Raw genomic sequence first — 288,358 nt, 5'->3', positions numbered from 1 at the left:
TAAATAATTATTTCCACGAGAGATTTTTATGTAAAAATGTTTATGATTTAATGGTTAACGTTAAAATTAGACGCAAATTAAATTTACAAATTATATTTGCACTTTCTTGACATCGTCAACATTTTTAATATCCTTTATAGCACATTTTTACTGTAACTTGAGACTGTTTCACGATGCTCGACGAATAATTTTTATAATGTGGTATATGTGTTTTATGCTATCGTTCCGAGAAGTGCAAGTCGTTTTTAGAGAAGTATAAGAAATGTCTTCCTTGTTGTACATACTGTGGATACAAAAGGGTTTAGTACATTGTAATTATTATATCGCAGAGAATAAGAAATCTATAATGGTAGAAACATACATTGCTTGAGTTTGCTATAATTGAAAGAAGTGTAATGTCATCGAAATTTTTATAACATAATCCAAAAATCTATAAAATTATTTTTAAAAATGCATGACCGTATAAATTCATTTTTACGCACTATATCTACTATTTACAAATATACTTACTTTTTACCTAAATTGTTACGTTTTGATACCATTTCTTGAATAAAGTCTCTTTTCGAATACATACGAAAATCGCTTTGTTGCGGGTGTGAACTAATTCTGCGTTCATTGTATGTGCGATTTTTTCGCCCTCTACCGTTGAAGAGGTAAAAAAAAAGACATAAGTATCAGTATGTCCTTGTTTCTTAAATCAGCCTACTACATTCTGTGACATGTTAACGTATTATATAGGATGTTCCATTTATGACGACCATCCGAATAATTTCCATTGCTATTGAAAACAAGAAAAAATGATTAACCCATTAAAGACCAATGTTGCGTTACAATGAAACAAAATTTTTTTATTTACCTGAATATATAATAAACAAAGCCCGGGAAGTTTTTTTACCGTATCTTTGCTTTCTTTAAAAGAAATTAGTTACCTTAAGTGAAAATTAGTTATACCTAAATGTTAAATACCTTCCTTTCCGGCCGCTGAAGGGGAAAGGGGTCTAATTAACATTCCATTTGCAATTTTTTCAGTCAGTTTACATTATTCAATTCCACTTTTTAACATTGTGGTTATGAAATGAAATTCCAGGGAGTTTCGTAATAATTTTTTTCGTCACTATTTCCTTGTCCACTTATGTAATTTTGCGAAGAATAAAAGATATTTTGTGTAAAAACCGTATTATTTCACTACTTCGTTCTTAATAGGTTAAGAGAAGTTTATACGGTTTGAGGATACGCATCACGTGATGATGAACAAAGTCCCCCAAGGTCATCTTGAAGGTCGATCCAAGGTCATCGAAATTTTTTTTCGCTTATTGACATCTATTTCCTATAGTTTGTCAATCTATGGAAAAATTCGACTCAGATCGAGTGCCCATAATTGTTTGTCAATAAAGTAGCTTCTGTCGGTTCAGTTCGTTAGTAAATTTTCTGCACGTCCGCCTCGAATGACAAGAGTACGAGGTCCTTCTTAAACAGAACGCCATTAGCATGTACGGTTGGCCATCGGAATCGTGCAAACATCACTACCTCTAGTTACAATGCAAGTATAAGTGGTGGTGGGTGGAGGGTGTGCCAAGGAACAATACATCCGCGCCACAACTATTAACGCCGCACTCTTAACCGTGAAAGGTGGAAAAGTACGGTCGTTTCTCCGCACCGACAGGCTCCAAGTAATTGCACCACCGGAAGCGACCTCGGCCACGTCGCGAACGGACGTACCATTTCACGCGGTGAAATTAAAGGTCGAGTAGAGGCTGGGGAAAAGCTATGCAAAGTTTATGGTGTCTGTAACGACCCCGAAGTCCGGGGGCTTATACACCTCCGTTTCATGGCGCTACGTTTTCGGAAAGTTAGAGTTTCGTTAAGGGCTCTTTCGTTGGAACCCTCGAGTTATTGATACGCAGTTTATTTCTGTCGTTCAATGTAGTTCGTACGACGAATTTATTGAATTTAACTTTACTATGGAATTAAAGGACGGAGTGCCCTTTTTACTATTTGACCTAGCGGCGACTATTTTAACCCTAGAACGACAATGTGGGGCGGCCAACGACACCATCAAATTCAGAAAGTGCATTGAACGAAGACCCTTTTACCATAGAGTTCAAAATAACTTCCATATTTTGATTACTTTTTTTTTAATGAAAAGAACATGCTGTAGTTATTGTTTCTAAAAATTTGTAGCGAAGAATAGAGAGATAATTTTTCAAAAATGTTCAATAGTATTTAAAATATTTACATTTTATTTTGGGTTGCCCCAACTGTAGTGTCAGATTTGCTCGAAAATTGCAACAGTGTCGTTTTAGAGCTGAGCTTCTTACATTCGACGATTAATAGGTAGTTTTCAATTGTAAATGTACATACACAGTTTGATCAAAGGATTCTCGAATCAAAGGTTGTTAGACACTGTGTGGCAGAACTATAAAACCACCCTAAAATTTTCAATCCTTATACATATGTTGTACTTAAAATAAAAACGAACCAGTTTTTTTCTAGGGAATATAATATATCCTTTTCTGGAGACACATTATTTCTCAAAATAATATTAGACATGGAATACTTGATTTGTTTTTATGTTAACCACCCATACGTAAGAATTAAAAATTTTAGGATGGTTTTATAGTTACGCCCCGCAGTGTATACAGGGTGGGGCAATAACTATATCCACATAATTAAGTCTTATATAATAATTAAGATATCGCAAGAGGGGCTAGACCATGTCACTTTCGAATATTGGTAAAAACGATTTTAAAAATGTATAAGGGTAGAAGATTACATTGAAGGTGATCTTATGGAATTATTGTTCAGATTAACAATAAATGATTTATATATAAATTCGCCGAAATTTGTTACCAAATGTTGTAATTTTTTCGGGGTCTTATATCTTGAAACTCAATTGAACGCCAGTTTATCGAGGTAGCTGCGTGACAATTGGTGTGAATATTGGAAGGTGCAACCGTAGGTAAATCGTGAACACTGAGATATCGCTTCTAAAGGAGAGTAATTTACTGGTCGAGTTTATTTCCGTAATAAGAGTCAAGGGGATTCTGTTCAACTGTGGCTAGGCTTCTTAAGGGATTCTTATTGCTGTTTACAACGGGTCGTCGCGTCGTCGTCTCTTTGCTAAAAGTGGTTCGTTGTACGCCCTCTCTTTATCCTTGTACTTTGTTCGATTATACTGATCGAATAGTAGGATTGCAAATAAATTTGTATTCCTTCAGAAGAACAGTAAGAATTATACGATCAATATTTAATGACCAATGTGGATTTCATTGTTTTATACATAGAATAACTGCTTTAGTGTCTACGTATTTTAATCAAAGACAGTTAAGGTAATTAATAATCTCTTAATCTATTCATAGATTTTTCAAAGCCAGCAATACAGTGACATGAATTTCATAATGTAACATAATACCTCTTCAAATTTAACTTGTTTTCCAATAAACTTTTCATCGCGTGTGGCCATGTTAGTGCCATCAGAGATGAATGAAACTAATCCAGTGTGATTTATCTTGCAATAAACAGGCTTACGATGTAATTTATTTTAACACAAAGAGTATGTTATAATAAAACATATAGACAAATACTCGGTTAACTAGTCTTCGCCAGTTAACAGGTTAGAAAACAATTAGTGAACTATATTTTGATTACTTAAAATTTGATTGATTTCAGGGAGTAACATTCTAAAGTTATAATAGCGAAATAAATAGAGAAATATAATTTATGGCGAAATTTTTGAAAGGAGGAAAACAGTAGATGAAATGAAATTTAGTTCATTTCAGAAGTCCTTTTCTGAAAATTTTATGTTAGAATATTGTATTGTCAAATCAAATAATGTACATTTTTATTAAACAGTCGTCAGTCTTTCCTTACGTTGTTGTTTTGACGTTAAGTGAAGTCGTTTCACTCGTCATTGTTCACAAATTGGTGATTCATTAAAATGCAGTTGCTACACAAGACCTGTATTTATGAATCAGCAGTGTTCAAAGGGACATAAAAGTCTGTGCTGACTCGACATGATGAAAATAGTATCCGTGAAATTTGCATTTGTCCGGGTGCTCACCTGTTACGCATACAATCGTCGTTATGCGCGCATGTTGCGTTTGCGAACGTGATGTGTTTGTGGGATTGTTTGGGTGCTCGTTACGCAAGGCTAATTGCGCATAGTGAAGGCTCTTACTGCCAGTTAATCACTGTAATTAGTGCAAATTTTATAAAAGACATTCTATTGGTGTGACCAACTTCCAGTATCGACAATCTCTTAAAACGAGTATCTTCGAGAATTAATGTTTAAATGATAACGATCGAACTGTGCAAAATATAATTGTACAAAATTTTACGTTCAATGTACAATTATATTTGTAAAGTATAGTGAAACTGCTTAAAAATGTACGAGTAAAGAATTAATATTTGTATACAAATTACATAAGTATTATTAGCTACATTTTATCTTATGTTTTGAAATTGAAGGCGAAAAGATAGTGAATAATAAAAATAATAGTGAATGATTAAAAAAAAGGTTAGAACAGTAATAATGTAGGAAACATAAATTTTACTGGCAACTGTTTATTTTTAATGAATTTGTTCATTATTAATTAATGAAATATATGCATTACTTTAGAAAGTTCAAGCTTCTCCTTGAGTTTATTTTGTGTGAAAAAAATTTGTGTGAATCATAATAACATTTATATGTAGTTACAAAAATTTAATGTTGGATGAATTTTCTTTATATATTCTTGTTTTTATTGTCACTTTGGTTTTCTTGTATTTCTTGCAGCTACCACATGATATTCTCATAATGAAAGTGTATCACTGTTGCATTGTCATCATTTCTTTCTGATAGAAGTGCGTTCGTGTCAACTATATGACGAAATGTTTTACTCTTCCAAAAAACTCTGGAAAGAAAGTCCAAATATCGCATTAAACGATAAAATATTTGACGTACAATCTACTTCATATTTCACAACCTACTTTTCTTTCAACTTGACACGTACAATTAAAAGAGAATTTTTGTTTCAGGTAACTTACCAGGAACCACGTTTTGGCTATGTCTTTCTGAATTCTAAGGGCTACTTATGTGAGTTATCTCAGAATATTTCACTGATTATTTTTACTTGTCTTCATATTTTTAATTGTAGAAAACTATTACGGATTACTAAGTTCATTGTATGTGTTACTAAATATTTTCTAACGTTAAGGTCAGAAAAGATTATAAACAAGAATGAGTACCTTATTCTATACTCATGTAAGGTTTTTTCATTTATTTATGCAAATTTAGAAAAATTTTATACGTACAGCTAATAATAATTTGAAATTGTGGATACATGGAATATTAGTGTGGGAACGAAAATAATAAACAAAACCGTATGTTAAAGTCAGTAACTCTTAATGTTGTTCTTAGAAAGTACATTTTGGTTCTACAGAAATAGAAATTTATGTGAACGTACGCAGTTTAGTTATTATTCCGACTGTATATAATATAATTTCTGAGTAATTAAAATTGAATAAAGCCATTTTTAAGGGAATAGAGGAAATTGTAAGTTAACTTTCCTGTGAATATTTAATTAGAATTTTAAATATTTTCATAGAAGAGAGCATTCTTTAATACATATGTATAGAAACATGATATACACGCTAAATTTGGCAATCAAAAGGAATAGATTAAAATTTGAATTGCAGTATACCGCTTCGATTTCAAAAACAGCAATAAGAATTTTAATTTACAGAGTCGATCACGATTAATAATAAACGTCTGTCATCAAAAATAAAATAATTTCATATATTTCTTGTCCTTTAAATTTCAGTTGGGTGGACAAAAATTGTTAAAAGTCTCATCTTCCGTGCTTATGAACGAGGAACTTGGTAATGGATATTTTCAAAGACCAGGTCATATTAGAAAGAATGCAACATTTATTTTTTTTTTCTTATTCTACCTTACATAAAACTACATAACTTAATCTATCTAAAATCAACATAAAGATCCATTAATTGAACGCAATAATCGATGAATTCCTTGTTTCGTGGTCCATAGTTATCAACGTTACATATTCCACGATAAAGTGTCGTCAGATACAATAGGCAGATCAACATTTCAAATTGATAGGATGGACAAATACGCCGTGAGCGTTATCTAACCCGTTCAATTAACCTTAATTCGGATTTATAGAAAACTGTACACTTGATTATGCGCAGCGATGGTCAAAGTTAACATGGACTTCGAGTTAGGTGGCACTCGAAGGTGAATGCTGCTCTGGGATGATCCTAGACTGGATGGATCGTTGCAAGCCACCGCGTAGCTACCTGGATTGTTTCTTGCGCTCACGTAGTGGATAACACCTGCGAAAGAACACTCGTATAATCACTTCTGTTTACGGGAAGATTGTCGTCCCATAAATCACAAGAAGCATCGTCTTTCGGTAGTTTATATGTTTCTTATAAAAACGATCGATCGTGCGTAGTAACCGGTTGAACTGGACTGAATAGAAGACGATAGACTGAATCGTAAAAATACTTCTTATGTAGGGGAAAGGTGTCTAAAACGATCCTTCGGGGTAAAATGATTCCTGGCTGCCCTGTGGTTATTAGCGGTGCTATATCATAATGTCCTTCTGCAATAGTTCTTCTCGCACGTCACTAGTCGTTGCTCGAAGTGCCATGTGAATATCAGTGCTCTGTGTGTTGTCCACAAGAAAAGATTAAAATTATAATAAGATAAGGTCTTCTTCAATGTTGTGTAATTTTTGTCATAAACGATTTAATGTGACAGTTGCTTCTTGCGCGGATTTAACCACAATTCAATAATAAGTTAATTAATGTTTCGTTACCGCATGTCATAAGTTGATGTTATAATCAACCACTGAATGTGAGTTGGGAGTTTGGATCAGTAGGATAAAATGATCCCATGAATCATTTCACCCATATGTTATATTAGTGTTTTTTATTTTAGTTACAATACCCCGTCAGTATGAAAGGAAAACAACGCGTCGAAGCTGTTTTTGCTATTATGTTCGAATGCTTTTCAAATCCTTTTCGAATTATTTCCAATGCTTTTTAATGTTCGTCGTATTCACTATCTGTAGGTATAAAATGATCCCCGGGGATCATTTTATACATATACATTAGAAAATCATTCTTAAGTACGTCTTCAAAGAAATGTAAATAAAAAATATAATTGATCACGTAGCTAAATTTTATTTAAGTCAATGGTAAGATAGATAGACTAACCTACAAAAACTACTTTACTTTCATTTAAAGAATGAGCATTTGTATTTTTTATATAAATTACGCCTTAAAGGGATCGTTTGAGACACCTTTTCCCTACTCGTATCCCGAACTGTATCACGAATGAATTATAAGTCTCTAGATATTCATTACGAAGATTATAAGTCTCTAGATATTCATTAAAAAGATCCTTCTTTACATCTTTTTTTGGCAGAGTTACTGACTCAGAAACGTTTTGAAATACATAGGCCATCAGGAAGTTTTTCACCACTCTGGAAGTTTAGAATAGGTCACTCGATATGAGAAACTTGTTAGTACTACGCGTTTTTCTCTATGTGCTCGTTTATATTTTGATGATATCAAAATATCATTTAACGAAGCCGTGAGATTGTAAATTACATCCTTCTGAAGAAGATATTTGCCATTAATTTGTCGTCTGTACTTTATGAAGTTTAGTAGATCGGTAACAGTTTTGCTTGTGACTATCGATGACACTGATCGTGAAAAATTGTGCATGGGGTATTAAAGTTTATAATGGAATGAAAAAGTTTACCATTAGTGATAGACAGGTTCAATGAAGTGGTTTGAACTGTGTTCGTGGGATTGTCGAATTCCACCACTCGCCGGAAAACTATTTCGTCAGCATAACGTTGGCCGACGAATAAGTCCCCAATAAATCCGGATGCACGCTCGTCACCCCCACCAAGCTGTCGTAAACATGATACAGTAAACATTTAAAAACTTACATGTTAAAGTAGAACGATCCGTTTCACGTGAAAATAAATGAATATTTTTCCGGCTTCGATACAGAATTGTTTACGGAGCTTTACGTGGTTCATCGAACAACAAAACAGTTTCATCGAAGCTCGATATTGTTCATTTCAGTTTTTATTTCAATTTTTTTTAATATAGAATACTCTGTATTCATTTGATGCATATGAAATGTCGTTTCAGTCTTTGAAATAATGAAGCATATTTATATTTAAATTGTCGTATCGACAACATTTTTATTAATTTATTGGACATCGAATGTATTGAGAATGAAAAACTTTTCAAATATTTTTATCAATTCTTTTACGTGGGAAAAACGATTTTTTTGATAACTCTAATGTATATTTTAAAAAATAGGCATATGTCAAGAAAATTTAATAAAGCATTTCATTGTCATTTTGTTGTAAAAATTCTACATTATCCAGAAGAAAATCAGTAGTCATTAATTTTTTTTCAGATTCATCGTACAATGATCAAATTTATTCACTGCGTGATATACATATGTTTCTTTTTAATATCATGCAGAATTTATGTGCAGGGGTCATTGAAAATCGTGGTACAATGGCGAATGACACAATCGTAAATTGAAAATGGGGAACGAAATTCTTGTACAGGATATATCATTTTTAGAAAATGCGTTTTTACAAGTTCCTAGATTTCGTATGTTTTCTATATTAGCCCTTGTAATGAATTTGATCATCATTTATTGTTTAAACTTGTGTTAATGTTTAGAAAAATCTGTAATGCAGCTAGATTTATGTGATGCAAACTATTAGTTATAAGATGCTGAGCTTGACAGGAAAATATAAAAATATATGGCATTTATTGCTTAGTTGAATTACTAAAACGAAAAAGAAAAATCGTTGACAGTCCGTGATAAAATATTCTCTAAACAATTTGTAATTTGTACATTTTAATTTAAAAGAAATTTTAATGAAATACATAGATGTTAGACAACATAGTTGTACCTTTCACGAAGCTACCAACAAGTAGAATCAGTAAGTGCTGGTCAGTCGCACAAACAAAATCGTAATGTCTTAACAATTCATTTAATAATTAATTTCCTTCCATTTTCCTAAATAATTCCGCAATTCCTGTAAATCAAATACAGTTCAAAAAACTTACTTATTTTCTGTAATATAATAAGTTCAATTAATTCTAGACAATTTTATTTCTCTCCTGTAAAGTTCCGTCAAATGTAGTTACGAGTTTTACTTATTAAGATCACGATATGAGAAACCTTCATTTCCACTATTCGTCTCAATTTTTTACGAAGAATCGCGCCCTCGCGGTTGTACCACCATTTCCGATGCAATGCGTGTAAATGTTGTTTAAATCCAGCGATAACATTATAATTCATTTGTTTCCATGAGTGACCGATCGTATCACTGAAGAATGTTGTAATCGCTCACCAGTTTCGTTTTGAGTACCATATGACTCTCGTTGAATTCCAAGCGAACGCTCTTGTACTTGGAAATGTCGACGGCAGAGGCGGCCTGAAGCACTGCCAGGGCCACGAAGAAAGCAAAGATCGAACGAGACATTTTGTGCGGTTTGACTGCGACTGTGGCTTTGACTGTGGCCACTAAGAAGGTGCACGTCTCTTTTATAGAGCTGGCCGAAACTCCGTCAAGGTGAACGTGACTTATCTGTACTGTTCTTTTGTGATTTCTCCATTGGCTCCTATCATGCTCTTCCTCACAGAATACAAATAAGGGAAATGCTGCCGGGTACAATGGCACGTATGATATTCCCATCATGGCGAAATCGACCCTGGCCGATGAATTCTTTTCTTTTTTTTTGTTCACTTTATTGTTGGACCCACACGCAATACCCAGAAATGATTTAATTGACGTGTTACCCGTATGTTTAGATTTTGATATTACTCGTATGAGATGAGAAATACAAAGTGATACACACATGCACTACGGAGCGTAACTTTACTACCACTACAGTTTTCAAGTTCTGGTGTTTTAAGGGGTCGTCTGTGGTTTGAAATTTTGTTTAAATTCAGAGTCAAATTGATTTTCAGGAGGCGGACAATGGCAGCAGAATGTGTACTCTATGGACCTGGAAGAGACGACTCTAATAAGATTTGTTCTACGTGTAAATTGAATTTTGAATTTTTAAACGCGCTTTTTTTAAAACGACATTCTCATAGTCGATGACCACGATTAATCAAAAACCAGTGAACGAATCCGATCAAAATTGGTAGGGTTTATTTTAGTTATAAAAATGTTGTCTTCGATCGAAGGATTTGATTTTGCAATGCTCAGATTTTCTTTTATGGTCGAAAGAAAAGCGCTTTTTTAACATGAAAATCGGTCACTTAATTGTCAACATCTTAAATTTGGCCCCAAATGATTTTTTTTTAACATACTTCCATTAAAAATTAGATAAAGTAATATTTTAACTAAATTTTCCTGAAATTTTAAACGTGCCTTTATTAAATAGAAAAATTATTGTGAAAATAAATGTATAACAGTTTTTTCTGAGAAATTTCAAAAAAACTTGCTTTTTGTCATTACAACCACAAACGACCCCTTAAATAATGTCTTCTAAGTTTGAATAATTTTACGTGAAAGACACGCGATAAGACATTATATTTCATGACAAAAGTGCGGATGTAACATTTACTTAAAACTAGATCTAAAACTATTATTTATTATTATATATAGTATTTGTTAATATATAAAAGTGAAGAAAGGCGTACTTTTTTTACTCTTGAAGCAGACATCAATGCTGTCAGTGACACTCTTCATGGGTAGTGACTTCACAATCGTGCGGTACATGCACTGTACAGAGTATGGGGGTGAGGACGGCTATGGAAATGGACCGCAAGTGTACCTAGATAGGCAAAGGGTTCGCGCATCTACTGGACCCATTAATCGAAGCGTCGAATCTTCGTCGTTTATGAAATGCCAGTCGCTATTAAGTCGAAGTTCAATAAAGTATTACTAGACTGTGGATCTTTATAGAAATATCTATATTTTAGAATTTACTTACAGAAGCTACAAACAAACAAAAATTTGTTTACTGTATTAAAGGTTCTATTAGATCGCAAATAAAAGAAAAACCTTACTAAATTTAATTGTGGTATAATGCAATGACCGAAGTTGTAGCTTCGATTTCAGAACAAGAATACCTTCAATCTCGATTGGAAATGAACGTCTGTGATCCAAAATAAAATAATTTCATATGTTTCTTGTCCTGAAAAATTCTAGTTGTGTCGTGAAAAATATTAAGTGCCTTGTCTTCCGTAGTTCTGAACGAAGATTTTGATAAAGGATATTTAAAAAACTGGGTCTTATCAAGAAATATGCAACATTTATTCTCTTTAAATCTCTAATTATGTACATGTATATTCATTAATGAAGTGCAATACTCGATCAATTTTTTGGTTCGTCGTTATTGAGCCGGGAATTATCAACGTTACCACATTCCACGATAAAGTGTCTTCAGATATGTACATCAAGTAGATCCATAATTTTAAGTAGTCACGGTAGACGGACGCATTGTGCTCGTTACATAAACCGTTTGATTAAACTTAATTCCACTTTATGTCAGACCGTAGAGTTAACAGTGCGTGATAGTGGTCACAATTATTATATTTGTCGAATTTGGTAGCACTCGTATGGAAATGACGTTCTGAGTTGTTCCCAAGTTGTGTGGATCATAGCATATCACTGCATAGCTTCCCGGAATGTTTATTACGCTCACGTAGTCGAACACGTCTGCGAAAGAACAGTCGTATAAACACCTCTGTTTACGGAAAAATCGCCGTCCCATAAATCACAATAAGCGACGTCTTTCGACAGTTTATACGTTTCTTATAAAAAGATCGATCATGCCCCGTGAACATTTGAAATAGGCTGAATAAAAGACTAAATCGTAAAAACACTCCATATGTACTCGTATTCGAAACTGTCTTAGGAAAAAATTATAAGTATTATGATATTCATTTAAATAGATCCTTCTTTACATATTCTATACACAGATCATCAAAACTTTTTTGCACCACTCTGGAAGTTTAGAATAAGTCACTCGATTTTCTTCAAGTGCTGTTTGCCTGATGAGATATAATACAATACATATTTTTCTATGTGTACGTTAGTAATTTTATGTTCTCAAAGTATCAGTTAAAGAAGCCAAGAGACTGTAAATTAATTTTTTTTTTTATAAAAAACTTTTACCATTAATTTATCGTTTGTTATTTATGAAGTTTAGTAGGTCGGTAATCGATTTGTTTGTGAAGAGTTATGAAAAGAAAATTCGAATAAGGAAGTTTACCATTATTCTCGGACAGGTTGTAATTCATGCTTTCAACTGTGTCCCAGGGATTGCCCACATGGAGTTCGAGAATGCTAGTAAGTTCGCAGTGTTCAGAACGTTTGCCGACAGTGATGTCTCCAATAAATCCGGGGTAGATCCCTTCAACAACACCAAGCTATCGTAAAACATGATACAGTAAATATGTAAAATTTGTTCGGCTCCGATACGAAATTATTTACAAAGCATATGTGGTTAATGGGATAATAATAAAATTTAATTGGTTCAAGGTAAAATATCTTCATCGAAGCAGTAAAGTGTTCACATCATTTTAAAATATGACTTAGTTTTACATTTGAAAACACAACTTAGTTTTACATTCCACTAATAAAGATACAAAAACATTCACAGTCTAATAACACTGTTCAAAAAGTTTTAACTTTTTTTCGATCTCATAAGCTTCAGTATGCGTTTCTGATAGATTTTTATGGGCCAAATACGAATCTGCGATCTGTTTTCTTCCCAGCACGTAGTTTTTGAACACAGAAATTTTCAAACGAAAATTGCAAGTTCTCAAATTCGGATGTGTGTTGTGCTTTTACAGTAACAGTTATTTAGTTGATTTTGACACCGGAAGAAAAACGGTTTGCAGATTCGTATTTAGTTCATAAAAGATCTATCAGAAACGCCTATTAACGGTTATGAGATAGAGAAAAGTTAACTTTGTTAAACAGTGTAACTTCAACCGTTCACAGCAAGCAGTAACAGAATTGCTGGTCATATGCACTAACGAAATCGCATTATCCCTTAATTGTTCAAACAGTAATTAATTTCACTTATCTTTTAAACCAAAAAACATATGAGATAACTTCACTTCTACTTTTTGCCTAATTTTATTACGAAGAATTACGTTCTTACGGTCGTACTACCATTTCCGATACGGTCCGTGTAGATATTGCTTCTATTCTAGGATAATGTTATTCCATATGTGAACCAGTTTATTAATTCCCACGAGTGACCGATGGTATCATTGGAAAATGTTGTGATCGTTCACTAAGTTTATTTTACATAAGTACCTTTTGCGTTCCATTGGATACAAATTGGACGATCTTGTGCTTGAGAATGTCGATGGCAGAAACGGCCTGAAGCAGTGCCAGTGCGACGAAGAGAGAAAAAATCAATCGAAACATTGTGTGCGGTTTAATTAGGACTTTAGCTTTGACTGTGACCACCTAGAAGGTGCACGTCTCTTTTATAGAGCTGGCAGAAAGTCCGTTAAGGTGAACGTGGCTTATCTGTAATGTTCTTTGGTAATTTGTCGATTGGCTCCTATCATATTATTCTACCCACAATACGAATAAGGGAGATGCTTCTTGACACACACAGGCATGTATGATATTCATTTTACTGTTAAATCGACCATGACCGATGATTTCTCTTTTTTACACCTTATCGCACATGCGAATGCGTTGCATCGCTTGGGTGAAAGTGTATCGGTTATAGATTACGTTCAATTTTCATTCATGAACAAGGAATGCGGTGGAAATAACCGAACAGTTCAATCGACCAGTATCATAATGTTTGTTCCGTCGTAGACCTGAAACGACGGCTTTAGAATCTGACATTACCGTTATCTTTTATTATTTTATTTCCTTCGTTCAAGCAATGTCAATTTCGTTAACACAAAGAGAGTAATAGACAAAAGGAGCGAACATTTGGTCTGCAGTCCGCCATATGCGCTCGGTAACCTGGGACCCATCCGCGCCGGGCCTTACCGGGGCGCGCTGACTCGCAGACAATACGGCTATGAACCGTACCGTTGAGAGACTCGAAGCTTCGTCGCGGTCAACTCGCATCGTGACCACGTGCGCGATATTTTACCGACGTCCGCTTCACCCTGAAGGAGAGGTTTTCCACCTCCACGTCACGTGGAAAAACCGAGAAATTTGCATTCCCCTTCAGGGCATAACCAATAAGGAAGCGAGGTTTGGTAACGCCTTCAGCGAATTTGGAGGAAGCGACGAGACACGAAAATCAGACTCAAACCAGAACTCACCCGGTGAACATTACACAGACACGCACACAAACACACAACTTGTAAATACAGTCATTACGAAACAATCTAAGTGTGCTTTATTTTCGGTTTCGAAATTCTAAAGATCGTGTAACGGTTCGGCAATTAAGTGCGAACATTGCACGACCTAACAATGTTGATACGGTTTTAGATATAAAAAAAGTTTCAGTGTCAAATGAAATGGTTTTTGACGTTCCACTTTTCAATGTTACAATAATTAATATACAACTGCATGTGGATTTTAAACGAATCGCCCTATTTCTTAAAGCATTAATCGATGCAGTTTTGACTTCGTCACTAGAAAATGTTAGAGAACTTTCACAAGAAATTATTAATTCCTGAAGTTTCTCATAATCTATTTATGAACTGATAACAATTTCTGATACCAGCCAATTTAAGATACCTTGTCATTAGTTTAGTTCAATCAAGCGATAAAAAATCATATTGGCATTCAACTGGCATTTTATCATTATCAATTCAATAATCGAAGTGAAACATATTATCTATTAATAACAATAATTTTATTCTTTAATAACAATGTATTACACGTCCACCAATTTCAATGCACCATTAAGCACCTCCCAGCAAACTATAGCCATAGGGCAGCCAGGAATCATTTTATCCCGAGGGATCATTTTAGACACCTTTCCCCTACTATTGCCCAGTTTTCGGTTCTTCCTGGTCCATTTAAACTTGTACGTATTTGGTAGTGAAGTGATTATTTCAGGCTTCAACACTTAGTTAGGCCGTGAGTAAATGATCCCCGCATCAATTAATAGATATTGAGCTTTGGGACATCAGCTTACTCAGTTGTTTTAACCGACTCTCGAAAGCACCGATTATTGTGGTGACTAATCCGTGAGTCGTAACTAAGGATGGGACAATTATTCAACATGGTTATTATCAAATATTCGGTGTATCTTCGGTACCCTCTGTATACTGGATGCACCGTGAGTATAGAAACTTCGCTAGCACATTCTGGAGATTGTCAAGTGAGGTTAAGAATGAGTCAATCCAGCTTCCTTATCGAGACATAGACTGCAATAGTGATACATATAGTTATCTACATTTAGTTATCGCGTCAGGAAGTTATATTTCCGTGTGCAGTGACATGAGTTGTTCAGCTTCACGACACAGCTTTGTAATATACGCGGTAATAGTAGTATACTCCTCTAATGTTTTATGGTGTACAGCATTGAGTACTGTTCGGTAAAATGCCTGCATCTTATTCTCCCGAGGAACGCGCGGATATGGTGTCTGTGTACAATTTTTGCAATGGGAATAAACATGCTGCCAGAAGAGAATACCAGAAGCGGTATCCAAATCGGAGGACTGCTGCTTGCACAACATTTGCGAATATTTGCGAAAATCGGCCTGGTTCCTGTCCTCAATCACAAAGAACACCAATGGGTCGACAGTCAAGCGTACGTAGGCGTTCATTGGAAACCTCTGTTCGTTCCACGCAAGTATGGAGAATTCTACATTCCGATGGCCTTTATCCATACCACCTGCAAAAAGTCAAACATTTTTCGCCCGACGATTACGCGCCTCGTGTTAAATATTGCAAGTGGCTCCTGAAACATTTGTATATTCTTCCATACATTTTATTCACGGACGAAGCAACATTCACTCGCGATGGTATAAGTAACACGAGAAATTCCTACACCTGGGCAGATACAAATTCACGAGTCGTAAACGTGCTTAATCCGCAACAGAGTTTTTCTGTGACTGTGTGGTGTGGATTGTTGGGCACTCGTCTGATTGGACCTTATGTTCTTAAGGGTAATCGCACAAGCGTATTTTACAGTGACTTTCTGCAAGATTACATGCACTTGTGTTTTGAGAATGAGCTGCCAGAAACGCGAAACCGCATATGGATACAACACGACGCAGCACCATCATGTACTAGCGCAGACGCGATAGCATGGCTAAATGAGAATTGTCCTGATCGATGGATAGGAAAAGGTGGACCTGTGGAATGGCCCCCTAGGTCACCTGACCTATCCCCTCTAGACTTTTTTCTATGGGGTTGCATGAAATCGAGGGTGTATTTGAATGGGAAGCCTGCCACACTCCAGCAGTTAGTAATGAACATTAATGAAGCTGCTGTTAGTATTAGGAATGATCTTGCCGATATCGAGTGGACGCGGACAATGGAGACACGTTTACGCGCTTGTGTACAGGCAAGAGGTCGTCATTTTGAACAATACATATGAATGTCAGTGCGATACGTCAGTGTCAATCGCGATTTCAGTGTAATATAAATAAAACTAATTATGTAAATGTTAAACAGATTGAATACGTTTGATTATCTTATAACTTATATGAATAAACCTTCCATATCTTGTAAAGGTAGACGAATCGACCCATTGTGTATATACAGGTATAACATTTCTTTACTGGTAGATTCCGATGTTTAGTATTTTAAAAATAATAATTTTATTCTACTAAACTTTTGTACACGAAATTTTACAAGTTTTAAAGAAAACTTAGAGTATAGTTTCTATGTAGAACTGTTACGTTGTAGCAATATCTCCTATATGTCTAACTTAGGCTCTTAGACAAGAGTGTGTGCACATTCTTAGCGCATCCTTAAGTAATAGTCGGAGAACTGATTTAAGAGGTAGTGGGGATGAGAAAAGTTCCAATTGGAATTCTTGAACATTACTAAGGGTTGATGAGTAAGAGGTTCAAGCGTATGACTCGGGGTCGATGAGTAACAGATTGAAGGGCGTATGCGATGCGTAAGTATGTACGGAAGATAGAAAGAAACTTTAATGCTACTTATCTTAACTAAACGATAAGTATAAAAATATTTGCCAGCTTAGAGCGATATCCAACATTACTTGTAATAACATTTTGAAGACGCTGGTGAAGTTTGTCGGTTTACACGCAGATCACCCTGTATATGATGTAAAAGAGGACTGATTTCCTCTAAAATCAGATTTTTTTAAAAGAACAAGACACAGGAAATTTTTGGAAAATGTGTCTTATTTTGTTTTAAATGCGTACGTACCTTCTGTGGCGATACAATGATTCGTACGATTGACTAATGCATCAAATGACTTTTCTGTGTCCTTTTGTGGAATTGCCCCCCCCCCCCCAGATATATGTATGTGTGAACGGTTTTGACCGCGCGGTGAGAGGGGACAGGGCGCCAGTGACAAGCGACGAGCGACGAGCGTGGTGTGCGTGCGAGCGTAAGTGGCTAGGGAGTTGCCGAAAGTCTGTCGAAGGGCAAGCGTCCGCCGTGCTTACATTTGATACCTTTTTTTTAGTTATACTTATATATTAAATCAATTATAATTTACGAATTTCTTTATTCTCACCCTTGATTCCATCCTACATGTATTTACGCGGACGACCAGAACTTTGTGGACCCGATAAAATAAATTGATTCATTACTTTTGGTTTATTATTTTTACATTTTTCTAATTTAAATTTATATTTTTCATTCAAGGTCGTTTCCAGGTCCGCTGTCGTAGGTCGTTCAACTTGTCTTGATGTCGACTACAAGGTAGCATTATAAAAATCCAGACGTTAATGTGCAAAAAACTGACGATGATCTTAAAGTAAAACTCGAAATGACCTTAAGGGAATTTTTTTCATCATCGCCAGATGCACGTCTAGGAACTATGTATACAGTATACATGCTCCTATTAGCCACTGCTCTCTTACTGTCAATATCGTCGGAAATTATTTAGATGTTCAACTTGAGTTAGGCACCCTGTATGTGTCTCAATGAACCACCAATATAGTCTATATAGCACGAGGCAGTTTTATCCTTTATGTCGCGACTCAGGTGTTATCAATCAACTTTCTTCCCGGTTCGACCTGCTAAGCCGCCTACTGTATGGAAGACTTAACCTATATCCGCGAACCCTTTTTCCGGTAGCCACTTCGTTTCACGAAGAACTTCTTGATAATGGGATTACCGCACCCTGTCGAGAGTAAGCATTCAAACTTCGTAACGTCTTCTGCTAATTCGATCGTTCATGCCCTTGTGTTTATCCGAGTACAATACCCCGAGGAAAATCTATTCGAGATTTCTTGCAGTTAATTGACATTCCTTTTTTTTCAAAGTTGATTCACATATCGGACTTTATGATAATTCTGACAGGATGATGGATCTTTTACACGTCAACCGTTTTCGCCACAAATAGTTACTATTTTATTCAAATAATGCATACCATAAATTAATAGCTTGTTTGTTAACATGCCATGGATTGTTGCACTTGCCACGTTATTTTGTTTATTTATACATTTTATTGTGGAGAAAAGATATCCTGCAATAAATCATAATATGAAAGGATAAACTTATTACCCATTTTTAGTGTTTAACATAGTTTTCGTTTCCTTGTTTTCAGTCGAATTTTATTAATATTTTATAAACTATAGAAGTACATACAAGTATTACAAACTACAGACTAGTAGTAATAATGGTAGGAAAAATGTTTATTAACATAAATCTGCATATAGCGTACAGATGAACGTGCATGTAGTATAATATTAATAACAATAATGCAATTTAGAAAACAATCCTAAATATCTGTGAAATAATTGCTTTGAAGTCTAACATTTATGAAATCTGAAAAATTTCCTCAAGAAACTCATTAATCCGTGATTGCAGTCAATTACTTGCTGATATTTCTGACGTGTCATGCATATTCTTTCATTAACTGGCGTATTTTTATCAACGGTGTCGGAGAATAACCGGCATTTTTAAAAACTTCACATTGTTTTGAGGAATCGTTCTTTGGTGTCGAGGCAAAAAACAATCGGCTCAATATTCTCACTGGTTTGCTGCGTCTGTTAGATATTGCATTTAGTGACTATTCTTGGACAACGAAAAATTCAATCAATTTCGAGTACACCCAGCTATTTGTTTCGTCAGTTTTAAAATGAAACTTTCAATGAAATCGTATTTTTATACTTTAAGCTCGATTCAAAGGCAGTGGCGTTCGATAATTACGGATTTCTTTCATAGGTATCAGTTCACCAACATAATTAACATTTCCATCTATATTTAATCAAACATAAAATATGTAGAAAATCGTGATTCATTAATTTAGTCTTGAAGGTTACAGTCGTACCTTTGTAACCAGCAAAACATTTTATTTATCTTACAAATTAACTTTCTTTCAGACTTCATTAAACGATTCTTTTAACAATTCATTTGTCCCCTATTGAAATTAATGATAATTCTTTTTAACACATTTTGCCTTTTTGTATGAGATCCTTGTGTCACGAAATTGTTATTTAAAATTCGTTTGATTCGGTTATTCAGAAATTTGCTAACTAAAGCCACAAAGTTAGCCGGTGACAAATTATTCTCATCTTGCACAGACGACCACGCGATTTCTATTTCTAGCGTTTCTTCGAATTTGCATTTTTCACGGTTTCCGTCACTACGGGAGGTTGAATCGTTCCCTTCTTCGAAACTAAATTATTACGGTCTTCGTCTCGTTCCTGGCCCTGAACAGTTTCTTTTTTTTTTCATTAAATGTAAGATACCTATATGACACGACTGATATGTGTTCATTAACGTTCTCTGTATGGTTGTAGAAAATTAGTGAATTAAAATCTCTTTACTTACGTATATTTAACTTTAATATTTAGTTTTTGTATTAAAATATTAATTGTACAAGTTAAAACAAAAACTTTGATCATTCTGTGTACAGAAACAAAATGAAAACGTAATTGGAAAATGCAATTAGAACATGCCTAGTCTGTATGCAACTAGTCGAAATGTCTGTTTGGTATTTACTATTTATCCCAGTAATAAACATTAACAGCAAGACAGAAATTGAAAATTACGAAATCCAACTTTTTTGATATTTGAACACGGATTGTGACACGGATTGTGACTTGTGCAAGGGAAGTTGTTGGCGTGTTACGTTACTCGCTTGACTGGTTCGAAGGGTGAACCGCCCAGTAATAGAGATGCAGCAGAAACATTTACATAGAGGCCTTTCTGAGCATTTATCGAGAATTTACTATCATAGTGATTTATCCATGCGGTAGAAGTAACTCTTGAATTAATGGACACCGACCCGTTGATTTTACTCGGAGTATATTACCAATACAAATTCTTCCCAAATCCCCCTCTATGTACACGCAGATTACACGATTCTATGCGCTTAATGATAATAACGCGAAAGGAGCTTCCGTGGACTTCTCTCTTCTGCAATTAACCCGGATTTAATGAGGAAGGAAAGTCCATTTGCGATGAATTTCACGGATGACGTCCAAACGAAGCTAAAACAGAAAAAAATATATCGATTCCATGGGCCGCGGAAAGAAAGCTAATTACTCGAATTAGTAAGTTAGAGGGGATCAACAATCCGTCTGGCGCTTTTTTTTCTTTTACTAATTACGTTGCTGACCCAGTCACAGCAACTTCCTGCATACTTAAACGAATGTTCATTTGAAGAAACGCTCTGTCCCAGTGAAACTTTGTTGCTAATCACGTTGACCATCCAAGTGTTACTCTTTTAACCGAACAATCATTTTCATTTTTAAATGTTTGATAGCAAATATTTTCTTACCGTTTTGTAAAAAATTTTCAGTGTAATTCTTCGCGTGAATATACATATGTTGTGTACATAAAGCGATATAAGATATAACTTCGTTGAGAAAAGTGAAATATCAAAGTTGGAGGAAATTTAGTGGAAACGCTTAACCCATTAACCCCTAACTTTTTCCATGAAGCGCTGTATACTTCATTGCAACACCTTCAACAAGAATGCCTCAGAAAAATAAAGTGTAAGTTTCCCTTAAGTAAGTTTGAAGTTCTTTTCACAATAGAATGATGTGATGTTTCGTAATGCCTTTACATATCTAAGTTTGTGTAATTTTACCCGTTTAAAATATCTTTTTCTGTTGATGGTATTATGTATATGTATACAAAAATGTCATAGATGTATAAGATGAATTTTTATTTCTTTGTAAATTTATAATGCTAGTTAAATGATCTTTTTTTACTTGAAAGTGTTAAAGAGAAAACAGTTGAACCATTTACAGGATTCTTTCTATTAATGGAAAAATTATTGTGAAGTATATAATATGAGTTTTCAATTTCTTTTCGTTACGCCTTTGATAATTCAGTAACTCTCATCATTGTATTACGCATAAATCCATTAATCCATATTTCGTGAAAAAGTAATTCTTATTTCACAATGCATTAAAGAGTTAGGCTACCTTCAGATGTTCTATAGTACCCCAATTTGGGGAATTTATTTCTAAGTGACAGAAGCACTTGTCTTGGTCAAAATTTTTAAATAAAGACGTGTATAAATATGTACAATTTTTTTCAATTTTTGTCAGATGTAGTATTTTTTCGATATTTCAATTTTTATCTAACTCTCGTGTAAACAATGGTCCCTTTTCTTGCAAAAAAATGAACTTTTCGCTTTAAAGTGTCACAAGTTTGTTATTTTTGCATTAAATAAAATGAAACTGCTCGTACATGTCTCTGTCTAAAATGAAACATTTTGATCGGAAAAAGTGTTTTCGTCACTCAGAAATGAATTTCCAAAAATGCACTGCTTTTTAAACACATTATGGTGGTCTAACCCCTTAATTAACCCCAATAAAAAGAAAGTTAACAACATACGAACTATATTATAAAAAATATTGGGTTGACCAGAAGAGTAGTTCGTGTAGTTTTTGGCAATAGTTGTTTTCAGACGCTCTGAAACGTAACTAACTTTAGTTCAAGTTTTGAAAGCATATGATTAATTGACAGCTAACACGTACATTTTTGCCAGAAGGTTTGAAGATTAGGGTTCTTCTATAATTTTGGCATAATTTTAAAGGATGAGCATCCAAAAATGATCATTTTCGGTATCTTTTGCTGTTCTAGTTTAAGTCAGTAAGAAACGCGTTACAAACCTGTGAAAAATTATGTAAGGTATACGGATAGAATGCCATCGAAGTTTGGAAATATCAGAATTTGGAAAATTTCGTTCTGACGATTTTTCACTCCAAGATCCATCACACTCTGGTTGGCCACACGAGATTAAGTTGGCCACAGCAGTGTTCTTCGTTACAACGTGGGAAGTCACACAAATTCTCCAAATATTAAAATCAAACATAGAAAACCGTTTGCATCAATTTGCCTATGTTAGCCGCCTTAAAAACTGCACGAACTTTTTTTGCTAACCCAGTACACTGCATGGCATAACTATAAAACCACCCTAAAATTTTCAATCCTTTTATATTGTTGTTAAAATAAAAATGAACCACCTTTTTTCTAGGGAATGAAATCATTCCTTTTCTAGAGAAACATCACATCTCAACACGACATCGGACATGGCGTACATGGTTTGTTTTTATGTTAAACACCAATACATGAGAATTGAAAATTTTAAAGTGATTTTAGTTATGCCACGCAGAGTATATGTGTATTGTACGACCTTCTAATTAAAGGGACATTACATATAAATCATTTATTATTAATCTTAACAATAATTCTGTACGAACACCATGAAGTTAATCTCATTCTGCCCTTGCGCACCTCTAAAATCTTGTTTTCCTGCTTTCGAGAAGCAGCTATTATCTCATCTTACGATTTCTCAATTATTACCTCTTACGTAGCCAACTGTCGTCCTTTTAACATCCGTTTAAGGCTAGTACAATTATCTAATGAAAATTTCTTCAAATTAATCATAACTGGGGTCTATGGTTACAATGTCTAGATGAAGCAGTAATCGAACCAGTAGGTGATGATTGGTCCGATAAAAGCACGCATGTCACTCAAATGTAAAATCGACTGGCTCGATTGCTGCTTCATCTTCAGATCGTAACCATAGTGTCCAGTTAGGATTAATTTTACGAAATTCGTTGCCTTAAACAGGTGCTGAAAGAACGACGTTACGTCACGTCAAACATAATTATTAAGAAATTTCAAGAGGGGCTAGATCATGCCACTTTCGAATACTGGTAAAAACGATTTAAAAAGTGTATAAGGGTAGAAGGAGATTACATTGAAAGTGATCCTATGGAATTATTGTTCAGATTAACAATAAATGATTTATATATAAATTCCCCGAAATTTGTTATCAGATGTAATTTTTTCGGGATCTTATATCTCGAAACTCAATTAGCCTGTTTATCGAGGTAGTTGCGTGACAATTGGTATGAATATTGGAAGGTGCAACCGTAGGTAAACCAAGAATCTTCTTAGTTCCCCCTAAACAGGTGCTAAAACAACCTACCTGCTAAGGAAGGGTGATTTTATAGTTATGCCACGCAGTGGTTTATTATTCATAAGATTTCCTTTTTCGAACAAACATGTCTTCCGTACTGACTTGCATCGAGGATTCTGCAATAACTCTTCTATCGTGGCGATAACTCGTGGAATCCCGATCGATCGATCCCACGTGACTGGATCATCAGCACGCGCTCGGCGAGAACGCGCGGGGGCGGTTAAGGAGTTGCAAAATGCTAAGGGACGATCACTAATGGGCGGGGGCGCAACAGTTCCGTGGGTAGATGCGCGTTTGATGGCGGGAGTGGGAGTGGTAGAGGTGGGGACCGAAAGAGGGATGAGAGAGGAGCACACGTAGAAGGGGGTTAAATCCCGGTGCCCGTTTACGTGCCTCAGTATTCATCTAGTATTCACGCGGTGAGCAACCCTGCCCGCGAAATCTGGCTGGCCGGAGGCTCCGTCTCGTGGATCGGCGTGTTGTATCGGTTGATTTGTGATCACGAATCTCATTCGTGGACGAGCATAACGCAGTTTCAGTGGGATTCATTGTGAAAATATTGAAAATCGAAGATATCATTTCGAAGTAACCGCTGACCTTGTTGGTAACAATTATTAACCCCCAGACGGGTTTTGATGGTAACGCAAACGGCGGAGCGTGGGTTCTATTGGATCCTTATGCATTATTTCTTCCACATATAATGTGAAACGAGTTCTTTTATGCATTGGTTGCCGTTTTATTCGAATTAATGTTAGGTGTATCAATAAGTAATCCATTATGGTTACAGTGAGAACGTAGGACAATTTAAATTCTTGACGATTTTTGGTTTAGTCAAAATGACGTAGGATGCTGTAGGCGAATGGCAAGTATTGGCAAGGTAGCCTAAATGTTTCAGTTCTTTCCGAGGAGACGTAGAATTTTATAAAAAATAATGGATCACTTATTGGTACACTTCTTATAATTGATTATTATTTGGTTATCAGAAGCTGCTGAGTTGAAAGAAGTTTATGAAAGTTCGGGTTAAAATATCGACACAGTCATTGCCGTCCGAGGATTGATGTAATTGAAATTGTTGTGGAAACCGTAGACAGGCACATGAAATTGAAATTTCGTGGTTGTTTCGACACGCTACGCCCGCGTATCTGTCGGAGGACAGATACGCGGGCGTTTGTGGTGCACATTTGAACGTAGCAATCGAGCAGTTTTTCTATTAGAATATGCGGACATTATCCTCTGTCATAATTCGAAACATGAAATTTACTTTAGGTGACTCATTCTGCAGTTTTCATTATACGTAAAAAGCGTTTTAATAGGTTTCTGTGTACGTCAGAATTGCACGTGTTTTCGAAATATCATACAGTATCCTTGAGGAGAATAGATGGTCCGACAATAAAGTTTTCGGACCACAGCAATAAAACTACACAGATATCATCGGTAACAAACGATTATATTTCGTCTTTTAAAGTAGCCCATAATGACATCAATACAGTTGATACATGTGTGATAGAATTAGTCAAAACTTTCTTTAAAGATCGTAGTTGGAATGTTATTCAGAGCACTATTTAGTCACATTTTTCTGATTGTCCTCGGCGCCTTGAAAATATGTTTTTCAGCTTTTTATGATGGTTCGCAACTTTGGGAACAGTATGAAATGCAAAGGTCCAAATTCAGCAAATTAGGTGAGTGGCCAATTTCTGCAACCCTTGTCTTGGTTGCAAAAGGTGTCAATGATATTTACAAGAATGTGAGGAGTGCTCTGAACAATATTCGAATTACGGACGTTATAAGAAAGTTTTAAGGCTTTGTATTACAGACGTGTCGGGGAGGGAGGGAGGTGGTATTTCGAAAGATAAAATATAATAGTTTCTTGCATGAGGTTTTTATGTTTTTTTTATTGTTGAATTCTAGGTACTTTATTGTTGGATCATGTATACTGTTAAATTTGGTAAAATGTATTGGTTGAAACACAGAATTGTGCTTCCAAAACAAAAATCTAAATAATGAATCAGAATTGCTGGCGGAAGAAAAAACAATCATGCATTTAATAGCGCAATAACGGGTGGGACATACCTTGTACACCCTGGACACCCCGACAATTCCACGCTTTGGAACTTGTTAAAATGGAATATTATTTTTTATACGGAACTTGGAAAATATTTTTTTAAATTAGTCAAATATATATGCAGTTGACTGCATGTTAAAGAAATGAATTCCTCAAGAGGTCACAGTTATGCTTTCTTCTGTTTGTCGCGTAGCAGCGCAGGTTATGTAATACCAATGTCAGATTACTAATCCGAGATTAGGTATTAAGTCACTTTTGAGATATAGTAAATGCCTGAATTATTTTCATACAAGGAGACAACGTAGGAATTATTCTTTTCAAAAATACAGTTGCCCGTAGAAAATATTGGTTCTTTTATTTTGAAACATACAATTTTTACTTTTCCATTCATATGACGAATTTACAAACATTCTGCATTTTTTGACGATGTTAAGTATACTTCAATGACAGTCCCAAAAAAATGTATTGGATTTGTGGAATGAAAGAAATGAGTTTGAGTTCCATATCGTAATGCTTTTGAATGTGTAACTTTCAAACTGAATTAGTTGTAAAGTAATTTTATTAAGTGCCTGTTCGATTGTAGCGCCTGATAAACGTTTTTCACGTTATTTCTTTTACATGTTACTAAATCTGTAACTACTGTAAAAAAGCTATTCTTATATAATAATTCGAAATGTGGGCATGTTTCCTGAACTCTTTCTTTCTTGCTTTTAGAAGCAACTGTGTTCCTTTTATTATTTCTAACAGTTGGCTTTTTTGTAACACATTTCTGCTATTATGGTGACTTTAAATTGAATTTAGTTGTATTTGACCATATAGAAAATTTAATCCATATCGGGCACCACGGCGAAAAGATTGATCACCTCAGATTAGAATCAGTGAAATGCTGAGCCACGACACGCCAGAACATCTTAATTTATCTTATGAACTAACATACGTTTAACCAATGATTATTATCGCCCTTTTTCTTGCATCTCTGTTACATTTTCTTCAAATTCTGAAGTAGAATCATCATTTGCTTTTGAAGAAATTATAAGATATATTTTTCAAACTCAATTATAAATGTAACATTTGAAAGGTATAAAATGCAAAGGTATGTATAAAATAAAAAATATCCTAGTACTTAAAAAGTTACATTATATTGGGTATCACATATACATTATGGCCAGATTCACACAATCGGTCAAAGGCACGGTCAGATCACGATCAATCTGAATTTAACCTATATTTCTCTCATTGACAAATTATATAGACCGCTGTCGGATTTGATGTGATCTGACCGTACCGTGACCGCTAGTGTCAATCTGGCTTAAAATTCTTTGGCTCGACTACGAAAACTGAGAAACTTTACATGTAACCATATTTTTTTTTACTCATCAAGGATAAAAGCACTTTAAAATATGAAGAACACACACTTTTGATTCCTCTAAAATCTTTTTGTATTACTAGAAAAGGGTTAACAGACACAACGAAAGTTGGATTAATATCATAGAAAATCCTATTAATGTTCAGCCGTAAAACAGAAATCCAAATGAACTGCTAATACGAAAGAAACTAACAAAGCGTTAATACGAATAGAGACCGTTAATACAACAGAATTTAAATGAACTGTATTTCACAAGATCATCTGTATTTATAGTTCTTTTCCTTGTATGGGCAACCATATTCACAGTTATTGAGCAATCGGAATACCCATATTTTGCCAGATTAGGTAAACATAGATAAGTTTTCTTTCATACTTTTCCGAAACTCTTAGTTTTCCTTTCCTATAATATACCAAGTGCTGTTTTAAATAAGAACATGAAAAAATTGTGAAAGGAACTTTAGAAATGGATACCTGGGTATCTGGGTACCCAGTTGCCTACACAAGGGTTAATACTTTATAGAAGGCTGAACACTAGTTGTCTGTCGACTATAATTGACTAGTATATACATTACATCCATATATTATAAAATATGAAACATTTAATTATTCGAACGTTGTGTCGCCTGACCATTCCAAATAACACTGGTCAACAAAATGTAACTTTTTGTTGATCTTCGAACATCTAGTTACTGATTCTTATAGATTCTTCTATGCTGAATACGAATTCCTAAACAGTTTTTTGCCATCACCTTCAGTTTCCGAGAAATTTGATTTTTAAAAAAAAAATGCAAATTTTCTACTTTGAACAATTCTTGTATTGAAACATTAATAGTTATTCAGTTGATTGTTGCGTCAAATTATTCTGTAAACTCTGCCGAATAAAATGGTACACGTTGTCATCGTATTATTAACATTTAAATATGTTTAAACAAAGGTCAAAGAGAAAAGGACACCCGAAATGCACCAAGTCGAGCGACAGTCGAACGCCTGTGCTTGCCTCCTTTGAGTACCACTGCCAGCGTCGCAGGTTTTACTAAACTATTTCGGTCCTGTATTGAACAGAAAACGTATCTTACCATTTCTGTTAATACTTTCCGGAAGAAAAATGTTTACTGTATCCGCTGACGCAGTTAGATTATGTCCTGCACCCTTACTTTATGAAATAAATTGAAAAATATCTGTAAAAATTAGTTCATTATGGGTGTCCTTTTCTCTTTGACCGTTGTTTAAACATATTTAAATGTTAATAATGCGATGACAACGTATACCATTTTATTCGGGAGAGTTTACAGAATAATTTAACGCAACAATCAATTGAATAACTATTAACATTTGAATACAGGAATTGTTCAAAGTTGAAAATTTGCATTTTTTCTAAAAATCAAATTTCTCGGAAACTGAGGGTGATGACAAATAACTGTTTACGGATTCGTATTCAGCACAAAAGAATCTATAAGAATCGGTATAATTCTTCTTTGGGACAAAAATCATGTTGACCAGTGTACTCGATGTCCCATCGCAGTCGTATTTAAGTTTTCTGCGCTGGCGTTGTTTTGAAGGCAGTATCCAGACCCAGGATAATGTCCCCGAGAAATCGACTAGATCAGACGCCTCCGGTTGCACGCTCCTGTCGCACGTAGATATTATTCCGTTTAATGCTTCATCGGTTTCAATAGTTCTCATCGATCCTACCCGTAATGAAATACGACCTAATTTATAGGTATGAGGACTGCGTTTCTCTCGGTGTGGTTTGTCTTCGGCTGTTGTTATGAAAGCCCTTATACATAGATAGCGCGTCCTTCAAAATGTTTCTTTCGCCAGATGTCCGTGCCCCATTGTTATGAATTCCGCGGTGAAAAGTTCAAAGTTCATCCGCGGTATTAATCGCGCGGTTCTTTACAATTCGTGGGTGGTGAACTGAAAATGGTAATTATTCGATCGCGTGTAACCGTGGTGGCGGAAATGTGTGCTGACAAGGGAACTACGGTAAATCGAAAATTCCAATTTTTTTTTTCGCATTTTGCAGGCCTTAGTGGATTTCAATAGAATCAGATAATTTTTTTTTTTATTACTTTTTGGTTTTTTAGGGTGAAAGCACTCAATGTGTGTTTTTCTGTGTATTTTGACAATTATGGTAGATATAAAAAAATTGTTTTAACGAAAATTTAATGGCCTTTTATGTTCTATGAAACTGCTCCATGCAATTGTTAACAATTTGTATATTTATTTATTTATTTATTTAAACAACAGGTTTTTAAGACTTTCATTTCACAGTTTTATAGAGATCAAAATGTTATGAAATTTTCATTGTAACAATTTTGGCGTATCTACTATAGTGTTCAAGATATTACACACTAACCTTTAACCCTTTACGGACAATCGACGTATACATATATGCGTCCAGCGTAAACTATAAATGCATGTATGTATGTAGTGTAACTATATATGTATGTATTAGCGCTCTATAGAAGGATCAGCTTTGAACTGTTCTGTCCCCAAAGGATTAAGGGATGTTTTTACTCGGAAGAACAAAAAAGTAACAAAAAAATGGGTTGATATTTCTTTTGATGTCACCTACAAACTTAAAATAAAATGAAAATAATGAAATAATTCCTTCGCATATTAAAAATATAATTATCGTTACAAGAGTATCTTGAAGTTTGTATAAAACGATATAAATATTAGTAAATCTAATGTGTTCTATTCTGGTTCAAAAATTCTGCACAGTGAGTCAACTGTATTTAAAGTATTAAACGGTAAAAGTATTTCATATGAGTCAAAGATACATACAATGCAAGATTTAGACGCGTGAAATGTACATCCGCGAGCAAACTCGGCTTCCACTAGGGGAAAAAGTGGCGTAAGAGAAAGGCTTCCTACCACTAGGTATTTGGAATTACTGAAATGTATGCCAAATTAACATTCGATTTAACATCCCTTCCCCTACGTTATTTTTTCCCCTAGTGGAAGCCGAGTTTTGCTCGTGAGTGTACCATTCAAAATGGAGCAGCATAACGACAATCCAGCCAACTGTTCGCTGATTAAACCTGTGGCAACGTTTTAATGGCGAAAGAATCGTCCTTTTCATTCGTGCATTTTACAATTTCAGTTTACTTTTCTTTAGCGTTTCAAAATAGATATTATTACAAAGGATAACATTCAATGAATAGTGGTCAATAGTAATAATTCTCTAAATAAGTAATACATAACTTTTAACTACAATTACTATATTCATAGCATAGTGGCGATTTAAGTATAATCGGTGGATGAAAATCTTTCGATTTAATTTTACAATTCTTTCCGACTTATACATGTTCATTGTGTTTAAAAAATTGTTTTACTCTTCCCAGTATCTCTTTATTTTTAATTCAATTATTCTTTAGTATAAAGCAAACCTTTTTCCGAGAACCTTATTTAATTATCACTCTAAAAACTGTTATCACAAGAATATAGAAAAAAAATTAATTTATCATGTTGTAGATGTATGACAATTTTTATTCCATGATGGAACATACATTTCATTAAAATTGTTTTCTAAATTAAAGTTTGTTAGTTACTCATATTAAATGTTATTATGGTGTCTTCAAAGAGAGAGGTTTTCTACCAAATCTATGATCAATAGACACTTCAAATTGTTTAAAAATCACAAGAAACGTTATCGTTAAAACGTCCATTTGAAGAATGAGTGGTTGATTGGTTTTTAAATGTTCACGATAAATTTAACTATCCCAATCGTTCATAATTTGAAAATTTATCTCATATCGATTCACCGGTAATCGATAAATTAATCGTATCATTAGTCAAATTTTCTTCTGAACAAGACCGACCGATTAATTTACACATTTCTTTTAAAGAAGACCTGGGAACACAAAGCTCCTTTCAATGTCACGCTGGACTAATTTAGGAAAATACTTGCCCACTGTTTGCTGCTCCGGTTTCGATTCCTTGTAACGCGACGCGGACGAATTAATACTGTGTCAATTAACGTGAAGGCAAATTAGTACGGTTCAATGAAAGATACGCGTTGTTTTATCGAGTACAATTATTAAACGGGACGGTGTTCGTTCATGGTTTAATAATGTGTTGTTAATAATGTGGAAAATTTATGTTTGCAGTACTCGTTACGATTAACTTCCACGTCTGCTGAATTGAATTATTAACTGCTTTCGTGTTGGCATCTAGAAAGCAAATTAACAATTATATTGATTAATGGAAATTCAGTTTAACAAAGCGGGAGATTTGACTGAATCCCTCGGAGGTAGGAGTGATCATTGTCGTGAAATAAAAAGTGAAAGAAAGAGAACGTTATGTATAGCATTTTTATAATTTAATCTTGAAATATTATAAAAAATCGATATTATATAAAAAAGTAATTTAGAATATGGATTTTATAATTATAACATGTAGACCGTATAAGAATAAATGTTAGATTTGATGTAAATTTTAATATTTAGAGTGGAATTATCTACATTTTATATTGGACCTCATTTTGATTATTTGTTTAACCTAGAAAATTCAATAACATTACAAGATGTGTTTAAAAATTTCCATATGAATTTCATTTGATTCAGGTAAGTAGATCTGTTGCCAGTAGACCTATTAAATCTATTAGAATTTGATGATCACCCCCCTAAAATTACAGGATAAACCCCCACCCCCAATAATCTTAATAACAATAAAATCCCTAATTCTATTCAACAGATTTAATAGGTCTACTGGCAACAGATCTACTACTTTGTGAATATGGTAATCTATAAAAATGAATAGAAGTTATCGTTGAAATCATTATAAAGGATATTTTCAAAAGTAATTGTGTACAAGTTGCATTATCTATATTTGGAAAATGTATAGCGTGGTAAAAAATGTGTTCAGAACTTCAAGTGTAGATTGTACTTCTCAAGTGGCGGACATGTTCTACTAAACATGAGTCGAAAAATGAATATCTTCGAAGTAATAAATAATTAGGCGTGTGTGGAAATGGGAAGACATGTAGAAAATCTTCTGTAATCATGGAAAGAAGAAATGTTAAGGTACTCCATTGTTCTTCTATAACACGATAGGTCCTGAAGCAGACAAGCCACTCGTTGTAAGCGAAACGAAAAATTGTTTATAGTTTCGAAAATAGTATTTTTTTTACTCACGTGTATTAGGACTTTTTTCCTCCAATTCCCGAGTAAGTACTATCTACCATTAAAGTTTCGAACCCTTTTTGTTATCACCCTACATAATTGAGGGGTATATTTACGAAACCAAACTATAACGCTTATACAAACTAAATTACATGGTCTGTAAAGTGTCCATTACCCCTCCTAGGCCCAAACTTAAAAATCTTAGAAGCTTACATGTAAACTATGTATATTTTTTTTATTTCATTATTTCAGATAGAAGCCATTTAAAACACGAGGAACACATGCTATTCAATATTTTCGAAATTCTTTCTAAAAATCCCTAATATAATAAATTTCATTTCACTGTCATTTACAAATATTTCGAAAAATACAGTTCATGCACGTCAAGCTTCTTAAATTTTAAGGAATAAGACATTTAAAATTGTACTATCACATCAGGGAACGTTCAAATAATATTCTTGGGAGTTGTACGGCTGATCGACGAAATTTTCTGACGCGTGGTAACACGAGCATTCTTTTCGTGAAATCGTCACCGTAAAACCATCGATCGTGGTAGTACTTCATTAAAATCGGAACAGTATTCGTCAAAAGCAGACAGGGTTCGTCAAAGGAAATTATTCTCAATGTTTTTTTTATGACGTCGATTGTTTGACAGTCCCCGTAGGCGATGCAAATATCTCTCCTCTCCTTCCATCGCGACGGCCTGATGCATTCGGTGATACCTTCGATCGGCCGATTATTTCTACGGAATAATGCCTCGGGGCTGTCAGGACTTCAGCCGGCTTCGTTTACGAATACGCAGCTGATAACGCTTTTCCTCGTGGAAATTATTTTCCTCAAACTTTCGAGGGACAATGGGATGCGCATAATGGAAACACGAAAACTAAATTGTCCAGCTAAAGATGGATGTTCATTGATTTACTTCCGTTTCAGTGTTGCACAGTGGTCCATTTCACGAATCTAGCTGAACAAAAGTACATACTTAGACAGGATGCAGATAACATTTTTGTTCTTTTCTGCCATAACTTTATATATAGTTTTATATACAGGATGATAGAAGTAAAGGGTACAAGGTTTTAGGAGCTCATAGTACTCATCGAGAAGAGTAAAAAATGTTAAATCAACGTAGGTTCTAAAATCAATGGTTTCCAAGAACGGAATGAAAGTTCATTTTCAGATTTGTTACAGATGTCCCATACGGCTTCCTTCCATTTTAATACAAAATTCACATCTGTGAATACGTAAGATCAACGTACAGTTTCAAATATTCCTTCCGTATTACATATTGCCTGTTGTGATACAACTGTGAAGTACCTAATGTATTCTTTTAAACCAATTGCTCTGTAGATTTGTAATTCAATATGTTGCGAAAAGACTCACTTATTGATATCAACCACTCGTAAATATGAAAGTGAATTTTGCGTCGAAAGGATTGATTTGACGATCTATGTTGATTAGACATTTTTTATTCCTCTCGGTGAGTACTGGAGCCACTAAAGTTTTAGGTCGTTTCTTCATCACTCTGTAGATACACATTTTTTAATAGATTCATTAGAAATTTTTAGTTCAGATAGTGTTGAAAATTATAACTTAACTAGGAAAACATTGAAAAATTCAGAAGCGCTTTCGTTAGAAAGAAAGAAATGTCTATTATTTCTCATTTTACTAATTCATATCAGTAGTCTGCCTTTCACATCTACGTTCCGTTATAAAATTATTTCTGTTAATAAAGCTGAAATAATTATTAGCAAATATCATGTGAATTTTTCAAAAGGCAATAAATCAGTCTTTATGCAGAATTTATATTTCTTTTAAGGAAAGAATTACTGTTTGTGGCCCACACTTCTTTCTCGGCCCTCGTCAATTATTTCGTAGATAATTCCGCTGCAAAAGAAGGGTAAAAGCACATCATATTTATGAGAAACCATGAAAAGGGAAGCTATGTAGTAAATCCCTTCTACAGAGTTAATATTTCTTGCTTTCTTTGGCTTCGGTACCTACCGTATCAGTACCGCATCGATAAATCCTGCTGCTTTCATTTACCATAAACTCGTCTAAAACATTTCCGCAAATTATTCTATTGCAATTCAGATATTTATTTTTACTGAAGTCGGTTTAGAACGAGTGCGGAAAATTTTAACAGATTATTTGGTATTGGATTATTTGGAGCTTTAATTAATACAAAAATGTATCTAATATAATTTATATACATACATTTCAATTCATAGAACTGAATGCAAACGTTGAACGGATAAATGTTGGAACGGACAAATAAATGATGTGCTTTTCGTTCTAGCAAATTTACATTTCTACCAATTAATTCATATAACTAGGAATTAATTAGAAAATTAGATTCTCCAATACTGATTTTGTTAGATGAAAACAAAAATAAAATCAGCATTACACTATGAAACTTAGTGTGTATTTCGTTATATTTCATGCAATAACGTATACTATAAATAGATTATTATCCGCAGTCTACCTCTAACTACTGACGTAATTACAATTATTATGACACACTGAAGACTAGTACTTTGAAAATCGTGTTAAAATGTGTTTTGGTTTCGAATGACCAATTTTTAGCATAAATCTGTATTATTTATTCAAGTATTTTCTTTAAAGATTTTTCTTAACAACAAAGATTGCTTATGTAATTGATTATTGACCTACAAACAGCTTTTTAACATTAAACACACCATTAAGGACAATTGAAAGGATACAGAAACAATTGAAGGATTAGTGCATTACCTACAACCTACAACATATCAAATTATACTGTCAATTGTGAATTCATCTACACGTTTTATTATTATTATCGTTAAGACCCCAAATAAATGGTTTACATGCCCATGCATAACACAGAGATAAGATGAATAATTTCTAACTCGTTTCCTACAGTAGTAGAACTCACAAGGAAGGTTTCCCAACCCGGAGACGCCGATTTCAATGAAACTTCGTACCTTTGTTAAGCAAGCAAAAATAAGGGATACGTATTTTTTTTATCTGCTAACATTCACTTTAAGGGGGTGAAACAACCCCTCAAAGTTTCGACCCAGAAATACTATCTCGAAAACCAGAGGACATACATGAAAACTTCTAATGGGCGAGTCTTATGATTTTTCATGTACAACAACATGATGCTAAAAAATTGTTCAAAATTTATAACAAAAAAATTTTTTATAACTTTATTTTACAACTTATTCAAATTTACATAATGACAAAAAATGACGAGCATTTCATTCCAAATCCATTGGTATACATATTTATGAAATTGCCACCTACAATTTCGCAAATTTTTATTATTATTTATGTTTAGTATAATACAGAAAGTGGAATTTTTATGGCGTTAATCTAAGGACGAATATGAAGATTTCGTAACATATGAAAAAAAGTAAAGCTGACATTTCTAAATGTGTTTTCGCATTTATATGTTTATAAATATGAAAATAAAAATAGAAAACATTTTTTTCTTAAAATGATAATCCAGACGTTACAGTAAATCCTCGACGAGTGTTCGAAGGCTCTTCCGCAGTGACAAGAAGAGGTCCCCAGGTATAACGCTGACTTTTTAATTAGGTTTATCCAGTGATAGAGCTTAGAATTCCGAAGCCTATGATGTTTGTTTCAGCCGCATATGGCAATTAGTTTACGAAATATTTAATGTTCAGTGCCCACGAGCCTTCGAACACTCATCGAGGATTTACTGCGTAGGGTTAATTAACTTTTGCTTAACATAATTAATTTTATGGTTATGGTAGACACATAGTTCCTTGTAACGTCCAGAGTACACTGTGTAATTTCACAATAAAGCAAGAAGTTATATTAATAATTTCCATTCCCAAAAATAACGTCAAGTGTACTTATCATAAAATCGTCTATTTCATGAGCAACAAACTAATACCTACATACTTGTCCTTTCTGAAGGTGGTCAACGTTTTCCAGAAAGGGTTGCATTCCAGGGAATAATTGCTTGCTCATGTTCGCGCGACTATGCGCCCCGGCCGTTTCGTCATTTTCACCATTCTTTTTTTCGTCCACATTTTTCCGCCTTACCTGAACCTTCGTAAGAAGAGTCGCGCCACCGCTTTAACGTTCTGGTAACGAGCAACGACCGCGGAAGTGCTGAAACCTCGCTTGGAAATTTCAGTGTGTACCGGCTCGAGTTAAACGCCCCGGTAAACGTCACCTTTTTATTTCCACAATTCGATTATAGTATGTAATAAGATAGCCGACAAATGACGCGGGAAAACAATTCTTTTCAAGTGTCTTGCGAGTTTGCGGTTGTGTCTGTAGGTACACACCTGTTTACAATCGTTAGGATACCTCGTTTGTACGGAAAGAATGTAATGTATTATGGAAATCATGGGTGTATGTACACTAAAAATTCACGAAGTCCATTTTTGCTGAAATTTATGGTTTACCATCATTAGAGTGACAACTGTTGCATGGGGTAAATGCACCATGAATGAACACGTAAGAGATTTTGTAACTCCTCTAAGTCAAATTATAAGTGATAATAATATTAATAAATATTTAGCACATGCAAATTTAATTTTGTACTATTTATAGCTTTCTATAACGGGTAGATTTCAATTTGAAATATTGGAAAAATTTAATTAATTAAATAAGAATTACTGATTTCACCAGTAAATGAGCAATAGATAAACGAACATTTCTAACTAGTAGCGCGATAATTGTTTGAATATAAAACAAGGAATGGAAGAGAAGAATCAATATTAAATCATTTGCTGATTTTAATAACTTCATTTACTCGTTTTTATGTATAATGTTCATTTACTGGTGTATCCACCCTACATTAGGTGAAATCAACTTTTCTCCGGACGACTAGTTTTTGGACGTACAAAGGAAGACACCGACGTTACAATCACCCATTTTTATGCAACTTCATTAAAAAGTGGTTCTCCTTACAATATTTATTCTTTTTTAGCTACCGTTATTCATGTTGAAGTGGTTAAAATAGCCCTTAAAATTAGAGGTGCGAAATATATTTGGTCGTATATCTCGGAAACTATAAAAGGTAGAAAAACGGTTTAAAATGTCAACATTGTATGGTTTTTGATAAAGGATCCAGCTACACATATATTATATTCTAGAAAAATCTATTTGCTCAAGTAATATATGTAACAATACCACTTTTTCAAATATTATAATTTTTTTAGGAACGCTAAAATAACAATTTCATACTATCCACATTTTGTATTTGAGTATACATTTTTTTTTGTATAGATTTTACATTCAAATGCACAAGAAAATGGTTTACCATTTAACTCAAAAAATCAATAAAGAATGCTATTTTTTTATAATATCTTATTTAAACAAATGGTTTCTTTGGAAAATAATAATATAGCTGGATTCCTTATTAAAAGCATCACTTAAACCGTTCTGCTATCTCTAATAATTTCCGAAATATTTGACCAAATATATTACACACCCCTAACTTTAAGGGTGGTTTTCATCAGTTCAACATAAATGATGACAGCTAATAGAATACGAGATTAATATTTTCATAAAAACTACTGTCTAACAAAGTTTTAGTACAGCCAAAAATTAGGTTCGTGTCCGACAGTCAACAGTAGGTATTCCGACGACAAGAAATTCATGATATATTTTGATTTTTACCAAAATGTTCATTTTTATGAACTACATACTGTAATACTCGAAACAGAAATTAAAGATCTAGCAAAACAACTGAATTCTTCGTTTAAAGGAACAACAGAAACTTATTATGTCAAGGAATGATTATACTAGATCAAGAAAAAATAATTATTTTTTGTTAACCCCTTAACATGTACAATCGAATTAACTCGATCAAACGGCGTTACGTTTTGAAAAAACCGTGCGTTAAGAGATTGAACTTGATTAAAATTTTCATTCTATTGCTCTTTTCTCAGTTCCATCCATTACAAATACGTGATATCCATGGTTTATGTATGAATATGATAATCAGAGACGAAAGATTAAAACGTAAGATCAACGATAGCCTCGTCGCGTGATAATCGGTTTCGCACTGGCTAGGAAAATTACATTCACGCGGTGCCCTTACTTTTCGTCGGGCGATGGTCATTTGCACTGTGAAATTGAAATGAACGCCAACGGGATAGGACGAAGAGAAACTCAGTTGTCGTACATTCTATAGTAATTCACGTAGACCCGGTATAACTGTCGACCCGTTCGTATAATTCAGCGGTTCTTAATCTTCCGGTAGCAATCCTTTACCTCCATCACTATACGAATCCATTAAAAAGATGGAGTTTCAGTTACTACGCTTCCAAAACGGTATTACATTAGCTATTCAGATGGAACGACTAATCTAATGTAAACAGAAAGTGGACGGTTTCAAAAGTTAATTATGTGCACTGTAATCTTCACACATCGCTGATTCACAATTTAAGTATTAGACTTCGACTGATGACATTTTTTTGGGCAGTGGATCTACGAGTTAGAAGATATTTCACACAATAATATGACAATTGAAAATTTGAAACACTTACCGATGGGGTACATCTCTAACATGGAATAATGACACAAAGGTCTCATTTTGGATCAATTCAGACCCATAGAAAAATTTTCGTCATAAGTAGGTTAACGGTACACACATTGAAATAAGTATTAAGGCACTCATTATTAAGTTGCCGATGTTTATGCAAAATCACAATTTTAAGCATCAATTTATGATCATAAAAATGAGATAGAAGTTTACTTCCTGCACTCAATGTTTTATTATCATGATAATAATATATAAATATCACTAAGTTATATTAGAGTCCTTAGTTCACTACATTCTGCATATTAAAATTTGCTATAAATGTATAAACATCCGCAGTCTACTCATGACTTTATTATTCTCATACAGTACAAATAAACTTTTAGGTTAATTCATGTGGTAATGTAATTTTTATTCTGGAGCATTAAAAATAAGTTACGTTTTTCGATTAAATTGACGTTCATTTAAACAATGTTTGCAGAATTCAGTCTATGAAAAAAAAACTTCTCTATAAAACGTATTATCCCTCCTCGAAGTTCAGGATGGCTTCATCTATCTTCTATCACGGAAGTTATTATTTGCACTTGACTCGGTAGCGCCCAAGCTTCGATCAATGATAACGGGGCCAAGTCTGTTTTACTTTCGAATAGGTTTCTTATAACTGTCCAAGTTGTTATCAAGTTTGTAACCCTGGGAATGGTCAGAGGAAGATTTTAAATTGTTCCCTTCGCTACATTCATAAAAAATTTGGGTTAGCTATGCTCATATTCCTCAACTTCTTTTCAGCTTTCTGTTATTTTTTGAAAATAAGTGACGTGTGATTTTTAGTAATTTATCTTGGTTTTGGTCCTTCATTTACAAAATGTTAGAATAAGAAGAAAAAGAAACTGTCTGACGACTGTAGATACGTTTTCTTTGTCTACTTTCTTCATAATCAACGTACATTACAGCTGAAAAGTATTAGGACACCTGGTCTGTATGAAGAAAATTTGATGTTTCGTACAAATTATATATTTTAGGCCAGTTTTGTTACTTTATAGTGGCTGAGGCGTTCTTCATCGAGCTTTAATGTCCCTTAAATAATATTTATTTCAAATTTTTAGTAATTTCATAATGCTTTGTAATATTTATCGCATATTCTAAAAAGATGTCCTAATACCTATAAGGGGGAATGTGCATCATTTAATACACGTCAATTATCATTCCATTTTGTGGATCATATACTTGATTTATTAATCAATCCGCCCTAATAAAATATACAGGTTATTTAATAAATTGACTGCCAGATAAATACCCACAGAAAATTCTACCAATGTCAAACTGATCTTTTTAGTTAAGTATAAGAAATTATGAAGCTAGATTTGTAAGTGCAAATTTGGTTTATGTGGTAATTTACTATAAATTAGAATTCCTAGTTCTCAGCTATCAATTGTGTCACCCATATATGATTAGACAGTCAAGATATTAAAGAAAGCCTGTTTATGTACAAAGTCGTATTCACTAAATAAAAGAAGTTTATTATGTGTATGCATAAAGAGTGGCCACTGTTTCATCGAAAACATTATTAATATCAAATAATTGCTGCAGCATCTGCTATTTGAAACAATTCTCCGAATTTCCTACAATTTTTTGTCATTTGTCTGGTAAAAATTGAATTCCTGGTGGGCAGAAAGAAATAAAATCACCTAGTGATTCAAAGTTATATGATTGAAACTTAATCATCTAATACAAACAAGAATAAATTTTATTAAAATTAAACCCATCGCTGGCATATTTTTTCACATTCCATAGACAAACTCAATTGTTTATGTCCAAGCATTACTTTCTTACTGTTTTAAGCTTCAAAAAAATCTGCAAAAATTCATTAATATTTATTAAAGCCTCTACTACACTATATATTATTATAGTTTATATATAATATAATAGTTACTATTATTATAATAGTTGATGAAGTCAAGTATCACAAACTTTTTTCAATAAAAATAAAAATTCGAAGTAATGTTTGGGAAAAATGAGAATTCGCGTATTTTAAATTCTAGTATATTTTTGCAAAATTTACGTTTGATTCAGTTAATAAAACAATTAACTTCGTAATAAACTACTGAACGCGTAAATATATTTTCCAGAGCTTCTTTTTGTATTACAAATGTCACGGTAATCGAGTTTCTGAATAAAGAGGTAGAAAAATGGATATCAACCGCTTGACATCGCGTGTTTCATACTGTCTGCAACTTTTCCAGAAATTCACGAGAGTGTTTCTTTTTCTGTACATTGATCCACGTATATACCTCGGTGATCAGCGTGGTTCGATTGGTTAGAGAAAAGAGGTTATGGGAAAAATACGAATGCGGTAGGAATAGCTCGTGTTGACAGTAACGGGCATCGACGCACGATGAGAATGTTGCTTTATACCGGTGATATGTCGTTTATCTTACGGTCTATATCCGTCTCACCTTTTACGGTCGTTGGGAGTCTATCCTAACCCTCTTTTCTCCCGTTCCCTGCGGCTCCTCCACTACAAAATGGCACTTGCGTCTCACGTATTAGCCCTGTTGCCCAAATTAATTTTTATCGTTTAAACATTTTTTCTCTACATACTGTTTACCGTTGGTCTGTTGAACATGTGGAACTGACGTTTTCAATTTTGAAATTTTTAGTGTTTTCAAAAAGGGTTCGTGATTTCCATTGTTCGACAATTTTTTTATCACTGTAGAAAATGTTTCTGAAATGGTAATATAACCTGAGAGAATATGATTGTACATGCGAAAATGAGTCGAAAATGTAGAATAACATTTTGACCTACAATGCTTCGTTTTCAAGAAAATCGAATTTGGAAAACCCGTGCAATCGAATAATACTTGAACCGTTCGTAGGTCAAAGTGACTAAATCTACTTTTTTTAAGTTTTTAACATTTTTATGGCGAAACACTTGATTGGTACTTAACTTTGTCAATTTAAAATAAATTTTTTTGATAATTTTTGTAGACTTAATCACTTTGCCAATTGAACGGCTTACTTGGCTAACGCGTTCATTGCATTCTGTTTCTACTTATTGTCACTATGAATATGTACGCCCTAGATGAATATGGAGAATTTATTATCTTGGAAACGATGCATCGAACGAACAAATGTTATTCTACATTTTCGACTTAGTTTTGCATATAGAGTCACATAATTGGTTGTACCACCATTTTGGAAACATCCTGTATACCGTGTACTGCTGATTAGTTGAACACATGTGACTTAAATTTTCAATCTTGAAGTTTTTATTATTTTTAAGGTTTGTCATTTTAACATTACAATGGAGATAGTAGTGAAATTTGCAAATTGTCTTCTAAGTTTTGTCTTTCAAGTTTCATTGGTTAGTCGTAGAAAAAAAATATTAAGATTTGCTTAGTAATGGAGAAAGTGGTATGTGACTTTAAAATTATGTAGGCACATAGCTTGCATCAAATGCAGCTTATAACGGAGATGTAGCAAAGCCAATAGAATTAATTTTTTTTTGTAAAACGAAGTAAAATATACGAGATTAAAATTTGATCATGTGAAGTGTTGTATAACTGTATTTATCTGTATCTTAATTCAGATTCTTTTCCTTTCGTTGTCTGTCGCGTATTTTTCAACTCTCGACATTAATCTCTGTATTAAATAGAAGTGGCTCTAACATAACTCAGTTTGAATTATCAAACCTTTGACCTTTAACCTGATACTCTGAAATATACAATGTGTTCCAGGTATACGATTGAATATTTTAAGAGATGATAGAATCAAATGGAGCAAAAAATGTCTAATGATACGTACTATACTCGAGTTACATTTATTTTGTAGTAATTATTTCTATATTATTTCCATGTAGTTACTGTTTCTATTTACTGATAAATCTGAGAAATCATGACATCCTACGATTGTTAGTATAGTGTAACAATACGAAAATATTTTGAAATTTTAAGACTTTATTCCTGACAACATGATTAACGTATATATTAGTTAAATATATAATTTTTCATGTGCTTATTTTTTTCCTTAAACTTTCATATTAAAATCAGTAACGTTAGTACAATTGTTATTTTACAGATTAAGTTTTTTAACGGTTGTATTTGTAAATATATTGAAGACGAATTGACAGATTCAAGCGTGCTGCTTCTTTAGATTGCACCAAATGCACACGGCAGGATGTGGAAGTAAAAACATGTGAAAGACATGCAACAGCTGGCAAACGAGTATGACGTTTGCTTTATTCAGTTCTTACACTTGCATGCACGGCAACATACCATTCTTCTTTTCGTTTCAATGTCAAATAGGAAAGAAGATTGTCGTTGCGGTTTAAAGTGAAAATTCTGTTGAATAATGAACATAGCTGAACATTGAGCAATATTTAATAATATTTAACGATATTTAATAATTAATCAACAAGAGTATAAAAACCACAAAAATATAGAAAAATTAGGTATAAAAATCTGGAACTATGAAAATTTTATATTAACCACTTCAAACGGTCGGGGAATTATGTACAGTACAAAGAAACTCCTCAAAGAGAAAAACCTAAAGCCTTAAAAGTTGATAATTTAAGTTCCATGTGTTGAACTGGTCAGTAGTACACAATATACAGGGTGGTCCACGCAACTGTTACAAATCACAGCTCTTTTCTCAATGCAATTCGAAAAAAAGTATATTTCATGTATGGATCGAATTCTGTCATTATTTTGCGTAATAGAGTATTGGGGTGAAGTGATCGAAAAATGATTATTTCGTGAGATATTTGAAATAACTGTCTTTATTAAAAAAGATGCCCAAACGTTGCCTCATTATTACAGTCTACACATTTCATAGAATGTTCTTTAATTATTTTCGTAAGTAAACTAAAATCTTCTCAGGTTATTATTGCTCAGTGTAATCTTATCTGTTCTTTTAGATCCTCTAAATAACTTATAGAACGTCAATATACGTTACGTAATAAAGATATTTATTTCAAATATCTCGTGAACTAATAATTTTTCGATCACTTTACCCCAATACTTTTTGATCTCGATTTACTAGAGGATTCGATCTATGAAAAAGAAATTGTTTCCGTTTAAAAAAATACTGCAATTGTTATGTGCACATGCACCGCTGCACTTGTAGAACGCTCTACAAATGTAGTAGCCTTTGAACGATTCATCTTTTTCCTCCAACATTTTTTTTCTAATTGCACTGAGAAAAAAAGAGACTTGTGGATCATTCCACGCATATTGGGACACTTTTCGGAGGACCATTTCGGATTGTGCTCAGATATGTTGTAGTCTCTAGCGATATATAAACGTATCTCGAAGAATTTTTGAAAATTTAAAAAATTGTTGATTTTACAGTAGTTGTAAATTTTCAAAAATTCCTTCGAGATACGTTTATATATCGCTAGAGACTACAACATATCTGCGCACAATCCGAAATGATGCTCCAAAAATGTCCGATTTCGTGTGGAATGACCCTTGTAACAGTTGCGTGGTCCCCTTTGTATACACCTAAACAATATTTCGAGGAATAAAGATTAATTTTCGTTATAGAGGATTAAGACTTTTTTTCTAGATTCTTCCGATTCAAACTGAACAACAGAGTTTGCCACGAGCAGAATTTATCTTCTGAAAACAGGCATCAGAGATCTGTCGTCCCGTAAATAGCCGCCGACGGTCGCGACTCGTGAACGATGGAAAATCGCTCCCTATTGAATATGCCCGCCGAATTTGCGTTAGCGGAAAATTATTCGGCTATGCGTGTTTATGCGTAAGCCAGATCAATTGCGACGCGGCTGTTAATGACAGCACCGTTTGCGTTAATCGCATTCAAATTAGACTAAGAATTTTACGCGCGCCTCGTTTTCATTATGATTCACTAAACGGAATCCGAATTAGTCCAGTAGTGGTGTTTCATTACGAATTGGAAGAGAGAACTGCGGTAGAAATTTTTATTATGTCGTGTTGTCGTAAGACAAAAATGATTTCTTTTGCAATCGAAGTACATATTAGTGTATTCCTTCATTCCAGTAAAAGTAATTGTTGGAAAACGTAAACTGAAAACGTTTTGATTAGAAATGGAGGAATATTAGTAATTCTCGTATCAATGCATTTTTCTAAATATTTGTATTAATTATTTTGATGGCACAATGGTTTTTTTTGTCTGTTGTAAAAGTTCATGTCAAATGTTGAATTTCGATTAATCCGTCAGTAGTAATATGTATCACGTGAATAATTAATATATAAAGTACAGTATTTTCAACCGTGGAACAGTAAAACTTAAACACGAAATAGTATATTGATGGCAATAATTTCAAAAATTACATAATAAAAAAGATTATTAGTGGCGTCAATGTTCAGTTATGTGAATAGCCTGTTCTACATAGTTCCTTGAAGTCAGTTATTTCTAATATAAAATTCTGGTCTATTTATGCTATAAGTTTGATGGTTAATCCAAGAGTATCGTTTCTGTTCGATAATTATGTGGTACACTATTATTTGTTACACTATTTATTTTGAGTTCTATAAGTGTTGTTTGATGCTGTAGTATTTAGAAATTGATATTGTTTAAAGTTCTATTTATGTTGGTTGCTTTCATGGATTATTAAGTTTTGTAAGAACGTTATTATTGAACTGCGGATTTTAAGCATTTATATCCTATATAATATATGTATATATCTTCTAGATTCTGTGCAGCATAATAAATAATAAAATTTTCATCAGATGCAGGGGTTTTCTATTTTATTCTTAACCCAATTAGCACATTTAAGTCAAAAAAAGGAATTCCTCCTTTTGTTCTTATCTTTATGAATTGCCTTACAAACATAATTTTGCATTAAAATCTGCAGTCTGGTTCTAATATTCTGTATAGATTAACGTTTTATAAATTCTGCGTACGTTTGTGTTACTAATTAAAGGTTCTGAAAGCGGAGTTAACAACATTCGAATTTAAATGTTTAGTCTTCACTGATAAGTTTGAAAGAATTTTTATTCTTAAATTAAGAGATCAATAATATTGTCTATTTTAAACGATTCACTCTACCTACATAGATGTAGGTAGATAAATAATCTACAACTTGGAAATATTGTATCATTTATAAACATTCATACAATGTATTATAAGCAGTAAAATTTTGTTCACTTTTTGCGTCTCGTAAAAACAAAGCTGAAATAAAATCCATCAACTTGGTTTTAACCTGACGTTAAGCCGACATCAACGACTAAGCGAATCAGAAATACGAGATCGTCGAACGCCGCTGAAATAATGTCAAGTGGCTTAACAAGATGTCGATCGAAGTCGCACGTTTTCCTCCGAATTGCTGTGAATAAATCGAGTTTACTGGCGGGCACTAACAGATCCAGCACACTTTGTTTCCAGCTCACTTCAATTCTAAACGCGCATATTCTGCAAATTATGGGAGATTTATTATAACGAACTCTAAACTCCTAAATGAAGTTAAATCTATAAAGCATTATTCAAAATTACAATGCACTTCCAAAAAAAATAATGAAAACAATGTTACGCTGCTGTTGCATTTAGAACATATTTAAGATGTTAAAAAAGTGATTGTTCAGATAATTTCAGAGATCACTTGATAATTTTACACTAATTCACAATTAGTGAGATTTACTCGCTGAAATGCACATTTTTGTAATACCTTGTGTATTATTGAGTACAGTTTTCTTCCGGACCAAATGTGGACGGTCCTTTCACGTGAGTTTACTCCAAGAATGTATCTAATCGCTGATCAATATCGACGATACTGTCTTCTACACTTAAACGTCCCCCCTATCCGCTATATTACTGTCGTTGCAACTAATGGTTCGAATCTATTGTGTTTCAAGGGACTGAAATCCCTGGCCTTTGCAGTGTGTTGTATCTGCAAGATCGATTCAAGTGTCTTCGCCTTGCCCTTTTGCTGCTCTTTCTGCTCAGTAAAACTAAAAAATACTTCGAATTCGTATTAAATTATTTAAGTTGCTGTTCCACGTGAAATGTCCATTTCTGTTTGCAAATATACTTAACTGTATATTTACGATTGATAATTAGTGACAAATATTCTTCTTCTTATATTAAATTATAGCGTATACTCTACATTTTATGATGCAATGATATTGATGTTTTTAAAATTTGGCCATAGATTAATGTAAACAATGAAGTTTATAGACTTACTTCAAAGTTTTAAGTTGAACTTTTGATTAGTTTTCGTAAATGCTTTTCCATACCTGTAGTAAAGAATATGCCATAACAAAAAAATAATTTGGCAAAAAATGAGAATGAAGAATCTTTTCGAAGAATGCAAGCAGAACTCATAGTACCTACCTACATATTTTGAAAGTTGTAATTTCTTGTAATTTGACAAATGTACTTACTTATTATTTCGATGACTAACGTGGGTAGAATGTACTTAAACTATCAATATAAATTTAACAAATATTAATAAAAATTCGGCCATTTGTTTGTAGGTAGAGATAATATTACGATTAATATCATTATTCATATTTGCCAGTTATGAAATAGTTGATTTAAAATTATTCATTAAAGAATGTTTTGTTTCGTGAGAATTTTTAATATCATTTCTTAGCAAATGGTCGTTGATGTACCATACATATTAACTTATGTTCGGGAATCATAAATGGCCTCTTATTTTCTGGGAAAAGTAATGGGTAACGATTCCATTTATGACGTATTATTTCCGATGTAAAAGTGCCATCCACAGCTACCGGCATGACAATACGCAGCACATAAATAGCCTCTTATAGTAGTACATATTAACGATTCACACGTAACATGATATTGCTAACGTCCACGTAGAATCCAATTATGATTCAATTTGCAGTTCAACATTTCCATTGTAGCATGGACTATTGCGAAAAATGAAAATATCATGAATATTTTATTGTTAACTATTATAAAAGCCGTTTATAAATAAACATGAAAAGTAATTGCACCATAAAATGAAATTTTTCTTGAATAGAATAGAAGCAGTAGGTATTATACGCAATATTTTGAATTAAAATAAATTACATTAAATTATTAATAGTATGACAATGGTTTGAGCTGTCTATAAAGTGCTTAATTTCATTTCTACATGTTACATAATGTTATTTTTAAGCACACATTATATTTTGAACAAAGTGAAAGGGAATATAGAAGGGGATAGAGCACATACATTCATTATTTCTGGATTGATAAATACATTTCAGATGGTGTATACTATATATCTAATATGAAATGTTTTGGCACTTTTAATATTTAAAATATTTGCTATTCGTTTGCTTATAGACATTGGTAAAGAGAAGAAAACATTATGCTACACTGTAGTGATTAAGTATGTATAATAAATAGATCTAGTAAGTTGGCAAAGATGCTGCACAAGTACAAAGAAAGTAATATATTTTTCAATATGAATGATAATATTGAATTACTGCGTATATGTAATCTTGTATTGTCTTACATGGTAAAGTAATTAGTTTTGGTATTATACGGGAAACGTTTTTATCAATTTTATATTTACATAGTTATTTTTGGAAGTTTATGTCAACCGAATACAATAAAGAAGGAAAGGATAAACATATAGTGTAATTACGATCAATACCAATCTATTTCTAACAACAATGACACCAGATGCATTAATGATTGTATTATGAATCCGTGGATATTATTACTCCATTACTAATCTAATATCGTACACACGATGATTTATGCGAGACGAACAGATTGCTACGTTCAAATTTCAGACCACTTCAAGCGCCTACAAACTCCTTAAAATTAACATGACACCTCAATAAAAATACTGCGAAATTCTGAATAGTGTCACTTTATCAGTTTCGTTGAAATCATCGACTTATTTAAATTCACGACCTGGAAATGGAGAAGGTCCCCGCTAACAAGGATTCTTCAATGAACCAAGAATTCTCATTCCCTTTTTGAAACTTTGCAGCTCCATAGAACAACTCAATAAAAGTTCTAGGCAATTACTATCCCACTAATAACCGGAACCAATGCAAATGTTACGCGTAAAATGATACCGTGGAAGAAGTGATCGAGGAATTTATAAATTCTGCCCTATCAAGGCGCGAAGTTCCCTGCGTGGGTGACAAAGCGCCTGCGTGCTGGAACTTTTGCGTGTATATGTGTGTGTAATGGTGGAGAAAGTTGTACGCGCACGATGCAGCTGATGACCTTGAACTCCCTGCTGATGTTCGACCTCGTGTTCCTGTTTTTCCTGTTCCTCGTCGGGGTCTCGTGCCTCGTGTATTACCTGCCCGGTACCCGGCCGAATGATTTCGCGCCGCATGAAATCATTACGGCCAGAACGCCACCGCGTTACGACGCGCCGATCGAGAATGTTTAAGGTAAGCGAACGGCAGTTCTATGACCCCTCTATTCCATTTCGCGAGATAATCAAGGAATTATTAACCCATTAAATATCGAGCGGTGAAATGAGACATTTTTACACATATAATTATTTATTATTTATCAAAGTGTCTACGAAAGAATAAACGCTATCAACAAAATTTGTTCATCGGTAGTTTTTCTGTAACAAAATGTTGCTTTTATGTAACTTTCAACAGGTTTTCTTTCGGTGAAATTGGAGAAAAGCTACCTACCCTCCGATTTGGACGACTTTTGGATATGTTGTAAAACAACATTTTGAACAACTTTTTCCCGTACATATGACGAGGGGAGTTGCATAGTTTCCGAGATATTCGCGACAAACTGCCGGTATTAGCGCATTGCATTAGCTTCGTTTAGCTTAACCTTAGCTTTCGTGTATTTGACTGATACAGAGTAACCATTCGTTCTTATTTAGCAGAGGTATTAACGTAAATGGACGTTTAGTTTTTATTTTAGGAGACACAAGCGCCGAAGACGTGTCGCGATCGCGACAACACCGCAAAAAGTCTGGCCTACCTTCCAGGCATCTTCTTTCGAAAAACAGACCATAGTACATATTTACAATCAACACGAGTAAAAGCAATAAGACTTATTAACTAAGGTATACTCAAGCGCATGAATATTTGATTAATATTTGATTTAATTAAAGTTAAATACTGCTAAGTTTAGTCTTATCTTTACATCTCGTGTGATGTTATTGTTCTGCATTATTCATTAATTTGATTCCTTTCTTTGTCATATATTAATTTTCTTTTGGTATTTTAAACGCTTATTGTTAATACCATTATTATAAATTTTCAAAAGTTATTTTGTCATAAACAATTTTCCCTACGAAAAATTCTATTTCGATTTACGATGATACACCCACTCCAAGTGTTAGTATATTCAAGCGAACCTCCGTGAGGTCACAGAACAACTACATTTTACGTATTATGACGTACACAGTGTGTTTCGAGTACACAACTAAAGGGTATATGTATACATAGCCTGCACTTTAACCCTTTCAGCAGTCTATTTTTCTCAAACTATGTACTTTTCTCTTTCTGCACGTCCCACACTATCCTCCAGTAGTCTTTCCACTTTGACACTCCAAAGATCTTTGACCCTCCAGCTTTCTTCGATGCCTCCGAAAAACTGCTACAAGCTGGCAGACGTTCCTTCGCCGCGCAATTAGCTGCAGTCCACTATTTTAAGCTCCTCAGCCATTTCTTGAACCGGTTGCTTCTTCAAGGCGCATATATAAGGTTTACAAACATCTTCCTTTGACAAGGAGTATTTAACTTATTAGCAGCATGATTTTTTAATCGTTAATGCCTATACGAGCACAATTATAGATCAATAAAAATAATTTCAGGAGAGTTATTCTGAGAGATACTACAGATATCATGAGGTCGTTGCACATGAAATGGTCGATTTTACTGAGAGGCATATTTGACGTTACATTTATGAATGAAAATTATTAATGTAGCTCCTTTCTTTATTACAAAATTATACAGTGTACTCTAGTGTTTTCAAGGTACTATCTGATATAACAATAATATTAATTATGTTAAGCACTACAGTTAACTATTAGAGAATGGGAAGCCTATTTTTAAGATCTGGAGGGGTCGCTTATTTTTTGTAGTATAACACTGTAAAGAATACAAAAAAGGATATAAAATTTCTAACTAGAAAATATACAAAGTCATGAAAAAAGTTGCTCGTCCTCTAAAGGTTCATTAAAGTAGAGTCAATCTCGGTTAAATTCGGCCATTTTCTCCACGTGCATTAAAAGATAAAGATTTAAGCCAAATTTATAAATAAACTTTATAAAGATGCGTCTAAATTTCTGCTGAAAAATAACTATTTAACGTTGATATCATTCGCCGGAAAAATGACAGCTAAAAATACTTTTGAAGAGTCATCTTGATATTTAATAAGTATAATAATTATGTAATGAATATAACATAAATGTAGTAATTGTAGTTTAATGAAAAACGCGTGCAGAGTCTATTTAATCTATGTAATAAAATTTCTATAATATTCATTAGAATATCAAGTGCCGGTAATAAAACGATTATTTTATATGCAACATGCCTAATAGAGTGAATAAAATTAATTAAAAAATCAGAAACCTATGGAAAAATAAAGTTGAATACACATACCGCAACTTCCTCGGTTAATGAATCAAATAAGTATGATGAAAGCATTCGACAAACAGGGTCAATTGATAGTAAACTAAGAAGAAAAATTATTTCTGATGTAAAAATAAGTGAAAAATATAGAATAAAATTTGTTTGAGACAGTAGTAATCCTGTTCTGTTTAACATACCTTAATTAGTATGATACCTTATACATATAGAGTGCTGCCGAAATGATGGTAGAACTGGGAATGAGGTGATTCGTTATGCAAAAATAATTAAAAAGTGTAGAATACAATTGTTTCGTCCAAGGCTTCGTTCTTCAGAATGTCGATTTTGAGATCTCTTGAATATGTAGAGAATTAAATAAGATTGGCTAACGTGTCTGTACATTAATTACCGTTTCTACTTATTGTAAACCTAACCCAGATCTACGCATTAATTACATTTCCCATGTCGATTCTATTCAAAGCTAATCCTCGAATGGAAAAACTTTAATCTACACTTTCGATTTATTTTTGTATACCGAATCATTTGCTACTCGATGCTACTATTATTCAGGCCATACTCTACACATACACTGTTAAAGATAATCTCTTTACAATCAACAATTTCTTTTATCATTTAAAGTCGTCTTATCTATTTTTATATACACAAGAAAAAGGCAATAAAATAATTATGTTTCACTAAATTAATCCTGGTAGTAATCTTTATCAGCTGAGAATTTTCTATCAGATTTTCATAATACGAACCTAATTATTAGGTTATTAGGTAGTACCTAATAATTAGGTTACAGGTAATCCCTTAAAATTCATTCATACATTGCAAAAGATACAGTTATTTACACGAAAATTTCGAAGTTTATTAAAATTCGGGTCGCTCCGCTCGCGTTCCTATTTGTCGTAGTTTACTTTTACGGTAAATCTATGAAAGGAAGTCAGTATCCACAGGAAAAGTCGGTTCAATCCCGGGGACGTTGCACCGTAAATATCGCGGGAATTTCATCAGATTTTTCCCTCGAGGAAATCCCTTTTTCGCGGATATATTCCCTTACGTATACACACGTCACGATACGTACGCACGTGAAATCGCGGAGGACCAGGAAATGTAAAGATCGAGCAAACCAACCCGAACGTTGTCATAATATTAGCCGATCGTCAGAAGAGGAAAGTTATTTAGTCTGCAGATTCGTTGGAGAAGTTATCGACATCTCCCCTTGAAGCTTTCGGGTAGCCACATCGTATTACGGCTTCGTCGAACTTCCTTAAAGCCGTCCGAGCACGAATCGAAGTTGAGTTGGAAATTGATTTTCTTTATTTAGTTCGTCGTGATCTTCGTGATATCGAAGATTCGCAACTATTCGAGGGATAAGAATGTTACGATTCACAATTATCTGCGGACTGGGTAAGTCCATTATTAATAAGTTTCTTACTAACAATTGTTTCTTGTGTATTCCAATTTTTATTCGTATCAACATATTTAATTGTACCATTACTAATAACCACGGCCAGTGCAAACGTTACATGTAAAATAATACTGTCGACAATGTGATCTAAAAATAAGAAGTTAAAAAGATTTTTTCCTCTTAACGTTCTGAAGACCTATGTTTAAATATTTGGAACATCAAGATCATTTCACCAAAATTTTAAGTTAAAACATGAAGACACTGTGAAGTTATAAAACCGTACTTTATATTTAATTGACACCGAAATGAAAATATTTGATAACGTTGATTAGTACACTCCGTTACGCATATAAATAACCTCGTGTTGCGCATGGGACGGGATCTAAGACCGTTCATTGGTAGAAGATCGACAAATATAGCAAGCTACAAGCAATCGCATGCGTCCGAATCGGCCGGCAGTAGTGTGGGCTGCGCAGATCGGTCGAAAACTCGTCCGAGCGTGAGATTATTCTTACATGGAACGGAGTTTAGACTGCGGATTTTATGCATTTGTAGTGTATTATATGTATATGGGCCATTCCACGCGAAATCTTTGGAGCACCATTTCGGATTTTGTTCAAATTTGGATATGTTATAGTCTTTAGCGCTATATAAACCTATCTCGAAGAATTTTTGAGAATTAGGATATTGTTGATTTTACAGCTGTTTGGTATTTAGGGTCAACCTTTTTTCAATAAATCATAACTACTGAACTACCAAACTGATCAAAATGAGCTTGGCGGATAATTACAGTGAAGACATAAGAGTACCAAATACAAATTATTTCAGTTGACACGGCTTGGCTGGTCGAGCAGGTGTAATTCGATGAGCGTCCACTTCAATTAATTTTCATATGGCCAATTTTTAAGTGTCCATACTTTCGAAGATGTGTCCATAAAGAGGACAAATAGGGCTATATCCTCATTTTTTTCAAATTTTTAAATAGTTCCCCGGTATAAAAACAGGGCATTTACTTAACTCAATTGCAAAATAAATGGTTAAAACATATCTTTTTTTAATTGAAACAATTTGTATTTGGTACTCTTGTGCCTCCACTGTAAGTATCCACAAAGCTCAGTTTGTTAGTTCAATAGTTATGATTCATTGAAAATAGGTTGACCCTAAATTTCAAACAGCTGTAAAATCAAGAATTTTTGAATTTTCAAAAATCCTTCGAGATACGTTTATATACCGCTAAAGACTACAACATATCCAAATTTGAACAAAATCCGAAATGGTGCTCCAAAGAGTGCCCGATTTCGCGTGGAATGGCCCATATACAACAGTATTTAATGAAGGTTGATTAGATGTTTATTTTATTTGGGTCCAAAGAAAATTCTTAATACAGTAAAGAAATGTCTTTTTTTGTAAAATGGAGAAAGAAAATCCATATTTGATTAGTGTCATATTAGTTGGGTAATAGCAGAAATAAGGAAATTGTTTCAATTTAGAATCTGAAACTAAGGAATATTCCTTAAGTATTAATAAGGAAGCTTCAGTTGACCGAGAATTCGTTTTGGAAAGTTTGGAGCGTGAAGAAAAGCTAGATAAGGGTATTAAGCAGTTCCTTTCCACTACTTTTTCGTTCTTCGTGGTAGAAGCATCCCTTGAGGGTGAAGTACGAGCTCCAGGTTTTCTACTTTCATACTTATCTTGAAAAATCTCACATAGATACAGTTATATAAACAGTTTCCCTACGTTGCAAATAAAGCAGGAATTTTGTGAATCAAGATTACAGTTTTCATCTTATACCTTTCGTTCGGTTATATGTTGACTGTGGGTTTTATGCATTTGTAACAAATACAATTCAATGAATCACAGTGTAATTTCTTACCTGAAACTCTCAGTCAGTTTTGTTATAGTAGACTGTGAACTCTGTACATTTACAGCAAATACAACTGAACGAATCACACTGAAATACAAATTTTAATAAAGTATCGATCAAACATTTTCTCCTTTTTTGCAGTATAAAACTTTTTGTAGAGGGTAGAAGTTTATATTTAACACTACATAACCAAACCCGTCAAAACAACTTATTTCAAATTTCTTATTTTACAATTATTGAAATCATACAGGTGCTTTTGTCGAAATTTACGTTCACTTTTAATTTATTATACACTTTACATTATACTATACATATTATGCTCCATTATAAATTATACAGATCAATATAAGTATTCTACAATTTAATTTAGCACATATTCATCGCTGGTAATTCTAGTGCTAACACGTGTTTCCACAAATTAATTTATGCATAAACATCCGCAGTTTACTTGTACATACGAAATGTAGTACTATATTTGGACAGAATGTAGTGTTTCCGGCTTAATTAAATATTACAGGGGTTTAATCATGTGACGTGTAATCAATTTTTCTGAACTGCCCCTAACATGACGAAGAAGGCTTGTCTCATTTTTAAAAATGGAACAGCGTCTTAATTTCTTTCATTTTCTTCTGAAACTCAATAATTCTATTTGATACATTTTTTTATTTTATATAGGTACAAAGTTATGACAAAGAATTTGCCTTTATTTCACCCACCCTGCATATTAATCATCAGTATCCCCAATGTCAAAGGTACATATATGTATGTATTGCAACTTGAAAGGGAATGTCTCGTACGACTTAGTATGAAATATTTCCTTCGTATTCATATTTTCCTAAACGACTTCGATTCCTACGTTTCATTCGATTTGTAATGTTTTTCCCTTTATTCTTTTTTTTTTTTTACGATCTCGTGTCTGGTGAAATGACGAGCTGGTTCGTGACAACTTGGCACACACGTGGATCGTCCGGTAATTTTTCATATTGGATCGAGCTGCCGACCGCGCGTCAGTGAACAACCCAACCTGAAATTTAAATTCCTGTTGACTGACGCGGACGCGTCCAACGCCATCCGATTTAATGTGTGACCGAGCTTTCGACGCTTTGCAGAATGTCGAGCTTCCGGCCGCTGCTAATATCGTTGCTTTTTTCTGTTTCATGCAGGCTGGTTGTTATACGAATAATGAGACACACGTGGGGGGCAGCTTGTGTGACATCGAGCCTAGGAATGCAGATATTGCGAAGATTATAAAACTTTTAATATTCGATCGACTTGAGTTTGCAGAACTTTTCCGTTCTGGATATCGAACACCGTTTTCGTTCAGTTTTTATTCATTTTTGCCTCATTTTGATTGACTGGTTATAGGGAGATGACGAGATAATTTTTCGGTCATGTTCAACTGTGTCTTCCAATAATTTATACGTTTTTTTTATTTGTTTACTTACTGATTCTTGCATACAATAGTAACGTAATACCAGTAGTACTGTATATTACATAATATTTTGGTACATTGTAGAATAAGTCGTTTTAGATTCCTATTATTCATGTTTGTGTACATATGGGTATTCATGGTTGGTCAATCGAAAGTTGATGTTGATTTTATAATTACTTGTTCTGTATGTATGTACCTTAATAATTCATGTAAAACGAGTAACTCGTTTCAAGTGGTTTAGTTTCCACCTTGTGACAATATGTTATTTTTGAAAAGTATATTTTCTCTATAGAAAAGTTACGAAAGTACAAGGTGTCCCAATATTGATGGTACCAACTAAGGAGGGTGTGATTCTACATGAGAAAATAAGTCGAAAATAGGGAATAAATTTTTTTCAGTTGAGACTTTGTTTTCGAGAAAATCGGCTTTGAAAATTAATCTGAAACGTGAGTATTCATCATAGTAGTAAGTAGAATTGGAATGGAATGAACAGACGCGCTAGCCAAGTCCTAGTCAATTCCACGCGTAGCAAACGGATTTTCCGAGTCGATTTTCTTGAAAACGTAATCTCAAATGAAAAAACATTATTCTTTTATAATACATATGGTAGATTTCTTTAGACTACCTAGTTTGCATAATATAAGTCATAATATAATCCAGAATAAAATAGGTCAGATTAAAAAATGTATGAAATCAGATAAGTTTTATTTTAATTGAATTGTGAATAAGTATATATCTGTACAACGATAACAATTTCAACACTTAGACTACAAATATTTAAACAAATTCAAATTTTTGCACATAAATGTTCAGGAATTAGAAACGACTAGAAATCGATTTTCTTCACGCCAGGCTGAATACATTATTGCAGTTTCTATTTACCAAATTTTGTACATTTTAGTTTCTCACAAATAGCATAAATTCCACAGTTTAATTACTGTGAGAATTCGTGGATTCTTTTAAAAAGCGTGACATAAATCAAAATGGAATCTTTACAGGAAGTGGCATAAAAGTATTTTTGTGATAAGAAAAATTATAATATCAATGAATTTAGTGAAATGCTTGATTAGACTTTAAACAATTTGTCGTCTCCAATTAAATCTTACACATTCTTGCTTTACTGATGTCTGATCTATTATACATATAATGCATAGCTATTATTAAATATGCTAACGGTATACATAATTTGTAATTAGTTCCTGAAATAGTAGAACAGGAGTGTATTATAGATTGTGTCGAATATGCGTGAATTGATTCGCCCAAATTTCGAGTAGGCTTTGCATTCGTTGTGTCAATTGACGTATCGACAAAAAGGGCTCATCTGTAGAACCGATGTGTTTAATCAGCTTATTGATTCAGAGCAAATTAACCTGTGATTAAGTTAATCAAGCCATAATTAAATGAAGCATGATGCAGTGTCAGTCAATACCACTACATATTTTCACAATAATATATAATTTTATAATCACAATATTCTGCCTATTCGATGGCATGAACATTGTGTGTTTGTGTGCGTGTATGTGTGATGTTAACCGGGTGAGTTGTGGTTTAAGTCTGATATTTACAAAAGTTCGGGCGCGTTTCTGACGTCGCACTTCACCCTCGTTGACGATATGCTTTGTCAACAACGTTTTCGAAAATCACGAACTCCTATTGGTTGAACCCTAGAGGAGTAGGGATATACCTGGGATTTCCCGAGGTTCGCGGTGAAGGAAAGGTTCCTTCGGGTAAAAACGTACGCCTGCAAATAATTCAAATCACGTGGCCAAGTTTGGCTTGACCGCGCCGAGGTTGCGGGAGTCAACCAACGGTACAAGTTTATGGCGATATTGTTATTCGCCTCGGTGGTACTACGCGACTGGGACTGGCTGCCGACCAAATGTTGGAACCTTCGTCTATTTTATAAGGGTGTCGAAAAGATTAAAAAGGTACGCTATTAAAATGAAACGGACAAGAAATAAACGCGTACATTATTACGGGAGATTGAATAGCTAAATTGGAGTTTTGTTATAAAAAAATAGCCGCTGCTATGAAGCACTATACCTGTATGACGGAACAGTGAACAAATGAGTCGAAAGTGTACACTTAAATTTTTTCGTATGAGTTTGGTATTCAAAAATAAGTGGAATTTATACATTTCTCAGGTACTTGTGCTATTACGCAGATCTTGAATAACTTGTTTGTTCATTATTTACGATTTCTGCTTATTCTAAACACGAATGTATAGATATGAGATACACTTTATCTTTTCTTATTTCCAATTCGAAGTCAAATTCTTTGAGATTGGTATTTTATGTGTAAAACATTATATTCTACATTTTCGATGTACTATTACACGAGAAATCACATTCTTTTCGTATTCGCCATACTTCTAAATACATATATTAGGGTACCGTGTAATTATATGTATATGTATAATATGAAACGTTTTCGAAATAGATCGTCGTGACTTACTATTAAAGGAATTAATAGATGGAAGTGAACTTAGTGCTGTTTTAGAACATAAATGAGAACTTAAAGATTAAACAATACCTTATGGAAATATCATAAATACAAAATTACCAAATTTATAATTCATTTCCGAACATATTTCTAATACTTTGACTGTGTCTTTGCGAGCATGGAGAATATAATTTTTGGCACTCATAATTACTTCACTAATCGAATTAAGTATTGTTTAGTATTCGATAACTGTTTTGTAGGCGCAGATATCAATTAATAAAGAGACAGTAAAATATGAACTGTCTATATTCGCGTATTCGTTTCCTAAAGTATACATATATCTTGTACATATAATGTGAAAATATGTATAAAGTCCCTTACAATATACATTTACCAACAGTAAGACAAAGTTCTATTGTCTGTTGCAAATGGAATTGTTTGAAAAAAGTGCAAGAAATATGTATAGGTACATACATATACATATATCGTTGTACCCTGCAAGAACATAAAGAAATATGTAAAATCAATAAGCAGGTTGAAATGGAACTACTGATACAATCGTGTATCGGACGATTCTACGTGAAAAAATCAGTTAAAAAAAAAGAATGCAATTTTCTCCTGTGAGACTTCGTTTTCGACCAAATCGATTTTGAACGTTAATCTAAAACGCGTGTATTCGTGATGGAGTAAGTAGAAACGGAATGCAACGAACAGACACGTTAGCCAAGCCCTATTCAATTGCACGCGTATTCAGCGGATCTTCAATATCGATTTTCTGGAAAACGAAATTTCAAATGAAAAAATTTTGTTCCATATTTCCAGCTTATTTTTTCACGTAGAATCACCATTTACCCGGTTGTATCACCAGTTACACGACACACTATAATAACTGTTTAAACGTAAAATAACAAATATGATATCTATGAAAATAATTTTGCTTCTTAATTTTCATCGCCTTATAACTATATTATAACAAAAAAAAAGAAGGTAAAAAATAATTAAATAGTTTTAGATTCTTCACACACTTCCATTTCTTACATACGCTATTTTAAACATAATGGTGAAGTTGAAAAGTGCAATTGCATTTTCTTTTTAAAGGAAATCGTACACTCTTCTAATGTTTTTACATTTATACTACATATAAAAATCATTAGGCGAGACGGTGGAAATATAAATAATTTACGAGACAGTTCACCTAATTACGATTTTAATGTATTTTTCATTATTAAAGACACTGTATAATAACTTAAACAACTTTCTTATTTATACTGTAATATAAATAGTAATATAAGACAAAGAACTATGTTAACAATTCATATACATAATAATGTTATTGATTTTTATACATACTTTTATTATTTGTATTCATTACATGTAATTGGTAAGGTTCGAAGTGGTCTTAGTGCGATGGTTTTCGATACTTCATCGATCATCGTCTCCCTTCGTTCACTTCCATCATTGGTGTATACCCCGAATTTGCTAAAACTTCCACTTCGTGGGCAATAACCTAATAGCTACCACGAAGTCCATTTTCATTTGATCCTACACTAATATGAATCGACGTACCCTGCGTTGCCGTACAGACGAATTTCGCCCTTTGTTACATCGTCTCTCGTACCCTGTAATTTTTTAATAACCATCAGTGACGCAATATCGGATGCGTATTGGAAAAATTAAAGCAGTCGACTGGCGTGGTCATTCGATTACGATTGTCCGTAGAAATTCGCTGGCAGTCGCCGAGTGTAGTCTGATTTGCTGCTCGATGAAATTTCGCGGAATTAGGCGGGGCACTCCCGAGCCGCCATTAACGGATTGTCCTCTAATTAAACGTTCTTCCTCCACGATCGTTTGTAACGGGTCATACCTTCACCTACGAACTACCACCTACACATCATCGACAAAATTCGGATTCACATTAACGAGCATCCTTCTATCGGCAAACATTCCGGATTCTTATTACCTTCGCCTGTCGAATCCGTGTTCTGATTCACTCGGTCTTGTTCGTCCATTCAGTATGCGTCTATGATGAATTTTCCGGCATGTAATAGATATATTATAGAATGTGATTCTAACATTCAGAGTATAATATCTTAAAATTATTCTGTTCATTTAGTACAGAACGAAAATGAATTATTTAGGAGTTTCCTTGGGGACAGTTCAGAAAAGGATTATGGGATGTGTAATCTAGATTTTCGGATTATAACATATACTTTATTATAATATTTTGATTTATTATTAATAGTATCGGTATTTTCGACGAAAATAGAATATAATTTCAGAAATAACTTACATTTCTTACGGAAAAATGAATACTTTTGGTAACACTTGACACTTATTCGGTGGGTATCTCCGATTTTCTTCATTCTTTAATATATCGGAAGGGGCTATCTAAAAAAGCAGTATATCGTAAAAAAAATGTCACAAGCAATTATAAGTACCTTTAATTAGAGGTTACATTTTTAAATCAAAACTAATTCTGATCAGTATAGTGCTTAGAAAAGTATTTTTTTTTGTATATTAAACTAGCTCTAGTCAATCTGTTTCGAAAAAATACAACACAGAATATACTATAAGACGCATCTAACCTAAAATTAAAGGGACTTATGATTGCTTGCTGTCTTTTTTTGCGATATTTTACCTTTTTAGATAGCCCCTTCCAACATATTAAAGAATGAACAAAATCGGAGATATCGGCCGCATTGTCAACTATTACCACACTTTCTAATGCAACTATTTTACTATTTTCACTAATACTCTTAACATAGCTTTTATCACTAACTGATAAACAAACTGCGAATCTTATGCATTTGCGGCGTACACTAATGTATCACAAATAATAAAACAAAAACCTTACACATCAAAGGTTTAATAAATTCTTTCCTCTATTTTGAAATATTTAAAACTTTCCATACAAAATATACATTTCTATTTAATTTTGATTTCCAGTAAATAATTTCGAGGAATTTCCATTTGCATAAACACCCTCAGTCCACTGGTACATGAACATGTTTAAGAAAGTTATAAAATACATTTCTAAATGTTGCGAATACAATTAAAGAAAAAGGTAACTAAGAAGCTTATTCATATTGCAAAAATTTAAGACGTCTGCTGACCACAAGATAAAGCACTATTTGAGTATGAACCCTCGAATGTCGAACGTGGGTCACTCGAGACCCAGACTACTCGACTCGAAACTTTAAGATTACGCTAAAACGCAGGCTAAAACATTTGACGAAATGTTAATTTAATATTTCGGTATGGGTCAGATATGACCCAGCTTCACTTCCCACGAGTCCGTCTTCTTAGGATGAATCTCTGAGGCGATTTTCGTTCAAGAAATTCGCGTTGCACGGAATGAATCATCAAGAAATATCGTGGGTACCTTCTAATTACGCTGAATGAAGCGAACTGTATTAAATTCGGAAGAGACTCGTCCTTTTATCGAGAAGCACCCGCGTGGTAATTGAATGAATCTTTGGGCATCCATGTACTTTGCATTGGTAATGAGTTGAAAATGAGACGCACATTGAGGTTAATGGGACGGATGTTGCCAGCTGGATACACGTTTTGCGATATTCATTTCGTTGTAGTAGCGTAAGTGCTCTCCACGGTGTTCCACAAACAGTGGCCCAAACGAAAAAGTGGTGATTCTGTGTACACTGACGAGTAAACTCAGCTTCCACTAGGGGAAAAAATGGAGTAGGGGAACGGCCTCCTATCATCTGGTGTACCGTGTCTCCCAATAATTGATGAGAAATAAATTCGAATGCATTTTTATGAAAAGTGTTTAGAACGTCTATAAAATTGGAGTATCTTTGGTCCAAGTGCATCGATACTATAGGAGATCATATTGAAAAATAGAAATATTTTAGCAACAATATAACTTGTTTTTCCAGTGCACTCTAAAAACTTTTCAAATGATACACGTCTAAGAATCATCTAATCCGCGTCAGCTTCTTGGAACAATTCTTAGAACGATTCTTGGAACAAACTCTGTTTCTTGAGACCTTATTTCATAAACATTTCTACCTTTTTCCTAGGAAAAAAATGTTTAGACTTGAGACGACATGTAAAGTTTTTTTAATGAAAATTTCTAATAATAATATGGTTATGTAACGTCGATTAAAGTTAAGCTGTTATTCCATAAAAAGTCTAGTGAATTATGCAGGGTGTTTATAGATTATAAGTACTGATCTGGCTAATGGAACTTGTCAAAAGAGCAGAATATCTTGGTGTTCAACCTTTTAATTTAGTTTAACTTCATTTTTTCTTTAAAAATTTGTTTTTATTTGAAATGATCGATATCTTAAGAAATCACTTTGCTCATGATTAACAGTGATATTGAAATTATTTTTATATATTAATTTGATTTACATTTACAAATGTAGTGTAATTCATTTTGAGTAGTTGAAACACACCACTTTCTCTTACCGGGCACCATTAGCCAATTGACTTTTTATCGATATTTCAGAAGCACTTTGTAAAATAGATATTGGAATAATTCATTTAGTAAATGTTCCTGTAGATGAAAATAAATTAAACATATAACATTTTAATCAATAATCTATAACTTAATTCTTACTGTTTGTAAGAAATTTATTTAGAATGACTTTCAGATGAATATTCCTATTCGTACATAAATTCGTCATATATCCTTTAAATAAGTTGTAACTTTTATCAAGGCTAAAGAAAAGAGCGGATTTTCCGACCTCCTCAATTGCATTTTAAGATCGACTGAACCTGGGAATCGCATAATTCCAATCGAATAATCTTCCAATCTCATTTAAGTATCGGATAATTGATGACCCAGTTACGTCGGCGCTGTGCATTTCCCTGATCGCAGAATGGGATCTATAGTTTGTCAAATGTGACAAAGTATATTGAACCAACAAATGAACACGCAATTAGTATCTACAGACGACAAACAGATTCAAGCATATATGTATTATTTTTCCAATGTCTCTTTAATATTCTATTCGAAATTTGCGATAAGACTGCAGTCTAATTCGAGGTAAAAATTACAATGTACAAAACATTACAATTGCAGAATATTTATGACCTTAAAGTTGTAGGAAAAAAATAAAGTATCTAAAAGAAAACCACATATTTTTCAAATATATATTAGTTTCAGTTGCTTCTATAACTAAGTTTACACTCGTCATAAACTAACACAGTTGTTATTAACCTCTTTTGGCACATATGATCCTAGAAATAAAATAATCATAATAGTTTTAAAAATGAATTATTTTTATCCGAGTTAATTTTTCTAACGACATGAACCCTTATTGCTCCCTGATTTTTCCAACTAAATTTGTCCGTCGGTGTCAAATTGACACAGCGGTAAAAAATTAATATAATAAAAAGATAATTAGTTAAATTTGCAAATTCTTTAAAATAAAAGTCACAGAGTCTAAGCTAAGTTTACCTACACGTGACAGAATAACATCATTTCTTAAAAGAAAAATGTGTCAAATTATGACAAGGGATGAATGAGGACTAATGTAGAAACAAATATAACATTTCCATTAAACGTTTATTCTTCGATGAACGAATATTATTCATCACGGATGAAACTGAAGAATGACTTCCCCACGACGTATTTGTCGCGAGGAAGCTAATACTTCGTAAAACTTTTCCCCGATCCTTCAGCCGAGAGAAATTACTTCTGATGTAAGCGCTTTGTCGAGCGTTCCGCAAATACTAGGACCCAAAGTTTCCAGCGAGAGCGAGCGATAACTTTCTGGCATTTGCATTTAAAACATACACAGAAAGAGTGATCGGTATCGGTTGAAAAGTTTGGAATTGAAGTTTGCCCCAGATGCGGAATTTCGCAGGCGGGCCACGATTGTCATGGACGTTCCAGTTCAATTGGAAGTCAATCCTGTCTTCGATTTAATGGTTCATAGCTATCGATTGGTTATTACAAAACTGGGAATTTTACGTATTTATATGATAGAATAGTTAGTTGTCTAAAATTTGTAATAGATTCGAAACTTTAACCTTTAACTACAGGCCACTTGTCTCAGAGACGAATTTTAATTTTTCTTTCACTATCATAACCCAGCGGAGAATTTTTGAAACTCTAGCATTTGAGTACTTTTAATTAACAGTAACATACACAATAATAACGACAAACAACATTCAGTTGGTTATGGAAAATGTTAAGGCTCCCATAGACGATACGATTTGTCGTACAACAAATACGCTTACAAAGTAGTCGTTGTCGGATTATTTATCTCTGAGACGAGTTGTCCGTAGTGAAGGGTTAATGAGGTTTGTATTTTATTTAAGATTTAGGAGAACTCACTAGCATAATCACTTTTCTGTAAATTATTCAAAATGAATTAAAGATTCCCCCCGCAATAATGAAACCGTAAAAGTTAGTATTTAATTCACGAATGGCGTCATCTTGTACCTGTCGAGTTTCACAGTGACAAACACTTGAATTGATTGTTAAATAAATACTTCTACTTCGTAATCTAAATATGATTTGATAATATTTTTAAAAAAATGCAAAGTGTACACATACTACAAGATGGGGAAAAACTAACTGATGGGTTTATTTTTGCAAGAACATTGAAACGAAGTGAAATAAACGATACATTGAAGTTGCAAATAAAAGTTTATTGTTGGCCTTTTTTTATATTAAGTGTGGAAAATTATTTATATCCGTTAAGTGTGCACCATGATTTTTAAAGCAAGAATATAGTTTTTTCATGGTGTTTTCCATTAATCTTTCAACTTTTGCAGGTGTTACGGCGATTTGTCCTCGAATGCTGTCTTTTAGAATTTGAACAGTTTGCGGCTTATTATCTTAAACTTTTTCCCTTAGATAACCCCAACGGAAAAAATCTGGCGTGTTTAGATAGGGCGATCGCGGTGGCCAACTAAAATCACCATTTTGTGAAATTCTGTAATTTGGGAACTGTTTCCTCAAAGTTTCATTGTAAAAGTAAATTTTTGTTCGTTCAGCAATACGGTACCTCTCTATACGTAAATCTCTTCAATTTTCGCTGTAAAATAAACAAGATATTAAAGAAGTATTAACAAATAAACAAATTATAAGTTTTTTCAATCTATCAGTTACGTCTCCCCCCTCTGTACTTTATGGCATGTGTCCCAAGCTTAGAGTGTGCATCTTTTCACGAATAGAATACACATACCTATTATCACTATTATTACCGATCATTATAATAACAACACTGAAATACTTTCGTTGCACACAATAAACAAACCGCAGGTTGTTAGAACAAGAGACACCTAAATAAATTTATCGAGTAACTATAATCATCCTTAATAGCGTAAGGTTTAAAATGATTTCCATAATTTTGTTACAAAATCGATCGTGTAACAGCGGTCGAATTAATTATGACGCGTTTATGTTCGTAGGCTCAGCAAGGTAAAATGGAGCGGAAGCGACACGTTGAACAAAAGAGATTGAAATAATCGAAGCTCTGCGCCCAACAAGCTCAATACATCCAGTATGCACGCCTCCGGCCTGTTTACATTTGTTTGTTCTTGGTGGGCTGCGCGACACGTTGCTTCAACCCTGTTTTCATCGAAGCCAGTCACTGTTCGCAACTTGTTCCGCGCTAGTCTCTGATGTATTGTCTACGGATGAAGAATCGATAACGAACTTAAAAGCCTAAACGAGACTAATCCTTGAATGGAAATATCATTTCGAAAACACGTGATTTCTAATTAAATTAACTTAACAAAATTTGCATCAGCATTTACAAATTCAGAGATACAAGCATTATTTTGTTTCTAACTTCAAACGTTAGATGTCTCCTTTAACATGAATCCGCCAGTTGACAGAATTGCAATGGAAAAAGTGAATGAAACATGAGTGTCATCGAGGAGGGGCATTCTTTTATGTTGAGTTTTGATGTATTTTTAGAAATTAGAAATCACTAATGTTTCCAGTGAATACAAAAGGTGTTTGCACACTGAGATCTGTTATATTTAGAACAAAATGAACAATGTTCAATATGAGTTGGCCTGAACTTGTTCTCTAGACTTATAGTTTGTTTTTCGAAAGAAGAGCCTTGGGAGGTAAGCCCGAGTTTTCGCGGTGTTGCCGCGATCGCGAGACATCTACGGCACTTGTGTCTCTCTCACTCTTCGCGTCTTGGCCAATGACGTTCGACCGTCGACGTGCTTCCTCGTCTACGGTCGTCTGTCTCCATCGCACGTATTACAAACTTCTCGAGAAGGACCTACCTACAATCTCAAGTAGTGGGGACTGCGTTCGGCATGCGCCTGTCAATCATCCACGACCGTTTTCACACGTTAAGAGTTAAAATACATGAATAAGAAAAAGTTTTTTCCTTTTGAAAGAATGTATTGTACCCAAATATTGAGCAACGTATTAAAAGGGGAGTAAATTTATACGTAGGTTATTAAACGCTACACGTGGAAATCGGAGGGTAAAGAAGGAAGTTAGTTTACCGAGCGCCTGAGCGAGAGACTCTCGTGCCGAAGTGCCGGAGGATGGAAAGAGACACACAGTGGTATTGAGACCCTGACAACGTCGCACGAAATACGCAGCTCGCGTTGGATCCCCACCAGGCCACGCGCCGAGGCAGGGCGACCCCTGAGGGCTCTTCTTTCGAAAAACAGACCATAGACAGATAACACACCTCGAACTATTTTCGTTACATTCGTAAATACAGAAATGTTCATTGAATAATCAGAAACGAACACGTACAGCTGGAGACTACCACGAAAAGTTTGAAGTAGAAGAATATGTGGTTGAACTATCTGACACTTAGTGGTCACAATGTATCCAATATTGTGAAAATTGAAAATTGAAGATTGAAAATTTAGGATTTATTTTCAAAAAAATTAGAAGCAATAGCTCTGTCAGTGATGTTTGTTACAGTTCTCCAAAAGCTTACGCAATTTTTATCAAGAATGAGGGCGTGAAGATATATTGTATTTATAAGAGAATCATTTATTAGTTTGATGCAGTTAAACTTGAAATCAATCAAGTACTTAATCTATTATGAGAATATTCTGTGATGTTCACATTTCATTATCACACAACAAAGTATCCAATCCTTTATTCTTAAATTATTTAAATATTCTTCTTTAATTGTGCAAAACATCATTCGACAGTGGAAAAATATAAATATAATTCATTGACCTATGTGTAATATTGATTAAACATGATTTCATATTAAAACGTACAATGAATAAAATTTGAGGCGTTTGAAAAATCTGGATATTTTTGAAAACAAAAAACATTTTATGATTTTATACGAAATAAAATCACATTTTGCTGTGTTTTCATTTTTTTTTATAACGTTTTTATTGTTTTTCTTAAATTACAATTGATGAAATCCCAGAAAAAAAGGAATGTGAATCTATTAAAAATGTTGCTTCAGGATTTATGGAGTTTAATATGGTGATTTCTTTGTTGTACAGGATGCAGACCGACCTGAGCGCGGGACCTGGTCTTGCTGTTGTGGCGGGGGATGTCCTTTCTCTGCGAGGAACAGGATTAGCCGCTGCCGAAACATGGGCTCTCCTATGCCAGGCTGCCCAGGCCCTCCAAGACCTTTTCCTTTCAAGTAAGACTCCACGTTTTTATATCAAACAGTATACATAATGCATCTAAAGCGAACGTTCAAGTTGCACTAACATATTATATGAGAAGAAATACGATAAAGTTAAATATCCCTTGTTCAGGAGTTATAATAAAAATATGAAAAATAAATGCCTCGTACCAGTGAAATTGATACAGCGATAAAAACATTAGCGTAGGTACAGAATTTGTTTCTTTTGTTATAATTCTTTAAGGAGTCTAATTTTTTGTCTTACTTCTTACATAGATACAGGTGCAGTTTGATCGTTTCATTTAGAGACACAATGTATGTTGAATCAAAGTGATAAAAATCGTCTGGCTTCTTATGTACAGCATTTATTTAACAATTCTCAATTTACAGTTGTAATTATATTCTCTTTACAACATTGATTATAGGATAGGAATAATAATTGCAAGAGTACTATTTATAGCATAAATACCTTCCTTTTATATATTTTTTTTGTAGTGGTAGATCGTACATTTAAAATACGAACTTACTTATTCAGGTAGAATATATGTATGTTTCCCCTTGTTATTGCGCTGCAAGTCACTTGATCAGTCAAAATCATTTAATCGCTACTAACACATTTGTTGCTTACAATTTAAAAGTGCATAATCTTTATTTACAGAAATTGCATTTGCTTGAAATTAAAATGTCACAAATATCAATGATATATAAATTTGTCTCTCTACAAAAATACATACAAATGTGCATATGTAGTTTACTTATTAGGATTGTTATTATTATTTCTCTGTAAAAAAATCATCATTCTATGACATGTTTAAGTAGGGTACAAATAATAATTATGCCAAAAAAAAAAAACAAAAAAAATAATTTCCGGTACCGGGAATCGAACCCGAGCCTCCTGGGTGAAAGCCAGGTATCCTAGCCACTAGACCATACCGGATTATGCAGAAGATTGCTCGGATTTATCATAAGTCCGTATATGTTGACATGTTGATATGTTCCTTACAATTTATTATTTTAAATTGTTTCAAAGTTTAATATATTAAATTAATATTCTTCATTCTCCCAATATTTATCCATATATTATTGGAAACATTAAAACCATATTATTATGTCATGTAATTTATGATTTAAAAATGCAACGTTAAACAGGTATTTTTCTAAAAATAGCATACTCGTAATTTCTTGTCCAAATTGTGAAAGTCATGTTATATTTTTGGATATGAGAAACACTTAAGTGAATAATTATGCAACGTTTCTACTGTAGCGGTACTATGGTCTATCCCACTAAAGAAGATCCTTGAGGGGTTTCCCTTCCTCGACGCGAGGCATGGTGGGGATCCAACGCGAGCTGCGTATTTCGTGCGACGTTGTCACGGTCCCAATGACACTGTATGTCTCTTTCCATCCTTCGGCACGAGCATCACGAGAGCCTCTCGCTCAGACGCTCGGTAAACCAACTTCCTTCTTTACCATGCGATTTCCACGTATAGCGTTTAAAAACCTACGTATTAATTTAATCCCCTTTTAATATGTTGCTCAATATTTGGGTACAATACATTCTTTCAAAAGAAATAAACTGTTTCTTATTCATGTATTTTAACTCTTGACGTGTGAAAACGTTCAGCATCTCAACATTCTCCGCCATTTCCAGACAATGGATGATTGACGGGCGCGTGCCGAACGCAGTCCCCACTACTTGAGATTGTAGGTAGGTCCTTCTCGAGAAGTTTGTAATACGTGCGATGGAGACAGACGACCGTAGACGAGGACGCACATCGACGGTCGAACGTCATTGGCCAAGACGCGAAGAGTGAGAAAGACACAAGCGCCGAAGACGTGTCGCGATCGCGGCAACACCGCGAAAACTCGGGCTTACCTCCCAGGGCTTCTCTTTAGTGGAACAGACCATAGATTCAATATTAGTCTTTTTATTTCGATCGTGTCAATGTTTCGTTCTATATTGAAAACAGTTCTACATCTCTACAAAATGGAACTATGTAGGAAATCTTACTATCTGTAAACGTGTGCGTGTATATGTATACATACAGATTAAAAGTTTGAAGATTGTATTAATGATTTAATCAAGGTTGTGCAACAATTAATTTCGTTCCACTTTTGAGAAAACCATGACAAGACGTTCATACTAATCCAGCACAATAAACTCGTACTGTTTTATTGCTGTGTATATCAAGTTCTGTACAGTATCTCGAGCTTACACATTTTTTCTGCATTACTTTGAAACTTAAAAAATTGCATGAACAAGTACAGTACCTATCTAAGAATAATAATGACTAATCCTAAAAATTAGGGAAACATTTTTCCCTTCTTCTTGAAAATAAAATTTCTCACCAAGTAGTGTTCAATGTTTTTAACTTTGGCACCAGTAATCACTCTAGTTTCAATTGTGCAATCATTATAGTCGTATCCTATATAGTCCGAGTGTTTTTGAAGTTCTCGTCACGAACTTTTTTAGAGACAGTGAATTCAGTAAAATCTTTATACAACAAATTCTACAGCATAACTAACTTTTTATAAAATACATTTTACAATAAATTTTCTGACCGCGACTGACCGTAGCTTTCTGTGTACTTCAATTTAATTAAAAAGTTTCTGACACCTGATATAGTCCGTAAAAAAAGTTTTGAGAACTAAATCTGTGACGTACGAAATTAATCCTTCCAGTGTCCCAACAGTAACTATTTAATCAGCAAGCGTAAAATGATTATGCCTTTTGTATTTCGTGTTACTAAATCCCTCAGAGTAGAGATTTTTGAACACGTGTGCAATATTACATACACAGAACGAAATAATTTGAAATTAGTCATTTATTTGGTGTAATAATACTTATTTTATTAATCTACCAATTTTTAAATTGTGGGTTAACATTATATTACAATTCAATAGTAAGTGAATATTTTTTTCCAATTCAAGTTCAACTTTAGTTCAGTTTAATTCAAAGAATATTGAAACCATAGCTCTTTGACTAGTATACAGGGGTTAAGAAGGTAAAATAATTGACATTGGCGTAATTCGATATTATTAACAACGAATTTATCATCCTTAATTTGGTAACTCCCATGTGTACATATAATGAGAAACACTGAGTGCCACAATTGCATTTGCGTGACCATTTTAGAATAAATCACAGTACCAATTACGAAAGCAAACAGATTCTCTACAGTCGGGGTAGAATACAAAGCAACCAGGTGCAACGAACGTCTCAAAGTACAATGCAACTTCGAAACGGTGAATCAGTAACATTTGCATGCATCTCAGCTGACAACCAGGCATTTCCGGCGTTTTCACGTTCCGACGGAAGATATCATTAGACTATCTAGAATCTAGAATATCTACACTGCTCGAAAGAGTTAGAGAATTGCTAATAGAGCGGTCATGTTGCTCCCGCCAAGCGGGAGAAACAGAACAAGTGTTATAAACTTGATAAATAAATCTTTTCAGTAGAATACTAATATTACTAATACCTATAGAGGCTGTTTATCAAAATGTGGTGATTTTTCAGACTGAATTCTATTTACCAAACTAGGACAAAAATCAAGAATGACGAAATTACGTTCAAGTCTTCGTACCCGAATTATTTATTGTTAAAAATACGAACAAAGGACGCGGAAAATACGTTAGACGTAACGAGTTATTCTACTTGCCAGGCGGGTTTTTTAACTGTTTTACGAGTTGGTTTCATTAATTTCATTTCGTTCATTCGTTTCACTAGGCCATTAATCAAGCCCGTGTATTATCTGGAAATCGGCTGTTTAAGGTGGCTTCCGCAAATTTTTAATAATTATAAATTTAGTTGAAAATGTAGCAGAACATTCTTAAAAACTTCAACTTTCAATTGCTATCAAAAAATTGCAAGGTCAACGATAAAATTATTGAAAAAGGAACGTTACAAAAGTTTCTTTTTAACACGAGCCTTATGGAACTGTAGTTGATAGTGAAAGATTAATCATTTCTTATTTAACTATAAAAAATTATATTTTTGTCAAAAATTAGCTGGTTATAAATTTGTTATGGAAATTATGATGGCACGAAAGAAACGATATTTTGAAGTTCAAATGAAACTGAAAATTAAGATCAAAACATGCAAACTTAGGTTTCAGTGCGTTGGGTGGTATTTTCCGGGAGACAGTAAGGAAACAAAATTTTTGTTTTTCCCACTTAGTTGTAAATTTTTCAACCATTTATGTATTTTGAAGTAGTTTAACATATTAATCATTCAAATTAAATTTTGAAGGGCCATATGGAGCCCCATCGAGATACGATACCAAATGCGAAAGCTACCTTAAATAGTATAACGCCAGACATATTTCGTACATATTTTGCACGTACCTATTTTCAACAACTAACACATTACCTATCAGCTGCTATTTAATAGGTTTAGTAGATCTAACGTTCCACAGCCAAGGAGCTACTATATTATTAAACAGCTCAATCACAGTAGCAAATTATATACATGAAAAATAACACGAACTCTAATAGAATAATGTTACAATTTCTTTCTTTAACCCGGATCTAAAGGTAAATTAATAGGCTTCTTGTCTATAAGTACTGATATTTAAAAGTCTATTAATAGGCTACCGGTCAGTAAAGTATTAATAACTCAAAAACGAAGCCCCTGACGTTATTTCCTCATTCTTTATTTTCACCTCAATTTGGCATGTAGAATCCATCCTGTGTAAGTGACCCATATTTTTATTAATTTTTTCACGACTTCACTCTCAAGAATTACTTTGTCGTTAATATTTTCCCCAGATACGAAAGGAATTCTATTTTTATGAGAAGTGCTACATTTATTCCAAATCTTAAATGTTAATACCAGTGAAACAGTATTTCACGTCGATTCAAAGAAAACGAATAATATACATGTTTACTAAATTCAGTTTAAAATCGTTATCGCGTGCCACTCGATTTTGTAAGACAAGGGGTTAATACGCTATCTTCGTAGGTATGAAGGAACTCTACAATAATTGCGACCACGAAATACGAGTCGAGGAAAAAAGTCCTGGTGATACTACACACCCCGCGAAATGGAAACCGGAATGGCATATTATCGAGGCTGCAACCCCTCGCCGGATCGATAACACTAAATCTCAGGACAAAGGCTTATTCAGGCCGATGTTGAATCGCACGATCACGGCCGATTACGGTTCACGCCGTTGGATGAGGAAGTTAAACGTCTGCTAGCCGACGTTAAATATTCAGTAATCACAGGGCGTGGAGGAACGTGACCGCCAAGGTACCGTTCAATCTGCACTCGTTGCCTCCTTATGCGTACTTGTACGGAAAGGTGACTACATTTCAATGCTATTTCTGAAACTTTAAGTCAAAGTTAGGGTCGAATGCATTTTATACCGAACCCTCTCGACTTGCACGATATTTCGATTCTACTGTTTTTTTTTTTAACCCTTTCGCTGCGGGAGATTTCACTGTAAACCGTGCAGTGCAGAAGCGCAGATATCTAACCGTGATTAACGCTGTAAATAGCAAAACTTTTGGTAATTAGGTATATAGAAGTAGGTCCACTTCACTGATTTCAGTGACCTTAAAACATGTTGTCAAGGTCATCATTCTGAACAACTTCTTCCTATATGCGTAACCCTCGGCTTTAATTTCTGAGATATTCATAAAAATATTTTTGACATTTTTACTTTGATCCCACTTACAAAAAGAGGTCACAGTCGCTGGGTCGTCGACATAAAAGTACTAAATAAAAATTATTTCAGTTGGAAGAAGATATTTTTTAACCATTTATTTTGTAATTGTTTTAAAGAAATGCAATTTGGGTCCAATTGAAAATTTAAAAAAAAAATTGAAGATGTAATTCTATTTGTCCTCTTTGTGAACAAATTTAAAGAAATGTGGATACTTTAAAATTAGCCCTACGAAAAATGATTGAAGTTAAAAGACTCGACCGGTTAGCCTACATAGTACCACACGGATTGGCCGGTCGAGCCGGTGTTATTCGATCTAGCGTTCACTTCAATTAATTTTCATACGGCCAATTTTTAAGTGTCCATATTTTCGAAGATATGTCCATAAAGAGGACAAATAGGGCTATATCCTCATTTTTTTCAAATTTTTAAACAGTTCCCCGGTATAAAATCAGGCCATTTATTTAAAACAATTGCAAAATAAATGGTTAAAAAATATCATTAAAGTACCCACAAAGCTCATTTTGATCTCTTTGTTAATTCAATAGATATGATTTATTGAAGAAAGGTTGACGATTTCCGTGGATTGACCCCATGGTTTTGTGTCAACAGCAAAAGTGTGTGCAGTGAAAATATCAAATATGTCTGAGATCTTTTTACAAATATCATTTTGAACGTTTCATTCCTTTTATTGATTGTAGTCACATCGGTTATTACAATACAATGACGTTGTTAGCCTCGTTAGAACTATGAAACAATTACATTGGTGTCGGAGATTGTGGTGAATTTGAATTTGTTTTTGGGAACTGTATTACTTCTTTGATGTGCTATGGACTATCTTTTGAAACTGATGAATTATATTAAAGCATTCATGTACCCTATATTCTTTTTTTACCGAAAATTAGTTACAATATACACGATACCAGTATTCCGTCTTTCGATTATTATTCATAAAAGAAGCAATATACCTAAAAATAGACAAGATGAAACTTCAGGTTTTTATTTGGTATAATATAAATACCCACATAATTATTTTTGGAAAAAATATATTCCGGTACCGGGAATCGAACCCGAGCCTCCTGGGTGAGAGCCAGGTATCCTAGCCACTAGACCATACCGGATATATTGTATGATTCTGAAGATTTAGAAGAAACCAAAATTTGTTATTCAACATATAATTTATAACAAATATATCTGTATAAAATAAATACATCATTATTTAGGAAACATAATGAAATATCGTTGCTAAAAAGTGGAGTCATATTATTTATAGTATAAAATATTATTTATAAACTTTAACACAATTATAAACAAGACTTCTTTTTATAAAAAAATATAGATATAGAAATATATTAAACTTATTAATTTGATTTCGGATTGAAGAACTGTGATGCTTTTCCGTTCTGTTGTCTAACTTTCTTAATATAATTTTGAGTATTATTATTAATCATGTTTGAAAAATTTATAAAGCATCTCTTCTATTCTTAAATTTTCCACTCATTTATATTTCAGTCCAAAAATTGTTTTAGTTTGATGGTTGGGAAATAATTGCTTAAATATGTTACAATCTCATGTATTTTCTCTTTAATTGTCCTTATAGAATTTGTTTAATTGTCCTTATAGAATTTGTTTAATTGTTATTATAATGTAATACAGATTAGAATGTACAGAATTAAGTTTAATTGTAGTGAATGTCAGTATAATTCGTGTATGTAAACTGTATAAAATTATAATACTATACATAACAGCAGATATTGGCGACATTCCTTATCAGCTTAATATACAGGGTGGTCCAATAACTATGTCCATTTTGAATATTGCCGTTATTTCTAATAACATGAAAAAATGTTATACATATACAAAACTTACACGGTATAGAGGGGGGTCATATTATGACTCAAACATTTTCTGCGTGGGTGAAGGCATAGAGGAGATTTCAAGGTCATCTTTATTTTTTTTAATGGAATGCTATCTTTTTTTTATCGTGATGTGATACCCGGTGTTAAGACGACTTCTTCGAGCTATCATTGAAGGTCATGTAAGGTCAAATGTGGTAGTAAAATAAATTTTCGTACATTACGGGAGATGCTCGAAGTGGTGACCGTTTGCGTCAATGCAAACTTGCAATCTTCGTATCGCTGCATTACGTGCATGTCTTATCGTTTCTGAACTTATTCTAGCGGATTAATTGCATACATACGTTTCACACGCGCGCGCAGGGTTCTTGACTCGCGTGCACCAGGTTTATAGGCGTGTTTACAATGTCGGCAATTCCACCTCCCCCTCCGGAGTTCCCTTGAAATTGCTATGTAGTAGGCATCCTGCATGCGAATGCGAGGCCGTCGTTCGCATAGCATGACTCACGAGCGTCGCGCAACGGGAGAACTACTACTGGCCTGCTGAATACGAAGCCGTCGAGCCCTGAATGCCAAGGATTTGTCCTTGCGTCTGGCGGATCTGCTCGCGAAGATGACGATCGGACCGATTTCCGGACAACCTGATGCTTACTCCAGATTCCTGTCGGTGTTTCTGCAGGTATTCAAGCGGAGATTTTGATTGTAATTCTTGGTCGACGACGCGTTTCACTGGGAAAACAGGACTGTAGGAATTCCCTCTTCAATGTACGACTGACATTGGCAAATCTGTTGCGTAATTCTTATGATCACAAGATTTTGGTTTCGTGTATCTAGAGATGGGATGAAATATATTACAAGTAGGTTCTAATCTAACTGGTCAGTTTCGAACATTTCATAAGTACAGAGTCCTCCCGATTATTGACACTTTGTTGATATGCGATTATTGTCCAGGCGTTTTCCCCACCACCGGCGGAAGGGGGGGGGGGGCTTGGAACTCGGCAACCGCATACTTTGTTGCCGCAGCGAGCCAAGACGGCTTCCCGTTCACGAGCCGACGACTGAACGTTGCGAGCCCGCAAAAAGGTTACATTCCCGGGTTTTGGTGAGACAATACTAATGCAACGATAAAACTTTTTTATTTTCCGTTCTTTATTAATCAAACTTTTATGAACATATTGATGAGATTTTTCTATTTAAAATGATGCTAAACACGACACAATTTGGGTCATATTTACTTATGATTTACCTAATTCATCAGAATCGATAATGAACTATGTAGTACATACCTACGTGTTGTGTTAGAATTTTCTATTATTTTATATACATGCATAAGAATATTCGAGGTGGCATTTATTTCAAATTATCAAAGTTTAATATGTAATGACAATGCCATAAAGGTACCTAGGAATATTTCATCTATTTTGCATTTATAGTACGGACAATAAAAATCTAAAAATGATCAAGCTGGTATTTATTTCCCAGCAACGTAACACATAAAGCGATGTGAATTTTATAAATAAATCAATAATGTTATGCTAGTTGCCGATTTTCCAGTCAAAAACCTCACAAAAAAGTATTTCTTTGAATGTGAAAAATGAACCAGTGCAGATTTTTTAATCAAGTATACAAAATTCAAGGGAAAACCAAATTTTTTAATTTTTTTTAGCAATTTGTGAAAGTATTCGGAAGAAATTAATTAATACAATTTTATAGTATAAAATATTGAGCACGTTTCATCTGTTTCCATCATTCATCCAGTTGTTGCCAGTTTAATCAATCATGTTTACAGTACATTCCACAATGAAAAAGTTCAATAACAAAGAAAAAACCAGCTGGCGAATACTTTAAGCACACAATTTTTCGAAAGTACATGACATAAGATAGTGTCTGGTGCACCTCGCAGACAGAATGCTCCGTCAAATAAAAGTCTCGTCCGTACTACGTGGAATTCGTCGAATTAGATGCATTCAGGAATTCCACGCGAGGTTCCTCTGAGTATGAAACGTAACAGAGAATGATATGCAAGTACGACTTTAATAAAGTCTCTCGCACAATATGGTTGGCGAGGCGTTACCATTCGACGAGTCCCGTAAACATGGTGGCGTATGAAAACCACGCACGTTCCTTAAAAATCTCTTTCTTCGTACCGCCATTCTTCAAGGGGAGAATGCTCGTCCAGTCCCTCATCGCTGCTAAATAATCAACAAAGTGCAGTGTTACTTAGAACATCACTGATTTCTGACACGTTCAATACTTCCTGGTACTGTTGGAAAATGTTGTTCGCTTCGACGGATACATTATAAACATTTCGATGTGTCCTTTCACTTTATTATTCAATTTTAAGTATTATAATTTATCTATCGCGCAATTATCGATATGTTCATTATTAATACGCGAATGATAGTAAATTATTATTATTAGATTGCAGATGTTTATGCAAATTTACTTATTCAGAAATTAAATTACAGGGACTGAAATCCCATAAGAAATTGTGTTGTTTGTTAAAAGTCATGCTTGAGTAAGAATAAAATAGAAATATTATTCAATTTCAAAAGTTTCCTTATTTTATTATTCTTTTCATAATTGCGTGTACTATAAATTCATAAAATCTGTAGTCAAACTACTACTGTTGAAAACTGTACCAAAAGTGGTACGAATGAATTAAATGGAAATATAAATTTAAATAAAAAAAATATGTTACAATTCATTCATTCATTGTTCACTAAAATATATAACGTTGTGCGACGACTGGAATTATTCACACAATTACGTTTTATGATAAGGCAATAAAAGCAATTGCAGTACGTTTTATTAACCGATAAAATCGATAATATGAGTTATAATTTGTCAAACCGTAACTTACGTGATCTTACTTTGGCAAAATTTGTGCGATTTATTTTGCATAGATCCCTTACCTCTGATCATAAATGCACTGTACAATTGTCCTCAAAATAAAATAAATACAAATCGTACTAGAAGAAGTACGAATTATCGCAGTGTCATAAATCATTAAAAATTTTACCGTTTAAACCTTTCATGTAAATAATGGAACTCTACGATGACAGACTTCCTATGGTCCTTACACCTCCCGCCCTCCTTTTGTTTTGCCTTTTCAAAACGGATACTTTATCCCTCTGAAAGGGATGGACTGAACAGTCAGTATAATTTCGACAGTGAAAGTGACAAGTGCTTTGGAGAATGTTACTCGCGATACATGTATATTATAATTTCCACATCAAGGCTAAAGGTAAATACCGAGTGAATGTTTAACAAACTGAGCTTCAGCTTCGTTGAAGTGTTTCTGTAAGTATAATTATACACCAAGAGGCTCATTTTCTCGGTTTCCTGCTTTCCATTGACTATTAACTATTCGAATATCAGCAGTTTCATCTGATACAGCCTACAACATGTTTAGGTAATAGTTAAATTAATTGATGAAGTAATCAAATTCAATAAAAGCAATCGTGAATATTCTGTACAGGGTTTGTATTGTATTGAATATAGAGAGTGTTGATCGATTGATCGATTTTTTAAACATATATGATGGAATAATAAAAAAGATATTTTATGCAGAATACTTTGTTTCAAACATATTTTTATAAAATCGATGTGAAAAACATTTTCTTACGTGTATAACCCATGTGCCATTTTCTATGACCTACAATATTCTGATCTTCAGAAATGTTAAAGTTTTCCATTTATAATAATATAATTTTCTATATTAAATATGTATATTTTATGTATTATGTTAATTATGGAATTTATACATAAAAATGAGGGGCACTTCCACAGGGTGGAATCGACATGTCAAACTAACAACGTGGGTTAGGTTGATGTCAGAATCAGTTTTTTGTGACTTTGTGGACGAGTAGGTGGTCTAAAATTACTATGTAACTGTGCTGCATTAAGTTTCGACGGAAATTGACTTTTGGGGTTGGAAAACATCCCTTGTATACATACCAGCGTAAACAACTTTTAAAGCTTTTCTTTGCTTTAAGAAATGTTCTACCCCTTTATTTATGTTTAAGTAGTAGCAAAAATATTTATGAAAATTATCTCACCTATCTCCTAAGAATCGTAAATACCTACACCCAAGTATACTCCGAACGAAATAAGTTTTTCTAATTTAAAAAATTCCTTTTAACGAGATTTAGGAGGTGGGTAGAATAATTTTCGTAAATACTTCATGAATTTCGTAAGCCTCGAACGCAATTTTGTCATTCTTAATTTTCGTTTGGAATGGAACTGTCCACCTTGTGGAAGTGTTCTACATTTTTATTAACATCGTGTATACATCAACAGAGATAGTGAAGACCGGGGTTGAAAATAATAACGGTAGGTTGTAACAAGGCTTATACCTTTCTAAATAAAAGAGAGCACTATGACAACAAATAATGAGTAAACTATGATAACTACTTATAATAATTAGTGGATCTTATTAAGAAGATAATGTTCTGTTGTGCTAATTATCAGAAAACAATTTATGTTATGTTGTATATCTTTTGATTAAGAATAATGTTACGTTGACCCCAGTTAATGAGAAAACTTCAATGTTATGTGGATTCTTCATAATTAAAGTTAGTTCTAATTATTTCTTGTTTTTCATTGTGCACAATTCGGTTTAATCTAATTGTGGTTCAATTTATCCCAGTGTTGTTACTTTTAACCCCAAGCTGGGGCAAAACGTAACAATCCAGCTCGGTTAATTTTCACGCTCATAATATTTGTATCAGTTAATTGAAAGACAGCTCATCTCTATGCAACTAATCTTGAATCTCCAATTCATCCATATAAATTAACATTAAATCTCTATCTAAAATATAGACATATTTTATAAAAATAAAAAATTGTTACATACTTTTAACCCAGTCTCCCCTGTACGTAGGTATACGAATACGCAAAAAGATGACTACTTTCTCTCTGTCTCGTCAGCTCAATTTCCCTATTTCCCTCGTGCGTTCTCAGTCGATCCGGAGGCGTGGATATACAATTACAAACGTCGAAAACTCTGCAATAAACCGGGCCTGTGCACACATGCGGGACAGACACGCGAAGTTTGTGTTCGCCGTGTGGAAAGTACGTGTCTCGCGTGTCTGATGCCCATTGCAGAGCACTTTGTAAATAGTCACGAGGATCGTAGGCAGGTACCACGCGCGAGCGAGGTCAAGCTGCTCGATAGGGATGAAAAGGGAGCAACCTCGTAATCCCAACATATGAACCTTTATCGCAGGTTCTCCCCCCGTTGCTTTTCTCGGTTCCTGCTTTTGAAAACGCTCTTGTCGGATTTATTATCCTCTTTCTGTCGCGGTTTGGCAAATGTTACCGTTTCATACTTTCGGAAGCGGAAAGGGTTGTGTTAGGCTCTTAACCGGTTGGACCATTTTGAGCCATTGGTAATGGAAATCGGATGGCCGGAAAGAATTGAAAAATTTGAATGAACGTTGTTGTAATATATGAACTGTGTCTAGGAAATAATCAAGAATGATTTAAGTGATTTTTTTTTAACGAGTTTTAACGTCGCATCAACTGCTTATATTTAGTTATTAGCGATTATACTGTCAGATAGTTGTACTAACAAGGGAGTATCCTCAGAACGAACATGTTTTCCCTTCAAATTGACATGAATTTGTAGAGAATTAAGAACTATTGAATATGAATTTTTTTTATGTTTTTGTTAAAGAACAGTTTGAAGGGGGAAACAGCCCCTTAAATTTTGTGGCTCGAAATATACTTTTTACTTTTTACGCTTACACGTGTAAACTAATCGTTAGATCGAAAAATGTTTGAAACGAAAGGTGTTTAGTTTTTAACGTAAAATTATGTAGAGGGGCACATAAGAAATATGTTATCTGCGTTTTTTAAAAAAACTCCAAGATGTTTTATTTTTATTTTTGTTATTCAAGTATCATGATTATTTAATTTTTATTTGTGCATGTAAATATCCGAGTAAGCATAGTAATTGTTGCCATAACCACTTATATAAGACGTAAATTTTATTTATTTATGCTTCAAAGTAATTTAATTGCTCTCAGAATATTTTTGAACATTTGTTTGAATGCGTTTCAGTATAACCAGGGCAAATATTTCGTTTGATTTCATAATTATTGCGTCGCGAGAATTAAACCTGCATGCCAGACGCGTGCACTGGCCGTACGAATCTGGATGAAGAGCAATTTCAACGTGGTAATCCCGACAAATGAAGTTCACTCACAATCCGGTCGCGTCTGTGTTTTCATTTTCCTCTGCTTAGTATGTCCTTCAAAACATACACTATGTAGCCTGAATAGTACCTATTCGTTTTATTCGCTACTCTATTTGTCGTTAATAACATTTTTATTGCCACGTTATCAATTGAGTAATGTTAAAAATATTCAATCTTTCGCAGACGAAAATCTAGAATATTTTTAATATGTACTCAATTTACTACTAGTGTATTTTGTTTTATTATTTCTTCTAGCAAAAATGGTATTTCAAAAAAGAAAGAATAGAAACTTTCGACTATAGTGGCATTCTTTGACTCATTCATCCTCGAAGAGTTAACTTAATCGAATTTAAAATCTAAACTCTGGATGGCGGAATAAACTGTTTGGAACTTTATTCTAAATTTTAACGAGGGGATATCATTAATAATCATTTCCTATATTAGATTAAGTTTTATCGTATTACCTGCCACGTTACCCACAGATGGATGACAGTATTTAGAACAGAATTTTATGTTTAAAATTAAAATATTAATTCTAGAGGTCAAACAATAAATAAAACAAATCTGTTGAAAAATAAGGAACCTCTTCACCGATTACTAGACTGTGGAAGTTTATGCAAATTCACAATTACAGGTACCAATATCTAAAAATTAAAATAAGAAAGAATTTTGAATTTTACACTGGAAGATTTACTACGTTGGTGCTAACACATAAATAGTATTAAACTTCATTAAAATCTTCATTTTCTTGCATTTTCAAAATCAAGGAACGTTATATGTAGATTCATAAACACGCTATCTGATCTGTGAAAGAAAGTCACATACCTCATTGAGCACGTCTGTGCATATTCATCCAACGATTAGTGCGTTAAAAAGGAACACATCTTTTTATGAAGAGCATAATTTACAAATATATAGAAAAAATCTACTGCTACAATAAAGATAACACAAACACTAACAATGAAATTACGGTCTTAATACATTTAATCAGAACAAAATTAACACGTTGACTGCCAAAAGTATTACTATATGGATATCGGGAAACAATATTTACATCTGTTGCAATTTTTGCTATGTATTATATTTACGCGTTAATAGGTGTACTCATAATGTAGATCGTGATTCTATTGCTAATTATATTTACAATATAATACATTATAATACAGTCTACGTGTTAGAACTAATTCATTTCCTTAAATAAAATTACACAATGAATTATTATATATCGTAAAAATTTTACTCAGCATTTAGTACAACATAGATCAGTATGACGAAGAAAATGTTGCGAAACGGCTACAGAAATTTCGTGTTGTATCTTAACTTTTGTAATCCTGTTTAATGCACAACACGAAGATGGAGTGTAATGTCATATACGGTGATGTATTTTAGCAGCTTGCTAGAGTTTCCTAGTCCCGGGTATCAATTTTTCATGTTTTCCAATAAACATTTTTTCTCGAGCCGCGGCTACATGAAATATCGGACGGGCAAAGTGAATAAAGAACTTCGTGCGCGGCTTCATGTTATCTCGATGTATGTGACAGAAATAAAATGTATGACATAAATAAACCAGTGCACGTAACAAACTGTGAAAAGTGACGGAAGTAGCAGAATGATAAGCGGTCGAGTATTTGTCAATTATATTCGCGTTTAAAATTATTGGTGTTTATATTTAACACGTAAACTGTGTGACTGGATATTCCCGGGGTAATTAATTTACTTGCGATGATTATTGCAAAACATAGACTTTTCTAAACTGTTATATCCTTGGAAAATATAATAATTGAACGATCGATATGCTGTCTTTGAAGTATTGTAATTTTTATATGTCTTATATATTATTTTGTGCATGAAATGATAGTATCCATGAAAGTCTGTTCAATTTTGAGATCGAAGGTTTATCGCGATGTGGGAATAAGTAAAGAATCTTTTACTGTACTGACTCGAAGTCATTTGTGTATCTTATAAATAGCCATTTATTTTGCAATGTTTTTATTTTATCTATATTATATAGATTTTTAGAAATCTTTAGATAATTCTAGATTTGTGTAAACTATTCAAAAATAGTAATTATTACTAAATATATTGTATGAATAATCCATTATTTTTTGTAATATTCAACTTTCGTTTTCAACAACATGAAAAGCACATGCTTTCTTAATCATGTGAATTATTGTTCTTTAACATCCTCCATCCTGATTAAATACTAAATCATAAAGATATATTGTATTTGAATTATGTTATCAACTTATTAAGAAAATAATAAATTTATTTATTGGTGCAAGTCACAGAAAGAAACTGTTCTAAAACGAATTCGTATAAAATTGAGACTATATAAATAATGTTAATTAATAATATAAAAATAATAATGGTAAAATTGTGAAAAGCGTGAACGTGTAGCCTAATTTTAGTAATATTAACGAATATAACAAATTAAAGAATAGGGATTTTTATGAAGTTTGTTGGAATATGTCAAGCGAAGATGTGATTCTCATTTTAATGTCGTAAAATTACTTGTAAAATTTCTGAATTCAGACACTACTCCACTTTTTTTATAATAATTTCCGACGTTTACTTGTAGTATCTAGGGTCTGCGGATTTGATACATTTATTATAAATGTGATTAAACACAAAACAATCTAGGAAAAATTTTCGTAAAGATCAGTATAAACGTTACTTCACTTTGGATACAAAAGAATCTTTAATAGAAGAAACAAATAGGGTGAATGTCCCTATTACTGCCAGTGTCCCTAATACTGCCATTTTATTTATGTTACTTAATAAATACTTAACGTGTAAAGAATTGTGTACAGACAATTTTATTATTAAGTTGGGACTCTGATTGACATAAAAACAAAGAAACACATGCACGTGTATGCACCTGGTGTGTAAAAATGAATGTCGAAAAATAAAAGTCGAAAAATAAAGTAAAATTGTTCGCACATTTTAGATTTTTCTGTTTAATGAAGGGGATGTTAAATAATATTATGTTCCAAACGGAGACAACTATTAGATTAAACAACACCTAAAATGATTAAATAAAGTTACACTACAATTTTAAGGTGGCAGTAATTGGGACATCTACCCTATTTAAAATAATTTCAGTTCCATAAATTGATCTATAAAGATCAGAATTTGCATAAAGATCCGCAATCTAATTATTACTAACTAGTAAGATTGAGTGGCGTGAGTTGAATAGTCAACAAAATTAGATTGTCACTTAACGCGTTAAACTCCATTTTTTCGGTTTTTCATAACTTCTACATAAGATTCTGTGCTTACGACGAGATGTATGATAATTCTACGAAGAGATCCGTTTTCAAATATAGTTATAAACCTCTTCTTGTTCCCGATATCAGTGTCACTTTATAATATGCCGATGAGCGACGAAATACGTGACCAGAAATTTGTATCGCAGAGAAATCAGTTTCGAAAAAAGGCACGTGCCACGAGTGATTCAACTGACCCCCGTCCCCATCCCCCTACAGTTTCTATTTCCGTTTTATTGATTCCTCATGATTTTTATGGGCCTGTGTAGCATGGAATCATTAAACAGAAACATAAACTGTTACTCCTTCTAAATGCTAAAAGATATACGTATACATTTACAATGTCTCATATTTTCACCCTTACATACCATAATTCCAAAAAATAATTCTCAGTTATGAAAGTGAAGATTGTAGATCATATATTTTTTAATAGAAACGGTTTAGCATAATACATCGAAATTTTAATTGCTATTAATTACGTTAAAATGGGTGATTATTGAGGCCAGGAAATTAAACATCTACTTTTGGTCGCACTTGCGTGCATTTGATATTTAATTCAGCATTTCATATCCGCAACGTCCTATATTATTTCCAACCAGAATAATTTAATTCTGACTATAATGTGTTAATCATCTATCCTTTGTGCTTCAGAATCAAATATTGTAGTACTGTTCGCTGTTTCTAATCGAATTTCATCAATTCTAGCTTTCGAAATATATCTGAAAACGTGAGTAAATGTTTGCTTTGTTTTACTGCAAATGTAAATAGGTATGCCATTACTTTGAGTACAATAAGTGTTTTAAATAATCAGTCGAATTTTAAGATAGTATAAGTGTTATTATATATATTTGGCAGAAAACGTATATGAATATTTTTAATTGGTTCCCACTACTCTGGGTGTGACCCAAAAAGGCCAGTTGTTACTAAAATTTATTAACACCCAGATCTCACGTACAACGATCTAATATTCTTAATTATGATCTCCATTTGTGCAATTTGCTTCAGAAGCACTTGGAAATCCAATCTTCAACCCTTTCACTATTTTTAGTCTTTACAATATGCAAACGATTTGGTTTGTAATCTATTTATACATTACAGATATTTATGCAAATACAAAGTTTGATGATTTAATGTACACAATCTCACGTGAAGCAAAAATTTGTTTACTGTAGGTGCTAAAAGTTGCATAATGGTCCAAATGAAATAGAAATCCCATTAACTTTTATTAAACATTTTACTATATTGAGTTTCAGTCAACCGCTTTTATACTATAAAATATAAACGCATTAAATCCGTAGTCTATATATTTATTATTTAATCTATTGCTGAGTAAGTCATAAACATATGGCCCTAACAAGGTACCGTTTTGATGGTAAAATTTGTAATAAATCTGTTTTATGGGACGCTTGGTTTCCGGGGAAGTTTCGTCCGTTACGACAAGTACAAGCGATAAGAACAGGAAAGGATACACCAAGCAAGCCATATTGACTAGCAGGTGAATTTAAAGATATTCCAAACTTCATTTTCACCATGTTTGTGATTCATTTTTCCACAAAGAGTCAAATCACGTGCATTTATTTCATCAATAATCTCGCACCTTCTATCAAAATTATCGGCTAATAATCACGTGAAAAATGTCCCTAAACTAAACTGCAAATGTAATAATCAGATTTCAAATGTTTATACATACACAGCGTTTTCTGACTTGCAAAATGTAGCAAACTAAAGATGTTAGTAAAATTAAAACTAAAACGTCTAGTATAGAGCACAAAATTCTGTACACTTTTGTTTTTGATATATCGGTGTCTAAAACTGTAAATTTGCATAAACAGCTGCAATCGAGTAATAATTAATTGGAGAATCTCCAGAGAAAAATTAATTTTTAGCGAGTAGTAAGTAAAAGTTAAGCCTTTATTATTGCAATGGTAACAGAGCAGAACTTGATGTTAGATGAAAGCTCTGACTTTTACGAATTGTATCATTTTTCGACCACATATCGTTATTTAATTAATTATTTAATTAAACAGGTTAGTTGCAAGTCCTTAAATTTCAAATTATTTTTACTACGGTACCGTTACTACACGGTTTTGTTATTTCGCCGAATTATCCGACTAAATCCATCGTTGGCCGAATAACAACAACTCGAATTCTCAACAGTGTTCGTCGGTTTATCCACGCGAGAGACTTTGCGTTATCCGTTCAAGCTTGGCTTTTGATCTCTCTTCATCTATTGGCCCGTAGAACCCACCACGGATCTCTGTGCGTCCGTCGGTTCCATCTCGACTATTAATTACCTCGAAATACACTCGTCCCAAACCCTACCTACACTGAAGTAGTCCTCTTAGAATCGTACCTCGCATTAACGATCCCGACAACATCCTTCAGACTCTTCGCTGTCACTCGTGATAGGTGCAGCGTGACGTTACTCTGGGACCTTAACGGTATCATCGACATTATATTTTGCACGTTGATTTCAGAAGTTTTTTAACCCTCATCCGTCCCTTGTTGTCAATTTGACACGTTTCTCTCCTAAGAAATAACATTATTCTGTGATGTGTAGGCAAATTTAGCTGAGGCTGTGTGACTTTTACTCTAAAGAATTTGCAAATTTAACTGTTCATCTCTTCGTTACATTAATTCTGCACCACTGTGTCAATTTGACACCAATTGGACAAATGAAGTTGCGAAAATGAGGGACAAATGAGGGCTAACATTTACGGACTCTGCTTTTATTAGATACTGGAAAAAGTTGGTACGGTTTTGTAGTACAAACTTCAGATAATCATAACTTCCTTAGAACATTAGATCATCCCATAAGTAATATTGTCATATGTATGTTAACGTATGTTAACGAGAAAAAGCAACCAGTCGGTAATTAATGATTAATATATTTTCAACTTCTGCAACAATTCTTCAGTAGTTAACGGCGAATTTTTCTGAGCAGTAATCCGTAAAATGTCAGTACTTATACTAGGCCGATTGTGGACCACGGATCCAACGGAAATATCGTTGATAACGGTATTATACTCGTACATATCGCATACTTAACCGGCTCCAACGGAAAATTCTCATGCTATTACACGGGTACATTAGCCAGACATGACCTTGATAACATTTTTGGAATTATTATGCTATTGCACTCGTACCTATAGCAGTCCTAACCAACGGAAAGTTCTTGGAATTCTCTCCAAAGGAAAGTTCTTGGAATTATTATACACCTGACCTTGATAAAATTTTTGGAATTATTATGCTATTGCACTCGTACCTATAGCAATCCAACCCCCCCCCTCAGACTCCAACGGATTTTTGGAATTATTAAACAATAACATACGACAGTCCCTCACGCTACTGCACGCATATATAAGCCGCAACGGAAATTTAGTTTTAATAAAATTATATTATTACGCTATTGCACTCGTACATAAGTCATACCTGACCCTGATAAAAATTCCGCGTAACAATGATAAATCGACGATGATGACGTAGTAGGAGGAATGGCGGTATAATATTGTAATATAATACAATAGATAAATATGATGTTCAGTTTTTTATTAATACGCTTCGTACAAGATTGTGTTTAAACATAGAGCCAATAGTTCACAATCGATCAAACTTTCTTTCCAAAATATTCATCGGACATCGTTATTGCATTTACAGGGCCGTTCGTACGCGCTTCTTCCGCAATCTCAACGAATTTTGCGAACTTATATTTAATCATAAGAATGTTCTCCGACAACCATCAGTACATATGGTCTATACAATACTCGAAATCGTATATTCTGTTGGATAACTAACCATCTGTTAGTCTTGAATCAGCAGAGCGCTAGCCTGACAACTTTTATGCATCCGCCGTTTGTCAAATACGTTATCCGTCATTGCTTCGCTTTTCATTTCAAAGTCTGGTTTTGTACAAAGTTCGGTTTTTCTCCTATTTAGTTGCTAAGGGCCTAAGGTCATTTGGCTCCCTCCTAATACTACTGTATATTAGCTCCCCGGAAAGATGCATAGTGTACTTAGTCGTGTCTAAATGCAAGTCGTTTGTTGTAAGCCTTGCAGTTTCTGAAATACATTTACTATATTGTCATCAGTGTATTATTGACTTGCCGGGTTTCCAACAATTCTGTACATGATCTTTTCGGTAATAAATATACAGAGTGTTTCGTTTAACTGGAAACAGTGGAATATCTCACGAAGGATTAAAGTCATCAAAAAAATGTTCGTACAAAAGTTGTTTGGTACAAAGGGGGACATTACGTGGTATAAATAATTTTTCTGTAAGTGTAGTAGTGGGGGAGATATCAAAGTCAAGTTAATTTTTTTAAATGGAACCCTGTTTTTTTTATTCATATTATGATAATAATTGTTTGTTGAGACGAATACAACGAACTGCCACATGATATCATTCCGAGTTGTAAAATATCATAAATTAAATACAAAGTAGTCAGATCAACACGGATCGTGTGTCGTCGGTCAGCTGAACTCTACGTCACTGTGTCATCTACTCGTACCAAACCGATTGTTCTGTTTTTAATCAAATATTCCTGGTATAGAAACAACACCAATATTGTAGCAAATATGAGGAGTTAAGCATAATTTATGGATTTTAAATTTCACTTACCACTATCTAACTTGTAGTATCAAGAATTAATTAATAATTTTTTACGTCATTTATCCTTCAACATGCCCACCATCGTTACAAATACACATTTCTATTCTGTTTAAAAATTCTCTTTCGACACTTTTCAACATCTTGTCCGTTATTCTTTCGCATGCGACTATAATCCTGTTTCGTAAATCATCGACATTTTCAACCGATGTTTGGAAAACTGACTGCTTTAGATACCCCCATAGGAAAAAGTCACGTGAAGAAAGTTCTGGTAATCTTGGTGGCCATGTGACTGGACCGCCACGTCCTATCCACTTGTTGCGAAAATTTTTATTCAGCCAATTACGAACTGATACGGCGTAATGAGGAAGGGCACCATCATGTTGAAACCAGAGATTTCGTCTTAACATCATTGGCATGTTATCCAAAATATTTAAAAAATGTGTTTGCAGACACGTTAAATACGCTTGGGAATTAACAATTCCTTCAAAAAAATAAGGTCCAATTATTTTTCTGTTATGTATTCCGCACCAGACCATAACAGATTGTCTGTATTGATTATTTGTTTCATCGTTTGTTTCTATTTCGTTATGTAGGGTTCAACGCGATTTGCGTTGAACTGACTTCTTAAAATCTTACTAATTTATCACTTTCTACTACAGGGAATGATATCATGTGGCAGTTCGTTGTATTTGTCTCAACAAACACTATCATAATATGAATAAAAAAATACAGGTTTCCATTTGAAAAAATTAACTTGACTTTGATATCTCCCCCACTACTACACTTACAGAAAAATCATTTACACCATGTAATGTCCCCCTCTGTACCAAACAACTTTTGTACGAACATTTTTTTGATAACTTGAATCCTTCGTGAGATATTCCACCGTTTCCAGTTAAACGAAACACCCCGTAGAAGTAATAGAATCGGTAAGTTTTACGGTTTTTATATCGTTAAACATATTGACTTGTAGCGTTATGGTATTACCGATTTTTACGATTTCGTTTAGCGATGATGTGGTCAGCAACAATCGTTGAATGTCCGCTTTCGTTCGGAACAGCTGTTTCCACGTTGACATGGGAAAGGGTATCTCGTTCCCTCGATTATCGCCTATAGCCAGCTCAACTCGGCAATCCTCGCCAACGTTTACGCCAATATCGAAATACTTGAAATAGTTACTGGTCAATGAATATCGTCGACCCAGGATACGCGAATTCTGTGGCTTCATCGACGATCTATAAATATATTATAAACCCTTATTAACAGGAAATAATTATTTTTACAATATTTTTATTAATTTTTAAAGTTACATACGTTTGCGCGTTAGATCCATAGAAATCGCTATTGTAACGCTGTTTTTTCTTCGTCTGTATGATGTATATGTTTTACACGGCACGTGTACAAAACGCGATAGCAGCAGCAGCAGTAGCACATCGACTGATACCTAGTATACTGTTGGATAACTAACCATCTGTTGGTCTTGAATCAACAGAACACTAGCCTGACAACTTTTATGCATCCGCCGTTTGTCAAATACGTTATCCGTCATCGCTTCGTTTTCCATTTCAAAGTCTGGTTTTGTACATAGTTCGGTTTTTCTCCTATTTAGTTGCTAAGGGCCTAGGGTCATTTGGCTCCCTTCTAATACTACTGTATACATATAAGCTTCCCGGAAAGATGCAGTGGGAGTAGGAATGGGATTTAACCACACTTTTCTATTTGATAGAATACATTTATTATATGTATACAGTGGATGTAAAAAGTATTCGTGCACCCTTTAAAACGGAACAACTCTTTTAAAATTGGTCCAAATGACTTGAGTTTTTTTGTGAAGTTAGAAACATTAATTTACTAAATGATGTGAAAAAAAAATTTGAAAAAGTTGCAATTGGTCCGAATCGCGAAGACAATATTAAAGGTCGTGTTTTACAACTTTTTAATCTGAGGCTATAATGGAAATTTAATAAATACATATCGAAGATTTATATTAGTTTTATACATGTTGAAACTATCATCAAAATCGGTTAACGTTGCTACGAGATACAAACGATTAAAAATGTTGAAAATCGCAGTTTTTTCCCGACTTTCGATCTACAACTGTAGTAAATCTAACAATTCTTACATCTTTTGATGTCTGTCGCTCGTTTCTGTATTAACCGATTTCAATGAAAGTTTCAGTATGTACATAACTAACATAAATCTTCGATATGTATTTATTAAATTTTCATTATAGCCTCAGATTAAAAAGTTGTAAAATACGATCTTTAATATTTTCTTCGCGATTCGGACCAATTGCAACTTTTTCAAACTTTTTTTTCCACATCATTTAGTAAATTAATGTCTCTAACTTCACAAAAAAACTAAAGTCATTTGGACCAATTTTAAAAGAGTTGTTCCCTTTTAAAGGGTGTACGAATACTTTTTACACTCACTGTAAATAAATGGTTTACTATTTCTATATTGTAGACGAAACATCATGTATATAATTCGCCTTCGTCACAGATTCTATTGACCTCGAACATTCGGCGAGTCATTCAGGTGTCATCTCGAATGTTCGAGACTCATCTAGAATGTGCTAAAACAAGAAGAACTCGTGAGAAAGCATTATTAGAGAAACATCCTTGTTTCACAATCTGCCATCTGTAACGCAATAAAACGCACCATTCTGTTTAACTCTTGAATACTATTCTACTTTTTGTGTTGTTCCCTCCGTTCTTCCTACAAATATTCAGATGAGGGATAATAATTTACCTATTCTATTAATATTTTATTACTCCTTCTAGGAGGGAGGGTGAGTGATCGCCACTATCACCCCTCTCTGGATCCACTACTGACAATACCTGAGACGCGAATGTTTTGGTTACATTTAATTTGTCATTTCATTGGACGAACTCCAGGGGTCGATGCCGTGCAATCGCAACATTTTTCAGCGTGTGTGTAGGCCGCTTTATAAGCGGTGCACCGCGGAGCTAGTTGCCCTCATCTTGTCTCACCTCTTTCGGTTTCGAAAGCCCTACTGGTGTTAGGTGGGGAGGCCGAGGGGTGAGCGACCCGCGTTCTCTTTTCAAGCAAGATAGTAGCCTAATGGCTGCTCGTCCTTATTTCGTCATTTACCGTCTGCCCGGTCTGGCCAGTCCGTGGCTAAATATTTATTCGCCGAGCAAAGTAGCAGTCACTGCCGGGGCCGTCACTCGACGATGGGGATTTCTAATTTTCGCGTGTTCTCTCCCGTTAAATGCGAGCGTGTCTTACTTTTAGAAGTCTATCTCCGGCACACCCGGCGTCGACAAAGGGCCGACCTTATATCACCGTTGACTTTCATTGCCGCTTTTAAGGCGTTAATGTATCACCAGGCGAATTGATACTAATTTGACACCGTAAATTCCGTCGCGGTTTCTAAGAAGCTTCCTTGGTTGAACGATGCGCCTATGGTTTCTCTTTCGTAACGTTTTCCATAGAGTTCTCCATTTGCGCGCGCTGCATACTGTGGAGAAGATATGAATCGTGGAAGTGGGATAAATGTGTCGAGTGCATTAATAATATTTCTGTGTTACTTAACCTTTACTTAACCCTTAGACACCACACCCCACCTCAGCGTACGTAAACACCAGCACGAATTGGGATTTTGAAGTTTTGATGATTAAGAACTTGAAGAGAATGAAAGCCAATTGAACTGATAGCACATTTTTTAAGGTAATATTTTCTAAAAAATTCCATGATAATTACAGAAGTTAGAAATATGTTTTTAACTGTGAAAATTTGCAACCGTTATGCTGGCGAGATAAAATGTGACAGACGAAACAATGTTTACCCCAGTGTAAATTCGTATGAGTGTGGTGTCTGAAGGTTAATGCGAAAAAGATCTTTAGAACGTCATGAAAATATGAATAAAGTAGAAAAATGGAAGATAAAGTAACATATTATACAAAAAAGGAGAATGATACATAAGTAAAAAAATCAGAAGTGGTGTAAAAGCGAAATTCAAAGTAGCTATAATTAATCCTAATCGAAATATTAAGGTCTTTATTAATGATAAGGATTTCATTTTAATTGAATGATGATTCTGATCGATTCAATTGAAAATTCCAATTGATGATATTAAATTGTTTGTAGTTTCACTATAAACTTACAAAATAGGTTTGAAATATATTTTTGGCTAACGAAACTCAGTTCTGTTCTATCAATAATTTCCGTGTATATAATGGTCCTTTCATTATTGAAATAATTGATCTTTATATACGATTGCAACAATTAAGTGTTACTTGTAATTTGCGATTGTAGCTTGCATTGTGACTAGACCGTGGATTTTATCAATTTGTATTGCTTTGCGGGAAACAAATGAATATTCGTGGTTAGTGTTGCAATTATACTGCGGTTTGTTTAGATTTATAACATAAACAAGATTTTTGTCTTACGTTAAGTTGTAATTACTGTGGTTATAAATTAATTTCTTGAAAAATTTTAATGTCCTTAAACCGTTACATTCTAGTTATTATATTTGTATAATTTACGTACGTGGAGTTGATCTTCTCTATTACAATTCGTGTTAATTCTGAAAAGCTTATCAGTATACCTACTGTAAAGCAGACTAGAGAAGTTCAAAATATTTTGCAATTATAATAGCAACAATAATCCCCGTAATATGTGCAAACAAGCTTCTATTTTTTCGAAACCTGATATACAGGGTGTAATAAAAATGTTGGAGGACCCGGAAATGGGAGACTCGTGGGGTGATTTGAAATAAGTTTTTCCTTAGCAAAAATGTTATCCGAGGCTTTGTCAACGAGATATTAATTGGCTACGCGCTGCGATTGATGACCAACGTTACCGCGGGAACTCGACCGGCAGCCTCGTGCTCTGATTGGTCGGGGTTTTTCGTTATTATCTCGTTAACAAAGCGTTGGATAACATCTTTGCTAAGGAAAAGCTTGTTTCAAATACCCTCCCGATTCTCCCATTTCCAGGTCCTCCAACATTTTTGTTACACCCTGTATATGTAATATAACTGAATATTCTAAAAATGCAATAAAAATGAATAATAATTCATTTGTACTTTTCGAATACACTTAAAGTGAATAATATTTTAATTGTATTTTTTGTATATTAAAATCTAGGCGATGAAATAAATTGTTCTGTAATGTTTGTTCTTTTAAACTTTCAGAAAATGTGGTTTTCCATGTATATTCATATAACGTTGTTTGCAACGTCTATTTACTTTTCCAACACATTATTTTTCTTTTTACTGTCTGTACACTTAATATTGTTTACGGAATGAACGTTTGCATTAACTGATACGCTATGGCAAATTTGAAACAATAAAAAATGAAAAGTACATGTTTTGTGCTGAGAAAATTAATCAAAAATTTGTGTTAATTTAATTATGATTCAATAACACAAACAATTATTAAAATAACGATTATAGTATTATCACGTACCTAGTTTGTACTTTTACTGCTCTTAATTGTCAAAAGTGTTGTCAACAGTTCACATGCATTTTGAACTACATGACATTTCCATTCCTCCACTTTCATCCATTAACTAATGCTAATTTTTTTTCTGTGTCTTATCTCTGCGCTACTTCTGAAATCTCACGGTTCGAACAGGAAAGTCCCATTACAAGAAAGTTGCATTGTTCAAGCCAGTGGAAAACTGTTTCCGTGCTTCCATGGATAGAGTTTCGTAGGCATTTAGAAAGTACATACGTTCACCGACAACCCGTGAAATGGCACAGAGATAAATTAAAAAATTAGTATCCTTTCCTTCAAAATAAGAAAATTGAATCTTCCGGTCTTCTGTCAACCCATATTTTGTTCAATCTTTTTCCATTGAAGAGTTTCGTTGTTACGCGAAGAGCACTATTATGAACAATTGACTAAAAATTGTCTGTAAATTTGGGTTAATTAAATGGGATTTGTTGAATACTTCCATTACTGGATATACTGTAGTTTTTGAAAATTTATGGAAGTAAAACAATTCATTTAATCGTTTAAGCAGCCTACTTAAGTTATGTTATTTTCCGAACAAAATTCTTTTTTTTTCTTTGATGTTTATAAGATAGTTTTCTCATTGAGACCAAATAAGCTCGTATATGTAACGCATTCTTTTCCTTGAAGTCAACATGGTCCCACGTTCAAACCGATTGATTGCAATGCGAGGTAGATATTTACTTCGCCGAACTGCCGAATGTAACTGGCGTCCGGTCCAATAAAATATCGAGCATCTCGAACTTTCCTCTTCGCGTGCACAGTTAAATTCAAAATTATAATCTAACTTGTTATAGAACTCGTAGTTTTGATTTTAAATTCTAAATCATATATCGAACTCCGTTGCTACACGTCGGTCAGCCCATTACATACTATACATACATATATGTGTAAGAGGAAAGGCATATCTGATTTTAACATTTACTATCTGTCTCATCGGATAATAGTCATACTATTTAATTAATTCAGGAAGTTATGTCTTTCTCTCTATTAGCGTCATGTAAATTTAGAATATTCCGTCTATAACTTCATCAAAATTCGGCGTACAGTTAGCATATCAAAACGAAGCAAAGATTCTCATAGCCGTGACTGAAAGAGTAAAGAAATTAATTCGGATAAACCAAAGGAAGAAAGATAGAATTAAAGGAGGAAGGACATACACACTCCTATCACACGTTCAATTAGAGAATCACGGTCCTCAGTGCATTAATTTTGCAGCCTGATTCGTCAGGCACCATAGTAATGCAGTGTAAACAAATTCGGACTAGGTCTCTTTCGAGGGTATAACGCTGCGACACTTTTCGATGTACAATTGCGAGGTGTGTGTCACTACACCAAAAGCATAGTAGTCGTAATTACACATATACACGCGCGCGCCTCGCACGTAACAGTTAAATATAAAATAAAAATGTAAAAAATCTTCGTTCTAGTTTTTGTTTCATTTGCTTCAATTATTACATTGCGTATAATATATTTTGATCCATAGACACTCGAGTTACAGTATGTGTGCAGGGAATAATAAGTATTTTAACGTACACTCGTTGAAAACATTTACGCCATATTAAAAGTTTTTCACAAATATATAAAATTTCATAATTTAAAACATTTAATGTCGATTCAATTTATGTGTAACTCTTGTATTTAAATTGTATTATACATATATCTGTGAAATTGCAGTATGTTTGCATTTATTATTTCACGTATCGAATAGAATATGAATTATGAAACGGAATGGATTTCCGCAAAATATCTGAGGAACTCTTGAAAATTACAAAAATTTTTTAATTATCCGCAGCATATTTCGTACTTGCCGGTAATGACACTTGATTTCGATTCCCAGAAATGTTGAAAAGTTGAAAAAATGGTACTCCCAGTCAGCTGAAGTAGATAAAGCAAAGAGTGAGACTAGAGAGCAAGAGAGAGACTTCTCTAAAAACCAAAATTGTGCTTCGAATATTCAAAACAGGCAAACTCGTGCATTTTTCACTGATAATTAATTCAGATTTATCAAGATTTATTTTGCAAAATTTGTGAAAAACATTATTTCCCCATCCACTGTATTTGCTTGTTAATAACAGTAATATTTTGAATTTTCATCTATATTTTATTCACTTTTGTTATCGTTTATTATTTTTTCATTTGTTTAAAAAATAGTGTGTGATACTTGTTTTAATCATAGTATTAATTTACACGCGTTTAGATAACATTTTCTTCTGGATTTTAGGCTTAACATTGTTTCATAAGTGCTAGAGATTACACTTGCAAACCTCTAGAATAACTGCAGTGAAAAGTTACGAAAATTAATAGCACTCACGGAATTTCAATTATTCTCACATTAATCCTTATAAGATGAAATTCCAGCCACTTTGAAGCCGAAATATACGCTCTTATTAAAATTCGTTTGTAAAGGCAACTTTTTCGCCTACAATTTGCAATGTCGCTAAAGCGTTTAAAATTCTATAAAAAATGTAAAAGATATAATTATCAGTAAATGTTAATATAGTTTAGTTAGACAGTATGTCGTTTTAAACGAAGAAGATACCAATTAAAATCACTTCAAACGGAACATTCCCGAAACAATTAACACTTTAAGTTCTAATAAGTACATGAAAATATACATTATTTAAAGGCAGAGAAAGATGCATTGCAAATACTGCTTTCCATGTTATCAAATAAACTATTGGAAGAGTGATTACGAAGTTTTGGTCGATTATGCTAATGATATCCTGCTTGGCTGTCCGCCGAACAACTTGAGAATAAGCGTCCACCCACCACCCGATGAATTTTTCTTTCGCTTCATTGAGAGCAGAAACGAGCGTGTCAGTATCAGGGATTTCTTAATGCCGTTTACGTGGTCGATAGTTTATATTTCTCAGCAAATCGTCTGGCAACGTAACATTCTTTCCTCGGTACAATCTTCTTGCTTTCTTCTCCAAGCCTTCGAATATTTTACCTCTTTCGACGACAGGTTTTCTCGAATTTAATCTGTAACTGATTCAATGAAAGAATTAAAACAAAATGGTTATTGCAAAATATTTATTACTAGTATAATATGAAATTATAATGCACTGGACGGACTAAACAAATATGTCGTTTAAATTACAAGAGAGAAGTTCCTTTTCTTAAATTAAAGCAAAAGTTGCTACCCAGTGTTTACTAATAGAACCACAGATATGCATTAAAAGTATATTTTAGACAGTTACTGAATATACTTTTCTTGGTTTTATAGTGTATTATATTGCATTGTACTCTATGAATGTGCGTTTTTTCCAGTTACGTTAATGTGTGATACAAAACGATTCTTTCCTTAAGCAAATAAGTAAATATAATCTTATATGTATACTCATTTGAAAGAACTTTAAACTTCTGATAATTATCAATTAACACTTGCATATACAATGTTACGTATACATGATATTTTAAAATGTAAGCAAGACAAATATTGGGTATTTAGACATACCAATTTAAACAATCTGACCGGTGCATATAGAGAAATATTGAAGTGAAATAAGAAAGTTGAAGTGACACGCGCTATTATTTTTCGAACTAATTGGAAATGCGAAAAGATGTTAACTTCCTGCTTAAGGTGTCGTGAAGGTCTAGCACCCATGCACATGTGGCGACCAGCTTGTGCGGTTCTTGCTGATTTCTCCTTTTTACTATCTCGACACTTTCTCCAAGTTTCCCGGCATTTTCGGTGTCGTCCCCTACGTTGTCTGTCTTTCTCTTTACTCCATCTATCCTTTTTCCTTTCGCCCTTAAGCTAGCGCGTAACGACCGAGGAGGTCAGTCTGGCTGGATCGTAGTACGGAATAGAAGTTTGTCACGCGCGCGAGAATCTTATACAGTTAGTCGAATAAACCAAGTGTCAATCAAACGTGTGGATTACTGTCACACTCCAGTTCCCCTCAGTTCAAAGTAGTTTAGTCTACAATTCGTCGTCTCCTTTTTATTATTTTGTAATATTAAATTCAATACACTATAATATCCTTACGAACTAGTTAATAAAATTTTACTACTAAGTACAATGTGGAAGATTGAATATCTCGAACATTTAATCCTTTATAAGGTCAGGCTAGATTTATCTCAGTTTCGGAAAATAACTTATTTCTCGCGTAAATATAAAACTCGAAATAACAAGTTAATGGCAACATGATTACCACTGTCTTATAAAGGGTTTAAAAAAATTATTTATATTATTTTGCTACTCTGAAATTTATTTACATTATTTAACAGACCGTTTCTATCAGTCCACGTCACTGAAGGTGTATATTCAAAGGTGCCAAGAAAACAGATTGCGCTGCGTTATTTAACTTTCGGAGAATTTACGACTTCCCTAAGGGTCGAATGGACGGAATGAATACCTCAAGATACACGGTTTAACGGTTCAGACGTTAGACAGGGGATATACATAGTTCGTTGAGAATTCAATTGGTCATTGAAGATTTCTTCCCAGTAATGAATCACGTGAAGCATGATTTTCACGTTTATTATTATAGTAAATAACAACATTTTCGATACCCTCAACATCACTGCTTAGAACTCATAGAACATCAGAACTTAGAATTACTTATTACTTCAAAAGGGGGTTATTTAAATTTCTTTAGAAATTTCTTGTTAAAAAATCTTTATCTATCATTATACGTATTAATGTTTGTTATAATTGTAAATATCGTAGGATTCTTTCTTGATTACTTTTCATCTTGTAATTTTGCATGGATTTCTGGGATATTGAAATCTTCTGATGGACTAGGAAGATTTATATATTTTAGGATCTATCGACATCGTTCCAAGAATATCAAACTCCATTTATCCTAATTCCAATTGTTCATATACCAAGAAACTTGATCCAATTATATGATGCTCTTACTACCCGATCAAACAAACTCTGATAAGAAACTCCTGTTAGCCTAATTGTTGAATCATGCGCTGAATTCATTTTTTACGTAACACTAGAACACCTAGTCAGAACAACGAATTTCAGATTCTTTGTTTCACTATTATTGAAGTGACTAACGGTACATTTGACGGAATTTATCTTGACCCTTAAACTTTATATTGTATGTTATACGTGTAAGATCAGATGGTTCACGGAACTTTTGAGCTACTAAGAACAAAGTCTACTTTCATAAAAAAATAGAAAACTACAAAAAATTAAGATAGAAAGTGATACTTATTGAAAAAATTAATTTCAACAAATATTTATTTTAAAAATTTGTAGTTCACTACCTTGGCCAGAATAAGTTTAACACGAATAATTTTTTCGTTTGTTTTTGAGAGTTTAATGTCGCATTAAGTTCTTCTTTATTAGCGACCACAGTCGTTGCTCTATCACAATAGAGGTTTATTGTATGGATAAATTCGATTGCTTTTTTTTTTTAAATTTCCTCCCATTTGAAAACTTTCATTAATATTGTTGAGCATTTAAAAATAGTTTCTGGTTAATCGTATTAATATGAAAATTGTGCGTACTACGTAAATTTTATAGTGATGCAATAAATGTATCCAGTGCTGTAACGATATATAATATTATGCAATTTAATTTAGTATACCTACATTCAACGCCTCCGTAAAATTCAGATTCTTGAAGAAATCCCTGTCTCTCATAAACATACCATTATTATTCACCCGTCTGTCGGTTGCAAGTGCGCGCTGGCTCGCCAGAATGCCAAATTGGCCGTGAAGCACAATGGGTCTACAGTGTGCACTAAATATGCGAAACCTTCGAGCTAAGGGGTGAATCGTGGGGGTAGAAAACAGGGGGTGGGAGATTTCGAATGGTCAGTGGAGTAGGTAGCATTTAATAAGATGGACAGGAATGGAGAGCTCCAGGAGACTATCCATCAATGTCGAAGGCTTGGCCATACAACCTAGAAATACACGGGGTGCTCCAAAACTGGCAGTACAACCCGAAACATTGTATAATAGTCGGATTCTACGTGAAAATATGTGTCGAGAATGTGATTGGAATTTTTCTTACATGGAGCTTTCTTTGCTAAAAGGTGAATAACGATAAGGGTATACAAGTTAACTGGTATCTGACTTGTTAGGCTCGTTGCTACTTAAAACAATTTGTTTTGCGAAATAATTTTTGTCGTTTAATATTACATGACACAACTTGACAGGATGTCACTGAAGTGGTGGTTAATTTAAGAGTGTGTGATTCTATATATAAAGAAATGAGTTAAAAGGGGATCACTACAATAGTGGGTTGGTATCAGACTTTATTTTCAGAAGAATCAATTTTTGAAATTTACCTGACACACGTTTTTTAAATACAGCTGATACGGTGTCTGACTATTATTCACTATTTCTACTTGCAGCGAATATTGATCGTGACGTGCGTGTTTATTTGTTGTCGATCTGACTATCCTCCGTCAATTTACATTAGAATGTTATAGACATTGAAAATAATTAATGAAATAAGTTAAAGATTCAGATAAGTATTTATAAACAGAATGTTCTGAACGAAAATTTCAGAAAATAAGAATGACACGTCTCTGTTGCTCAATAATAATATGCAGTTTAAAAGAGGGGAGAATAAAAAAATGTGGAAACGTGATAGCGATTCTGCAATGTAATTAACGATGTGTAAAAAGTGAGGTATGAATGTAAGCTACTACTGATTTGAGTTAAAAAAAAAGAAGAGGAAATAAGAACAGAAAATAGAAGATACTTAGAAGAAGAAATAGATGAGTATTGACAGATTTCTGAGTAAAGAAAAAGAATAGTGATAATGGCAAATACTTACAACCAGTAGTTTAAGTAGAAATATCGAGAAACAGTCAGACACACGCGCTAAATGATGTTCAATAACACGAGTATACAACTCTTCTATATAAATTTCATGAAAAAGGAAACTAATTTTAAAAAAAATTGTTTTAATTTTCGATTTATTTTTTAATACAGGATCACTCCTGTCGATTGCATCACCAGTTATGGAGCACCCTTTAGTTTCATCTGTCTCTTTTCTCTTCCACTCTCGCATTGAAAGCATAGACGAGGATGCAGAGTCTATGTGTTTCTGAAATAGATGAACGTAATGTTTGTAGTGGCATATGAATCTCGAAAATAATCTTGAAGCTGTCGTTATTTGATCGAGGGTTTCGCTAAAATATGTTGCTTCTGTAATCGTTAGATAGACAGAATGTTACCTGCCAACGTTTAAGTATACAAGGACATTAGTGATTTGACATATTTTAATGGTATTCATTAATCATTCAATTTACTAACTTATATTTACATTAAATATTTTTTTTGATAAATATAAAATAGTTTAATTACTTGATTATCTATTGAACTGTGACTATTTAAATTTAAAGACTCTATAAAATACGGTCTTCACTCTATTATGTCCTAAAATAACTTACTAATATCAGTAAAAATAATCAGTCTCGAAATTAAATAGGGACAGAAATACGAAACAAACAGTACAAGGAGAAAACATGTTACTAAAAGATAATAGAATGAGGAATTCTACGTATGGCCAAGATACTTGTACCTACAGGGTGTTCACACTATTACTAATCAGCGTTTTTCTTGTGAATAGTAGGTATTAAAAGAAAATGAAACAGGAAAAAGTTTTGTATCTTTCTATGACCAACATAATAGCATAAATCAATTTTTTATATTTGTAAGATTTGTCAAAATGTATCTTTCATTTCTAACTATGTTGACATTGAAGATCATTCTATAGCACATTAATGAATTCGTCTTGACACACGCTTGCATATTATACAGGGTGAGGCAATAACTATGTCCACTTTGAATATTATCGTTATTTGTAATAATATGAAAAAATGTTATATACAAAACTTACACGGTATAGAGGGGGGCATATTGTGACACAAACATTTTCTGCGTGGGTGAAGGCATAGAGGAGATTTCAAGGTCATCTCTATTTTTTTTAATGGAATGCTATGTTTCTTTTAAATAGGAGAGGGACGATTTCAGCGACTTATCCTATATATTGAATAAATAAAATAAAGTAAAGAGAAAATATATGTATTAAGTTAGAAAAATTATATTTATTACATAATTCTTGATTAATTAAATGACTCTTTAACCAGTGCCACCAAGTGCATCAATAAACACACCATAAAAATAAGAATACATGCAGACCTATACTCCCATACTTAAGGCATACCATACTTCTAAACTATTTAATAGCTCCAACAAATATTACGAGTTTTCTACCTCACATGAATTTATACACCACGTTTTCATATTAGCAAGGTCAAAAGTCATCGTCGCCCACTTTCTTCTGCAATAAACACATTGCTAGATTAATTACACTCCAAAACATTATAACGAACGCAGCTGAAAAAGAAAGTATTTAATCAAAAGAATTAACACAATTACACTGGCAATTATTTACACACGTACTGAGAATGAAAAATACTGTTTTATAATACGTACAGGTATATTTTTCATTTTCTGAACAATTGATTACTTCCTTGAATCACTGCTTGCTTTCCTTCTTCTGTATTTTGTAAATAATTAAAAATATGAATTTTTATGTTATTCCTTTACTGAATTAAAGTTCCATATTTATTCTGCTTCTTTGACTAGTAGTAAACACAGTCTTAATCGAAACATTATTTATTTGACTTTTTGCCAGGGGTTGTATATGACATTGTCTGAAAAATACCTCGAATTGGCAAAACTTCAGCCTGTGATACACGTACAGATTACAGAAACTGAACCATAACTCGTTTTCTACATTGGTGCACACTAATAAATGAACCGACCATCTTAATATCTCCAATACAAATGACAGTAGTAAAAGTATGAACTTCTTCAGTATTCCGGAAGATGGAAGAAAGTACACTCCCGCTCATAAATATCCGGACACTTATCAATACATTGCGGATTTTATGCATTTACCGTAAATGTGAACATGCAAAACGTAACACAGTAAAAATTTTCGAGAAGACGAGTATAAATTTTGTTTTACTTTCGACCTAACGAATCCTTTAAGATCAGAAACTAATCTCTGACATAATTTCGGTGAGTAAATTAATTTACAGAAATCTGAATTTGCATAAAAATCCGCAGTCTACTTATCAAATATACAGTAAATATTAAAGGCGTTACCAAATTACTGGACGTACACGGTTTTCAGACATAGTGCTAGTTTAAAACCATGATATTAACCTCCACGTCAGGAACAATATGATAAAAACTGTAATAATGTCGCAACGTGTACAGATTACAAAGTAATACCATGCGCAGTTGTGTATAATTGAAACGCATCAGCCACTCAATTTTCAAAGTATAGTTACAAGCTCGCAAAATGTCTAAACCGCATTGTAACAACTAGCCTCTGAGGCTGTAACATTCAGCTGCGGTCTGTTCTACCATCGATAAGTAGGAAACATACACAGATCGTTACCATATTACTGACTGGTAGCCAATTAATAGATTTCTAAATTTCAGTGCTTATAGATTAGAAGTCTATTAATTTACCCTTAAATCAGTATTAAAAAAGAAACTGTTGCGTTATTCTATTAGAGTTGTTGCTATTTTTCATGAATGTAATTTGCCATTGTGTTTGAACTGTTTAATAATACAGTGAATAATGGATGAGTGCTCAAAGGTTCCTGGGCACTGAACATTAAATATTTCATAAACTAATGACCGTATGCGGCTGAAACAAATACCATTGACCTCAGAATTCCAAGTTCTATTACTATGCTAAACCCCATTGAAAAGTCAGCGTTACCTGTACTTGTTAGTGCCGTTCTACTAAACCTATTAGATAGCAGCCGGTAGGTAATATGTTAAGTTAATTTAATCAGCATTCAGTGTACCACACACAGTTCTCTCACAGGTCTTCGCGAACATTTGTCGACCAGTCTTCCTTAACCATGTCTGCCCCTTTCTCTGCGATCGTCGTAGTCGGCGTATTGGTGTTCCCGCTAACGATATTCGGCATAATCGAGGCATCGATTACCCGCAACCTTTTGATACCGTATACCCTTAACCGAGGATCAACAACCGCCGTGGGATCGCCAGTTGAACCCATCTTGGCGGTTCCAACGGGATGGTACAACGTGGTGGCGAGGTGCCTAATGCTACACTCCCAATACTCATCAGAGTCCGGCATGGTCTCTCTACAACCGGGGACATCAAAATGGCGCAACGACATTCCATACTTCTTCAGTGTTTCCGTGTTCAAGAGCGACTTAATAGAATTCACAGACTTCATCAACGTACGTAAATCTTCCTTCTCGGCGAAGTAATTCGCATGTATTATCATTTGGTCCGCTGGATCCGCGCTACGAAGCTCGAGCATCCCTCTGCTCTTTGGGTTCAATAGAACCGGCCAGGCGACGATCAAGTCGCTCTCCGTGACCACTTTATGCATCACCTCCACTACGTCGTCCTCGACGTTGAACATCGCGTATGTAGCGGCTATTTTGAACGCCTGCTGTTGCGCGAAACGGCCGAAATTTATTTGAATGTTTGGATACTTCGAGGTCGGATCGTTCACATTTACAAAACCTTGGAGATCGATATCGAACGTTGACAACACCCCCCTGTTATGTATCAAGTAATCGTAAGCTATGTCTAATGCATCCGTCGACTTCGGAGGAATTATCGTCTCGTTTGCGTAAACCATAAGCAGCCCCGGCCATACCACATGATCCTGAAGATTCCTGCCAACTGGCAAATCAACTAGAGTAGGAATCCCCATTTCTTGAAGATGTTTACTTGGGCCTATCCCGGAAAGCATCAATAATTGCGGACTAGCGATGCTACCTGCGGAGAGGATCACTTCTTTGGATGCTTGTACGTCGATCGTTTGGCCATCCTCTAAGGTCACTCGAACACCCACCGCTCGGTTACCCTCTATCAGCACTTTGTCGGCTCTGCTGGACTTCATTACGTACAAATTCTTTCTGTCTTTGATAGGGGACAAGTACGCCTTCGCAGCGTTCATTCGTCGCCCGTCACTTAGTGTACCTAAAGCTCTTCCGTAGCCTATGAAACGATCACCGACCAACGGATCCAGGATATCTAATCCTAACTCGCGGGCGGCATCTAGTAGGATGTTCTGAAAGACTGTGTCAGTAGAATTGTAACTTCTGACACTTAATGGCCCATTGGTACCGCAATACTTGTTCCCCCATTGGGCTATCTTCTCTGCAGGACAGTTTATGGCCTTCCTCAAGTAGGGAAGTATATCTTCGTGGCTCCACCCTTTGTTGCCCATGTTAGCCCATTCGTTGTAGTCTCGGTCGGTCCCAAAGACGTGGATCATCGCGTTGGTGACTGATGAGCCACCCAAAGCTTTACCTTTCCTCCATTTGCAGCGTTTATTTTTGATCCCCTGACAGAAACCGTCCTGTGGTTCGGCCTTGTTTCGAAAATGATTTTGTTATTATTTCGATTTACTTTCGGAGTGAGGGATAGTGACAGGGGATGTAGAGGGGGCCTCGTGATACGCGTCAGACAGCAGTTATGAAAAGTTAACAAAAATGTATATTTACTTGATTATGTTTCGCAACGATTACGACGGTGTCTCATTTGCATATGCACTCGGAATGACTTTTTCTTTTCTAAGGCAGCGGTTCCCAACCTGGGGTACGTGCTTGGTGTCTTAGGGATGGGCGACAAATAACGGCAACTATATAAATTACAACCATTTTTCTAATATTAAGGGGTACAATTTAGGGAAATTAGCCCATAAGTGGTACGCAAGTAAAAATATGTTGGGACTGCTGTTTTAAGACAAATATTGTATGTGATGACCACTTAGAGTGACCTTTTGTTCGTTAAAAGGTAATGGGTTTCTTATCAGTAAGTATTAAAATCCAAAAGCCTGACAGGATACCTGACAGTAAGCTGTCATGTGCTCTGTATCAGAGATGGGCAAATTCATTATCAAGATGAAGAGTTTCGAATAAGGAATAGAAATAAAAAAAACATCTCGTCATTTTTAATCGTTTGAACGTGGAAAACCCAATTTTAATAATAAAGTAATACTTCTTTAAATGAGTCGACATTTGGCAAACATTTATTTATTCTCGTTAACTGGTTAAAGCTCAGAATGATGCTCTTATCTAAGTATCTACTGGAGCTTTTCACTGTGTATTATTTGAATAGAATTGTGCCCAACTCTGCTCTATATCACATTTACAACCCACTTATAAATCAGCATTTATTTCCGATCAGAAGTGCTTAGGAATAATTTGTAGGAAAATAGTAGCACATAATGCCTGCGACCTACTACAATTATACATACTTGATGGGGTATTTTCTAGTTAACTGGAAACAATGAAAAATTTCTAGGAGCGTTGTACACTAAAACGACCTACGTCGATTTGTAAAATTTCTTAGAGACGTTATTGTACATTTCACTGTTCCGATAAAAAATCCTTTTCTGTGGATATCTCGTCCTGTTGGATTCAATTTGTGAAAATACTAAATATCCTTGCTCTTATTAGACATGAATGCTGATTCGTAGGTGGCTCATAAATGATGGGTTGAGAAGCATAGTGGTGTGAGTTACACTCGTGCCGTTTCCTGTACAACTTCATATACCTATTAAAGTTGTAAAAACTCCTCTATAGATACACAAAACTGTTAAGAGATAGTTGATTGTGAAAATTAAAGTACAAAGAAGGATTTTATATAATCTAGGAAAGATGATTTCTAAACATTTTGACTAGTAAGGATAATGAGTACTGTGATATTTTTAAGAAATGAAGCTTCTGTATTCATTTCTTTTTTACGATTGTATGTCATATTTGTTTGTATTATGAAACACTAAGAATTAGCATTAATATTAAAATTTGTATGTACCATCACAGCAACACTATTCATTTTTGCATACAATCAAAAACAAATAAAAAAAAGAAACTATATAAAAAAAATACAAATGTATTTTTACATAACATGGACTTATACACCACTGTGAGTTTGTTCTCCTTATGTAATGACATAGAAAAGTACTGCCATTTTTCGGTAAAGAATGAAGTTATATTTTAATTAAATATGAAGGTAAACAGATGATGCCTTTAAGATTCTACAGATAGTATTAACTCAAATTTTCAAAATTTGGATTCACAACACTATGATTCCTAACCTGCCAAATATGAAACGTAGTGTAATCAAGGTGTCTATATGTATATCGTTCAATTTTCGTACCTCGTAAGCATAGTCCTCAGGGCTGTCGCTCAGTAACGTCAGCAATCCAGGAACGTCGCTCTGAGGACTAGGATTCTTCCCTGCCTCGATTAGTAGAACGTTCCAGGCCTTCACCTCTGTCAATCTGCGAGCCAGAACACTGCCCGCGGTTCCTCCTCCCACGATTACGAAATCAAATTCCTTCGTCGTAGTTAAGATCTCTGCCGTACGGTTCGGCGGATAGTCCGCGCTGTTGCCTAAACTGCATTGGGACACCAGGAGCACGTGCATCAATTGGGAGAAAAAGGAAGCTGGCAATGGCGATAGGGCGGCACTGCAGCCTGCTGCCATACAAGCCTCCATGTCGTGATTTTTAAACGGGGATCAGAAAGTGTGCCTGTAATAAAAAAAAGATCAGTAATTATTATTTTGCGACATAATACGGTAAACGGATACAGTTTGGGCGAAAAAACTAAGGTTAACCCTTTTATCTTCCAAGGATTTATGATAGAGACTGGCTGTGCGCGGTCTAGGAAGGCAGGACGTGAGACTAAGCAATCCTGATGTCACGCGATGAGGACCACGTTTGGTCTTTCAGCTGTCTGTTATCATAGATTTATTTATAAGAAACGGATGAGGGAAAGGTGTTACAAATGTATAAAAACAGAGAAATATACAGTGACTAATTCCCTTGAAAAAAATTTTGCCCACAGAACAAAATCTGGACTGCTAGATACGAGAGTGGAACTGGCCAATTATTTTTCGAAGGAAGGGAAACTAGAATAGCAAGATAACTATGTATAGAAAATAGTATGGCAAATATATCTGCAACGATGTATAACGAAACTAAAATGCATTAGTTATAATATACCCTATAACAACCCGTGCAGTTTTACTTAAATATTTATTTTGTTTTTATTCAAACTCTTCAAGAATATTCTGTATTCTACAATCTTCACGACGCACTTAACGTAATTAACACAATATATTCAAGGATAAATGAGAGTTGCACATGGCACGTGGCAACTGTGGCGTGAAAAAGACTCCCCACCCCAAAGTTGTTCAAATGAATGTCGCGACATCGTTTGATGTGACGACTAAAAACCAAAAAATGACGGATCGGTCTGTTTGCGTATCTTCGTATTACATTTTCATACGCAACGATGCAACGCTGGCCCGTCCATATTGATACACAACAGTGATACGATACGAGGATACGCAACAAGTGAATACGCACCTGAAGACAATTTCGCAGACTGACGTGAACGTGTTATGGAAGAGCTATCAGAGTACTGTTCCTGCCTTTGCGACTTTTGGCACCTATATACATATATATATATATATATATATACACCTATATATAGTAAAACCTGTTTTTGTGCGGTCCTTTTTTATGCGATTTTATTTTTGTGCGATTGGTTTTGTGCGATTTTTTTCGTGCGATTTATTTTTATGCGGTATATGAATCTTAGCGGCGTTAGCACCAGTTTAATGTTTCCTATCAATGTACATATACATGTTGTGGACGAACTCTGATTACGCGGTCTCCTTGACAACGATGTATCTGGACCTCGCGATGCCCTGTTCATTTGTTTTAAACAATCTCCTGACAAGGCAGAGTCAGTTACGTACATATTTTCGCTCGACGCGCGAACAGTATACGCTCCGTATTCAGAGTTTTATCCACGATTCACGCGATTAAGGATTCATTTTATAGTGAGATTAAAGGTAAATAAATTAGTTACTTTTGTTTCTATTTGAATGTAGTTTTTATGATTTTTATTTTATTTTTAGACATAAGTACTCCTTTAAAATGAACAATTATAGCCAAAAGAAAGTAAAAAGACAGACAATTCCATTAGAAACAAAAATTCTAATATTAAATAGACTAGCAGATGGTGAAGGATCCACAGCTGTTGCTAATGAATTTAAATTAGGTGAATCCACGATCAGAGCTATACACAAACGTGCGAGTAAAATATATGAATCTCTTAATAGTTCAACAAACGACAGTAGTAAAAGAGCATCGTATTCGAGAAATATTGTAATAGAGAAGACGGAAAAGGCTCTTGTGTCGTGGGTTAAAGATTTAACTAAAAAACGAATCCCCGTTCACAAAGAATTAATTCAAGAAAAAGCTAGACAGTATTTCAACCAACTGAAGGATTTAGAACCAAGTTCGTCATCCTGTTTACGAAACGTGAAATTTTCTGCGAGCAATGGCTGGTTTGCTGGATTTTTACAACGGTACGCACTTCACAATGTGAAGATACAAGGCGAGGCAGCGTCCGCCGATGAAACAGCTGCTATGAATTATCGCAAAGTATTAGCGGAAATCATTGATGATGGTGGATATTGCCCAGATCAAGTATTTAATGCAGATGAGACTGGGTTATTCTGGAAAAAGATGCACAGCCGAACATTCATTGCCAAATCGGAGAAAACTGCAAGTGGTTTTAAAGCGGCAAAGGATCGAATCACACTTCTTCTTTGCAGTAATGCCTCTGGTGCAAAGATGTTAACACCACTTATTATAAATAAAGCTTTACACCCACGTGCGCTAAAAGGCGTAAATTTATCTGAATATCCAGTACGCTTCATGGCCAATAAAAAAGCATGGGTCACATCAGCTGTATTTGCAACATGGTTCAACGATTCTTTTGTACCAGAAGTTGAAAAATACATGGAAGAGATGGGTCTTCCGTTTAAAGTGCTGCTAATTGTACATAATGCACCCGGTCATCCCTGTATAGAACATCCTAATGTACAAATAGTGTTTTTACCACCAAATACGACTAGCCTTATACAACCACTGGATCAGGGCATAATCGCAAATTTTAAGAAATATTATATCAAATTAACTTTCAGCTACATTTTGAAAAAGCTAGAGAACGATAAATTAAGCTTGACTGAAGTTTGGAAAAAATTCTCAATTTTAGACTGCATAAACCATATTATTGCAGCAATTGGACAAATCAAACAACACACATTAAATTCGTGCTGGAAAGCGATCTGGCCTGAATGTGTAATTAATCGAAACGTTACCGAAAACGCGTCAACGTTATTATCCGAAATTAGTGCGCTCGCACATAACATCGGCGGAGAAGGCTTGGATACTTTCGGTGAAAATGACCTGGACGAGATGATTGAGGACCAAACTGTCGATGATAGTGACATTATCAATAGTTTGATAGATTATGAAAATGCACAAGAAGAACCGGAGTCTATTACACCAGATAAAATATATGCAGGGATCCAGATTGCTAAAAAATTGGAAACGCATTTTTTTAAAATAGACACCAATGCGGAAAGACGCTTAAAATTCAAAAAAGAGCTGAGATCATGAACGTCTCACTATCGTGACGTTTACAAGCAATTGACCAGTCGACCGTCGTCACAAAAACTGATCACTGACTTTATGGTACCAAAAAACAAGTCAATTGAAATCCTATCTTCAAGCGACGAAAGCGATTTTCAACCAATTCATCACAAGAAGATGCGCGTTTTGGATTACGACGAGTAGCAGCAAACTACGTATGTAACTATATGTACAATAAAGAATTAAATATTTTTACAATTTCTTTAGGTCTAATTTGATTATTTAATTTAATTGAAAGCATTCTCTCATCTATTTCATAAATCATTGATGTATTTTCTAAGTTCGACTTTTTTTATGCGGTCCCTATCCACCGCATAAAAAAAATTGTAAGTAGTATATCTATATATATATATATATATATATATGTATATCTGTTTTTATCCTTTCGGTATTTGGTGGGGAGCTGATGAACTTGGCCCTTAGCCCTAGCGTGAATAAGTTGTTAGTACTGACTCACTTATTTTGAAGCATTCTTTACTGCGCCGCTTATCGTATTGACTGTTTTATGAATCACTGTTAACAGAGGACTAAATATCCAACAATGTATGTATATTACCTTTGGTACATAACGAGTGATTGACGTTGGGTGAATATTGTCATCCTTAGTAAGGAAAGGGTTAAACAACGATTATATACATAGAAAAGCTGTTATTAAATATGTAGGACACTTTCATATGGTAAAATTAGTACATTATTCCATTTGAAAAACATAAAGGTGTCTCTCGTCCAAATATTTTACACCCCAAATGATTAGCTCACTGAACCATTTAATTCAAGAAAAATTCACGTTGATATCTACAGTGGTTTCGTAGAAGACAACTTATGATACTTTATGTGGGATACCTTGTGTATGAATATTGATAAAATTAACTTCTAGATTATAAGAGGTGATAAGTACACGTTAGAACAAGATAATTCTACAGTGTAGTATGTATTTATAATGAAGTTAGTAAAAGATAACCTTGAAGAAAAAAAGGTATTGTAACTTATTTTTGGATTAACCTGACCAACCTTCGTACCGAATTTGAATTTTATCGAAACTGTCCGTGCATATTTGTCGTGATGAGTTTATATTAGGTGTCATCGGTATTGTTCCCTTATAAATAATTTATATGTACATGTAAAATACTACCAAAAAATATGTTTCCAGCTATAAATAATAATGATCGTGTATGACGAGTTATCACGCCATGAAAAGTTTTCACTCTTTAGAACAAATAGTAACTTTTTCTGTTGATTCACTTGCACATCGTAGTACATTAGTTATTACTTATATCTTTATATTAATGTTTCAGTCAAATTTTTTAATTGGTGTATTTGCTTTGCTCATGACGAATATACTCGTCATCGTCCGTGTCTTATTACACATTTTGGGTGTGTAATTGGCAAAGCAATAATGCGCTTAACATGTTCGCAGCCAGTAATTCACTGACATTTACACGACTTCTACAAATTGTTTCAAGATACCACACACTAAACACGATCGTCGAATATGTTTACACAATAAACATAACAATTCAGAGTTGAGTAAAATATATTTTTAGATATTAAATAGTAAATAATTTGTAGTTTGTCAAGTATGAAAATAAAATAGTGTCTTGGTCGCTATAACGTTTTAAAATAGTCATAATCAGACATTGAAAATAGTACGATTTGATTTTGAAATATTGTACTTATCTCAATGTATCTTCAGTTTATTCGTAACGTTCAAAATAATTATTATTGAAAATAGTGATATAAACTACGTTTATGGATATAACTATTTTTTAATCTTCTGTTACACGTCACTTTTTGGTTTCTTGCGTTATAATAGCACTTCTTCCATGACTCTATTCTCATCACCAAGAAACATTTGAAGTAGATACATATTTAAAATACAAGCCTCTGCATTTTATTTAATTGTTAACAAATTTCATTTTATACTTCAAATTATGAAAATAAAAATATTTTACTTGCTGAAATTTCGATGTATATTTGAAATAGTATTGTTACGTGCTACGGATAACACTTAACAGTATTTTATACACGCATTTGAAGTAAATATTTAAAATACAAGCCTAAAATATTTCATCTTGTACTTCAGATTATGAAAATTAAAATATTTTATTTGCTGAAATTTCGTTTTATATTTAAAATAGTATTTTACTTGAACCATATGGCATCTATTATATTTAAAATAGTATTTGAAATAATTGTTTTTCCAAATTTCACCCAGTTTTGTTACAAGCAGAAAAAAATCTGCAGTCTTGTTTTATCACATTGCAAATCCCGAACCGCATAGCAACGACACTTTATACGGAATTAACTTAATCTATCAAACTAACCACTCCAAAAAACAGTCCACCAAAGACACCCGAAACTCGAGTGCGGTTCACAAACTTCAAGTTCATGTGCTGACACTTTAAGGAAGAAATCTGTTGCACTGAAGGCGGACGCTCCTTCGACAGGTATGACGAGTTCTGTTTGGCGTTCGTAGCTTTATTTACGCAATCTCCTTCCTTATCGTGTCACTTTGCTGTCTCTTTTTCTCTTCGTTTTCATACAAAACATTTGCGATCCATTACAATCGATTGATCACTTACAGACCGGATTGGTCCTTTTCGAAATATTTATAATCTAACCGATATTGGACAGCACGACTGTATTGCTGATGATGTTCAACTGGTACTACAAATACAAATACTTAAATAATAACTTTCAATTGTTAAACACACGTACCAACTTTCTGCGGCAACAGAATGAGGCATCGTGTGCGATGCATTAAATGTAACAATAGATCGATAATATAGAATACACGTTGTTTTTATCTAAAGCTTCATTTTCGGAAAAAATTATTCTGGAGAAATGTTTGCAAATTCAGCTTTCTGGTAAAGAAGAATCACTGAAAATTGATTAAGTACATGTGGTATTATATGTATAAGATCCGGTCTGAGAATTACAAGCCATCTGGATTTATGGAAAGCACAAATTCCATAAATATCGAATATATTTTGGAGAGTGATTTTCTCCGAAAAAATGGAACATCATTCGTCAAAATTGTAGAATAAATTTATTATTTATTTTCTTAGAATTACAACTTTTGTTGGTTGTGCCGTCAATAATGGATTACTTTATATTTATTCATGGATCAGGCGGATAGTCAACGTGATATTCGATATAAAAGCAATTTTTGTAGACACCTTTTATTAAAGTACATATTTTTAAATGAATTTCCAAGAAGAGAAACTGAATAGACCTTAACATTTTTATTAATTGTTTTACTAAATTTAATTTTTAGAATACGGGGAGTCCATTTTTATGTTTTAAACTGTTTTCACTTGAACATGTCATACCTAAATAAAGTAAATTAAAAAATCATTATTCAACTTTATTAATCTCTGTTTCACTTTGTCCATTTGCATGGTCACCTTGATTTTTATGCCATTAGCCTATTTAAAAACAGAGCAGCAGCAGATTCAATTGCAACGTGCGCTTCTGCCTATCTAAATATCGAACAAAGTACAGTTGAAAATTGACAAGCACGTTTGAACACTGCTTGGTTACCGTGTTAATCTATTAATGATTATTTCTGTTTACTTTAATCTGTGTGAGTATTGACATTGGTATGGCATTATGTTTGATATGTATCTTTGTTACAATGAATATTAATTATTTAACATGTTCACTGAGATACGAGGCACGTATTTTACATGTGATTCAATTTCCTTCGTATAAACTAGATCACTTTAAGCCTTCATTATCTCTAAGAAAAAAGTTTTTATCATTCTTTTTACACAAATTAATGATAGTAGATTTAATAAAATTACGGAAGCGTACAGAATCTATCATGGTGTCATTAACAGTAGCTATTTATATTAATTACAAAATGAATAATTTGACACGATTATCACTTGTTGTAAACGATAATTTAATATTAATTAATCTCGTAGAAAATCTAACGATCGATGAGAAATAGGTAATAGAATGTGTAATAAATATGTCAGTTTTTGGTGGAAGTAGAATCAGTGAGTTGTATAGACACAGCAGTCAGTCGTGCTCAATCACAGAGATAATCGAGGAATGCTCGAATATAATTTTTCGTTCTGTTCTGTTTTTAATTGTTTCCTACCTCAGAATTTCACAAAAAATGGTGAACTACTTATGTAATGGTACTCATAACCTTTAAGGACCAATATTGCGTTAATGCAACATTTCAGTTGCAATTTTTTTCAATCAGTTCTCCGTACTGAATTCTGTTATTTAACATTGTTGTTATGAAAGGGAATTCCAGAGATTTGCTGAGGAATTTTCGAGTCGCTATTTCTCTTCTTCCATTTAGATATATAATTTGGTAAAGAGTTAAAAAAACCTCTGTCTAAAAATAGTATTATTACACTACTTGAACCTTAATGGGTTAATACATTTTATAATAGAATAGATTGATTATCACATAGAATCGTCTGCCTCTCGGTTGCATCACATGTAATATTAGTCTTTGCAGGGAATAAATGTTTCGCAAAATTTATTCACACACATAGTTTGGATTTTTTCAAAATAGTCTCGGAAAAATACGAATCTTCGTAAATATCCACAGTCTAGTGAAAACATTAAACTGCAATAACGAACAATTGAATGCGATGTTATTTCACGTTTGATTACATACACGATTCAGAATCTTATGTTTCATCTCTTCGCGTAAGTAAACGATACATGAAATGCAAAACAAGGTAGTAATTCAATATCGTTTACTCGGGTGTCGAAGTTACAGAAGAACTTTGTATTTCCGGTGTGTTCTCGCAGTGTACTTTAGCCTTATAAAATGAAAATCTTTTGAATATAATTAAGTATGTATTAGCTAAAAATAACGTAATATTTTTTTCTGTAAACTCGTTTCCCGATGCACCTACGCCTTTGTAGAGTACGTATTTTGTATAAATTGTACTTTTAGGATAAATGAAAAACTTAAGCTCCAAGCTTTTTTTATCGCGTCGTTGCATAATTTATGTTTCTACGTTCTTGCGAATACAGACACACAAAAATGTTCAAATACCGGTATAATTTGACTTTTATGCTCTGTATTTTAAGCAAACAAATAATAAAAAAAGGTATTTCACTATGTTACAGTATAGTTCTTATATAATAAAAATACAAGAACTTTTTATTTATTACATACTGTAATTTAAATAATTGAAGAAAAAAGAAGGAATAGTTGATTTTTATGTTACAAAAATTTTCGAATATTATGCAAATCAAACTTATAAAATCAAAATAATTCATTTTTAATTAAGAATTAGCATCCTATTATATATCCCTTTTGTTCGGATGTTATAAATAATTTTTTTTCAAGTAATCACTATCAGTACGCTGCCATTCTTCTGTAAAGCGTTCTTTTAATTCTTCTTGTAAACTTACAACTAATTTCCGAATTTTTCGGTCTTATTCGTTCCATAAATTTTTAATGAGATTCAAGTTAAGGGACTGTGGTGGTGATTGTAGAACGTTTGCACAATTGTACAATAACAATTCCTCTCTTCAAATCATTCTCTAAAAATCGGTAACCTTTGTATTTTTACCCCGTACAAGGAAACATTTTGAATACACTTCAATTGATATTCATAATTCAAACGAACGTCTATTGTGCACGTTGGACCAAAGTTCACGAGTCAAGACGAGCTTGTCCTGGTTACAATACGAGTTCAACAATAGACAAAAATATTTTCTCAGAAATAAATCGATTTCGATCGCTTTTACTTTTTGTGCTCAAATATCAGCACGCGTTTTTAATTCTCTGTAACGAATATACTAATGGAAATCGGTTATATTTGATTTTGGTTGTACTTAGAACCATTTAATAGTTGTATTTCATGGACAGAATGAGTCAGGATGTTCGTATACCTAACTGGGAGTGACGCCAGGCAGTTGTTCAGATAACAGGATCTCTGCAGGTGTTCAGTAAATCGGGCATTAACTAAAATTTCTTTTCAATAAATGGAGTTCCTACTGTACTTACGTAATCAAAAACTGAGGAGTAACCGCAACTACCAACTTACAAGGAGACGGACAAAGTTCCCGCGTGTTCCTGTCTTTTAGAAAGAAAAAATTGCGTGTGCAATGTTTATCCTTTTACGTTACCCCTTCCGGACCTGGTGGTAACATTTGTGTATGTACTTTTCAGTACCTACTCATAAATTTTCTGCACCTAAAAATAGGAATTTCTTGAATATGCTATATTACATGCAAATCTGATCTGTGTTAATGTACTATACTAGAAGCAAAAGCATTCTGAATAGTTATTTAGTTGAATTGAAATTCATTACGTACAATAATAATAGATGATTTAATTAATAGAAATAGAAAGAAAAATTTAATTAAGATATGTAGAGGACGTTTTCTCCTCCCATTATTCGTGTACTTAGGAATTTATTAAGTTAAAAATAAAGTGAAAACTCCATTCACATTTATTAAAATAGTTAACAATATATTGTTTTTTAACGGGAACTGTCAATGTGCACTCTGTATATGTTGACATGCGTTGACAATATATTCAATATGTTGATTTGTTATTGATTAATATTTATTATATTAAATATTGGTATTTATTAAAGTTCGTGGTTTACAATGTTTTGCAAACATTCATATCTTACATGAGCGCATAAAATCCATAGTTCAATGTTCATTCATCATGAAACTAATATTTTACTATCACTGGACTACGGATATTATGCATTTATCGCATACAAGATTGTCTCAAACTCAACACAGTGAAATTTTAAATAAAATGTACTGAGGTTTTTATTTTCTGCCAAAACTTGCAGGAACCTCAACCAGACAAGCAAATTTTTATTGATTATAAGTTAATCCACAAAAATCTATGTTTGCATAAACCGGCGCAGTTTAACTATGACTAATCATCAATATAAATTATCTTGATAATTGGAAGAAAAAAAGACGTGGAATATGTTGCACGAAATTACTGGTTATTTTTTGGAAAAATTTCTCCGCACTTGTCAAAAAACAGAATTGAAAATGCTTTCCACAAAAAGTCTGGCTTCCACGTTAATATCTATTGCATGTGTCTCACTGGTAGAAGGATCGCGAAGTTTTAATCCCGGTGGTAGAATTTAACGGACAACAGAACACCTCGGAAACTTGGAAAGCTAGCCGACATCGCGTATTTGCCCTTTCTCTATTTGAAAAGGTCGTACGTTATGGTACCCTTTTGTAACCACGAGAGCGGCGCATATTAAAAGCTTGTGGAACATTTTTTTTTTTACCTACCGCCAAGCAAACAGTGTTACATTGAATTTTATTATAGATCTCGGAGAGTAATAAAAAACAGGTAAATACAAAGCAAAAATAAAATTTTCTTTTGAAACCTCAAATAATTGCTCCTTGGGTTAGGTCTGGGTTAGGTTTACGATATTAATTGAACAATAAGATGCAACTACACGAAACTTCGTAACTAGTTACTAGTAGTTGATCACGGTCTGATTGTAAGGACGGACATATACATATGTAGAAAAAGCATGATCCACTGAATCATTATAACAATAATGAAGTTCCGCACCATTTAAATAATCTTAAGTAAAGCTTTGTTCCGTCGTAGACCGAAACGACGGTTATACAGTCAGACGATACCGTTACTTTTTATTATTTTATTCCTTTTTTTTCAGTCAATTTATATATTTTGCAAGACCGACCCTTTGCAATTTTAATTTCGTTAACACAAAGAGAATAATAGACAAAAGAAGCGAACATTTGGTCTGCAGTCCGCCACATGCGCTCGGTAACCTGGGACCCATCCGCGCCGGGCCTTACCGGGGCGCGCTGACTCGCAGACAATATAATCATAAAACCCTACCGTTGAGAGACTCGAAAATTCGTCGCGGTCAACTCGCACCGCGACCACGTGCGCGATATTTTCCTGACGTCCGCTTCGCCCTGAAGGAGAGGTATTCCACCTCCGCGTCGCGTGAAAAACCCGAGAAATTTGCCTTCCCCTTCAGGGCATCACCAATAAGGAGGCGAGTTTTGGTCACGCCTTCATCAAACTTTGAGGAAGCGCGACGTCACACGAAACTCGAACAGACAGTCGAAAAGATACATACAGTCGAAAAGATACATACAGTCGAAAAGATACATTCAGTCGAAAACATTCAATAGAAAACACTCGTTCGCAAACACTCGTTCGCAAAACATACTCGTTACGACTAGAGTCACACGGACTCAATTCATTCGCATTAACTCGCAATCGAACAATCATTCGACAACATTCGCATCACGATTCGCCAGCTCCAACGGTCGAGCAATTATTTGTTTTTCTCACTAAGAAATTGAAACAGTTGCCTAAAATTAATTTGGCGGGCAACAGTTCGCAACCGGACGCGTACCACGACGGTCGAGCCTGGAATTTACAACTCCAGGCGGATTCGAAAGAGAAATCCACGCGGACGGACGCGACAAGCTTGTTTACAATCTATTCATAGTATGGAATATACTGTACGTGTACGGTTCAAACAACAACGCATTGATTACTCATGAAAAAATAAATTGGACATCAAAATAAAAATTTTTAAGCTGAAGCCTTGTTTTGGAAAGAACTGACTATGAAAAATTAATGTATACGGACATTGGTCAAGACTTTGTTTTCGTGTCTGATTATTACTTGTCTTTTCTACTTGCTGTAAGCACAAGTGCATGAACATCAGATAAATGCCACTTTTCTTACTTTTAAGTTTAGTGTTATTTTATTCGTAAGTTTAATGTTATTTTATTGTTATTTTAATATTATTTTATTGTTACTTTATTAGTTTCTTTGTCAAAGAAGATATTTAAATGCTCGTCATTGTTCAATATTGCTTTATTGACACTTTATGCATCCTTTGTCATTGTTTTTATAATTAATTCAGAAGCCACTCCAAAGTACAAACCAGGTGAAAAAACAATAAAAAAAAGTTTTGAATAGCAGTTTGTAAATGAATTTTTACCATTAAACTTTTTTTATCACTTTTTAAAAGCTGCCGTACACCATTGCATTTTTATACCTTCAACGTGTCCGCAGAAATTAAATGTCACAACGGTTCATTGAACATTACGTTAAACGTTGCAAACAAAGCTGCACACACTGATCACCAGTGAATAACAAGCGAAATCCATGAAAGCTTTTCGCTCCGGGTGAAATTTGCTTACGTAACTTGTTATGCTAATTCGGTGCAGTAAACTCAATGCAACAGTATTCACGTGTTTTTGCCCGTTTAAAGGGTTTCTTCGTGACGAAGGATTCGTGTTCTCACAATAAAGTGATTGGGACTAAATTATGTGAAATGTTAAAATCTAAATTATAATTTGAAAATTACGCAACCAATCGGAGGAATATATCAGAGTAGGTCATATTCGTGTTTAATGTACTATCCCCCTTTTGCAATATGGTGAGGCCACAGAATAAGGAATTTGGTGGTTGTAAACACACCCATTGTGAAATAAATTTCATGTACGCATATATCATATACTTCATTGTTATATGTATAAGATGTACCAATAAGTAATCCACGACATTTTATCAAACTCAGTACTGATTTTCGAGGAATACAGAAGCTTTATATCGTGTTATTTCAAATTTAAACTATGTTACCAGTTTATTGTAAAAGAAATATGGAATTAATTATTGGTGCATCTAATATATTATGTAATATATACCACCATCGTTTATAAATATCTGTCCACCCTCATTTTTTCCATTTTGCTAAAAAGTGAATTAGATACCTCGAAAGAACCAGTTTCCTTCATAGAACAAACAAAGTTCATAGTCATTTATGAAGCACTCTCAAAGTGAAATAGATATTTATTCGATGGAAGCATAAATACTTATCAGTGACAGTGTACATATAAATAGAATTAGAGATGTTAGGTTCAATTTAACTCTTATTAATTTTTTATCATGTCCTTTCTACCGTAAAAATATGCAGTGTGTTTCCAAACTGGTGGTTCAGTCCCAAAGGATTTAATTCTACGTGCTAAAATATGTCAAAAATGTTGAATAAAATTCTTTCCTATGATCCTTCGTTATTGAAACAATTGAGTGTAGAAATCTACTAAATACACGTGGAATTGAATAAGACTTGGCCAGTGTGGCTGCTCATGACATTCCGTTTATGGATATTTTTTTTCCGTAATACACACGCATTAGAGGAATTTCCAAAATCAATTTTATCGAAAACGAAGCATCCTACGACAAACATTTATTTTACATTTTCGATTTATTTTTGCATGTAAAATCGAATTCCGATTACAAGAACAAATCCAATACCGATTGTACATGTATTCCAGAATTTATATGGTTCTGTGATTCCATTTAAATATCGACTCAATTTCGTATTCTGTCGAATAAAGTCATCCATTTTCCGACGAAATCAGATCAAGATTCAATTAAAAGCAACATTTTCACCAATCAAACTCAAATCAGTACTGTACTCGCGCAAGTCGCAAACTTTTTCCAATGATCAAGAACATGAATAAATATCACGAATTGGAAGAACTGTAAGTTGTAAATAGAAATTTGTTCCTATGTATTCTTATTGGACAAAATTTAGTCAAGCAAAATTTTGAACAATCAGGCTCAAATCAATACTGTCCTTGCGCCAGTCGGTACCTTTTTCCAATAATCGAGAACCTAAATAAAGTTTCGCGAATCGGAGAAACTCTAAGTTGTAAACAGAAACTAGTTCCTCGCGCCATTCCGTCCTGCGAGACGCTTCAATTTCCTTGGAATTTCGTTTGGGCGCTAAGTAGTCACCCGGTCCAAGGATGAATACCCGAATTAGTAGGTCATAGGGGAGGGAAGAACATTCCGAGTGTCAAAACGTCTGAGCGATCGTTAGCCTGTTAATGTCCGTGACACGCGCGAAATTAACGGATGAATGGCGTATTATAGTGGGTTTACTGCGATGTTAAAGGACAGATGGCACTTCTGACCATTCTGACTCGACGGTTGATCCACGAAAGCGATTTGTTCTCACAAAACAGGCAAGTGTCTTTCGCATCGACGCGCAAACTGTACCTTCGGAGCCCGTGTAATTAACTCCTGTAATACTATACCTTTTATTGTTACACAGGCTACCAGAGGTTGAGGGTATTTTATGGCCACCCAATAAAAATGTCTAATCTCTTACAGAATTTTATATTTTGAATATATCTGGGAATAAAGAGTTTCAAATAAAATAGGTTCAATTTAACTTAAAAATATGTATTACAAATAAACAGTTTTTTAAGTAATTTTTTTAAGAATACAGAACTTACAGTAGTGGACAAAACAATTACCACTTGTCTGATTCTTTATATTTCTATTGTCTTTTAACATCAACTGAAAACCCTAATACATATATACAGCGTCCAATTCTCTATTGGAATATAATATTAAAGACGTATTAAAGCTTTAAGTTGATGCTGAAAAATAATAAAAACAAAATAAATAAAAAAAGTGATATCTTTTATCTCTGCTACAATATGTATTGAAATAAGACCTCGTGCAATTAAGTCGCTTCCACTTTAACAAATCATCGCAATCTTTACATACAGGGTGAGTCACATAACTTAATTCCCACGTTTGCACAATTTTCTTCCGAAAGTAATTGTCCTAACCGTGACTTAAATAATGTGTCAAGTTTAAAACAACTCAAGGTGATTTAAACTTTGAATTAGACAAATTTCTTCAACATTTATTATATAGTAATTTTGATGTTCGTCTGGGACTTGTTGAAATTTTTGTATTATTCTATCTTGAATTATTACATATGTCAAACAGTAAATTGTTTTGCAGTATTAACTTTTATAATTCTTTGTTACTTTTACTCTGTTAACACACGCTCATTATAGTTTGGACGTCCGTAATGGGACTTTACCATTACCTTGTTAAAGTAGAATACACGTTATAATATTTGGTTACAGGAAACTGTTGATTTTCCAGGAGTGCACCACATAGCATAAAATGCATTGTCACTAGAACTACCGACGATAAACACATATTTGCTTCGATCGGTGGATAAACATGAAAAACTTTTGAAAATTTAGAAATTTAGAAATATACTAATTTCTTCACTCTCATATAAAAGGTGCAAAAGATCTGACACAACGTATTGCCATAACATTTTAATCGTCGTTGTAAGAGTGTATTGACAAGACATTTTGACTTGCTTGGTAGTTCTAGTGTTAATAAAGATTAATTCGATTCGGAAAGTAGACTATGGTGTAATAAATCGTGTAAATAGAACGAGAATCTTTAAGTACATTCTATTTGTTCTAGGGAACATTGGTGTTCAATAATATTACACTGCGAAAATTTCATAATAATGTAAACTCTGCAATTTAACAAACCATTTACCTACAGAAAAAGACAAAGCTGTGAGTACTGCTGAACAAACTATTTTATAAAATCAAGAACGTAGAGGAACCTGTTGTACCTTCGATACGTTTTTTGTTTTTATTGTTTTTTTTTTCAAAAATCCTAAATAATTTACGCACTTTATAGATTGTATATAGTTTACTGATTAATAAGACACATAACTTAATTTTTCTAGAATGATTCCAATATTTTTTATTAGAATTATAAATGATTAAAGAAAAGACGCTAATTATATCAATGGTACAACATTTATGTACCTCGGACCTAGTACTTGTTTTTGTGAATTATGTATGAATATAGGTATATTTTCTGCTTTACAATAGGTACTACTTATAATAATATGCGAAATATTAGGGTTATTTAAATCTCTATTCTTATAATAACTTTAATACCTTCTTAATCGGTCTTTACGGTATCTCTAATATTTCTATGCTTTCTGGTTTTTATAACTTTTTTATTCCGTTTTTATTACGGGGCACCTTCATAATTTGCTTACCTGTTTAGAAAGAAAAACCAGTCCAAGGTACAGTACGATTTTTAGGCCCAAGGTATAACACTATAAAAATTACAAAAGCAACTTCATGTCATTTATAGATTAGAGATTAAACTCTTTTTTCTACAGCAATCTATTGTTAAATAAGCTACGAAACTATATTAAAATAATTGGTTGTAACTTTATGTATAGAAATAAAGTTATTTACAAAAGTTCAGACGAAAAAAAAATTACGTTTGATGTGAAAACATCTTCAAATCGTCGTAACGCCTCAACTTGCAACGCGAGTGCTTGCAAACTACCTTTTGTGATTTTTCTCACAGATTATGTGTAATCTAGTATTGCCAATTTTGCAAAAGAATTCCACCAATCCGTACTATAAATCACAAGTTTTTATCATAAAAAGTGACATTAAATCGTTTCATCGTTTCTATATAAAAAAGCAGACATTATCATTCTGCTACTGAAAAAAATACTACTAAATCGTAACGGAAGAAAGTTTCCACGGGAACGAATCGGTAAGGCCAATCCAAAGCGACTCTAAATGTATCCCCGGAACTTTGACATTTGAATCAGCTGGGTAGGCGTGACGTGGTTAGATTGGATCCGTGATGACGGAAATAGAGCCTGCAAATCGAAGAAACAGGATTATGGTCCCGGCGATGGAGGATCAAATTGCTGAAACAAGCACAGTCGAAGCGTTTCTTGCCGCTTCCTTAATTTTTCTTAGCATCCTTCGTCAGCTCTGATCCACTTTTCTGGAGTAACTGATTCAATTCTCTCGCCTTCTTTCTGTTCGATCGGTTAATGTACGTGGTGATTATCGTTGGTCGGTTAGGATTATTGGAAACAATTGTTAGCTATCTAAAAGGTTTTCATCATTTCTATCCATTATAATATCAAAATAGCCCACATATATGTATATTCACCTGCAGAATAATAATTATTATCGAAATTAATTGATACATTACAAGGTGTTTTTAAAAGTATCATATGTCACAAAATCCGAAGACATATTCCACACCTCGAATCTGAGAAGAATATTCTAGCAAACTTGAATTCGCAAGCATTTTGTTTTGGAAGTATTCTTGATATAATTTAAATAAATAAAATAAGAATGTATACATATGTATAAATTAAATCAAGTGTATTTGCGATACAAAATGCCTGTGAACTCAAGTTTATTAGAACTTTTTTATCAAATTGAAGATACGGAATACGTTCTTGAACTTTCTTACACACTTTTAAAACACCCTGTAATTTATGAAATATTATTTATTATACATTTTTTCACGTATAATGTAAACGGGTATTTTATAGTGTACTATTGTAGCTTCAAAAAAGGTTTTAATTGGTTGATCTCAAATAGAGATAGACAAATATTTATTCGAATATTACCACTAAAAACAATAAGGATGAGCTTCTTCTTGATAATTATTTCTTGAAATAATTATACACATATCGCTATGCCGCAAGAAACGTGTCACAAATCGAAAACATGTAATTTTCCAAGAATATAAGAAAAACCGTTTGATACATCACGTAGCGTTTTATTCTATTAAATGAAGTGAAACCTAGTGCCATCTCCCTTGACGTACTGGGCTTGAATTTATATTTTTCTGCTTAGTGGATCTACTTATTAGAAAATATTTCACGGAATGAAACGAAAAACGAGAATTTTTCACTTGGTACATTTGGTCTTTCAAAATCAAATATTACTCCATTCTATTACATTAACGATATGTAAATGGCCGATTGTTCACGTCAAAGGTACTCTATTGACTCATGAGACAAGAGTTAAAACGGTACAATTATGTGTCACAATCTAGCCCGTAGTAGGCACATTACAGTAATGTCTCGATGAGTGTGACGAAGTTGCGTCCGATTCGGTGCATTCGTGGCAAGGCGGAAAGGTCTTCAGCCACTCATACATTTTTTTTTGCACTAAGCCGAGCCTCTGCTTAGTTTCTGTTTACTTTGTTTTGATTGGTTCCAGAGGTAGAACTCCTACGTGGTGGGAATAACGCAGTTGTTCGCGTCGAATTCATCGAGGGATCACTGTAGTTCGCATTCGCATCAGCAAGAATTTCAAATGTTTAATATTCTTAAAATCTCACATTCTTTAATTAACGGTTTTAAAAAACATAAAATTTTCCACGTAATGTGGGTATCACCGAAATTTTCTACCTAAAACATAAGTTTCATTTAAACCCTACTATTTATTTCTAAAAGTTATAAGACATAAAAATTTGAAAATCCCGATTCTCAACAGTGTACCTGCAGTGGGTGCTGGAATGAAGTATGACTATCACGGGTTAAAATTGATTAATTATTGATATTTTAACAGTCTGTTATTCCAATTACTTTCTAACATTTACAAAATACCCGTAACCAACGATCTTCTATAACTTTTTATTTAAATTTCCCTATGATTTTGCATTCGTAGTGTCGTTGGAATAATAAAGTGGATAGTGTAACAAATAATTTCAGAAGTCAGTAGTCCAATGTCGTGGTAAATAAACCTGACAATTTACGAGGGAATCCCTTTTTACTGGCTGACAGAGAATCGAACCGCGTGCATCTGTGACCATCAGGCTGCCTTCGGGGCATGTCAGTCGAGCGCACACTTCGAAGAATTAATTATAAACATCTCGAATTTCGCGTCTGCGTCGAATTGCCGGATGTGCGGATTCAGCGTGCAACACCTGACGGGAAATTGCAACGGGCGTCGGGAACTGCGGCTGAAGAGCCGGAGGAAAAAAAAACGTTGATACGAGGGAAATTCATTCAGACACGAAGATACACGTTAATGACATCGTAAAAATGCAAAGACGCGTGAACCGAAACAAACGCTAATGGAGAACCATCAAACATATCTGTGCTACGAATAATCATTTGGAGACGCTGACGATGGAATTTGAATAACATGGAAACTGTTGTTTTAACGTTACGCACTGTACAATTTATATACTGAATTTATAGTCGAACAGTTTTATCGTAATATTAACTAAGGTCAGTGTCCCTATTTCTAATGATGTAAGAGTTCTGTTATCGCAGAAATTGATTTTTGTTATTTATTTATGCAACAATCGATAAAAGAACTTACTAGATATAAAATTTAAACCTTCCTTTATAATTAAATTTAAATATAAGTATTTTTAAAAACATTGTAACTTAATAATAGTTCATTTAAAATGTCCGTATTTCTGCTCAGCGAAAATGAAAATGCTCGTATTTCTGCTCACAAGCGTGTTCCTATTTCAGCTCAGCGAAAATGGAAATGCTAAACCCAAACTTTGACGAACAATATTAAAGATCCCGTAAGTTTTTTTAGTGAAAACGCAGCGTCCACGTGCAACTCACGATTGCAACGGAACCGCTTAAATCACGTTCCTTTATGTTGGACACTTGTTAAATTTATTTCTATGAAAATTCTGCCATCTATTGAATAGCAGGCTGTAACATTTTGTACGGAAGTACTGAACTAATTTAAATAATTTTTGGTATAACTAATTTATTATTTAACTTTTTACATTAAATAAAATATATACGTACTGGGCAGAAATCGGGACGTGATTAGAAATACGAAGATTGACCTTACTACAGAAATATGCAACGTTCTTTATTTTTATAATGGTGAAGTCAATTGGAAAAGTTATTAGTTACTGAAATAAATCTTGGTATAGTGTTCAAATATAGCATCTGCAACTGTGGATATTATAATAGTGTTCAGTAACATCCTGAATATTTGAAACTGAAAATAATGGATGAAAATTGTGGACAAATGAACAAAATATTCAGTAAATACAGAATGTTTCTATTGTATTTAAGTACCTACGAATCAGAAACAATTAAAATCATTAACGAAATCAGATACAATTAATTTCATCGACAATTTATTAGAATCTCACTTTAACGCTGGAACTACCACCGTTGAATAAGTACAAATTTTAGTTGTATAATATGGTAATATTACATTGTAATATAATTAATAATACATCATAACAAAATTCTATACGAAGTTAATGTTGAACATAAATTTCGACACAAACACCTTTATAGCTTCAGTGATCGTCAAACGAGGAATCTAAAATTTGTCATTTTGACAAGCTTCCTGATTCCAGTGTTACTAGTTGGAAAATAAAATCGACACTGAATAACTGAATAAAGGCTCTTTAAATCGAATTCCCTGCGGTTGCTCACTGCCGAGCTTACTGTCCCCGTTCATTACATTGAACGAGTTTAATCCGCTACTGTCCAATTTAACGTTCAAATCCCATACCAATTTTATTATTATTAAGGAAATAAAAATATTGTATTTTTGCACAGTTCACCAGTAAAACTTGAAAACGTGTTTTTCGAGTGATCACTATAGAAAAGTTGGGAGAACATTGTTCGACCAATCATCAAAAGTGTAATCATTTTGCTTCATAAGTCGGTTTTCAAAGAGCAATTACAGCAATCCCTCCATGTACGCGGATTCACTTCAACGCGCTTGAATTACCAGAGCCCAGAGATAACATTAAACCATGTAAATAAATTATAGTTGCATCAAAAAGTGTGTTTTTCGTTGCTTGTAAGTTTTTAAAAAGCCTCTAATTAAAACTTTTCTACCCCAGTAAGAGCTAAATACATATTTGAGAATGTGGAATGGATCCTTATTTTAAACGGCTTTTCATGGTTCCATTTACGCGGTTTCCATTTACTGTATATCACTCTTACTGTTACGAAGTAAAACTGTTATTGTGACAATTGTTTGTATTTTTTGAAAAATCTAATGTTACTGTGTCGTGTTGCTTTTGTAGGAACGTTGCGATTTATGTATTTAATAATGAATGTTGTCTGTTAATATCTGAAGTATTTTTTAAATTTGTTTCAGATGGCGGCGTAGTTGGTGGTTCGAGAGCTGGCCCGGTGGTGACTCTTCACACGTTAGAATTGACACCACGCGGTAGAGTTTTACTGCGACTTGCACCACCCGAGACTGCTCGAGCGTATCTGCCGCCTGAATATCGACCGGGTCGTGTATATTCGGACACCGATTCGGAAAAGGTACGTGACACCAGTTTTACACTTACGAGAAAGTTAATTATTCATTCAGGAAAGGCGGTAGCCTGTCATGGCAAATCGTTTAATTTCATTGAATTTCATTTAAACGAAAGCGTTTAAATGAAATTTGTTTATCCGATTAAGTCAAGTGAAAATGAATATTCATTTAGTGGTATTCAAATATAGATTTTTGGGCCCATAAATTTTATTTATACGCTACTTCAAATCGGTAGAAAATGGAAACAGTCGTTTTACATTTTGTTTCTTTTATTTGTAAAATATTTCGATAAAATTCCTGCAATTTCTGTCGAATTTTGCCGAACGCAACAAATAAACTGAATTCTTTTTTTTTTGTTTATTAACAGATATTTATTTGTGGAAATATATTGCTCGCACAGTCGGTTAACCGTTTCAGTTTACAGTATCTTCTATTCTACAAATTGTACTCTCAAAGTCAGTAAACATCGACAATTCTATATTCGCATGTAAAAAAATCGAATCTGTACATTGAATTTCAATTTTCATTTCTATATATTATTTTCTCTCAAAAACATTGTTTAACCTCTACCCTTTAGTTGTGTTTTATAGTGTAAACTTGAGATTCAGATATAATCTGGCTTACTACACAATTTTTTGGTGCACAATACTTTAACCCTTGAAAGCGACCATAAAAGTAATCCCAAACTAATTTCGTTTATTATGTTTATTGCAAAATATGAGAGGAAACTGATTTGTTTTATAATAATATTGTCACTGTTGATGTTTTGAATAAATACTTACAAAATTAGTCTTACCAATTGTTACGTCTTTTTAATAGTATTTAAAACAAAATTCATATGGGGTGAAATTTCACTCATGGTAGCTTTTAAGGGTTAAACATGTACTTGTTTGCAGAGACGAAAAGGTACGTCAATTAGCGAACTAAAATGAGTATGGTTCTGTGAAAAACAGCAACCCAATTTCATTTTGCAAGTGTATAATGTTAACATAAACCTAACGCAGGTGTACGTGACGTGACACTCAAAGTGTTAACAGCCATCTAACGTTACCTTATAACTTTTTTCGTTAATTGTGACATTCTCAAAGTTGCAATCTTTACGTGTCATTTAGGAATTTTTACATATGATAATTATATTTGGTTATTTAGGAGTAAATCAGAGATTTTTGATATCTTGTATTTGTTGTATTAGTAATGACACGGTAAGAATTTTCTACTGAGTTTGTTCTACTAATTATTTCATTGACGGTTAACTACCAAGTAATTAACATTAAATCTACCGAACCCTTCATAGAGGTAGGAATTAGAACGGCAAAAGCGATCGTGGTAGGTTTACTGTTAAATTTATGGATTACTATTCCTATTATAACAAGGAACGTAAAATTTATTGAATGTCACACCAGAGAAAATGTTTGTAAAATATTAAATTAGACGTGCTAAACTTTTTATGCTTATTCCACGTTTCTTTTAAAGAATGTTTTGACTTTCCATAAAATATAAACCAATTAAATCGTACATGGATACAAATCTAATTTAAACAGATGTCTCTAATAATCTATTTAATAATTGTAGCAGCTAATGTAACCATTAAACATATTTTCTTAGAATACATTGATGTAAAAAATGCCTTATTGTAAAAACAAAAATTATTAAATAACAATTGAAGAGTACGAAATTGCTCTTGATACGTGACGAAATTGCGATGTGTAAATGCTTTTACAACTCGAATCCTAACCATCAATATGTACAATATAATACTAATAATAATAGTAACAGTAGTAATTTTTATTTTCATCCTCACTGTTAAGAAATTGACTTCGTTTACAATTTCCTAATTCTTAGCAAAACTATCTTGGCCCTAAGCTCCACGCATTCGTTCATCTCACTCATTCTCCTTTCTGTCACTATCTTACTAACCTATTTTTCTTAATATTACTTAGTACTATTAAGTATTAAAGTAATATTAATATTCACAAGAAAACACGAATATCGTAGCTAACAACGTGACGCATACACCAGTCGAACGAAATTTTCAAATTTTCATAATTAAGCCTCCTTTTCGTGTGTATATGTTTATTTACACACAAGAGTGCTCGGCGAGAGCGAAAGGTCGCTTAATTAAATACACTGTGTTTTTTTACGTACTCCCGAGAGCGCAGAGATTTTTCACTGAATGCCGTTTCGTTTCACGGAATTAACGCGGACCCTAGCCTGTAATACATTCACGACCCGATAATTAATTGCGGTCTCTGTGTAACGACGTTTTCTACAATGCGACAATTTAGAGCAAAATGGCATGGCACGTGGTGCCGTTCCGACCGTCGCGAACGGTGACGAGCAAATTGGCAAACAAATTGTTTATCGGGAAATTAGCGAGCCTGGTTTTTTCGTCCCGCATTAGCGATCCTCGAGCGGCTGTAATCCTGTACCCGTTCACGCTCGTTGGAACATTTATTCCCGATTGTCGAACTCGATTGGTGAAAATAGGCGATTCGAGGTTTCCAGCGTCAAGCTTGAATCGAGTTAAATATTAACACGCGATAAACATGAAACGAAAGGAATTATACGATTGAACGTGTATCTGAACCGAATTTTGTTGGAATGAACAAAAAAATAGTTAGTCTACTATTTTTTGAGAAACTTTGTACTCCTTTCAAAATAATTGAAATACTTAGTTCATGAATAATTTAGTCATTTTGACCAAATAAAAAATTGGTAAGATATTCTGAATCTAAAATATGTTAACGGCAAATTGGAACTATGGTGAGTTACTCACTGTTACACCTGATAGATAACTGATATTTATTGTACGTTATGGCCGGTGAATGTGTTAATGGTGTAAGTTGATTGGTAATAAATTTTAGTTAATATCATGGGCAGATAGATTCGACTTGAATGTACATATGTTCTGAATAATTACTGCATATCTTCACTGGTATCTCAATAAGGAGGTGTGGAGGATATCATCTCGAGATGAGTTGATAGTGATCTATGTATATCAAAATAATTGATTTCCTAGATACACTGACAATCAGTAGGACCCCGTATAATGCGGCACTCCTATAAAGCGAACTAAAAATTAATACTCAAAACTTTACGTTTTTATTGTATTAAAATGATATATACAAGGCAAATTATTTTGTTGTATTAGAAACATTTTTTTTATTCAGCTTTAACATTTTGCACTCTAGGTCACGTATAACACGAAACTCGTATAATGCGGCACTTACAGTACCGGACAAAAGTATTCATATACCCTTTAAAACGGAACAACATTTTTAAAATTGGTCCAAATGACTTGAGTTCTTTTGTGCAGTTAGGGACATTGGTTTACTAACTGATGTGCAAAAAAATTGAAAAAGTTGTAATTGGTCGGAATCGCAAAGAAAATAGTAAAGGTCATTTTTTATAATTTTTTAATCTGAGGCTATAATAAAAATTGAATAAATACATATCGAAGATTTATGTTAGTTATATACGTACTGAAACTTTTATTGAAACCGGTTGATACAGAATTGTTAGATTTGCTACAGTTGTAAGTGAAAAGTCGGGAAAAACTGCGATTTTCAACATTTTTAATCGTTTGTATCTCGTAGCAACGTTAACCGATTCAGATGAAATTTTCAACATGTATATAACTAACATAAATCTTCGATATTTATTTATTAAATTTTCATTATAGTCTCCCCCCTTCCCCTGGTGGTGGGGATAACGCCTGGACAATAATCGCATATCAACAAAAAATCAATAATCGCGAGGACTCTGTACCTCAAAAGTATATTTACTAACTCACGCCATTAATACTTTCAAGGGCTCGTATGTATACGACGTACACGTATTGAATTTCATCATGAATACACTTTCATTTCCTTCTTTGTATGCTTCCTTTCATCGAAAATGTACTTTTTTTCATATTTATAAGCGACCTACGAATCATCATTTCCTTCGAATCAATTATAAATTTTTTTGTTGAGATATTTGCTTGTTAGCTGTAAATAATTCAAAATTTCTAGGTGCTTTATAAATATGAAGCGAGCACATTTCAATGTTTCGATGAAAAATCGTTTTCTATTCATGTTCTCATTATGTTGAATTTAATTTGTGAAAATCCTAAATACCCTCGCTCTGATTGGAAATGAATGCTAATTTTTAGGTGAGTTGTAAATAGAAATTAGATTGTAATTGCTAGCTAACTATTACACATTTACCACGTAGTCCTCGTCTACTTTTATTATCCTTTCGTGATACATTTCTCGTAATATTGAAATAAAAATCGCAGTCTTGTATGTAACTTGGTCAAATATGTATGATTGTCTTTTGTGAACAAAGTGAGTTAGTTATGTGAGTACTAAGAATTAAGTAAAGGTAAAAAATTCATCTTCAATAGAGTATCTTCATGATCATTGAACTATTGAATCGTTTGGAAAGTTCGTGGGGGTTCGAGCACACTGTCTTCGTTACCTTTTTACTGAACGAAGAAAAACTCGTTTGATCCGACAAACACATACAATTTTGCAGGTGTGAGTTGAATGTATTTGCTCTACAAACTACTCGTCCTGTTTTTCTATTCTCTATGAAAAATACTAACGTAACGTCTAAAAGAGTACAAAGTTCATTTTTATTATGATCTATGAAAGTGGTAAAAAGAAATTATATTACTTGAAGTAGAAAACTATATAGTATCTACCTAATTAATTATATTTTGTCTAAAAAGATTGTTCCCTTACATCGTCAGATTATTCTGTATTAAAGAAACCACTTAGAAAGCGAAATCCATCACGAAGTAGGTTGAAGTTTCTTTCAGCAGAAACAATCGAAGTTCTATATAACTGGTACGATAAAATTTCTTGCAAAATAGGAAGAAATTGTAAACAGAGTAGTAAATAACAATATACTATTAATTGAAAAATACAGATTGTAACTTGGCTTTTAAAAACATTGCGATGTTTTCAAACCACCCAATATAAATAAATATCCATAGTTTCTATTAATATCAGTAATGTGATAATTGTATTTGCTGATTTTATGAATTTATTGCTATGCTGCATCGCGATATTTTCTTTCTCTTGTTCACTTCACTGCTCTTCTTCCCCTTTTCCAGTCGGACAAACGTCCGTATTTCCAGCGTGTCGGTATTTATCTCCAACAGATTAAAGAGAGAAAACACGACCCAGGCAATAAATAAACTTCGAGCGTTGATACGTTCTCCCGTCGCGGTTCCGAATCTTTCTATCTTTTCGCGTGCGATTCGGATGATTAGTGATTGTTCCATGTGAAAGTGTTGCCGTAGAAATTAATGAATCGCGTTTCAGATCTTACTTCCTTTTTTGTATCGTCGACAGACACCTCCTACCATGAACTGTTAATTTGAAAATTCTAAAACGTTCCGCAAGAGTAAAGTAATTTTCTCCTTGAGACTTAATGCGCTTATCCTGGTGTAATTATTTTGGTCTTCTCGAAAAATGAATGAAACATCTGAAATTCCATCAGTGGTGCTCTAATTATCTTCTACTTAAAGAAGATGATGAAACTTCTCATAAGGAATTTTATAAATTATAGCATGTTAATCAACGCGTTTATAAGTTAACATTTTTTTAATTTAGGTCAGATCCTTGGAATCGAAGTATTTGGAAATTGAACGTTTACTATAGACAGCACTCATTCGTGATGATGATTGGTCTAGCGAATTTATCGTTTTAATTCTCTATGCAAAGCAGACTCACACTACGGCTCATAAGTATTAGGGCATCTGGTCTTTATGAAGACAATGTGATGTTTCGTAAAAATGATATATTGGAGGCCACTTTTATTAATTCACAGTAGCATAAGCATTGTCCATCCAGTTTTAATACCCACTAAAGAATATTTATTTCAGATTTTCTGCAATTTCGTAATGCCTTGTAGCATTTACCGCATATTCGATAAGTGTCCTAATACTTATGAGCAGGAATATAAACATCTACTTTCTTCTTTTTTATTAGAAGAATTCAGTAGACGAAATACAATAAATTTTTCTTCGATCCAGATTTGTCTAAAATTATCGACGAAAATAAACGTCTGTACTGCAATTATTCCGATGTGAAAGAGAATTGAAGCTACGAATTCCAAATCAGCATAAGACCACTGTAACAGTTCATAATGATTTTAATCATTTTTAACATTGTAAGATAACTATGTTTTTTTTACAAAGAGTTTTGTAAAACTATAAACTAACAGTTAATCTGTAATCTTACAAATCTGTTTACACAAAAACTTGGTTATATGACACTGTTAAAAATGATTAAAGATCATTGTAAATGTATAAATAATATTCACAGGAAGAATCAAAAAGATTAATGGAGCGTTATAGAAGTTAAACCGGAAGAAAAACGTTGATTAATGGTTTGGGTTGTTTTGGAATTCATTGTGTAGCTTTAATCGTGTCCCAGTGAATGCAACTTTTCTATGGAATAAGTAATGAAAGCACGTGAGGAGGCTAATTTCGCTTCATCGTTCGAAATAAACTTCACGGGAAATGGCAACACCTATTACACGTGCCTGAAAGCTATTTAAACGTGATAAAAAAAAAGAGGAACAGTCCGTGCACACACTACACCCGCAGCATGATCGCGTTACATTGTCCCGTTCTCCTCGGCACCTGTTCCATTCACTTCGGTGTATACCTAGCGACACCATTTTTATGGCAATCTATCCTGAATACCCAACGCTGATACTCGATGCTCGCTGATTACCTGCATGTTACGGAAGATTGGATCGTCTAGAGTCTAAAGGTTCCGCTGTTTTGGAGAGAAAAAATGCACCTTTGCAGCCGGATTGTTACTTCGCACAAATCATAGTACTTATTTTAATGAATAGAATTTGAAAATGATGTTGCGTGCAGGATACAATATATTTCTTTGCGTGTGCCTTGTTTTTTTAATTACTTCCTGATAGTACCGAGAGGCGCATAATTCACTGTTCTATTATGATTAAGTAATTGGATTTCTTATTAAAACTGTTGCAGTTTCTTTCCTGGCACGTAATTATTTTTTTCTTGAAGTGTTAACCCTTTCAGTATTTTACTCCATTTTGAAAACTTACACATGTGTGTTTAATTATTTTTAAGCTATGACGAGTACATTCGACAAAAGCAGAGTAATTGCATTTGCTGTAAAATTGAAATAAATTCTAATACAATGACAAAATTACTCTTTGGACTTGGTGGCCATCTATTGTCAAATAAGTTACTGCCTTATCAAATAGCCCTCGTACATATACTACTGTATATTTCTTTCTTTTCAAGTGATCTTTTTTGTTTGTATATTTACTTTTTTGTTCTAAAATATTGTGAAATGTGTTAAAATTAGGAATATGTTTTTTTGTTTTACCAACATTTTACTTTAAATAGCAAATGCAAATTTTTTATTATATGACGAATATACTCGACGTAAACATCGAAACGGTTAAGATACTTATCGAGTATGAAGCAAATGTAGTGAGTAGACTGCGGATGTTTATGCAAACCGTCATCCTTCAGGGTAATTATTAGTATTAACTCTTAAGCATTTTTGGGGTGTTAAGAATAAAATAGGAAACTCGTTGCATCTGATGAAAGACTTGGTTTTTATTTTATTTCACACAGCTCTGTCGGCTATAAATACATAAAACCTGCAGCCTAGTAACAATCTATTCTGAAATTGTTAAAAGTTTGAAATAAATATAGTTTAGAAAACATTAAAGCTCGGTTGAGACCATTTATACTAATAAAAAGTAGCAAAAGTTGCCCAATTGTATAATTTTTACGAAACATCACATTTTCTTCCTACAGGCCAAGTGTCCTAATACTTATAAACGGTTGTCTACACATATTTCTACCAGAATGGTAAAATTAATCGATTCTTTAGTGTTTCATCTGTCGAACAAGTTTTCATTAAAAAAAATTAAATGTTCCCTCAGATCACATTCAAAACGAAACAATAACAATATGTCTTCCATTCCAACAGATTCTACAATTTATAAAAAATAAATTTCATCTGTTATCGTTTTTCCATAAAGTCAGACGTGTAGGCGCCACTTCAAGTAGTGCTTGTCGCGAGATACGCCGTATGCATTAAATTTTCCTCCAAGTATATTTTATCCGTCTCTGTTCCAAGCATCAGCGTATCATAAGCCTCATGTGAAAATTCTCTGCTTTCAGATGTGGATGTACTCGTTGGGAAGAGCATTATTGGACACGACCCCGAGAGTCGCGGCGCTGACGGGAACGGTTTCCGTTTCACCCTCGTCCGCGCTGCAGTCCGTTTTAGCTGCCATGACGGAACCCGATCCCCGAAGACGAGCGTCCTTGATGAATCTTCTGGACGTAAGTCTCGAAATCCAGTAAAAATTGTTTCCCTTCCTTTCTCGTCGCGTGAACTGGCCACGAGGAACGACTAGCTTCCCCGTCCTCGACATAAAAATGACCACCGCCGGGACGGAAGGAACGAGCAACATATATTTTCCTCGGTGTCCTTTTTTTTTTGTGCGAACAAATGTCTTGCACATTTTGTTGCTCGGAAACGTAACTGCACCAGCAGCTACACCCTTCAGCGTAAATTTGATCGGTATCAAGTTGAACAAGGGACAATGAAATGAGTTATTTGTCCTCTTAGTCTGTTATTTGTTGAAGCTGTTTTTCACTTTCAGACGGTGGTATAGTTGACGGTATAGTTGTAATGAAATATAATTGCTGTACGACGTAATAACGAACTCCTAGATATTTGATTATTGCTTAGTGAATGTAGATTTTGAACTGCAGAGTTTAAACGATTGTAACTGATCTTGAGAAGAAGGTTTTTAATGGAAAACAAGATCCATCTGACAAGGAGTGTATGTTAGGTATCCGCCTCCGATTGCTTTGGTTTTCGGATATGTTTTAGAGAACCGAAAAATAAGAGATAGGTATTTTTTTATAGCGGCCCGTTTTCATATTTAGGGGGTGAAACCACCCCTCAAAGTTTCGACCCGGAAGTACTATCTCGAAAACCAGAGGAGATACATGAAAACTATCAATTGGTGGCTTCCATGGTTTTTTATGTACAATAAACTGGTGTTAACAAATTGTCAAAAATACAATTTGTTTATAACAAGAGAATTTGTTATATCTTTATTTTACAACTTATTGAAATTTGCGTAATGACATAAAATGACGAGCACTTAATTCCAAATCCATTGGTATATTTATTTTTGAAATTGCCTCCTTAGTCTCGCAGTTTTTTATTATTTATATCCTGTGCGCACGCCCGCTCTTTAAGGTTCCGATTGCCTCGGTTTTCGGAGAATATATTAATAAAAATTAAATAATGGTCAATTTATAAAAGTCAATTTCGATTTCTCAAAAAATTTGATATAATTTTTATGAATCTTTTTGTTTGCAAAAGCAACTTTTATTTGCAAACGTGATGTCTTGTGTCATTCATATTTGTTGTTTTTCAACGAACGTATGCAGCGGCACAAGAATAACTCTGGCGACGTTATTTTTCTGAAAAACATGTTTCGCAGACTTTCAAAAATAAATGTACCAATGGATTTGGAATTAAGTGCTCGTCATTTTATGTCATTACGCAAATTTCAATAAGTTGTAAAATAAAGTTATAACAAATTTTTTTGTTATAAACAAATTGTATTTTTGACAATTTGTTAACACCAGTTTATTGAACATAAAAAATTATGAAAGCCACCAATTGAAAGTTTTCATGTATCTCCTCTGATTTTCGAGATAGTACTTCCGGGTCGAAACTTTGAGGGGTGGTTTCACCCCCTAAATATGAAAACGGGCCGCTATAAATAAATACGTAACTCTTATTTTTCGGTCCTCTAAAACATATCCGAAAACCAAAGCAATCGGAGGATCGCACTCTTGCCAATAAGTTACGAGCTCTCATGATGAATGATTGTTAGATGAATGAAATGAAACGAATTGAAAAAGAAAATTGATTTTGCAACAACCTAATATTTGTATGGTAATCGCAAGGACACACTTCGTAGTCGCCCCTCTTTATAGAAACTTGAGACGGTTAGGCCTTAAGCTCGTTCGGGGATGTCGGAAACGCCTTCACTCTGATCTAGGTCCCGTTCGTCTCATTGAGAAATATGCTTTCTTTTATTTGTTGCACTGTATCTTAAGCTAGAATACCACTTACAGCATTATCCATGTCTAGTTTGTGGTCTAGTTAAGTTTCAGTTAATGATACCGCTTCTTGGGGTTTAATTTTATAAGATGATTAGAATGGTCATAGGCGCAAGTGCTATTACGAACTCAGTTCACATAGGGTCCTTTGACCTGGGACCGTCTTCAGCATTTCCAACAATTTGGAATCTGGTGTAAAGGAAAAAATTTTGTACGGGATGTTTTGTGCAACCACACTATGGGTTCAGTATTACCCGTCTACTGTCACGATACCCTTTATTGATGACTGGGCCCTAAGCTCTGTTTGTAGTCTCCCTGAGCAAGAACATTATTTTTACCTATAATTTGTCAATTTGTAATAAGTTACTTGAGCTGACTGTTATTTATATTAGATAGCATAAAATGATCAATGTACACTTCCTTCCATAAGTATTAGGACACCTGTTCTGACTGCATAAAAGTGGTAGCACATGTATTGCATACTTCACACCACACCTTTACTATCTGTGCTTCGTTTCATCTGTAAAGACTTACAAAATGTAGTATTCGAAATTACAATAGATAGATTCAATAGATTCTAAATTTTAAATAGCAACCTAATTTTATGAAAGAGATTGTCTTCTATGGTACATTACATTTTTGAATTGCTTTTTGTAATTTCTAAAGAATGTTTGTACTTAATATTGTACATTTCTTATCTTTTGGAAAAGTATGAAAAATATTTTAAAATGAAATATGTGTGGCTTATTGCCGTTGTAACGATCACAGACAAAAATTCGCGCTTTAAAGTAATCAATCCAAAAGAAGAGTTCTTAATTGCAGAAAAGTCGACTTCATGTCTAAATAGTAATATTCATAGCTTACTGAAGTAGGAATATTCTTACTTAATTTATTTAAAATTGCAATAATTATTCATACTTCAATCTGCAATTATAGTAAGTTATACACAAAAAGCGCCTATCATCAATGCATGATAACAAATTTCAATTTCATCACTAAATGTTATATAAGTATGATCCAGTTATGACTGAGTCCATTATGACCAGAGTTTTCAATAACTGCGTACGCATCAACAGCTTCTGGTCACTAATTTAAGTTAGTAGTTGTTTGTATTAATTCGAGTAGGAAGGCAGCCAATTGAGAAACGAATCCGTCTAGAAATGCATTTTGGAGAAGTGATGTATAAGGGTCAAAAGGAACCCATGTTACTCTACCTGTATTACCATTAAAACCGTTTGTCTTCCATGGGGTACAATTGTATTCACATACAATATGTATTTCCATAAAATTTTCTTATACTTTCTGCAAATTATATTTTTTACTAAGCTGCAGAACATATCACGTTACCGAAACGATTTTAAATTACGTCAGTAATTAATTCGGAGGTCGAATCTTTTTGTGGGCTGAAAATTAATATCTGTGTAACAGCCAAGAACACCAAACAGTCGTGCAGTTATCTTGAATCACGAGCCCGGTTGAAGAAGCCAGCTGCAACGGAGTTGAATCGAATTGCATGCGCGTGATCCACACAAACGGGAGAACAACGGGGCCTCTCGTTCAGGAGAATAATAATGCAATTTCCTAGCTATAAAATGCAGCGTCCTCGTGTTATAGAAATTTTTCGACTATCCTGTACCAAAGTCAAATCCACGCTTCACATTATCCATTCAGCCGGATGGAGGGACGAGTGCATTTGACATAGGACTGTTCCGTTTGCATAATCCGATGAAGATTTGATAATTGTGAGAGCGTTCGCTGAATTAAAATAGTCTGTATAATATACCATCGTTCGTAATATCATACCTCTTTTTCCAGATGTCTTTTCAATTAAGCAAATTGCTTTTGGAGCTAATGCACGAGTATAGTGAGGAGAGTATGTGGTGGAATAATGAAACACATACTGTCATGCATACATCGCGGCTTAATAATTCAGTTAAAAGGGAAATGCTTCCTGAAGATTTATGTATGAGATATTATATAACTCAGTTTTAAGTTACATTGAAAGAGCAGAATAATTACTAGAATTACTCATCGTCCAGTTCGTTCGTATGAAGCCATTTATAGCTTCTTTTCAACATACTTTAAAACTTTTATAATAATTTAAAAATTTCATTCCAATTATTAATTCCATTAAAATCTACAATTACTCATAGTACTAATAAGGGAAGGCACAGAAGTGTCCCCCTCCGATTTTGATCAAACTTCGTATGTCTGTTAAGCAGTCAAAAATAATTGATACGTATTTTTTTTATCGGCTAAGATGCGACTTTAAGGGGTGAAACCACCTCTCGAAGTTTCGTTCCGAAATTTTTTTGTTATAAACAAATTATATTTTGGACAATTTGTTAGCACCATATTATTCTACATAAGAACCGCAAACCTCGTCCATTAGAAATTTTCATGTATCTCCTCTGGTTTTCGAGATAGTACATTCGCGTCGAAACATCGAGGGGTGGTTTCGCCCCTTAAAATCGCGTCTCAGCCGATAAAAAAAATACATATCTCCTATTTTTGACTGCTTAACAGACAGAGGAAGTTTCATAAAAATCGGAGAGCGACACTTCCGTGCCTTCCCTTGTAAGTTCTCTTTATTAAGAAATTTTAAATAGATAACTGTTTAATTGTTAATATTCTTACAATCAAGTCACAATTACTGTACGAATTTCCAGCCCGTATTGTTTCATTCCAAAGGTTAGTATTAGGTTGTTGCACGTAATCGTTTTCTTACCAGCACTTGAGATGATATTGAGCGTTATACTAATTTTATTAGGCAAAGTAAGATTGAATAATCATAACATTCGGGTTATATTCATTACATGATCGTTATACTGAATTTGAAGATGACTGATCAAAGACACCTTTAGCTGTCATCTTTCCGCCGAATCTTGTCATTGTTAAAGAGAATTTTTTTTAGCAGAAACTTATATGCATCTTTATAAAATTTATTTATGAATTTCACTGAAATGTCCATCTCTCAATGCACCTGCAGGAAATGGCCGAATTTAATTGAAATTGATTCTCGACTTTTAAGGAAAAAGTCGTTTACCATAGCCCAAGTTTCAAATTTTCATTAATAACCCACAGACATCACACCCCCACCTCAACGTAAATAAACACGACACTAATGGGAATTGGGATATTACATTTTTTATGATAAAAAACTTGAAGAGAATGAAAGCAAATTGAACTCGTAATATATTTTTTAACCCACTTCGAAAAATAGGAGATTACACAATTCGATGTGTATGTAAGTATGTTTTTCTTATGTATGCCCAGCGATTATTCTACAACGGATGGACTAATCGAGACGAAACCTTTTGCATGTGTAGTGGATATTTCTATGGTAGCCCTGTTTGCAAAAAATTTCTGATTTTTCATTTTGAACTGCTGTTATAGCAACAAAATTCTTATTTAGGGTAAAAGTCCCTCATAAATTCAGTGGTAATAATTAATAAACTGAGAAATAATTTGTTGACCAGTAAAATTTGAAACCGTTAAGATAGAATGTTACAGACTAAACAATGTTTCGCTGATGCAAATTCGCACCAGTGTGGTGTCTGGGAGTTAAGGGTCGTAGATATCTGACGCATGGTAGCGAACGTGTCAATTAATCTCAGTGTCTACATAACATAATTGATTTTATTTTTATGTTAGGTACTACCTTTAAATGGGTAGAGTACGCTGCGTAATTTTGCAACAATAAAAGGTGCCATGTTGATAATTTTCATTCATGAAACATCAAATATATCTGTGACTAAAGTCGGTCATTCTATGTGCCACGACCTAATCTTTCGCCACATGTAAAATGATATTTTATTACATCGACTAAAACGAGGTATGGATTACATAATTATCTGACTGGTATCAGGGCTGTCCTCACGCGTTATCGATACTAATTTATTTAATATCGGACCCGTGAAGGACAGAACGATTCGGTCGGCTACGGAGGCGAATATGACGAACTCAACGCGATCGCAGAGAGGCACTTGAGCGCTCGCGGAGGCGGACAGAGGAGCAGGCTTTAATTGTATTATCTATCGCGCGAACGGAATGGCGAAAGAGAACGGAGAGAGTCGAATGATTCCGGGTCTCGGTAATACCTGACCTAGCCTTTCTGCCGTGAACGGAATTTAAGCACCGATCGTACCTTTTTTCTTCTATGGATTTCGACGGAACGAAGTGTCCATTAACTGCACCGAATGGGTTCAGGTAATTATGATAAACGAAAAGGAAGAGTAATAATAAAAGTGATGTTTTAATCTACCGCGATATTAAAATATGATAATATTGTTAATATCGTTCTTATTGTGAAACATTTCATGGTTGGTTTATAAATCTTTAGTTACCGTTTAAGATTGTGAATTTTAAAGAAAGTTAAAGTGATTATATTAATATTTTTAACGCAAGTGATGCTAAACACGTCATTATTTATATTATTTTTAAATAATCGTCATTCGAAGTGTTTTCATAATTTCGGGTGGCAAATGGTCTGTGAAACAATTAAAAATAACCGAAAGGCAGGAACAAATTTTTTATTTGTAATTTATGTTTTTTTTTCAGTTTCTTTGTTATGTATCACTAAATATAAGCAATAATTGGAGGGAAATATGTGAAATACATGGACCCTGCAAATCTACACAAAAAATTAATAGATAATATTTTATTTCGTGCATGTCTAAAAATCATTTTAAGAAGTCGAGTGCGATTAATACAATTTTTGATCTTATAAAGCTTTTAATAATCTAACAACAGAGTCTTATTTTTCTTAATTGTATTGTTATATAAATAAATTTTTCGTAGAATATTGTGCACGCATTTTTAGTGCATAGTGTAATTATTATAGAAGTTGAAATGATATTTTCCTGAAAGTCTTTATAATTCTTAAACAGTACCACAAGAAGGTATAATAAATCCCACTAGTACATAGGTATACATATGTCATCGTTGCCTTTAATAAAAGAGACTGAGTTTATTTCCTCTGAACTGAAGCACCTAGACAACTTCATTTGTTCACTGTGTTTATTTTTTTATTCGTCAATTTGGCTATCTTTCTACGAAAAACTGCCAGGGCTCTTATTTCGTTAGTAAAGCAAGTGATGGACGAATCTTGGTTTAGTCTTCTCAACAGCAAGAAAGAGGATAAATAATGACTTATTGTTAGTGAAGTGAAGCAAGACAGAAGTAACCCAATGGAACGAATTGTGTGCACTGTCGTCTATAATCATGTCGCCAGTGCATAGTGATGCAACTATAGATAAAGAATACATCAAACATATATAAATAGACCTAAAAACAGAGAAAAATAAAAATTCTAAGAAAATTTAATAGTACATATCTACGTATTAACGTATCACACTCTTAGTACAGGAAACAAAATTCGATTTGATTTCGTTTTTTATATATCAGTGCCCAAAGTTGTAAATTTGCATAAACATCCGCTTAAACCTACATCTAGTAAATCCACAGTCTATATATAAATATTGGAAGTGTATGTAAATAATAGCTTGAATCAAAATAACAAGTTTTCATGAATGGAAACTATGTTATGGAAACGTTCATGAAGTAATATGTTGCTGCAATGAAAGTATAATCTAGGGGCCTAATGAGACAGTCCTAGGACAATCGAATGAGTCACGATTATTATATTATGTATTTTGTTCATTTTTCGACATTTTGTACTTTCGATGCCTAACAGATATTTAGTGGTGTAACTTGTACCCAAATAACTGTGTTAAAATTGTCTGAATTCATACTGAAATACTCCAATGGACCAAAGAAGTCAAGCAGAATTATGTATTGTAGATCATTAATCCTCTAATACCGAGGGACCATGTACAGGTGAGTCTACGGGACTCAGAAACACTTACGTTATTTATATATGTATAGATGTAGAAGATTCGTGACAATTTTTTCTTTCTACTGGTTATTTATATATAAATCTACAAAATTTGTAACAATCTTTGCTTTTTACTGATTTCGATGTTTAGGATGGTGCTTTTTTCACTTGTTTTGATTCTTTCTTCTTACTGGTTTTATTTTAATTATATATTCCTTAACAAATGTCACAGAGTAGAGAGGCGGTTGGTAATACTTCAATACGTTTAACTTAAATTGATGAAGCTGCAAAAACGATAAGAATTAGAAAAATAGAATTAGTGTTTAGTGTTTTATTCGAAATATAAATATCTTAACAAATATCACAAAGTAGAGATGTGCATTGTACCAATTCATGACATTTAACTTAAATTCATGAAACTACAGAAAACTTGAGAATAAGAAAACTGGACTTTGTAATGTTTCTCAGACCCCACCTCGGTACTAAAGAGTCAAAATAATTGAAATCCTGCAGCAAGAGGGGTGCAACTCCATTTTTGACAGTTTTTTAGTTATGACATGTAATATTTGTAAAAAAATCTACATCGTTTGGTGCACGTTTGATGCAAATCCGATAACAAATTATAATTTATGGCAAATTTTGGACCTGCACTCATTACTGTTTTGTGCAATAGGAATGCAGATCCACATCTGCTTCCATGTTGCATTAAACAAAAAACAGTCACATCGTACTAAAAATACTGCAGATTGAAATTATAACAGTCACTTCATGTGATCACAAGATAAGTGATTTTGAATACAGAGAGAAGGAGATTCATGATTACTTAGTAGCACATTTTCAATTGCAGTTGTTCATTAATTACAGGTGTTCTTTCTTTATGTCTACAAGAGATGTCAACATATTTTTTCCATACTTAATTAATAAAGCAACAATAAATCAAGAAATTTTGTTCTTTATTATGCATATATAACAAAAGACGACTGTCTTTCGTACACTTTGATGCTAGTCGGGTGTAGCACCAGATTTAAAAAATTTACCAAAAATAGAAACAAAGACTTATCAACTCAATAATTACTGCTTATTGCGTGAAAATATATGTTTTACATTTAGAGTTCGTTTTTTTAATCTTAAATCAAAGCAATAATTTTATAAACAATTTTTTCTAATTTACTTCAAGTTGGTCAAAATCGAGCTGCACCCCTTTATCTGGGGAGGTCCCCAATTCAAATCTCACAGTGGCACCCTATTTCATTTGAACAGACAACAGCGAAACTACATATCTGACAATTAACCTGTCTCGTTCGCAATCACGCGGGCGTCCTTTTTTCGGATTCCGTCCACTTTAATAAAGCCGTTTAATAAATTCGTTCGACCAGTCGTAACTCATCGGTTGCACCTGAATGGCCCGCGAAATTGATGGAATCCCGGTGGGCGCCGAGGGGCTTCTCGACACGCGAACTTATTCCGTCGTCGCCAATTTCCGCGAGGATTCCTCGACCGGCGATAAATTATCCGGCCGGAGATCGCCACTTCGCCGATCGGCTGCTATGCAGATGAAACCTAAAGGCGGCCGCCTCCCCCCCTCGAGATAAGACGAAAAGTACACTCTCCCCTCACGGGGGAGCTTGAATAGCGGCGTCCTTTCGCGAATGTCGGCGATAAATTAACGATATCGATTTTACGTTTGCCACTGGCGATCGACCTGTTTGCTATCGAGAGGAAGCCAGGACGCAATATCGTCGCGGAGATCTTGACGCCATTTTGCGGACCGTTGAAATGGCCCTGCTGATCCGGATTAATCTTTGAATTTTACGCGTTAGTCCAGTGACGTTCGTAACATTCCAAAATGGCGCCTGAAATTTAAGGACCAGATTTTGGCCAATACTTTAAGGATGGGAAAGCTGCTGAGGCAAGTGTATTGATTAGGTTTATTCGAACTATATGTTTCTCTTAGATTTAGAATGTTAAGAAAGTGATTTGTCAGGAAAATTGAGTTAATTATATGTTGGCAGTAATCTTAGAGTTTTAGGCTTTTGTCGAATGGCGTACGTAACATTCCAAACTGGCGCCTGAAATTTAGAGAGCGGGTTGTGGTTTAAGTTTTAGCGACGAGAAAGGGTGCCGAGCCAAGTGTATTAACCCTCCGAACACGGAAACATGGTCACCGATCCCTATGTCATTTCTGACCCCACACCGATATTCTACTACTACACAGCGACGGCGAGGCTCGAGCTCGAGGCCCTCACCGACACTGTACTAACACAGTGCCAGTATGGCTCGAGCTCGACCTACCGTCACCATGTATACAATCTAATAATTAGCTGGTTCCACATTACATTTGGATTTTCATGGTTCTTATTACACTAACTAGAATCTCGTGAATTATAAAACAAATGATATTTATTAGTCAATACTTCTGCAGCGTCTTGGCCCGGTTGTTCGAATGTAAACAAACATCGGTCGCAATGCGATTTACGCGACAGCTCCGTCACTGCGTGCGCGTCGCTCTCGAGACCGTGTGTCCCCACTCCTGACTCTGTCACTGTGTGCGTGTCGCTCTCGCGAACGCGTGACCCAGGGACCGTGCCCGGAGGGTTAATTCAGTTAGTCGAATTATGAATTTCTTTCGTATTTAAAATGTTAACCCTTTCGATACTAGGGGCAACTATATTTGCTCTCCACGAAGTAACTACCGTGTACATTCAACAGTTCTTAAAGTGTTAAAGTACATGTGTCAAATTTTCTCCGTTTAAATTTTTACTGAATTAAGTTACTAATGAAGTTAAAATCTGAAAAGTCTAAATAAGAGGAAAAATTCCGTGAAGAGGATAGTTCGTCATTTTTCCGTGTTAAGTAGGTACACGGATATAGTGTTTTAAAAGTAAAATAGAACGAGACCACATCCTCATTACTCTGAAAATATTTTTTTGTGAAGAAAAGTAATTAAACTAATTTCCGTGTGGCGCGGAGTTCAAGCTCTCGTAATTATAACTTAATAAACCGGTACCGTCGGATTATAACGAAATTATGTCTTACAATTATGTTTCGTGGCTCGAAGTTAAGCACGCCTCTAGACCTGTTTCATTATTGGCAGCATTTCTGAAGTTATCTATCGCATAAGCAACATAAAAGTGATACAATTATTTTAGGCTAATTTCCACTTCTTCCGCATAAAGACTTAAAAATATATTATACTCATTGCTTCAAAGTCAATATACATATTTTTCATTTCACATCGTTCTGAAACACTATCCACTATATTAAAAATAGTCTATAAAAACATACATTTACACCAGCATTCAATCACCAATACAATAAATACTTCTTTAAATCTCTGCTACGGTATAATAATTTATAAAAATATGAATTCAAGTAAATATCCACTGGCCGATTATTAACATTAGAACTTTCCGTGTTGAATGTATAATAAATTAAATTGTACCTAAAATGTATATTTTAATTAAAAGGCAAAACCACCTTCATGATGTCAGTAATGGTAGAATAAGACATTTGAAATCCGTCATTTTGACGAATTTCATGGTTAATGATTCACATAATTACATTTTACTTCCACGTTGTCAAATTCAATCCAATAGTATCTGACGATATAAGAGAGACAAAGGGACTTCTTCAGACTCCTATGATCGCCAGGATCAACTCTCAAAGACAACCACGTATCCAAGAGTTCGCTTTTGTCGTCACAGAACAGTAGTACAATGAAGCGATAATAGGTTGGACTTGCGGCCAGTTTCTCGGTTGATATCATAGCTCACAGAGTCTACGGAATTCATGCAGGAGCCATTGTTCCCTTCAAACTAATAGTTTGTCTAGGTAGGAAAAAGGGGAAGGGGGTGGGCAATTTCGAAATAGGATAATCAGGCCGGGCACGTAACACGATAAACACACGTGTACAATCTAATTAAGCCCCGCGAATAAGCCCGTAACTGAGTATCGTTCATGGGAACTTCTAAATCTATTTAAAGCGTTGGATCCGATACTCTCGTTCCAGTTCGGAATTTCGAGTTGTAGTTTCCTTTGCCTGACCTCCGCCTTCTGATAGCGACTGATAACAGGCCACAATACTCGATGAACCTTACTCTGTAAATTCAGTATCGATTCTATAATTTGTTTCGCTGCATCTGCCATTTACTTTCGTTTGGAACTCAACCCAATACTGGCGGTTTCGGTAATTGCACTGACAATAACGCTTGGGTTCACTGGAACTCGTAATGTTTTCAAACATAATTGTTTGAAACTAAATGTATCCTATTAGAACTATGAGTTTTTATTTTGCACCTACAGTGTACTTTTCTTATTGGGTCCGAATACACTACATGCGTAATTGGACAAGGATGAATGACCTTTGATTTAACTACTGCTTAAACATTTCCACACTTATAAAGTATTTAATATATTTTATCTAAAAATGTATTCTTATTTTATTTTTACCAGCACTATCTTTGAATCATTATTTATGTTATTTATTGTATGACACAATTTTAGAATAATACGCGGTTTCTACCAAAAGTTTTTGAACTTGAATTAAACTAGCAACTTCTTGTAAAATATTATGGATTTTCATTGTTAATTATTTAATATAGTTTCTTTCTGCAGAGATACAATGTTTGCCATAAATATTGATACTTTGGGAACAGTTCTGATACATTTTCCTCGAGATGGTGGAAATAGTGATAATTGATACCTTTCGTATGTCTATAATTATGTATATCGGATTGTCCTCCTTTTATCCCCATATTCAACTTGGGGAAGAGAAATATTCATAAGAAATAAAATTAGACTGAAATAATGGGAAACCAAGTTATTGTATATATATTCTGAAACAAAAAAAAGTTCTCTCACCAATAACGTGTGAAGCCACAGGTTTCGATCGTCACTCTTTTTACCTCTTTAAAGTGTGCATAAGTGTTACATGCCTACAATGTATTTCTTCTGCAAGATACTCTATTGAATAATTTATAATAAGCGTCATCAGTATCGTGTGAAAAGTTACTAGTCAAAGTGCAAGTCAAAGGCTCTTAAAAAAATTACACTGTTCAAAAGAATTAGGGGATTGCTAATGTTGGCGATCCTGTTGCACCCACCAAACAAAAGAAACAAAACAATTACTACAGACGTGCTAAATTGTTATCTTTTCCGTACAATACTAACACTATAGACACCTACTTGTATTTGTACGTTGTTTGAACAGTGTACATAAGGCCATCGGATTAATTACAGGGTCGCTAGTGTTACTGATCAACACCCTGCATTTTACTCTACCTTCGTCAATTTCCATTTAAATCTTCCAAATGAATCACGATAAGAATACGTTTACCATCTGTTTCAGGTGATATCAGAGTACTGTCGGACTCGTTTGCCGTCGAAACCCTTCACTCACATAGTAATGGACATGCACCGTGAAGTAGTCAAGTCACCTCACTACGTGGCCCGGAGGCGCATAGTCTACCAGCACTTGAATCCACCGCCGCCTCCACGGAACCCCGTCGAGAGGCCAGAACAAAATCGTCGTCAGAGTAATTATCCTCATCATCACCAACGACCCCCGCACCATCTCGATCCGCTCCAATTAGTGCAGAGCCAGACAACAGGTCGTCATCAGCATCAGGACCGACCGTATCATTCGGCTAATCAGTTCGTTCCTCCTCCCCGGCAGACTCAACAGGATCGACTACATCGATCCCCGAGTCAGTTTCAGTTACACCAGCAGCAACACCAGGACCACCCGCAGCAACCCCAGATACCCAAAGCTCATCACTTTCCGCATCATCATCCGGCGAAGGGTGCTCTTTTCAAACTGCAGTCTCAAAACTCTCACTCGCATCCGAACCTGACGAGTCTCTGTGGCCAACAATCGCAACAGAATCGACGTCAAGACGTGAATTCGGAGGATCACAGGACGCAGTTTCAATCGCAGCTAAACGTGCAAGCGAGCGCACATCAGGTCGGACCCACGATTCATCATCAACGACGCCATCATCACTCCAGAACGTATTCTCAACCGATCTACACAAGACTGCAGCACACTCGAAGTAGCGGCAATTTACCGACGACGATCGTCGCCGAAAACAATCCCGGGGGGAACGTGTATAGCGATCCTATTTACGCGCTGCCTGTTAAACCCTTCCTGAGCTCGCAAGACGTCAGGGTGAACGGACTGTCTGTCAAGCCATCTGTCGGTCATAACGAGGATGTTTACGCAGGCACGACGATAGCGAGGTAGTGTTTCACCCTTTTTCTTCTCTTTTTTTTTCTTAATGATCATCGCAATTCTACTCGTAGCTGAAAGCGTTTGAAGAGCACCTCATTCAGGACAGTTGCCTTGCTTTTTATGAAAAATACAGGGGCGTAAGAAAGTTTTAAAGTGGAACATGTTAATAAAAATTGGGTATAATTCAGCAAGGAAGAAGTAGACTTTTCAACGATAGTACTTTGTTCAAGTCAGTATGAAAGTAGATGTAAAAAGTTATTTCCGTAAGGAGGGGTTTAAATACAGCTTTTTATTGCTGTATTTGCTATTGCAGCATATAGCCCTTTCTTAGATGTGCTACTAGCATTGGTACATTAATGTTAATAAGTTGATTATTTGTTTTACGATGTTATTATCACAGAGGAAGCTTTAAATATACTTTCCTCAAACGCACTTAAATACCTAGTACAGAAAATGAATAAGGTTTTCGAGAAAAATAAGCTATATGAAAATGATAATTATATAATGGAAGAAAATTTGACCCAATCGTAATAATTTTTTCTACAGAAAGCGTTGAAGTGTCAGCTTTCAGAATATGTACCATAAGTTGAGGTAATTCTGACTCACAATCAGTCAAGGTAACTTCGTCTCACAATCAGTAAATGATCGTTTTCGATTTTGCTACTTTTTGTAGGTAATTTTACATGACATACTTTTTCACATAAAAAGCAACTTAATTTAACAATTTGTTTTCTGACGTTTTCTGACTTAGGACAAAGTTATCCTCACTGACAATGAGACAAAGGTACTCCAACTTACGGTATACATTTTATTAGTTAAGAGAAAAAACAAAAGAAGTACCATTTCCTGCAGAAATTCGATATTACTTTTTGGCCAACCTAATATATTACTGTATAATTTGGAGTTTAGATATCTTAGATGCCATACGTTAAAATTATAATTTTTTTTTACACTCCCCTGTATTAACCCTTTGCACTCGAAGCTGGTTCAAATAGGGGAAGGTACCAATTCGAAGCTTGTTTTACCAATAAGAAATTAGAAACTCGACAAAATCTTTTAAAATATACATGTAAAGAAATAATATATTCTTTTTCCAAAATTTCAATGTTTAATACATATTTTTATTTTTAATTTCAATATGTGTGCTTGAAAATATAATATTTGAATTCCGTGCCTTACAAAGTTATTATCGCGTCCCACTTGTTACTCGAGTTACTACGTTAAATTATATGGCGACTGAGAGTCGTCTCTCAAGTGTAAAAAGTTAAAGCTGCAGTATTAAAGATGGCGAATTTTTACAGGCGACCATCTGCCGCTGGTTATTCTCATCCAAACATAGCAACGTCGTCGACAGATCGCGTACGAGACGAGGTTTACGGTAAATCAACGGGACGAACGCATCCCCCATTGCAGAGGCAATGCTCGAATCCTCAGCTGCCCAACAGGGATCAACAAGAGGAGGATTTCAAGCGGCCCAGGGAGCAGAAGTTCGTGACGGCCGATCACAGATATCTGGCCGCGAGAGGAAAAGAGGAACAACAGGCAGATCAACAACAAAATCCAGTGTCTTCCATGAGAGTCAGGAGTGTTCAAGGTCCACCGAAACCACCCCGAATAATCACCACCCTGAAAAAGGTCCCGTTCTCCGACGTGGAAAGCAGCAAATCGGAACCACCGGCGAAACCACCGAGGTAAGCTGATTGTTGCATTCCATTTATTATTATTACACTGTAAATGTGCATGCAATATCTTTTTTCTGTCAATTGAAGATTTGTACTAATAAGGAAACATGCTCAGAACGAAAATTGTTTTCGTTCAAACTGGCATGAATTTGTAGCGAATTAAAAGCTATTGAACACTTGTTTGTTTCTGTTAAAATAAATCTGAAGGGGTGAAATAGCCCCTCAAAATTCTCTGCTGGAAATATACTTTTTACGATTACGTATGAATTAATCGCTGTATCGAAAATGGTTCAAACGAAAGTTGCTCAATTTTTAACGTAGAATTATATGTACATATTAAAAAATATGTTATCGACGGTTTTAAAACAAAACCACCCCTCTGCAAGGATTTACAAATTTTTTGTAAGATATTGGACTATCAATATAAAAGTAAATTAATTCAAAGTTGTATGACAAGAGGTAATACAAGATACGAAACGAATATTTTAGTTTGTAGAGTTTTGTATTGCAATTAACGGAAGACACATGGAACATCTGTAACAAATAGGAAAACAAACTTTTGTATTTTCCTTGGAAAAGATTGATTGATAGATCACGACTTATGTTGATTAGACATTTTTTATCGTCCTGTATGATCATTGATCATTCTTACAGTTTTACATGAATATTTTATTATTATTGGTGATATGGCAGTGTATTAAATTAAAGTAAAAAGCGGCACTCAGTAGTCAAACAGTTCCCCGGATACTGCTACGGACTCCTGTCCCCATTATTAAGTTTGCCCGGAGTCATACGTCTGCGTTAATACATGCTTTCAAGCGATCTGGGTCGCACATCCGGGACCAGCTACCCTCAAAGAGAAGAGTATACTAAGAGTGTAAGATTGCCGGAGCCCAACAACCTAAGGACACAACGGCATTTGCCGGATAGAAGGCGCTTAAGTCGATCCAGAACCGCAAAGTTCTCCATTGATTTTGGATTTGCCTGACGCCTTGATGGATCTTCTTTGCAACGATTTAGAGTAGTTCAGTCGATGCTCTTACACGATGAGGAAATGAAATGGATTATTTGGTCTTTTCAATTATTAAGGCTATTACAATAAATAAATGAAAATAATATTTAGAATTTGAAAACACTGTAATTACGAATAACGTAAATATCGATTCTTGTACTGTTGAGGTGTCTGCCTGCAATTTCTAGTATTCAGAACGTATTTGTTTATAAAATCAGCGTGTTAAATATATTATGGTCTTTTGTACATGATTGTAGATATACAATACTCTTGACGACAACTTTACATTTTAAAGTAATCGTAATTTTGTAAGTATTGTACTTTTTATGTGTAACTTCAGAAGTCCAAAGAAAGTGTCTCTTAAATGATTACTTTAAGAAATATACATTTATTAAAGGTCATTTTGGTCGTTTGAATAAAGTTATTTTCCGTGGAAACAGATTTATATTCCATGAATATTAACCACTTAGTTTGTAACGTGACTGTTACCAATTTTTTAAAAATATTTTATTTACAAGGTGTCTATCGAACACGACAAACAAAACAGTTAACAGCGTGCTATTATATGTATAAAAATATAATCTGATTTTTATAATATCACGAAATTGACGTACAAGTAAATTTTGTATCATTGTTGTACTTATATTTAAAAGGAAAATATAATGGCTACAGAGAAATTATAGTGTCAGTATATGTAAATCCGTGAGAAATTTAATAGACCACTCTATTTGTGAATAACAGACTGTTATTCCAGGGGATGTAGATGAATGAAGATAAATTAAGTTGGACAAAGGTAATTAACTTGCAAGATATACAGAAAGCTATGTGAATGCAGGTGATCGTTTAAATTTCCATTGAAAACTTAATAGATCAATATGATTAACGAGACAGTTTTATTTTGTTATCCATAGCGGACATACAGAATATATATTTTATTATAAAAGCAAACGGTTTTTTTTTAATATGTTCGTAGAGACACTTTGTTACATTGTTAAAATTTATCAAACGATTTTTATTTAATTAATTTAATTACTGTTAGACTTTCACATAATATGTTAACAATCGAATCGTTCGAGTTCTAAACAAGACAGTATATCACATTCTAAATGTTTATTAACAATCTTTGAAATAATATTATTAACGAAAACAGACTTTAACAATTAACTTGTACATATTTATAGAATGTTAATACATATTGCTAATAATAATTTAGTAGTTATGTAACATTAATCAATGTATTTCACCAGTTTTATTGGTTTAAATTGTACAGACTTTATATAATCGAAAAATATTCAGAAACCTCCAGCAGCGATCAATAATCTTGTTACCTGGCTCGTTATTGTTGGGATAAGCCATTCAAACTGATTAATACAGTAATACGTCACCTTATCACTCCACTGGTCTCCGAAAGGAAGGAGTCTGCCACCTTCTTCCGCTATCAACTCCCCGCCAACAAATTGTAGAGATCGATTTTCGCCTGACAAGAGGGGGAGAAAGAGAGGAGGATGAAGAATACACGATCCTTTATCTCTGGTAGTAGTTCCTTCGCAAACTTCGGACCAAGAAACTGCAAAGAGAAAGAAATAGAAAATGTTAGCTGAAAGATGAGACGATAAAAAGAAATGGTAGGGCGTCAAAAAGGATTCCGTAGGACAAAGGTGAATTGTCTGACAGGGGGAAAATTAGAAGGAAATTATATAAAGAAAGAGTCTTACAACAGGGACAGATAAGGATAAGAAGACAGAAGAAAATCGTTGAACTATAATAGATATTAACCCCCGTGCACTGTTCAATCAACTATTGCATCACTAATCCGTACATTAAATTGAGACTGAATTAAAATCGAATTAAGGAAATATATGTGCCTATCTCTACATTAAATTTCTATAATAAAAAATACAATTCAGAATCAAGTAGTTGCTTGGGGTCAAATTGTTTATTTCAGTATTTATGTTGTTAATCTACTAACAACACAATATAAAAAAAAATATTGTTATTCATATGTATTCGTTCAGTTGATATTACAATTAACCCTCGCAATACCAGGGCGAAGGGGGTGTACACTTTATACCCACCATATTACAGAATTGCCTGAAATCCTATTTTTAGACAAGTTCCATATTCTTTACAAAATTACATATAAAATTGTTTATTTGCAATCCTTTGTTTTAATTTTAATGGTATCCGTTATCTGAAACCCTTTTTTCCCACGTATGTTCAAAACATGAAATTTTTTGTAAGATATTATATCTTTGTATTAGGTGGGCATAAAGTACCCCTCCTTCCGTGGTAGTCCATATAACAAAAAAAGGTTTGGTATCGCGAGGGTTAATAAAGTTTGTAGTTTACGATGACGTACATCATTACATGTAGTAACGCCAATATCGTACGAACGATTAATTGCATAAATCTGACCCAATTACTCTAAATTTGATAATTAAGACCAGTGTAGAGGAAAAGATCATAAATAAAAGTCTTTGTAAATAGGGGTGCTGCGAACTCAAATTTTGGGAAAACTTCGAAATAATCATATTACACAAAGTAGTCGAAAGAATAAGAGTGAAAAATGTGTAAAATCGGTACATCCAAGAAAAGAAGCCTGTCATTGACATTTTCATTATTCCATATCGTATTTTTATATTCATAGGATATATATCTATTAACAATGCTTTTAGAAATCTCGTGAAGAATGGACCCAGAGCCCGGCGCGGCAAAGCGGTTCAAAGGGCGCCTTCCCGCCTTTATAGAACAGTGGGCGGACCCATGAGGTCATTCAACAAAGCGCAGTGCGTTGGACCTGAATTCGTGGTGCGTGCCAATCAGCCACCAAAGATGTTATGTGTCGGTCAAGCGAAGGTAAAAAGTTTCTTTCACGTTTTTTTAATTATCTGATATTTAATGTTGACACTAAACTAATATTGTAGGGTTAATTCAAATAGTTAATTATCTTCATGAAACTAAATTTGCTTCTTATCAAATTGGTCAATATTATGAATGTTACAGAAAAGACATACTAAGTAAAAATAAAATGATTTTTCCCCCTTTCATTAGCTTCAGTTACTAAAACTTTTTTTTTTAAATTCCTCCGAGTATTTGTATATAAATGTGTCACATAATTTATATTCAATTTTTTAAATGTTTATCAATTTCAGTTCTATTTATTTTGTTGAAGCATATGCAGATAAAAAATATTAAAAGCAGTAATTTTCAAAAAAAAAAAATATTCCGGTACCGGGAATCGAACCCGAGCCTCCTGGGTGAGAGCCAGGTATCCTAGCCACTAGACCATACCGGAGTTGAAATGTTCATCTCCTTTAGTCGTTCAAATCTGCATTCATTGTTTATAATTATATTTGCATAGTACACAGTACTATTTTCTATTAAAAGCTAAAGAAGTATAAATATAATACGTAAGTTTCGAAAATTGTGTATTTCGACTTAACTAAATTAAAGAAGGTGACCACAAAATTAATAACATAAACATAAGCGCAAATAATTTAGGAGTTTTCTGTAATGTTTATTTAAAACTTGTTTACGTAACATTTTTCTGTAATGCTTATTTAAAATTTGTTTACGTAAAATTATTCATTTCCTTTCTTTAAATTTTATGAGATACAATGTATTGCAGTTACGCAGGTACTGAAACTCATTATAATTGCTATATATTTTTGTTGCGATCTTTACATTGTTTTTGTTCTTTTCAATATCCGTAAAGTATTAAGAAATTCATAGTGTCATAAGAATACCAACTATTGTGTTATTACACAGGTTACTAATATTTTTTCGACAATTATTAGTATTATTCTATATAAAGTGAAAATATCGTACAAACACTAATACATTAACGTCTTTAGGAATAGTATTTTTACCACAAAAAAAATAATTTCCGGTACCGGGAATCGAACCCGAGCCTCCTGGGTGAAAGCCAGGTATCCTAGCCACTAGACCATACCGGATTGAAAGACGTTTTTTTTATGCGTATTTACATGGTAACGCCAGGGAATAATAATAGTTTTATAATTAATTGTATTCTATATACATTAAAAAATTTATTTATTGTCGAAAACTTAATTTAAGAAAATAATTATTCCCTAAAAATAATTATTTCGTTGTCTGATGGATACATAAAATCAAGAAATATTCGATTCAACCACGTTAAAACTAAAATTAAAAGTATATACCAGAACTATGTAGTATATAAGAAAACCGAACCAATATTTTCCTCTTTTATACATATTTTTATTCTTGATATGAATTTTGGTATCAAAAGTTTCTGTCACTGAAGTGTAAAACTCAGAGATTTCAATGTCTTTGAGTAAGATCTTCATTATCTTTTCTTTCACAATTTTTATTAATATGTACAATATAACTATTTTCTGGTGGTTTTTACTTCTTCATTCAATTCTAATTGGTAGAATGTTAATTAAATATATATTGATGAAAACCACTTTCCATCAAAGAATGATTTTTAGTTTGCTTGGACTGTTTTACTATGCGGAATCTTTTTTCGCGGACCACATTTCTGAACATTTCGATAAAAAGTAACAATAATCGCACATTCAGCGAATTACAAAAAAAACAACGAACCAAATTCTATCGAAAGCTGTTTTAAGTCTATAAACGCTGCATGAACACATACGCCCACGTTTCTGATATTACACCCTTACTAAGGAATATCCAAATATAGTACTCAAAATACATATACTTCGTTACTGCATTCTTCTTTTAAAAGAAACCTTACGTTCAACAATTTTTGCTTAAATATCGCTAACTCTTATCGTACATAATAACTCCCCCCGCATTTTATAATAAGTACCATCACCAACGAGGTATAAGAATAGACCTTTCATCCATTATATTTCTTCGGCCCACTGTTCTGGGGTAATTTGCCCCATTTCCATTTCGGTGTCACCAACCACCGTAGATTCACTGTTCTCATAATGTAGAGGTCATTAAAATCACAGGATTTTTAAGGTGTCGGAACCACAGTTTAAGTGAGCCACTAACTCTCATACGATGAAAAGTCCATTCTTATACTTCGTCGATTGTACAATCATCAACTTATTCTATGCAATTAATTTCGGAAGTATCGCAAATTACACCTGTAAAATATTTTATTGTTCACTGAAGGAAACGCGGAACAAAAACATTATATTGAATTAATCAAAAAAATAATTAAAAAAATTTCCGGTACCGGGAATCAAACCCGAGCCTCCTGGGTGAAAGCCAGGTATCCTAGCCACTAGACCATACCGGAGCACGGATTCTCATGGTTTTATAAGCCGTATGTTAGTTGTACCTATCAAAATTAAAATGAAAAAAATTTCCGGTACCGGGAATCGAACCCGAGCCTCCTGGGTGAAAGCCAGGTATCCTAGCCACTAGACCATACCGGAGCACGGATTCTCGTGGTTTTATAAGCCGTATGTTAGTTGTACCTATTAAAATTAAAATGAAAAAAATTTCCGGTACCGGGAATCGAACCCGAGCCTCCTGGGTGAAAGCCAGGTATCCTAGCCACTAGACCATACCGGATAGTGCAGTCTTTAGCCCTTTATGCATATTGCATTGTTCCACTATACCACTATATGTATTATATAATGTAACTAGGAATTGCAACTAAAATAGATGGGGCAAAAACTTTCCGGTACCGGGAATCGAACCCGAGCCTCCTGGGTGAAAGCCAGGTATCCTAGCCACTAGACCATACCGGATGTTGATGTGACACTTCATTTACCCTTATGGCAATATGAAGAGACTATAAAATGCTCTATGTAAAATGAAATATTACTTAACATTTTAAAAATATTTACTGTTGACAATGTTTTATTTCTAACGGCTGCATATGGAATTGCATGAATACTATGTTTAAATTTTAATTAATAATTAATATTGGTGAAAAATATGAAACAAAAATTTACTTCTGAATGCGGCCTAAATTAAAAAAATGTTCTATTAATTCTAAAAGTACATTTTGGAAGTTAAGTATTAATTTATTGTAAAATGTAATATACCATTTGTTAAATTTAGAACGTGTGAAAGGGGCTTTTTTTTGTCATGATTGTTGCAATTAGAGTTGACACAAATGTCTACTAAAGCTACTTGGATTACTACATATTGTCTGCTTTGTGTACATTCTTTCTCTAATTAAAGTGAACTGTACGAAGACTTCATTTTGCAATATGTGAGAACGTAACGTGTATTTGTAATATTGAATATCAATAACAATTTGTTAATAGCAGGCTGGTGGTTGCGGACGGATAGTCGTGATAATGTTGACTGGTCAACGACTGGAAGTGACTTGTGATCCTCAAAAAGTTACAGCGGGAGACTTATTTCAGGTAATTATATAGTAAACAATATCTAATATGTTTATTATTTAGGAGATGATTGAATGAATTTCCTTCTTTTAAATACAACTTTGGTCTTAATTTTCAATAAAGTTGTGAATGTACCTTTTTCATACTTTGTTAAATTAAACACATATTTGCTTTTTTTTTTGTTGCAAACTATTAATCAATTCAGTCATTTCGGCAGTATACTCATATATGTCTGGCATTTCATAATATATTGATAACTGGTAACTATCAGCTGATTTATAAATCTTGTTCAGAAGGCATAGATGCTTCGTAACTCATAAGAAACTGATAAGATCTTTAAAACATACTTGAGCATAAAAATAAAATTTCTAGTATTAGAATGACTGCAGTAACTACTTTAAAGTTTTTAGTTTGCATGCAAACAAATGTTATAAATTACGTAAAAGTTCAGAAAATATATTTCTTTGCAAGTAATACAATTAATATTGCATCAGATAATTTTCATGTGGATTTCGATATAATTATAATTGTTACTGTTATCTACATTCTCAATATGAATAATTTATTTATCAGTTGATGTACAGACAGCGTTTGAGCTATATTATATTTTACATTATTTATCTATAATGTATATCTTGACTTAAACGGTCTATATGTTTGCTCTGAATAATTTTACTCTAAAATATTATTAGAATCCAGAATTCTTTCAATTTCTGCGATAACACATTTGTGTTTGAATGACGTCATGGTACATTAATTTTAGACATAGTGTTTGTGAATAAAATTTCAGTCATATCACGTTCTTTTTACGAATCGTACGGGTATCTAGAATTACACCATGAAGTTCAAGACGTAGACGGTTATTCACGAGACCACAAATTCCGGTGTGAACTCACGAGAAATTCTGGCATTCTGCCAAGATTAATCGTTATATACGACAAATCCACAAACCGTGAGTTATGCAATACCAACGATTATCGCGTGGTCAGTGCGAAACAAGCGTCAATCATTTTGAAAGATCTAGTTTCCATCGAGTAATCGGTTTAACTGACCTTTTCGCGCCTTTATTTTCATGTTTTTCACATTTCCATTTTCATATCATATTTTCGTCACAACTGTCTTATCATTGTACCGTCTTTCAGATACGATTTTACTGCTTTTTCATATTGAAATCAGAAAATAAACCATGTTTAAGCCTGTATACCTACGTTCATAAATATTAAAACGATTCTTACAAATACCAAAAATTAAGTAATTGAAAATGAAAAATTTCAAAAAAGCACTAACGTTGATTTAGAATCATAGAGCCTGTGAATTCTGTGATTCGATGGAAAGAAGATAAATCTTTGATTGGAAATAGGTAACAGGTTTTTACTTCAAATAATAATTGAAACTTTCATCGGTTTTAAAGTTAAATCAAAGATTTCAAGAGACTATTAAAGATTTTAATCTATCGATCCTTTTGTTGACGGACTTGACGGTTCGACGGCAGAATAAACTCTGAGATTGAATTAATATACAAGGTGCACTGTAAGTACTGGATTAAACTTATTTCTGCACAATGAAAAGTTTTCGGAAAAATAGAATTTTCAAATTTACCTGGTTTGAGTCCACAATATGTACCTGATCAATACAAATTACACATTCCTCTTTGTATTGAGATAAACTTTTCTGTTTACCTATTTAATTCTGTTTTTAAACAACTTTATAACAAAAGTTTTGAATTTGGCAATTCTAAATTCTTTTACATTCTTTTATACGAATAAATCACATTGTGATATCAACAAATCTTACAGTACATTACTAAACTTTCTACATTATCACTAATTCATTTACCACAAATTAACAGAATTATTAATTACCTCATATTAACACTGCATAACAAATAACTAGAAAAACCATTATAAACGAAATTCATGTTAAAGTTTTAATGTAAAATATACGGTTACTTGAAATCAGAAAATATTCCTTAAACAGGAGTACAGACCATATTCATTACTTAATTAATCCTTTCTGTTCGGTTAATTTCATTTGGAATCCTTACTTTACTTAACGTTTATAACTCATACTATCAGTCTGAAGATTCCATGTGGCATAATTGAGTAATTAATTATGGTGGTATAATAAATAATTCAGGGCAGGAAAGTTTAAAATAGAACGTATCCGGATATTTCGAAATTCGGATATTCTAAGACCTGATCGACTCACCACAGTTTAATAAATGTGTTTCCCATGCTTATCTAATCAAAAGATGTCTTTGATCTCGTTGTAACGACTTATATCGTGCGCCCCTTGGAAATGATTTCAGGCTATCGTGCAAGCCGAGAGCCTCGACGAGAACTTCACCCTCGGTCTAGCCGTCCTGTTGGCTGGTGATTTCGCAATTTTACCCCCTGAAACTAAATTGAATAAAGTCGCACCACCGGGATGGCTGAGCAGTGGCAAGAATAAAGGTCTCCTGGGACTTCCGACTAGTTTTATGCTGTACTTGAGACTTAGGTTCTTTCTACCCTCTCTTCGGGGCATAAGGTAAACTCTAAATACTATTTCGTAGTTACATTTAAATATTTAGTGGCGAACTATTTCAAGATTTATCGTTTGGTTATTACATTGCTTGGTAGACATCACTGTAGCCAAACTTATAGTGTTTCTTTAACACCCGTGAACTGTTCAATAATTTATTGCATTACTATTCCTTCAATTAAATTAGACCTGAATTAAAATCTAACTAAGGAAATGTATTTCTCTATAGCTGGGTTATAAACTGCTGGTGTCAAATTATTTTACAAAATCCTATGATAGAAAATATACTTAAGCATCAAACTTTGACTTCGGGTTAAATTGACACAAACGAGTCAATACGAGGGTTAATTAATAAGAGAACTAAACAATGGTTTTTTAAATATATGTAGACAAGGTGTTTGGGATTTATATTATCAAACTTTTCTTACATACTGTGCGACATAGACAAAAATTGTTATGGAAATGTAGGTCTAGAAATACTTGATTAAAAAGTTTTGACAAAAATGTTAAACGCGAAATACACCTAGTATACATATTACGACGTTCAGTTACATGGGTGATATATGTCTAGTTTCTTTATTCTAGTATGACTACAATTTTATGATTTTTTGAAAATCGCTTAAAATCGCTTACTATTATTTTTTTAAATCGCTGAACGTGATCAATATAATTTGTGTGGGTTTACCATTCCCAATATACACGCGAACCCATAAAACAAAATTAAAACATAAGAGTGTTCTCACCATTGTTTTCCCGTCTAACATTTTTTTTCATGATTTTTGAATATAACACATAAAAATGTTTATCGAAACTGTAAAAATACAACAAAATTTCAATCTATTACATAACATACGACGTAATCTATTACATACAATCTATCAACTATAAATGCAATTATATTGAAAAGAAAAATTTGAATCTTTAACCCTTAAATCTGAAGCACCTTGAACACATTTTACATGATGATTACTTTTGCTTGCATAATTGAGTCGTTCACAAGTCAAAGTGACTTTGGACTTTACCAAATTTCATTGCCAAATCGTTTGACGGGTGCTTAACTCCTTATATGTAAAATACATTTTTTAAATAATTTTTCTGGTGTTAATCACTTCGACAAATGAACTGGTCAGTTATGGTATAAGCATATGAAAACAATAGAAGTTTGTAAACATTGTTCATATGTTGTTTACTCGTGGAATATTCATTCAGGAGTTGGATATCGAAGCATCTACTGTATTTACAAATACGAAGGTGTATATTGGAGCAACAGCTGGTGTGTCCGTGCCCGGAGTTAATTAATCTGACTGGACTAGCTCTTCAGGCCGAATTCGGAAATTACAACATGAACGTGAGTATATCACTAATTTGCTACCGTTACGAGTACCGATGATATTAACTGTCAACTCCGAAATGAACGAAGATGTCAAATAGATGACTAATGTAGAAACTAATGTAAAAATAGATACTAATGTAGATAAATAACTTGATTATCTATCAACATGTACGTTTACATAACTCGACTTTCATCATGCATTCATACATATGTACATCAATGTTTAAAATTTTTTGTACACCCATCAATTATTGATATAGCGTTGATATGTCATTCATACTTTCAGAAACTTCTTTCTAGACCATATTTTTTATATGACCAAGCTGTACATAAGGAATTTCTCTAGAATGTACAGTTTGTGGTAAAATTTGTTGCACAAACATAACAAAAATAGCTCTCCGTGTAAGAAACAAATAAAAAAACATAGAATAAAATCTTTTTGTGCAAAGTTTAGTTTTTAAGAAAACTGATTTTGCAAATACATCTGATATTCGTACTAGCAATAAATAGAAATGATAAACAATGAGAAGACATGTTGCATAATATTCTCGAAAATAAAAAAGCTCCATATGGAAAAATTTTATTGTAAATAAAACATTTCTTTTTACATGCAAAATCATTTCCTTGTCGGTTGTATCATGAATTTTGTCGCATACTGTATTACAGAGTTTTTCCTTAACATTTTATTATTGCAAAACGTACTTCTTCTTTGTCAAATTATATACGTTTTTGTCAGCACTTTATAACGTGGATATAAAAGTCGTGGATTACATTCTCTCACTTTTCGCTGTCGCTGAAACTCATAACTTAACAAAAGCAACGACAAGAATTTGACATTTTTTGTTCTCATTTTTAACGTGCACGATCATTTAAACATCATACTGTTGTTTAATGGCTGAATATTAATATCAGCTATAGCAAGTCAGAAAATTAATTATTTATATGACTTGAGAGCTCAAAAGTCAAGAAAAAATGGTCTCGAAAAAAAAGCATTCCATATCACAGCCATTTATATTTTAGTGATCTACTTCAACAGGCACACTTTTTACGACATTTCTATGCAAATAGTTCTAAAGATTTATATAAAAAGGAGCTTTAAAGCACACTCTCCTACGGTGCATATGTTGGACTAATAGAAATTACCATCTTAAATGCCTCCAAACTTATGGAGATGAGAGAAAAATGTTTCTGAAAATATTTGGTCTGCGAGAAAATCGTTCCAACCAAATGACGACCTGTTTCATACTACAGAATTTCTGTTTGACTATTTTTCCCTTAACACATTGCCTATCAGCGGGTATTCGATAGTTTTTTTAGATCCAAAAATCGACAGGCAAATACCTATCAATAAATTATTCACTCACAGTAGGAGTTTACCATGATGAAGCAGCAATATAAAAACGTAATACAATTTATTTGTTGGTAAATTATTAGGCTTCTAACAGATAAGCATTGAGATCAAGCAATCTGTTAACACTATGAGAACCGACCACGTCACAGTGGCGTCATGTAACTACCAACTGTCAATGGCCGATGTCAGGAAACTGGCGTCATGTGTCAGCTGGTACTTTCCAGGTGTTCAAAGTTATGCCCTTTTTCACATCCATAGCAAAAACCATATGCTATTAATTTTCAAAAAACAAAAAAAAACAGTCAACTGGTGAAAGTTACTCGCAAAACTGATCGTTCCTCATAGTCTTAACAGGCTTCCAATTCAGAAATGTATTCATTTCTCCCCGTAATTCAATTTCAATCAATCCACCCTATATTATTCCCATCTTCTCGTAACAATTAACATTACACATTTCCATCTAGGAGCACGGGTGCGGCGATTATTTCCTCTTGGAGCACTACGTTCCCGAGTCATTGATCCTGAACATAGATCAGCATCAATCGCAGACGAACAACAGTGGTACAGACGCCCTCCGTGCCCGGCTCCATCAAGCTCACCGGGACCGACGTGGCCTCGACTCGAACAAAGCCGAGGAGATGTTCATAACTCACGCGCAAACGCTCGCGGATTACGGGTCGCACTATTACATCGCCACCGTGGACTCGAAGGAATTAGAGAAAGTGATGGCGCAGCAACGTAGGAGGAACGCGAGCAGCGATCGAAACACGTCTGACAGGCTGCTCGAAGGCGCGGAGAGTAATTACAGCGGGGACAGGTCCCGAGAGTATCCTATTCGCGGCAGGATCGAGATCACGCGATTAGGATCCTGCGAGAACCTACCCAAGATCCCTTACAGCGGGGACGAAATGAAAACACCACCGGGTCTGACGAAGAGCGCCACTTCGGGCGACATTTACGGCGGTAGCCAGAAGTCCAAGAACCGTCTCGAGACTTGTAACAACAATAATAATATTAATAATAACATGAATCACGGGAGCAAGAATGGTAAGACGGAGAAGAGCAAAAAGAAAACGGAGAGCAATGTCTGGCTGGCTATCCACGCGCAGGGATTGAAGCTGTTCGAAAGAGGCGGCGAACCGAGAGAAAGGATCGAGCTGGCGCAGTTTCAGTGGAAAGACATTCAGACGTTGAGCTACAGCAAAAGTTGCCTGGTCGTTTACAGCAAAGTGAATGGAAAACGGTGCAAGTTTAAGCTCAGAATGGACCATCGAAAGTAAGTCATTGGTTTAATTGCCTGGTTGGTTTCGCGCAAATATGGCTTGAATGAAAGGGGCTGTGAATCGGGACTCTAAAAGTACGGAGCGTATTCAAACAGATGTCAGTGATGTTTCTTCTTAGACGTGTGGTTGAATGATATCGAAAAATCAAATTACCGTATTCAATCGGATTGTTCAGAATATGAAAACGTTACGTTTGTTTAGCGTGAATAGAAAATAGCGAGCGCGGAGTAGAACGCTTTAGGTTTTTGCTTTTAAGTGGGATTTAAGAGAGAATTTAATGTGTGGCACAAGACGTCGGGCGACTTCTAATTTTAGAGGATTTCTGTGTTTCAGAAGTTACTTCGCTTTCAAGCTAACCTCCCTGCACCATCAGTTCTTCTTGAGGCTTCGTTCTGAACTTACGTCGCTTCAAGGACTGGCTAAAGGTATGCATCAACTTTGGCTTATATAATATAAGCTACTTTGCAAACATATATGCTAGCCGAGAATTTATTATATTGGGTCAGTGCAAATATTTTGATGGGTTTTGCTCTAAAAGAGTAGACTGATAATGATTTTAATTACAATTTAATAATAGTTTTATGAAATACGTAATGATTCTATTATAACATGTGTATTTTCAATAAGAATTTTTATTATAATAAAAAATTGGGAATATTATTATTTATTGAATTTATATGATTAAATTATATTAAGAAATTGACGGTTTAGCATAGAATGGGCTGTTCCAAACAGATCACAAATTGTTTTTCACGATGTTTGTAACGTTTGTTCCTTCCATTTTCAAATTTTTTCGTTTTCTTTATTTTTTTTTCTTCTTTTTTTAACACTCCGCAGCAGTGCTGCCGGTACAGCGGTATAGCACCGCAGGCAGCTCCGCCGTAGCTAAAGAGTTAAGGAGTGCGCAGGCTACCCCCGACGCTTGGGAAAGTCGCGAGACGCTAGTTCTTTCCGAATATTGTTTTTTTGGTTTTAATTATTATTTGTTACATTATTTATGTTATTAAATCATCATTTAATTACTACTCAATTATTTGCTTATCCCACGTCCAATCCACCTCACGATAAACCAATTAGGAATGTTTTGTATTGTGGAGCAATTTCCTAAAAAAATTAGTATCAATTTTTTTTCGTAGTACTAAAATTTACTGAAAATTTTTGCAAAACGATATTTCATCAAAACTATGTTAGATCAAAAGAAATCGTCCAAACGGAGGATTTAATTTTTTGTAGACCGTGTACATTCAGAATCGTGTAAAAACAGAATTAAAAATTCCACGAAAAAAAAACGAATTACAGAATTTGGAGTTCCTACGACGTTGGAACCGAAAGCCTCACCGTCAAAGACGAAATCCCACGACGGCAAAACCAAGATAGCCATAGCAAACACCGTGAAGAATGCGCAACTGAGACCGAGTTATCCGATGCAACTCGAAGAATTCCAGAACAAGGAGAACGAGAATCCCGCGAAGGATGCTAACGCGCTATCAAAGCCGAAGGATCCGCTTCGCGAGCCCGGTCCTTGTTCGTTCGAAGAGGACGCGCTTTACGCGCAGGTGAACGTTCGATTGGAACCGGAAGGCGAGTCCCGTGACACGGAGGACGAATCCGAGCGAAGTTTAACGACTCCCAACGAGCCGCTTTCGTTGGACGCGAACGGAATGAAAACCAACGGACAACTTTACAGCTGTCCCCGGATCGACCTGGCTACGGACACGGAATTCGGTTATTCATTGCCGAAAATTATGTCCTCGAACGACGTTGGTCAGTTAGAGAAACCAGAGAATCCTGAGGAGCTGTATGCTGCGATCAACAAAGTTGGAATCACGCGAAAGGTGGACTTTCCGGTACCGGAGGAAGTGTGGGACGTGACGGACGTGAAGAAGTCGATACACAAGGTATGTGAGCTTTTATTATATACAGGGTGTAACAAAAGTGTCGTAGATCCCTGAAATGGGTCACTCGCGAGGTGATTTGGAACAAGTTTTTCCTTAACAAAAATGTTATCCGTGGCTTTGTTAGCTAGATATTAACGGATATTAATAAGCGTAGCGCGTAGTCAACGCTACCACAGGAACTCGGCCAGCAGAATCACACTCTGATAGGTCAGGGTTTTTCGTTAATATCTCGTTAACAAAACCTCGGATAACATTTTTGATAAGGAAAAACTTGTCCCAAATCACCTGGCGAGTGACCCATTTCAGGGACCTACAATATTTCTGTTACACCCTGTAGACATATCGGTCTATGAAGATGGCGTTTATACAGATGTTAACCCTCGGAGTACGGACGTTTTTAATATTCGTAGAGACAATGGTGTCTGGGTCCGTTTGAAACCCTGTGCTCCTTCTTTTTAAACATACTTTCGAACGCGATCATTAAACGAACACTTGCTTTTTTTGTACGACCAAACATGAACAACTGCTAATTTAAATTGCATTTACAAATCGATGAGTTATATATGGTTGTTAAACACTCGGGTCCACATGGACTCGGGCACCGTACTCCAAGAGTTAACAAAAATATGGAACACATTCGCAGGATGGGTTCGGCGTGCCAAATTAAGATGAAAATCAAGAATTACGGAATGGCGTTCGAGGCTTCATTTCTGAGTTATTAACCCTCATCTTTCAATTTAACACAGTGGTAAAAAATTAATACAAGAAAGAGATAAGTAATTAAATTTGCAAATTCTTTAAAATAACAGTCACAGGGCCTCAAATACATTTACTTACATATGACAGAATAAACATCATTTCTTAGGAGAAAAATGTGTCAAATTGGCAGAAGGGACGGTTGATTGCTGAAAATACGGGTAAAGATACTACTCGAATTGCTAATTTCCAGCTGATACACATGCTCGATCGATGACCTTGTGAAACTAATGACTTAAATAAAATCAGATGAATGAAACCAACTCGTGAAACAGTTAATGAGTGCGCTTCTCAAGTAGGATAATTTGTCACATTGGACATATTTTATGTGTATTTCGCCCATATTTTCTACAATTAATACTTCGAAAACAAAGTCTTGAACCCAGTTCCGTCATTCTTGAATCTTGTCTGTTAGTTTGGCATCTAGAATCCACTCTATGAAATTGTCCCACATTTTTATTAACACTGTATTTCACTATTTTTGTTAATCTTTAATCGAACAGGAGACGTCTGGGAGACTATCTAATGCAGGGGTGTCAAACTCATTTAAATCAGGGGCTATTTGTCTAACAAGTAGAATTCACGCGGGCCGCACAATATGTATTTATATTATTTAGTTATTTTAATTTTTAAATTTCATAGTTTCACCGAACAATCATAGTAGAGGTCTCGCTATGTATTATATACAATGAAATTTAAAATTGCTTATATTTTGACAATATATTCAATTCTTACAAAATATAAGTCGCTGCGGACCACAAAAATACACGTCGCGGGCTACCAGTTTGACACCCCTGATCTAATATGTATAAACTATCAGATATTTCTTAAACGGAACCACCCATAATCTCGTTAGTTTTTCGTAGTGCCTAATAGGAATACTTGTAACTTGCTACTACATATCAAATGATGTTTGTAAAGATTTGTATCGTTTCATAATTCCTTTAAAAAAAGTCATCTCTAGAAGGCACATGACCGTTTGCGCAGAAGATTCTAACATGTCCAGTTAAGGATTAAATGAAAATTCGGTTTATTCGAACAAGTATTTAGTTTTAACATTTTTGTAAGAATTATGGATTTTATTTTGGTGAAGAAGCCGGTATTATTTAAATGTTTGTAAGAATATTTAAATTTGGTTTATTTAGTTTGAATTTCTTCTGTGAAAGAAATGGTCTGTACGTATTTGTCACGAGAATATCAGTGATTATTTGCACAGATTTTTGGGAAGACGTTTAACTCAAAAATGATTAACCATATTCTATCAAAAACGACACAATGGAATGATTTTGATTCAAATCAGAAGTTATATCAAATTGTCATAAAATTGTTTAAGATCTTTTTAATTGAATACAGTAATTTATTTTTCGTACAGACATATTGAAATAATTTTAATTCAAATAGTCCCAAGTTTTATAAATTAGACGATTCTTAACTTTGGTACATCTATATGAGATGAATTACAAATATGCAATTTTCAGCTTACCAAGATTTATTAACAGAATTATCACAACTTAGACTTGAAATATGCATTTATATTGTATATCGTCTGCCACTATGAATGTATCAGTACGAGAGACACTTTAATACAATAATTCTAATGAAAAGTCTGCTTTATTCTTAATCTAAAAATTTTGTCATTAATAAAATAAATTTCAATTCAGTTTCTCTTCTTCCTGAATGTAACTTTTAAAAGTGAACATTTATATAAATAGTCGCATTAATTATACACTCCAGTAAATATTCGACATTACGCCAAAAAGAGCATAAGCTACAACTTAAAAGAGACATTTCCAATCATAAAGAAATACTTCTACGGTCTCATGCCTCAAAGAAACAAAACTGCTTACAAATGTAATATAACATTACCGTCGTAAGTAACTTTAGTAGTTGATGCGACGTAGAAGAATGAAGAAAAAAAATCGTAATCTGTTTGTAGTACAGTCATTATAATGTAGAAATAATTTTTTACATTGAAGTTAAAACGAGCTGCTGTATTTTTTTAGATGAAGACCTCGAGTTTACCGAATTACGGAACACCCAGACAATCGGGCGGTTACCGCACACCCAGTTTACCACGGCGTCTGGGGGTGAAAATGGGTACACGAGCGATCTACAGCAGTCTCGTACAGAAAGACACCGCTCTTACCGACGACATGGAGTCACTCTCGCTAAAATCCGACACGGAGTCGTCGATTCACTCCTTATCCGGTCGGTCCACGGAATCTCCTCTACCGGAAGCATATGTGCTCAGTTAGTAATCGTTTTATCTACATCCGAAACAAAATTTTAAACACGCCTTGGTTCCATAATTTTTTTCCCATGGTTATGTTATCAAAAATTGAAAGATATTCACTCTTTATACCGAAATTACTTATTTATCTACCAAAAGTCTGTTACTAGAAAATGGAAACTCTGTTGATAAGTAGGATAATACGAGATTTCGATTTCAAATTGCCAAAGTTTGGAGAAATGTCTCACCAATACAAAAGTACAGATATCGAAGTTATTGTTTTTATTTATTGTTTTTTGATCATTAGATTGCATGCACTTACAATACACAAAGATATGATCGACATGGTAAAATAACAGATTTTATAAATATTAAAGAATATTTTTATCTTATTTTGAATACAGTATCATCCTTTACAGACGAAATAAATTTTTGTTTAATGCCAGTTCTGGTGAATTAGCATATAATATATGATATTGCATAAACATTTACAGCCTAATGCTTAAATTTTAGTTAATTGAAATCGGTACAATAGGGACCTCTTTTGAAGCTTTGCAATGCTACATGGTACTCATGTGGTACTCAAATGTTACACAAATGATACTCAACACTCATGTCACAGATCAGAATGCTATAAATAACCCTCCAAACAAATATAAACAATCACTCAACTAAATTGTTTAAAAAAATGTATGTTATAAATTTCCAAATTTTTGTCTAATGTTCGCATCACAGACGCTGACATCCGTACAGACGACGAGACATTCCACGTTACCGAGAACGAGTCGATGTCCGTTTCGTTGGCGGCGCGTCTCGAGGAGTTGTCCTTCGCCGAGGAACGAATTCTGCAGACGATTAAATTGGAAAGGGGTCACGGCGGCAGTATAGGGTTGCAAGTAACAGAGGGTAACGACGGTGGCGTTTACGTTCAAGCGGTGTCTGTCGGAGGGTCGGCCGATATGGCCGGGAACGTGAACAAAGGTATGCTTTGAAACACCCATTTTTCACGGGGTTCGCATTAATTCGATGAAATTTATCGGCGGTAGGCGATCGTATCGTGGCGATAAATGGGCAAAATTTATTACACCTCCGTTACGAGGACGCTCTGAAGATGCTGCAAAGCTCGTCCGACACGATCGAGCTGGTCCTCTCTCAACCTACCTCTCGCAAAAACGCTATCTCCGGGCAGAATCACGAACAAGCCACTGTGGAAAACAATTATTTGAAGTGAGTATAAACTTTTTTTGGATAATGTTCTTGTTGGCGTTTTTCATGCTTATTGTCTTTAACACATTCACTGCCACAGTGTTTAGTATTTGGATAATAATATACATATAATACTGAATATAATGTGAAGTGGTATAAAATACATTTGTTTTTGTCTTTGTTATTATGGATATACGTACGTACGCGTTGACTTGAACCAGGGGTTGTAACGGTTCCGAAAATATCTGTTTGGAATTATTATATGTCGGTTCTGACTAAAACAGTCATGAGATCCGAAATGATGTTATAACTGTTGTGAATATAATGGTTCTTGTTCATATTGGTTTCGATTCTTCAAAGCCAGTATTATATATATATGTATATATAACTGTTATTTTTCGATTCTATATGTATAGGTCCCAAGACGGTTCTGAAATCGATACTTCTATTACATTCAATCTTAAATAAATAACTTATCTAATGTAGTTAAATCATTTTTCTTTAATTTTTGGATAAACAAAATGAAAAATGCATTATTTTAAATTACAAAGAAATAAATATTAAAAATATTTTAAAATGTAAATTTTGTAAATGTTTTAAAGTTCTAAAATTGCAAAATTGTACATAATCTGCAACAGTAATATTTAGAGTTTTCAGTAACTGCAAAGTCGATACGATTATCGATTCCAGAACTGTTTTGGATCTATATGTATAGAACCAAAAACCAACAGTTATGAAACCGATGTAGAACCGAAAACTAATAATTATGGAACCGATATCAAACCAAATTATTATTGGTTTTGAGGAACCGAAACCGAAGTCGATATAAGCAAACACCTCTTTGCCTATAAGAGTTATAATATTATTTCCCTTTTTATAATAGATTTTTAACAAAACAGATCGATCTGTTTAAGGTATCACTATCATTTTAATGAATATTTTTGAATAAATGTAATAATCATCTGCACAACGAATTGTGCAGAATTAAGATAGTATAATAAGGACATACGAGGAATAAGTGAATTCAGTTTGTCTATAGTCAGACCGAAGATACACTTCATACATGAACCTTCCAGTCTTCTAGTAACTACAAAAACTACTCCTCTTAATTAAATTAAATATATTTAATTAATAATTCATAAATAAAACAGATTCTATTTTCAAACCCATGCGCACGATACCTGCCAACGTCACCTTAAAATCAGACTTCGTAAGAAATCAGTAGCAAATTTAATTAAAGTTGTAATTAAGGTAAATAAAAAGATATAGTTATGACGCCCCGCTCGAACAGTATAAAACAGTAGGAAGAAAGCAAACTCGCATTTTTTCGTTTACAATACTTAATCCACCAACCACGTTGATCTTTTCGTTCTTTCATCCAACTGTGGTTAAAAGTTTAGCGGAACAGAACAAAGTAGCTTTTCATTGTCTCTCGTAAAAGATTTTGTGGTTCAAGACTGTACACGTATTGATTCCAGCGATATCAGATTCGAAGTGTCCTCGGAAGCAGATACGTCGAGTGTGACGAACAAATGGCTCGTTCAAAGGACCACCGATGGCGCATCGGTTCAAAACACTTCGAGCGCGTACAGCAGTGCCGCATCCAGCGCAATGGGCAATCATAATGCAAACAGCCTGTACATGGGCGATCTCGTCGATAACGGCGCACTTAAGTCCGCCAGTATATTGCTGAATATAGAGGACTTCGACGTCAGCAGAACGAGCCGCCAAGTCTTTATTTAATCGACCATATGCTAAATCGTAGGTACCTCACAAATTGCCCTTTTATTCTAGACGAATAATTTTATATGTATATGTATATCTGTCACAGTAAAAGCGTAAAGTTTAGTAAATGTATACACTTATTAGTCAATGTATGTGTTACTGGTATTTAAAAGTAGAACTAATTACAATTGACGTTTTTAAAACTGAACAGCTTCAGCTAGTTATTTATGCATTTACGTACGATTTTATCAGAAGTATGAACCGAATATAAAAATGTATACTATTTCTAGTAAATACATTCATTTACTAGATAATGCACACATTTCCTATAGCATGTTATCAAATACATAATATCAAAAGTATAATTTTTTTAAAAATACGTATAGAGAATTTAAAGAACAAAAATAAAAATTGAAAGCTTTATTTGATAATTTAGGGATCTTTTTAAGAAAATTTATTGTTTTTACTTTAATAAATATAAGAACATAGATTCCGTTAGGTTATATTTTTATTTAACCCTTTGACTGCGGCGCACTCTCACACGAAACCATCAATATATACGACGCGATGAGTATGTCAGTCGCTAAAAAAAATCTAAATTCTATGTTAGATCAGTTTCGTAAAACAGTAAATGTGTCATAGTAAGAAAAATTTAGAGAACATATATATACGCCTTTTGTATACATATATTGATTGGCATTGAAGGACGTATACATTATCTGTACGCCTTTGGTATATGCATATTGATAGACATGTCAGGGCGTATATGTATATGTATATGCCTTTCGTAGTAAAAGGGTTAATGCATTTAGAAAGAAACAATTATAATGTTCCTGTGGAACCAGTTAAACGTCCAGTGGTGGGGATGACGTCTGAACACTTAGTGTCGAGGAGCCTTCGAGCACTCATCGATGATTTCCTATACTTAAAAAGTATTTGAAGGTTTGCTCTGGATTATTTATTTTTAATACTCGTTACAGTTACCGTTTATTAAAATTAATTTCCTTATTATGAAATACATCTTTCTATTTGAAATTTATTTAAATAAGAAGACACACGTTAGAAATATCTTGATGACTGTTTTTGAATACTTCTTCCTGCAATATTATACATAAGAAACTATTAAAGTTATGCTTCATGAAGGTATACTTGAAATATTTACTAAAAAAATATGCAAATGATGGAATATGTATATAATCTTTATAGCAGATGTAATATACATAACTTTTAATGACAACAAGAAGAGATGTTTGTCATTTTTACAATAGCTTTGAATAGAGTATGTAATAAAAACACTAATAATATGATTAAAAAAAATGTACGAAATCTTTAATGAATGATGAGAAACTGTATACTATATGTATTTCATTTTTACAACAAAGTATTAATGCTTTCGTTTTTCCAATCTTCTGCTCATTCTCTTAATTTTAATACCTCGCGATGATGAGCGCTCGTATGTATAAAATCCTACAGAAAATACCATTAAGACCGTTATGTCCATTATGTCGAACGTGGCTGCATCGCCTACGTAACCTAATCGAATTGTTTTTATCCATTTAGTGGACGAAGCCTTGCTTAGAGTTCGAAGCGGCACCATTTGTTACTGTCTCCTCTACTTGCCAATTTAATACCAATGGTCGCACTAAACTTGCCCCTTAACCATGAACACAATAATCAAAATCATATTTTAAAGGACATTTCTATTTTCCTCACGTCAATAATAGTCATAATTCTCTTAGTACTCTTTCTCACGGAAACTCTCGAATGAATTTTATTTTCCAGGGGGAGTGAAAATAGTCGAAAATCAATTCTTAAAGAACATTTCTTTAAAAACCAAAAGATATCACAATAAAATTGTTTACTGAATTGGTAAATACTTATTATAATTTACAGAAAATTAATCTAAAAAATTACTATTGCATATTTTTCGAGAATATTTGATGAAAGGAAATTATGTATGAAGGTTAAGGGTTTCACTTTTGGATGACTTTCCGAGACATCGTTGAATATAGCTTTCTGTGGGACGTCTCGTTAGGGTCTCCCCTCATTCAGTAGGAAATTTAAACTTGGTAGCGTTACTGAATCACTGCTATTGACCGCAGGGTAGAGAGGGGTGGACAGTCGTCTGTTATTTGTAGAGAATCACCTTTAGTATCCCTCGGACGGTCTGACGCCGTGGTCACTCACGCGTTTCCGCATCTCGAATCTTTTTTTTAAACATTCGCCGACTGTGACCTACCTCTCCGATATGCACAAATGTAAATATCACAAATTGTTCGTCTAAATTTTATCAACGTGTTTACGCTGTTATTTGATTATATGGTGGAACCTCGATTATTTTATATATAGTACATTTAATTCTGTTTTTACACGGTCGATATATTTGCGCAAAATTCGTGTGAAAAAACGTGAAAACGTGCGGAAGAAGACACTATGCATGTGCAAAAATAGAGGATTGCATCCAGACCATAGATACCAGTAAAAATAATACGATAAACTTATTAAAAAATTTTTTAATTTAAAGCAACTAGAATTAAAGTGTTAGTTATTAAAAAAGCAAATGTATCGGACCGTGTGTTTGATCAAAACAAATCGTGCAGAAGGAGCATTCAGTTTTCCTCTGGACCGTGTTAAATCGAAATTGTGTGAAAACAGAATTAAGTGTAGTTATCTGAACACCGGTTACTTGAATGTGTAATTATCTAAATGGAGTTGGTTTTACAAAATTTTAAATCTGTAACGTTGTATAAAATTTAATCAATGCAGTTATTTGGTAACACATCTGCTACAGATTCCCTTCTATTTCTCATATATGTATTCAATGCAGTGTGACTTAATCATTTTCTAAAACCATGTGCTATATTTATTCAACATGCAACAATTGCAACAAATTAAAAACTATTTCAAAATAGATTTTGATTATGAAATAATATTTCATTAGACTCTGGATTTTGTGTTTTTTAAACCATATTTAATTGCTTGAAATTTATTATATTATTTATATTAAGAGTAGTAGAGTAAACAAATTTTTGTTTCCTTTTAGCGTCTATAAATTAATCCTTGAAGATCGATATTTACGTACTTACAATATTCGAATCACTTAATAATAAACTAATGTTATATGGACGGACAATATTTTTCGATTAATTATTATGCATTCTGTGATACTCGGAATGTTACATTTCGGTAATTAAGAGTGCTTGTGTTTATTGTTTTTAAATAACAATTGTATTAAATTGGTGCATATGAAATGTCATCTCTGTTCATTCAATTTTTCAAGAATAATGAGTTACACAATATTTAACTATTTACTATATTGTATCATCTTAAAACATTTTCAAACCATACCTTTAAAAAATTAAATTTACACTTCACCTCGTTGCACGTGAATTCAAAACTTCGTTCATCAAATATGGCAGTACAAATATTAGATGAAATATAGTATGCCAGTTTATCATATATATTGTCATACCTGTTTTAAAATTTGGTATATTTGATTCAGAATAAAGTGTTTCAAAATGATCGATTTGCAAATAATGCTTATATGATAAATATTTACAATAGAAGAGCCAGCTTCGAATTCAATGATTTTTCAATATGTTGTCGGGGTCGTCATCCTGAGTCATGCTGTGATGGTTTTAGTTGAGGGTCGTTGTTTATTAAAAAGTTATTAACAAAAAGATTTCTTCGAAATAGTTTACTTAGTTTTGTTTAATCATTTACATTTTCTATTCCTGGCTATATGTCTGCCATTATTTTGAAAAAAGCAGGTAATCTTTCATCAAAATCAATACAACTATTTCTAACGAACTCTGAATTACTTTTTTTCTTTGACTATCTCTAACCAACTCCGATCAGTATAATGCTTCAGAGTTGGTCAGATACGATTCAAGAAAAAAAAGTCATTCAGAGTTGATTAGAGACAGTTCAAGGAAAAGGCATCATTATTCCCTTAATAACTTTTTAATAAACAACATTTGATAACTGAAACTTTCTGAAGGTTATTCAAAAGGGTGACCTTGACAACATACGTCAAAGACATCGATCACTTTACTTATCAATACTACTAATGTAAATTAAACCCTTCACTACACTACTCAGGGTGACGACCTTGACAACATATTGAAAGATCATCGAAATCGGAAGTGGCTCCTTTATTATAAATATTTACCTCTCATATTAACCCTCCGTAGGCAATGTGGGAGCGTTGACGACCCAGGTGAAATTTAATTTTGCCAGAACTGTCCCCCGAACTTTTATTTTTATTGGAAAAAGTTTTCAACATTTAACTTAACGTACAAGTGTATGATACATTAGAAATTTTCATAAGTATTCTAGAATTTTTTCAAATTTCTCGAAAGCCAAAAAGAGGAAAAAAAATTAAGCTTGGATATAAACGACCTAGGTTGAAATAGTTTCGATTATTTAATTTCGATTCTATAAGAAAATTTCCAAGAATTATACATGGTATTGACAGACACCACGGCTGCAGTACACGATCCCCTAATTCTTTTGAGCAGTGTATTACCCGTTGCTGTGTGTATAAACGATCGATCGACCACCGGTTGTTTCAGGCGCAGAATCAGCAAGCACTCCGCCGGTTCCGCCAAGACGCAAAAAGCGCAAAGCAAAGTTCACCGGGACCGTAAAATCTCCGCAAGGAACGTCACCGACGAGTCTCAACAGACCAGACAGAAAGCGTCTGGCACCGCCGCCGCCGCCGCCGCGAGCGACCCGAAAAGTTAAATCCCACGCTGCTAAGGATCACCGAGAAGAAACGATTTCAAAAAGTCGGACAGCCGAAGAGGCAGAAGAAACTTTGAACAGTCGAAGTTCCACCGAACTGGGGCTGTCTCCGCAGCCTTTGTCCCTGCAGTTTGACGACGTCGACCTAATACCAACCGAACAAACGAATGCAACTGACAAAAATGACAACCACAATGCAGACCACGTCACAAATATGTCAAACGGTCGCCCGTTTCCCATATTCGAGACTCTGAGAACCAAGCAGGACAAGTATCCGCCATTGTTCTTCACTCTACGTGACTTTCAGAAGGTGATGTCTAACACGCTACCGTACGAGGACGACTCGAGGACCGAATCATCCGTCGAGCTGATGACTTCCTTTCGAGACTCTATTCGCGAGTCCTTCGAGCAATCGTTGGACGACGAGGAGAACGACATGTGCTTTCGCGTCACCACCACAAATCTACCGTTCGAGAAGTGTCTGGGTCGTTGGAACGCTGCTTTTGCGGATCGTTTTATCGAGAAGTTCGACGATCCAAATCCTTTCATTTTCGAGGACTATATCGATAGAAGCAACAAGGTCAACATCCGGCGATCGGCTGGCCCGATGTGCCACGATAACTTCGAGGAGAATCCGCCAGCAGTTCCACGTTTGTCCAAGGTGAGATTTGTGATCCAGTCACCGAGTTCCTCGACCCCGGATCATGATCTCAGCGAGGAGGAGGAGGCCGTCTGCGACAGGTCGGAAAATGTCAGCCCTTTCGTGAATGAGGAAGCTGAGCGAAATTACACCACATCTGTGCAGCTGACGGAAATCACGGAGGATATGGAACTGGAGGAAGGAGGTAACGACGTGGAAGGTCAGCAGAATTCCCAGCTCTCCGATAAGCTCGGTGATGTACCTTCCAGTTCGATTTTGAATACTCAGGACGCCTCTGTCGAATGGTCTTCGTTGGAGAACATTTGCAGTTCCCTTGATTTAGTTGATCGAGAATTGTTTGATGAAAATGATGATGCTAGTGGTACTTTAGCAGATTTCGTTTGTACCTCGGCTTCCATGCAGTTGCAAGGAGCATCATTTGGTTCTTCGTGGTCGCCTGAAAAGTTCAAGTCCGTAGATGCAGAGATAGGATTAAGAGAATCAGAAAAAGATTCTTTGCCTGAATGTAGTTTTACGTTGAATAAGAACGAAGGCAATTCAGAAAGGTTGATTGACGATGGTAACTCGGTATTAGAAAGTTCAGTTGATGGTATAGATTGCTTTGAACAATTTGAAGCTAGCACTGATCATATGGGATCACCGATCCAATTAGAAGGATTCTCTGTGAGTGCAAGTAATAATATCGACGTTAGTGAAACTATAAATGAGGATCCATCTGATATTACTGAACAGGAATTGACAGTGAATATAGTAAATACTCATTCTGTGGAGCAAAAATTACTCGCTGCACAAGATTTTGAGGCTAGTGAACGAAAATTGACAATAAACGACACGAAGATTGAAATTGTTGATAGGACGTCGATAACAAATGAACTGGAGAAGAGTAACACGATAGAATCTGTAACATTGAATAATGTAGAAATTTATTTGGGTCAAGATGTGTCATTATCTGAAAAACAATTGGATGATAAAAAGGTGACTCTAATGACCGATTCACTTGATAAGACCACTCAGGAATATAAACGGAAGATTTTCGTCAGTGAATCACTTCGGAATATACTTATTTGTCACGACTTTTCGCCCACTGAATCTGAAGACCAAATTCAGGCTATCGAGCCGAATAACGTCAGTTCAGAAACTTCTAGTACACCTTTAAATAAACCTGCCACAAGTTTCGAAGAGTCTATTGCAAAGCACGGTATGGAAAAAGTGAACAATATTTCAGTTTCTCAAGATGATACTAAAAATAATGAACCGTTTGGGCGGAAAGACAGTATTAGCGTTCCCGTTAACATTCGACGAAACTCATTTTTAGAGAATATGCTCTCTGAAGATGGTGATCAGACCTGGAATATTTCTACAGGTTGCAAGATTGTGGCTACTCATCCAAAATCATCCATGTCAATCACAAATGAAGAATCGATGCCTGTGATTAGAGAAGAAAATAATATAGCATGTAGGTTAAGCGATTCGATAAAAATGGATGCGGAAATACAAAGAGTGTTGCAAGAATCCAAAGAAATCATAAAGAAGGTAGAGACTCCAGTACCGAAACCAAGATCATTTATAAACATCCAACCAAGTAAAAAACATGCTGGCGAGGCAAAGTGCGATGTATTAAACGAATTGTTGTCTAATTTTACCAACATTAAATTGAAACCGGTAAACAACGAAAGACAAAGTAACACTGGGAGTGTGTTCAAACTGGATGATACCCTTGGACAAAATAACGATAATGGAAGAACTGAATTAAAATCAGAAATCTCTATGGAAAGTTCAAATAACAGTTCCTGTAATAAATCTTCTGCACGAAGTAACGATCGAGACCTAAATCAGATACAGAATATCTCTTCGCCTGAACAGATAACTCCGTTTGTTTCTACAATTATCACCACCAGAAATCAAGATTCTTCAAACAATTCCAGGCACGAGCAAGTACCAGTAACTAAGGACGAATCGTCAGAAAAGTATCGGAAATCTCAAAGTGGATTTAATTTTACAACAGAATCGACATCTGGGCTTAGCAAGTCCCTAAAAGCCACGAGAACGAAGATGAACAGCAACGAAGAGATCGTCAAAGTGGAAGTACATAGATCGGAGCAAGACGAGGATAAAGACCGAGGATCGTCAAGAAGCGTGCTTGATGCACGCGTCGAGCTCGGCAGAAGCTGGTCAAAGAAGAATCCTTTGTCTTTAGAAAGAAGCGACAAGATTTTAGATAGCTCGGCGGAATCTCAGCAGATCGTGGGCTGCAGTGAAAAGACTGACGCAAGTGTTTGCATCGAGGAGGAGCTCGATGATCGTGACCACACGGTGATGGGTCAGCCGCGCGAGCGTGGCGATGGACAGTTAGGTTTAAGCAGGAGGACGTGTAGCGGCGACAAAAGTGCCATAGCTAGGAGGATTCCTCAACCCCATTGTAATAATAATGACAATAACAGGGCCGTAACACCCGTAGCTGTAAGTGACGACCAATCCCGCGACACTGTAACAATAACCCCCGGTAGAGTTAGGAGCTTCGTTAAGTACTACGAGATTCGGCAAGAGGCGACGACCGACAGAGATTCTAAAAGTAACGATAGAGATAAAGTAGATAGAGACAAAATGGCGGGACACCAATCGGTGTTCAGCATCCGCAGGGGTTTGGAGGCGAAGGCGATCGAGGATAGATCCTTCGACGCGAGGAAGGAGAACGTTCCGTCGATCCCGGCCAAGAATTCGGTCGAATCGATCAGAAGGGAGAACAATTGCCCTGCTGCGGTTGCAGGAACGCTCGGAATGGAGCAGAAGTTGAGACGATCGAGCGATCGCGTCGCGAGAACAGCGGATGATAAGGGCTTGCAAACGAGGAAGACGGGGGACGCGATGCAGATACCTTCCGGTGATTTGAATCGGGAGCCTGGGAAGGTTAAGAGGAAGAAATCAGTGAAGTTTCAAGGTGGACACACTGTGATCGGTGGGAAATGTTCTCATGACGATGGTTCCTTGGGGAACCCGACCGCGAATCGAGACACGAAGTCGCCGAGAAAGAGGAAGGCTCCCGACAGACCGGCAATTGGGGGGACTGTCTTGAGTGGAACAGTGGATTCGGAAACTGCCGAGCACGAGGAATTTGTGGACGCTGACGCCCGCTCTTTCGATAAACGAGAAATTGCTGATCAGGTTTGTTTAATTAACTTGAAAACGTCTTTGTTGGTAACAGTCGGAGATAATGATATTACTTTTGGAATTCTTTACTTTCACGATTCATTACTTTTAATTTTGTAATTCTATTACATCTATTTATATTTATACGTCATTCTTTTATATGGTAAAGGGCATTCCAATATCGCATTAGGTCTTCTTAAGAAGTTTGCGCCTTGCCTGAAAGTTTAGTTTCAAATAATAGAATTCAACGAGATTGTCACTTACTTGTTTGTTGTGTGTATAGTATGTACTATCGTAAGAAGTGTCGTAAAACAATTTTGCATCGGAAATTTACGAATGTAAATCAGATACGTTAGTTATCGTAAACATGTGAAATAAACTTGACGAAGGAATATATGTGTAGGTATTTTCTGGTTTATGAGGTTAACAAAGCAATTAACGCAACTGGTACAATGGGGGACGTGTCCCATGTGTATATCGAAATTATTAAAGCAAATCGGTATTAAAAACGATTTAATTTAAAAAATAATATAGAAAATTTTATATTATTTGTAAAAAATTATATATATAAAACTTTATATCATGTATACACTTTCAATTTTATATCTTTTATACTTCTGACTGTTTCCTAAAAATGTTTACATATATTATTGATATTTTGTTTATTATATAAGAATAGGGTTTAAGCAAATGATTTTAAGCAATATTAATGAATCCACCTAAATATTTGTCAATTGTTTTGTGTCACAAGTACCTATCTTCGATCGTACCTTTTCAATTACCTTTTCTTTTCTACAAATAATTTAACACCAATAGCTTTTATTAGCGTATTTGTTTGTAATTGTTTCAGAGTTTTACGAAATATAAAATCAAATGATTTAGCAGAAAAGTATACGTAAATGAAAAGTGGAAGGCATTACTTCTCTCTTGCTTTATACATTTCGTGAATTTATACGAACACGTGGCTTGCATTAATAATTATCTCGTACATGTAATCAGAAAAAATGCAATGAAGTTACAAATTTATTTAATTTAACAATAATTTAATTTAATAATTTAAATGAATGACAACTTATTAAATTTCTTTTCCACAGATACCAACCGCAGCAAAAGGCGAGGAATGTTCAGGTATTAACCGCTTCGTTCCAAAACCAGAAACTCCACGCCTCGTATTTTATTGTACTGTATAGTTAAACTGTAGTTTCTACACGTTGTTGTTGTCGTTTCCTCGAATCTCGGAGAGATTTAACCGCGACGTTGCTTCGCGTCACAGCATCATTAGTTTTTTTTGGACGGTTCGTTCGAAGCCTCAACACAAGAACAGATTTTTGGAGTCTTTCGTGAGGTCAGTCTATTTGAATTTGATTTTTTATCATATTAAATGAAATCATATATATTATTACACTGTGTTAGCCACAGAATGATAATACAAAATTAAAAGAAATAAACAAATAATGATGATGATATTAATAAACTACATATAAAGTAGCGAAGTATTTGAGCAATGACGAGGACAATAATTGGACGTCAACCAAATTTACGTGACAATACGAATTCAATCAGTATACAGTTCTGCAAAGAATCCAGAAGCATAAGTAATCATTCCCCAAACATAGTATAATTAAAAACGAATTGAACACGTTAAAATATACTTGGTGTTTCAATAAGTAATCCACTATTTGTAACGAAATCGGTATTCGTTTCTATAGTTTATTATAGAATATATATTTATACATTTATACTCTATGTTTTATTAATATCGTAACATGTAACATTATGTATGATAATTTTCCCAATTCCTAGATTATTTGTGGTCAGCAAAAGAACGGGAAAAAATATGCAATTCAAAATATACGGTCGTATAAAGAATGAGAATATTGGATTACCTATTAGTACCCTTGACATGTACTATGTGCAAGATACACATATAAGAACTTGCATAATCTAATCCATTGTTTCATAAAAACGAGCCATACTTGAGATACAGATTATGTCGAAATTGTATTCCAAGCAGAGGACTAGTAATAACATCCACCAAAGAAATCGAAGTAATGGTTGATCAAAGCCGTGGAAAACATCCCTTACATTATTACCATTCATTTCCCACTCTTTTAACCCTTTCAAGGCAGATTTTGTTAACGATGAACTCAATAGTACAATAGTACGGGCTATAATACACTCAAATATTAAGAAAAAAATAGGTAAAGCATAATTTTGAAAATGAGATATATGTATAGTGTCATTAGCCTTTTACAATGGGATTCTGTGTTCCGATAGATATCAATGGAGACAGCAGAAATAATAACAATTGGAAAATAGTTTTATTCATTAAAATGCCTCACAAAATGGTTAACAAAGTCATATGGTTCATAAAATAAGGTAATTAATTATAATATTACGAATGGTAGGATGTAAAACATTTAATATAGTGTCCAACTCTACGTGAACATACAGTTCTAGTCCATTTTTACACCTTGGATGATAAACACTTAATACATCTCTGTCATTATAAATTATATTTATATATATATATAAATAATTGAATTTCGGAGCATACATCCAAGCAGGCATTGTAGAAGTTACTTTGATACATACTGTCTCATCAGTCTCGAAAGGGTTAACCCTAAATAATATTCTATCATATGTAGGCGAAATTAGCCGAGGCTCCATGATTTTTATTTTAAAAACTTTACAAATTTACCTACGTATCTCTTTATTACATTAATTTGTTACCACTGTGTCCGTTTAACACCGGGACAAATTATGTTGAGAAATATGATAGACGGATGAGGGTTAATACATTTAATAAGCAATACAATCTGAAAACTGTTCAATTCTTCTTTAACTTTCCACATTTTACTATCTGATTACACATAATACATTTTACACGAAACATTTCTAGTGTACCTGAACATTTAGAGTTCAGAGAATCTGTAGATCCTTTGACCGAATTGGTCGACATAAATAAGTCAATCCTATCCAAGTAAAAAAGTAAGGATGGATCGCCTGATTCCAAACGGTTTGGCCCTCCTCTTTTATAGTGCTGGTCGTGATGTTTGATTTTGGTAAGCCGTTTCCGGTAATGTCAGCAGATCCACGACTGCCGGCTTACCGGACGGATTTCGAGTCGCTGAAGATTCAGTGGCGGGCAAACAGATTTTTCGGTCAAGTGCATTAGCTATGAGCACAATGGTCGCGCACCTTGCGCCCTCGGATTTTATTCGATTTACCCAGGAGGCGGACCGTTCCCTCCCGTGTGCCCGGGGTTCAGGTCGTAATTTCTTGCATCATTTTGTCTGACTTATTTTACGTATTTCCGGATAATGGGGCTCCGTCGGATTTATTGGCCCCACGACGAGCGCGAGCGAAACGAATACAAAAAGCGGTGCAATTTGTGGCTTCATTTGTGTCTGAGTTTTCCTTGTGCAATGGAATGATTCAATTTCCGGAAATTTTGGTATTTAACGAAACTTGTTTTTTTTATTACTTTTAAGCGATAAGTGTTGCAAATCTGATGGTTTGGAAATATTTGTTTACTGTTAGAAAATGTTAGGAATATTGAATATTATTATTTTTTAGAGTAGTGGGTTTTTTTTTTGTTAACGAGAAAGGAAAGATGAATTTATTTATCGTAAGTGTGATGACTATATTGAGGATATTTCTGTGAGTTTATACTTTTCTGAATAGATTTATAGAAATAGAATTTCAATATGTATAGATTTTTTTAAGTTTCCACTATAATGAGTGTTGTAAATCTGAAAGTTCGGAAACATTTATTCACTATTGGATAATATTAAGAATAATTGATTAGGATTATTTTCGAGATTACAGTATTTTTTTCGTTGTTCCTTCTGTTAACGAAAACGAAAGATGAATTTACTGTTATGAGCGTGACAACTAGATTGAGAATATTTTAAAAAATTTATACTCTTCTGGATGGATTTACGGCAATAGAATTTGAAAATATGTATGTTCGTTTTTTATATTGAAATTTACTTTATAGTGAATGTAAAATGAAAACTCGTAATCTTCAACTAGATTAATATTTTATTCTGTTTTAAATATTTTGTGCATGCACAAGATTTGAAGTCCAGTAATTTTTATGGAGATATCTATTTAGACTGAAGTTTCTTAAGAAATTATGAAAATTGGTTTACCTCACTTGTTGATTGAAGAATGTAGTATGTGATAATTTTGAAAATATTTTTGACCCATGCATGAGATGGATATCGATTTTTAATATGTATCTACAGTTATATTGATCTTTTATCTCTTGTGTTGATCACAGTTGGTTTAAATCAATTTTTAAAGAGAAATTATTTTCTTTCCATGTAATTCTTAAGTATATATTTTCTGATAAGTTTAAGAGTTTTACGATTTTATATCTGTTACAATTACTAAAGTATCTTATTAGTAATATTGTTTTTTTGCTGTAATAAATATTGAAAGAATCATTTTTTATTAATCAAATTCAGTGTTTTCTGATTATTTCTGTACATACAATTGATTTGAAAGGCTACATTATACAAGGAATAACCTGACAATAATGAGTTGAATTAACAATGAAGTGACAGAGAAATAAATAGCCACAATATTTTTAATTTCTACTTTTAATTAATCTATTAAGGACACTTTATTGTTTTACAGTAGTTTTAAAGTTTAAGATGGTTCAGAATAGGAATATCTAGCTCCGATGACTCTTGATTTTCCTCGACCAACTTTCCCGTATTGAATTCCTTATCGTGGAAGTTATTTAATTAATCTTTCATTGTAAACGATATCAGCAACATTGTACAAAACGGCAGCTGAAGCAGAAGTTATAACTGCCATATTTATACAGTACAGAAGCAAACAATTCAATAACGAGATGCCAGAACTTTAATTGGAATTTCGATGAAAGTTAAATTAAACTGTAATTTAATTTTCAATACTGCCAACTATGTACAATATGATAACTGCATTATGATTCCGTATTTTATCAAATTATTCGTGTTTTAGGAAAATGACAATTTTTACTGTCCATGTTCATTTAAACGTAATTCATCCAATACACCAGAGGGACAATACAAAATTTCAATGACTCTGAGGAAATCATATTGAAAATCACAAAAAAAAATTAATCTGTCTCGCGAACGAAAAATCTGTTCTTTTGTTGGGCTGTTTCTTTTTTTATTTTTAGCACTGTTAGTTTTTGTTCTCCGGCATACTTAGTCCTGTGTGGACATTAAATCGAAACGGCAAACAGCTTTTAGCTCTGTTATTGTCGCTTCCTGGCGCGATTTTATGTGGGAGAACGTTGTGTTTTGGGGCGACACAACGTATCGCAGCATACCCGGTTGTGCCCTGTGCGTATTCTAATTATAACGTGAACAGAGAGTAATTTACGTAGCAGAGTACCGGCGATATAATAATATTACTTGTTGCGCTTGTGCATTATGTACACATGTTCAGCAGATCGATTCAATACGTGTATCGATAGAGAGTGTCGTAAAAAGTACTCCCATTTTGATACTCACCGGTCGCCGTTAACTGGATGAAGTGCAATTAATTCCAGTAATTTCACCTATTTGCGATATTTATCACCAGCAATGTTTAATGTGTCGTATAATTTATTAAACTGATACGAAATATTTGTCATCTTTCCCGAATGTAATTGGATATTACTGTATATTATTTCAAAATGATTGCTATTTGCCGTTGTAATAATAATCATTGATGACTTTGAAGCAGTTTGGTAAAACAGCTTTATTTTCGTGTTTAGACGTTGAGAAATCCTGGAATTTGTGAATTTTGAAATGGCAAGTTTAACGACGGATCTTTTCGGGAAAATCATTCACTGTTAAAATTACTGAAATGAGAGTTTTGTGTTGCGTTCTTTTTAATTTTACTCTTGAGAAAATCTCTCCTTATGCTACGTGTCGACTTGGGGAAGTAATTGTTGAGAGCTGAACTTCACAAGTGAACATACACATGAAACCAACTGTGCGATGACTTATATTTTCATAGCAGAAGTGAAGACAGACATTGAAAACTACTTTCTCTTAAATTCTACCTATTTTGAGAATACAACTCAGAGTTTTTTATTTTTATGCGAAGACTTTACTTTTTGGAGTAACTCTCATGTAGACACGTAGCATTTCGCTTCAATTTCTACCATTCTCGAAAGTGTAACTCACAGAACTTTACTTTCAAGAATACCTCTTATGTGGAGACATAGAATTACTCTTCAATTTCTCCCAATCTCGTGAGTGCAACTCACAGAACTTTACTTTCCAGAATAACTCTCATGTGGAGATGTAGCATTAATATTTCAGAGTAAGTAAATGAGATCAAATAAATTCTTTTGCTTCAATTTAAATAAGTAACTTCATTTAAAAGGAAATTTAATATAAAAATGACAAACGTTTTGCATCAATTTTATACACGTTTTATTGAAAAATCTGGAATCTTGAGAGGTGCATACTATTATAATAATTCTACTCTATGTAGCTAGGCATGACATTATCTGAAATTGAAGAATTGTCGCCAAGAATTATTGCTGCATTATGTGCACGGTGAAGCCTACATTTCTAGAGTTGCCAAAAAAAATTATACCTATTTATATAATTTGTACATTTGACTGTCAGATGTATAAATTCTTTAATGAATTTAGTTCCTTTAATATTAACATTGCTCTTGTCAATTCGGAAACAATATCCAGAAATAAAAATTTATTTTACTCAAATTTGAAATCAGAAATTCACAATATCTGTTATTTGTAAAAATTACTCATTCAAATTGCTTCCACAATTACAAACTATTTTCGAGCTCTTTGTAACGAAGACGTATCACAAATTGACTTTTATAACGTTACTGAGAGGAAATGTATCATTCTTCTTCCATCTTGTCCCCAGAAAATACTAATCGACCTCTGCTGAAATTTTTGTTTGTAAATCTGACAAATCTAACTAGAAAACAGATGAGTTCTGACAAATCCTTTGGCACGTTTATTAAAACAAGCAGGCAATTACTTCCAAACTTCTATTACCTGCTAAAAATCGTTATTTTTATCATTGCACCATGTATGAATAATAATGTTAATATTTAATGCAGTACTCTGATAAATTGACATCATCATCAGAAAGTAAAATGAAACGTGACGAGAGATTTTCCCAGAATAAATGGCACAGTTCATTTCGAAGGCAATTAAATCGATAACGATCGAAATGACAGTACTTTTTAGTGAATCGACACGCGGTAGGTGATATAGCGGTTTTCTTTGAGAGCGTGCAATTCGTCAGCCAAATGAGACTTAACGCGGTGTAATTATTGCAATCGTTTTATTTTCCTCTGTTGATTTATTGTAAGTACGATATGTTATACGCTCGTCGGAGCTAGTGCGTTACTTTATACGATTTAGGGAGGAAGTTAATGGTAACTATGAGAGTAACAATGTCGTTGATACCTAGGATACGTAAATGAAATGCTTCTTACGACTTAGTATTATTATATACGCACAGTTACGGCCATTCGTGTTCGTACTACGTGCAGATATTGAGTAAAAATGGAACATAGTGATGTGGGTGTTAAAAATTTATATTTCTTTAAATACATTCTCATCTTATTTAGAACTTCCAAATGGTACATGACATGAAGGTCGTCGAAAAATTTAAGAAATGAGAAATAAAATAATAGTTATGAATACGAATGTTCATAGGAATTATTATTTTCAGTAAATTAATTTAGGAGAAAAAAATGTATTTCTTTAATTGACAGATTTGTTAAATTAAGAATAAAATGAATACGTCATTAGACTTAGTTAAATCTTTTTTGCATTGTGTTTCACTCACTTGTTTTACTTCATAGATGCATAAAATCCACAGGTTATTAATGACAATGTATACTAGCTAACACAATGTTAAAATAAATTATCATAAAGTATAAGTGCTATTAAACGTGAAAGATTATCTTAGGACTCCAGAAAATAGAGTTCCATAATCTTTTTAAAAATATATTTGCCTATAGTGCTTTTAGAAAAAGGTAACATTTACGTTATAATTTTAATAAAATAAATATTAAAATAATCCAATTTCCAGAGTTTAAAATATTTTGTAGTCTTTATCATTAAGAGAGTACCATCTTTTCTGAATCTTATTGGTGCAAATACATTTTATTTTCATTTGTTTATATTATTAAGTTTCTGTAAAATATATATTTTAGACATTGAACTTTTAATTTTATTTTTAACATAGTTTGTAACCCAAGAATGGACAAACGAAAGAAAACGTATAATAACAAATACTTGTATGTGATACACAGGCAACATTTTTTGCAAAATGTTAAAGTATTCCTATTGATGCATAATACGTATAAATCATGTACATTCTGAGACAATTTTTAAATATTACCATTTCATGTTATAATTTGTGTATGTCCTTTCGTGTGTAGTTGTTAATTGCAAATTTTTATAAGTACATTACTAAAATTCTGTATCTTCATGTTTTAGTACATTTAAATACGTTTACATATATGTACTCAAATACCTTTAAATACAATTTCATTCAGATTCAAAGGTATTTAAAAGTCACTTCCTTCAGATACATTAAAAATTGTAATTTCCTTCACAAAATATGACATTGATTTCTCTAATAAATCGTAAGTTTGTAGGAAATCGATCAGAAAATAATTGGTAAACCAATAAACACTTCATTCGATAGCTCTTACTTTTATTCGATACCTGAAGTTTCGTACGAAAGCGAATGGACATAATTGTCTATATATTTATAGAGATTTATAGAGAACACAATAGGTACATGTATTATACCTGTACAAGATGAATGTGAGTATTATTACGCGATAATTGTTCTGTAAAACGTAATGCGACCCCGCACCCGTTCGTTGTACGACCCTTTTATAACGTTAATTTACATAGCTAGATAGGGAGAAAGTGCGCATGAAGCATGGAGTCGCGCGAGATAAATCGCGTTTAGGAGGGTGTCGCGTGTAGCAGCGCACTTTGAGCCCGAGAGATTGAAAAAAAAGCAATAAAACACCGGTACAGTGGATTCTTTTCACGGCGTCGCTTTTGAAATAGTAATATTAACCCCCGTAGGCAATGTGGATTGGTTGACGACCCAAGTGAAATCCCATGCTTTCAAGACATTCCTTCGAATTTTTAGTTATACCGAAAGCAGATTTTGAACATTTGACTTAGCGAGCGATTGTATAATGTAGTAGAGATTTTGATAAGTAGCCTAGAATTTTTTCAAATTTTTTGAAAACCTGACAGAGTAAGAAAATTAGGCTTGGACATAAACGATCCAGTTTGCCTACGGAGTGTGAAGAAATATGTTTGCCTACGGAGCGTCGATAATAACAATTCGACTTTCTTGCACAATAGAAGTTGAGAGAAACAAAGAGAAAATGTGTGGAAATAGAGAAAAGGAGAAAAACTAGAGTAAGAAGAATATCAATAAAATATACGAGGTTCGGTTATACCACCTGCCATTGAACCTAACACTGAGTTTTGACATTTAACTATTTTCATTTTAGTGGACTCATCCTATTGAATCGTACAGTGACTCTTGTTTAACATTCATGCTTTCAGAATTGTGAATTCAGGAATGATTGCTGGAAACTTAATGAAATTACGTTGCTATTGATTATAAATTTTTTAAGGTATGTTCATTTGCACGTTCAGAGATCTAGTTTATTAAGTCGATGAATATTGAATGTGAATTGTACTAGTTACATGTCATCTTGTTTTTCTATTACGTTAAAGATCAAATTTTGCAGGCAAGAATATTTAAGTAAATACTGTGAATTTATTTAACTGCAGTGACTAGTTACTTTGAATTAAACACAGGGTAATATTTGAAAAATATCTTCGATAATGTGTACAAACATTATTATATTCCAATTATATTTTCCAATTTATTGAAAGGAACAAAACATTATCGAATAATAGTATTTACGAATGCTCTACATATTGATAAAGAACCATAAAGGTCATAAAAATAATTATTTCGTGCAATGAAAGATTCAGTCGCTCCTTTCGTTATTTTTACGATGTTCCATTATTTACGCAGCCCCATTCAAAAGCTTCTTCTGGACTTTTTGTACCATTCTTTCGTTCCTCTTAAGCCATTTCATTGTATTCGTGTGTTCTTTCACAGTATCGTTCACAAATAATTTTCGTAATTATAATTAAGAAAAAAGAATTTATCGCTGTGTGAGTATATTTCTAAAATTACAATTGAAGTGATTATGAAATGCATTTTTTAGGCGAAGATTATTTTATGTAGCATTATGTCAGTTTTCAATAATTACATAAGAACCTAGATTTACGAAGAAATATATTTTTATTATTTTTCTTTTCATTAATTGTTTATGGTCGCGTGAACCTCTAGGAACGTGTTATTAGCAACTCAGTTGACATTATAAATTGAATGTTAAAGATTTTCATAAAGTTTAATTTTTTTTCAGAAGAGTTAAGAGCTGTAACATTTTCTTGAGATCGTTCAAATTGTTCTTTATTGCTGAAGAGTCTTTTTACAGAATGTTGAAGATGTGTCTATTCTTCTAACTAAATATCATATAGAAATTAAAATAGAGATGGTATTAAATAATTTCAGAGCGTCTATGTAGCGTCGATTTGCTAGAAGAGTGACACAACTAAAAAAAAAACAAATTTTTCAAGTGGATTAAAATTTGTTGAGGTATACAATGATTAATTACTCAATCATTTAATAATGAAACAATTTTTTTTCTTTACCATATATCTAATAATCCTTGGGTTTTGAGGGTCCACAATAAAATATTATCTAAGTGTATTGGTTACTATAAAAAAAAGGTTAAAAGTTTTAACTGAAAACAGTCCTATTTGGAATTTTGATATTGTTCTTGTTAAATGATATAATTTCATCAAAATATAAATCAAATATAAATATAATCGAATCTAGATCTAAGAATATTATTTTCCAGCAAAAAATAACTCGCTTTTAGAGTTAATGTTTGCAGATATCTCAAAATCAACCATTTATTTGTATGTGTCACTCTTGTAGTAAACTAACGATATTATTTTCAAAAAGAGAATAAGAGCGAGTATGTACTAAAAGATAAGCAGTACGTGAATGTAAATTTGCATAAAGAAGATTCTTGCACGAAAGCACGCACAAGGAATCCGTTGTACATTCGCGTGTGTTAATTACAAAAGCTTGAAAACGTGTTAGTTTTTTTCAGTGGGCGAAAGGATCGTGGAATTAAGAAAATGTTTAGACGAATTTACCGAATAACCTCCTTAATACATTTTTAGGCGACATTCTTAATACCGTTTTTGTAACGTTTAGGTGACGATATCACAAAGAGGACGTTAGGGTGTGTACCTATATGTATATACACGAAGAACGCCTCGTGATACGCGATATTAGAATCGTACACCTTGTTCAGCGTAGTTGACATTTATGTTCGAGAGAAATGTTTTCCTGCATTATATTGTACGTTTATATTTCCGCTAAATGCTGAATAAATTATTATTTTCTATGCTACAAGATCATTTTATACTTCATTCGATCACCTGCTCTTCACACTTAAACGGTTGCACTGTTACTACGAATTTTCAGCAGCGCCATTAGTGTAAAACGTAATCTGGAATTGCTCAAGGTAGGAAAAGTGGATATTTAGATGTCATTTTATTTCTACAGATACATCCAATGATGCACTTTTTAGTGAGTTTAATATACGCAGAGGCTTATATTTATGTTGAGAGGTTTTGAACGTCAATTTAATTATTTTCACAATATACTTCAATCTATACGTGACAGATTTCTGTTACTGTAAAGCTATAAAAACAACTCTTTTAGGTTAGTTGAAAGTAAAATAAACATATTGAGAAATTATAAACTATGTCCATTTTATTTATTAAAAAATCATGATCGCATTGAGTGTTTCTTTAAATCCAATATACTATTTTTAATCCAGATACAGCATTTTCTTATAACACCTTGCATTATAACATCGAGTCAAGCTTGTCTTGGCGATTTCAAACTCAATTCGGCAAACGTGAATATAATTCGTTTTCCTTGAATCGAAGTGAAATAAAATAAATTCAAGAAAGGCCACCCTTTTGCTTTGAGAGCCTATAATATTTTTGATTTTGTACTGATTAATATGATCTTTTTTATATTACAATAACACAATTATATACTACAAAAAAATGCAAACACGGAGCAAACACTAACTTGTCTCAGGCACACAAATGGGGTTATAAAAAGACGAAGCATATGTAATTATTTTTTTCCAATCGGAAAATATTACAAGTGTGGCGTCTGTCCTCATGTGGCATCTCTTCTGAATTTACCCTTTTATTTTACTAGTATTAATAGTTACCTTTTAGAGTAAACATACAATTGCGTTAAGTACAGAATTCCGTTCGTTTCTAGGAAAATACCGACAATAAAGTAATTCTGGAGACTTCAGACGTCAATAAAATCTTAAGGCAAGGGGTTAAAAGCGTATGGACATGTATACAATTAACCCTATTTTTGATCTAATAAATGTGAAAATGAAATAATCAATTTTCATACTCAATTTTCGTATTGTTTCTTTTTGCTGACTTTGGTGACCTACGTGTGGTGAATGTGTTTAAATATGTAACGTTCTTCGACGATGGATTTTACATGTTAAAATAATCAGAAGTTTCTGCATACATTAATAGTACCTAATTCTTTAGGTTTAATTTTTTTTGAATTTGTATAATGAAATCTGTGAACGTCTATTTCGAGACAACTGTCCTCCAGTGTTACTAATCTATCATTCTCACGCGAAGTGAGTATACGTAGGTACCTGTAAACACAATCTGGAAAATTTGTACCTCTAACAGTTGTACCAAACGGTCATTCGAGTCGAAAGAAAACGATCAGTCTCGTACGAACAACCTTGTGCGTCGCATCAGCGTGCAGCCTTTTAAATTACCACGTGTCTACTATTTCTGAATACTCGAACGTTATTTTCATTTTGTGTTTTTATGCTTCTATGTGGTTGTGTATTGGTAGAATTCCTATTTTTTTTTATTTATGCGTGTATTAAATTTGTGTCCAAAACTATTTATTGGTTTTGAACTTGTGTATGTATTGAGAAAGAGGTGGACATTCGGAATGCGTGATGAAGATGGTGGAAGGTAAGCTTTTAAAATTATTTTAATGCGCGCTGTGAGTGAGAGTAATAGATGGATTAGTGTTGAACACTAGGATAGTAGTTCTTTTACGTGCGTTTTCGATTATTATTTCGGGGAATAAAATAGAATTTATAGCTGAAAAATGAAGCCTTTTATGTCTACGTGTGTATATAAAAGCTTTTCATTATTTTCATATCTGAAATCTATCTTCTAGAACCATCTACTCTGTAAAAACACCCTATATTACCTTGTAGATATTGATATTCTTCGCTAGTTTCTTGTGGTCTATTTGACAAACATAAAGAGACCATTAACTTTGATCGAAGAAGAAGAATTTTTGTTATTTTTTTATTAGGTTGTAGAAAACCTTTAAATTAAACTAAACAAAACATTTGTGGATATTGCTTTCAGTTTATTGTACAACTTGTAACGAATTTAGTAAAATACGTTATTGACAACTTGTGGAGCTACTTATTGTATTGTAATTAAGACCACTACGAATTCCCTCACACGATTCCAAACTTTATTACGCAAAGTGCTTTCAACATTTACACACCCAACAGAATGTACGAAAATTTCAAGAGAATAACAGCTCGTAGTTTTTGAAAATACTGAATATGTATCTACAGAAAAAAATTTAAATGACTTCCATTGTTCTGTTTTACATTCATTTCTTTCTAAGACAATTTACACATAATTGTACACTGTTGTATACTCATCATTATTGTGAATTAACAGTTTTCATCGTTTGTTAGTTAATGTACGATTGATAAGAGAGTTCTTTTTTTTAAATATACATTCTCCACTTGCTGTGGATGTGGTTTTTTATCCAATCCTATAATATGGTATATTATAGTAAATATGTATTACTTAAAGGGCCGAATAATCTAACAAATTTTAAATTAATACAGTTGTGAAATTTTGTATTAAGATGAAATTTTTAATATTATTTTGCAAAGCGTTGGATAAATACAATTGTTAGATGTTTCTTTTGATTGAAATATATAATTTGAATTTTTGTAGTCTATAAATATTGATTTTACAAACTACAAAGTTTACATAGTTACTAATATTAGCCTGAGTATAATCTTCAATTTTACTATGGGGGGGGGGAGGGGCTATAGCTCCATCTAAGTCTTCTGTTTATGTCAAAATTAATTGAATGAAATTTTATTAACTGTTTCCCTTTAAAAAATTGTACTAAACGTAGAAATAAATCGAATCAAAGTTGTTAAAATCTAACGAAGCATTGTTCGTTACAATCAAGCGTTTGTTAGGATTAAATGATATTTAATTTTACTTAGAATAAATTTCAATTTTTGAAGATTAATATATTTTATTGTATGTTGTATTACAATAATTTTGTGCCTTTACCCCCCCCCCCTCTCTCCCGTTTTTCAATCAAGGGGCCTTCCATGGTTTAATAGCCCCGGGCCACAAGAAATCTTTATCCGGGTCTGCATGCATATAGTTTTAGTGTTGGTTGCACCTTAACTTATTCAAGGCACGAAGAGTTTTAGACGTCAGAGAATACGTCGGGCGAGCAAATGAAAAATCTAGTAAAACTTATTTCCGTAGACAGAGGGAAATTGAGTAATTTTACTTCACAATTTCGTATCACGCGCGCAGACATCAACTTAAATTAAGTATGAAAACAGTTTCCGTGTTTGAAAGCAAATCTTTGTTCCGTTTCTGTTACTTCAATATTTCTTCAGCTGTAATTTTTTGTTTCAGCGTAGAAATTTGCTTCATCCGAGCGAATATGTTAATTTAAATCGAAAAAGCAATGATTACAATCAGGGAAATGTACTCTACCTACGCATAGAATCGTTAGAGTTTTTATTCTATGATATATACACAACAAATGAAACAGTTTGTTCACAATATTTATATAATAATATGTGGAGGCAAAGTTTATTGGAAATTTATTGTAACTTAAGGGGGTTACATACCATTGACATGTCAGAAAATAGTGTTATTTTTAAGAATTTCTTTTAAATAAAAATTATTTTATTTAAACATCAAGATATACATCTTTTTGTGTATCAGTTAAGCTGTATTCTCTTTTTAATAGAAATTTTGATATCTCTATGCCGTGGCAGCCACTTATCCCAAGGTCTCTTCACAGTTACAGCATTTGCGGTAACATAGATATTTCCGCGGACTCTTATCGGACACATAATTTCTTTTTTTTACATTAGAGTAGAAAAAACTAATACTTGTCGAAGTCAATTTTGGGAAAATCTAGTTTTCTGAAAAATGGCAGCTACTCAATGTCAAACATGCGATTTTCGGCTTAAATTTTCATTTTTTCTTGTCAATAAAAAAGAACAAGACACAAATTGAAAAATCGCTTCGACAAATACTAGGTTATAGTCTTGAGAACATTCATGCAAAATTTTATTCAAATCGGTCCAGTAGTGTCAGGTATTTTTGTTACCGCAAATCCTATAACTGTGAAGAGGCTTTGGGTGAAGGAGCTGCAAGATATCAAATTTCTGTTAACAAGAAAATACAGCTTAATGTATACACAGGAAGATGTATATCTTTATTTTCAAATAAAACGTTTTTTTTATATGAAATAAAATTCATAAAGGTAACCCTATTTTCTGACCTGACGAATGTATGTAACCCCTTAACCATTGTCTATCTGTTCCTCGATTTCCAAGAAGAAAGTTATTTATGGATCAATCCAGTAAAAAAGAGTGGATACCAATATTTTTTCGTTTTATTTGGTAAAGAAATCTTTACTTGAATTTCGTTATTTCAGGCAAGGAAAAATGTTTTCTCCCGTTTCGTGTTATTGTTCACGGGAGAAGCGTGTAACAACGTGGGGATCGTAATTGCAAGATTTACGCTCGCATTGTTTCTGTTTGTTGAAACTTACGGGATCATAATTCGTGCCTCTTCTTTCTTTAGATACGCGCTTTCTTGTTACGCAATGTATGTAAAAGAGTATCGAGAGGATTTATGTCAGGGTGGCAATTTTTGGCAATTACGTATCTCAATCTTGGTTCACCTTGTGCATAAATGTTGCGTAAATGGGACGTCTATTACCAACCATCGCTGTCGATTAATGACTCTTTAAGTGTTTATATTCTTCCTAAATTTAGGAAGAGATTAGTTATAATGTGAAGTTTCTAATAATACCTTTCGATTAATGTTTCCCTGACCATCTCATAAGGAATATCGTTTGCAAGATTTATTTTAATTGCGATAGCTTCATATTTGCAATTACTGATAATCTTTAATAAAGTAAGAATTCTTTTTCTAGCCATGTCTCGTCTCTCAATTGCTTTTATATTCTTGCGTAAAGAAATATTCACTTTTTGTTGTATTAATGTATTACAAGTAATGTTATTTGTGGGATGAACTGATAGAAAGTTACAAATAGTAAAATAACAGAAGGTTAACAATGGAAGTTTTGACTGAACAAAATGTTGGTAATTTCGTAAACAATAGGTGCAGCTGTAGAGGATCATTTAATAAAAGAAAATTCTTATAAGCTGCTGAATTTTCAATGATTAAGTAATGCTGGATGCAGACTGATTAATTCTACTTGGAGTAATTATGTGCACTGTCTTCATAGATAACTGGAACAAATCACTTTCCTGACTTTTCTAAAAACTGAAATTTCATTCAAACGTTTAAAAGGCGTTGAAAGCGATATGGACATATTTATACTCCCTATTACTAACATGTACATCCGTAGCAGCTGATGTATTATGTATGCCTTCTCATATTTTGTCTTTGAATTAATTAAAATGAGTTTCTACAAAGTTAAAATTGGTTTCATTTTGAAATTGTTTCTAGTGCGTTTACTTACTCTATCTGTTTATTATTGACTGTTTCTACTTACAGAAAATATCTATAATTGTACAGTAGTATAGTATATTTTCTTTCGATTTTTTACTTTCTAACACATTAATACTAGAACTACCGAACCCTTCAAAATGACGGATTTCAGGTTTTTTTTATTTTACAATTATTAAGTTCCTAGATATACTTTCATCGAAATTTATGTGAACCTCTAAATTCTTATACACTTTATATTACACTGTACTAAACTATATTGTATTATATATTACACGTATAGCATACAGTCAACTCTGGTAGTTCTAATGTTAAGTGTACGACTGTTAGTAACACTGTACGACTACAAAGTTTTTATGTATACATAACATATATTAGTACTACAGAAGTCACTGTTAATGGAACCACAAGATAGACGTGTTAGATTGAATCATAAACCTATCTGATAAATTTTCGAAATAGATTTTCTTGGAAACGAAGCTGTTCATGAAGAAATTTGTTGATACAAATTTAATTAATCATTATACTACACAAAAGCATCTTTTTCTACATTGAATTATAAATTACTATTATTTATGAATTATATTTAAAGCAATTATAGAAGCTCATGTTCTAGTAATAAATAAATAGTTACTAATGCCATTATTGCGGAAGATGAACTTAATATTTAAATTTTTTTCTTAATTACACTTGAATTAAATTTATTTCCGTAAAACAAGTACATAGATTGCAATGTATAGTTATCTTCTTGTGAAAAGTGATTCTTTATAAGCACAAGTAAAATGTGTCATCTGCGAATCAATTACATATGTCTTTCAATTCGCATATTTTTATATTATGATTTCGATAAATAAAGTTCTAATCATTGTTTTCTTTGAATATCATAAATTTTTATATTAGGTATTTAATCAGACTTAACATTAGATATTAAATCAGTATTTAACACTTTATATTAGGTATTAAATCAGAAACTTTTTCTACCACTTTAAAACACATAATTTAACTAAATATATTTTGATGTTCATAAATTTGTATTATTAGAACTTCGGAACAGGGGTGACAAAGCTCCGAGAATTAACTTTATTAAACACTTAATTCGTTTAAAACTGCTAAAAGTGAAGTTTCGTAGTTAACATGGCACGTATTATTATGTTACAGTTAATACTGCCACTTTATTATACGTGTACGCTTTTATCCATGAATAACAATTCTGAAATTCGAGATCGGATTAGGAATAGCGAAATTGCAATCGAAACTAAAATTGGAACATGAACGATCTCTGGTAGCAAAACCGAAAAGCGGAATTACACGCTTCGTGAAAATTCGTCACGTGTAGTCGGAATGGTACTATTCAGTAGTAATAAAATTCAGGATACAATTGCATATACACAAATGGTTTTTACAAAATCCGTTTTAGAGTCCAACAAAAGATATTAAAACCCTAATTATGCTAGAATTCATTATTTAATAAAAAGTATATTTGGTCATCTTTAAAGTGAGTCTTTAATGTCAGAAATATATATTGGGAGTACAAATTAGTTCGGTCCGTTTTTTTGTGGTGAAAAATGCATTTATTTCGAGAACAAAATGAATTAACAGATTAATCAAAGTATTGTCCATCGCTGTTTACTACTTTTTCCCACCTCTCAGGCAATTTTCGAATTCCATCTCGAAAAAATATCTCGTCTTTTGAGGCGATCCAAGTTACAAGCCAATTTTCGATTTCTGCGAAAGAAGTGAATCTGTGACCTGCCAAATCGTGCTGCATCCGTCGGAACAACCAGTAATCAGAAGGAGCAATGTCCGGCGAGTACGGCGGGTGCGGTAAAATATCCCACTTGAGCGTTTCCAAATAATTTTTCACAACTTTTGCGACACGAGGCCGAGCGTTATCATGCAGAAGAATGACTTTGTCATGTCTCTGATCGTATTCCGGTCGTTTTTGTCGTAATGCACGGCTCAAACGAATCAATTGCAGCCTATACCGATGGCCCGTAATGGAATCGCCAGGTTGTAGCAGCTCATAGTATACAACACCCTTTTGATCCCACCAGATACACAGCAGGACCTTCGAACCATGAATATTCGGGTTTGGTGTTGATGTTGAGGTCGATGGCAATGATTGACCTGGCATAGCGTAGTATTTTTTTTTCTTGGGGTTATCGTAGAATATCCATTTCTCATCCTCAGTCACAATCCGATGTAAAAAACCCTTTCTTTGTTGCCTTTAAATCAGCTGCTCGCAAGTGAAAAATCGCCTTTCAATGTCTCTCTGTTTCAGTTCATACGGCACCCAATTGCCTTGCTTGTGAATCATTCCCATGGATTTCAATCGTACGGAAACTACTTGTTGGGTAACTCCCAATGATTCTGCAAGCTCCTCTTGAGTTTGACTCGGATCTTCATCGAGTAATGCCTCCAATTGTTTGTCTTCGAATTTTTTTGGCTGTCCAGAGCGAGGCTTGTCTTCAACGCTAAAATGACCATTCTTAAAGCGTCGAAACCATTCCCTACATGATTTATCAGTTGGAGCATTGTCACCATACACTTCAACAAGCATTCGATGTGCTTCAGCTGCACTTTTCTTTCAATTAAAGCAGAAAACTAAAACTTCCCGGAAATGCTGCTTAGTTAACACAAAATTTGACATATTCAACAAAGTAAAAAACAGTGGTATTAAATGAAACTCAAAGCAATATAAACTCAATGTTATTGGCAGATATCTAACCTCTCAGAAACAATTGAAATCAGTTGTCACTATGAAACAGTCATAACAGCCAGAGCTATCTTTTGAAAACGGACCGAACTAATTTGTGCTCCCAATATTTAAAGTTATGGAATCATCCACTTATTTACTATATTATTAGGTGTACACAAAAATCATGTTCGTTGCCTTTATATTAGTTTTCTGCTTTTACTTTAGTTTACTGACGGGGAATTCAAGTTTTGACAAAAATGCCGATAGTTATAGGCAATGGAGGAAATAGTTTCGAGTAACGAATATTACAGCAATTGTTCACTATCGAAGGTATTCGAGGAAAAAACGGCCATTACTTTTGTACACACCTAAAACGTTCTTTGAATGATCTTGTATAGCAATCAACAAAGAATTTACAAGAATTTTACAAGAAAAATTTATGACACTATTTAACTTAAACAAATATTTATTTAGAAAACATCATAGTATGAAATATAAGAGAAAGGTGATTACATAAAAACAGTTTTATATTTCTCAGCTACCCATGCAGTTTCCCAAAATTTCAAATAAAATATTATTATCAACCTTAACTCTAAACAATATCAAACACGAATAAAAGGAATGAAGAATGAGTTTAGAATATACATTATATACAATGCTGATTAACGAGAAACACCCCCATTTATAACGTTTTGTTTTATACATTTCTCAAAATTATAGAAATTTTGAACGGAAGAAGGATACAATCAGATCAAAGCAAAATAAAAGATTACCATTAAATACAATAAATGAATACGCTAATGGGTCAGACAAGATCTATAAATTAGCTGTTCCCAAACCAAAGTGACTAACTGAATTTTTTTAATTTTTTCAAATTGGTGCTTAACTTTTCATATTCAAAATGAATTTCCTTAATAACTTTTATGGAGTCAATCATTTTGGCAAATAAACGGGTCAAATCGTAGTAGAAGTAAAATAAAAGATTCGAATAATGGATATGATCGAAGTCCACGAGAAATCAATAAGAATTAATATTCAATGGCACCATCTTCCAGCCACCGAAAGCTGAAACGATGTCGCCCAACGCGATAAACCGTACCCTTTATTTCCGTATAAAGCCCTAGTGCCATGCATACACCTGTGCGGCGCGTGTGTCGTCCGTGGTTCACCGTGATCGAACGTAAACAAATTTTCAATAGGCCATTGATCCACGATGGCTACGCGCCGCTTTGTCTTGGCAAACAATGTTGCGCGGCTCGAACGCGTACATACAGAACACCCAGCGAAGTCTATATTGGCACGTCAAGTTCCGCGTTATATACAGTTCGGAACTTCTAATGAAACTACTGATAAAACTTGCCACGAAACTTCCGGCCATCCGAGTTAAATGCTCGGCCATTAACGATGCAAATCCTTTAAACAGTGAAGTGACACTTGTAAAATTAGGCTATTCTTACGTTTTAAAGAGTGTTCTGGGCGGTGACGTAACTGGTAACCGTTGATGGAAGTTGTTTCACTTCGTAAGTTTAGCAGCTTCATGCAACAGTTTAATGTTAAAATAGCACCAGTGCATTGAAGTTTTTGCAATTAGTGGAAAATTTCAGCGGATACTTTCTCACAGGGTTATTTATAACTAGAATTTATACGTTCATAAAATTTCACATTTTTACTAATTAATTTAAGCAAGAGCTAAATGGAGATATATTTCTTTAATTTTTAATTTCATCTTTTTCTTTAAATATTTGTTTTGTTCTTGTATGCTAAAACTATCCATTTCGCTTCACTTCGTAAATTTTAAGAAGCCTTCAGTTTTTTAAATTTCTGCATTCACACCGACTGTGTTTTATTTGTTGATCTCTTAAAAATATCGACGACGCACAAGTGTGTAATTCATTTTACTGTTTATAAATGTAATATTATTAGAATTATTGTCATTTTTCATGAAACTAATATCACTCTTAAAGAAAGATTAAATTTCAAACTATGTTCCTCGCCCACAGATTATATTAAGTAAAAGTTAACAGATTACGAAAATTATTGTCTTTGAAGAAGTATCCCTCTCTCACACTTCAATGAATGTAAAGATGTATAAATTATTATATGATGATAACTTACTATAATACTAGGTACCTAGTTACTAATTCATTAGGCCAATTAATCGCACCTAATATGTAATAAAAAGTAGAAAGTATTCGTAGCACTTTAGTACAATCGGGTCGAAGATTATTCTACATGCAAAAATAAATCGAAAATATACAACAAAATTGTTTCCTATGATCCTTTGTTTCTGAGATAATCGAATTTGAAAATCTGTTGGATACGCGTGCAATTGAGTAGGACTTTGCTAACGAATCTGCTCATTACATTCGTTCTTAAACCGTTTCGATCTTTGTTACTACATATTTGAAGAATAACAAAAATTGTACTCTTAAAATTTTATCAATCATTGTACTACTGTAAATATTGTAGGTCTTGACGGACGCCATCAGAAAAAAATCAACAATATTCTGAAAATATATGTTAATGGCTAGCGCCTTACCTATTCTTAATCGAAAAAAAATCCGGCAATCTTTGCCACATTTTTAAAGAAAATATTGCAAAAAATACAGATATTTTCACGCATAAATTTGTCCATAAAAAAAATATCTCCGTAAGTAACGCGATAACGACGTAAATTATGAATAAAATGTTGCAAGAATTTTTTATATCAGTCTGTATTTAAATTTTGGATTGTGGTGCCCGTGGTTTTTTTTTTCATTCTCGAGTTAATCATACGCATATAGAACAATGTTAAAGCTTTTTTACCTTTAATCAGCTATTCCTGCACCATACAACAACCCTTTCGTGGCTTCATATTCTACTTCCAACTTAGTTTTCTCTTTTTTTCAAGCAACTCTACCTTCTTTTGACGCGCTTGTGCTAGACGGTTGATTTCCACGATGCGCTCTGTATCTCTCTTGATTAGAAGATTTTCAGCGTTACGATTGACACTAATTAAGTCCATAATTGTTAATAAAGGTTTGCACCCTTCATTAAACACGAAACCCAGGCCGAAATTTTAAGAACGTTTCGTCGACAAAACGTATTTCGGAGCGAGCTGTCATTAATTATACCTTTTATAAAACATGATTTATTTAAATCGAGTAAATTTTATATATTAAATCAAATTATATTTTGAATACACCTACACTTATTGAAAGTTTCATTATAATTTTAAGTGTTTATTTCCATGCAACGTGTGAAAAGTTCATCAGAAGTCAAGTTTACTTATACTGGGTTTACGATTTCTTGTATTCCTGGATCTAATACATGCTTGCAGAATCTATACATCTGCGAATTGTGGACTGAACGTTTCCAATAGCATTCTTGAAATGTTACATTCACAGTGAAAAGACACAATAAAAAATAACGATTTTCCCAAAACTTTCGATCGGAGGGTACCCTTAATAGGTATTTTAATCCGGACGAATCGAAAACTAGTAAAAATAAAAAATTTCCTAATGCTTCTATCAGGGGTACCTAGAAATCTGAAAAAAAATCAGAAGAATCAAAACATTCGGGTTACCGAAGTTCCCTCGTAAATGTTCTCCACCGATCGTTAACATCCCCCAAAGAATTTTTATTTCAGACCATCAACAATTTCGTAACCTCTCGTTACGTTTACCTCACGTGACAAGTGTCCCCATACTTACGAACGGGAGCGTGTATGTCGCAAGCAGACGCCACCCTAATAGTATGACCCAATAAAACTCTCACGCTCACGAAATCGCATGTCATGAGGGCCCTTGCACTGACAGCCAGCCGTGCGCTCGCGCGCGCATGCATACCTGGCGCGGAAGCGAGAAACATATGGGACCCGTACTGGCGAATGATATTCGTGACACAACCCACGTGCTGGCATTCCTCGCGTCCTACCCATTGGGTCCCGCGGGATTTATTTTCGGATCCATATGACGTCACCGTGGGTTTACACGGGCCGGTTGCGCGCGGCCAAGCACAGCTGCGCCCGACCGTCCTCTCAGTAAATCCGTGGCTGGCTCGCACGCGAGTCCACACGGTCGACGATGCTGCACATCGATAACGATCGACCGACCGACCGATCGATCGATCCGTTCGCGAAACCAGTCACGGGACGGTGTTTACGTAGCCGGATTCCAGAGGTGCGTCGTTCGATCCGCGGATCGAATCGCGACGATCCACCATTGGTGGTCGATCCTCTTTCTCGCGGTGTCCTCTATCGCTGACGTTTACTCGAACGCGATCCATCGTGAATCGATCGCACTCGCGGATGTCTAATGTAGCTTGTTCTTTTTTTTTTTTTTGTTTGAATGGGCCGAGAGCTAGATACGTCTTTCCAGATATTTTGAGATGTGTGGACAGAGTCGCTCGCGGGACGGTTGCCTCGAGTGCGTTCGGAACCGGGACAGCTGCCCTAGTCATGTGATTTGTGATCCCTCAATGGTCGAACCTCGCGAAAATGTCGTTCTCCTTTTCACGATTTTTCTTCTTATTTTATCGAACGTTCTTTATGGTCGCTTCTTTGGCGTACTTGACCCGATCATCGGATCTTTCTGGTATCTTGTACGAAAATATTTTCATAAAATCTAGGACGTCGTTTTACAATTATGTTAAATATTAGAAAAATTTTTAGACGATGTGTTTGCTCGTAATAAATTATGATCTAGTAATCGCAATAACACTGTTTTTGTAATGTTGGGTGAAGATTTTAGAGCGCGGGCTCGTGGGATTATTTGGAAATGAGAGCAACCTCGAAGAATGTATAGACCACGAAGTTTACGGAGTGAAGTGGAAAATTTGGGAAATTGGCTAAATCCATTTGGGCTGGAAATGTATTAATTTTTGGGCAAAAATTAAAATTTTTAATTAAGGTTATTTCTAACGGATTCATGTAAACAAGTGTAGCTTGTCTATCGCGCGAAACGCCCGCCATGTCTGGCTTCGTCATACGGTTATAAAACGAGCGGCGAGTGTTACGATATTCCTGTCGGACATTTATTGCGGCGATTGCAGACCGGCGCGTTGGGTATTCGATTGCATCGTATTTTTGTACTTTTTTTCATTTAATAAAGGATGGAAAAAGCTTATATTGTGATACTTTATGTTCAACATAACCGTTTAGCAATGATTTCAATTGATTTGTTTCCTTATAGAGAATTGTACAAAATTATGAAATATTGAAATATTTTTTAAGTTTGTGTTCCCGTTTTTCTGAAATTATTTTAGGCAATTTTATAAAAAGAATCTCGCATTGATGTTTGAAGTATAATTTATAAGAATATAGTTACGTTTACAGTGAATAATTTAAAACTAATTTAACATTTTGCAGAGATATATATGTATTTCCTTCCGTATTTTCCTTTTATTTATGTGAGTGTAATATGAACTTCAAGAGCCATTCTGTTAGAAATTCTTTTGTAATTCTTGAATAGGTGTATGAATTCTTTTAACATTAACATTACGTCCACGAAATTAAAACAACAATTTTTCTAATAGTTACGATAGATATGCCTATTCTTAATTGAACTTTATCGAAGTTTATGAAATCTCAAAAACGAATCGTTAGACTTACAATTAGAATAATTTCATGTCGCCGTAAAAAAGGTGTCCCGAGTCGAAAACGTGTAATTTTTCAGCAGAGCGACAATAAACTGGTTTAGTACGTAACATTCCATATATTGAACAAAATGACACTAGTTACCATCTCGCATGAAGTATTAGACTTTAATTTACATTTTTCTAGATAATGGATCTATGTACTGTAAGATATTCCACGCAATAAAATGAGAACTAAAAATTTTTAACTCGTGACACTTTTTCCGCGTGGATGCAATATGAAGAATAATTTCCGAGAATTTGTCTAATAATAAGAGTTCGATTCTTATAACCAATGTCAGGATATCCATTCCCAAAAGGCAAGAATATACTGCATTTCTTCGTCTCGTTCAAACATATTTCACAAGCCTAGAATCATTTCGAACGAATGTATTTCTCATATGTATCTGTACACCTTTATTCCAAGAGGCTAGAAACGCCTGCCAATATCTGTTATTCTCCATGGAGAAACATGAAGAGAAAAAGTCGCGTGTAAATTCGTGAAAAATAACCGCGAGCATAGCCGACCAGGTTCGCGAAACCGTGGGTTTACCGTTTCGGAAGCATTCCAAAGTCAAACTCCCTCGACTCTGACAACCTGCCAAACGTCTGAGGTCACGTTACGTAAACGATGTAATATTCATTCGATTCCGCCGAAAGAATGACACTCGATCGTGTCTTTCGTGCAAAATGATATCTCGTGTGCATCGTGCTGACGCGGAAGCAAAGTATCGAAACGTGGACAAGCTACGGTGGACCAACAGCGATGGTCGATAATACGATTTTGAGCGTAGCACGCGATTAACGGATAATAAACAGAGGAACAATAATCACTGTGACGGTGTGAAATTTACGATCGTAATAATTAATTACGATCTGAAATTATTTCTAAAACAACATGATTGTTTTTCAGTCTGACAGAAGATTGTGGTGTTATCTATAATGATGTATGCATTAAATATTAAAATTTTGTGTTACCATCCACGAAAAGTGCACTATTAATGTGTTTCAATGGTTAGGGCGTTACTGAGAATTTAAAATAGTCCGTGCAACATGTAGCAGTCTGTTGCCTTTAACACTTTAACTGCCACGTCACCCAAATATGGGTGACACGTACATTGAAAAGTGTCTGGATTATTTAAACACAGTTATAAAATGTTTGCATGAAATTAATATCACAGTATAGTTTAAAACAAGACCTACAGCCTCTATTAACTGAACTCAAATATTTTCGACAATTTATGACTTAAAAAACGAAATAAAGTGTGTCTGGCTACGTACGGCCTTTTTCTCTGTGGCAGTCAACGTGTTAATAAACCAAAACCGTCTCGTTCGACTGGAAAATACTTTCCAGCCCGAGAGAATATTTGTGGATCAAAGTGGAGAGTAACATTGCCAGTACAAATGTGAAGTGAATATTTCAATATTGACGTTTTCCCTTCGGGTCGCGGGGAAACATTTCCGCTTTTGCTAAACGTGTGTTTAAAGTGGCGTGAATATTCGCGAAACAAATGTAGAAAGACGATCACGTGTCACGAAAATATTATCACTGTTTGTTTGAAAATACCGTACGTAGGTATAATATTTTTGCAAAAATTTGATTCGATAGCGATATTCGAGGCGAGTGAAAAGAATTGAACTCGAATAATTATTTATTTCACTGAATACAAGATCACAGTTTTTAGTGCAAGATTCTGAGTGATCAGTGCGATATTCAAACTTAAGCCACAATCCTCGATTCATCTGCCTCCGCAGCCAGCAACACAGTAACAGCTGGAGGCCCGAGCGAGACCATCAGCACCGCTGCGCAGAGGTCGTTAAGGAGCCCTTAAAATTTACGGCGCCCGGTAGCGCGGGATCCGAGGGTGATTGAACCCGTTACAAAAACGCGAACCGCCTGGCGCTTCGGTACCGAAAACCGGAAACATGAAGAACGCGCACCCGATCATAACAGCGGCAAGCTGCACGCCAGTCAATCCGGATTCTTCGTCCACGGACGAGCCCACGGAACCGATTATCCGACTGAAGCTGGACAAGCCGTTGCACTGGGAGTGGGAGTTGACCACGTCCGCGGACGCGCTTCCTGTGATTCAGCTGTTGGACAAAGATGGCCGTCTACTGGTCGAGACAACTGGAAGAACGGCACAGAGGGCGAGAGGATCGTTCCGAGAGGGTCTCAAGTCCCACGAAGAGTTTCTGCCTAGCAGATCGTCCTCCGAGAAGATCCCAACAGCTTCATCGTCCTTCTCCTCCTCTTCTGCATCGAATGCACCGTGTCCCGTGCAAGGAAACAGGAACTTCGACGGGTTCAGCACGAAGTTCGGTAGTTGTTCGTTCGGCTACAGGCCACGGAAGTCGAAGAGCGACGTGTCTGTGAAAGAGAAGGAACGAAGAGGAAGGAAGAGGCATTCCGGTGGGCCGGAAGTAGCCGCGGCGCAGGCTAACGAACCGACGAAGACGATGTCGAAGAGATACTCCGTCGGCGATTATCTGCGGCAACAGATTATCGACGACCTCAGAACGAGGAGCACGGTCGGCAAGTGCCCGGAGGAAATTGCTAAAGAGAGGTGCAAGAAGATGAAGGCTTACTTGAGAAGCCAGAGCGAGATTCTGCCTAGATTGATTCACGAGGAGGAGACGGAGGAGGCGGGCGGCGTGAGGACAGATTCGACGATTAAGCGGGACGAGGTGGCGCGGGATCAGAGAATTAAAGATGGCTTGAAGCGTCTACGAGAAGCAATCAGGGAGGAGGAGCCGAATGCTAAGGCGGCGGTTGATCGGAAAGGGGGATACGACGATCCGCGGGAAGACTCGGGGCTGAATGGGGAATCAAAACTGGGGGAGACGGGATTCAAGAATAGCATCAGGAACGAGGAGCTGAGGAAGGTGAAGGCGTTTCTGCAACGGAAATTACAGCAGAAGATGGAACAGGAGCGATCCCGAAGCTCGAGTCGATGCGACCGTTTGCTGGAATCGGGTAATGGGATCAAGAAGAGGTACTCGGAGTACAGGCAGAACGAGCACCCTGGAGGTTATCGTACTCGGAAGGTGCACAGTGAAACGAACATGGTCAGGTTCGATCCGGAGATTCTTCAAAGGGACAAACAGATATTGGGCAGGCAGGTGGAGAGATCCAGGAACGGCAAGTGGCAGTCCGAAGATTCGTTCAAGCAAAGGGGCTACCATCGCTCGAAGAGCGACGCGATCTTGAAGGTCTCGGAGTCCACGGACGCGAATCACCGACAGAGGCTTCAATTAAGAGACTCGTCGGGCTCGGAGAAGCGGAAACTCTACCGAAAGACCAAGAGCGACGTTTTATTGGGCCAGGCGGGAAACAGCATCGATTCGGAACAGGATCTCGGGAATCCTCCGAGACGGGTCAGGAGTCAGGACAACGTCGACGAGTCCTGGCGGGAGTACAAGGAGAGGAAGAAACACGAAAGATTGCACCGGGAGTCGGAGAAGGAAGTGAAGGAGGAGGACTTCATGAGCAAGCCGCGGTGGAAGGATCTCCAGGCGGACCTGTGCTCCTTCAGGAATTGCAGGGTCTGTCAGAACTTGCAGAATTGCGTGAATCCGTTGCAGAACAATGGCCAAACTGTTGGGATCAAGAACAATTGCCCCACGAAGGACTCCACGGATGTGAGTTTCAACGATTCATCCAGCGACAGACCTAGCACGAGCCTCCAAGAGAACTATTTGGTTCTCGATCGTGCCATCCTGGGCCCGGAAAATCCCACGATTGCTAAGATTCAGGTGAGAAATCGCGACGTCGACTCGGTTAACGTGAACTCCGCCGACTGCGGTTACAACACGATCCCCAAAGAGGCTTTTAAGGACTACCGGGAACTGTACATGCGATCGAACGTGAAGAAAAGCGATACGTTTAAGATCGTAGACGGAAGCGAAGACCATGAAGGGGCCGGCGATCGAAGCGATTCGAAGGGAGAGCGCGACGAGGGATCGCTTGATAGCTTCGCGTGCACGAACGGCGGGGGTTTGCTGACGAATAAATCGAACGAGGACATTGCCAGGGATTATTTCAATCGAGTCTACGAGCTGCTGAAAAAAAGGCAGGAGGAAGCCAGGAGGATTCAGGAGGGGCTGAAGGTACCTGGGCGCGAGGACTCGTCGTCTTCTAATTGCGCGGAGATAGTGCAGAGACGGAGGCTTCGGCGCAGGCGAAAGGAACGAACCCCGCAAGGTAAGGATAAGAATTGCTTTGATCTTTTTCGTAATTTAGTGGAGACAGGGGGCTGCGGTGGGGAAATAAGGAAAGGAGATGTTAATGAGAAGACTGGTATAACTATTATACTTTTTAGTAAAAAGGATCGTGTCGTTTTAACGAGTTGACTGTCATGAGCAGACTGCAGAACCATATGCAAAATGTTAAAAATGACATTGTTTAAAGTGGTTTCTAAAGGCAGATATAAAGTTAGAAATTTCTTTCACTTCTTAAACATTTTATTGTGTTGAGAATAGGACGGAAAATGTGTTAAATCTAATCTCAGTTTTCTCTTTTGTTATACGCTGCATGGCATAACTATAAAACCACCCTAAAATGTTCAATTCTTATGTATTGTGGTTAAAATAAAAACGAACCAAGCATGCCATGTCCGAAATCGTGTTGAGAATTAATGTTTCTCGAGAAAAGAATTGATTATATGTATTCCCTAGCAAAAAGTGGTTCGTTTTTATTTTAACTGCAATGCATAGGGATTGAAAATTTTAGGGTTTTATAGATAATATTTCTAGCTTTATCTTTTATAATTAGATGTACCAATAAATAATCCACTATGGTTCCAACGTAATGAAAATATAGCTTCAATAGAATACCTTTCTAAACCTCTGTTTTGTCAAAATAACGGAGAATGATGGAAACGAATAGTGAATACTATTAAGATAACACAGGGTTTTGAATTGTTTCCAAACAAATACAAAAGTTTACAAAAAAAACAGTCTATGTACTACTTATCGGTATACCTAATGTTTCATTATATTTTTAATTTTATCTTTTCCTATACTGAACGCATGTAATTCAGCGTCTAGTCATGAGGGTCACTACATAATGATCGGTATTCAATTAGTAAATGGTGCCATATCAAGCATGCATGACTGATGATACGAGAATCAATTAAAGTTTTGTACGTGGAATGCTTCAAAATTAAAAACTTATCGAGGATGACTTCTTATAAAGAATTATTCTATACATATAATACATAGTTAGGTTGTTACTGTAATCTTTTGTTATATACAATTGTATAAACATTATTTATTTTATCTAATGGTCCTTCATATGAACGTTCATAACATTACAAATTTTAAAGCACCTGCATTAAATAAACACTAACGTCTACGAACTTTTCATACTATTAACACTAGAACTACCAGCTTTAAATGTATACTAAATTAAATTGTGTAATATAATAATATACAGAATATATAAGACTATCAAGCGTAACATACGGTAAAATAAAATCTGTAGTAAATTAAAAGCCAACATATATTCTATCAAAAGTACAATTATAATTTCAGTAATGGTAAAATAGTAAATCTGTAATCCGTAATTTTTCGGGTTTAGTAGTTCTAGTGTCAATATTGTAACATGAACTGATAACCCTCAATGAAGTACATACATAAAATATGTTGACAATACAAATAAATTTTTTTATTGAACATTCTACCATTCTATATTTCATAAAAAGTGAAGATTTCGTTCGACGTTCTAAAACAGATTAAGAAATTCACATGTCAATCAACGTGTTAATATCTCTAAAAGAAGCAGTAAATAATATGCCGGGTCACCAATACAAACACCACGTGTCAAATTTTATAACGTCTATTTTCTGCAAAGTTTTTATCGAAGCTAGCATTAGTCACTTCGAAAGTGTCCCTCGTTGACATCTACTACTGTCCATTCACGTTGATATTCCTCTGTCTCGAAAAACTATGTTACTTTCCGCGGCAGTATAAGAGACGAGAAAATTCATTGCACATATAAAATGTTTCCAATAACTGATAAAAGATAGGAAATTGGCTATCCACGTTTCGCTAAATAAACTTGACAGTTCCAATTGGAAAATAAAATATACATATTTCTTTTTAAACGACTTAACACCATGCAATTGTTTAATCAAATTGATTGTTTGTCGGAGTAAAATTTGTAGATAGCTTAATCGAATGATATTTAATTTATTTTTTTGAAGGATTATAGCACCGTAGAGTATACAAAGAGTAAAAGTTACATGCAGTAAGAAACGGAAAAAGGAAAGAAATGTAACAGTAAGAACAATGATAACCAAACAGTACAAAATTCAGGTATATACATTGCGTCTATTTCTAGGCTAAACAAATAGGCTACACTGTTCAGAATAATTACAGTATCAAGAACTCAATACGGCATATAATTCTTGGATAATTTTTTATAAAAACAAAACTAGATAAAAGGCATTATTCGGAAAAAATTGTAAAATGTATCAGACCCGTAGCATTTTTTTCGTTCCTTTCGCTTAATCAACGCAACAGGAGATCGTTCAATACAGGAATCCCCTAATTATTTTAAATAGCGTATATTATATCAGTAATGGGTTTTAGAGTTATTTGCAGAGAATAAAAGAAATTTAGCGAAACACTGATCTATTTTCAAGTAGGGGATTTAATATGTTGTTTCACATGAAAAGATAGAGGTGATTCATTATAACAGAGATTTCAATCTGGAATTAAATGGATCCATGAGAAACCGATCACGGAGTTATTTAACCAAGACGCCTAATTGTTTTAAGTAGCGTATATTATATCAGTAATGGGTTTTAGAATTATTTGTAGAGAATAAAAGAAATTTAGCGAAACATTGATCTATTTTAAGGCAGGGGATTTAATACATCGTATCACATAAAAAGATAGAAGTGATTTATTATAACAGTGGTTTCTATCTGGATTTAAATGGATCCACAAGAAACCGATCACGGAGTTATTTAACCAAGACGCCATTTTTTTCAATCAGCTCTACCTTCAATGTAAACTATTACTACAAATGGTAGACACTAGTTTATTATTATAACGCGAGGATGCATTAATTTTAAGTTGAAAAGCTAAACGGACCTCTTAATCGCCACGGAAATCCGAGTATTTTAATTTCGACAGTCAAACATTATCCAGAATTCTTTTTTAAACAGGTGTTATACAGACATTATCCCTGTGAGTCTTTCGCTAATGCGAATATTCAACGTCGCGTTATGACGAAACTTTCCCATTATATCAAAGGACGGCAGACTGCGTTTGTTAATATTGTCCCGTAAACAGTGTTACGTCTCGCTGTCTATGCGAAACCCGCACGACTGATAACGACAAAAGAGGTTCCGACACTGCAAAAAAACATGTGAGTCGAGTAAATGTTGAGTAAATCGATGATGAGTTCAGACGTTTCTTCTTTCGACGAGACTGTCCAACGTCCTTAACCCTCGTATGACGATAGGTGGGTCGGTAGTTCAGTATGTCGCGATATTTTAAGGAAAGAGGATGTACACTCTCGTTCATAAGTATTAGGGTAAACCCGGGAGAGATGGACTATGCTTTTTAAAATGTCCGAAAATGAAATATTTTAGAAATAATGAATGTTGTACTCAATGGTTTGTGTAGTGAATAATCTTTTCTAGCACATGTAATTAGTAGAAAACATTGTCTTGATAAATAGCTGCAAAATAAAGATAAGTTTTTGGATTTTGGTTCATCTCTCCCTAAATACTACAGGTGAGATAGACCCCTTTTATAAGTGTTATATTCCCTCATTAAATTAATCTGTAACAATTATTTTCATCGAGAAAACTATTTTATTAAAATAAAAGAAGTTATGTATATTATTATAATTACTGAGCTAAGTAATGATAAATTGGATCACTTGAACCATTATTGGAAAAATTATTTAAGCTGCGGAAATAAACATTTTTTTGTCAATGAAATCGAAAAGGAAAGAAGTTGTTTGAAGCAAATGTTAATATTTGTAATAATATAAATTTTACTGATACTTCTAAACAGTGTCTTGATGATTCTTACACTTTGCAAAACTTTACAACTTCATCTGTAACTTTTATTACGTACTTTCAAAATTTTAGAAAACTTATTTTGCATAAGCTTTCCCTGCGACTTTATTCTGAAGTTATTTTACGTTCACTAGATAAACATCCTTGACGGTTCAGTTATATGCAAATTTTTTAAATTTTGTCGGGGAAGGAATAATTTTATTTTAATTCATGGAACCATTTTACTAACATGTAGCAGCCTCACTTTACTAATACAATTTTATAAGCAAAGCTTGAAAATAAAACATGGAAATAACATATTTGTGTTTGAAAATTATTTAGTGAGATGTGAAAAACAATCTTTACTGTGGAATTAGTTTTCTGCTATAAGAACGTTATCCCATAAAGTTTCTATAGTATGAAAAAAATCTTAAAGAAAGAAGTTAGTTATTTGCGATCCGACGTCTTCTGAATTTGAAATGGACTACTTTAAAAGATCAACTTCTCAAAATGAAATAAAAAATATTAAACTTCCCAGAGTTTTCATTCTCAAAGAAATTTCAAGCATTTTCGTATAAATCTAAGTCTATAAACAATAGTTATAAAAGTTAGTATAGATGCATTTAATAATCACTAATTTGTTACCATTACTCTCATCGAATTATTAATACTACCTATAATAATAATAATACGTTTACTTGTCACAACAGGAAATGAAAACATAACAACAAACAATTGTTTCGATTACAAATTAGTAATAATAACAATAATGATTTGACTGTATTAAATAAGTATGGTATAAATAGAATAACTAATAAAAATATAAATAATAAAATAATATGAAAAGCAAAGTATAGATGTACACTATTATGAACGTGATCTAGAGTTCATGATGATGAGTCTAAGTGCTTTTTATAATTTGTAGACAAATATAACCGTAAGATACCTGTCATCAGTAGTCAATCGTCACTTAAATATTTAAGTTAATTAAAAGATTTATTATATCGAAAAATTAAACTACTTTTTGTGAAAGGTATACGAATAATAATAAAAACGTCTGTGAAATATAAAACTGGATCTAATAACCACTTAATTGTGACGTATCTTTGAATTCTATTATACAAAAAAATTCTACTTGTGAAAATACAAAGAAAAATTTCAATTGTGCTCGTTCGAATAATCGAGTGGCTGTTATTGAAAACGTGATCACGTTTACGTAGACAAATATCGTGGACACTTGATTCTCATTGAAAACCGGATTAAACGCTCTTTGAGCTTTTAGTAATTCTTCCGACTGAGTATCTCTGACAGAATGTTCCACGATGGTGGTGATCGATAACGTCGCAGATAAATTTATAATCGGATAAAGTAGCCTGCAATTAATGAGATCTCGCTTAATTAATCAACATGTTCATATGACATACATTTGTCAAACTACTACTTTTATATACAATAATTAATTAAGGTTACATTAAGATTTCCACTTTTAAAAAAAGAACCGGATAAGCTGAAAGAATAACTAATCCACTAATTACATTGAATTTGAAATTTCGCAGTTCCTTGATTTTCTGATATTAAGTTCTAGAAATAAATTTTATTTGTGAAATTAATTTCTAATTGTTGAACATAAAGTAAGAACTGTGGAATGGGACCTAGATCGAGTTTGCCCGTTCCACCAGATCGCGTGTTGAGTGTGAGGAGGTCCGCGTGGTGGCACTTATGTATCTCATCCTGCGGGTGTGCTCGCAAAGTGTGTGTGGCCCCTTTTCTTCCCCTTTCGTTTTATTTGTAAACCTCTTTTCTTTTCTTGTGAATAATAAACCAAATATATAATCTTTCGTTACTTCATCAGTCCTGCACTCACGATTATTAATAAACCACTAGCCAAGTTCTAACACTAATTAATAATAATTATATTACCATATAAATTTGTAAAAACGGTCAACAAGTTATTACAATATTGATGAAAACACTTGTGATATATTTTCAAAATAGAATTCATTTCTTCATCGAATTATTTGGTTTGATTTCATGAAGTACTGACATATTTATCGTTATTAACATTCTATTATTATTACCAACTTATTACTAACAACTTCAAACATTTTTAGCGTAGAGTACACAATTTTATTGAAAGTAATCAAATTTGGATCGATCCTGCATATAAAGTTTGCATAAAGAAATTCAATTTGACGGTTAATAGATCTTAAATTTTATTGCTGCAGTATGTATCATATACTAATAGAGTATGTCTAGCGGCATAGCGGTACGATTTCATTGAACTTTAACGCCATATTTAACGCGTAACTGCCAGTAGCGGCAGTGGATTCCCACTCCTGCAAATGGCCGTATAAAAGAAAACTGCAGCGCATGCAGGTATTCTATTTGGTTGAATAACAGTTTGCGAACATGAAACGAAATCACGATACGCTTCGACACGAAGGTACTATTACATCATGATAAATGAACATTATTTTCGGTAATAACCGAGCACCAATCTTGCATCTGCCTGCGAGTTCGTTCTCTTTTCACGAGAATTCCTTTCTACGGATACGGGATCGACGTGAAGCACGAAATTCAATTTCATATTGAAAAAATTGTCTACGCGAATTGGTAATACAGGGTAATTCTGGCAACAGGACCAGGCTAGACCTAGGAAAATTTTATTTGAAATGAAGGTAAGAAATAATCATTTGACATAATTTATTTCGGACCTTCTATTTTTAATACTGTCATTTGAAAATAAAGATATTATCAATTCATTTGAAGTTATAGCAATTTCAAATAATGAATTATATTGTTGTTTTTGTATTTCAAATTTGGCAAAAGAAATAATACTCAAAATAATATGCAACAAAATGATTTTATTTTAAGACATCTTTACAGCAATTTGCTTTAATCCGTGAGAGATTATTGCTTTGGGTCCATCTAATATTGTCGCAAAAGAAAATAATCGTTCCACTGGTTTGGAAGGTGGAAAAGGGTGTTACTCTTCAGAGAAATGTCTCAATAAATCTAACTCAGACCTAGTCACCTTGCAATTTCAAAGAACAATTTCACAATTATTTCTAAGAATTCTTTCAAATGATTAGAAAATAAAATAACATGTTATTTACAATAATATTTCAAATAATGTAATTTCAAACGTGATCATAGGCATCGAAATTATTGTGAAATGAAGTAACATGTTATTTGAAATAATATTTTAAATAATATTATTTTAGAAGTGCTCAGGTCTGGGCCAGGCTGTAGCTCTATAGAGAAAAATCGTAGAGGAAAATTTTGCGCTGCTTAACTTCCTTTTCTAAATTGAACACTAAGATTTGTTTTTTTGATAATTTTGTATATTTATTGTAAGATTACTGAAAACAATACTTAACGAGGAATTTCACTTTTTATAAAATCACTACGTTAATCTAGTAATCTAGTAAATTATTATATTTCCAATAACCTTGCTTTATACATTGTATACGCAGATTCACATGAGGAAACAGTTTAGGCCAGTAACTCGTAGCCAGTAGTAAACCAATGCATTTATGTGGAAAATTTTCCTCCTTGACTTTTTACCAATTTCACTTGGAACAAAGCTATAAGCTGGTTTAGGTGCCAGACTCACCTTATATATTTGAACAATTTTACAGTGAATTGAGAAATTATAATATTTTCCGCGATAATAAATACATTATGAAGTAAAATCGTTTATCTATGTGTACTCAGTTATTCTGCATGAAAACTGGAAGATCATAGATAGGAGACACCGTTATTAGCAGTGCAATTAAGGAGAAAGTAATTCTATATAAATCACAAATCGAAAAGATAAAATAAAATTTTTTTACGCAGTTTTATTTTCAATGAATTCAATTTGAAAATTTGTCGAGCAAGAGGACTTTTTAATAATGCTGGCTAATATCTCGGTGTATTACTCGTTACTTCTACTTACGGTAAAAACTTATAATTACACTGAGCACGTTTATGCAAATCCACATTTTTTCAATTAATTTACAGAAATAGGAGTTCAGCAGATTTTTATTTCTTCCATTAAGGATGTAATTAAGTTGAAATAACATTAAGAAGTAATTAGACATTAATTAAGCCTTCATTTTATAGCTACTTTATTACTTTTACTGGACTGTGCAATGGGTAAACAAAATACTGGCACACATCTACTATTTCTACTAACTTCAATTACAGTGAGCCTTCAAACGATATATTTTTATTGTTATATATTTATCGTCTGGTTGAGTATGTTAGGTGTATCAATAAATAATTCACTATTACTTATAAAATTCTGTAATTCCTTGGAAAGAACTGAAACATTTATGTTACGTTAATAATATTTGTTACCTTTATCCATTAGTCCACGCCATTTTGTCTGAAGAAAAAATTGTAACTAACATTCTGAATTTAAATATATAATATTAAATAGTTTCTAAGGTTGTGGTACTGATATTTAAATATTTTTATTATTGCATATTATTATTTAAATAGTATCACCACCTTTTCGCAAACACAACGGACTACTTATTATGGAACCTAATCTATTTTCGCAGAGATTCGACTCTATGAATATTTTCTCAATCATTTCATGTACATAGATTTATGTTTCATTATGATTCCATGTTTCTTCTTAATCACATAACTTCTAATTCGGTTCTTGAACTTTTCAATTTCTAAATAATAAAGAGAACAAATGTATAAAGAGAAACTAATAGTAAAGTGAACACTACAAATCTGCTTCAAAAACTGTAAAAACCGTTTCTATAGTTTGAGTCGCTAATATCCCAGCTTAGTGTTGGATACGATCTAAAACAATTAAATTAAAAAACAAATAGTAACAATAATTTCAGAGCACTGTACATAATGAGACTTTGTAAAGTCACTGCAGTCTCAAGGAAACGACTCTCAGAATAATCTGTCGCTGATTAAATACACCGTCAAAAATTTAATTATCCACCTTGTCATCCCCTTGGCTACCTCAGCGATTTTCTCGGAGCTTCGCCAGCTCCACAGGAATATTCCCCAAATATTTAATATCCAGCAGGATCCCGCGATTCAAGGGACTGCCGAGCAACGAGCCGAAAATAATTATTGTGAAAGTCGAGTCGGAAGAGTTGATTACCGGGGAGCAGCCGGATAATTTTGGGCAGAAGTCGCCTATGGACGTCGCGTTGTGTATAGCGGACATGCTCCCCCTCCTATCCCTCTGTTGGCCCTTACGACCGGCTTTCAGCCAAAGAGATTAGTGACGCACCTTCGGCCAGGAAGTCTCGCGAAAATCAGCGAAAAGCTTCGCCGTAACTCAGCCTCGCTCTCTCAGATGTAATCTCCTTACCGTTGTATTCCCCACTTTTTCCCTCTAACCGCGTGTAATCGTTTAATTTTTCTGGTAACGCTCGAGATGTAACGATTGCCACGATTTTCTGCTTTTTGAGGCTGCGAAGTCAACTTGCATATTATATATATATATATTTTAACCTCTTCAAGGACGAATTTATTAAGACTAGAAAGAATATTTTTTTGTTATTCTTCGGCTGTATTTAATTAAAATATATTTATAAATATTGACGACTATCAATTGGTAGGAGGTTCTTTTTTGTTGAGGAATTTCTTAGTGAAAATTCAATTACAGTTTCGGAATAATGCTTGAACGAAAGATAAACTAAACGTACAGATACGTGCCAGTATCCCTCAGCAGGTTAATGGTACAATATCTGTTATAATAGATTATAATGGTATAATGTCTGAACACTGTCGAATCTATTATTTTAGTAATCCCTAAAATAGTAAGAGTGTTTTTGAAAGAGGGCTTATGTTCAGGGTTTTGTGAAATCTGTTGTTGGTAACGCTGATGATGATGGTTCTATATGATTTGGTTAATGAGTGATCGTCGGTTATATTTTTCTTTGTAACACGTCTAAAGAGGGAGTATTAATTTTTTATTAGTTTAAACATTTAGAAAACGGCTTACTGTGTGGCCTTTTTGACAATAAACATCGAAGTGTGAATATAATAAGGTAAAACTTTGTTTTTATACCGTATGTGATGAATGAAAGTAGACCAATCAATCGTACTATTAATATAAAAAATGGTTTAAAAATGCTTCTTTGATATTTCTTATTCAACTTAGACACTACTGTTATATAAACACCCTGTATAAAATATTTGTGAACATGTGGAGAGCACAATACAAGGACTCACAGTTGCTGTCACAAGTACAATTTCTTTATTACTGTCTTTCTCGTTTTATTCTCTAGAACAATCGATTAATTTTTCTAGAACCTTCGAGAAATTGAAATAAATGATAGATCTTTTTTATTGAATCTACAATATCGTATTGGATGTGCTTAAGGGGATACACTAGCGTTATTTAGCTTTTTAAATATTCAAGTATTTTAATGGACTCGATTCGACTATTTCAGTTTTATAATTTATACAACTTCGGCTGCGTGTTATTTGTATGCTGTAAATAGTTTCATCTGTCTTTTATAAATCTTTTGTAAATGTATAGAAAAATGTAAATTATTGTAATATAAATTTTATAAATATCTCTTTAAACAATGTTTCAATGTTTCTTATTCTTTAACAGACTTTATTAATTTTATTATATAATTTTGAAATTTTAGAAGGCTTATGTCATGCAAATTGTTCTTGTGACCATATTTTCTACTTACATTTAAGTTTAATAGATAAAAACCCCTTACAATTCAATTATGTGGAAACTGTTTTAATTTTTCGAGAAAGGCATAATGTTATTTTAGTATACGAAACCATTTTACTCACATGTAGCAGTCCCATTTTATTCAAATGTACAAATAATTCATGAATGTATACAATTTTTCTTATCAAAAAATTGATCCTTGTGGAAGTAATTTTCATGTTCATTATTGTCGTGTCTTTTCTTATTATTGTCTTCATTTCATTTAATGAGTATCTTTGGGTTAAATGTCTCTCATTTCCAGGTCTGCTTCCTCTCTGTTTAATTATACTAGGTTACGTTAGCTTGTTCCTCTTTTAAGCTTCCTTATGACTGCCACTATACAGGGTGACCTAAGGCGGGTGGTTCAACCAATTAAAAGATTAAAATGTCAAGATTCAATTGAATAAAGACTCCTGATTTTAATGGACACACTAATTGAACAGATATTTGAAACTGCTCACAACATTGAATATAATTTACGTTTCTTCAGGAATTGGCAAAGTAAATAAGAATTCATTTATTTCATAATTTAAGTAACATAAGTAACATTAGTATCATAAGTGTTCAGTAACTTACATATGGACAGGAGTGTATTTATTCGTGCTGAGAATAAGTAGATACGGAATGTAATGAACAGACGCGTCGGTTTTCAAATTCGATTATCTCAAAAACGAAGTATTATACAACGAAATTTTATTCCACATTTTCAACTTACTTTTGCATATAGAATAACCTCCAATCCGATTGTACCATCCGTCCTGACCTACCTTATAAAGTGGTGGTCATAAGAAAGTGTAAAATAACCTTTTCTGTTATAACGGCCGCTCTAGCTATCCCACCTTGTGTATAAAAAGAAATTTGGAACAGGTCAGTATTGACATGTTGCTATCAATGTGCTCCCAGTGATCTTCTTAACTGGTCACCCTTCCAACAATTAAGGTGTTAGTCCACTTTGGAGCCCGAAAATAAAAGCTATTTTTTATTATATTTGGCAATTTCTCTGCGAAAATAATGAAGAAAAGGGAAAATCTATTAACAGAGATTTATTGTACATATCTTCAAGTACGCAACAAAATTTTTTTGTACAACAAAATGGCGAAATTTACTAAAGAAATAGGTAGGGATTTTGCGGTATGTTAGAAACTTTCTTTTCTGTGAAAATTTTTGTACAAAGTTTGTCAGTGAAAAACAATACTTCTTCCTTAAAATTTCACCATTTGCACAAACAATCATACTTCTTAAAATCTCTAAGTATTTCTGTAGTAAATTTCAAGTAGAACACAAAAATGTTTTGCTTCTTGTTTTAGGTCAAGCTCTGGTCAAGTTATTCTGCACGACGATTAGGTGTTCACTTAAAAACAACCGAACCCCAGCATCGCCATTTCATTCTAAAAAAAAAAAGGAAAAATTGTTTCGCGTACCTGAAGACATATACAATCAATGTAGTTTAGTAGAATTTCCATAGATTTCCAACATTTACTTCATGGTTGTTCGCAAAAAATTGAATAAAACTAACATCCATTTTTAGGCTCCAAAGTATGCTAGCTTAATGTGTAAAAAGAATATGTATATTCAATTCATGAAACAGTTATCTTGTTATGTATAAACTCACAATCAACACCAATTTCCTAAAAAGAAAATCTGAAAACACATCTGTGGCAACAGTTGAACACAAAATGGCCAATACGTTACTTTTCCTTCGATCAAAGGCAAAAAGGGGTAGCAAACGGTGAAGTACAGTAGCGTTAAGGGTCTTCGGCTCTTTGTTAGGTGCTACGTTACCTCCGAAGAGTGTAATTGCATCCTTGTCTGAGTCACGTACGCAACACGCAACTGCTCGATCACGCTCGATCCGAAAAGGCAGAACGAAGGTTCGTTTGATCGTAGCCTAGCCTGTCTTGTGGAGGGTCTGAGTGCCGACGAAAATCGCATTTTAGTGAAAGGGACTTTGCAATGGGTACGGATTACTTAGGTCTAGCAGCAGTGGGGTGCTTAACGTGCGCGTTAAGAAGAGAATGGAACCCCTAAGCTTGTAAGTACTTACATGCTGGCGGGCGATACCGCGACACGTGAGCCGGGGGGAGAAGCTTATTATAAGATTGATGGTGCTGGTAACGCCGTAACATCAACGTGCATTAATAATACGAGAACATATTCAAAGTTCTAGTCACGTCACGTGTTTGATCAGTGAAAATGTTTACACTGTGTGGTCTATTTGAGGGTTTATTCAATCGATTGAACGCGTTTCGTACAAATAGTGGTACATATTGATTATTTGTTAATCCACTGTTTATATTAACACGTTTTGACTAGCATGGGTTTCTGTGGCCATCGATGTCGTCGTGTATGTACAGTACTGGGCAAAATTGTAACAGCTTGCCTGTGATAATTCTTGGAAGATCAATTTCTTTAGAATTTTGTGTATTAATTAACAAATTGTATGGATTTCATTAAGATTATTAATATTTGGGAAAATAATGTTAAAGAAAATCCATACTCTTCGTTAACAACTAGAACTACCAAAATAGTCAAAATGACTGAATAATACTACTTCTATAACGATGATTAAAATGTTGCTCTTTCATAACTTTTATTACAATCTGAAAGGAAGAAATAAGTTAATTCATAAAGTTGTGTTATAAATATTATTATACAGGGTGAGTCACTTAAAACCGGCCACCAGAATAACTTGGCTGCTATTCGTGATAGGAAAAAATGCATCAGGCCAAAATTATTTGGTATCGAGGGGCTGATTGTCCGATGTTACTAGTTTTTTGATAGGTGGAGGCGTCAAGGAGATATGAAGGTCATCTCTGTTTTTTTAAATGGAACGGTATGTTTTTTTACTTACATTCTGATAGAGTATTTCAAGACGAATACAATGACCTTTTGGAAAGGTCATTCGTGGGTTGGGTTCAGCCAATTATGATGGAAAATAATTTACTTTGAGGTAAAATAAACTTTCTTACATTACAGGAGATGCTCAAAGTGGTGACCGTTCGTGTCAATGCAAAGTTGCAATATTCGTATCACTGCATCATAATTGCAGCATGTGCTAAAATAAGTTCAGAAACGATAAGACATGCACGTGATGCAGCGATACGAAGATGCAACTTTGCATTGACACAAACGGTCACCACTTCGAGCATCTCCTGTAATGTAAGAACGTTTATTTTACTACCACATTTGACCTTGCATGATCTTCAATGATAACTCGTATCTATCACATCGCGATAAAAAAAACATAGCATTCCATTAAAAAAAATAGAGATGACCTTGAAATCTTCTCTATGCCTGAACCCACGCAGAAAATGTTTGCGTCGCAATATGCCTCCCTCTATACCGTGTCAGTTTTGTATATAACATTTTTTCATATTATTACAAATAACGACAATATTCAAAGTAGACATAGTTATTGCCTCACCCTGTATATTTCAGTATTATACGCTTTGCATAGTGAATGTTTTATTTCATGCAAAATTCACCAACACTTAACGTATTACATTATCGATAGTCTTACAATTTCTGTTGAGACGAGGTGATGTTTAGGCCGTCGTAGTTTAAGAAATATTATTTTGAGAGTCAACTGGTGCCTTTTGCTTAAATTTATTGTTTTAAGACTCAAGTACGGCAGGAGACTTCCTGGGAAAGTTGTCCTGACCGTACCGTTATCGATGGCACTTGACATAACGTAAAGCTAGCCATGCATTGCGTAAGGCCCGGAGTTCGATATTGGGGAACAAGGGTCTTCTGTGTAGCCAGCCTGGCGCTACCCTTGTTATTCCTTTGACTCCACGTTGTCTGGTGCATCCCCTCTTTTGGGTTTTTGTAGGCGTTGCGTGGGCTGGGAAAGCGTCTTAGCATTTGCGTTGGTAGGGCCCAATGCCCCACTTTTTAGTTTCCTACGGGTGGAGCGAATTTTCCTGCTTCGGGAACGGGAGATTCACGTCAACCACCGGACGTATCAGTTCGATACGATTCTCTTGAACAGTTTATAATTGACACACTCATTTTATAATAAAGTTATTAACCAGTTGCGCGGTGTGTATTCATTTTACTTTCCTTTGGGCAACTTCAACGTACAATTGAAGTACGAGTGACATTTCGATAAATATTGTCGAGAACACTCACCCACAATTTCTCTGCTTGTTTTTACTCTGAAATTCGAATTTTTTTAATTCTTTATGTTTAGTCTACCTGAACATTTAACAGAAAAAGTATCCGTTTAATGTTTGTTATCGTAAATGAGTGTAAACATATCCAACTTCTCCATAGTACTATCGGTCATAATTCAGAGTGACAACATTTCACCTGTTTTGGCGTACTATATTCCGGAGAGCATTTCTGTCAGGTTAATAGACAATTTTGATGGAACTGTGGAACTGTTGGCAGCAACTCGAAAGTATTTAGCGCTTGTTGTCGCGTAACTATCGGTTTCATCTGAATGCTGGCGTACAGACGTCCGCGCATAGCCGGAAACATTTACTTGTTGCTAGACACAGAACCGATATAGCGTTTGATGTTGGCAGGGGAACAATTGGCGAGTGCCACTCCACCAGCTGTAAATCGGGTTTCGTTTAAACATCATCGCAATATTTGTTACTTGCGGGAATTCGAACGATTCTAATGATGATCTTCTGAAATGACCTTTTTCAATCTTTGTTCGTAACTCTAACATTTATGAGATTATATAAGAAGTAGTTCCTTTCAATTACACTGTTCAACGAGTCCCAAAATGATGGGACTAAGAGAAATGTAAATTATTGGAATATTGATTTTATAAATATTTCTTTAAACAATATTTTGATGTTTCTTATGGTTTGGAAAAACTTGTTTGTGTATTTTATTACATAAATTCGAAATTTTAGAAAATTTATATTATGCAAACTTTTCTTATGGCCGTTCTTTTCACTTACATTTAAGTTTCGTAGATAAAAACCCCTTACAATTCAATTATGTGGAAGCTGTTTTAATTTTTCGAGGAAGGCATAACCTTATTTTAGAAACGAAACCATTCGACTCACATGTAGCAGCCCCATTTTACTCAAATTTACAAATAATTCATGAATGTGTTCAACAAGTCCCAAAATGATGGAACTACACTTGGCTTTTTGTGTTAATTAAAGATTGATGAACATGATCCTAGTCTTAGTTTTCCCCCTACGCGTCACAAAGTCCGGTTTTTTTTAGATATAAAGGTACACTGTTTAGTTTGACTTGATTTCATTGTATTTAACAAATAATCAATTTATGTGAAATATACACGGAATGTATGTATACTATATTTAAAATTAAATTTAACAAAGGTCTTATGTATCAATATACGGGTCAAAAGTGAGATTATCATTGCATTCAGCAATTCAAAATGAACTAAATAGATTGAGTTTAACTCCATCATTGTAGAATTTTCAAAATTTTGTTGTACAATGTTATTAAGAGAATGGAACCTGATTTACCTTAAAACCGTTTGTTTGAAGATTGCTTAATTCAGCGATTTGCTACGTAGATAATGTCACCTAAGTATACTTATGATTTGGTGAACTCTAAGATCCAAAACATGCGTGTACATATATTCAACAAACAAGGCTATATAAAAGTAAAACAAAAAATAAATCAGAAGGAAGAATAAGAATTACTTTTTTCTCTTTAGAATTTCATTAAGCTAAAAAGAACGCTAAAAAATTTATTAAATGTGACTGAAGTTGAATGGTTTACTGTATTTTCGATAGGTCCTTACATTATTGTTATCTAATAATAATAAGCAATCTGCTGTTATTTCTAAGAATTTGTTAGTTTGTGTAATAGGCAACAAGTAGAGTAATTAAATTGAAAATTTCAGAGGATGAAGGTATTACGTTATAAATATTAAGTTTGTGAAAAACTGAGTTTGAGAGTTATTTTTCCATTGTTACATTCTTATATATATTCATCTAATCTCTTTGTAATTTTATATTCTGTAATAGATGAAATCAACAACACCACGTTAACAGCCTTTATTAACAAAAAAAGCTCAATTTCAGAAAAATAGTAAATAACCCTTTCATCCTCTGAAGTCTTCATTTCTTATCAACATGTCAGGAGCTTTTGACGATGTTATTTACACCTTGTTAAACTCAGGATAACACAAAAGAGGGTAGTAATGCAATATACATTCGCGCTCATAAGTAAAGGGTTATCCAATAGTACCTTTAGGATGTTAAATTTGAATAAAATAAAAACTAAAAATAGAATTTCTTAGTGTTTTTATTATTGATTTTTAATATGTTCGATGGAAATTAGTCACGAAATATAATATTATTTAAATGACCACCTCGACCACGTTTGCAAGCATCGATTCTAGAGTCATAATTTTCAATTACATTTTCACAAATAAAAACTTTTATCTCTGCAATTTCAGCACAAATGTTTGCTTTCAATTTATCAAGTGTTTTTACAGTTAATGAAGTGTTGACCGAAGAAATCACAAATTTTGCGGAACATACTTTTTATAAAAGAACCCTGATTTTTGTAATAGGTTTGAATAATTTTAGTTGTTCTGTTGTCTACATGGTTATATTTACCCAACATTCAACCTGTCAAATAAAAAGAAAAGAAAATAGAAATGTCAAGGGTTGGAAAAATATCAAATGTTAAAATCATAAATATACTACTGGATAACCCTTTATTAGGACACCTGGTCTGTATGAACAGAATGTGATGTTTCATAGAATTTACATATTTTAGATACACGCTTCACACTAGTATAAACGTTCTGCGCAGAGCTTTAATATCCCTAAACAACGTGTATTTCAGAGTTTTATACGTATTTATAAGCAGGTGCATATATTTAAACAAGGGGTAAGATCAAATCCAAATCCTAAATACTGGTATCATGATTACGATTTGGGTAACTTTATAATGTTAATTTCCATTCTAAAGAAAGTATCGTGTGCAGTAGATCGAGGGGGGTGTCAATTTTTAAAAGAGCGACACTACGAAGTTGAGGTTCAAATTATTGTGAGTGAATTACTGCTATCCGAAGCGGTAGTTGCAGTCCTACATCAAAGCAGTTCTCACTGTTGAGGCTTTCGGGTGTAAGAAGACACTAATACTGTCTTCGACCCCCTGATAAAGCTAGCTGCAACGTTGGGAAAATAATTCCACAAGGATACAGCTTACACCTGAAAGCCTCAACAGTGAGAACTGTATGATGCCGGGCCGTGAAAGCCTTAAATCTCTGATTACATCAAAGCAGTTTCGCACGATAAAAAGGGCTTAACGAGAGCATCCTCTGAGCTACTCCCTTTAATCACAACATATCGTATCAACGCCCGTATAGAACGTACAGGATGCGTGTGTCCTATGTGCACTCACGCACACGCGTATCCAACAGAGTCTGCCCGAGAGGGACGTAGAAATGGAAACAAGAAACGTTATTTCAAAGGCGAAGAGCGCAATCAAACATAACGAGGTTATAGAGCTTGCAACTGTATCTGAATAGATTTCATTCGTTTATTTCATGATTTCTGTTATTCTGATTTAATGGTACCAAGTTGGCACATAGAGTATTAGGAAAACGATTGCAGACTTATTAATAGATTGGATACCTATAAAAATGTTGCGTATTTGTTTCTTACAGTAATATTATCAATTTTATAGACTAGTTTGCAACAGTATGAATTTTTTCTATTAAGGGATTTATTAGGTTGAAAAGATTTATTGCGCGAAACCGAAAGTAACCTTGCCTTATAATAATAAGAGTGATGAGACCTAAGAGTATGAATTCTGCTTAAAAAGAATTGAGAAATTTATCTTTTAGAGCAAATATATTCAACACAATGAATGATTGACAATAGTAAAAGGAATATATTATTTGAATGCTGATATTGTTAAAACAGAATATGGTAACGTATATTTTTATAAATATTTAAAGAAGCTATGGAATTATTTTTTACTAATTGAGTGTTTGCAGATGTGCATTATATTCATTTACAAGTATGTACAATTAAAATTTTTAGAGTTATTTGGTTTCGTAGTTTAAGGATTATAGTCAACTAAATATAAGTCACACGTTCTATTAAATTTTTCTTTATAAATTGCATGTTTATTGAAGATATTATATTAATATATTTTAACAGTTCTTGTATGTTATGAATATATAAAATTCAGTGTTTACTCATTAAATTAACAACTTTCTCTGTTTGTAATTGTTTGTTTCTTGACTGCCAAAAATAAATTCCTTATCATTGTACATATATACGTAGATATTTCAAAACTGACAGTAACTTCTACTATGTATTTTTAGTCACTCTCTTATTAGTGTAAAAAACTATCTATTGGCATATGCTGTTTTATCCTTTATACACTGGTTGAAATTATTTTCATTCAACAAGTGTTTCATCAACAAACACTAAGGTAAACGAACTTGGTACAAGTGTTCTTAATTAATGTAAAACATATCACTTCATTAATGCAAAAGACACCACAGACCGCACTTAGAAACAGACACATTGGTTATTTCCATCGATTTCAAGGAAGTCAGCCAAATTCTCTTTAGGTAAGAATTATATTTAGAAAAAGACTGACGACCACTATGTTTACATAGTTAATTTCGCTACTCCTATACAAAGCAAATACAAATTACATATTGGCATGTAAACATAAAGTATCGGAATTTAAAAATTTTGTATTAATTATTCCAAAACAGTAGCATTACAGTTTTGAAATGTAATTGGCCGTAAAAGAATTATGCAAATAACAAGTTTGTACGAGAATACATAAAATTTGCAATAGTATTATTAAATAATATACCAGTAAATATACATATATTTTTGTATATGATAGTAAAATCTTAAGGATACATTCCATCGTGATATTGTCTCAGTACTAAAAATTTGAAAAAAAAACTCATAAAATGAGCCGTTCACAGGCCAATGTAACTAACTGCACTTTTTGAACTTTTTCAAATTTTGGTGCGACAACACTTGACCTTTCGAAAACGGGCAGATTTTTTCATGATTTTTTATAATATATTTTCGAGTTAGAACGTTTATATGTTTGTCATAATGTTATATTACCAAAAATAGGTTTGCCGTTCTCTACAGGATAATTATATAATTTCATTAATTTTGTCTATTTATTGTTTTGTGGTGTTAATCATTTTGGCAAATGAATGGCTAAAATATCAGCTGATATTTCTGAAATAAAACGATAATAAAGATTGCAACATTTTTCATATAAACTTTATATCTTAATACATTAGCGTAACTAGGATTTTGTCTGGGGGGAGGGGCAGGTCCCCTGACTTCCCATCAGGCACCTGTACGTATTTTATATTATTGTATACGTGGGTTGCAGAAAATAAAATTATATAATATATTTTACAATAATTATTTACATATATATTTAACACGAAAACTAAGAATAGAAAGCTAAAAACATAATTCATAAAAATAAAAAAAAATTGGAAATTGATTAAAAGCAAGAGGTGCTGACAACTGTCCGTGCTCACCGTGAGTGTGACTCCACGGAACCAAGGCATTCACATTTATCGAGACAGTACTGTATAAGCTTCAATTTGTTGGTTTTTTCTGCAAAAATATTTTTCGCATTCTCAAGTGCTAGTCCTTTTATTACATCCGGTTCTTCAATTTATGTTACGAGATTATTAGTTACAGTAAAATATTAAAATTAAAGAGCCTAATTCTAATACAATTTCACTTAATACTTTCACTTAATGTGGATAGTATTGTATTTTTTGTATTTAGTTGCGTTGCGTATTGCATTTTGACCCAAGTATTTATTGTTTATAACAGAAGATCTTAGTAACTGACGAATGTTTTTTTATATATTTGAATAATTTCTGGACGGGGGGCCAGTCCGTATTCTGGGGGGTGGAGCATGCCCACCCTGGCCCCTACCTAGTTACGCCAATGCTCACAGATCAAAGAAGTGGCGGGGAACGTTGTTTTCCGGCGAATGTCTTTGAATGTGAATTTGGCAGCGCATCAAGCACGCCATCGTTGACTTCACTTCCTGACACGGTAATAGATTACCGTGTCCATACGAATACTGAAATAAAAGAAGAAACATGGAATGCAAGGCCGAACGTCCGACTGATTATTGTTACCTAACATCCCGATACACCCCCTCCCCCCCAACGGAAGAAGGAACATCTATTTCCGGCTAATTGAAGCCTCATTATTTCGAGATCGATCGTGGCATTAGTCTATGAGTCACATCATGAATTATCGATAGAGAAAAACGGTGACGTCCACAGGATATCCTGAATTCGTACACGATCGCGTCGGACGCCATTTTGATTCGTCGCTGCGTATTCTTTAAGGACGAATAAGAGTTATTGAACTTGTTGCGGCTTTTGACATTGACTCGAACGGAATGTTTCGTGCGTTGAATACAAATCGCTGACAATAGCGTACACAATAATTGTAATTGTTTAAAACGAAGTAATTAAACTGTTCCTTTATTGTTTCTAATAATAGATCGATTGTTTATACGTGTTATACATTTAAATGCACTTGAAAGTTAGTTTCCTTTTCTGTTACTCCATTTAACATAATTTTAGTTCTCGTTATATTTTTACATTATAACGTATAATACAGTACTGCCAAGAATATTTTTGTTTTGATATTAACAAATTAAAAAAAAATGTTTATTACAGCGTAAACGACCGAAAGCAGTTGTAAGATTATTATTTGAGCCTGACTTTATTGTATAGGATGGACCACCAAACGTGATCAGCTTAGATTATTCTACTGCTAGCTGTTAGATCGATATTTTTTTGGAGGAAAACTGTAAGTTGATTGTACCAAAGTTTCTGTCAACCCTTTTTGGCAGAGTTTTCAAGGTCACGTTCCGTTTTCTTATAGATAAATCTATAATTTTGGTACACCCATCTTTTAGCAGAAACTGAGACAAATTCGGCAAGCATCATAACAAGTAAATTTTTTTGTTTTCTATTTTCTATAGATTTATCTACAAAACACTGAACGTGACCTAGAAAACTCTAGAAAAAAAGGATTGACAACAAATTTGGAATAATCATCTTATTGTGAAAGGTCTCTTTGAATCATGTTATATTGACAAAAAAATGTTAGATCGAACAGCTGGCAGTAGAATAATATAAACCGCGTTTCGCGGTCCACCCTGTATACGGGGTGTTTTCGAAATCATGATATAACCGGAAAGGAGATGATTAATCAGGTAGAAGTAAGTCGAAAATATAAAATAAAATCTTTTCAGATGGAACTCTGTTTTCGAGAAAATCGAGTTTGAAGATTCATCTAAAACGCGTGTATTCGTTCAAGCAATAAGTAGAAACGCAATGTAATGAACAGACGTACTAACAGTACTATGTGTCCAACTCAATTGCACGTGTATCCAGCAGATTTTCAAATTCGATTATCTTAGAAACAAAGCATCACACGAAATAATTTTATTGCATGTCTTTGACTTATGTTTATGAGAGGAATCACCTCATTTCCCGGTGTATTACCATTTCGGAAATACCTTGTATACATATATTGGTATATAACTAGTACGTATTGGCAGACACCAATCGTAAATTTACAAATTCGTCGTCTTGGAAAAATTAGGCATGTCTGAAACCAAGCAGTAGCAAAGATTCCATTTATAACAAATTATAACATATTTCTGCATTTATTTACTTATCCAGAGTATAATTTACATTGTAGTACAAAGTCAATTCCTATAAAGGTACACAGAGGTCACTTGCAAATAGGTCTGACAATACTTACAATGCTAAAGATATAAAGAACAAAAGACTTATATACTAAGAATTAACAATTAAAAAAGGTTTCATATAATCTATTCATTTGTTTCTAGCGTTGGTTTTCGCATAATTAACATCAAAGAAAAATTTATTTAATAAGAAAATACAGATAAAGGAAAGAATTTTTCTAAACAAAAAGTTAACCCAATCAGTCTTAGAAAATATTAGATTTAATCCAAGTTTTCAGTTTCTCGATTACGGTTTCTCTTTTATATGTAAGTGTACTCTTTTATGTAACAGTAGTTTATTAGTCGTACATTTTAAAATTAGTATATACCTACGGAAATTTCTGACGATCAATTAAATGCCTCAGGTCACTGTTCCACATCCACGAAACGTTAAAGCAAAATTAAAATCACTTTTCTATCAGCTTCGTCATACAATGACGGAAGCGACCAGCCCAGATAAGCGAATATCGAACGTCCATTGTTTTTGTTGCTCGCTACCGGACTTGCCGTTATCGTAAGAGCGTTTTAAACGAAGAAAAAGAAGCGGCCGTCGACATATCCGGCCAGCCCCGCGATTTTCTTCCTTTTTGAATATCGTTTGCACATGCGGCGCCGTAATGAATCGTCCTGATGCAGCGAGCCGATGCAGTCTGATGACAAATAACAGGAATCAATATGAAAATTGAGCAATATGAAAATTGGATATGAAAATTGAGTTAATAGAACTTCTTAAGTGGGAACGACAATGTGGTCTTATATTATTACTTTAAAAAAGAGATAGTGTCGTGCGACATTATTGTGTGAATTTTTCGATTCCTCCAAAAATAACTCTTATTATAGTCGAGGAATTGAATAAAATATTTTTGATATAAAGAGTGGAGCGTAGATTTTCCAACAATAACACTATTATTCTTCGAATTTTAACGTAAACTAAGAAAAAGAAACGTCTGCATACATTTAACATAAATTTTTACATCTACGACGGAGTTCTATAAAATTGTCTAAGAAGATCGAAAAGATAAATAGTATATATAAACAATATTAATACTGGAATAAGTTTTAATAAAACATTGAAGCAATTTGATCAGAATTCATTATTTTTTCGAAAGAACGTTTTATGTTTTAATAATCTGTACCTCAGTTACAATTCACCTACTTTCATCCATTTAAATTAATTTTCAATATCAAATACAGTTTCAATATCAATACAATTTTATTTGCACGAGAGAATAAACCAGAACCGTGGAGGCTGTGCACTTCACAATTGCCTTCGCAACACCGTTAACAATATGGTTCACTTACATCATATCTATTCCTGTAATTGAATTCGAAATGTATGCATCAACCGCAGCCACCACATTGTTGAGATTAAAAAGCACGATGTAATTTAAGAGCTCCGATGCTTCGAGGAAACGTTCGCCGTATTTATTACACAAGGACACCAATGAATATGTCCAAAAAACCTTTAATTCAAAAATTATTAATTAAAAGGTTATAACAAAATTCATCTTTTAATTTCAGAAACGAAATTTTTTTCATAACATACATTGTTTTATCTATATGATAAAGAATTTCTTGTATAATATTGATCGTTATTTTTATAAATAATCCGTAAACATTTTTTCTGACAACATAAATTTAGTATAAAATAAGAGTGTTGTAAATTATAAATTTAGTTTTACCATAAGAGTGTACATGCGAATTGAATGCATATTTTTGCGTTCGTAGAATTTTCACAGTGACGAAACGAATCTCACTGTTTAAGGTACTAAGTTAATTAACTACCATGGTTAACGCACTTTGCGTTGTTAAATCGTTATAATATACAGTGGGTCGTATAAATTGGAAATGTGTCAGGTTGGTATAGAATAGTCAGACTTGAAAATTGGGACGTTCTACTTCTTCTCTGACGTCATGCACGTAGTGATCCTTTCAGTGCTAAAACTGCGGGAATCCAATAATAATCTTTTATTAAGTATTGAAGACGGAATCACTCTTGGCCACCAAAGTTTAAACTTCCATTCTGTAAATTGTGTTATAACATAAGGTATTAATCAATAAGAATATATGTATAATTCTTTTTGAAGTAAACTGGTTCAGGATTCATTATTCTAAATATTGTTTTAAACGTGTGCATTTCATTAGGTTAGTGAAAAATAATGATCGTTTGAATTGAACATGCCAAGGTTATTGTTGCACCTACCGTAATGAAAAATTCTGTACCATTTTTTCACTTGTGCTTTAGAATGATAAAGACTAAAGTTATAATTAACATGAATTGTAGTGAATAACATTTTCATCTATGCGAAATTATACAGGATGGGGCAATAACTATTACCATCTCAGGTATCTTCGAAACTATACGGTTCACAGAAATATTTGTTTAGCCAAAATTACACAGTACGAAGAGAGGCATCCGATGGTGTTAATAGTTTTTTTAGTTTGTTTAGTTCAGCCGCTGATATTTAGGGACCAATGCTATGATTCCCTATACTAAAACACATTTTTATCACCTATCGCTTATTTTCTCGAATTTTTCATCGTAAACAACGATAATATCCCCAGTTTTTGCCGTCAACCTTCACTCGTTTCTTCAGTCTTTGAGCGTCCAGTGTGCAGTATACGTCTCCTTATAGTGTCTTTCTGTTTATAATTTTCAGTTTTGTTGTTTCTACTATGGTTATTATTATGTTTTTATTCTTCTTTTTATTATTGCCGTCATTGTTGTTGTTATTGTATTTTGTTACATTATCAGATTATACATATATCAACACGTAATATTACATAAATTATTTTATCAGGCTAAAAGTAGAACTCCATTTTTTATAATTCAGAAGAGTCAGAAGAGGTTCAAGAAGCACGTCACGAAGATTGTCGTAGACTTGGTGGGAACACACTCACGAAACATTAAGATTAAATGCCAATTTTGATTTATTAGCAATGCCCTTAATTACTTTAGATACATTGATACTTTAGTTACACTAATGTTTTCGTGAAATTCCCAAAAAAAAACTTAGCTCATAAAACCCTGAAATAATCAAATTAGTTGAAAAAAGTACGGAAGATAATGATTTACAATTATAGCTAAAATCTAATATTGTAATTCTGTTTCTTTTTTTCATTCGTTTACTTAGTCATATTTTTTTGTTATTAATACGTTTAATAAAATAATAAATTGTGATAAGAAACAGGGTCGTCTTCGAATAATTACAATTCCAATAGCGCGAAAAAATTGTTTTGTCCACCTAGCATATAGGATTCGAACCACTGTACGGTGTACGCAATGTGGTGAGAGAGTAAACTTGTGTGCGAGGAAATATGTACGTGTGGAAGGGAAATGCCTCGCGCGGCAATATAGGAAGCTGCAATATATCAAGAGTCCACTGTAGTACCTTTAATCTCTTATACAGTAGACTCACGTTAAAGTAGCGGTAAGAACGCCCCAGCTGACTCGCATTACTCACACACGTACGCGCACCCCACTATCGGTCGCCATTTGTAACCGAAATTCTGATCCAATTGGTGGATCGACCGAACTACCACGAGATCCAGCGTGCCCATTGGCTCACTTTAAAGTAGCGTTTCCAGAAAAAATTCGCCCATTTTCAAATGCAAATAAAACAAAGCTCTCCCGTCCCGTGTCTCTTGCATGTTCTTCTTTGTTGCAAACATTTATGTTTACCCGCATCTTCTGCACTCAAAAACTTTTAACTATCTGATCCTATGGAAGGGATAATATGTATGTCAAGGAGTAGAAACCTACTACATGTCCGAAAAGTTTCCTTAAAATCGGTAAAGCGAAGTTGAAACGTCCTCCTTGTTAACGGAAATTTTTCACGTTCGTGTGAACGGACTAAGCCGCTATGTTCGTCATACTGCTCCGAATCTAGCAGCTGGTCTGTGAGTTCCTTTAAATTGCAGAATTTAGGGGATTGCGTTCAGATTCGACTGTGGTACGTTGTGGTTCCGTTTGAAGGGCACAGCTTGATCCGGTGCAGATTCCCTGTTTCGTCTCGTTTGCAACTTTTATCCCTACCGTAACTATGGGATTTCGAACTTTCGCTTGGCTGGTGTGTCTACGTTTATACTATACATATACACGTGACGGCATCCGTCCACGGTTCAAACTTTCCTGAAAATTCTCCCTCGCATGCTAATATTTGTTACACTAATGGATTTCGTATTCAAATGCACGTATCAAAATTGGTAAGCTCGAGACTGAATAAATTGTGAAACTCGTCACGGAAGTAAATTTCCATGGGTTGCAGTTCGGATTAAATACCTTATGTATTTAATTAAATGTAATTGTACGTTACTCAATTACAAATGCCAAAAGCATAAATTATATTAGTTCAATAAAAGTTGAATAGACATTTCATGAAATATTTATATGAATTTTAACCCTCTAAGTGATATGAACGTATGCAAATATTCACATATTTAATTAATGCTGAAGTCAGAATTAACAATTATAATATACATAGTACATTACGTTACGATACAATCAACTGTACAAAATGTATTATTATTTCCAAAAAATGTTATTTCTGTGTGAATTTCACCAAAAACTAAATAGTTTAATCTATGCATAAGAGTTTAAGGGGGTATTCTAGTATAAAGTGCAATTTTTTAGAATTTTGTTATTTCTTTTTGGTACAAATAAACAATAAGACTCTTTAGTATTGCCCATTTGCACATATATTTATTCATATTTTAGCAAAATTCACAATTTTCGTTAAATGAAAATAATAAAAACTAACTGAATTATAAAACAATTTAGTACGGTCCCTTAATAAAAAGAGCTCGAGCAGGCCGTCTCGCTCTCTGATTGGTTAGGGTTTTTCGTTAATATCTCGTTAACAAAGCTTCGGATAATATTTTTGCTAAGGAAAAACTTGTTCCGAATCACCTCACGAGTGACCCATTTCAAGGACCTATAACACTTTTGTTACACCCTATAGAATAGGTTCATACCATTTGTATTTAATTTCAACGTTTATTTATCAAAATTTGTAACAAAATTTAATTGTTTGATTATCCAGATTAAATAATGCGTATGCAGTTTCACGTAACAACAAATAAAGGTAAGGATTGGATTATGCGTTGTATAGATAATTAATGTTACGTGACAGAAATCCTTCTGCGCGGATCATCACCACAGACCCCGAGACTCGTCCTCAGTAATCGTTTAATTTTCAAGTACTCTGCGCTCAAAGTGATAATTAAATTATGATGTAATTGTAAACTCTTCTGAACAATTTCTCACAACAGAGTATTCGGACCCATTAATCCGCACGAGAATACCTTTGCCCCCACGTATCCGAATATAACTCGAAAGGGATTTAAAGGATATACGGGTTGAAACTAGGGGAAGTTGATAATCGGAAATCCTCCTGTCATGGCTCAGACTGCTGGAACTGCAGTCACTCTTTCAGGGAGCGCCACTTTTCCACGGAGCATTGTGCAAGTACAGTTTGCACAACTCGTTGGAAGTTACCGACTAACCGGTGCGTTTCACTTTGTTAATTCAGAATGGACTTCATAGTTTCATGATAACGCGAATACTTGTGCTGGCTCGTGCGAACAGAACAATATCGAAACACATTTGGACAAATTTATAGAGCGGATTTAAGCACCACTTTGAATTACTTCATTTAATTCGTGGAAATGTTTCCACTGTGAAGCAGTAATTAATGATATACTGATAGATTGAGTCATAAATAATTTTCGTTTTTGATTTTCTTGTGTAAATGCACATCCGTTCAAAGTGGTTGAACATTCATTCAAGTTAGCAATTGTTGTTTAATGTATATAGTTTTTCTTTATTGTTGTTATTATACAGATTTTCAATACCTACTGCAGAAATTATTTAAGTCTTAACCCATTATTGTGGAGCACATTTTGAAGGGAAGATCATTAAATAAATGATTTTTCTAACAATTACAACTATAATTATCTTATTTATAATTACAAATTATAGCACAATTTTCTAGTAATTCTAATTATTGTTATAATTCAGTTATTATTCAGCAAATTTTAAATGCCAAGGGTGAAACTTATTTGAGCCTCAACCCTACTGTAGAATTTTTGTAGGTAGAATCATTTAATAAATAATTTGTCTAATATTTCTAATTTTAATTACCTTGTTAATATAACACAGTGAAGGAAAATACTATTTATATATCAGATAGGTAATTAACAACTAAGTGTTTGACTTTTGTAAATTTATTACAGAAACAACAATTAAATAGATATTTATAACTTCTGTTAGTGATTTTATTGCGGCGATAATAATATAAAAATCGTCTTATACTTCAATAAAATATATTTTATTTCGGTTTGCAAATTCGTGGAAACTATAAATGCACAAATTCATTATAACCCTAATTATTGTATGTTTAGAATACAAATGTTTATAGTAAAATTTTATATTTACTATGAAGTTATTACACTTAATTTTGATATACTGGTAGATACGTTTCGTTCTATTTCTTTTTTTTTTTTGGTATAATTACATTAACTCTGAAGCTATGATTATAAAATAACTGATAATGTGAAATTGCACATTTTAAATTAATAATGTTACGACGATGTAATTACATGCGAGAATACAGACTATTCTGTACACAATCTACACGAATTAAGCAAAAAATACAATCATGGAAAATGATTTGTGCGCTTTAAGCTTAATAAAGGTAATTCGAAAATTTCAAATGTAATATCAGTTACGAAAGCTTCAAAGTTTACGCAGCGTGTATTATTTTAATGGGAGCAAATAGCGTAACGATTTCGGAAATTATTATTACACGAGGAATGCAATTCGCGTAATCCACGTTTATCAAATTGATTTACCGCGAATTCGTTTCACCTTCACTTTGTAAATTTGAATTTCCTATCTTTCGGTAGTCCACTCGAAATAGCTCGCTGACCCAATTCTGGGCCGCGACCTGCAGGTCAAAACCAGTAACCACACTTACTAATCTTTTTAGATCGAAGAACTTTTTAATTTTAGCAACAAGACCCGCCAATATCACGGAAACTTTCGTTCCAATTATTACAGAAGCAAAACAGAGACCTCACTAATATAAATAATAAAATTACGAACTGATATTTACCTTTAATTTCATTTATAATGCATCCACAAGAAGAAAGTATGTTCCCTAATCATTTTTGGATTGTGTAATTAATTTAAGAATAATGATATTGTCTCCTTTTGTTTGTTAAAATACCAATTAAGGGGCTCATAACAAAAATCATCCTTGCTAAATGGTTCCTTTTTTTTAATAACAACAGTTTCTAATAGGTAGAAGCGAGACTATCAAGAACGACATGTATCCTGATTTATTCTGAAAAAGTTCATTGATTCCTAAGATTCTTAAGGATGACAGTATTTTTTTCTCATCTGGAGGAAGAAAAATAAAAATTGACAAGGGTCGTTTTTGTTATAAGCCCTACAATTTGTAAAGACTGCGTTCACTTTGACTCAGGCAGGGCATCATGATATTGAATATCTGACGTCAATTAAAAAATCCAGAAGAAGAACGATAATAGTCACAAAAAGTATAATTTTTCAGTATTTGAAAAACAAACTTTGTGAACACCCACTCGACTGCTCACAATCCGAAATTTAACATTTTTCTTTTTATAATGGGTTTTGTTTAGGAACATTTAATGTTCTTAAAACGTCTGTTTACGAGATTTATGAAAGAAAAATTTGTTTCTATAGTCGGAACTGTGTTCTGACGTTATTTTAATGAAAACGAGGAGGTATAGACACTGATCATATTTCTCTAGGAAACAAATTTTTATCCAATGTGAATAAAAATCATATTGGAAATGATTGTAGGGTTAGTAACACAACATAAAGAATAATATTAAAAATTTTTATTGATCTGTGGTAAAACATAAGAAATAGAAAAACACCGCAACTAATTTTGGAAAAAAGAAAAGAAAATTACTGGAAAAGATAGAAGGTGTGTGAAAAAAAATATTAAATCATTATAACTCATCGTGGTCGGACTGTATCCCTGAACATGATGGAGTTGGTCTTTGATCATTCTTGCATTGGAAAAATGTGACGTTAATCGTTCTTCCTCCAACCCAGAACTGTGACTTCCACTTGTTCTGGACTGTGATCGTTTTTTCTTTTCATCATACTATTGGTTTCATAAGATTCCCTGAACTCTAACACATAATGCTAAATCCCATTTTCGATTTGGAATTGATTATGGTCGTTTCCCTCCTGGACTCTTCAATTATGCATTGTCGATTTTCATTCCTAGTCAGCTTTCCAATATCTTTTACATGATTCTTTGATCAGTTACACTTTTTTCTATTCACCTGCGTGTATCAATCGTTTCAAGGAAGCAATGAGAAATAAAAAGTAACAAAGTAGGGGTGTCTAAAACGATCCCTCGAGGTTAAATGATTCCTGGCTGCCCTGTGGTTATTAGTGGTGCTATATCGTAATGTCGTTCTACAATAGTTCTCTGTGTGTTGTCCACAAGAAAAATTTAAAATTACTGCAATTTATCTAAGATAAGGTCTTCTTCATTGTTGTGTAACTTTTGTAATAAACGGTTTAATGTGACAGTTGCTTCTTGCGCGGATTTAACCATAATTCAATAATAAGTTAATTAATGTTTCGTTACCACATGTAATACGTTGATGTTATATTCAACCACTGAATGTGCGTTGGGTGTTTGGGGTCATATGATCCCTCTCTAGTAGGATAAAATGATTCCTGGGATCATTTTACCCATATGCTATATTATTGTTTTCTGTTTTAGTTACAGCAATACCCCGTCAGTATGAAAGAAAAACAACGCGTGAAAGCTGTTTTTATTTAAATAAAATGTAATAACTGAAATGCTTTTTAATGTTCGTCGTATTTACTATCAGTAGGTACTAGTATACACATACATTACAAAATGATCCTTAAGTATGCCTTCAAAGAAATGTTAATAAAAAATATAATTGATCACGTAGCTACATTTTATTTAAGCCAATGATAAAATAGATAGACTAACTTACAAAAACTACTTTACTTTTATTTAAATAATGAGAATTTTATTTTTTATGTAAATTACACCTTAAAGGGATCGTTTTAGACACCTTTCCCCTATAAGAAATAAGGTAACAGAGTAGCCTGCAGAGAATTTTTTTCCTTATCTCGCCGAAAATTGCCACGCGACGAAAATTTTACGTAGTCAAGCAACGAGACAGCGTCGTTACTATTAATTATTAATGACGTAACTACCAAGCGCGTATGCTTAGACGTGTCAGATGCAAGCGAGTTTTTAAAATTAATGGAAACGAAGACAAGGTTCGGGCCACTCACGCTACGTTTTGATGCACGTACAATGATTGCGAGCGTAGGCAAACCGAATAGCGGTTAATATATTTATAAGTATTATACAGAGTAATCTGACAAAAAAATCGAAGAATACAAGGTGTCCCAGCTGAAGGAAGACACCTATGTATCTCCTATCTTCTTAATATAGACGAGAAGTGTTAAAGATTCTAATGTCACTGTCTTAGATTATAATCACTTTTTCGGTGTTCAGGAGCCTCTAAAGATCATATTTTTGTCTGCTACAAGATTCAGCGGAAAAGATATATGCTTTCCAGCGGAAAAATACCGGTGACCTTGAAAGAACCTGGAAAAAATGATTTTAAAAAATTATTTCTTCCACGGTATTCCTCATTGGGAAATATTCAAATTATTATATCATTGTAAAGAAAGGAAATATTTAGGTGGTCATCAGCGGGGGCACTCTGTATATTGGCATACGTTCAAAGAAATAATGAAAAATTGTTCAGCAAGTGTAGATCAGAAATACACGGGTGGTTAAAAAAGTGACCGCCCACCCAGAACATTAACTAAACATAAGTTTTTCATAAATCCCGTGTAAAGAGCTCGAAAAATTGAATGTGAATACTGGTACAGATATTATTATAGTTTTTATTTTAATGCAAACAAGAAGTTAAACTATCTAAAAATATAGTAGAAACTAATTACAAACTACACAACACATTTTATTCGAGAAACTTTCCGAGTAAACTTATACAGCGTCTCGACAAAATATCCGTGAAACCCGGCTAGACAGAGTGCAGGGCATACATAGTTAAAATGACCGAGAGTAGGTGGATACGAATGCGTTTGATCCGGTTTAACCAATACTCCGCGAATTTCCCTTTGCCATCGTTTTAACATTTTATTTTCACATGCATACCAGACGGCCACGGCGATAGGGGAAACGGTTTGGTAACACCTGGGACGAGCCATTCGCCAATGGCCCGATTGAATTTCCCATCGAAAAAACAGTTTTCGCTGCGAAGACTAACTGGCATGCAGAATAATACGATCACTTCGGTTTTCGTTCGAAGGACCGAAATTTCGCGTGGGTGTACGCCATTCTTCTTTAAAAACTACCGCCACTAAATTAACACTCAAGAGCCCGTTGTGTGTGTCAGAGAATTTGAACACTTACGCATCGGACTCTCGATCACCAACCATGGACGAAGTAGGTTGGCTTCATAAATTCCTGAACTAACTAGGTTAGGAAATAGATGGAAGTACATGTGCAGTTTATTTATATTTACAATTTACATGTACATATTCAATTGCGTGAAAATTGCGCCTGTGATTATAGAGACTTTATCTTACCTTGTATTTCTGTGTTATTACTGTCACATATGCGCAAATAGGTTAGGTCAGGCATATCTGGTGCGTACGGTATTTCGAGAAGTATCAGATAGTGTGTCAAAGAAAAGTTTATCGTCTTTGAAAGTGTGTAATATTATTATTAACCCGTAGCTACAGATCACTGGTCTCAGAGACGAGTTTGAATTTTTCTTTCACTATCACCACCTGGCGGAGAATTTTCGAAACTCTAGGCGTTTGAGTACCGTCAGTTGACAGTAAGCGGGCACACTGTTTCCGAAACGATAACGCGAAATAAGATTCAGTTGGTTGTTAAAAGTGTCACAAAGTAGTTGTTGGATTATTCATCGTTGAGGCAAGTCGTCTGTGATCAAGGATTAATAGTAGTGGTAAGTCTCTGTTCGTTATAGCAAAATAAAATAGTATTACTAAAGAGAAATAGGAAAGATGAGTGCATAAAAGATACATACAATTTGCTACGGCAAATGGCAAAGTTCAGCGAGTGTTGTTTTACAACCTACATCTACAACAAGTCTAAACCTTCATCTTATAAATAAATAAGAACACAGTGACAAAGTAAGGGAATGCTGTAAAGTGAAAAAGTAGAGAAATGCGGTCAGGTGTAGTAGTAGAGGAGGTTACAGTCTGAATTAAAAAAACGTGTATATTGGACCATATTCATTAATATTTAAGTCGTTCATTTACTAAAGCGATAAACTTCACAAAATTAATATTTAAAATTTACTTTAAAATTAATATTTAATCATTAAAATTTATTTTTAATTTATTTTAAATATAAAAAGTTAAGCACCAATCAAGTGCTTTGGCGGTAAAATTTGAAAACATACATTACGTGAAGTTAATCAGTTTGCCCTGTGAATGGTTAATTTATTGCCAGATCGAATGCACCAGTAAATGAAAACGTATCAGTGAATGAACATTATACATAGAAACGAGTAAATTAAGTTATTAAAATAAGCAAACTATTAAATATTGATTGTTTTCTATTCCTTGTTTCATATTGAACATTTTCGCATTATTGGTTAGAAATGTTCATTTACTAGTTAATGTTCATTCACTGATAAAATCTGTGTTTTTTCTTTTCCATTTAATTGATTACATATTTTCAATTTTTCAAATTAAAATTTATACGGTATAAAAAGATATAACTATTAAACGAATGTGATTTTCATGTGTCAAATATCTATTAATATTACTATTATTTAAAATTCGATTTTAATAGTCACAAAATCTCTTAAGTGTTGATTCATTGATGCGTTTACCCTATCAAGATTTATGCTACGAATGGCCGTGAAAAGACATAAATCACTTTAACAAATCCCAGAGCCACCATTAGAGTCTGATGTGTCCATAATATGACAAGGACTATATGAGTTATGAATATGTTTGTGATATGACATGGACAACAATACAATTCTGAAGTCGCTAGTACGTGATTTTAAGAAGAGAATACTGTACATTTTTCATTGATTATTATTGGACTCTTTTTAAGGTGTAATATTCGTTACGATATTTTCTATACATATAGGTAATATATACGAAAAAAAGTAAAAAATTTCAAGTTTCTTAAGAAAATAACATAGGTCTATCGACAAGCCAATTATGACAGAAATTACAGAAACAGCATCTCGTGCATAACCTCTACTCAGCGTTCCATGCAAATCCATCATCTTCAGTCTATCGCAACGACGCGTCCATCAATGAATTTTTTTTTCTCGCATCCTCGATTCCGGGGGAAGTTTCAATTACACGATGCTCCGAATCCCTTGGATTTAACTTCGTCAGGCGTGAAGCCGAAATCTTAACGCAGAAGCGTCGGGGATCCTCTTATTGTTCCCGGTCCGGCCTTTTGTGCACAAATCGGGCTTGCAGACAGCCGGATAAACGCGCGAAACGAGCAAAGAGAGGAGATTCGGTTGTCTACGCTCAGGCAAGGGCGAAAGAAACCGGCCCTCTCCTGTAAAAGACACGGAATAAATCCTTGGAGAGATAGCCGACAGATGAATCACAATAATAAGACGGGAGAAATGGGACCGTTTGTACAACCTTCCGTTCTTCGTCCGCCCCCATTTTCGATTAATTGTCCGACCGAGATTATTCACGGATTGCTATCTTCGTGAAATTTGTTTAACATAATTACCAGGCCAGTTTTCCTTGGCATTGCTCAAGGATTTCTTCTCTCGATAAATTAACAATGTTCTTTAATTTAATGTGTCTTCAATATTTTGCTTGCTTAATTATTTAAAGGGGCATCAACGACGTAGTTTATCATTGTTCAACAAAATTTAAAAAATTCTAAAATGATGGAGTAAAACTGGTTTCATTTACTTGATTTGGAATTGCTGAATTCTAGGGTAATCTCACTTTTGACACTATACCTGAAGCTGCGTCTACAATATATAACAAAACAGTGTTACACAACAAATTGTTGTATAACCTTGCTATACAACATGTTTTTATGACTTATTACAAGACTATACCTTTCAGACAAGTCTGTAACAAGTTTGTATAACATTTCGCGTCTCATTATTAATAATCACACTAGATGGATAACATATAACTTGCTATATAAGACGAAAAATGTTACGTAGCGTCACGTTATATAACATTTTTCTTTCTGTTTTTCTAACAAGTTTTATAACTTTGCTATATAACATGTTATGTTATACATATGTATAGTGTAGACGCAACTTAAGGATTTTTTTTTAATTTAATTGTAAATATGGTATACATACATACATTGTGTGAATATTTTACATAAATTCATTATTATTTGTTAAATACGATCGAAATGAAGGCAGACAAATAGTACTACGTAAATAATTAAACAAATAAACTGACCAGCGTTAACTTTGTATCTAAAAAGCTAACTTTTATGACATGTAAGGGAGAAACTAAAACAGCAACGTATTCAGCAATGTTTAATTAACAGAAAAGAACCAAATTTAGTTCTGGACATCATTTCTGGACTTGCTAAATTATTAGCGACCATTTTTATATATCATTTTTCATTGAAGAGAGTAACTTTTTTACCTTTATATTGAGTTACGCAAATCTGTATAATTCCTGAATTCGATTATCTTCTTCACCGCCTACACGCAATTAAACGCACTTTTGGGGACCCTTTGGCAGGCAAAATCTGTCGTATACTGGTTTTAATGAGGAATATTGGACCAGAATATGATTTATAGTTATTTTTTCATTGCAGTGGAAGAACTCTACAGGCTCGTTTTTTGCGATGAAAATTTCGTGCGTCAGTTTAAAATGAACAATTCTGAGTCGGATGAGAATCACTTGATCTCTTCGGTTTTCAAGTTGTGGTTGTGGGTTATCGAACAAATATTTTTATATTTCTAATAACTTTTGTGGATGTGATTGAATCCAGTAATTATTGCTGCGGAAAGCTTTATCTTTAATTTCGAGAATTTGACTGTTCTGTTAGTGAGCGTATAGATACTTTTCTCTTGATCCGTATCTATGTCCTTTTACTTTTTTATTTCTTCTGAGTATTCAGATTATTTAAACGTTTCTTACATAGCATTTTTGAGATAATTGTTTTATATGTTTTGTTGGCCAGGTTGTTAATATTGGAGCGATTATGGAATCTAATTTCGTATTTGTTCAGAAAACTGTTGCTTCTATTGATCTAATTCCCAAGTCTCTGAGAGATTCTCATTACATATGTACGTACCGCGAAGCGTTTCCACAATTTAGACGGAGGCATTGTAAACTATAATTTCTATTGTTCTCAAGTGATTGTTGTATTCGTGTTTATACTGTTTGTCACAATTGAATGGCGGTTTCCATTCATACCAATGTTAATTTATCGATTTATCGGAAATTGTAGACATATGTTTGACCATGATAATGATCCTGTTGACAAGAATGGTACATGATGCTTGTAATTTAGTCAGACAGTTTGGAAAGAAATGATACATTTCGTCGACGCTTTATTCATGACGTGTTCGCATAGTCATATTCGCGATTTCTGTTTGTGGTTTTCGTGACTTAGGAAACGGGCGCTCTAATTTTAGAAATGGGTTTGATCCACTTTAGCTCTTCCCCGAATTTCTCCTTACTTAATGCTGTAATTATAACTTTCTTCGAAAAAAGAAGGGAAACGAAGTGGAAGTTTTTGTATATTTAAAATCAAATTTAACACCGTCTTTTCAAATGTCTTACCTTTTATCAGTTTTCATATCAGAACTACCATAAATTAACATGTTTCTAACATTATAAAAGTTCTAGTTTGAGTAACATTCACTGAATGGAAGGTTATTTATAAATTTTTGTCATTGATGATTCTACTAATAATACCTTACTACCCTATAGCGATGTACTAGCTATCATTTAAGTGAATTCCGTTGTGTACTGTTCTCTTGATATCCTATTTCAAATTATAATAAATTAAAGAACCAGATAATGTGAAATTATTGTTTTTTATTTATAGAATTTGTAATCATGTTGAGAGTTGAAAATGTTACACTTTTTTAGTACATAACATTATTTGGACTAGTTTAATTGTCGTGAATTTACTTCTCTTAATTTATAATAATTACAATTAAGTCTGACTGGTGTGTGTCATTTTTACAAGTTTAGCAGGTTTGATATTCGCAGAGGGAAACGTAGAAACTTTTACTAAAGTTCTGATTTCTGCTAATTAACTTTAATGCCAGTCAATATAATTCACTTTCATCTTTTTCTACATTTCCCTTCTTTCGTGAATAATGCAAAACATTTTAACTATGTTTGACTTTCCGTTACACCCGAAAACGTATTATGGCTTCTTATGTGCAACAATAATAGTCCGACTTTTAATACATATGAATGGATAACCGTCGAAATTGCTTTTAACTATTTTGATAATAATTTTGCCAGCAAAAAGATGCTAAAACTAATGTAATTAGTATTCAGTGTGAATGATTTCATGGTCCAAGTTAGTACAAGCGTATTATTGTGTACGTACCTTGAACTTTTTTTTTACGCGAAATCGTCGTGAATCGAATCGTAAATTACTGTTACGTGCAACGAAGCTCAATGGTCGCGAATTATTGGAAAAATCTTCCTTTTAATTATTCTCCACGGTTTTCGTTTAAATACATTGATGTTCCTGTGTCTATTCGCAGATAGACCGAAATTTAGATTCAATAATTCAATAAGAACTGCAGATATTTCCTTGATTTTCTTAAGACTTCAGTATCCAATGATTCTGCGTTTATTGAATCTTAATTTTAGTAAAAAAAGTTTTCATGGCCAACGTGGACTTGCATGAATTTTTTTGTTTGTTTGAGAATTACTAACGTATTAGACAATTGTCGCAGGATAGAAACGTAAAATGTGAAAATATAAATGTTATTCAAACACAGTTTCTGCATTAAAAGAACAGTAAACAAAAAAGTAAAACATTCAACTAAACAAACATAAAGTAACAGTGTAACTACACCTCTGGAATTAAAATTTCTTCGTTAATAATTTATAATCCTACATATTTGCAAGAGTTTTAAATATTTTGTGACTTGTGTAGTACACTTTTATGTATGTTATTGCTAAAATATAAAAATTTTATGATTTTTTTCAATGTATTCGAGTGTTCAATAGTTACAACTTTTGATGGTAAAACACTATAAATTGATTAGTTCTAACATTACTATAAAGATAGAAGGAGGCATTGAATAAAGGATAAAAACGCTTCTGTGAATTCATTAACACATTGATTAAAATGGTGATCACGTGTGATCATCCCATTAAGTTATATGAAAGAACAGTAACATATAAAATCTTGTAAATATAATTACTTGTAGAGTAACAAAAACATTTGAATTCATACTTTTAGTAGCAAATACTTAAATAAACGTATTTCATCACGATATTGTTTCAATAGTAAAGCTTGGGAGATCAACGTGTTAAGGACGACACACAGATGACAGTTAATTTATAATATAATTTAGAAATTCAAACAGATTCAGACGGAACCGTATAAATTCTATATATAATACTTTTAATTGCCAGTTCTACTGGACACTGTGTCTTCTTTGTTTAATGTATGCACATACGTTTCATGTCAGCTATGTAGAGCTAACAAGATTAACAAGTAAATTACACGAACTTTACGTCCAACTGGCAATCATGGGTTAACCTCTGTGCAGTGAGGACTGAAATTAAGCTTATTCAAGTGTGTTCGAAGAATAATGAATAGTGCGGATTAATTAAGGAATACATTTGGAAGTACGTATCTCGTGCAGCTGAAGAAAAATATATGTATTTTCATAAAAGAGAACACAGCTGTTCGTGCACACACGGCTTGAATATTGGGTACATTTCTTACATATGTATTTTACAATCAAATACACGTTACAGGTTACAATGTTAAATACATATCGTCGATTTGCTAAAAGAGTGACATATCTAAAAAATTATGATGTCCACAAAAGTTAACTCTAAAAGTGAGCTATTTTAATATGAAAGATGAAAATAATCTAGAAGATAAAAATACATATTTATCATAGCATTACACTATTTAACAAGAACAACGTTACAATTGAAAATGGGAATGTTTCGACCTTTTTTGTAATAGTAAGCAATACACTTAGACAATATTTTATTAGAGACCCTGAAATCCCAAAAAGTTGGTTAAATTGTAAAAAAAACAGAACTTTTTTATTGCTAAATGGTTGAGTCATTAATAATTTTTTACCACAAAAAATTGCAAACAGATTCCCTAAAAAATTAATTGTTCTCAGCTGTGTCACTCTTCTGATAAACTGACGATATGTAAAAAGCCATTTCATTTAATATGAACTATTTCATTACCTTTTTGCCATTGCTGGTTCGACAAGAAAAAAGTTTCACTCATATTACGAGAGGATAGATGTAATAGTACCTTTATCATTAGTACGTGTACACAATCTTTTAATTGCATCAGTATAGTAGTGTATCAAATGTTACGTAGTTTGAAGTTAGGAACGTGTATCAGTTTCAGTTTATTTTTAATTGGCTTATTTATAGAATAAACTAAGTGAATAAAACGTAATAAACTAACTTCCAAACATGAATTACACATGCAACAAAAACAATTATAAACTCATCGTCATTCAAAATGATTTCAAATTTTATTACCGAATATTTAATAAAATTCTAGTATATTACACACTAATAAATAGTTAGCAATCTCCTGCTTGTACTCCAAATAAGTACCATCATCCGCTGATAAAAAAACTGAAACAGATTTTCAACATTTCAATCCACTTAAAAACTCCTTTTACCAATAAAAAAATCATAGGTTTCTACAAGACTCGTATACATTTTCAATTCTTCAATCGATACCATACTATACATACTCTGTTTCATATTTATCATTCACTTACAAATCAACACTTATCTCCAAACAACAGTGTTTACGAACAATTTGAGAACAATTGTAATTTCATATTTATAAATCATTCACAAATCGACATTTAGTATTGCTTAGGAATAATTGGGTAGAAAAATTATAGAACACAATGCCTGCGATCAACTACGATTATACATTTTGCTGGTATATTTTCTCGTTAGCTGGAAACAATTTATAATTTCTATCTGCGCAGTAAGTATGAAACGACCCACGTAGATTTACAAAAATTTATTAGAAAAATTATTGTACACTTCAGGGTTTCAATAAAAAATCTTTTTCTTTTAATGTTCTTATCAGGTAGGATAAAGTTTGTGAAAATACTAGCTACCTTCGCTCTGCTTGTAAATGCATACTCATTTCTTGCTAGGTTATACGTACATGAACTGTGGATTTTCTGCATTCTTTATTGTTTGTAATTCGGTGCACTTAAAGTTTTAATAAAGTTTACCGAAATTTTTATTTTCTGTCGAATTTTACAGAAACCTTAATAAGACAAACAAATTTCTACTTGACTCCAATTTTCATCAATAACAGGTATTCCTCGACTTATGACATTTTGCCGACTTTGACGATTCGAGGTTCGATTCCGGAACTTTTGTCGTAAGTCGAGTTTCATACAAAATATCTTTATCCATACATATGTAGATATGTACTTTTTTTTTTTAATTCAATGAATTGCGAATGGTTTACGATATATTCAGTTCTAAAAAAACTCACCGACAAAAAGACACACAGGGATAATAACTTACAAGATTACAATTAAACCATTCTTTAAACAAATACCATTATTTTTCAATTACAATACATGCATATGTTTACATATACGCAAGTATTTATTACATATTTGACGCATTAAATTTAAATAAAAAATTTCTATTCTAATCATTGTCAAAGAAAAATATTTAATATTTAATTGCATAAACATCCGCAGTCCAGTTACAAATATGAAACAAATTGTATGTACACAACAATCCGTGTCAACAGAAACCTTTCCCCAAAAAATCGACCAAAAATTTGTCAAATATATCGACAGTTTGACGAAACGAGTCAGCCGATAAGTAAACTAACAATGGGGGCGGAAGGGGTCGCAGGTTGCTGGATGGAGGGATGGTGGTGGAACAGGGGGGTTGTGGGATGGGATGGTTCGATTGCCCCGATCCAGCTCCAGGACAAGTTCGAAAAGGGGGTTGCGCGTCGAAAGGTCGAAAGTGGCGAGGGTGCAGAGCAAGGGGTAGCCGTGTGGTGGGGGTAAGAAAGGGATGGTACCTGCGCCAGATCCTCGGCACGAAAGGGGCGGTCGAGTATCGCGTTAACGCGCGGCCGACAGTTTCTCGCGAGCCGCGAGCGGTGTCGTACTGGTGTCCGTTCTGTGCGCGCAGTCTCGCCTAGTTCCCTCCCTTTTGCACCTGTCGGCGCGCTCGACTTTGCGCCTCGATAGGCGACGTGACGCAAAGTGTTTCGCGCCGTTTTCCATCGACGATTTTTTAATATTAATTTCCTTAGAACCTATATTATACATGACAGTCCAGAGCTCCGTGTTCGGATCGTGTCTATTCTTCTGTCAGATCGACGAAAGGAACCACCGACTCGTGAATGCTTCGAACAATGAAAATCCTTGTTGATCGTGTTAATAAATCACAGTGGTACGACGTGGTAACACTATATCGATTCGGTGAACTCGATTTAACGAATCTGAAGTGGAAATCTCGTGCACGATCGCAATCGCTGAATCGATCGTTCTCGTGGGAGCTTAACTGAATGGTACCGGAGGTGTGATGATCGTCGAATTAATCGCCGGCGAATGCTCGGCCGTCGTTGAATCCGGTTAAGGAGGCTATAGGATGCTCCAGCTGAGCGTGACTTCCGTACCCGGAAAGGGAAACGTGAATCGAACGGTGTCGAGGTCGGATTCGTGGCTCGATCACAGCCCTTGAAAACTATCCGGCGACTCCTCAGCATCCCTCTGACTAGCTAGATCCGGACGCACGCGGTCGCGAGTCACTTTCAGGCTATTCGAATTGGGATTTCGCTGTTCGGTGCTGGTGGGAGGGAATCTCTTTGTTCGGAGAGTGAACTGTTACCAGAGTTAAATCCCGATCGGGCGGCGGTGTTGCGAGTGTGTGAGACCAGAATCGAGGAGAATTCGGGGAATGGGCCGTCGCGAACGGCGGCGGAACAGTCCGCAGCTGTGGAACCAAGTGCATCAGCTCGGTCGACGTTGTCCGAACGGGGATATCGCGTTCCCGAAGATCGTAAGTGACGAATCGAGTTTATCTTCATGTGTTACGGTTTCGCGGCCAATGACGCGATTACTATGTTTATTCGAATTTGAAAATAATTGTTTGTACAGTAATTGATTAAATTTTTAGAGACAGAGTACGAAGAATCTATTTTTTTACTGATGTTTCTGTAGAAGTTAAATGATAATATCAAGGTTTTTACAGTGGATGATTTTTAATTAATAGTTGCACGTTGAAAAGAAACAAGAAAAAATTAAGCTTATTTTATATACCAATTTCTTCAATGCTTGTATTATAGAAGGTGCAGTACGAAACCGTAATTGAAACTATTAATCTTCTACCTGCGGATATATTTTGTCATTTTATACATCTTTTATATATTAGATCTTCTCACTGTTGATTTGTTGAATTTGTCTCAAAATCTTTAACGACATGATATATTGTATTATGTACAAATTTCTTTAACATAAACGAAAGTATGAATTCTAACTACATAGTACTTTGTCAGTTATTAAATTAAGTCTCATTAACTTTACAACTATCCTTTTATCATTCATTATCTCCTCGAAGATAATTATATCTTATTATAATAATTTTCTTTAGTACTTGTAGAAGGTGAAGTACAAAATCATAATTAAAACTATTAATTTTCTACCTGAGTATATATTCTATCATTTTTTACAACATTTTGCTATCTTCTATACCTATTTTTCAATACCAAGTTTCAGGTTCCCTTCTACAAGCATCAAACAAAATTCGCAATACTTACAAGATAACTTAATAAATAAAGAGATGCAGATAAGAGGTCACGTCAATGTGACGCTCTGAAAAGGAGCGTATTTTCGCGAATTATTTGTGCAGAATTGAGTCAACCGAATCTTGCGAAATTTCGTGTATTTATTAAGGCACTATGAAACTATGAATTAACATTCTTTTATTAATTTAAGCATATAATTTGTTACGTGGTATGTCCTCTAACTCAGGTCTGCGTAAAAAACCACCGAAAATGACGATGACGACCATTCTTGTTATCTCAGATAAAAAAAAAAGTAAATATTTTTGGTTAAAGTGTATGCTTTTAATTGGAGGATGAATCTAACTTTAAAATTCTAGAATGGTATCAAAATCTCGATCTTCTTTACTACTTTGTACTAACAGAAAAAATAATTTCTGACATTTTCCTTAAATTTTAGGTTCATCCTCTAATAGCTTGTGTCTACGTTAAGGCGGCAGGTATCAAGTCGATCGGTTAATTATTTTTTGAGTTATGTTGCACGCAGGTTTGAAAAACATGGTGTCGAGAAAAACATTTAAAGTTTGAGAAGTATTATAAATATTATACTATCTCGTGAACGTATCACTTCAGAATTATATTTGACATAATTAGAGTACATACAAATGCAATACAACAATCTCTACATATAGCGAGAACTTTATAAACTGAAATTAAGTTAGATATTCATTTCCTTTCTTAAAGGTGTTCTAAGGTAAGAGAATAAAGAAAAGTTTATAGTAATCTGTACTAAAATGTGTGCTATATTGTTTTACACATTCAAATTTCCGATAAATGCATAAAATCCGCAACTATTAATCACTCTTTCTAGTTTGATTAGAACAGACCTTGGATCTAATCAATTTTAGCACAAAAATAGAATTTTCAACGTTGATATTTTCGGAAATGAATCTTCTCGGAAGATATTTTTGCACATTTATGTCACAATATCAATGTAAACAATCTCAGCATGTGTACTACAATCAACGACACAATTATTTTTTCCATTGTTTTGTTCAGAGGATGTATAGAGACCGTGTACTCTCTTTTATCCTTCAGTAAATTAGTTTTCTCTTGTCAATTCTTTCGCTACGGCATTGGCCACTGGAAAAACGCACCCGTAGTCTGGAAGTTCAGACCCTTGTAACTTTTGTACACATTTGCAGTAAGGATTTTGCAATCTTTTACTTTCAATCGCTCAAATTGTTTTATTTTAAGAAACTGCGCAATGTTTTACGTATAGTATTTAGAATTCTACATTCAGTCCTTCTAACCACGTGAAACGTTGCCATAAGGGTGATAATCACTCTTAATATACACCGAAGGATCCACGGTGGGCGACTTTGGTCGCCGTACTACTGCAGCTTTGAGGTATAAACGAGATCCTTTTGCAAAAATCCGCTGCCAGTGTCTCGTGTGGCCGTTTATGATGATTAAAACAATTTTCCCAAAAGGACACGGCTTACGCGTGAAAGCGTCAACAGTAACGAGTAAACTGCAAATTTTATACATTTATAGCATACTCAAATATCCGAAATTCTATGGAGTGAAAAGATTAATAAACTTGAATGCGGTTTTTGTTCAATTTTGATTTTACAACGTGCTTCATTTCAGCCATCTTAAAATCGTTAAATATGAAATCCAGAAGATAATAACTCATTGGCAAGAGTGTATAGGTTCAAGTGGATTTTATTTCCATTAAAATCTTCTTTTTAAGAGAAATTATAATCATTCAAACTCTACTGTTCAACTCTGCAACAGCCTGATATATTTGCATAAACATCAGCAATCTAGTAATACTATAATTGCCCATACTAGCGAAAGAGTTTGGTAAAATGTTGCATCTTTTTTGTTAACACTTTAGATGTGTAAATTTTCGATTTGAATTTTGCAATTAGAATCACCATTTTCTCGGTTATAATATCCATAACAAACAGTTTTGCATGAATCATTATCTAAATGAATATGTCCCTTAAATAATAGAATATAAAGATATCTGCCATAATTTGTAGTTAACAGAATTAGAAAATGAAAACATCGTAATATATGTGCTCAAGTAGTTCTCATCAATCACACATAACTGATCTAGTTTTAACGGAGGGTGGGTTTTCACTGGTTCTTGAATTAATACATGGTACTGCAAAGCATAGTACAAAGTTTCCCATAGATCTGTAAACGTTGAGCCAACTACCGTGAGATATTCCGTGATCGGTACCAGGTTCGTAAATTGAAAATAAACAGAAACAGCAGTTCATACGCAGGTCTCATTTTTTTAGAATCGTTGGAACGTACTCGTCGAAGTTAAAGAAACTGCTTTTTTCTGGTGCCTTCTGCGAAAGAATATTTATTTTTCACTTCTGACTCATTTCTCAACACGAAGTTGCTTTTTTTTATAGTTTCGATTCAAAAGACTCTGCACGTGTATTCTGAATCTAATGGATGGAAACATAAGAGAAACGCACATTGTGTGGTAAATAGCATAAATAATTCCACAAATACTAATATTAAATATTATTAGGAATACTATAAACATTATTTATTATATGATTACAATATAATATAAATAGTAATTAATGTTTATTATAGTAAACTTAATGTAACTTTATTTTTTTCAATTCGAAATAATTACGAGGAATAGAAATTTGTAAATTCCTATAAATGTACATATTTTACTGTAAATAATAACGCGTTATAAAAAGAATAAATACATAGTTTTATGTGCATAAAGCAGTACAAACAGAAAATAGTGTAAGATCATGTTTTTTTTATTTATTCTTTGTAATCTCATCAACCTCTAACAGCAGGGTTATTAGCAACAATGATTGTTTTAAAATTACGATACTATACATTTCGGTAAAGTTTTGTTTATTTCAAAAAGCTAGCTTATTTCATGTCTTACCTCTCACTTCATTTCAAAATCGATTAAGTACCTTTACATACAGTGGGCAACAAAAATATTCGCACACTCTTTGAAACACCTTTTTTAAAATTAGTCCAACTAAGTTCAGTTCTTTTGTGAAGTTAGGAACATTAGTTTACTAAATGATATGTAAACAAAAATTTGAAAAAGTTGCAACTGATCGGAATCGCGAAGAAAATAGTAAAAGTCGCGTTTCACAACTTTTTAATCTGAGGTTATAATTAAAATTTAATAAATATATATCGGAGATTTATGTTAATTATATACATACTGAAACTTTCATTGAAATCGGTTGATACAGCAACGAGCGACAGGCATCAAAAGATGTAAGAATTGTTACACGAATGTAAACACGAACATAAGCCGTTTGTATTATCAGCTAGAGTTATTATGAGAGCTGTAGACAATTTCTCGAACAGGTTTCATCTTTGCAGATAAGCGGAAGGCAATAATTTTAAACATTTGTTGTAATAACGCATTAATAAACACGTCACTTTCCCTGAACATAGTAGTTGACGTTTTTTGACCTGTGTGACTTAGCATGACGTTGGAAGACTTTATGCGGTGGTTAACAAACTCATCACACAGGACACTATCAGACTATAGGGTAAAATATACATATAGGCATCCATTTAAAAAAATTAAATTGACTTTGAGATTATCTAGGTATCTCCACCTAGAAAAAAAAAGAAATTTTGGAATATATGATATTGTATATATCAGATGATATAAAATATTTGGACGATACATTTTTCGTTCAATAGATTTTTTCGTATGTCTATCCATTTTGAATAAAACTCAATCCGTCACTTCATAATAATCACCCTGTATAACTAACACAAATCGTCGAAATGTTATTATTTTTTCATTAGAGTCTCAAATAAAAAAGTTGTAAAAAGAAACCTTTATGTACTACTTTCTCTGCGATTCCGACCAATTGCAACTTTTTCAAAATTTTGTTTACACATCATTTAGTAAACCAATGTTCCTACCTTCACAAAAGAACTCAAGTCACTTGGACCAGTTTTAAAAAGGTCGTTCTGTTTTAAAGGTCGTGCGAATACCTTTGTTTCCCACTGTAGGTAAATTTTCTTATAATATTAGGTCTATTTCTGTTCACTAAGCTACGAAATGTACGACAATTGTTGCTCCAATTTATATTTTTGCACGCGAAACGGATTATTATCCAGTTTAGTGACTGAATAAATAATGAAATAATTCAAGATTAAGCGGGATCTCAGATAGCTGCTTGAAACGTACGAACGATAGCGTACACGCGAAATGTTACACGTATCCGGCACACGATGCTTTCAAATATGTGCAACATTCGAGCTGGATTTGCCGGTGAAATTCGTGAAAATAACCTACCCGTTTGTATTTCACTTAACGCTCGAGCGGCGCATCGATATTCGTAATCTCCCGTGCACCGGATTTCCTTAAACTGCTTCCTTTCTTTGATCGGCGGCCAACAAAGATAAATGTCGAGAACTCGATTTAAGGTCCTTCAAACGCAACGATCGATGCAGCATTGTCACATACAAAAAAGAAAGTGTACACGTTAAAATTCCGTTGCGTTTGGCCGATGTACACGAAACAGTATCGGCTACGATCGAACAACACAACCCAAATAATATTATATTGGAAAAAATATCTATTGTCACACGCTTATGTACAGTGAACAGCGAAGGTATTCTAACGATAAGGCTTTTTAATTTTCACTGTACGTAGAAAAAACTGTGCAAATATTATGTTAGACTCAAGAAAATATGTATTAGCAGATATACATTTAACATACTAGATAAATTTTAGAAGACATATGTAGTTTGTAATTAATAGACTGCGGATTTTGATGGAAAATAGGATTTCACAAAGTAATTCACGAAGACAAGAACAAAAGTAAGAAATGATTTTTTTCCTTAAGTATCCTATTGGGTTAAAAATAAAATAGAGAACTTGTTGCATGCGATGAAAATTTTGTCGCTAATTATATTTCACAGAACTACATAGGCTATAAATGTATAAAATCCGCAGTCGAGTAGGTAATTAATGATTAAGAAGTAAGTTAGTACTTATATATAATTGTAATATAATGACCTTTTCTGTCAATGCAAGGTTAAGAATTGAAATTAAATAAAATTGGAAAATTAAATGAAACAATATGCGGAGAAATTATAACAAATTGATTGTAACATTGTGAATATGGAAATTTGTTGTTCGAATATTTTCGTTACGAACTGTATGGTTTGTCTTTTTACATGTATACCATTCAACCATACAGAACCCAATTTTAGAATTAAGAAAAAAGGAGTCAGGAAACAGTAACTGAACATCGATTTGTTATATGATAATTAGAATTTCAGTCTGAATGTTTATTTATTATCATGCTTCTTGCATTGACGAGTTTGTTAAATTGACAACTGGCAATAAAAGAATATTTATAAATTTAAACACCAATTCTCTATTATAGAAGTATTATATGTACCTATGTATTGTACTCGTTCTTGCTGAAAATAAGTACGACAAACCGAAGAGTTATAATAAGAACGACTGTCATCGACAAGAATTCAAAAGTATAGTTAAAAAGATCTTCTCACTGTTGAATTGTTGAATTTGTCTCAAGATCTTCAACAACGTGATATATTGTGTGTTATAAAAGTCTTTTTAACATAAACGAAGGTATGCCTTCGAACTAATATTTTGTCAGTCCTCAAACTAAGTCTCATTAACTTTACAACTACCCTCTTATCATTCACTATCTCCTCGAAGATAAATTTAGAAATTGCTTGTTTACCAAAGCATTTCTTGGTTAAGTCTTCACCTTCAAACGAGATGAAATTTTATGAAACATTAATTTCGAATTTTGTTTTAACTTTTCTCCTTCGATTTATTTTAAGCAATTTTCAAGTAGCTTTATTGTCGAAATGATCGCTGCTGTTTAAAAAACAGACTGTATGACTCATTGTTCCAAATAACTTCCATTTACGAAAGCATAGTTAAGCGTATAAAGCAGCCAGTTCTTGAGCAATGACCTAATTTTATATAAATATTTTCAGTCTAATTATAATTCAAATCCTTGTCACTGCAATCTCTTTTACGATCGGCTCAAGTGATACTAAATTCGCACTAACATTAAACTTGACTCGACTGCAGAGTCATCAGGAACCGATCACTCGGGTTACCCCTACATCCGTCTTAAGACGCTAACAGCCGATCATCTAGGATTAGATGTTGACAAAACTAATAGCCGACAATCTAATAATAGATGTTGCGAATTTATATGTAAGTACACAGAAATAAATAATGCATCACACTTACAGCCATTTCTTGGTAAATATCAGGTAAACACTATACCAAATTATCCAAGCAATTCCAAATATTGAATCAGTATATGCATACACGTTTCTTTTACTACATCAATTTTGGTAAACAGGTGCATCTATTTCTGAAAAGCAAATTTTTACCGGCAGTGTGCAGTAGTCTGCTCAGAAAGTCGCCGGCCGGTAGTGTCTTAACTCTCATGTGAAATCGGCAGACAAGAAGCTTTAATAATCCATCGTGCCTCGGATTCCTTTAAAACTTTTATTCCCAGATTAGTTCTACGTTTTAGATTAGAACTTTTAAGATTCCTTTATGGCTTACCTCTAATAGTGGTAACAAGCCTAATGAATGGCGAAAATTTAAATCGAAATCGCTCTCCCGAACAACATTAGCGATTAGGTTCTATTCTCGGTCGAAGATCACGAGATTCGCTTTGGCGGCAGCGATCGGTTATACGTTCGAGCTCGTGACACGTAGAAGATCGAAACGCGAGTACATAAATAAATCAGTGGTCCGAGGGTCCAAACTTCGGGGGGAGGGGGGGTGGTTTCACCCCTTAAAGTGGAGTCTCAGCCGATAAAAAAAATACATATCCCTTATTTTTGACTGCTTAACAGACATACGAAGTTTCATCAAAACCGGAGGGGGATACTTCCGTGCCTTTCGCTGTAAGTAACAATTCCAACAAACTTATTATCAGACAGCAGATGTTATGCATTTCTAAAATATCCGATCATCGAGAATTAAGTAAATTTCAGAAAGTTTATCCAGGTTTCCCCTTTATTTCGAATCAACTAGAACCCCTAAGATGATAAATCAATTTTTCTTTGCATTCATTTTTTGCTTGCATAAACATCCGCAATCTACTTATTTACTTATTATAACATATTTTGTACAAACTCTAACTTCCAAAGTACATATAACTGACCACCAAAAAAAATGTCCCATCTAATTATTTTAATAACAATTGCGAAATTAACACGCGGATACAAACTTTTGGAGGTCAGTTGTAAATTTCGCATAATCTACGAGGGGTGTTTCCAAAGTTCTGGGAATTGCGATCCCGCAGAGTAATGCGGTGGTAATGGCTAATGCTTTTTAGTACAGAGAAGTCTCGCAAGATTTTCCCAACGAAATTACTCAATGCTGATCAGAATGATTTAACAGCTTGACAAATACAGACGTGTTTTTAAAGTATTAATTTTGCAACGATGAAAGACATTGTAAATTCTCGAAGAGCTATTATTGTCTTACAAAATGGTTGTAAACGAATTACAACATACTCCTGTTTGAAGTCGGTAAAAAGAAAACGGCGTTTCGTGTATGTACAGCGATCGTACGATCATGATCTAGAATTGTTCGCGGAATTCGCGAACGGAGGGACGCAATGAATCACGCGCTTGATTCATCGAAGGAGCGCGATGCGTGTCATTGGAAAGTTCGCCCTAAACGGGCGTCACCTGAATGGCCCGGGACGAACGCAGTCGGCGTTCCGCGGCGGAACTGGACGCGTCGTTATGTATTGTGACGCGTTTTGCTGGGCGAATTTAGAAACGGCGTCCCGGGGAGGTCGGGCACAAAGACAGAAAAGGAAAGGGAGAAAGAGAAAATGGGAATGGAAAGCGGGATGAAATGGAAGGGGGTGGGGGGGAGGGCCAGAATATAGAGACTGACCCAGATTCGGATGTCTTCTAACCCTGTTTCACGTTCGGCCTCGTCTGGTAAACAATCCGTGGACTCCATCGTGCGTGATGGGATCGAACGTTCCTTCGTGAAACCGAGAAAATCCGGGTAATAAGAATCTGGCAGAGGGGCGAGGAGCTCACTGTTGAACACTAGGTATAAATCTGTAACTAAGTTTTGTACAGATTGAAATGTACCTTCTTGATTTCGCATATTTTGATGGTAACACTTGGTGTGTGCAGATTTTTACATAGGATCATTTTGGAGAAAATTATATTTTGTGAAGATGAGATAATGGGAAGATTATGTAGTTTGAAGATGATTCGAAACTTTTTGTAATGATTTTGCAGTTCCAGATAGTCTCGGTTTTTCGTTCTAGCACCTGTAAGAATACTATTGGATTAGTGGTTAAAAATCGTAAGGTTCCAAACCCAGCTTATATGTGATTTTGAGTGCAAGACTGTTTATTCAATGAGATGCAAGACTGTTTATTCTGTCAAAATGGAATTCTAGAGTTCCAGAATCTAATATGGCTTAAGTAGATTTTAATGTTTTAATTTATTATTATTCTTATAAAATGTAAGTAGGATTAGGGTTATATTTAGGTAGAGTGTTATTGTGGCTTTATAAATTAATATGTGTCATCAGAGATTAGTAAAATACGTATTGATTGGAATTGAATTAAATTTGAACAAGACATAAAATTCACGTATTGGCCCGTCAGCGCATATTTGTCGTCGCGCAGAGTAAACGGACCGCGTATTTAAATGAGACGCAAAGGGAGAATTAGTTGATCAATTAGAGGGAAAATTAGCTAGGCGTGCGAGAATCACAGAGGGAGGCTGATATCGATCCACGTCGATTAAAATGCGGAAACATTGACACGAGCGACCACGCTCAGCCGTCGAATCTTCACTGTGAGAGGTATAGATGTACCGTCCATGCCATTACGGAGAAGAGACAATTTTCGATCGGGTGGAGGGAGAGAAAGAGAGGGGTGTGGGGTTCGGTTTAACGCGATTCATGAGGACTGATTTGAAAACAGGGTGGCAAGGTGACGCCTGATTGATTGCGGTTTGCACTGACTTGCACTTCGCATGGAAATCAATGCGCCGAATAACTCGGTCGTGTTTGTATGCTTTAGCGAATCGTTTGGCTCGTGTATGCGGGGATGAATATTCATGATCGTTTTCCTTGTTTCCGTTGCGAGGCGTGCGAGTCCTCGTATAGATACTTGTCGAAAGCGGTCATGGTGAAGGGTAAAGTCAAGACCATGAATTGTGGGAGTTAATTCTTCCATGGTTGTCGATTCAGCGATACATTTGAAGTTATGATGAAAACAGGAAGACGGATACTAGGGTCGTCCAGAAAGCAGGGCTTGAAACTTGAAACGGTTGCGAAAATAATTGGTTCAAACTGTTATACAGGGTTAATCAATAAGAACTACTATCTAAAATAACTCGTTACCTATTGGTTGTATCAGAAAACGTTTTAATGAATTCTACATATTGCATTTTAAGGGATGCATTGGGTGGATGAACTTTGATATTTTAATATCTTATGCTTTTTGATATATCAAGGTGACTTTAAGTTTTATCAAGGTCAATGCATCTTTTTTAATGCCACGCTGTTAACCACCCACCTAACGTGAGCATCTTAAATATCTCACTTACTTTTGATTTTCAGAAAGATTATTTTAACAAATGCTCACAGTGATGTCCCTCAACTTTTACACAGTTTTGCACTAATCCCTCTAGCGTAGTTGCTTTATATTTAAATCTACTTCAAGGTCAAACGAAGATCACCCTACTATAGGTCATTCGATTAGTCTTAACCTCAATTATTACGCCATAATGATAAAAATATGTAGTCCCGTTAAAGAAAACACAAATTACCTAGAAAATACGAAAAATATGACCTTGAGGACAATTTTTGTTTATCACAGTACTTGCTCCTTCCAAACAAATAACATTATCTCCTCATTTTTTTGTATCTTCAAAAACAAGATATTGAAAAGGCGTACGTTAGGTGGGACACCCTGTATACACAAGTTATAAATGAAAAAACTTTTTGAAATACATCTGTATCGTTTTTATTTTAAAACGAGCGTTAGTTTTTGGACGAACCAATACTATGTAATTAGGTGTGCCAACGACTAATCCACTATTTCTTCTACTTGTGGGGCGGTACATTTTAAGTTAATATTATCCTTCTGATTTTTTACTGAATAAAAATGGTGTAGGATGTGAAAAGTCATTACGAATACAAATGGAACAGTGTATCAGTAGACATCATCGGGATGGTGTTCGCTGTATCGTAAAACGATAAAATGGGGTGACATGCATGAATCGCGTGTCATTCAACGCACAGCCCAATTCCTTAGTTTCAACTGATATTTCTGTCACGTTATTATGGAAAGCTATAGAATTACGTCGTATAGTTTAAAGTGGAATTTACCAAGCATTAACATGCACGAAATTCATTTGCCAGCACTTAAAAACAAGGTTAGCAGCATATAATTGTAACACGCAATTAACCGTACAATTTTAAGCGTTTCATCTTATACAACAATTAAAAACTATTTCATGTGAACGTAAATTAAATTGTTTTATAACACGTATTTATTGGAATAGTTTCCTAGAATTGTAAATAAGAGCTAGAAACAAATATTATTTTGATATCAGTATTTTTCAGTTCGATCGTACCGAAACCTGTACAATTTAATTCCAGTTACTCGCGCAAAATAAATCCTTCGATCCATATAACTCAACCATATCGGAATCTGCAAAACCGAGAAAATCTCGTAACCGACATAATTTCAAAATAATTCAAAAAGTGAAATTAACATTCGTATTTTTCCGTTGTTTATTCAATTTTCTACTCTAAAAAATAAACGATTGCCTCGTCAAACGTTTAGTAGTTTTCATTTTTCATTTCACTTTGAGAATTTTCAATCGATAATCATGAATTTTGCTACTAATGACCCTTATTGTGGTGTTGTTATAGTTCTTCTGAAACATTTCCTTCATGTTTCTTACGAAGTAAAAAAAGTAATATGGATGGACAAAGACTTATAAGCAGTAGTGTACGTACGAAACTTTTTTTTTTTTAAATTCGTACAGTAAATTTTTCTATCATGTATAATTCAACAGAGTTTCTGTTCAGTTTTCTGTATATGTATACCTAGTTCTGCAGAACTCACGTGAAGGAGTTTCATCATTTTACTTTTACGCTGTTGGTTTTGCGAGAAGTACCTGTATGACTCGATACGGATACATATGATGGAAGCTGTTCCATAGTTTTCGTTCAAAATAGGAAACACTGTTCTATTCAGTTGTCCTAAAAAATTTCCGGTTAGTTTCATTTGTAGCTCAACTCTGCAGGAGAAAAGCTGATATAAACTTCAGACAATATAGGGTCAAACTATAATGCAGGAGGAAAACACGACCAACAAGGAGAACATTGAAGGAAATATGCTTCGTATTCAAAGAATATTTTGTACGTTCGCATCTGTAATACCAAATTTAGATTTCAGTAAGTAAACATCTCAATTTCCTTAATTGGATTGTTATATTTCGCCATGTTGCAGTTGGAAATAACTTGTATAAAACTATTTACACATAGTACTAATATTACATATTTATAATATGATACACTGATAATATATAAAAACCAAAACTTTAGTGTGCTTTGGTTTTTTGAAAAATCATTTATTATTGAATGAGATATGGAAAACCAAATTATTGTTGTATAGAAGAGTGTCATCGCAATAAAACATAGAATGGGGGAAAGTGGGTAGATTTGGGTCAGTTAGTATATTTCCATCCTTGTTACGCATACATTATTCGCATGTCAATTGTTCGTTTTTGCAGTAGTAGGAGTATTCATAACCAAAGCGAGAAGTTTGTACAGTGCAAAGTTAGTCTTGTGCAAGTATATGTAACTTACATACATAATGTAACTGCATTTTTATGGTAAGTTTAATCTAAATTTCTAACCGAAATAAATCGCTGCTTAAATTCTTATAAGATATCTCCTGCTGATAAACATTTTGTTGGGCGACCTTATGTCTCAGTAACAGTTATAGATTGGGGACTATAATTTAAAAAACATGGTTTGAGTAACGAAGGTGCATTACTATGAACATTCGAGTGCGGGAGGTATGGGTCAGAAGTCAGAAGTGACCATGAGCGTAGCCAAGTTATCAGTCAGGGGGGGGGAGGTGGCAAAAATATTAACACATCGACTGCCACAGTCAAGAAGGCTGTACGTAGCCAGACACACTTTATTTTGTTTTTAATCATACATCGTTGAAAATGTATGCGTTTTGTTAATAGAGGCTGTTGGTCGTGTTATAAATTATACTGCAATATTAAATATTACGCAAAAATTTTGTAACTCTGGGACGGAGGGGGCAAAATCCTACATTTTTCTTGTAGGGTGGGGCAAAAGCCAAATACCGCAGTTGGTACTAGCAAAACACAGAATGTTATTAAATTCTATTTTTACTTGAGTAGTTTGGATAATTTACATTAAAAATCTACATTTTCAATATCTTTATATATGTTGCGTTATTCCATCACAGTCTTTGTTTCATTTTATTCCTTTCATTACTTTTATGTACATGTATTATTACTTTCTAGTTAAAAAATATATACATATATCAAACTTTTCAATATTTAATGCAAAAACAATACAAAAATTAAATAACCCATTTATTCCCACTGTCTGACCCAAATCTCCTCCCATAAGAGACGTATGGGTCAAATAACTAGTTATAGAACTAATATATTTTTAAAGATTCCTTTGGAATAATAAAATGAAATCATGAGGGAACATCGATAGTAAGACCTTACTAATTATAATACTTCAGATTTAAAGCTTGTTTCCCTTTTATTTTAATTACTACTATAAACTAATTCAAAACTAACCCAAACCCAACACTCTCCCCTAGGTATTCTAGATGATGAAGTTTGAATACCTATTATTCAAATGGTTGGAATATGTATTCAATTCAGACAGTTAAATCGAACCGTTCAAATGCAACTTTTCCCTTGGGACTCCGAGCTTTTTTTTCGACTCAGCAATTGAAACGTTATTCACTCTCGTTGAAAGGCAATACCTTTTCAGTCGTGCCTCTTTTTTTTTTCATTTTGTTCCGTCTGTTTCTCACACGTACCAATCAAAATGATGGAAAACACATCGCGTGAAATATTTGGGACGGCTGACAAGAGGGAAACGAAAATTCTTTAGTTCGACCGGGAAATGTATAATACAATTTTTCCTCTTGTTTTAAGGTTTTCATCTAAATGTTAAAACTATTATTACATTTCATAATTATACTTGAATGACATTTTGTCGTGTTATGCACAGAATCATCTCACATTAATGTACCAAATTTCAGAAAAATATTCTATTATACATATAAATAGAAACAAAAAGGTATTATATGACAGATTGTTGGGAAATGTTTTGTTGAACAAGAACGTTCTTACGTCATAGTAGTATATTATACTAAGTTGAATACGTATATGCTAGTGCAACTGAATTTCTTATCTCTTTCAGTTCGAAATTCTCCAAAGCTAAAAGCTTACTATATAAAACTCTTGTTATGCGATAAGGGTCGTTGTAGAAGGATTTTTAAGCGCACCATTCATAATTGTACAGAATTAAATTTATAGAAAATGCTTCATAAAACGATAACTGTTTAACATTACACCTACTATAAAGAATAATCTATAGCATAGCAAATAACAGTTAATTTAAAATTACGTAAAACGTACTAAATTGCACCATAGATTATAAATCTACATACATATAGTACTGAGAGGTTGCAAATAATTTATATGAAGGAAACGGGAAAAAATCAAATAATGTCGATTTTGAGTGATTTTACGGCGTACATCGCATTTTATTGCTGATAACCTTAAATATTTGGTGTACTGGTTGAAAATAGTAGTGAACTAAAGTATTAAAACTTCGTTTTTTCTTATTACCCTTCATATAAGTGATTGATGCGATCTTAATTGGTGTTAAATATTTTTATCGCAAGTTTTTAACACTTTTCACATCGAACTTTACATAAACTTCATTTCCATATTTTTCATCGTAGAACAGTTAAAACTTTATTTAAACTGAGAATGTAATTACTTCCCCAAGAAAAAGTAGACGATAGTTTCGTTCTACCTTTCGAGCGTACACGCGAACTATAATCCTTCTAAAGTGACTGATGCGGTCATCTTTAAGTTTCAGATAGACCGCGATAAAAATGACTGTTACGTAGGTGGAAGTGTTAACGAGTTACCAAGGTCAACTTTGGTTTTCAAATGAAACAATATATCTTTCCCCTTGCAGAGTGTCAGCTGGTTTTAAGTATAAAATTCAATGACCCTGCAGACAGAATACCTGAATGTTAACAGAATACAGTAATTTATTGTTATAATTAGTAATATAACTTACGTTATCATTGACTAACACTTTCACTTGAAACAGATAGAAAATAAAAGCAACAACTTCCGAATTTAAATTAATTTAGATACAAAATTTTTATTATAGTTCCTTAATAAAGAAATACTAGAACTTAAAGGTAATTTTACATAGTATGGATCAATAAAATGAGCGAAAACTTCTTGATTTTAGAAGTCCATACAAATTCTTCATGATGTATTATACAATTATTATCGAATGAAAAGCTGCGTTTTAAATCAAAGTCAGCGAAAGAAAAGCTGACATTTCGTTCCAATTGCGTCAAAAATCTCTGAAGGGAAGTATAAATCTACAATATAACCTAGTCTGTGTTTGTTTTGTCACGGTGATAGTAATTCAATTAAATTCAAGACGAGGGGGCTCGTTAGTGGGAATGATTATATCAATACATATTCATAGGATTATTCAACGTATGGACATCAATGACATTTCGATCGGTGTCAATTCATGATACAATTATACATTGTCAGTTACAAATACACATCGAACAGTTTCAGGAGAATTCGATTATAGAGAAATTGTAGTTAATTCAGAAATCCCCTTTAGAAGAATTATGCTTGTCCTTCCCTTTACAATCACTTACAAATCACAAGTGGAATAATGAAAATTGAACGATTTCGTTTAAACGCATTTTATAAGCTGTAATTATATTTCGTGTTACGTACACGGTTAATAGGTAACAGAAACCGCATTGGCTTTGGTTGCAACGAATCTCACCTTGGCATCTAAGCTTACATCATCACAATGAGTAATTTTTATCGATGTATTGGTTTGATTAGTATTCTGTTCTCAACGAGACTCTTATTTGCGTCAGTGTGTCTTTCACAGTCAACGGTTGACAGTGACTATAAGATAACTTCATTAATGAATTCACTAATTTGTGTAATTATGCTTGCTGTTACTTTAAACTGATTGTTTGAATAAGTATAATATTAACATTTAAGTAATAAATTTCTTAAGTACAATATTAAAGTTCTATTTCTTAAATAAACATTAAATCGGTAAATAATAAAATTATTAGCTTTGGTTTAAAGGTAGCTAAACTATTATTTTCTATTGCTACTTATATGTGGAATAAAATATTAATTTTAAATAAAACCATTCATTTTTTATGGATCTTTGTTTCATTTTATGAAAATAAAAATTAAAAAATATTTTTTATTTTCATAAAATAATTAATTTATTGTCTTAAATTGAAAGAAATATCCTTAAAAAATGAATGCTTTCATTTAAAATAAATATTTTATTATACATATATGCGTATATAAAAAAAATAAATCTTGCTGGTATTGAATCTCCAACTTAATATTAAACACAGACCATTTTCATGAAACAAAGTGAAATTATTCGTTAATTATTAGGTTTACGACTCATAAAGGTCAGTACTTTTTTACTCAAAATGTAACGCTCTTCGATATTTTGAAAAAAACGAAGTTGACTTCAAATCTCCGAAACGCCTCCATTTACAAAAAAAATATATGCAGTACATAATGTATCTCTCCAAACTATACAATTTTTCTATAAAAAGTTTTTTCATACATTGTATACTTTAGAAGTTATTCAATGTGAACAAGTTGCGTGGACCACCCTGTATAGAAATTAATAAAGGCGGCGATACTGCTTTTGCACCCGGGCGGCCAACAACCCAGAGACGGCCCTGCCCCCATAGTATTATTGAATCAGAAATGTGTAAGTACTCTACGGATTTTATGTATGTATTTATAGTGCATCCAATTGTCTGCAATTCAGTATATCAAGAAGTTTAGAATTTTAGTAGAATTTTAATATAGTTTTCATTTTATATAGAGCTTGATAGAACCTTCGAAGAAGTACAGAAGTTTCTGTGTATTTCCAGTTTCTGTAAATGAATGTTAAAAGATTAATAGTTGCATAAAAATCCACAGTCTAGTAATAAGGCATTATAATGGTTACTACGACCTATACCTATTCACGAACAGAAAGAAAGTATTACAATTTCTTGGACTGTTTCTCTCAGTTTTCAATAATACAATTTACATCATAAATTTTTTTGTCTTCAACAACCTTGACTATTATATCAGTAGTAGTTGGTAGTATCAGGTCATTTCATAATCAATATTATTGTGCCTTTTACCTCCAGGTGCGAAAGAACTAATCACGACATTTCGTTTCAGACTGATAAATAAGAGATTTTCAATCGATAAATAAAAGAAAATTTGTATTCTCAATGAAACTTTGTAGTTACTTCACTTAAAAAGAAGGAAAATGAACGCAGGTGCGGATGGACGTTTGCATGCAAATGCGTTCCGCGTTGTTAGTGAAGCATTTGATGCTTCCTCTTCTTGAATGCCCCTTTCATTGAAATTCGTTTACGCCTACTTTTCACAAGTTGTAACGCTTACGTCACTAACACAGTATTCATGGAAAGTAGCCCGTGCTATGTATCATTACGGATATTATTACTGCTCGAATTGCATATACATATCATATTACATGTTCGTATAGGTAACACTATTTCATAGATAGTGTGCCACACACCATATGATACCGTTTTAATTTTCTATTTAATTGTAATTAATGTATCCCTTATGGATTTATAAATATTGTCTTACAAAAGTACGAATTGTATAGTATACAATAGTTATGCTATGTTTATAGTCTTGTGTTGTGCATAATTGTTCATTATTAATGGGAGGACATTCCAAATTTCTCGTTTGCTTTCTAATTATGTCTAAAGAACACTATTGAGAGTATCTCTGAAAATAATGATTTCCTTATGGAACATATATTTAATTGCATGAGTGCTGTCGAAAAAACAAGTGACGGTATCAGTAATTTTCAAGAATCAACAAAATCTTCAATATGGCTATAATTTCTTTGTTATGTACCTATATAGAATACAGTTTACTAAAAACAAATAATTCATGTGTCTTTAATAATAGCTGAATATAAATAACTATTTAGACTGCGATTATTTATACATTTATAGCATCTCCCAAGTTGCAAAATGTATTATAATAAAGAATTTAAAATAGGTAGTTCAGTATTATTTATGTGTTATTGTTACGACAGTAAAGTCCTTAATGCGGGATTTAAAGTTCCATCCACTTTGAATTTCTATATACAGTAAAGGCTCTATGAGAGTTGGATAGGAAGTTCCTCGTGAGAGTCCCTACTTCATCCCCACCACCGCGCATAATTATTGCCCCGCGTTTTTGTTGCCGAGGCTCGGGCTTGGAGCAAAATGAGATTTGTGAGGTATTGAACGATTCATGGTGCACCGTGAAAATTTTGTTGCGGTCCCGAGTTTCAAACTCTCATGAAGCATTTACTGTATTAGTATTCAACATTGTGAGTTTTCATAAAATTCCGCAATCTATAGATAACATGACTAATTTTAGTTTTAACATTTCCCTTAAGAATATTTTTTTTTCAAAGAGACCTTGCATTTAACTTTACTTATAAACTATACATAAATTATACGTGAAACTAGCTTTCTAAAAAAAATACGGCCTATTGAAAAATGAGAAAGGGATTAATAAGTGGGTAAAAATGATTATCATTAGGACTATATTTATATTCCATTCTTCATCACTAATATTAAACCACTTATTACAGCAATTAGGTACCAGTAAGTTATCCACTATGTTTCGCGAAATTCCGTATTCGTTTTGAAATTATTCAAATATTTACCCCATTTTAACAATATTCTTTACTTACTCCCATCATCCCCCGTCATGTTGACGAAACGGAAGATTGTAAAAATATTAAAAATCGTAAATTTATTGTCATCATAGTGGAGCTATAATGACTTACTTATTGATGCACCTAATCTATGAATTCCATACGTCGAATACCCATCCGTATGAATGGAATTTTCTTGAAATCCTCGCAACTTTCCACGTTTCCTCTCTTATAATCAGTCCCGTTAAATTTCACAGTAGAATTGTATCCGATATGAAGCTAAGCTGAGCTTAACGCGAGCAGCCGGAACTTCTAATTCAGGTTGAGCTGCATTGCGCAATACACAGCAGTGACATCGCTGTTTCACAATGCGTTGAAATAATACTTGACACACGTGTAGGTTTTCTAAATTCGGAAATTTCCTTCCTAACGTATAGCGCGGCAGATTACGATGAAGACCGTTCAACATAAATTGCACGGGACAGATGTCTTCTCATATCGTTCGTAACCGCTGGGAGAGTAATGCTATTTCATCGCTGAATTACCTTTTCCCGACTTTCTTCCATTGTACGTACGATGTGATAACACGTGACTTACGGTTCATTTAAGTTATATTATCCAAGGTCATTTATTATGTCGTGCCTCGTTGGATGATCGTGTTGTGACGCGAAAATATTTTCCTCGTTTGATCTCGTAACCTCGCTGTATCTGAACGACTTTCAGTGTCAATTACTACGACATTATTTATTTTATCATTTTTTTGAACAACGAAATACGTGGCGATGAAAAAGATAGCTAGGGAAATGAATGCATAGAATATTTATACACGAACTTTAGTTTTGGGTGATAGGATTTTATACATGAACCGGCAAATATATCGTGATAGTTTCATTATTTAAGAACACTTTATCGGACATTAATAAACTCATAATTAGTTGCTTTGATGACTTGAACATAGAAAAATATTAGCTGTTTTAATAAAATTGTTGAATAAAATTAGAAGCATGTCTGTTGTAGTGCGACTATAAAGAATATATTTGAAAAAGAAGGTAGAATAAATAATAATACGATTCTTTTTCAGCTCATCAAAAAGTAGAACTTTCTTTCTACATATTTGAATATTCTTGATTCCACTTTCTTAAATGAACACATGGCGCCTAAGAAAGACTAATTTTTACAGCAATCTCTTTGTAATTTTTAACCTGAAAATGATAATGTGATATGTATATTAATGCAGAATGTTTGTATTTTAAAAATAAGTGTAGAAAATTGCAAACTTTGCATACAGCATCGGAATACTTTCGAATAAAAATCGTGGAACTTATTAATTTGTATAGAAAGTTTTACCTAATGCAACGCGTAAATTAATTCTTAACGATAAATAGAATATTTGTATGTGATAAGTAGACTGTGAATTTTTTGCAAAATGACATTTTATAAAGTACGTAATTCATAAAGACTAGAGCAAAGGTGTAGGAATTTCTTTTTTCTCGTTGCATCTCACGAAAATTTTGTCTTTTATTGTACTTCACAGATATCTACAGGCTATAAATGCGTAAAATCCAAAGGCTAGTCAGAACAATTCCTGCAATTTAATTAAACAATAGGGGATCGATTTAATCCATGCCCCCCGAATGGCGTATAGATGTTCGTAAAATATTCAGGAGTTGTTCAGAAACGTCAATTGATTTCGCTAATGACTCTGCGCATCGAATAATTTGATAGCGAGCACCAGTCTTGACATGAGTTCTATATGACATTATCAGGAATACGGATTTCCTAACGATGTGTTGGACAAATAATTCCGAATATCAAATTTCAATTAGAAATTGACAGGTAGAAGCAGAACAGCTTAATTCAAAACGATAGGTTCATCCATAAACAACTTCCATTTCAATTTCTAATTTTGACCATTGACAATAAATTTTGATCTAGTATACATTCTGTATTATTATTAAACTTGATAATTAACGTTAAACTTCAGAATTCTCATATTTATTCCTAGTCTATTTTATCCTAATCTGTATGTTCATTCGATTTTCATCATTTAGAGTGGAAGTTATTTCTAACCTTGCTTAATAATTAGTATTTTTTTTGGTAATATTAGATCCATAATAAATATGAGATATTTCAAAATTGTTTCCCCATTATGGAACAAATATCAATCAATTTAACTTTAACAGCAATACACAATTTTACACAATTTTTAAGGATTAGAAACATGTATGTACATAAACTACTGAATTAACCATCGCTATTCAATTTGTTTTCCATACATTTACCATTATTATAATCAAGTTAATTCTGTACTATATATTAGTTACGTAGTGAATTAATTTAGAAAGTACTTTTCACTATTTATAGAAGTAATGGGGTTAGTGAATTATGATTCTTTATTTAAAAGGATTATATAAATTCTTCAAAGTAAAAGCACGATTTCAATAAGAATATTTGGCATTAAACCAAACAGGTACGTCTACTATCCCAATTCGTCAAAAAACCAAAATTACTTATTAGAAGTGTAATGGAACTGAACATTGTCGTCACCAATAACTAGACCGCGGAGTCTTATGCAAATATCGGTGTTTAGAGGTATATTTCCACAAACTGGATACAAACAAACATTTCTTTATTTTACTAGTTCTTTTATGAGATCTCACGTAAAATGAAAATCATATTAAAATTGATTGAACTTCGCAATATATTAAATTTCAAACAATCCAGTACGCCATAAATGCCTAAAATCCGATCTACAGTAAATCTTCGATGAGTGTTCAAAGGCTCCTCAGCACTGAACATTAAATATTTCATAAATCTCTCTATCACTGTGCTAAACCTCATTAAAAAGTCAGCCTTACACCTGGGGACCTCTCCCTGTCAGTGCCTTTCGAACACTCGTCGAGGATTTACTGTATACTAATAACCTTTGGTACTTGATGCAACGTAAAAGAATGAAAGAAAAAAAGAAATAAGTGTACGCGAAAGAATTCCTCTTACGGACCAAAATTAAACTGTCACCACGATTTCTGCCGAATAATACGTTCATTCATCCTCGCCATCGCGGAAGGTGGTATCGAAAGCTTCGTATCAGAATCAGGCTTGAAGAATTCGATTCGTGATTACAACAGTCGATAGGTTACGTGCGAAATACGATCATGGCTGCGTACGTGCAGGATCGCGTAGCTAAGGAGCGGAATGCACCATCTTCGGCTTTTGCTTCCTCATCGTGTGGTGCACGCGCAAGGACATGCCTATGCGTCGACTTGCAAATAAACGGATAAATATCGTCATTGTTATGCAGCGGCGTTCTTTCAGCGGCGAAGTGTACTTAATAACGTATGGACATAATTTTAGGGACGAGTTCCGCATAAAAATAAACGTAGGAATGTTATTTCTCAGTTGCGAACGGTTTTGTGTTTTGATAATTGAAGACTTCACAGAATGAAGCTGTTATCGTACAAGTAGAAATACACTGCTCAAAACAATTAGAAAATTCAATATTACACAAGTGTCACAAAAGTCACGAAAGTTATAAATCTTACAAATCTTACAAATGTCACAAATAACATACGTTATCACCAATAATTCTATTGTTAATATGACTACTTTAGAATAAATAAATGAATAAAACAAGTAAAACAAGTAAAACAAGTACCACAAATACCACAAATTTCACAAATGCCACAAATACCACAGATGCCCCAATGCCACAAATGTCAAAGACATGACGAACATCACAAACGTCACAAGTGTCACAAATCTCGTAAAAGTTACAAACGTCACAAGTTTCACAAATGTTACAAATGTCACAAACGACATAAATGTTACCAATATTACAAATACACTGCTCAAAATAAGTAATCAGAACTATGGTTCGTGATAACTTTTATTATAAAGATATCTTACCTTGTTAATCTTGCATTGAATGCTATCATGTTATATGACCCTATTGTGAAAATAAAGATTATAACTCATAACATAGACATAAATTCCTAATGTACATGAACTTTTTGCCTAAGAATGTGACCTGCTACATATTTTAGACACTTTGTCTACATCGAAATCCAATACTTCATGACATATTCTTCGTAAATGCAACCAGTTGTGCTTTATTTTCGTTGACGTTTTGAACAAATCGAGATAGATCCGTAACATGTACGACCTGCCAAATACGCTAAATTCATGATGAACACCCTTTCTGATAACGTTATGATCACGGAATATTTTTTTTATTAAACATCATCCTATATAGAACTATGTATTATTACGTGAAACCGATAAATGGAATGTCGATGGCGAAAATTCTTCTCTCCCCTATGAATGGGAAAACCGAAAATCGTCGAAGCACTGTCTTGACACAAACGTGATTTATCGGTTCTTTGCTGCGTGAAACGGCGAAGATAGATTCTCTTGTTGAGCGGCGGTGAAACACTGTACACAGTTTACAGTGTTTGTACAGCAACGTTTGCTCGAAGATTACGTTACAAATTGCCGCAACATCTTGCGCTGAGCATTTAGCAGACGAGATTCTCCGTGTCTCATTTATGCGTAGTGGACAGGAAAGTTTCAAAACGAATATTTCGTGGATTATGTAGTTTGTTCAAGTAGAAACTATGAACATTGTCAGGTAGATAAAAGGATACGAAAATTTAAAGAATTTTTAGGTACACATATTAATAAATTAAAACAAATATAAATGAATATATTTCAGAGGACAAACAACGCAAACGCAAATCAAACCGAAACGACATGCGATTGTTCGTTTTTTTATAACTATTAAATCATAATCAAGGCAAACGTTTTTCCCGCGTCTTGCATCGAAATCGTATACATATGTATATGACCACATACATTCCACACATTCTACTCCCACGAAATGTAAAAACATCTATCAGAAATTTCTTTGATCGAGTGTAACCATTATCACTTTTTGTAATATTTCGAAACTTGTTTAAATTGACTATGATATACTAGTATTGAAGTTTTCGAGGAGCACTTACTTGTAATTACATTTTGTGAAGAATAATGTCCCTGTAATAGCCGTTTTGTGTAAGTTTATGTTGCTCTGTACGAGTTGCTTATCAACGCTCTAAAAATGAACATCTGATAATGGAAGTATATGGAACGCTTAAGGGAGTATTTGGTTCGAGATTTGTGACAGTTTTTATTGTTTAATACAAACTTACGTAATGTAAGTAATGGAATTTTTTACTAACGAAAACTTGAGTCTGTACGATGTCAAACTAACTTTCTTGTAATTTTTAATTCGATGTTTAAAGTTACTTTTAGTTTACTTAGCGTAGAGTAACTATTATTTCAAATTCAAATAAATTCCTGTTGCTCTAATAGGAAAGTAAGAATAGCTTCAACTGTAGAAAACTGAACGAGCTGATAGGTATCGTAAAAAGGCGTCGTTAAATGGCGATGAGAACTCGTGAAAGCCTGAACCAGATATCTATACATTTACAGAGTAAACTAGAACACGAGCACGTGTTGTCATGTGCGTTATGACGAAGCGAAACCAACGATGCATATGCACAAGACTTTATCCGCAAGACAGACAAACATTCTGTACCGTGTGATTGATTTCACATTTTACTTAAACTTTGAATAACGCTCTCTTCCATAAAATTTTCAACAGAATTTTTGATATTTCTATACTTTGATGAAACGGTTACCATAGAATTAAAGAGTAATTCTGATTAAACATACTACAGAATCGTGAATATTCCATTTAATTTGTTTACAAGTTGTACACAGTCTATTTAAAGAAGTATTATTATTAATAAAAAAAGAATAAAATAACGCACATAAAAGTATTCTCCCCACGTCAATATTTATAATAAAGAAACTTATTCAGAATAAATTAATACTTTGAAGAATATCTCGAGAACCTTACCGGAAGATTTCATCTGTCAGACGCAGATTGAAATAGTTCTTTCGTGAAATTTGATCTGTAGGTACGGTTCACTACCACTTCCAGAACTAATAATACTTTTTTAAATAAGGTGTGTACAGTTTTTCAGCTGAATGAATTGTAATTTAAAGTATAGGAATCAAGGTTTGTGTTAATATAAATTATGATTATTTTTCTGATTTTAATATTAATTAAATATGTACATTTCATATTTTTACATATAACTACGAAAGTAATCAAATGAATTGTTCATAAAATCTCATGAAAGCAGCTCTAGAGATGCATTTTTTAAGATTTTACATAATTTTCATTGCTGTTTCGAAACGGGCGGATTGCCGCAAATTTCGATTGAAAATCGCTGGGATCGCTCAGCGCTGAGCGTGGAGGTGGAAGGAGGACTCTTGTTCGAGTCCAGAAAAACACACGCGAAATTATGAGAATTGACCGAACACTTGGAACGTTTATTGGACGATATACAATAATTAAGACGGAATGAGAACTCGATGCGCGTTCGATATAATTTGTTGGCTGATCGCAACAAAGATGAGTTTGTGAGAATGACGCGAGGCACGTGCGGTTTTTCGCGTGAGAACCGTACCGGTATTCTTCCAGTTCTGCTGGGTTATCGGCACAGGACAACACGCGAGCACCGAGAGTCCTTTTTTGCACACCTCGGTGATTTGCGGTTAGACATCGCGCGATACAGGTGCGTGTTATGATTGGTTTCGCCGAATTCGCGTGATATTTCGTGGAACGAGCAGCGCGACGGAATCTCGCGAGACCTCGTCCACACTCGGGAAACCTCGGCCGCGCGACGGTGCGCGAGCGCGTTGATTGAATTCCAAACAATTGCCATATGTAAACGAAGAAATTAGTTAATTGACAAATTTGTATATTTTCTGAAAATAGAAATTTTCCCATTCGAATAGATTACACATACGTTGATCGTTGGTATTCCTAGTGTTAACCCTCCGTAGGCGAACATACTTTTTTCACATGTCATAGGCAAACTGGATTGTTCATGTCCAATCCTATAAATTGTTTTACTAATTTTAGGCTTTCAAAAAATCTTGAACATTCCGGCATACATATCACAGTCCTGTATTATATTATGCAACCGTTCGTTAAGTCAAACGTGTGAAACTGTTTTGAATGAAAATAAAAATTCCTAGGAACGCGCAGGTAAAATATAATTTCTCTTGGATTGTCAACGACCCACATAGCCTAAGGGGGGTTAACCCTCTAATTTATTAGTTAACCAACTAATTTACTAGTTTCCCAAAAGGAAACGTAATCTGATGTGAACATTTATTTGTACGGTTTAACCGAAATGTTCGGTAATTTTTACAGTTCTCGTTGCGTTCATAAATAATAGACCGCTATAAATGAAACGACTTTCGCGAAAGCACTCTACGTATAACGCTATCACTGAAACGAATTAAGGGTAACACCAGGGGAGCTTTATTCTAAAGTGCGTCGCATGTGCCTCGCATCAATGTGGGTTTATGCTTCCCGAAAAGCTGGTCGCACACATATATGCGCGTGGGAAAGCCGACGCGTCCGCCGGTAACGCATTCGTATTGTGATTTATACTATGCATAAACCACGCCACACTGTAACTTCCATTTGTTACTCCGGAAAAATTTCAGAAGTAACTCCGACCGAGATAAATAAAGACCCGGCTGAGGACGTTTCGTCCACACGTTGAATCAATAATGTATAACACAATGCATTCGCCCTTTCACTTGATAGAATACTAACAAACACATAAAACCACTTCGAATAGACTAACGAAATTTTTATGACTTAGAAAACCTGAGTAAATAAGTTACGTGGGATCTGTAATCAGTTTTGTTAATTATTTCGTCTTTGAACCATTTCTAGGATTCAGAATTCCCTTGTTGTATTCCTTTATTAACACTACGAATACCGGCTAGTTTCCTGGGTAGTTGACGGTTGTTTTTGTCAAAAATTAACGAAATATAGTTTTTTCTATATACAGAGTGTCTGATCCGATTTTGACATCTTGATTTTCTCGCTATTGTTACTCGTAGCAAAAAATGTTTCAGCGGAGGCTTGAATGGTATCGAGTGAAGCATATTCTGATGTTACTAGTTTTTTCGTGAGTAGACGCGTAAAGGTCATACAAAGGTCAACTTTGTTTTTTTAAATGGAATGAGGTATTTTTTAATACATCAATCGATGCAGCTGGATATTCGTTATAAAAAAATACTAACCTATGTATGTCGAAAAGTTAGTAGTTCAGCAGATATTTCAATTTAAATAATTCTAAAATTCCATTACAGTTTCAGACAAAAAAGTTGTAAAAAGCGACATTTACTATTTTCTTGGACATTCTGAAAAGTTGCAAATTTTTCATAATTTTTTTAACGCATCATTTAATAAACTAATCCTTCTAACTTCACAAAGAAACTTAAGTCATTTGGTCCAATTTTAAAAAAATTGTTCTGTTTTAAAGGGTGTACACTTTTTTTACCCACTGTATGTTGAATAAAAGCCCCTATAAATTTGAAAAATATTCATTAAGTAGTCTTCTTCTAACAAATTACCAAAGATACCTTTACTTTTCGGGTCGTTACAGTGTTGTCCTCCCTTAATACAAATTGAAAAGAAAGCAATATAAGTTGTAGCTCCGATTAGAGTCACGGACAAAGGCCAAACATTGACGAATGACTTCAATCAGAGTCGAGGCACAACAGCGAAAGTGTTAATTGAAGAATAAGAATAGATGCACCTAGGTATTGTTCCATAACCTTCACGGAACACGGAAATTTATAAGTCCATGTAAGTTTTTCAGGGATAAGAATGGTGCGCCCCGAGGCGCGGCGATTTGCATAGAGATTGCAAATAGTTTTCTTCTTTATTTTACGCGTGGCTGTCTGATAAGTTTGCGCCAGGTGTAAAACTAGCCAGCGACTATCCACCGTGCCCGTGGTATTATAGTCCGCGGGCTTCGATTCTTGCTTTTACGTGGGACAAAGTCGGGCGGAAGGATTTACATAGCAAAGCTTGTATTAAGTACGAAACTACAGGGCTCTTGCATGGTTCGCTTGGCGGAAAAGGTGGGATGGTGCTGTCAAGCTGCTAGGTACGTGTTTTAATGTCGTTCATTCACTCGAGTAATTTTCCTTTGAGTACATACTTCCTGAAATTATTCTTCAATTTCTTATCTAATGGACGATTCATTTAGCGAATTTTGATCTGCATATGCTAATAGATTAATAAAGATATCATTTATAATGGAACTATTGAAATATTATAAATAAACTGCGGAGTTTATGCACTTATAGGATTTATGGTTATTTGAAAGTCGGTGTAATAAATGTTTGAATCTAATGTCACCTTTGGTGGAGTAAATGAATTTCTCTTAAATACCAATTCCCGTAAATTAATCAACATAAATCTGTAAATGAATAAATATCTGCAATCTGACTGGTGAATGTTAGGCCAATTCAGAAGTTCTTGATTACATTCTTTTAAAGTTTTACTTCTTGATTATTTGAAACGTGCTTTCTGGTTTTATCGTAACGAAAAGTAAGAGTTTTTATTTATTATTCTGTTATTTATTCTTTTAGCATTTACTTTAAATTGCATAATAAAGCATTCGAACTTTTGGATTAACCTGATATATCAGTGGAAAATAACTTATGTTCTAAATGGAATCCCAAATACTTTTTCTCATCGATAATTTTATATTTTCGTTCAATGAAGCATTTAGTAACTTATTTTATTGCATTTGGGAACATAGACTCCATGATTCAATTTTAGTTTACCCAGTATTTATACAGAAATGTGTAAAAAAAAGTGTAGAAAATGATAAGTATGATTCCTAAAGAAAGGAGGAAAATATAAACTGCAATTTATAGCAAAATGTAGCATAAAGCAATTTGTGAAAAAATGCTCCTTGCATAGCATAATTAACATATAGATTATCTTTTTAACTTTTTATTCCGTAAAAATGCTAATTACACAACCTTGCATACTGAAGAACAACAACGAAAAAGTAAACTTTCACAAATGGTCTATCTCTTTAGATATACATAGAAGCAGAATTATTCTTACATAAAAATGTAAACAATATCAAGAATTAATTTACTGCTTGAAAATCACCGTTCTACATGAACTGAACACTTTTTGGATAATTTAACGATAGATATTGTTAATTTCTAAAACTTTACGCTGTCTGACTTTAACACTGCTTTCGAACAATAAAATAACTGCTCTATCAATTATTATAAATATTACTAAAATTTATAACGATACATTTTCTAATATTTTACAAGATTTTCATAACGATATGTGAATATATTGATTTGTATTTTTTTCAAAAACTTGTCACTCTGGTCACTCTATTAGAAATAGCTTGGTATTAATCGATCATTTTACTATTGCATACTTCGTTTAATTTATTTTTAATTCCTAAAACAGTTTATATTTCATTATGTACTTGTTTCTTATACAATGAAAATACAATCGTATAATCTTTGGACAAGTCTGGTTGAAAACGTAACTAACAAAGCATAACAAAAGAAAGTGAAAGGAGGGTCGAAATAACGATGTAGGTACGTTTCGTATAATAGATATCGACTTCCAACGGCGTGTTACAGTAGGCGGTACCATTTTTCATTCGAAATTTCGATAAAATACGATTTAGTAGTCACCATAGATTCTAAAAATTATTAGTTCACGGAACCCCCATATACAGGACCGACAGAAAATAATGGCCCTTTTATATTGGTGTAGATATTAATTGAAAATGGTATATCATCCTTGTATTTTTATCATGAAGAATTACTTCTGTCTACCCATAAATGCTTCAAATTTATAATGTAACCATTTTTACCGAGAAAGAAAAAACTTTTACCTCAAATACACGTGTGAGAAAATAAGTTCAAACCAATTGTTTTCACTGACTATATCAGTTAAAATTAAAATCCCCGGTTAAGACGTTCGCTGTCCAGTTTTTTATTATTATGATAATATCATAATAGAGCACACCTGTGTAAATTTTTGCTATTAAGAATATATATAAATATTTACTTATTCAATTGTACACTCGTTGCATATAGTACTAACTATTGTTAGAGGATTATAGATGTTACTGTTTAGAAATCGAATATTTGTTTCATATAATTTAACAGTGGCTGGTCAACAATGATCACCATAGCGTGTTAATTATGTATGTAAATATTATAATTTATATTAAAGCTAACCGTAATTAATACAGTTTAGATTAGGTTGTATTTGACTTAGAAATTATTCAAGAATTACTTTATAAGTTAGTTTACTAAATAGTATATTTTACCATGGCAGAAAACACACATAATGAATTTCACATCTTTATAAGTTAGTTTACTAAATAGTATTTTTTACCATGGCAGAAAACACACATAATGAATTTCCCCAAAAAGTTGGGTCAATCTGTGCAAAATATATTAAAGAATAGTAATTAAACTTATTCTAAATATATTTGTTTGAAACAAACATTAACTTTTGTGTGCTTTATCTTACTACTTCCGCTAGTAACAGTATTTTTCAAGTAAACTATACCTATCTAATTTTCAAATTGAATACATCCTACTCCAAAGTATAGTAATCACATACATATAAGTAACTACATATAACAACGATTTGGAACTGCAACATTTATTAAATAGGATATTAGTACTGGAAATTATTATTATTGCATCACTCGAATATTAAACACACTATCATTTTACCTCCCTTATTATTAGTACCAGGAGAATTAATTGAAACCGATATTTATTCCCAAAATGTGGAGCTCGCTATGTTGGTCAAAATAAGCACGATGTAAATCATATTATCAATAATATTCCCATGAAAATCGACGTATGTACCTACCACGCAACTTTGCGAGTTATGCAATAAATATTTCCTTTTCTGTATCTTATACGCATGAAGTGGATGGTTACTTTTTTGAAATCAATCGAAAATAAGATCAGAACACTTATGTAAAAACAAAATAATTGCAATAATACACTGGTGCGTACATTTATTGTGATAAATCTCTGGTGATAAAGACTTCAATATAGCACAAAATAATTGTTAAACACCCCGAATTTGTTTTTATTTCGTCATAAAAATAGATATGGTATACGATTTTGCTCTAGTCCATACAGTAAATAAAAAAAGTATTCATACACCCTTTAAAACAGGACAACTTTTTTATAAGTGGACCAAGTGACTTGAACTTGTTTGTGAAGTTAGAAAGATTCGTTTACTAAATGGTGTGTCTAAAACATTTTGAAAAAGTTGTAATTGCTGGGAATCGCGAAGAAAAGGTCACTTTTTACAACTTTTTTATCTGAGATTGTATTGAAAATTTACCAATTTAATTTGAATGATTCATATTTTAGACTACTTCAAAAGAATTAAGTGGAAAAAAATTCACAAATAAGTGGAAAAAACAAACATTTTTTTCGTCAAACGTATTGATACCTACATAAGTTTGCATAATTTGATCTTAATTCTTAGTTTTATTTGATCGTTAACATATCTTTTTTCCGTGCCATCATAATCTCCGTAAAAAAAACCAATAACCACCTAATTTGTTATGAAAATATTATTTTCTGTAGCTAAATAAAAAGTAATTAACTTCTCAGTATCAACTACAGTTCCATAAGGCTCGTATTGAAAAGATATTTTTATAACGTTTCTTTTTGAATAATTTTATCGCTGACCGTGCTATTTTTTGGTAACAATCGAAAGTTGAAGCTTTTAAGAATGTTCTGTTAAATTTTCAACTAAATTTATAAATATTAAAAATTTGCGGAAACCACCAGAAATCGTTTGGGTGTACCAACACCATTCGACATCTTCGATTCGTTTGCTCCTTAGCTGCTAACCCGAAGCTTTTCTTCGACAACATCCGCCAATATCGAAATATCGTAGGTGGAGCACACCGGAAGCGGGTACCGGTTACAATGGCAAATGTGCTCCTCCCGGCTTTCCCGGCTGAAAGGTACCAGGACGTTCAGCAATGACAAGCATTACGTTTACGGTGGCGTTCAGCTTGCGCCTGATTTATGGGGTCGAACCCATTACACTTAATTTACATGGAACTTTTGTGGGTCGAACGCGTTGAAAGAAGTTCGATACACGTTCGTGCACAATGTTTTACGACTTCGAAAGTCTTCCGAGCGTTGTTTCTATTTGGATACATGCTCCTTTGGCTGTCATGCGCGAAACTTTTCGACATTCGTTGACTTATGAATAGAACGCAGAGTTTATGTGTTCGAATCGGACATTATTGTATACCTTTCACTCTAGTGAAATGTTTAGCAAAGTTTAATGAGGTTCTTGCTTTGTCTGACGTATAATTAGATCCTTAATGAAGGAAACAAATTTTTGTTTGAATTTTAGTTACTAAAGAATGGTGTGCAAATTATTAGACCGAAGTCATAAGGCAACTCATAACAGAAATTTTCTTAAAATAACTTCTTATTCGTATTTCGTCGGGTAGTTATTCGGTATATGCCAAAATAGTGGCCGTTTTCCGTCGTAAGTCTCAATAATTAGACTACGAATGGTTATATTAATACAAACTTTTATGAACTAATTTACGGAGACTGGAATCAAAGAAAAGTTTGTTCAGTTTATTAAAGGTTTAATCAGATTTGAAATGAAATAAAAAGATGATTTAATGTCATTAATGTTATTATTACACTGAGATCTGATTGATCGTATACCTACACGTCAATGCACAAATTCCGCAGTCTATTAATAATAATTATTGAATGAATGCCAATGCACAAGTCACTCCAAATAATTCTCCCTTTTCCTACAACTTTTTGCTATTTTTCTGGTAAAAGTTGAATTCTCTGATGGTAAAATGAAATAAAACCGAAATACAAAGTTAGTACATCTTTAATGAGTCTTTTTTTCTAGTTTGGAGTCGCATCAACTTCTTGGTTATTAGTATTAGCGACCATACTCGATGGTTATTCTATGTGTTACAATAGAGGTTTATTCTACGGAAAAGTTCGATTGCCTTTCTGAGCTTTTCTTCCATTTTAAAAATTTTGTTAATATTGTTGGATACTTAGTTTCTGGCACAGTCTTAAATTGACTTTTCAACTTTTCACAGTTTTACATT

General features: G+C 33.9%; 4 protein-coding genes and 8 non-coding genes across 12 annotated transcripts in view; 3 read left to right on the top strand and 9 right to left on the bottom strand.

Annotated features, from left to right (window-relative positions):
- Nucleotides 1-5,899: 5,899 nt before the first annotated feature.
- LOC107194523 lies at nt 5,900-9,554 on the bottom strand. Its single transcript, XM_015584168.1, has 3 exons — nt 9,402-9,554; nt 7,772-7,925; nt 5,900-6,333 (listed from the first exon to the last, which is right to left on the bottom strand). Exons 1-3 carry the CDS (start codon nt 9,531-9,533, stop codon nt 6,158-6,160), a joined length of 462 nt encoding a protein of 153 aa, XP_015439654.1. The 5' UTR covers nt 9,534-9,554; the 3' UTR covers nt 5,900-6,157.
- A 58,070-nt stretch (nt 9,555-67,624) lies between these two features.
- Nucleotides 67,625-179,803, top strand: LOC107194348. Its single transcript, XM_015583965.1, has 17 exons — nt 67,625-67,830; nt 129,162-129,334; nt 137,506-137,670; nt 150,660-151,549; nt 152,843-153,232; nt 156,911-157,091; nt 160,478-160,576; nt 162,864-163,084; nt 164,288-164,426; nt 166,227-167,038; nt 167,379-167,470; nt 168,345-168,943; nt 171,703-171,949; nt 172,665-172,910; nt 172,976-173,156; nt 174,614-174,896; nt 179,435-179,803. The coding sequence occupies exons 1-16, from the start codon at nt 67,650-67,652 to the stop codon at nt 174,876-174,878; spliced, it is 4,881 nt and encodes a 1,626-aa protein (XP_015439451.1). The 5' UTR covers nt 67,625-67,649; the 3' UTR covers nt 174,879-174,896; nt 179,435-179,803.
- Trnae-uuc lies at nt 68,681-68,752 on the bottom strand. The gene has a single exon. It is a non-coding gene; the product is annotated as a tRNA-Glu (tRNA).
- On the bottom strand, nt 74,534-74,605 carry Trnae-cuc. Its single transcript has one exon. It is a non-coding gene; the product is annotated as a tRNA-Glu (tRNA).
- Trnae-cuc lies at nt 157,459-157,530 on the bottom strand. Its single transcript has one exon. It is a non-coding gene; the product is annotated as a tRNA-Glu (tRNA).
- On the bottom strand, nt 158,120-158,191 carry Trnae-uuc. The gene has a single exon. It is a non-coding gene; the product is annotated as a tRNA-Glu (tRNA).
- Trnae-uuc lies at nt 159,421-159,492 on the bottom strand. Its single transcript has one exon. It is a non-coding gene; the product is annotated as a tRNA-Glu (tRNA).
- Nucleotides 159,560-159,631, bottom strand: Trnae-uuc. The gene has a single exon. It is a non-coding gene; the product is annotated as a tRNA-Glu (tRNA).
- Nucleotides 159,699-159,770, bottom strand: Trnae-uuc. The gene has a single exon. It is a non-coding gene; the product is annotated as a tRNA-Glu (tRNA).
- Trnae-uuc lies at nt 159,878-159,949 on the bottom strand. The gene has a single exon. It is a non-coding gene; the product is annotated as a tRNA-Glu (tRNA).
- An 81-nt stretch (nt 179,804-179,884) lies between the features above and the next one.
- On the top strand, nt 179,885-184,681 carry LOC107194300. Its single transcript, XM_015583907.1, has 2 exons — nt 179,885-183,429; nt 184,509-184,681. Exons 1-2 carry the CDS (start codon nt 179,920-179,922, stop codon nt 184,602-184,604), a joined length of 3,606 nt encoding a protein of 1,201 aa, XP_015439393.1. The 5' UTR covers nt 179,885-179,919; the 3' UTR covers nt 184,605-184,681.
- A 27,739-nt stretch (nt 184,682-212,420) lies between these two features.
- LOC107194663 (glutamate receptor-interacting protein 1-like) overlaps nt 212,421-288,358 on the top strand; it is a 284,574-nt gene continuing 208,636 nt past the window's right edge. The window contains 1 exon segment of the mRNA XM_015584317.1: nt 212,421-212,895. Coding sequence (XP_015439803.1) covers nt 212,547-212,895 — 349 coding nt within the window. The 5' untranslated portion in view covers nt 212,421-212,546.

Source organism: Dufourea novaeangliae, unplaced genomic scaffold, assembly GCF_001272555.1.
Source record: "Dufourea novaeangliae isolate 0120121106 unplaced genomic scaffold, ASM127255v1 scaffold12, whole genome shotgun sequence".
In the NCBI taxonomy this organism is placed as follows: domain Eukaryota; kingdom Metazoa; phylum Arthropoda; class Insecta; order Hymenoptera; family Halictidae; genus Dufourea; species Dufourea novaeangliae.
Note: the sequence above shows the minus strand (reverse complement) of the source record. Positions and strands in the feature narration are given on the sequence as shown.

Coding starts and splice junctions, on each gene's coding strand:
- LOC107194348 (XM_015583965.1), top strand. CDS start 67,650: ATGGAGTTTAATATGGTGATTTCTTTGTTGTACAGGATGCAGACCGAC. Junction 67,831..129,161: donor CCAAGACCTTTTCCTTTCAA/GTAAGACTCCAC, acceptor AATTTGTTTCAG/ATGGCGGCGTAGTTGGTGGT. Junction 171,950..172,664: donor ACCGGAAGCATATGTGCTCA/GTTAGTAATCGT, acceptor TTCGCATCACAG/ACGCTGACATCCGTACAGAC.
- LOC107194300 (XM_015583907.1), top strand. CDS start 179,920: ATGTCTAACACGCTACCGTACGAGGACGACTCGAGGACCGAATCATCC. Junction 183,430..184,508: donor AACGAGAAATTGCTGATCAG/GTTTGTTTAATT, acceptor TCTTTTCCACAG/ATACCAACCGCAGCAAAAGG.
- LOC107194523 (XM_015584168.1), bottom strand. CDS start 9,533: ATGTCTCGTTCGATCTTTGCTTTCTTCGTGGCCCTGGCAGTGCTTCAG. Junction 7,926..9,401: donor TGGTACTCAAAACGAAACTG/GTGAGCGATTAC, acceptor TGTTTACGACAG/CTTGGTGGGGGTGACGAGCG. Junction 6,334..7,771: donor GAACCTGTCTATCACTAATG/GTAAACTTTTTC, acceptor GTTCTTTCGCAG/GTGTTATCCACTACGTGAGC.